A 288,358-nucleotide genomic window follows, 5' to 3' on the forward strand; every position below is an offset into this window, starting at 1 on the left:
ATTGTTACACACCTCTGGAGCAATTTAAATTCCATGAATAACACCGGGAATTGAAAGCCAGTTGTTTAATTTGATTGTCATAAAGGTCACCTTTGTTGGGGCTGCAGTGGTAGTGACCTTAACTCTGAGGCAGGAAGCCAAAGGTCAGGCCCCACCTTCATCCAGAGGTGTGTCGTAAAGTTTTTAACAGCATCAGAAGTGGCCCTTTGGCCCATCGCATTGTCATTGGTCACCATCCATCCATCCATGTAATCCCATTTTCCAGCAAAAGCATTTCTGTTAAGAGTCATAGAATCATAGCATTTTACAGCACAGAAACAGACCCTTCGGCTCAACTCGTCCATGCTGACCAGATTTTCTAAATTAACCTAGCTCCGTTTGCCAGCATTTGGCCCATATCACTCTAAAGCCTTCCGATTCATATACCCATCCAGATGCCTTGTAAATATCACAATTATGCCAGCCTCCACAGCTTCCTCTGACAGCTCATTCCATACACACAAAGTTGCCCCTTAGGTCCATTTTATATCTATTCCCTCTCACCTTAAAGCCCTCTAGCTTTGGACTCCCTCCCCCCTGGGGAAATAACCTTGCTATTCACCATTCCATGACCTTCATGATTTTATATATCTATATAAATTCACCTCTCAGTGTCTAATGTTCCAGGAAAAATAACCCAACCTATTCAAATCTTCCAACCCCAGCAACATCCTTATACATCTTTTCTACACTCTTTCAAGTTTAACAACATATTTTCTGTAGCAGGGAGACCAGAATTGAACATGGTATTCTTAAAGTGGCCTAACCAATGTCCTATACAACTGTCACATGACATCTCAACTCCTACATTCAATGCACTGACCAATTAAGGGAAGTGTACCAAATGCTTTCTTCAGTATTGCGTTTGCCTGAGACTCTACCGTCAAAGCCCACCTGGTTCACTAATGCTGTTTGGTGGAGGAAATCTGCCATTGCCACCTCATATGGCCTACATATGACCCAGAGTCAATACCCAATAGTACGTGGAAATGATTGTACTGAACCACACTCCACCCTAATTTTTAATATTTGTATTAATACAGTATTACAGTATTATAAATTTGTATTTGAATTAATATTTGTAAGGTTAACCTTTCTTTTCTTTCCCGGATGGGGTTGACAGTTGACTGTCCTTCTCAGCCACTTCAAGGAGCAATTATTGATGGGCAACTGGCCTTGCCAATGATGCCACACAACCCATGAAAGAATGAAGAATTCACACAACCAGATGCCAACACCAACAGCTCTCCATGATCTTGTGCTGCACAAGTGTTATATAGTGTCGGGAGGTTTCAGGATCGTTGGATGCTGGTTTCTTTTTTAAGGAGCATGTCAAAGTTACCAAAGCATGTTATGTCAAAGACAGCAAAGTGGCTCAGTCATGAGCACTGCTGCCTCACAGTGCCAGTAAACGGGGTTTGACTTCAACCTTGGGTGACACTCTGTGTGGAGTTTGCACATTCTCCCTGTGTCTGCATGGGCTTCCTCTGGCTGTTCCGGTTTTTCAACTCACAGTCCAAAGATATGCAGCTTGGTTGGGGACGCCATCTTAAATTGCCGTTAGCGTCTGGGACTGTGCAGGCTAGGTGGGTAGGCCATGGGAAATGTGGGGATAGGCTGGTGTGGAGGTGGGGGAGTTGAGTCTGGGTGGGCGGCCCTTTCAGACTCAATGTTTTGACTGGCCTCTTTGCGCACTGTAGAGATTCTACATGAAGAGAAAAATGAAGAGAGGAATTACGAAGATAATTTCAACTTGTTTGATGATACGCAGCTAGGAAAGCAAACTATGAGGAGCATTCAAAGTCTCTAAAAGGAAAATAAATATTTGTGTGAGGGGCCAAATGTCAGCAGATGAAGTGAATACATTGGTGGAAAATGTGACGTCCACTTTGGCAGGAAGAATAAAAGAGAAGCAGAATATTATTTTAATGGAGGGAGACCACAGAATGCTGCAGTACAGAGGGATTTTACTGCAAAGAGGATATAAGTGTAAAAGTAGAGAAATCTTGCTGCAGGGTGTTCCTGAGACCACGTCTGGAGAACAATCTACAATTTTGATTGTAGATACGAAGGGGTATGTTGCACTGAAGGCAGTTCAGAGAATCTTGATTAGGCTGATTCCGAGGGTGAGGAATAGAACTGCAGATGCTAGAAATCTGAGACAAACACGGAAATTGCTGGAGAAGCTCAGCGTGTTTGGCAACATCGAGGAGAAAGAAACAGAGTTAACTCTTTGGAACTGGCCACCTGGAGCCAAAACATTGACTCTGCATTCTCTCCACAGATGCTGCCAGGCCTGATGAGTTTCTCCAGCAATTTTTGTGTTTGTCTCAGATTTCTAATATCTACAGTTCTATTCCCCACCTTCAGAATCAGCCTAATCAGTTTCTCTAGCAATTTCTGTTGTCAGCCCAGGATGAGGAGTTTGGCTAATAAAGAAAATGTTGAGCAGCTTAATTTTACATTCATTCAATTTTAGAAGATTGAGAGATAGTCTCATGAAAACGTGAAATCCAGAGACAGTTTGACTGGGCAGATGCTGTTTCCTTTCATGAAATTCTTGAACTAGAGGACATAGTTCTAAAATAGGGGGTCTCCCATTTAAACAAAGATTAAGAGGAGTTTTCAGAGATAATGGGAACTGCAGATGCTGGAGAATCCAAGATAATAAAATGTGAGGCTGGATGAACACAGCAGGCCAAGCAGCATCTCAGGAGCACAAAAGCTGACGTTTCGGGCCTAGACCCTTCATCAGAGAGGGGGATGGGGTGAGGGTTCTGGAATAAATAGGGAGAGAGGGGGAGGCGGACCGAAGATGGAGAGAAAAGAAGATAGGTGGAGAGAGTATAGGTGGGGAGGTAGGGAGTAGGCTTAAGAGGAGTTTTTTCTCATAGAGGACGAGTATATTTGGAGTTTTCTTCCCAGAAGGAGAATGATGTGATGTAATTTCACTGTTTTGGGAACAAGTGCAGATAATTTAATCCAATATATTAAAAAAAGACTGGAATAAGAAGCTGGCTAAATGGAAACCACATGACTAGTGTTGATTGTCAGGAAAAGCCCATCTGGATTATTAATGTCCTTTAGGGAGGGAACTCTGTCCTTACCTGGTCTGGCCTACATGTGACACCGGACCACAGCAATGTGGTTGGCGATTAATTGCCCTCTGGGTAATTAGGAATGGGGTATAAATTGAGGTCTAGCCAGGAACTCCCACATGCCATGAATGAATAAATTTTAAAAAATTCCTTGGAGACTTTTGCCAATGGAAGCAAATATATTTTATTTTATTCATTCACAAAATGTGGGCATCATTAACTAGACCAGCATTTATTCCCGATTTTTTAAAACTCAAATTCAACCATCTGCTGTGGTAGGATTCAAACCTGGGTCCCGAGAATGTTACTTAGGTCTCTGGATTAATAATCCAGTGATAACACCAGTAGGCCATCATGTCCTCCATTGAACATGCACGTAAGGTTGAGCTTGACAGAGTTTTGACAGACATGGGAATAGAGCATTTTGGAGGAGCACAGTGGGAGTGCTGCTAAGGCCACAGTCAGATCAGCCCTGATCTTATTGGACAACAGAATGGGCCCAAGGGGCCACATGGCCTGCTTCTACTCTTATTTCTTGTGATTTTGAGTTCTCACACACATCCTGGCCAATATTTAGACCTCAGTTAACATCACAGAAATGCATTTACAGAGTTAGTGGTCCATTACTGTTTGTAGGAGCTTGCTGTTTGCAAATTGGCTGCCATATCTTCCACCTCACAGCAGTGACCACACTTCAAAAGTGCTTCATTGGTGGTAAGTCACTTTGACTTACAAAACATATTTTTTCTTCATCCTTTAAATTCTTTTGACCAATTCCCACCTTGGATGGATTCCTCTGTTGACATTGCTGGACGAGTAATTCAGAAGCTGGAATTAATAACCTCAGAGATCCTGCATTCAGAAATCATTGTTGTAGTTTGGAATTCATGAGCTCGTAAGAGAGTTTGGAACTGTTTCAGTGCATGGAGGATCAAGGAATGAAAGTTAACAGTGCTTGTATTACATAAAATTACATGAGATGAGGTTTATGGAAAGCACAAATCAGATCTGTTTCTTCTCTGTAAATTCATTATCATCCCACAGGCATATAGAAGAAAGGAATGCTAGTGATCCCAAGATCAAGGACTGACTGCACCTTCAGTAAACATCTGCCATATGTGTGGTTGGAGACGTGGCTCTGCGATTGGACTCATCAGCTCCCCAGGTACCCACAGAAACCATGACCAGTGATATTGAATTTCCTGTGTGGGCAATCATGAGTTACTAATTGCTGACGATGATAGAAATTTGGATATAAATAGGAAAAAGAATGGACTGTTCAGCCCCTCCATCCGTTCAATCATTCAGTCAGACCATAACTGATTGCTGATTTATTTTCTTTATTGCTTCATGGAATGTTAGTGTAATTAAGGCTGGCAGTCATTGCTTTACCTTTGAGCTGTGTACCACTTAAGCTTCAACCATATGATAGTGGGTCAGAGCCAATTTCCCTCTCCAAGGAATATTATCAAAGCAGAACTGTTTTGACAACAATTGGTAAACTTCCACAGTTATAGCACCAAGAGTAGCTTTCAATTTGTTAAGTGCAGTTAAATTTCACCAGCAGCCATTGTGGGATTTTAACCCATGGGCATTACCCTGGGTGCCTGAAGCAGAAGTGCACTAACATTTTTGCTATGCTGTAAGGGACCATTAAGAGCAAGAGAGCATCTTGAGAGAGGGAAGGGCCCCTTATAGTTCAGAGAGGTCATGTTTGTGTTGAACTTCAGGAGATGCGAGTGATATTAAATGAATATTTTGCAATAGTTTTTACTGTGGTGAAAGACATGGAGGCTAGAAAACTTGGGAAATAAATATTTATGTTTTGAAAAGAGCTCACATGAGATAAGATGTAGTAGATAGAAAATAAAAAAAGTGGATAAATCTCCTGGACCTGATCTAGTGTATCTCTGGATTTTGTGGGAAGTTAGTGAAGAAGTTGCTGGCCCCCTTTGCAGAAATATTTGTACTAGCTATAAATACGGATGAGGTGCCAAATGGAGAGTGGCTAATGTTGTACCTTTGTTTAAGAAGGGATGTAAGGAGAAGCCTGGGAACTATAGGCCTGTGAGTCTGCCTACAGTAGTGGATAAGTTATTGGAAGCGATTCTGAAGGATAGGATTTATACGCATTTGGAACGGCAAGGAATGATTAGGATAGCATGGTTTTGTGTGAGGGAAATCATGTCTCATAAACTTGATTGAGTTTTTTGAGGAAATAACCAAGAAGATTGATGAGGCCAGAACAGCAGACATTATTTACTTGGACTTCAGCAAAGCCTTTGACAAGGCCCCACATAGTAGGCTAATTAGTAAAGCTATAGTACATGAGATTCAGAGTGAGCTTGCCAACTGGATACAAAATTGGCTTTACAGCAGGAGACAGAGAGTAATGGTGGACCCCGAAGGGTCTGTTTCCATGCTGCATAACTCTGACTCTATACTTTCCCTCCTTTGGATTATAAAACTGAAATGGAAGCTGAATTAGGGTTATACACTTGGAAAAATAGAGGAGAGTATAGGTGAGGAGGTAGGGAGGGGATAGGTCAGTCCAGGGAGGACGGACAGGTCAAGGAAGCGGGATGAGGTGGTCGGTAGGAAATGGAGGTGCAGCTTGAGGTGGGAGGAAGGGATGGGTGAGAGGAAGAACAGGTTAGGGAAGCAGACACAGGCTGGGCTGGTTTTGGGATGCTGTGGGGGGAGGGGACGAGCTGGGCTGGTTTTGTGATGCAGTCGGGGAAGGGGAGATTTTGAAGCTTGTGAGGTCCACACTGATACCATTGGGCTGCAGGGTTCCCAAGCGGAATATGAGTTGCTGTTCCTGCAACCTTCGGGTGGCATCATTGTGGCACTGCAGGAGGCCCATGATGGAATTGTCGTCTGAGGAATGGGAGGGGGAGTTAAAATGGTTCGCGACTGGGAGGTGCAGTTGTTTGTTGTGAACCAAGCGGAGGTGTTCTGCAAAGCGGTCCCCAAGCCTCCTCTTGGTTTCCCCAATGTAGAGGAAGCCACACCGGGTACAATGGATACAATATACCACATTGGCGATGTGCAGGTGAACATCTGCTTGATACAGAAGGTCATCTTGGGGCCTGGGATAGGGGTGAGGGAGGAGGTGTGGGGGCAAGTGTAGCACTTCCTGCGGTTGCAGGGGAAGGTGGTGGGGTTGGAGGGGAGTGTGGAGCGGACAATGGAGTTGTGGAGAGAGTGGTCTCTCCGGAAGGCAGACAAGGGTGGGAATGGAAAAATGGCTTGGGTGGTGGGGTCGGATTGTAGATGGCAGAAGTGTCGGAGGATGATACGTTGTATCATCTGGGGGTGGTTGTGGCAGGGGCGGGGTGTGAGGGATGTGTTGCGGGAAATGCGGGAGACGCAGTCAAGGGCGTTCTCGACCACTGCGAGGGGAAAGTTGCGGTCCTTGAAGAACGTGGACATCTGGGATGTACGGGAGTGGAATGCCTCATCCTGGGAGCAGATGCGGCGGAGGCGGAGGAATTGGGAATAGGGGATGGAATTTTTGCAGGAGGGTGGGTGGGAGGAGGTGTATTCTAGGTAGCTGTGGGAGTCAGTGGGCTTGAAATGGACATCAGTTTCTAGCTGGTTACCTGAGATGGAGACTGAGAGGTCCAGGAAGGTGAGGGATGTGTTGGAGATGGCCCAGGTGAACCTGAGCTTCGGGTGGAAGGTATTGGTGAAGTGGATGAACTGTTCGAGCTCCTCTGGGAAACAAGAGGCGGCGCTGATACAGTCATCAATGTAACAGAGGATGAGGTGGGGTTTGGGGCTTGTGTAGGCGCGGAAGAGGGACTGTTCCACGTAACCTTCAAAGAGGCAGGCATAGCTTGGGCCCATGCGGGTACCCATGGCCACCCCCTTTGTCTGTAGGAAGTGGGAAGAATCGAAAGAGAAGTTGTTGAGGGTGAGGACGAGTTCGGCTTGGCAGATGAGGGTGTCGATGGAGGGGGATTGATCGGGCCTGCAGGACAGGAAGAAGCGGTGGGCCTTGAGGCCATCTGCATGAGGAATACAGGCGTATAGGGTCTGGACGTCCATGGTGAAAATGAGGTGTTGGGGGTCAGGGATTTGGAAGTCTTGGAGGAGGTGGAGGGCATGGGTGGTGTCACGGACGTAAGTAGGGAATTCCTGGACCAAAGGGGAGAAAATGGAGTCCAGATAGATGGAGATGAGTTCGGTGGGGCAGGAACAGGCTGCTTTGCAGAACACCTCCGCTCAGTTTGCAACAAACAACTGCACCTCCCAGTCGCGAACCATTTTAACTCCCTCTCCCATTCCTCAGACGACAATTCCATCATGGGCCTCCTGCAGTGCCACAATGATGCCACCCGAAGGTTGCAAGAACAGCAACTCATATTCCGCTTGGGAACCCTGCAGCCCAATGGTATCAATGTGGACTTCACAAGCTTCAAAATCTCCCCTTCCCCCACTGCGAACCCAAAACCAGCCCAGTTCTTTCCCTCCCCCCACTGCATCACAAAACCAGCCCAGCTCGTCCCCTCTCCCCACAGCATCCCAAAACCAGCCCAGCCTGTGTCCGCTTCCCTAACCTGTTCTTCCTCTCACCCATCCCCTCCTCCCACCTCAAGCTGCACCTCCATTTCCTACCGACCACCTCATCCCGCCTCCTTGACCTGTCAGTCTTCCCTGGACTGACCTATCCCCTCCCTACCTCCCCACCTATACTCTTCTCTCCACCTATCTTCTTTTCTCTCCATCTTTGGTCCGCCTCCCCCTCTCTCCCTATTTATTCCAGTTCCCTCTCCCCATCCCCGTCTCTGATGAAGGGTCTCGGCCCGAAACGTCAGCTTTTGTGCTCCTGAGATGCTGCTTGGCCTGCTGTGTTCATCCAGCTCCACACTTTGTTATCTTGGATTCTCCAGCATCTGTAATTTCCATTATCACTTTTACATCATTCATTTGCTTTTGGAATAATGAACTTGAACTAGCAGTAAGTCAGTTTTCTGTGTATTGTAGACCATAAGACATAGGAATGGAAGTAAGGCCATTCAGCCCATCAAGTCCACTCCACCATTTAAATCATGATTAATTTGTAAGTATTTTGTAACCATTGTGAGATTCACAAAACATATGTGACAGCTATAATTTTGGAGTTTAATGGGAAATGATTTACATTGGGAGGGTTTAGGAGTAATCAAAATAAACAATGTTGTGCATTAAGATTTTACATTGAAGATACTGGACTTTTGTTTGGGTTGAGGGGACACACCCAGAGCTTAGAAAAAAGTTTTTCAGTTTCAGTTTAGGACAGTTCTGCAGGTTTTTTGGCCAGAGTTGGATTTATTAATAAGTTGTTCCTAAGAAAGGGAGAAGGTAGTTTAGAATTATTAAGTTACCTTATTTTAAACAGCTCAGTAGAAGTTCCAGAATTGAACTGTTTGGTCAAAACTCTGAAGGAGCTACTTGAAACTGAGAACATTTAAGCTCAGCTATATGATGAATCAAGGAAAAAGCTATCAGATTCTAGACCAGAAGTTGAAGCCGCAAATGCGATGTGAAATGGAGATGGAATTTTGAGTATTGCAAAGAATGCTGTTATGTTTAATGATATTGTCATTGAACTGCACATCCTTCAGTCCAACTCGTTCATGATAACCAGGTATCCTAAATTAATCTAGTCCCATTTGCCTGCATTTGGCCGACATACCTATCCAGATGCCTTTTACATTATTGTGCCAGTCTCCACCTCTTCCTCTGGCAGCTTATTCCTTACACGCACCACGAATTGCATGAAAAGTTGCCCCTTAAGTCCTTTTTAAATGTTATCTCTCTCACATTAAAACTATGCCCTCCAGTTTTGGACTCCTATCCTGGGGAAAAGACCTTGGCTATTCACCCTATTAATGCCCCTCATGATTTTATAAACTTTTATAAGGTTACCCCTCAGCCTCCGATTCTCCAGAAAAATTAGCCCCAGCCTATTCAGCCTCTCCCTATAACACAAAATCTCCAGCCCGGCATCTTCTCTGCACTCTTTCAAGTTCCGCAACATCTATCCTACAGCAGGGAGATCAGAATTGATTGCAGTATTCCAAAAGTGGCCTAACCATGACCAGTACAGCTGCAAAATGACATCCCAACTCCAATTCTCAATGCACTGATCTACAGAGGCAAGCATACCAGATGCCTTCTTCATTATCCTATCCACCTGCATCTCCACCTTCAAGAAACTATGAGCCTACGTCCCAAGGCCTCTTTGCTCCGCAACACGCCCCCTGACCTTAGCATTAAGTATATAAGTCCTGCCTTGATTTGCCTTACCAAAGTGCAGCCCCTCTCATTCATTTAAACTCAATCTGCCATGTCTCGGCCCATTGGCCTATCTGAACTAGGTCTCATTGTAATCTGAGATAACATTCTTCGCTGTCCACTATACTGCCAATTTTGGTGTCATCTACAAACTACGGAACCAAACCTCCTATATTCACATCCACATCATTTATTATAATGACAAAAAGCAGTGCACCCTGCACAGATCCTTGTGACACATCGCTTGTCACAGACCTCCAGTCTCAAAACAATTATCCACCACCACCCTCTGTTTCCTATCTTCGAACCAATTTTGTTGCCAGATGGCTGCTTCTCCTTGGATTCTATGTGATCAAATTTTGAATTTTACCACATGTTTGAAAATCTTCAAATGTATGTTATATGTAATTAGTTTGGTTTACTCTAGTTTTACTTCTCTTGTCTAATAAACTTCTGTGCAGCTGTGAAAACAAAATTTGCAGTATTGCGAGCTTGTGTTTCAGTGAAAGACCTCGTTAAAACCAAAACTATGATTTATCAAGCTGGATTTCAGTCTAAGGCCTGACATGTCCAGTGATAATGTCTACTGGAATCATAATACTGCCCAAATACCTGTGTCTTAGTTGAGAATGAATGTATGTTTATTTGGATTTTTAAAGGGGTATAAGTTTAAGTCACTTACCAGGAGGTTAATAATCCTTTCTTTTCGCTGCTATTTGTTAGAAAAGAAGAATTTATTGTCAGATGTACTTTTACATGAAAAATACATTTAGATTTCATAAGTCACCCCCACCACAACACCTACATCAATGACAGAAATCATACTTAAAAGAATATTAAGACAAAATACATCACAGTTCAGTTAATGGCTCCGGGGTCAGGAAAGCCAATTTAGGAATGATGGAATTTGCTGAAGACACAGCCAGGATGAGGCTGCCACTGCTGGAATTCTGGGCCAGAAACTTCCACTGAAAAAGACTGCCATGCCAGGCCGACACTGTCACTCCTGGACGAGACTACCTGCTGGTCAGCTGGAATGCCTGGACAAGACCTCCACACGCTGGGACCAGACTGCCGCACTATGGAGGCTGACACACAGGGAGACCACAAGGCCAGGCTAGGACCGCCTTTCTCCTCCATCAGGCACCTGGGCCTTGCTGCTGACCTGCAGCGTTGGCCTAGCCTGTGAGTACATGCCTAGAGAGTCAGCCTGGGACCTATTCCTCGCTCACGTGAAGACCCTGGCCTAGCTTGCAGCCATTTACAGCTCGTCCTGGTGTTGCTGCTGTTAACGCCAGAGGCTTAAGCTAATGAGTGAATCTGACTCTGACTGTCATGTGAATCTCTTGCGGCCTGAGCAGGGTTCTACCATCTGGGAGCGAGTGCCAAAATTGGGAGAGTTGACTCATAGACTAGTCAAACAATAGCCAAACAGCTACACTTATTGAATGATAATTTACAGACAAATTCTGTTAATAATTAATTCTGGTACATTAATTAGAGTTATTTCCTGTTAATGACAAAACCTGGTTTGAATTGTTTTTGGCCTGAACAGCAGTCAGTTAGGCAAATTGGTATTTTTGGTGGTCTATTAAGATTTTATGATGGTTTGTGGAACCTTGCCGTAATAAAAGTGCAAATTTTAACAATGTAAAATCTAGAGGATTTCATTTGATTATTATGGAAATCCCTGTTCTGATTTAACTGAATGAGTAGCATAGAAGGGAAGTAAGACTCTCCTAAATTGATTCCATAATTCTTATTACCGTTGTGAAAAGGTATTTGTTGCACAACGTTTTCAAACTTTGAATTGATGTCCATCAACCCATATCCTACTTACTAAATTCTCTACCCAGCTGTACTAAGTTGTTGGGTCTATGCTCATTTTCTTTAATCTCTCGCTGTGTATCCCCCTCTCTTTCTAGAAGTATTAGGATGAGCAAAGGAGAAAGAGAATTCATGGAAAAAACACAAAACATTTGATGTTAAAAATGGGAGAACTGCATCAGCATTTATTTTGATGTAATAGCAAACTGTAACCACATGGTGGCAGAAACAAACCATAACTGAGCTCAGTTAATCATTCAATTGTAGTCCTGGTGTGGAGGTGCTGGCGTTGGACTGGGGCGGAAAAAGTCAGGAGTGACACAGCACCAGGTTGCAGTCCAATAAGTTTATTTAAAAACAGAAGCTTTCAGAGCCCCTTCATTGCAATTATGCTTAACATATTAATAAACTACCTTAGTTATGCAAGTCAAGTGCCTCATCTGTCTTGACACACCAGTGGTGCTGCGCTTCAGCAGTGTAGTGTGAAGAGAAATGGAGCTTTACCTAACTCAGTCTTGGTTGGAAACTAATTTTACACTAATGGGAAACTGGAAACGGTAAAATTGTAAAATACTTACTGGGGAAGCTTCTATAGTGTAGTGGTAATCATATTTGTCCAATATGCAAAAGAGCCTGTGTGTGGAACTGGGCAGAAACATTAGTCTCACCTGTGGTCTCTCCTCTCCCATAGATAATTAGACAGGCCCCAGACTCGGCACAGAATAAAGAGAGGATTGGTGGCAGTGAGACATCCAAAGCAGGATGCCACATGGTGGCAGCGCGGGTATCTGAAACTAGAACAGATATGGATGGGACTTTGAGCAAAATTGGAATATTAAAGTCAGGGGCTAACGAAGGGATGGGTGAGGGTTTCAGATTGGCTCATACAGAAATGAAAATGGGTGATAGTAGGGGCAGGCACTATGGACTATAACATTAGAAACTGAGCTGATGGTCAGATAGGATTGTGAACAGACTGTGACTAAAGACAAGGGTTGAATCAAAGTTGAGGGAATGTAGTTTGAGTACTGCTGAAAAGGGAGGCATGTCCTGGTGAGTACAAGATGAGAAGTGATCAGCAACAAGTTTCCCTTTTCAGCAATACTCGAATTGTATACTACCAGGCAAATGTTTGGAATCGAGTTTATGATGGGATAAGCCATCAACAAAAGGTTTGGCCAGCCAAAGTTTAATTAGATTTGGCTGTCAGACAATAGCTGGCCAGTCTCCTTTCTGAACTCATGGGTACCTGAAGTCTAGAATCTTTGATTGGTCTAGATGGGACTTTGAATGCGAACCAACACTTCCCTGGTCTGTGTGGTTCAGATTGTCAGGAGAACTGCTTTTATAACAGTCAGCAGTGGATACACAGTCACAGCAGTCACTGTACACCACCACCACCTCCTTTATATTGGCTCCTTGTTTGTAAAATTTCCAGATTTCAGAATATCCAAGAAATTTAGCTGTAATAATCTTTTCACTTCTGCGGACCCAACATTCAGTTTATATGGTTCTTTCACTATTTTCAGGTCAGGATGGTGTGTCGGTTGGCGGTGGTAGTGGTGGAGGGGGTGGAACTTCCAAGTGGTGGTGTGCTCATGCGTCTGCTGCCCTTGTCCTTCTAGATGTCAGAGGTCATAGTGGCCGGGGGTGTATGGGTTATAGGGGGATGGGTCTGGGTGGAATGTTTTGAGGTTTGGTGTGGACTTGTTGGGCTGAAGGGCCTGTTTCCACACTGTAGGGATTCTACGATTCTAAGAAGAAGAGGAGGTCACAAGTTTGGAAGATGATATCGACTGAACCTTAGTGAATAGCTGCAATGCATCTTGGGATGGTAAACACTGCTCTTTCAGAGGTAGTGGAAGTGAATGCTTAAGTGGGGAAATGGGTGTTGATTAAGTAGGTTGATTTGTCCCAGATGGTGTTGAACATTTTTTTAATTCTCTTGGCAATTTGAAGTAATTGCCTGTACTTAAAAGTTACGTATTGTTCAATAAACAATGAATTATCCAACAATTTGGCTTAAGCAACATCAGTAAAATAGCAAAGATAATTCATTTTTGGAAGCACTGCTCCCAGATTATTTTAGTTATTCTGCTTTAAATTAAGAATATCATTTCCTTCTTTGGGTTTAGTTCCTTGATAGGATCATATTACCGTAAACTTATCTTTCATTTCAAAAGACAATTGATGTATGAAGCACATAATTTTCCATTTCCTTCTGCCACTTTCCTTTCCAGAAAACAACTGCTGCCTTTTTAGTATTTGTTTCGAGATTATAAAATTAAAACTGAAAGTTACTTCCTTCAGTGGTTACCTGCTTTTAAAGTTTCAAGTTAATGGTCCATTTGAGAGAGCATGCAGTTTTGATACAAAACGGAGAACATATTCCTCAGGATGAAACTAAACTGAAATGACCACTTCATTCCAGTTCGTTTGGACTTAGGGTATTTTACTAAAAAACTGAGCAAAGCTTACAGAAATCACAAGGATACAGACTCAATGGACATGTTGTGTCACATTGGGCAGAGTTATAGAGTGGGATATGGACTCTGGAGCATGAGAGGGAACAGCACTAAGCTGTCCAAATTAATTCATGCTAAAAAAGAAATCAGAGACAAACAAGTTGCATTTAAATCCAGACCTTGTGTAGCAATTTGTGGTGATTCATGCTTTAAAAAAGACATTTTGATGGGATATGGGCATCACCAGCAAGGCCAGTGCCTTTCCCCAGTTGCTCTCAAACTAAGTAGTTTGGAAGGCCCTTTCAGAGATCAGTTAAGAGTCAAGCCTATTGCTGTGGGTCTGGAGTCATGTGAAGACCAGACTAGATAGGGATGGCAGATTTCCTTTCCTGAAGGACATTAGAGAACCAGATGGATTTTCACGACAATCAAAACCATTAGAAATTGGAACAATAATTTGGCCTCTCGAGCCTGCTCCTACATTCAGTAGGATCACGGCTGATCTGACATTACTCATATCCACTTTCCTACCTTTTTCCCATAAACCTTAATTCACCTATTGACCAAAATCTATCTCAGCCTTAAATAGGCACAAGGACTCTGTCCCCACTGCTGTGTGTTCCAAAGATTCTCAACCATTTAAGAGAAGAAATCCCTCCTTATGTCAATCTTAAATTGGCACCCCTTTACTCTGAGACTATGCCTTCTGGTCGTAGACTCCTACATGAGGGGAAATATCCTCTCACCATTTACCCTGTCGAGCCCTTTAAAAATCCTATATGTTTCAAAGAGATCACCACTCATTCATCTAACTCCAGTGAGTAGCGTGCCAACCAGTTTGCAGAAGTTTTATGGTCTTGAGACTTTCAATTCCGGACATTTATTTATTTGAATGTAAATCCACTGTCAGTCATGGGTGATTCGAACTCGTGTCCTCAGAGCACTAATGTGGACCAGTATCACAGAGACATTATCATCATCAGCCTCAAAGTCATAAGGAATCTCTTCCTTTACACAAGCACTGGCTGATTAATATTAATAATTAATAAAAACATTAATAACCACACATTTGATTCAGATGGCACACCTTCAGCAAAATCTAGATCATTAGAGACATTTTTTTGCTATAAATCCTTACAAATGAAAAATTAGCTTGCCAGAGAATCAAAACAGATTTACAGATCACGCAACGAGGTTAGGCACAAAGATAAATAACAAGTACACTTTTATGTGCATATAACGGGAGATAAAGAGTCAAACATTTTCATGATTCAAAAAATATTCCTTCACTGCAAGTAAATTGCACAAAATCGAACATTTTGAATTGTGTGTGGTGGCGGGGGGGTGGGGTGGGGGTGCTGTTATTCCCCTATTAATGGGTGAGGTTAGAAGTTCTCATAGTGATGGTTAAATTGGATCTTACTCCTCTTGTTCATGTCCTTGCAGGCCTTTTCCACATTTGTAGTCATACCCGGAGGTCCACAACTGAAGACCCCAATCTTCATAACCTGACCAAACAAACAAGACATAATTTCACTCCAGATCAGATTTCATACCTCTCTCATTAACCCCAAGCAGTGTTCAAAAAGATTGACATTCTTTCTTTCAATGCATTCTTTTATTGTGACATTTTGTTCCTGTTTTATCCACAGTATTTGTCTGAACTTGCCTGTTTTGATTTCACAAGCTCCAAAAACAGACTGTACAAGAGCATTGCTGACAAACCAGAATGTGTCAAAAACTGTCATTCTGCACTCATCAGGACACATGCAAGAATGCCAAATTTCACATGGAACAACAATTCATTCTACATGAGAAACAGATGCTGATTGATCGGCAAGTGAGCTCTGATTTGTCCAGGTGTTGCTATGGTGAATGTAACACGGGATTATTATCTTCATTGTAAAATAACTGTGTGACATAAATTGTTACTTCCTTAGAAAGTTGCAATTCTTGTATCTGTCCTGTTGTGTGCCAGACCAACAGTTTCAATAGCTTTGCTTCTTCATGGCCAGGCAGCTATTTATATAACCTAGATAATAAAATGTGAGGCTGGATGAACACAGCAGGCCAAGCAGCATCTCAGGAGCACAAAAGCTGACGTTTCGGGCCTAGACCCTTCATCAGACCCTTCTCTCTGATGAAGGGTCTAGGCCCGAAACGTCAGCTTTTGTGCTCCTGAGATGCTGCTTGGCCTGCTGTGTTCATCCAGCCTCACATTTTATTATCTTGGAATTCTCCAGCATCTGCAGTTCCCATTATCTCTGATACTATTTATATAACCTACATGCTTTTGATCCCTGCTGCATTTTCATTCTATAAGCAGGCAAATATAGGAATGCTAAGGTACACAAATTCATGTTGCTAGCGTATTGGATTCCAAGCATTGCCCTGTTCCTGGATTATTTTCCTGAGGCTGAGAAGGAGAAAGCATACACAGATAATCTTGTTTTTTTTTCTGACGTTGACTGAGAGATAATTATTGGCCAAGAAATATGTTTTGGAAAAAATGCTACAGGATTTTTTAACATCCACCTAAGCTGACAGATGGGGCCTCAGTAAACATCTCATCACAAAGGCACCAACAATATTGCAGTCCTTCCTCAGTAAAACATAGGAATGTCAGCCCTGACTTTTGTGCTCAAGCCTTGGAGTGGGACTCCTGACTCCAATGCAAGAACTCCACCTCTGAGCCATGACTGACATTCTCAATAAATACAAGGCTGCAGAAAATAGGGGGCATTATGAGGCACTAGTCACACCTTCTCAATTTGGGAGCATACCTAACACTGGAACAAACTTATAAGCTCAGGTAAGAATTCCCCTGTCAAGACTGTCACAACCCATCAATTTACAAAGGCCTCACAATGAAAATCAAATGGCTCCCTTATGCCAGCACTCACCTCTGGGTGCACCTCCATCAGAGAACGGAAGAAAGGGACAAATTGGGGACGTCCAAAGTGAGTTACGGAGCGAAGTCCAGTGAACAAGCTACGGTTTGACACTTTCTGGAAGTGACGTTCGCAAATGTACTAAAGCAAGAAACAGAAAATGAAATGTTCTGTGAGGTCAGAAGGAGTGTCCAGTGGCCTAGAACTTCCAGTCAGTGGCGATGCTGGGTACCTCTGCTCATGAAATTCCTAACCAATAGTAACAATATTGCACATCTCTCCAGGCATCCTTTGATCCCAGCTGATGGAGAAACAGATGGTGCAACACCTCCTGGGCAAGTCCAGTAAGCAGGTTCGAGTCAGGGGAGGGAGATGAGACTTCTCCTGCTGCCCTTACAGCAGTAGCTGCCTTATTCATGCATGTTTTAAAGGTCTGAGTCTGTGAATGAATGAGTGTGAATGAGTAGGTTATCTAAGAGTGCAAAGGCATCTTGATCAATTGAGCCAACGGGCCAAGGAGTGGCAGATGAAGCTAAATTTAGATTAATGAGAGGTGTTGCGTTTTGGTAAGATAAATAAGGGGAAGACTTAAACAGTTAATGGTACGGCCCTGGGGAGTGTTGTCAAATAGAGAGACCTAAGGGTCCACAGGTGCATAGTTCCTTGAAAGTTGCATCACAAGTAAACAGGGTGGTAAAGAAGGCATTTGGCATGCTTTCCTTCATTACTCAGATGTTTGAGTATAGCAGTTGGGACTTCATGTTGAAGTCATACAGGATGTTGGTGAGGCCAGTTTTGGAGTACTGTGTCCAGCTCCAGGAAGGATATTATTAAATTGGAGAGGGTGCAGAAAGGATTTGTCAGATACTGTTTGGACCAGAGGGTTTGAGTTATAAGAAGATGCTGGATATGCGGGGACTTTTTTCACTGGCATGTAGGAGTTTGAGGGGTGACCTTATACGGGTTTAGAAAATCATGATAGGCATAGATAAGGTGAATAGCAAAGGTCTTTTCCCCAGGGTTGGGGAGTTCAAAACTAGATGACACATTTTTAAGGTGCGAGGAGAAAGACTTAAAAGGGACCTGAGGGACAACCTTTTCATGCAGAGAGTAGTTCATGTGTGGAAGGAACTGCCAGAAGAAATGGTAGATGCAGCTACAGTTACAAAATTTAAAAGACATTTGTACAGGTACATGATAGGAAAGGTTTACAGGGATATGAGTCAAAAACAGACAAATGAGACTAGTTTAGTTTGGGAAATCTGGTCGGCACGGATTGGTTAGACCAAAGGGTCTGTTTCTGTGCTGTGTGACTCTATGAATCTATGAGTGAACAAGCGAGTGGATGAGTGGGTAAATGAGTGAATAGGTAAGTGGGTGGTTTGGCTGGTTGGCAGGTGTGGTTCAGAAGGTGACAGGATGGAGTGTCAATGGCTTTAGTTTGGGGCTAGTTGAGGAGTCAGGCTAGTGGGTAGGCAGTTAGCGGTGTAGTTGGTTGGGGCTGGGGCAGAGGGTAAGATGAATAGTTGGGGTGTAATCGAGTAGAAGTTGAATGGAGTTGAAAGAGTACTTGGGTCTAGTTGGGGGGTAATCGAGGGAGGGGCGTAGTTAGGTGAACGGGTGAGGAAGAGTATCAGTTGTAATATTACTCAGCCGTTAGAATAGACTGTAAACCTCCAAACATTCCCAGGATAAATCCTGTGTATCTGGTCTGTATTTTTGCCCTGGGTTCAGGGTTGGTGTCACTTTTGCAGGGTCACAATCCAGCCTCTTGGCAGTTTAAATATCCCAGGAAATTCCCTGTCAAAGCAATGGGACAACCATAGGGTCCTGATCAGGGCCAGGCATGGAAATGACAGATCCCTGTGCTGCTTCCAGCACAGTCCTCCAGCTCCGTTCGCCAACCCAAAGCCCAGCAGCCCCTACCCTGGACCAAAATGCAGGTGACCAACTCCTTGGGCCCTGAGGTACTACACAGTCCCACACTCTGGTCTCATCGCTGATGCTTAGGAGATGGGAAAATGAGGGCCAATAAATCACTGGTTAACTTAGTGCTGACTAGGCCTTATATAAATCGAGGCTCAAATGTTTGCTTACGAGCATGGTGGTCCTCAGGTCAAACTTCTCTGCCAGCTGTGTGATGTAGATATGGACGGTCACCAGGGAATTTTTATCAGCTTCTTCAACTTCACGGATGATGTCCGCCAGCCACTCAAACTGCCTCTGTGTCCGAGTCACCCAGATGAAGTAGATCTGTCATCAGGGAGTTTTAAAGAGGAATTAGAGCAAAACAAAGCATAGGAACATGGGAACTGTGAGCCAGAGTAGGCTGCTTCACCCTTCAAGCCTCCACTATTTAATGCCATCATGGCTGACCAGCCAACTCAGTCCCCTGTTCCCACTTTTTCCCCACATCCTTTGACCCCTTTATCCCTAAGGACCAAACTTAATTCCTCTATCTAATTGTCCCCATAAGCAGCTATTCATTCTCCCAGGCTGATCATTATCCACTAGTTTGTCCAACTGTTCTTCTCTCTGTTTGGGCTCTATCTCCACCTGTCGTTTCCTCCTTCTCCCCTCCCCTTACCCGATCTTCTGCATAATATCAACATTTTCCTAGCTACTACCAGTTCTAAAGAAGGGTCACTGGACCCGAAACGTTAACTCTGATTTCTATCTACAAGTACTGCTTGACCCACTGACTTTTTTCAACAGTTTCCATTTCCGGTTCTGATTTCCAACATCAAACAGTTCTATCAGTTTTTATACCTATCTCCTTCCAGAAAACATTCAAAGTTTTGGCCACAAATGCTTTCTGTGGCCGAGAATTCCACAGGTTCACCGCTCTCCTGGGTGAAGATATTGTTCTTAATTTCTCCTTAAAAGGAGTCATGCAATGTGTAAATGTGGGAAACATGGTATTAGCAGAGTACCTCCAAGTGAAGGGAAGCTGAATCCTTATCCTAAAATCCTGGATTTTTAACACTTGCAATAAAATGCCCTCTGAGTATTGCTAAGGACTAAGTTCCCAGCTTCTGGTCGCCACCATGCTGTTTCACCTGTTAACTGGAAATTACATGGAGTTGTCATTATGTTGCTGTCCTTAAAATGAAAAGACTAACATTCTTGGGCAGCAATCGAGCTTTCACTGGGTAGCCAGATATATATTTGAAAAGGAAGAATTGTACAACTGTGGGAAAGAGTGGCTGATATTCAGACAAAAAGAAGTTTCAGCCCTTTTGTTTTGCAAAATTGGAATCTTTGGCCACTCCTAAGGACACAAAATGAAGAAAGAGGAATGTCCAAAGAATTAAAGGTTAGGTTGTATTTGACAGGCTAAATTGCCCCTTAGTGTCCAGGGATATGAAGATTAGGTGGATTTGACTGGCTAAATTGCCCCATAGTGTTCAGAGATGTGCAGGTTCGGTGGACTAGATAGGCTAAGTTGCCCTGTAGTGTCCAGAGATGTACAGGTTAGGTAGATTAAGTAGGCTAAATTTGCCGAACTGTCCAGTGATGTGTAGGTTAAGTGGATTGGAGAGGCTAAATTGCCTTGTAGTGTCCAGTGATGTGTAGGTTAGGCCAGGGAGAATGCGAATTACGGGGACAGCGTAGGAGGCTAGGTCTGGCTGGGATTCTCTTTGGATGATCAGTCCAGACTTAATTGGCTGAATGGCCTTTTCTGCACTGTGGGGTTTCTATGATTCTACGGTTAGATTTCAAAACCAATATCAGATCTTGTATAAAGCCTCCTCAAGTTATTAAATGAGAAAGCAGCGTAAAGATTGCAGCTTTGCACCATGCTCCAGGAAAAGGTGTTCCCTTTAATGATCATTACATGATTACAGCTTGGCAGATTGGAATGCACTGTAACTTTTTAGAATAAGGAAAATGACATTGAATTGTCAGTAGATGGGCAAGATTAATGTTCCATAGATATTATACCACAAAGTGCCTGAGGAATTATCTGCATGAAACTTCTAATTAGTGTAAAATTAGTCACTGAACTTGAAAATACTTTCCAGATAAATAATGTGAAAGAACATTATGTGAACTATCACGGAAGTAGCTAAATATTGCAACGAATTCAAATAAATCATAAAATACACCCCTTCCTTGTTTTCTGAAAGCATGCATAATATGATACATCCTTGATGAACATGAGAACAACCTCAGATGAACTCTGGTCTACAAAATTAAACACAAAGACAACACTGAGATTTGGCACCCCTCATTATTATATCAACACCAAACTCATCCTTTGTTCCTTGACTGAGTGTCCTGCCAGTGTGAGACTGAGACAAAGGCTAGAAGGCTAATGTTAACTTATTTCAGCTACTACAGCATTTGTCTTTCTCCAGCCAACGACTAATTATCCTGGAGAAGATGGTAGTGAGACACACTGTTAAACACAACTGAGTGAGCTAATGAGGACATCTCTGGGAGTAGTCAACCGTATTGGTGTGAGTCTGGAATCACACACAGGCTAAATCAGGTATGGATGGCATATTTCCTACCCTAAAGGACTTTGGTGAATCCTGTGTTATTTGACAATAGTGTGGGAGTTTATGGATCGCCATTCCTCCTTTTGTATAATTAACACGTATTTAAAATTTCCCAAATGGCATGGTAGTATTTGAATTAATATTTCTGGCCTCTGGAGTGTTATCCTAGCTACAACATAACTACAACATCATCGTGTCACAACAAATGGCCTCAATGCTTCTGGATTGAAGGAAGGCAAAGGAATAAGCTGCCCATTTAACACGCTCCTAAGAGCTTTCTAAGTTTGAGGATCTTGCAAAATGTGCAACAGAATGTGTTTGTTATGGCCTGTCTGGCCAAATAGTGGTTGACACACTGTCTCTCCTCAGGCATACACATGATCGCCAATCGCCAGGACCAATGGAACAGTGGACTGATAAATGTCATGTGAGAAAGAAGGAAATCTGCAATAGGGACGCCTGCTGTTCTTATTCAAAGGCTGCGTCACATTTAAAAATGAATCAGGACACATTCAGGCCAGTTTACCTTCTTACATAATATTTTGCTGTTGGTGGTTGACTTGAAGACAAGGTCTTTGAGGATAGATGCAAACGGTGTCACACCAATCCCTCCTCCTACCAGAACAGACACCTCAAACTTGTTCCATTCTTGGTGGCCCTCACCAAATGGCCCATCCAGGTAGATCTAAGGGGAAAGAAAAAAAAATCTGTTTCAAGTTTGGTCTTTGATACTGTGTTATAGTTAAACTCGTGATATGTATGCTCTTAGGAACTTTGCTATTTAAGTAGGATACTGCTTTTAGTATGACCTAGAATTTAGACATCGTATTAATGGCCGTTTATGTGGCTCAATTCAAATGCTGTTCAGTAATACGTCTGTGAAACATTTTGATCCATTATAGGTGCTATATAAATATTCTGTGGAAAATAATTTGACTGTATGTAATAGCTGTACAAATGCCGGTATCCTGCCACCGAGCCCCCCTTTATTTACATGTGCACAGTACACTGGTTGTATCCAGCCAGCTCGGAGTGAATCCCTGAAGTGAGGAGATTCTGAATCCCCTGTTATTGTCTGTCATCCAAGGCTCCCTGATTGACATGGGACAACAACCCCAATCAAGGATCTTATAGTCAATAAGATCCACCTGGTTCCACTCAATATACTACAATGAATTGAAATAAGTGTTTCCCTTCTGAAATCACTTGCCATCTTCCAGTCTCAATACATTCATAATAGCTGCAGTGAGACGTCAGTTGCATTACGATGCAACTCTCTTCACTTACATTCCCCAGTTGCCCTTGCAATAGGAATGCTGGGTTTTCAGGAATGCATTTGCAATGCTATAATATACAACGAGCATAAGAACTCTTTCCCCAACCTCCTGCAAAGTGGTAAAGACTAGCACTCCTGAAGCTGTCCAGAGCTACGGTCACTTAAATCCCATCGTTAATACAAATGATTAAATTGTCTACTCTGAGGAACGGTCACTGGACCCATAATGTTAACTCTGATTTCTCTCCACAAATGTTGCCACACCTACTGAGCTTTTCCAGCAATTTCTGCTTTTGTTTTTGATTTCTGGCATCTGCAGTTCTGTTGGTTCTGACTAAATTGTCTGCCGCATGTTCAGGTTTACACACCATTTCCATTTCACATGGCTATTTTAATTCAAAGGGTGTTAGCAGAGAACTTTCTGTTCGGTATCTGTAAGGTAAACCATTCAGAGATGTTATTACACACCTCCAGAGCAGGTGGGGTTTGAAGCTGGCCCTCTCGGTCCAGAGGTAGGAACACCACCACGGTACTACAAGAAGGCCCAGAACTTTCATTTAGAGGTTTTATAATCGACCTATTCAGAAATGTTACTACACACCTCTAGAGCAGGTGGGACTCGAACAGAGATCTCCTGGCCTACAGGTAGGAACACTACCACATCACATCACAAAAGGCCCCAGAACTTTCTTTTGTTCCTTCAAGGAAATGGACATCACCTACAAGGTCAGCATCCATTGCCCACCCATAACTGAGTGAAGAAGTTAAAGGTGAGCCATCTGTTTGATCATTTGCAGCCCATCCGGGAGAGGTATTCTCAGAGTACTATTAGAGAGGGAATTCCGGGATTTTGACCCAGTGAAAGTGAAGGAATGATGATATTGTTCCAAGGCAGCATCGTGTGTGGTTTGAAAGGAGACTTGGAGGGAGATGATGTTTCCTTGTATCTGCCACCTTTTAGGTGAAGAGATCTCTGGAAGGTGCTACAGAAGCAGACTTACCAAGTTTCTTGTAGACAGAACACACTGCTGTGCTGTCATTGAGAGAATGGATGTTTAAGGAGATGGATGGAGTGTTGATCAAATATGCTATTTTGTTCTGGATGATGTCAAAATCCTTGAGTGATATTGGAGTGTTAGACAGGCATATGAATAATATTCCACCACATTCTTTTGTGATATTGACTGAGATATAAATATTGGTGATGACACTGAAGAGCTCATCCTTGCTGTTCTTTAATACAGTACCATAGGATTCTTCACATTCAACTAAAACACTTAAGAGGGTAAATGGGGCCTCTGCTTTTAACAGTCCTCCTGAGAAACAGAACCTCTGACAGTACAGCAACCTCTCAGAGTAACAGCCTTGATTTATACATCAAATCCTGAGCTTGAATGGGACACAGAATCTTGTTATTCAGAAGTTACTAACCGAGCTGCAGCTGATAGCAAAGAGCTCAATGACAGATCACAGTTGTGTTATCAGCTGGAAAATTATGAATAGTTCCCCGGCTGCCTTTATGTACAACCCGGTTAAAGAGAGGAACAAAATAATTCTTATTTAGTCTTGACAGGTCTCTATCCCATTGAAAATATCTCATGCGTGACAACAGGGGTTACAGCCGATGACCCATCAGCTTATTCACATTTACAGGTTGTCTGTAAACACATGCTGAAACTTCCATCACTTGTTAATAGTGGGCGATTAATGCGCTGTAGGAAAAAGGACTAAAGGTTGTGCTGGAGCTGCAAACAAACTTATTTACGCATGAAATGACTGATTCCACAAAACTCTACTGTCAGAGAAATGTCGAATGAGATTTTTAAAAAAAATTTGCTTGTGGGTGGGGGTTACTGGTTGGACCAGTATTTATTGCCCTTCACTAGTTAACCTTGAGAAGATAGTGATGAACTGCCTGCTTGAACTGATGCAGTAGGTATGCCCACAATGCCTCAAGGGAAGGAATTCCAAGATTTTGGCCCAGTGACAGTGATATATTTTGCAGTCAGGGTGATGAGTGACTTGCAGGTGGTGGCGTTCCATGTATCAACTGCCCTTATCCTTCTAGATGGAAGTGGCCATGGGTTTGGAAGGTGCTGTGTAAGGATCTTTGGTGAATTTCTGCAGTGCATCTTGTAGAGAATACACACTGCTGCTACTGAGCATCAGTGGTGGAGGGACTGAATGCTTCATAGATCATAATCATGGATCATAGAATCCCTATAGTGTGGAAACATGCCCTTTGACCCAACCAATCCACACTGACCCAACCCCTACCCCACGGAAGGCATACAGTGTTTTAGCTTTTATTAATAGAGGGATCGAGTTCCGGAACCAAGAGGTTATGGTGAAGCTGTACAAAACTCTGGTGCGGCAGCACTTGGAGTATTGTGTACAGTTCTGGTCACCGCATTATAAGAAGGATGTGGAAGCTTTGGAAAGGGTGCAGAGGAGATTTACTAGGATGTTGCCTGGTATGGAGGGAAGGTCTTACGAGGAAAGGCTGAGGGACTTGAGGCTGTTTACATTAGAGAGAAGAAGGTTGAGATGTGACTTAATTGAAACATACAAAATAATCAGAGGGTTAGATAGGGTGGATAGGGAGAGCCTTTTTCCTAGGATGGTGATGGCGAGCACGAGGGGGCATAGCTTTAAAGTGAGAGGTGAAAGATATAGGACAGATGTCAGAGGTAGTTTCTTTACTCAGTGAGTAGTAAGGGAATGGAACGCTTTGCCTGCAACGGTTGTAGATTCGCCAACTTTAGGTACATTTAAGTCGTCATTGGATAAGCATATGGACGTACATGGAATAGTGTAGGTTAGATGAACTTGAGATCGGTATGACAGGTCGGCACAACATCGAGGGCCGAAGGGCCTGTACTGTGCTGTAATGTTCTATGTTCTATTGTAAGTGGAAACAGTTTACATATGGCTGCTGCTTAAAGTTATGTCACTCAACCTGGTAACCCACTAACGAATAATTGTGTTATTCCTTGATAACACTGTGTAAATACAAGATAAAACAATACCTGTTGGAATATATAGAAAAAGTAAGATAGTGACGCTTAAAAAAACAGCACATATATCTTGGGTCAAATAACATGCTCCTGTGCTCATTTTACATACTGGTGGGAAGGAGCCTCAAGGAAATAGAGATGGCTTGGTGATAAAGTGGTTAGCACTGCTGCCTGGGTTAGCACCAGGGACCTGGGTTCAATTCTAGCTTCACGCAACTGTCTGAGTGCAGTTTGCACATTTTCCCTGTCTGTGGGTTTCCTCTGGGTGCTCTGGTTTCTTCCCACAGTCCAAAGATGTGCAGGTTAGGTGGATTGGCCATGCTAAATTACCCATAATGTTCAAGGATGTGTGGCTTAGGTGGAATAATCACTACAATTATTCAAATTGAGTTATTGGTTAACAGGCAGCCTGCGTACAGAACATACTTCCAATGTGGTAGCATCTCTTTTTGAAGGTAGATAATCTGACTCTCAGAGTGGCATCTCCTAGCAGTATAGGTGGCAATTGCAAGATTTGCAGTGGAGGTACTCAGGGACTGGTCCTGCTATAAATGTCCCAAGACAGGCAAAGAAAGGATCTGCTTTAGACATTGTTCATCATGTCTTCAGGACACCACAAAGCATGTTGCAGCTATTGAATTCGCTTTTAAGTGTAGTTACTGCTCTATAATTAAATATGCAAGGTAATTTGCACACAAGTCTCCAAAAATTGCAAATGAATGTGCGACCAGATAACCTATTGTGTTGGTGTTAGTTTCTGCAGATGCATCATTAAGTAAAATGGAAGCTATTACGACACCTGGTTATAGTCCAACAGGTTTATTTGAAGACACAAGCTTTCGGAGTCATGTGATGTCATGTGGTGTTGTGTGATTTTTGACCTTGTCCATCCCAGTCTGACATTGGTACCTCCACATCATCACTCCCCCGAAAGGTGCTGAGATAACTTTTACATCTCCCTGAAAAAGCACATGGGGTCCTCAGGACAATATCTCATCCAAAAAAATGTCACCTCCCAAGAATTCAGCGCTCGGTCATTCATTGAGGTGATAGCCTTGTTTCACTGATCAAGTCTTTAAATGGGGCTTGAATATCTAAGGTTTCCAGGGAGAGGAAAAAGCGCTGCCAACTGCTCTAATCAGACACTGTAGACAATGGGCGATGTACAGGAAACATATTGTCACAATTGGAATTTGCTGATAACATACAGCCTACAAATAGTTCCTTTAACAAATACAAATGTATTAACATGTTACATGTTGTCAGGAATGAATTATAGTTATACAGCACAGAAGAGACACTGCTGTCCATCAAGTCTACACTGGGCTATCTATACTAATGTCACTTTCCAACACTTAGCTCATAGCCTCGAATATTATGACATGTCAAGTGCTCACCTAAATGCCTTTTTAGAAAGTTTTGAGGTTTCCAACCTCAACAACCCACCCAGTGCATTCCAAATTCCCATCAGGCTCTGGGTGAAACAATTATTCCTCAAATCCCCTCAAAACTTCCTACCTTTCACCTCAAAATGATGCCGCCCTCATTACTAACCCTTCAGCAAAGAGGAACAGCCACTTCCTACCCACTCTGTCCAAGCCTATCATAATCTTGTAAACCTTAATTAGGTTCCCTCTCAGCCTTCTCCACTCTAAAAACCAAGCTTATTCAACCTCTCTCCATAGCTAAACTGCTCCATCCTAGGCAATATCCTGGTGATGCTTGGAACACTGAGAAAGGGGAAGCAAAGAAAATTGTCAGCATTGGAATGTGGTCCATAAGAAAGGTGGATATAGAAAAGAAAAACAAAGAAAGGCTGAACAAAGACCATGATGACTCTTAAAAACGTTGTAAGATGACAAATGTTAAATATGCAGGAGGATTGAGCCTAATCACCATCAAACAGATTTAAAGTGCCACAGAGAAGCAGCTTAGGAACAGGAGTAGGCCGTTCAACCCCTCAAGCCTGTTCCACCATTCACTGAGATCATGGTTTATCTGTGATCTAGCTCCATATACCTGCCATATCCCTTAATAACTTTGCTTAACAAAAATCTATCCATTTATCACAGATTTAATTTTAACAACTAAACTAGCATCCACTGCCATTTGTGGAAGAGAGTTCCAAACATCTGCCTCCCTTTGCATGTAGAATTGCTGTCCTAAGGAAGTGACATCAAACACAACAAGAAGTCATTGATTGTTGCAATGATGCCACTTAACATTGCACACAGAGACGATGACAAGCTGGTAAAATTACATTTACTACTGACAGAAATCTCTACAGTCTCCTTACCTTTGGGTATCTACCGAGAAGCGATATATTTTCCAGAGAGTAGATTTCCCGTAATCGAATTGTCCATGGTCCTACTGCCCGGATGTGAAGGCTGAGGGTGTCTTCATGCGGTGCTGAAGTCAGGGTGAAAGGATGGTACTCATTTGTTCCCAGAACAAGGCTTGCAATGCGTACCCACTGACCAGACTTATATTCAAAATCTTTCGGACGTTTAAATTCAAGATTAGTGACCCCTAGAATGAAAGGTATATTGGGTTATTCGCCAGAGTCATTCGGTAAGACAAGTCAGGGCAGGATTTACACAGTTAATGGTAGGGCCCTGGGGAGTGTTGTTGAACAGAGAGACCCAGGGGTGCGGGTACACATTTCCTTGAAGTGGCATCACAGGTAGCCAGGGCGGTGAAAAAGATGTTTGGCACACTTGCCTTCATTGGTCAGGGCATTGAATATAAGAATTGGGACATCATGTTACTGTTGCACGGCACATTGATAAAGTCATATTTTGAGCACTGTGTACAATCCTGGTCACCCTGTTATAGGAAGGATGTTATTAAACTGGGAAAAGTGCAAAAACAATTTACAAGGGTGTTAGCAGGACTGGAAGGTTTGAGGAGGGGCTGGATAGGCTAGAACTTTGTTCCCTGGATTGTAGGAGGCTGAGGAGTGACGTTTTAGAGGTTTATAAAATCTTGAGGGACATAGATAGTGTGAATAGCCAAGGTCTTTTCCCCAGGGTAGGAGAGTCCAAAACTAGAGGGCATAGGTTTGAGGTGAGAGGGGGAAGATTTAAAAGGGAACTGAGGGGTAACTTTCTCACACAGAAAAAGTGTGGTGCATATATGGCTGTCAGAAGAAGGAGTAGACAAGTACATGGATAGGAAAGTTTTAGAGTGGTATGGACCAAACACAGGCAAATGGGAATAGTTCAGCTTAGGAAACCTGGTCTGCATGGATGAGTTGGGCCAAAGTGCCTGTTTCTGTGCTGTATGTCTCCATGAAAGGCCACATCTTTTCAGTGGCAGACTTCTGTGGTTGATGAAAGATTTGGTGTAAATGTAATTCTGATGCCTCAAACCAGTGCCTTGGTTGGAAAACTCTCAAGGAGAGATTTCACAGGCCAGTGGGAATGGCGAGTGTATATTCTCAATGCCTCAAGGAAAGGCATTCCAATATTTTGACCCAGCAACAGTGATATATTTTGCAGTCAGGATGATGATAGACTTGGAAGGGAACTTGCAGATGGTGGCGTTCCATGTATCAACTGCCCTTGTCCTTCTCGATGGAAGCGGCCATGGGTTTGGAAGGTGTTGTGTAAGGATCTTTCGTGAATTTCTGCAGTGCATCTTGTAGACAATACACACTGTTGTTACTGAGCATCAGTGGTGGAGGGATTGAATGCTTCGTTGATCATAAAATCCCTACAGTGTGGAAACATGCCCTTCAGCCCAACAAGTCCACACTGAGCCAACCCCCTACAACCAACCTAATCTCCACATCCCTGAACACTACAGGCAATTTAGCATGGCCAATCCAAAAGCCTGCACATCTTTGGACTGTGGGCGGAAAATGGAGCAGACACAGGGAGAAAGTGCCAACTCCACAGAGACGTTCACCCGAGGGTGGAATTGAACCCGGGTCCCTGATGCTGTGAGGCAGCAGTGCTAACCACTGAGCCACCGTGACGCCCCCTAGCCAGATGCTTGCGGATGTGGTGCCAATAAAGTGGGCTGCTTTGTCCTGGATAATGTCAAGCCTCTGAGCATTGTTGGAGCTTCATCCATCCAGGCAAATGAGGAGTATTCCATCACACTCCTGACCTGAGCCTTGTAGATGGTGGCCAGGCTTTGGAATGTCAGGAAGTGAGTTACTCACTGCAGTATTCCTAACATCTGACCTGCTCTTAGAGTCTCTATGGTGTTTTAAATGGATTAATTCCACTTGTGAATGGCAAGTGTAAATGGGATGTGATGCTGTTTGAGAGGTTCTTTGGAGGCTGCTGCAGGTCACAGGGGGCTTCAGTCCACATCCAACAGTGTCTCCAGGTTGTCTATGATCCATTCGCTGACGTTTGGTTTTCACTGCAGCTTTGGGCTCACAGCCACCCCTATTTGCGGTCCTCAGCTCAAACTCACTAAGAGTGAGATTGCTTGGCAATACTTCCAGAGCTGGTTGTCTAGATCTTGCTCAGTAATAATGGGCCATCCTCAACCCTAACTCGTCCTCTAGCTCTGATCCTCCTGGTGCCTCAAATTCATGTAGACATTGAGTGGCTCAAGAAAGACATGCCTTTGGTTTGCTTCGATCGGGTAAAACTCCAGTGTTTGTTTCCTTGACATGCCACTCTACAGAACTTCTTGTAGCTCTTGGCAGCCCCACCAGATGGCATGGACCCTCAGAGATGGAGAGAACGGGGTTGAAGGGGGTCACTCAAAATGGAGTTGGTCTCACCGAAAACAAACTGCCCTTTCACTTCTTTGCAGAAATAAAACAGTCATCGGTCTGAAGTGTTAACTCTGTTTCTTTCTCCACAGTTGCTGCACTTCCTGAATTTTTTTCTTTAGAATTCATTCACAGAATGTGGGTATTTGCTGGCTAGGCCAGCATTTGTTGCACATCCTTAATGGCCTATGTTTTCATGTATCAACTGCTCTTATCCTTCTAGATGGAAGTGGCCATGGGTTTGGAAGGTGTTGTGTAAGGATCTTTGGTGAATTTCTGCAGTGCATCTTGTAGACAATACACACTGTTGCGACTGAGCATGGTCATCTAAAAAAAACCTCAAAGAACTGAGGATGCTGGAAATCAGAAACAAGAACAGAAGTTGCTGGGAAAAACTCAGCAGGGGTGGCAGCATGTGTGGAGAGAAAGCAGAGCTAATGATTTGGGTCCAGTGATCCTTCTGCAGAACTGATTGTAGATGGGTGTAAGAGTTAAGTACATTGCTGTGGGGTTGTAGTCACATGTAGGCTAGACCAGGTAAGGTGGTCAGTTTCCTTCCTGAATGACCTGACTGCGACATTCACTGCCCTGCAGACATCTCTGAGGTTTGCACAGCTAGAAATAAAATCACAGGGAATGCTACTTCCAAGTGGCAGCTTGAGGATTGCCTGAAACACCCCCTGCAGGATGGCACCAGTATAAAAGAGGAAACACTGGCCCAAAGGCTGAAACCCACAATCTTCTGACTCGAGCTGAGCTGTCCTGACATGTTGAATCAATTTAACTGAAGGCAGCATGATACTGAGTTAAAGAAAGTAAAATGGGATGAGTCGGATTCCTTCATCATATCAACCTGAAACGGAAGCCTTACCTGACGGCAGAAGCTCGGCTTTGACGACTGAAATCTCAATCTTCTTCCTGCTGTAGCTTACAAACTTGTCTCCAACAAAAATGAGGGTGGGGATGATGAAATACACGTGGAATCGTTGTGGCTGAAGAAGAGCAGCACTGCCGTGTAAAAGGATCTGTTTCAAAAAGACACAGATGTGTCTGTTTCTAAGGATAGTTTTATTTCTTTCATCCTATTTACATTTTCACATTCCAGGCCAGTATCCTCTTTCCTCTCTAACTTCTGATGTCACTTTCTCTCTCACTTGTTCTCTCCCCAGCACCATATGCCTTCTTTCTTTAGGTTGGTGCAACAATAGAAATTTAACTTTTGTCCTATCGTTTCCTCAAGCTTTAAGTACATCACCTTCCTCCTTGTAGCACTATAGTTGAGAAATGTTAAACATTCTTTCTCACACTGTCAAACCTTCAACATGCATCACTGTGTTTCTCTTGCAACCAACAGAATATAAAAAGCCCGAGCTCATTCTCTACTTTTCGATTTACCTCTCATTGCTCCCAATCTTTCTAAGCTTGCCTATATAAAGAAGCAGAAATACAATTTGCGAAGACAAAAAGACTTCTGCACCAATATGGCAGCAATTTGGTTGGTGTCAACTATGTATAGTGACATATTTTAGCAGAAGATTACTATCCAATCGAGATAAATTCTCCCAACAATGCCTCTGCTGCATTCTCTGGAAGGGGCATCGAATAAACTCTAATGTCCTCCTTGAAGCCAGCTCCACAAACATTCAGGTAAAACTCCAGTAAAAACAACTAAGATGGACTGGGCACTCTGATGGATGGCTAAAAAGTGCCTACTCTGCTAGGTCCTGCTTTCTCGACTCTCAAATGGTCAGCATTTCAAGGGAGGACAAAGAATTTGTTGCAAAGTCACCCTGAAGGTCTTCTTGAAGTGTGTTAGCATTGATATTAATGACTGGGAGGATGGCTAGCAATTGCCCATAGCAATACTCTTCGAGTCTAGTGGTGCAATGGATAGCACCTCTGCCTCTGAGTCCTGGGCTTGAGTACTATCTTAGGACTTGATGGCTAAGAAAGACAGATTCACAACAAAGCCAAAAGATGCTGGATGTCAATCCTTTCAACGCAGCAGTGGCAGGCAGAAAGATCAAGAGCGATTCTTGTATAGGTGATAAAAACCAAAAGAATTGTGGATGCTGTAAATCAGGAACAAAAACAAAGTTGCTGGAAAAGCTCAACAGGTCTGGCAGCATCTGTGGAGGAGAAAATAGAGTTAACGTTTCGGGTCTGGAGACCCTTCCTCAGGACTTGAGGACCCAAAACATTAATTCTGTTTTCTCCTATATAGGTGGCTGGTGGGAAGGAAGTTGGAGCCTCTACCATCACTATCCATAGGTCTAGACCACGTAGAAGTGTATGCTACCACCACAACTCATACTCTATGGGTGAACTCCAACACTTTACCACACCTCTGCAATGTGCTAATATGATCTGAGCTGTCTCAACCACACTATGGTCAGAAAGATTATCTGTATAAATGCTATGGACTGCCAACTCTTAAACTACCTGCTTGCAATTCTGTGAAAAATGCCTGAAACTCTTTGCCTTGTTCAATATTTTGCTTGTGCTCACATTAATTTTCATCTGACACTGTTAACGTTCTTCACACCTATTGTTTAGATTATACTGCAGTTATGGATTGATTCCTTAGATACTACAAACGAGGTGATGTAATTAAATGTCAGAGGTGGGCTGTTGTTTGTGATCCTGAGCGCCAGGGCCACTACAAATAAACCATTAGACCATGAACTTTTGACTGCAGATTCAGTATGTACTTGGACTGTTGCCTGCAGCTTTGGAAAGTTTTTGGTTGACTGAGTCACCCTTGTTGTTTGTTTCCAGCTCACAAACCATGGCTTGGAAGTGAACAACAGTCACACTGAAATATGTGATAATGAGAACTGCAGATGCTGGAGAATCCAAGATAACAAAGTGTGGAGCTGGATGAACACAGCAGGCCAAGCAGCATCTCAGGAGCACAAAAGCTGACTGCTGTGTTCATCCAGCTCCACACTTTGTCACCTTGGATCAGAAAGGGTCTAGGCCCGAAACGTCAGCTTTTGTGCTCCTGAGATGCTGCTTGGCCTGCTGTGTTCATCCAGCTCCACACTTTGTTACCCTCTTACACTGAAATATGAATTGTTTAATAGCCACCAATTAATACTAATCCAATAAAACTAAAACATCTATTACTGGGAGCTGAAAAGGTGATTGGGAAGTAATTTGCAAGCAGTATGGATTTTTGTCACATGCATGCACATTAACTTTTGTCCAGTAAATTACAATGACTGGGAAGAGCCAGGTTTTGCTGGTTGGTAAAATCATAGAAGGGGAATCAACTTCCTTCCCAATTGTTGCAAGAAAGGTCTCAGGGAAATTTACAGAATGGTAAAACAAGGCTCTTCACCGCATCTGGAGGGTATTTAAAGACATATTTTACTGATCCATTAAATCTCAGAAAGTTGTAGGTTTAATTGGAAGTCTAAATTGATTATTCTCATTTGAAGCATTGCAGTGGGTGTCAATAGCTGTGGATCTGGAGAAAATTGCTCAGAGATTCTCCCCTTGCAAGCAGGGTCACTGCTTGTTGTGCATGAATTCCTTCAAGTTTGAAGTAGTGGCTTAGGACATCTACCTTTCTGGTCTAACAAAAAAAGTTTTGTTGAATAAACAGTATGCGCTTTATTGTACTACTGCATCTGTTTACAGATGACACTAATATGATCCTCATTATTTCGGAGATTGTCAGCAGCACACTTGCCTCAGCTCTGTCTCCAAAAATTTCCTTCTTTACTCTGACTGAGTCCAGTAGGGAGTGATGCTTACTGTACTCAATCAAGTACAGTCGGTTCTGCTATAACGCGTTCTGGCAATGCAAATTGATTATAATGTGACTGACGAATGGGGGAATGCTATTTCTAAAAGGCAAACTTGTGATGGCTACAATACTATTCCATTGGTGCGCGGAGAAGTATGCGTCAACATCACATGATCGTTTTGTGGGATTTGTCCTGAGCACGTGCAATGTTAGCGCCGGCATCATGTGATCATTTCACAGACTTTGTCGTGAAGCTCTTTCTCTGAGATATACAGTACTCTGTAATTTTCGTTTTTGTTGCAAATTCTGCTATGTTACCCACGCCAATGGGTTGGATGATGGGATAACATTTTTTTCTGACTTTATTATTGATATTTTGGAAGATGTTTTTAGAAAGTATTGCAGGAAAAGAATTTGGATTTCAAGATTCTCCTCATCCTGGATAATGCGCCGAGCCTTCCTCTCACCATTGATGAGCTTTCTGAAAACATCAAAGTGCTATTTCTACCCCCAAACACAACCTCTCTTCTTCAACCCATGGACCAGGGTGCAATAGCAGCTTTTGAAGCTTATAATTTAAGGCGCACATCTAAGATGCTGATTGTAGCCACTGAGGAGAATAAGAACAGTGTTCTTCAATTTTGTAACAGCTTGAACATCAAGAGTGCCATTGACATTATCAATGGAAGGCTGGGGTGATGTCAGTAAGGACTGCTTGCATGTAGTTTGATGGAAGCTTCTCCCAGATATTTTTCAAGATTTTAAAGGCTTTGATCTGTTAGAGGAGCTCCCAAGAATCAAAGAACATTGCGTTGCTCTTGCAAAGCAAGTTGGATTTGAAGAATTGGAGAGTGAGTATGTTGAAGAGCTGCTTGAGTCTCAATGTGAAGAACTCTCTCTACAGCTGATATACAACAACTTGTTGTTGAGGGGGGAAGTGGAAGCTGGACATGAAGAAGAAAAAGTCCAGGATGCAGCACGACGAGAGCCTTCCACTTCTGTTTTGTCTTCTACCTGAGGGAAATTGAGAAGCAACTGCAGCTCTTAGAGGACATCGATTACAATGCAGAATGCAGCGGGGTAGCAGTTCGTGGAATAAGATCTTAATTGGCACTCTATGAACAGCTTCTTCATGAAAGAAGATAAAGGGCAAAGCAGCAAAAACTGGATATCTTTTTTAAGCCAACCCCCTTGAAACAGTCAGAAGGCAATGAACCACAGCCATCCACTTCTGGATTAACTACATTTTGCACTAACCCTGCAACTACAACTGCACCTGAAGGTGGTGATGGTGATGAATACCCTCAGACCCTGCATTAACAATAGAGAAACCTCAAAACCTCCTCCTCCATCAAGTCATCTTGACATTTTTTCAAGGTAGGTGTTAAATTTACTTTTATTTCATTATTAGGTTTGAATTAAACATTTATTCATACTGTGCTGTCCTTTGTGTTAGGCTTTTGACTGACTTTTGAGCGATTTGAGTTACGTTTTTCAGTGACCTGCCCCCCACCCGACTTTTCCCATAGGCCCTGTTATTTCTACAGCACGATTTTCTATAACATGATGTGACGCAGGAATGCAACTATCACGTTGTAGCAGAACCAACTTGAACAGTGTCTCCCTGATTTACAAATGCTTGTCCTTATAAACACGATTCTACAGAAGTTTTAAAGTGCTAACATTCAAATATTTCTCGCACTGACAAACAGCTGTTTTACATTATTTTGCATAGTGTTCAAACTTATGTACTAACAATCAGACTCTAAAATGGAACCCAGGGACTGCCTGTATTGATCCTTTTTGACCCAGTGCTGCTTGTGTGGATGTCAGTCGAGAGTGAGAGGGGCTGCTTCCCATCCATCACCACTGCAGTCGAATAATTGATCAATATTTGCCTGCAGGGCCCATGCATGAATACTGGTCCCTGTGCTGAGGCAACAAGGTAACTTTGATAGGTAGACCCATGTGTCAGAGAAGGAAAATGAGAAGAGAAAGTGGGCAGGAAAAATAAAAAAAGTCATGAAATTGCAAAGGAGACGAGCTTAAAATGAACAGACATTTAATCAAATTCAATGATAGTACATCTTAAAGATTAGAAAATGTGGATAGACTTTCCTTTTGATCATAGGAAAATGTATGTGTTCATAATTGAATTGAAAATGTAAGCACTATTCCTATTATTCAGAAATTGTTTTGGTTAACCATTCTCAAAATTTGGATGACATAGGTAAGGTCACATTTATTTTGGTCATCGACAAACTCTGAGGCAATGGGAGTTCAGCAGCATTTCTTGTGATTGTTTTGTCAACTAATTGGCATAATCAGGCCACTTCAGAGGAAATTTAAGGTTAATAGCATTGTGTAGCTGTAGAATTAACTGCAGGCCAGTTCAAGCAGAGATAGCAGATCTGGTTCCCTGAGGATTCAAACGAACCAGTAGGCTTGTCTTCATGACACTTTGGATGGTCTTGTATGATCTATTTTTGACACTGAGTTGCAAATGGAAAAAAAATGAACTTGTTCCAACCTCTAGGTGGCCCACTCCGTCAGTCCATTACTACATTTGTGAATGGGCACAAATTTCACTGTCACCATCACATGTTCAAACTAATCTAACCTTGGATTCCACTAGGATATTCACTAGGACCTGTAGACACCATTGTGTAGCCTCCTTACCAAGATGTATATCGCTATGTAGAGATGGTGGGACACCCAGAATGCTCTGAAGCTAATGCGCCGAAAATAATGCAGGGCAAAGACGTGCAAAATTGAGAAGAAAAAGAGGAGAAGCACTCCGGTCATCCCTGAAAAACAAAATAAATGTCATGACTGCCTATTAAAATTCTCACTGATGGTTTACTCCTCAATAATGCATGACTCAGCACTTCTGACACCTTCTAAATTCTAGAGAAAACAGGCTTAATGTGTCAGAGATAACAAAGTGTGAAGCTGGATGAACACAGCAGGCCAAGCAGCATCTTAGGAGCATAAAAGCTAACGTTTTGGGCCTAGACCCTTCATCAGAAAAGGGGGATGGGAAGAAGATTCTGAAATAAATAGGGACAGAGGGGGAGGTGGACCGAAGATGGATAGAGGAGAAGATAGGTGGAGAGGAGAGTATGGGTGGGGAGGTAGGGAGGGGATAGGTCAGTCCGGGAGGATGGATAGGTCAAGGGGACGGGATAAGGTTGGTAGGTAGGAAATGGAAGCGCGGCTTGAGATGGGAGGAGGGGATAGGTGAGAGGAAGAACAGTTTAGGCAGACGGGGATGAGCTGGGCTGGTTTTGGGATGCAGTGGGGGGAGGGGAGATTTTGAAGCTGATGAAATCGACATTGATACCATTAGGCTGCAGGGTTCCCAAGCGGAATATGAGTTGCTGTTCCTGCAACCTATGAGTGGCAGCATTATGGCACTCCAGGAGGCCCAGGATGGACATGTCGTCTAAGGAATGGGAGGGGCAGTTGAAATGGTTTGCGACTGGGAGGTGCAGTTGTTTATTGCGAACTGAGCGTAGGTGTTCTGCAAAGCAGTCCCCAACCTCAAGCCTCACCTCCATTTCCTACTTACTAACCTCATCACGCCACCTTGACCTGTCCGTCCTCCCCGGACTGACCTATCCCCCCCCCCCACCTCCCCACCCATACACTCTTCTCCACCTATCTTATCCTCTATCCATCTTCAGTCCGCCTCCCCCTCTCTCCCTATTTATTTCAGAATCCTCTCTCCATCCCCCTTTTCTGATGAAGGGTCTAGGCCTGAAACGTCAGCTTTTGTGCTCCTAAGATGCTGCTTGGCCTGCTGTGTTCATCCAGCCCCACACTTTGTTATCTTAGATCTGCCATGATCTTGTCGAATAGTAGAGCAGACTCACAGTGCCGATTGGCCTATTCTTAGTTCCCTTTTTGTACGAATGAGAGGAGTTAAGAATCAACTGTAATGGCGTGGACCTGGAGCCTGAAATAGGTTAGACCAGGAAAGGATGGCAAGTTTCTTTCTCTAAAGGAGTAAACAGATGGGATTTTACAACAATCATTGTTAATTGTTATGGTCGCCATTACTGGGACTATTTCAGATTCATAGCTGAATTTGAAATCCACCAGCAGCCATGGTGGGATTTGAACCTGTATGCCCAGATATTTAACATCAGCATCTAGATTACTAGTTCAGTGCCATATGAGGGAACATGCACATTCAGAGGGTTCCATGTTCAATCCCTGGCTTGCTTTGAATTAGCTGGTCTCGTCCGAAGTAATTAACGTTCTCATAGCACCCCTGAACAAAGGAGAGTAAGAAAATCATGCGAGGCTTGCAAATCAGATTACTTTGAATGTTAAGCCCATGTTTGTGGACAAGGAGACGACACATTTGGTTCTAACGATCCTCATAGTCAACATGTATTATCTAAGGATGGTCACTTGGACCTAAACCAGTTAACACAACATGTCTTTACATGGTATTGCAAGCCAACTATTTGCACACAAATTTTCCTTTGGAAATGTTATTCACCCCTTGAGGATGGGGTACAAGTACCTGTGATATTTTGAAAGAACCACCAGTAAAACTTCAAGGGAATTTCAGACCTGCAGGAAATAAGAGACGTCATCAGTTATGAAATGCAGCAAGGTGTTATAACTCCAGTTGCTGGACAAATCAAACTCGAGAGTGAAACTTGGTTTGATAGACCATATCCAGACATTAATTGACACTGCTCAATAGCGTATGTGTAAAAATAGGAGCCCAATTGTCTGCTATGGTGGTTGATGAGCATACAGTGTTTACCCTGATACATTCATAAATCTTCCACCATCGCAGCACAGTCCACATCCCTGTATTTGCAAATAATACCTGGTTTGAGATCCTGTCCAAAATTTGGCAGCCATTAACACAGTGCTCTGGGCAACCAAACCTCCCTGTGGCCAAAGCAGGGGTTCTTCAAAGGAGACCACCACCAAGAAAAGGAAGGAAATACTGAACTAAATGCAACATCTTGTTCCTTCTTTCAACATTCTCTCATAAGAACATAAGCAGTAAGAGCAGGAGTAGGCCATCTTCAGCCTGCTCCACCATTCAGTAAGATCATGGCTGATCTTTTCATGGCCTCAGCTCCATTTACCTAGTTGCTCACCATAACCCTTCATTCCTTGACCATTCAAAATCTGTCTACCTTTGCCTTAAAAGCTTTCAAAGAAGTCGCTGTGTCACTGGGCAGAGAATTCCACAGATTCACAACCCTTTGTGTTGGTGGGTTTGTGGACTACCCTGACTCTCCCCTACATCAAAGACATTTCCGAAATGACTGCCAGACTACTCGGACCTCTTGGCATCAGGGTAGCCCACAAACCCACCAACACCCTAAAACAGCAGCTAATGAACTTAAAAGACCCTATACAGACAACAAATAAAACGAACGTCATCTACAAAATACCTTGCAAGAACTGTGACAAACACTACATTGGACAAACAGGCAGAAAGCTAGCCACCAGGACACATGAACATCAACTAGCCACAAAACGACATGACCCACTATCACTAGTATCCTTACATACAGATGAGGAAGGACACCACTTTGATTGGGACAACACATCCATCCTAGGACAAGCCAAACAGAGACACGCACAAGAATTCCTAGAAGCATGGCATTCCAACTGGAACTCCATCAACAAACACATTGATTTGGAGCCAATCTACCACCCCCTGAGAAAAAGAACAGGAAATGACATCACCAACGTAGGAAATGACATCACAAACCCAAGGAAACCTAACCAGATAAATAGAAAGCGGGACATAACACCAGCGCTTCATCGGAAACTCACTGATGATGTTACCTAGAATGGTGACGAAATGTCTGAAAACTCAGCTCAGCGAGCAAACTCACATCTGGCATCTAAACTGGTCAGATTGTAACAAAGAAGCAATACGAATAAAGATCAATGCAGAGCTACTGCAGAGAAACCTGGACCTATCAGGATACTTCCAGATTTAGGGATACAGAGAATCTCAAATAATTGATCTTCCTATGTTGATCTGGCTTTATCCACCTCCTGTAAATGTGTATTCCTCCCTCTAAGTACCCTATGATCTGGATGTCCTTGTTTGCTATGATACTGCTTACTATTCACTGTACTTTGTTACATGCAACCATAATAAATCACATCAAATCAGTATGTGTCAGGGAGTTAACGTCGAAGGGCCATGCTCTTGTTGAATGGTGCAACAGGCTTAATTTCCTATGTTCAAAGTTCTTTATTATGCAGTAAGAGCTTAACTTACCCGTCATCATAGAGTGCCTCAGGAAATAGGCAGGCTAGTACGCTCAGTGGGTTGGCTGAGAAACTGTAGATATTGACTGCATGAGCTGCACTGTGGAGTACTACAAATTAAAAAAAATTAACTAAATATGTTGTGCAATTAAATGCAAGTGAAATCTCAGTTCTACAATGAGTAATCAGTACTGTAGAGTGCTGTTGTGGGTTAGACATCTACCTCTTGTCATCGCTATAAATTCAAATCATAGAATCCCTACACTGTGGAAACAGTCCCTTTGGCCCAACAAGTCCACACTGAACCTTGGAGCATCCCACCAGGACCCATTCCTCTCTAATCCACCTAACCTATACATCCTTGGAACTATGGGCAATTTAACATAGCCAATCCACCTAACCTGCACATCTTTGGACTGTGGGAAGAAACCCAGTTGCCCAAGGGTGGAACTGAACCCGAGTCCCTGGTGCTAACCACTGAGCCACCGTGCCACCCAAATATGGCACAAGTGGATGGGACAGAAGCTTCCACTGCATTGTGGCTATAGTTAATCAGAGAACTCATCAATACACTGGGACTGCATTTATTACAGAAACTACTACAACTACAACTCCTGGTTGTAACTCACTCAAAATAGAATTATATGGCCAATGCTTAAATTGGCCCATCACAGCACCAAGTTACAAAACAATTTGACATCCCAGTCAACAATATGCTTTTTGATGTATAACATTGGGAAACTTTGTGCACAGCAAGCTCATCTGTTTCTTTTTAGGCTATTTTCCAGGACATTGGAGATAAATTTGGCCGTACCAAAGGACCATTTACACCCACCCAAGGAGGCACAGGGAGCCTCAGTTTAATGCTTGATTTGAAAGACAGCACCTCTGTCAATCATGTGGTACTGCGGCAGAGGGACATTTTGGGGTCTGGAGGATTTGAACCCAGAACTTTGCAGATCAGAGGCGAGAGTGCTGTTTGCTGAGCCACAATTGACACAATTCCGTTGTAGTTTATGGTCACAGTCAGCTCCCTCCTGCATCCTCACACTCAGTACCTGAGAAAAAGGCAGCAGTCATCGCAACCCAACGATGGAAATCCACGGCTGAATCAAAGGGAATGTAGTGATTGAGGAATGTTTCGCGTAGGACTGTGATGAGGTTCCGGCACATGGTGAGAAGGATGTACGAATACAAGAAGGAGACTGCAGCTGCTGATCCACGGGCAATAATGAGACCAACTCTTGTGGTCTGGGGCACTCCTGAATGTTCTCTCAACATCGCATAGTCTGAAGACAAAAGGGAGCATTCATCAACATGCCACAAACTTTGCACTTAATTAACAATGATTCAATACTTGGAGAGTACTCTATCTCTTTACATAATTGCGAATGTAAAGACTCAATTAAGTGATTTTCTCAGCATCTTTATCTCTAGATAAAATCTTACCAGACCACAAGGCCAGTCTCTCATTTGAGGGTGGCAAATGGTGGTGGTTTAACCTGAGGGTCACCATGTCTCAGGTGAGGGGAGATGTTGAGAAGGTGAAACCTTCATGGTAGCCTTAGCAGGTGAGGGAATTGGGACCATGCTGTTGGTATCACTCTTCATTGCAAACCAGCTGTCCAGCCCTCACTGGAATTGTGAATCACTGTCTCAATTAAATTTTTAAGAATGAGAGGCAACCTTATTGAAACATATAAGATTCTTAGGGAGAACACAGTGTGGAGCTAGAGGAACATAGCAGGCCAAGCAGTAGCAGAGGAGTAGGAAAGCTGATGTTTTTGATTGGGACCCTTCTTCAGAAATGGGGGAGGGGTGGGGAGCTTTGAAATAAATAGAGAGAGAAGGGGTGGGCCTGGGGAAGGTACGTGAGATAGTGATAGGTGAGTGCAGGTACACAGTGGTGGGGATTGGTCAGTGGGGTGGGAGGAGCGGATAGGTGGGAGAGAAGACGGACAGGTCAAGGAGGATGGGATGAGATAGAGTTTTGATCATGGGATGAGGCCGGAGGTAGGGAGATTTTGAAGCTAGTAAAGTCCACATTGACACCACTGGGTAGTAGGCTCCTAAGGTGGAACATGAGGTGCTGCTCCTCCATCAAGGTGGAATATGGTATCAACGTGGACTTTACTCGTTTCAAAACCCGGCCTCAACCTTTGGCAATCCTTCTTGACCGGTCCATTTTCTCTCCCGCCCCACTGACCATCCCCACCACTGCATACCTGCACTTACCTATCGCCATCCCCAGCCCCTCTCATTCCCGCCTCTTTGACCTATCCATTTCTTTCCTACCTATCTCCCGTTCATCCCCGCCCCCTTGACCTGTCCATCTTCTCCCCGACCTATCCATCTCTCCCACCTCACTGACCAATCCCCACCACTGCATACCTGCACTCACCTATTGCCATCTCACCTGCCTTCTCCAGCCCCACCCCTCCTCTCTCTATTTATTTCAGAGCTCCTTTCCCCTTCCCCCATTGCTGGAGAAGAGTCCCGACCCGAAACATCAGCTTTCCTGCTCCTCAGATACTGCCTGGCCTGCTGTGTTATTCTAGCTCCACATTGTGCTCCAGCATCGACAGTTCTTACTATCTCCAAGATTCTTAGTTCATTTGACAGGGTGTCCCCTTGTCAGAGAGTCTAGGACCAGAGGGCATAGTATCAGAATAAGGGATTGCGCATTTAAGAAAGAAATGAGTAGAAATTTCTTCTCTCACAGTGTTGTGAATCTGTGGAGCTCTTTACCACAGATACTTGATTAATATAATACTCATGGCTGAGATAAACAGATTTTTAATCAGTAAGGGAAACAAATAAAGGAGAGGTGATGGCCTAGTGGTATTATCACTGGACAACAGAAAATAGACAAGAGACAATAGGTGCTGGAGTAGGCCCTTCGGCCCTTCGAGCCAGCACTATCATTCATTATGATCATGGCTGATCATCCACAATCAGTAAGTATCCTGTTCCTGTCTTATCCCCATAACCCTTGATTCGACTATCTTTAAGAGCTCTATCTATCTCTTTCATGAAAGTATCCAGAGAGTTGGCCTCCACTGCCTTCTGGGGCAGAGCATATCCACCACTCTCTGGGTGAAGACGTTTATCCTCAACTCTGTCTAAATGGCCTACTGTGTCCTCTGGTTCTGGACTCACCCATCAGCGGAAACATGCTTCCTGCCTCCAGAGTGTCCAATCCCTTAATAATCTTATACGCCACAATCAGATCCCCTTTCATTCTTCTAAATGCAAGTGTATACAAGCCCAGTTGCTCCAAACTTTCAACATATGATAGTCCCGCCATTCCGGGAATTGACCTCGTGAACCTACGCTGCACTCACTCAATAACAAGAATGTCCTTCCTCAAATTTGGAGACCAAAACTGCACACAATACTCCAGGTGCAGTTTCACCAGGGCCCTGTACAGCTGCAGAAGGACCTCTTTGCTCCTATACTCAATTCCTCTTGTAATGAAGGCCAGCATGCTATTAGCTTTCTTCACTGCCTGCTGTACCTGCATGCTGTTAATCCAGAGGAACAGTTAATGTTCTGGGGATGTGGGTTCAAAATCTGCCATGGCAGATGGTGGAATTTGAATCAGTAATTAAAACAAAAAACCTGGAATTCACAGTTTAATTGTCTAAGACTACATTGTTGGTTCACTTAATATCTTTTAGTGAAAGAAATTGCCATCCTTACCTGGTCTGGCCTACATATGACTCCAAACACACAGCAATGTGGTTGTCTTAACTGACCTCTGGGCAATAAATGCTGTCCTAACCAGCAATGCCCAAAAGACAGGAACATGGAGTTGAGGATTATTAGTCATTATCACGATCTTAGAGGGAGGAATACACATTTACAGGAGGTGCACAAAGCAAGATCATCATTAGGAAGATCAATTATTTGATCTTGTTGAATCCCAGAGCAGTCTCAATGGGCTTAGTGACCCGTTTCTGCTCCCGAATCTCATGGTTTTAAAAAGGAGATAGGTATGAAAAGTTGTACCTTAAAGTCACATCCAAACTGACTTCCAACTATGTCTCCATTCCTGCAATGCTGCTGCATTCCAATCCTGGAACTCTCCCTAACAGCATTGCAGGTGTACCTACCCCAGCGCATACGGCTGCAGTGATTTAGGAAGGCAGCTTGTTGTCAACTTCTTGAGGGCAGTTACGGAACAGCAGAAATAGAAATAGCACTCACATCTCACAAAAGAATACAAAAATATAGTTAGAAGTTTCATTGAATGTTAGCTTTCCTCCGAGATCATAGTAAATTTTGATCAGATCACGTGGGGAATACCACAATCAGTTCCAGCTATCATAATTCAGAAAAGAAATAGTTGGCTTGGAGAAAAATAGCACTGATTCATAGAATGATACCAAGGCTTGTACAAGGCTCAGTCTGTCTTCACTTGACTATTGATTATCAGAGAGTGATTTTTGTTTATTCATTCATGGCTTGTTGGTATCACTGGCAATGTCAGAGTTCATTGTCCATTCCTAATTAGGCAGAGGGCTGTTAAAAATTAACCATATTGCTATGAGTCTGGAGTCACATATAGGCTGGACCAGGTAAGGATGGAAGATTACCTCCCCTAAAGGACTTAGTGAACCGAATAGGTTTTTCCCAATGGTTTTACTGTCATCAGTAGACCCTATTTTCCATATTATTATTGAATTCAAATTCCACCATCTGCCATGATGGGATTTGAGACCAGATTGTTACCTAGCTAGGTAATAGTCTAGCAATAGGACCACTAGGCCATCACTAACTCCAATTTACTTGAGGATTTAAAAACTATCAAATCATTTGATGGGTATAGTTATCAAATGATACGTATCTACTTACTCTCACTGAAATATGCAAAACAAAAGGGAAGTAAGCTTAAAATTAGAGTTGGGTCATTCATGGTTAAAACAAGGGGTTATTTGTTCACCTCAGGGGTCTGGAAGTCTGAAATTCTCTCTTGAAAAAGATTGTTGAGGCTGGGGCTGGGGTGAAAAGTCAAATAGAAATTTTAAAATTGGGATTTCTTTTTGAGCTCCAGGAATTGCACATTTAGGCATAATCCGACAGGGCAGTCGAAAAGGCCCAATAAAATTCTCCTCCTGCTCCCATAGTAACATGGTCTTTTATTTGCAGAATGATTGGCTACGCAAATATATCACAGTACTTACAATAGGCACGTTCAACAAAGACACCCGCAGTAATTCCAAAAAAGATGATCACACAAAATATTTGACGTTGATGATTTTGAATATATTGTCTATATTCCTGATATTTCTGATGAAATTTATTTTTGGTATACTTTTCCCGTTTTGGTTCTGCAAAGACTTTACTCATGACTTGAGAAGATCTTGAAACACAAACAGAATAGAATAAAAAGAATTACATTTATGTAGCATATTTCATACCCTCAGTATGCCTCAATGACTTTATAGACAATGATGCACATTTGAAAAGTGTTTGCTTTTCAATGTAGGAAAAGCAGTTGCCAATTTGTGCATTGCAATTTCCCAAAACAGAATGAGATAACGACAAAATAATCAAAGTTTTAGCAATTTTGGTTGAGGAATAAAAATTGGCCAGGGCACAGGGTGAACAATTTTAATCCTCTTCAAAATAGTACTAAACCCCAAGAAGCCATGGGAGAATGTCTTCTGAGAAAGCAACATTTATTGTACCTTACCCCAGTGCAAGATGGCACCTTCAGTCAAGAAAAAAAAACAACTTTGAAAACCAACACCTATGAAGGAAATTTTCTTTTTTAAAGATGTGGAGATAATATACAACAATTCCTTGGATTTTTCACTTGCTAGGCTGCTATACCCTATTGATATCTTGGATATTTGATTTTAATTGCTACCGAGGTAAATCAAAAGATGCTCCAAATTTCACACAGAAATAATCAAGGGGAAAAAAATGAGAATTGTATTACATATTGTTGGAAAAGTGAGAAGATTATCCCATAGTGTTTGGAGCACTGCACTTTTCTTTGGTTTTATTCTCCACCTCCCCCCCACCCCCTACCACTGCATCAGTTGAAATTTAGTGAAAGATTAGCTTCTAAGGCTGCAATATCTAGCTAACATCATATTTCACATCTTACTTTTTGCCAAATCGTTTACGCAGATCCATGACAAAGTGGTCCGGGTTCAAGGTTTCAGCTGGGCTTGTTTCTTGTTGGTTTTCTGTGTTCTTTGATGCTCTGAAAAATGTCAGAGAGTGATGTTTGTGAAGCTTTAAGGAGAATTTAGTTAGGTCCCAAACTCATGTCAAAGCAACTTCCCCAGCTGTTGTCTGATTGAGCTTTACTAGGGTTTATACGGGAAAATATTGAACATGAAGCACAAACACCTTTAAGAAACAGGAACATTGAATGTGGGTTTAGTATAGCACCAATCATCTTTTCAAAATGTCCCAAAACATTTCCTATCTATCGAGTAAAGTACAATTGCTGTGACACAGGAATATAGGGACTTTGAATTATGCTAAGCAAGATCCCAAACAATGTAGTAGTTGTGTCATACAATTAGTTAATCTATTGTGCTGTGTTTGTTAAAATGAGTAGTGGGCCGTACACTTGGAGAATCCCTTCTTTGCTTTGAATATATTATTCATCTTTTATCTGTTCTTGTATTGCCAACTGAGGTTGCGCTAATGAATCATCGCTAAACCAGCACCTCTAACAGCACAGCACTCCCTCGTTATTGCACTGTTGGGTCAGTTTGTTCAAGGTACAGACCAGTGCTTGAACTCACAACAAATTGCCTCCGAATAAGGAGGCTACTAATTCTTGATATGACATGTTCTGATTTACTAAAGTACTGTTGTCAGGTCAACGCCTCACTGATACGGGAATCATGTGACACCTTCCTACCATGTATAACACATTTGGAAAATGGCATAACATTATTATGAATAACATTGTGCATAGAAGAAGTGGTATTTGAATAATTATCTTTTATATCTTGAGGCTCAGACAGACAGGAACGCCTGTGACTTTATTTTAATGATTTTTCTATCTTTCACAAACTCATGCTCAGACTTCATCTGACATTAGTCATGAGAATATTGGGTACCCTATATATTTGAATTGATTTGATTTATTATTGTCACATGTACCCAGGTAAAGTGAAAAGTTTTGTTCTGCGTGCAGTACAGGCAGTTCATGCATACAAAGTGCTTTAGGGAAATAGAACAGAGCAAGGAATACAAAGTACAGCTGCAGAGAAGGTGCACAAAGAGTGAGTTCAACGTTAAATTTAAAATTTGAGATATGGCATGCTCAGAGGGATATATAGAACACATCAAATCTGAGAGCCTCATGGCACGGATGAAACCTGGAATCTCTGAAACTTACAAATGTACACTTTAGAAATGTAATCAATATAGTTAAACTGATAAACTTAGTTGGATGCCATGATGCATTTGAAAAAATGTTTAGTTTGGCAAAGTTTCACAGCATTCTTTTGGATTAAGTGTGGGAGTACAAAAGAAACTTTGTTGAAGATTTCTGTCCTCCTCTGAAAGACTGCTTAATTCTGCATGACTACCTTCAACAAGGAAGATGGATGAAAACCAGTTTTTGATAATATTTACTAGCAGTGAACAGGTGTTGCAATAGATAAGTGGGGTAAATGCCAGATTAGGTGCAGCACGTTGTTCAATCTCTTAGCACACTTAGAAATGGAATATACGGCTAACGGTTGGAGAATTAAGCAACATATCCTGCATATCCCCAAGTTGCACAAAGAGATCACAAACAAAAAAAGTTCTTTTTCTTTAAACTGATCAGTTGTGCTGAATAAAATCCATGCATCGAATCAAATAATCAGTTCTTTGCATCTAAACTTTTCTCTGAACAGAGGCAGAGTGCCAGATAGTACGAACTGGAAAATGGGCACGGGACATGTTTTGTCAGGAGTCCTTTTGTTTACGTAAATGATAGGTTTTCCATCGGGCTAGGGAAAACTTAATTAATCTGTCTTGTCTCTCTGCCAAGAGTAAGTGATGTGCTGGGCACAGCTCAGGTTAACTCAAGAAATGTGAGACTAGACTCATTTCCACACGGCCTTGGTGGAAGGCTGACATAAGGTGTGAGTCATGCTGTCATCATAAGTCCTGTACCACTTAAAGTAAACAATCCTGGTGGATAATAATTACTTTATGAAAGTCCAGGTTGCTCTATTGGAAAGACATGGAAGCAGAAGCTTTATTTTCGCTGGCATCTTCCTGACCCTGTTTTCCGTCATCAGCATGGTGAGACTCCCTCCCGCTCTGATTTAGTATTGGTAGCTCGATCCATCAGCCAATTCTCCCGATAAGAACACATTTAACTTAAAAGGATTTAAAATCATGCGACAGTGTTGGGAAATTAAAACAGCTATTTATAATGGACAATAGTCAGACTTTAGTCAATTCTTGAATGGAACTGTGGAACTGGCCATGAAACAAAAAAACGCATGAAACCCAGACACAGTAAACTGACCTCTTGAATATATTAGTATTAAGCTATGCATCTGTCTTGTTAAATGATGTATCTCAATCAATCAATGATTTTGGCCAAACTGTATGTCTGTAAATAGTATCACACAGCTAATGAGTTATGCTGAGAGGAACTGCCAATGCTGGAGAATCTGAGACAACACGGTGTGAAGCTGGATGAACACAGCAAGCCAATCAGCATCAGAGGAGCAGGAAGGCTGATGGTTCAGGTCTGGACCCTTCTTCAGAAATGGAGGAGGGGAAGGGGGCTCTGAAATAAATAGAGAGAAGGGGAGGCAATGATAGAAAGTGGAGCAGATAGGTGGAGAGAATACGGACAGGTGAAGGAGGCAGGGATGAAGTTAAGCTATCTGGTGTAACAGAAAACAAAGAACTGCAGATGCTGGAAATCCGAAACTAAAACAGCAATAGCTGGAGAAAGTTAGCTGTTTCTACAGAGACAGAGTCGACATTTTAGATCCACAGACATTTCTTTAGAATAGTCTGAAGAAGAGTCACTGGACCCAAAATGTTGACTGTTTGTGTTTCCACAGATGCTGCCAGACCTGCTGAGTTTCTTCAGCTAGTTCTGCTTTTGTTTCATGCTATCTGGTTGTGTCTGGTTCCATGGAATTGCTAATCCCAGAAGTGATTTCATTAGAGTGAAATTCACTCCCTAACCTGATGATGCTATTCAGCCAAAATCTCTTTCCTTGAAACACCTCCATATGTTACTGCGGAATTCACAAATGCAGGATGTAGGATTATTGCAAGAGCGAAGCAGGGACAGTCAAAAATAAGAGGCGACAGTGAAAATTCATTGTCAAGGGGGTGATTTGTGTTTAAGCAGAAGGACAGCACCTCACAAGGTTACAAGAAGCAAGATTACCTATTTGTGCACATGGCCACTCATTCCACTTCAGTAATCAGAGGGTTAGTGCAGTTAAATTATGGAGACAATGTTTTGATCTAAATTGAAAGAAATAGAGTTGAGAATCATCAACTCAGCCATGATCTCATTGAATAGTGAACTGACTTGGTGAGTTGAACGACCTACATTTGCTTCTATATCTTCTGGTCTTTTGGTTATACAGGGTACTGACATTTATACGTTATTGGTGGTATGATAAATTGTTAAAATAGTAGAAGCATATTGAGTTGTGAGCATTGGCCATATCGTCACATGAGTGGGTCAAGGTCAGACCTTAAAGGTGAGTTAAAGTCACTTTTGAGATATGGGTGTCACTGGTAAGCAATTTTTGCCTATCCCTCGTTGCCCTTGAGAAAGTTGCAACAAGCTGCCTTCTCGATCTGCTGCAGTCCACATGCACTACAGAAATTCGCCAAAGATCAGAAGACAGCACTTGCTAAACCCATGACTGCTTACATCTAGAAGGACAAGGCAGCAGATACATAGGAACACCACTAACTGCAAGGTCCCTCCAAGCCACACACCATCTTGGCATGGAAACATATCACCATTCCTTCACTATCACTGAGTCAAAATCCTGGAATTCCTTCCCAAAGGACATAGTGGCTCACGTTACAGCAGTTCAAGAAGGCAGCTAGCAACCACTTTCAAAAGGGCAGATAGGAAAGGGCTGGTCAGCTAGTGAGGCCCACATCCCACAAGTGAGCAAAGAAAGAAAGATAGGCCCATTATGTCCTTAGGAAAGGAATTCCAAGATTTTGATTCAGCGACAGTGGTACATTTCCAAATTAGATGGTACGGAAGGGATGTTGTAACTTTATCTACTTGTGCCACTAATACATCCTAATGAACCACCAGCTGTGTAAATCAGTCAGTTTCCACAATTTAGTTGGGCTCTGTTTCACTGTATTTTTACTAGCGATGAGAGCCCATCATTCTTTCAGCTGTATTCTTTGCTGTAAAGAATATACAACACAGAATTAGGCAATTTTATCCAAAAGGCTTATGTTGATACTTATTTTCTACATGAACTTCCTTCATCTGTACTTACTATAACTCAAATAGCAATATCTTTCTCTCTCATGCACCTGTCTAGCTTCCCCTTAAATGCAGGACCTTAAATGTTATTTACCTCAATCACTCTTCGCAGTAGTAAGCTCAATCTTCTAAATTGGTTATTGAATTTATCAGTCACTCATTTAAATTCATGGTCTATAGTTTGTATGCTATACTATGGCCCCATTACAAGTGGAAACATTTTCCCTATGTATGTCCAGTCAACCCTCCTCATAATTTTGAACTGCTCTATTGGATCACGTTCATTGTGATTTACTTACTCATTCTTTTTCTTTATTATGAAAGAAACGCGGTTTGCTTTGTCAAGTTTCTTTCCTTCAGGACCTGAAATGATAAATTAACAATCAATATGAAATTTAAAAGTGCCAAGCTACAATTTAGTAGAAGTGCCATTGACAGATCTCCTCAGTTCTACCCCTACTTGTGGCTCAATTCAATTGTTTTATGGGATCTGGGTCCCGATGATAAAGCCAGTAATTATTGTCCCTCCCCCTATTGTGCTCTTGAGAAGGTGGTGGTGAGCAATCTTATTTATTGGAAGCCGTTGGTATGGTGAAGTTACACTCAAAATGCTGTCAAAAGGAATTTCCAGGACCAAAGAATGCTGAAGGAATGGCAATATATTTCCAAGTTAGAATGGTGTGTGACTTGAAGGGGACCTTACAGCTGCTGATTTGGTCCTTTCATTTGTTAGAAGTTGTGGGATCTATCAAGGTGCTTTGATGAATTGCCACAGTCCACGTTCTAGGTGGTATACACTGTCACCGTTGCATATCAGTAGTAGAGGGAGTGAATGTTGAAGGGAGTGGATGGGATACCTATTAAGTGGACTTCTTTGACCTGGTCAGTGTTGAGCTTCTTGAGTGATCTTGGATCTTCCAGCCAAAGAAGGAGTATTCTTCACATTCTTAATTTGTGCCTTAGGCGTGGAAGTCAGACTTGGGGAAATCAGTAGCTGCAAAGTACTCAGCTTCCAACCTCGACATGTTGCCACTTTGTTCACTGTCATTCAGACAATATCCTGTAAGTCCCTCCATAACAGCATTGCTGAGTGCACGTATGGAGCTGCAGTGGTTCAAAAAGATGTCTCACCACCAGACTTTCAAAGGAAATTAAGGATTGACAATGAATTCTGGCCTTACATTTCATGATTTTTCTTTTTAAATCTGGCATTATTATTGGAAAGAAAAATATCATTAACATTTCTGATAAACAGGTGTGATGAATAAGCATTGACCTGAAACAGTAACTGCTCCTTGCTTCACAGATACTGCCATAAACTAATATCTATTTCAAATAAAGACAGAAAGCTTTTGTCGGGGGACAAATCATGGAAGATATTAGTCAACATGGTGAATTTAATTGGAAGGAAAGATAACAGTTGATTGATTTGGTGATTGCGGCAAGATGCCCAGTCCTTACCCTAAATGAACCTGCCCCCAAACAAGATCCTGATAATAGTAGCTATAAAATGCCAAAGCACTTATTAGTTATTATCTGGAAATATAAGATTCACTGGTCTTTAATGTCTACAAGGTTTGTCGACCTTTCGGAGCAGGCTGAGAAAGTTCCATCTCTTGGTAGTGGTCACGGAACAGGCAATGGAAATCTTCCCACATAATCTCCTCTTTATCTTCAAATCCTGCATGTTTGAACATTGAATTCATCATATTCTCTATCTGTTCCTTTGGCAAGCAGTCATGCGAGATCTCGATGAAAGACCTAAAACATTAAAAGGAAAACAGCTCTTCCTTAAAGCGAATGGAACAAAAAATTTTGATACTTGCGTGAGTTTTAATTTTCCACTCAATACAAAGACTCTACTAATTTTTCTCAGCAAATCAGGAAAAGATCTTTACAGTAGCCCTAAGTTTAATTTAGTTCTGCGGGCAAGATCATGGTGTATTGCTGCTTACCTGAAGAAAATAGAGAAGGAGCCAGAGTAGACTAGATTACTCCTCAAGTTTCTGCTACCATGCGACATGACTATTACTGATCTCATGCCGCAAATCCATTTTTTTTGCCTGATCCCCATATGCTTGATTCTCAATGAGATCAAAAGTCTACATCACCCTTAAAGGTAATCAATGATGGAATATCCATAAAGTTCTGGAGTCAAAAGGTCCAAAGGACAAAAAGATCCCCCAGTCAGATTTAAATGGAGCACTGTCTCAAGACAAACTACATAAATTACTACAAATGATACATGGATTGCAGACCCCCTCTCTTTGGAAACCGATGTAGCTGACTGGTTCAAGTGGAGGTAAACATCAGAATCTGGTTTGGTCTGTTTCGTGGAATTTCTATACCAAAGTCCTAATGCTTGACATTTCCACATGAAGGTCAGAAAGTGCAATAGCAGAAGTTCCTGGGTGAGGACGAGGGTTAGGATCAACATGAGATACCAGATCCATGCTAATCTCATGTTGTACCCTTCACTTATAAGAGGATCACAAAAGATGATAAAATTGTTTGGATGTATTCAAATAATATTTTTGAGTTTATTACCATGCACCAACCTACATGCTATCAGTAGCAGCACTTTCAAAGCTATTGAGAAAATGTCTCCTTTTCTTTATCTGAAATACCTACTTATTTGGTTACTCTAAATGGGGCACTGAATCCCAGAAGTGCCACAGCAGAAATGCAGCTCATTTTGGCCTACAGTGTTGCGCCAGCAATCTGTACAAGCAATTCATCTTTTGCCACAACCTTTTTGCTATAGCCCTATATGAACTTCGCTGTCAGATGATAATCCAATGCCATATTGAATGTCTCAATTGACCTGCCACCACCATACTCCCAGGCTTCCATATCCTAACCAACAACTGCATGAAAATATTCATCTTCATGTCTCCTAACATTTCTTTTACCATTTACTTTCAATCTGGTGCGTTATCCTTCTTGATTCTTTCACCAGCAGGAACAGTTTCTCCCTCTCTACTTTGCCCAGGTATAAGATTTTCAATACCTCTGTCAAATTTGATCTCATTCTTCTATTCTCCAAGAAAAGCAACAATTGAGATAAGTAAAATTCTTCATTCCTGGAACCATTCTTGTGAATTTTGCATTCTCACTTATTCCTTCAGATCCTTCTGAAAGTGTACCACCCAGAATTTGACACTTTGGAGAAAATCTTCAATAGAACATTTATAATATCATAACAAATACCTCAGTGTTCAATGGTTCTATTGACAAGTGTTTGATGATGCTATTCTGGGAACTGAATCTTATTGATTCTAGTTGATTGCTTAAGTTTATTTGTGAGGTTTGAGAGTTAAGTAATGAAAACCACAGGGACAATGCTTCCGAATTGTGGGTTAAGACCATATGTGTTAAAACCCTCTAAGTTTGAAAATATTTCCAAAGTACTATAATAAAACCTGTTTGGATTTAGAAAAATGATCATCTCTGGCTTATTTGGAGCTAAAACAGACCATATGAATGTACAACAGGTACTGTCCAGAGAAACAATGACATGCGCACCGGATAAAGGACAATGAGAAATGTGAGTAAAAGTTTATTTCATTTACCTCAGCAGGTGCGAGAACTCTTCCTTTGACATGGAACCACTCCCATCTACATCATACATTGCAAACATGAGCTTTGATTTCTCCTCAGGAGAACCTACACAAATCAAATAGTTAAATGTTACATCATAGAAATGAAAATTTGAATGGTTTCTATGACAGGAGACAAAACTTTCACAGTAAAAACAGAAATTACTGGCAAAGCTCAGCAGGCCTGGCAGCATCTATGGAGAGAAATCAGAGTTAACATTTTAACAATGACCAAGCCTTCAACGCAGTTTTAACATCTCGGGTTGAGGAAGTGTGGATTGAAACATTTTGACAAGCATTAATTAAAATTGCTATGAAAAGTAGTGAGGGTGTGCCTAATCCAATTACATATTCCAAACTTGATCTTTGTGTTTGCACATTAATATTTCTAACCTGTTCTATGATTTTGTGATGTGGCAAAATATTTGTAGGTAACAAAACAGATTTTAGCTTCTGCACAACACAGAGTTGGCACTTCTAAGTAAGAGTGTAAAACAGAACATGAGCCGTCAGTCATTTCTTTTCATACAGGTTGACCTGTCTGGCATTTCAAAGTACATTCACTCCTTTTCAAAGAGCCATGAAAATCATATAGAGATCTGCAAAGCAGAAACTTGTCTTTGAAAGTCCAATCAAAGCCACTAAGTTTTCACCTTCATTGACTGTGGCTGTAAACCTTTTGCATAAATGACCTAAATCTTCTGCAATATGCATAGATTTTCTTCTGACTGTTGGACTGAAAAGCAAGTTGCTCCCATGATGAGAACCTCACTAACTTTAGCTGGTTGAGTTGGTGACGAAACTGACCTTCAATGAGTTCTCAAAGGCAGTCGCAGCCTTGGCAATATTAGCATTCTCTTGTCTGAATCATAAGGTTCTGTGCTCAAGTCACACACCAGGGCTTAAGCACAAAAATCTAGGCTGACACTCCGGGGTAGCAATGAGGGAGTGTTACACTGCCCGGGGTGCTTTTGTTTTTTATGAGACGTTAAAGCAAGGCCGCATCTGCCTGCTTGGGTGAACATGAAAGATCCCATGTCACTAATGTAAAGAGCAGGGAATTATTCACAATGTCTCTGCCAACATTTATCCCTCCAACAAAAAACATACTTAAAAAAAATGTGTTCACAATCACTGTGCTGTTTGTGGGAGTTTGCTCTGTGCAATTTGGTTGTCAGGTTTCCTGCACAACAACAGTAACAACATCTCAAAATTACTTCAGTGGCTATGAACTGCTTTGATATACAGTCAGTTCTGATATAACATGATAGTTCTGTTCTCGTATGATCTTGCGTTATGCAAGAATCATGCAATAGCCACGCCATTTAAACTAATGGGGCCAGAATCACATAATAGCCCATACAGGTAAGGAAAGTTCACATTCTACAAATAGTGGTCTAAATACATCAATCGCATTAAAGCCAATTCGCATTGAAGAAACACAAGTTCTCACATAATCGACTGTACCTGGTTGTTTTGAAAGACAGCATATAAATACAAGACTTCCTTCTTTATGCTACTCTTAAAAGGCAGAGTTAAGCAAGAAAAATCACTGCTCTGGTCACTCCTTTGTACATTTCAGGGTACCTGGACATTGAAGTAACTCGCTTGTTTAATCTAAGTATATATATCTATAAAAATGCTTAGCTAACATGTAAGAAGTTAGAATCATAGAGTCATAGAAATCTACAGCACAGAGAAAGACCCCTCAGCCCATCACGTTCGCACCAGTCAAAAACAACCACCTAACTATTCTCATCCCATTTTCCAGCACTTAGCCCGTAGCCTTGTATACCTTGACATCACAAGTACACATTTACGTACTTCTGAATTGTTATGAGGCTTTGTCCCTCTACCACCGTTAGAAGCAGGGAATTCCAGATTCCCACCACCCTCTAGATTAAAAAGAATTTTCCTCCCTTCCCCTCCAAACTTTCCACCATTTACATTAAACCTCCCCATAAGCTTTTAAAAAAAAATCTGTTTTGTGAAAAGTTTCAACAATGCAGGAACAAATGTGTGCAGGGTACACACGAATGTGCGAATGCCATAGTACAGGACTTCTTCATTGTCCTGTCTTTGTGACTGGCATCTCTGTCGGTCGATCGGCAATACCTTCAAGACAAAGCAAACATCCAACTGATGTTTCAATTAGGCATCACGTCGTGAGCTCAGATTACCTTTCATCAAGATGACAAAGATGTCCAGAAACTCCCGGAAAGATAGGTAGCCATTTCCATCCTTGTCAGCTAAAGAAAACATCTGCTGAACAAACATAGAGTTTTCCTTTAGCCCCAGTGCATCTGCAAACTCCGCTGTAGTCAGCTCGCACTTCAGGGACTCTTTAGCTTTCTTTGAACTTTCAATATCAAAGTCACCAGCATCTGAGCCATCAATCTCCAGAACCTACATGTGGCAACAAGATAACATAGAAAAATCCATTTTATACTGTTCATAAGATGAAGGTAGTTGAAGCATAAACCTGATTATTACTGCTGACAATATTATCAAATAAACACTTGCATAGCTTTTCTTTTTGCTTACTGAAGTTATTTAATTTTTTATAATTTAACATGTACATTAAATTAACAAGCAGAACAACATAAAACCTGTTGATCCTTAAAGATCACTTAACAGTAATTTCCATGCCTCAATGTTCTTGATTCAACGGTTTCTGCAAATTGTTTTCGTGATCAGTATTCAAAGGCTGCTCACATATGTGCAGATTGGGTAAATACAGTGTGGGGAGTATACATGAAGTTCTACACAGAAGAAGTTTTACATAGAATCCCTACAGTGTGTAAACAGGCCAATCGGCCCAATAAGTCCACACTGAACACTGAAGAGCATCCCACCCAGACACATTCCCCTATGCTGTAACCCTACATTTCCCATGGTTAACACACTGAACCTATACGTCCCCACACAATATGAGTAATTTAGCATGGCAATCCACCTAAATTGCCCATCTTCGGACTGTGGAAGGAAACCAGAGCACCCGGAGGAAATCCACACTGGCAATGGGGAGAATGTGCAAACTCCACACAGACAGTCACCCGAGGGTAGAATTGAACCGAGGTCTCTGGTGCTGTGAGGCATAATGTGCGATGGATGTGTATGTGGTGTGTATGTAGTTAGTGAACATGCAGTGTGTAGCGCATTTTCATGCTGTGTCTAGTATGTCCATGTCTGGTGTATGTGCTCACACTGCTGAATAGGCACCTTATACAACAATATATAACACTGAGCCACATAAGAAGGAATCAAAATATTGGTGCAACAAACAAGGATAGGGCTTATTCAATTAATAATAGGGCCTTGGGGAGTGTTGTAGAACAGAGTGACCTTGGGATGCTGGTACATTACTCTTTTAAGTTCACATCACATATAGACGGGGTGGTAGAAAAGGTGTTTGACACACTTGCCTTCATTGCTCAGTTCTATGGGTATAGGAGTTAGGAAGTCATGTTGATATTGTACTGGACATTGGTGACGTCTCTTCTGGAATACTGTGTCTAGTTCTGGTCACCCAGTTACAGGAAGGATATTAAGTTGGAGGGGGCATAGAAGAGATTTACCAAGATGTTGCCAGGTATGGAAGGTTTGAGTTATAAAGAAAGGTTGGAATAGGTTGGGACTTCTTTCACTGGAGCGTAGGAGTTTGAGAGACAACCTGTTAGAAGCCTATAAAATAGTGACAGGTGTAGATAGAGATAATGGTAGTTATCTTTTCCCTTGGGTGGGGAATTTCAAGATGAGGGGGCACATTTTTAAGGTGAGAGGTGAGGAATTTAAACAAGATGAGAGGAAAATTTCTTACACACAGTGTGGTTTGAATGTTGAATGAACTTCCTGAGGAAGTGATGGATACGGATACAATTACAACGTTTAAAAGACATTTGGATCAGTACATGAATAGGAAAGTTTTGAAGGGATATGCACCAGGAGCTGGCAAGTAGGACCAGTTTAGAGATCATGTTCAGCATGGACTCGTTGGACCACAGGGTCTGTTTTCATTTGACTCTCGGACTCCAAGTCAGACAACTAAAAGTTTTTTTGGTTTTAAGGAGTATTTCCATGAATGAAAGTGAAGTGGAGAGGCAAAGAAATTAAGGAATAGTATTCCAGAGCTTAGGACCAAAGGTGTGGATGCCAATGGTAGATTGAATATAATTGGGAATTCACAAGTGGCCAGGATTAAAGAAGCACAGATATCTTAGAGAGTTGTGGAACCAAAGGAGAACACAGAGAATACAAGAGATGGACCATGAAGGGATTTGAAAACAAGGATCAAAATTTTAAAATCAAGATGTTGCTTGACTGGGAATCAATGTAGATCTGTGAGTAAAAATGATAGGGAGATGACGAGTTAAGACATAAATTACAATTTTGGATGATCTCGCGTTGAATGTGGGAGACCATCTGGGAATGTGTTGGACCAATGCATGCACCAGTTTTGTAAAACTAACAAATTGGGTTAAACCTGACACCATCCTGTCATAATGAAGTTGTTCTCACTTCAAAAACAAAATTATTTTCTGATTTCATTAATGAAGGCAAACACCTTTAACTAGAATGATCACAGCTTTCGTGATTTAAAATTCCTTATGACTCTTCGAGAAACTGCACATCCATTTCATTGTGATATTAAATGCAAATAAATAGAATGCTGTGCATGACCAAGAGGATTATCAAACTGATAACTGGAACAGTACCTGTGCAAATACACGCCGGAAAAAGGTATCTAAGATCTTAATCCGCTGCTGCTTTGTCACCGCTTCTTTCAAAAGCGTCTGTTCTTTCACTTCATGAATCAGAGGACTTATGCCGTGATTTTGGAGGTGTGCTTTCAAATCTTCCATAAAACTAGCACGATCTTCTTCCCCAGAAAACATCAACACCTGTGTGCAAGACGCAGAATTCAGATTAGATTCATGAGATGTCACACTTAAAGACCGCATATATTCCTGCGAAGGTGATGGCAACCAACATAAAACCTACACCTGTCAATTAAGGTAAAAATCAGTAAATGAGAGATGGGGAGGGTCATAAGATGCAACAGTAAAAGTGTCAATGGAACTTCATTGGAAAATGTGCATGCAATGTTGAGACACAAACAGACTGTTATTTTTCTTCATGACTGAACAGGCTTAATACATCATAAATGTTTGAAATGATTGCAATGCTGTTTAACTTCAGAGTAGAAATCAAAATGATGCACTGTGATATTGAAAATATCATTACAAGAATGTTAAATAAAAACCGAAAGAACTGCAGATGCTGTAAATCATGAACAAAAATAGAAATTGCTGGAAAAGCTCAGCAGGTCTGGCAGCAGCTCTGGAGAGAAATCAGAGTTAATATTTCGGATCGACCGGCCCTTCCTCAGAACTTCCCCATTTCAGAGGAAGGGTCACTCAACTCAAAACATTAACTCTGATTTCTACCCACAGATGCTGCCAGACCTGCTGAGCTTTTCCAGCAATTTCTATTTTTATTACAAGAATGTTGTTCAAGATTGTAGTCTTCTGAAAAAAATTAAAACATGCAACAATACAAACCGTATACAGTCACTGGAAGGTTACAGACAACAATATTAGTACAATGCATTATGATAAATAGTCTTGTACCAGTTGCTGTTTGTGATGACAATTGCTGCCATCATCCTCTTTGAGTGCAGAAAACTGCAGGGTCTAATGTCGGGGAGGAAAACCCTTTCCTGGTCTAACTAGAAGAATCTCTCATAATTAAAAAGATACAGTCTATGCATGTTAGCATTTAGTTACAGGCTGCATCAACGCAATAGATGTTGTCATAGAATCTTTCAGGAGGGCCAGATAGTTGATGTTGATGAAACTTCATTGGAAAATGTGCATGCAATGTTGAGACACAAACAGACTGTGACTTTTCTTCTCATGACTGAACAGACTTAATAAGTCATAAACATTTGGAATGACTGCACTTCTGTTTAGATCCAGAGTAGAAATTAGAATTGTGCACTCTGATAACAAAACTTTATCGTTATAAGATACATAAGAAATTTAGAAGAATGTTAAATAAAAACCTAAAGAACTGCGGATGCAGTAAATCACAAACAAAAATAGAAATTGCTGGAAAAGTTCAGCAGGTCTGGCACTATCTGTGGATAGAAATCAGATTTAATGTTTGAGATTGAGTGACCCTTTCTCGAAACTTCCTCAGAACCTATTGTTGAAACTCTGTGTGTAGAGCTGTTCAGGTGCTACCACAGGAGGCACAGCGGTCAAACACAACAAATGAAATAGACATTGAAAAGGAAGCAAAGTAGATAAAACACGGTCATATCCTTTGTTATTAGTTGCCAAGGTCCTTTCAACAGATGTTAAACTGGGGCCGCAGTCCTGTAGCCAGTAGTGAGGGACCCAATAAGAATGAAAAGAATACTTAACATCGTTCTCAACAGCTGCACTGTCAACTGCACAGTCCTTGTGGAGATGAAGTCCCACTTCCACATTGAGGATACTCTTCATCATTTTTTGTGGCATTACTACTGTGCCAAATGGGATAGATTTCAAATGGATCTAGTAACTCAAATTTGGACAACTATGAGGTGCTGTGGACCGTTAGCAGGGCAGTACTGCATTCAACCACAATCAACCACTTCATGGCCCATTATTGCCACTTTGCTATCAATCTGAGGACCAATCTTAGTTCAGTGAAGAATATAGAAGAGGGCATGCCACAAGCAGTACGAGGCACAATGAGGTGTCAACCTATGAAGCTACAGCACAAGACTACTTGCATGTCAAACAGCAAAGCAGTACGCGGTAGGCAGTGCTAAGAGGTCTCAGCGCCAACTGATCATATCTAAGCTCTGCAGTCTGACCACATCTGGCCATTGATGGTGATCGACAATTAAATAACTGACATGACAATGAGGCTTCACAACTATTTTAATCTTCAATGATGGGGAACCCAGCAGAACACTGCAAAAGACAAGGCTGAAGCATTTACACCATCTTCAACCATAGGTGCCAAGGGGATAATCTATCACTGCCTCCACCCAGGGCTCCAGCATCAAAAATGCCAGTCTTCAACCAATACAATCCACATCATATATAATGAGAATTTTTTTTACCATTCACTCACAGGATGTAGGCATCGCTGGTTGGGTAAGTATTTATTTCCCATCCCTTGTTACGCGTGACAAGGTGGTGGTGAGCCCTTTTTTGAACCCCTGCAGTCCATATGCTGTAGGTAGACCCAAAATGGTGTTCAGTAGGGAGTTCCAAGATTTTGACCTAGTGACACTGAAAGAACAGTGATTATATTTCCAGTTCAGGATGGTGAAAGACTTGGAGGGGCGCTTGCAGGTGGTGGTGTTCCCATACATCTGTTGCCATTGTTGCTCAAGATGGTAGTGGATCATTGAGTCGAAAAGATCTCCAGCACAGTAAAAAGGGTGATTGGTTCACTGCATCTGCATTCATCAAAAATATCCTACCTAACTATTCCAATCCCATTTTCTAGCACTTCGCTCATAGCTTTGTATGCCTTGGCATTGCAAGTTCACATCTAAATATTTCTTAAATGTTATGAGGGTTTCTGCCTTAACCACCTTTAAAGGCAGTGAGTTTCAGATTCCCAACCATCCTTTAGGTTGAAAACTGTTTTTCCTCACAGCCTCTGAAAACCTCTTGCCCCTTATCTTAAAACTATGCCCCATTGTTATGAATCACTTCATCAAGAAGGAAAGGTTTTGCCTATCTACCCTATCAATGCCCACTATAATTTATATTATGTTGTGGATTGGAAGTGGCTGTCTTAAGAGCTTTGGTGGATTTTTTCCAAGTATCGTATAAATGGTATACATTGCTGCTACAGTTTATCAGCGGGGGAGGATCTGAAGATGCGTTGTGAATCCAGTGGTGTACTTTGTCCTGCGTTGTGTCAAGCTTCTTGAGTTTCATCGGAGCTGCAGTCATCCAAGGAAAAGTCTGAAGGCATTAGATACTGCAAGCACAATGGGCTCTGCCAAAATTCCAACAAGTGTACTGAAGACATGTTTTAGAACTACTCGCCCTCCTAAACAAGTTGATTCAGTATGGCTAGCACCTACTGACACCTAATGTAGAAAGTTGCTTAAGAATGGGCTTCATGGGAGAAAGCCAACCTGACTAATTAATGTACTGTCCACTCTTATTCATCAGTAAATTGATTGAAGTATTTTCAAGTAGCATTTACTCAGAAACAACATGCTCATTGACACTCAGTTCAGGTTTCATCAGAGCCATTCAGCTCCTGGTATCATTACAGCCTGGCTCCAAAACAGCTGAACTCCAGAGGGTCTATCTGACAGACAGCAAATTTGCACTGAACCGAAAGAGGCATCAAGCAGCTCCAGTAAAACTGGAGTCAATGGGAATCAGGGTAAAAAATTTCTGCTGGTTGGAGTTATACTTTATACAAAGGAAAATGATTGTGGTTACTATCATTTTAGCTCTAGCACATCTGCAGGCACACCTTAGGGCAGCGTCCCAGGCCCAACCATCTTCAGCTGCTTCTTCAATGACCTTTCCTCCATTCAGTAAAATCAGAAATGTACATGTTTGCTGGTGGTTGCACAATAATTAGTTTCCTTCACAACTCCTCAGATACTGAAGCAGTCTGTATCCATAGCTGGAAGGCCTGGGCAATATCCAGGTATAGGCTGGTAAGTGCTAAGTAACATTCATGCAACCCAACTTCCAGGCAATGACCATCTACAAATAGATGGAATTCCTTGACATTCAAGAGTATCATTATCACTGAATCCCACACCAAATTCCTGGGGTTAACACTGATTATAAACTCAACTGTGCCAGTAATATAAATACGTTAGCTAAACAGCTTATCAAGGCTAGGAATTTTGCAGAGCGTAACTTGCTTCCGATATCCAAACTACTTGACACAAATTGAAAAAGTACTGGAATAACTTTTCAATAACATTCAAGAAGCTCAAAACCATCCAAAGCATCCTAGTCAATTGGCACCTCATCCACCACCCTCAACTAAAAACTTCTTTCACTATCAATTCACCATGATAATATATGTACCATCTGCAAGATGCACTGCAGTAACTCACCCAGGACCCTTTAATAATACCTTCCTAACCCGCACCAGCCGCCATGTAGAAAGGCAATGACAGCAGACACATGGGAACATCTTCACCTGTAAGTGTTCTCGCCCTCAAGGCACACACTATTCTAACTTTAAACTATATTATCATTTCTTTAGTGTTGTCGGGTCAAAATCCTGGAATTTCCTTCGCAACAGCACAGTATCCGTGCAAATCAAGCATTGCAGTCATTTAATAATAAAGCACACCATCACCTTCTCAAGAGGAAGTAAGGATAGGCTATAAATGTTAGTCTAGCCATAGCTTGTAAATAAATAGATTGGCCAACGTCTAACAAACTGTCAGGTTGCTTCCTTGGTTAAGTGTCTCTCAACTTTCTTTAAAAAACGTCCTGCTTTACGACATCCAAATATCTCCGACTGCTTTCCTGGTTTAGTTTACTTTGCACTAAATCCAGAATGAGATGTAAAACTCACAACTGTACTAACATAGCCTTCCAAATCTATGACATCTACTACTTGAAAAAAGAACAAAGCCAACACAGGCACATCAGCAGCTGTACATCCCTCTCCTTATCAGACAGCATCCTGATATGGAAATATTTTGCCAATCCTCCATCAAGATCGTGGAACTTGTGATTTAATACACAACACTGTGATGTAGCTCAGTTGAAAGAAGTATCTCAACAACGACTCCTCGAGAGCAAACAGGAATGGCCCATAAATGCTTGCTTTGCCAGAAACACCGAAATCACATTAATGCATATGTACATTCTGAAAAAAAGGACTTGAAAGAAACCGTCCTTTCAATTTGTTAATCTAATGTCATTGTATCATCTTTTAAATTGGCCAATTAATCAAAATTAGAAAAGTAATTGTCACCTTTGGCATTATCTACATGACTAATAACCACAGAAACAGGCCAGAACCAGTTAGGCAACTCCTTTGTGAATTGATGAATCCATGCTTCATATTGACACATCAATTGATAGGGTGGAGCAGCTTTGACATTTTGTAAGTTAAATAGAATAATATTTCATTTTCTGGAGCACTAATCAGACAGCTCCGTGTAGAAGAAACCACACAATTGTTTCGGACATCAGATTAAAAAATAATATAAATTGTCACCAAATACTTTATGAAGTTCAACAAAACATTCAGGTAGGCCAGTGTCATGCAAGATTTCTTTCACAGGAGGAACAGAACTGTTTCTAATGAAACAATGGGTAGATTCTGCTGTCAGTATTAATAAAGAACTTCATTGTACTCTGTCCTGGGCCACCTGGACCTTTTGTGGCATTTAAACCATACATTCTAGCCACATGTTTTGCTCCCTCTGCTTGCTACCAAATTTCCTGAAGAAATAGTCCAGTTTTGAACTACAGATAAAGTCATCATAGTCTGATGTAACCATAGGGCTGCTCTCCCATTAGCAAGAGACGATTGGTGGTGGTTTAACTTGATGGTCACCATGTTCAGGTGAAGTTGAGAAGGGAAGTCGTTCACAAAAACCTCAGCCAGCGCAGGAACTGAACCCTTGGGGTTGGCATCACACAGCATTGCCAGTCATCCAGCCAACTGAACGAAGCAACACTCTGCTTTATCTAAGGTAGAGAACCGTAAGCACTGGGAATTATTTTATGCTGTAGTGAAGCATGGATAGTCTTGGTGAACTGGTAATTGGCTGCTGAACATGGAAGTTAAGACCAATTTTGACTTCATCTAGCTATGACTTGCCCACTACAAGAATTTCTGGCAGTGAATCTTTGAAACTGTCCACCCCAGAGACTGTGGACACTTCATTACTGAATACATGAAACAGACAGAATTTGGTAATCCCAGAGAATTGGGGGCAAGCAGAACAGTGAAGCCGGAATGAAAGTACAAGTGAAGTTGAAGATGAGCCATGGAGATCAGACTCAAAAGGACAAATGGTCTGCTCTCACTCAGATTTCTCATCCTTTTTCCCTACTTTTCCTTTCTTTTTCATATTTTATATCCAGAAGTGCTTTCACACACAATTCAACATTTTGTTCCCAACATCAAATCACACATGTTACTTTTCACATGGTATCCACCACCAAATTACGTATTTCTGATTTAATATCCAAATTACACAAACAGCCTATTAAGGACAGTGCAATGACACCAAGGTGAACTAAACGTAGTGAGAGAGGGAGAGTATTAAGTCAAAATGGAGTTGGAAGGAGAGGCAAGGCTCTCCAACCCCTGCAGTGCCAACTTCTCTCTAAAGTCATTCAGGGTATTGGTGGATGCTGCGTGGTCCCTCTCCAAGGACTTCCAGGCACAAATGTAACTGTGGAGCAACGGGAAGGAAATTTCTCATCTTCTTATGAGAATGATATAATTGATCTTTCTCTTCCTGACCACAAAACCAACTGTAGTTGCCTTTATTGGAATTCCGATATATGGATTGCCAGCAGGGCTTAATGGATAGCAATCTGATATGGGACCAAGGCTGTTGCCATCTTTAGTACAACTCACTGGAGGCTTGTCAAGGTCAAGCTTAAGCTACAAGTTATACTTACATAGTGCCTTTAAGTATAGGAAGCTTCCAAAAACAGTGCACAGGTGAACAATCAAGTAAAATGAATACTGAATTATACAGTTGGAGTAGATGTAATTTTTTTCAGAATCATCTTAACCAAGGGATGGGTAAGCTTGTAAGGAAGAAATTCCAATACTTTCGGTCTAAGTGACCAATAACAAAAATCAAAGTTGTACACGATGACAGGATTCAAAGAAGGCAGAGTCTTCAGAGGGTTGATGATCTGGAGTCATAGAGGGCAGTGACTCCATGGAGTGATTTGAATGCAAGGATGAGCATTGTTAATTTGAATCATTGTCAGATTGGGAAGCAATATGAGTCAGTGAGCAAATCAAATTTGGAGACTTCCAGGATTTCAAGCGTTGAATGCACATAAAACAAACTGAACCTTGGAGGGATCAGAGATAATGGGAACTGCAGATGATGGAGAATCCAAGATAACCAAGTGTGAAGCTGGATGAACACAGCAGGCCAAGCAGCATCTCAGGAGCACAAAAGCTGACGTTTCGGGCCTAGACCCTTCATCAGAGAGGGGCATGGGGAGAGGGTTCTGGAATAAATAGAGAGAGAGGGAGAGGCGGACCAAAGATGGAGAGAAAAGAAGATATTAAGCAGATGTTCACCTGCACATCTGCCAATGTGGTATACTATATCCACTGTACCCGGTGTGGCTTCCTCTACATTGGGGAAACCAAGCGGAGGCTTGGGGACCGCTTTGCAGAACATCTCCGCTCAGTTCGCAATAAACAACTGCACCTCCCAGTCGCGAACCATTTTAACTCGCCCTCCCATTCCTCAGACGACAATTCCATCATGGGCCTCCTGCAGTGCCACAATGATGCCACCCGAAGGTTGCAGGAACAGCAACTCATATTCTGCTTGGGAACCCTGCAGCCCAATGGTATCATTGTGGACCTCACCAGCTTCAAAATCTCCCCTTCCCCCACTGCATCCTAAAACCAGCCCAGCTTGTCCCCACCTCCCTAACCTGTTCTTCCTCTCACCTATCCTTTCCTCCCACCTCAAGCCACACCTCCATTTCCTACCTACTAACCTCATCCCGCCTCCTTGACCTGTCCGTCTTCCCTGGACTGACCTATCCCCTCCCTACCTCCCCACCTAAACTCTCCTCTCCACTATCTTCTTTTCTCTCCATCTTCGGTCCGCCTCCCCCTCTCTCCCTATTTATTCCAGAACCCTCTCGCCATCCCCCTCTCTGATGAAGGGTCTAGGCCCGAAACGTCAGCTTTTGTGCTCCTGAGATGCTGCTTGGCCTGCTGTGTTCATCCAGCCTCACACTTGGCTAACTTGAACCTTGGGGGGAGTTTAGTTCATACAGTCATAAAGACCCTTCAGTCTAACTTGTCCATGCTGACCAGATTTCCTAAACTAATCTAGTCCCATTTGCTTGCGTTTGGCCCGTATCCCTCCAAGTCTTTCTTAATCATGTACCTGTCCAAATATCTTTTAAATGTCGTAACTGTACCTGCATCTACCACTTCCCCGGCAGTTCATTCCACATACAAACCACCCTCTGTGTGAAAAAGTTTCCCCTCAGGTCCCTTTTAAATCTTTCTCCTCTCACCTTAAAAATATGCCTTCTAGTTTTGATCTCCACTACCTGAGGGAAAGTACCTTTGCTGTTCACCTGTCTGTGCTCTTCATGATTTTAGAAACTTCTGTAAGGTCACCCCTCATCCTCCAATGCACTAGTGAAAGAAGTCCCAGACTATCCAGCCTCTCCCTATAATCCAAACCCTTCAGTCTTGCTAACATCCTTGTAAATCTTGTCTGCAACCCCTCCAATTTAATAGTAAACCCTACTTATCACAGGGCAACCAGAACTGTGCACAGTACTCCAAAAGTGGTCTCACAAATGTCCTGTACAACCTCAGCATGTCATTCCAACTCATTGTCTGAGCAATGAAGGCAAGTGTGCCAAACGCCTTCTTTACCATGCTGTCGACATGTGATGCAATGTTCAAAGAATGATGCACTTGAACCCCTCGGTCTCTCTGTTTGAAAACACTCCCCAGGGCCTTATTATTAACTTTGCAAGTCCTGTCCTTGTTCATCTTACCAAATGCAACACCTCACATTCATCCAAATTAAATTCCATCTGCCTCTCCTTGGCCCATTTGGCCCAATTAATCAAGATCCCTTTGTAATCTTAGACTAATCTTAGTCCATGATGTCACCAAGTTTGACGTCCTCTGCAAACTTGCTAAGCATGCTTCCTAAATTCTCATCCAAATCATTTATATAAATGACAAACCATAGTGAACCCAGCACCAACCCACACGGAACACTGCTGGTCACAGGCCTCCAGTCTGATAAACAGTCATAGTTATGCTGTTGATAAAATGTGAGGCTGGATGAACACAGCAGGCCAAGCAGCATCTCAGGAGCACAAAAGCTGACGTTTCGGGCCTAGACCCTTCATCAGAGAGGGGGATGGGAAGAGGGAACTGGAATAAATAGGGAGAGAGGGGGAGGCGGACCGAAGATGGAGAGCAAAGAAGATAGGTGGAGAGGGTGTAGGTGGGGAGGTAGGGAGGGGATAGGTCAGTCCAGGGAAGACGGACAGGTCAAGGAGGTGGGATGAGGTTAGTAGGTAGCTGGGGGTGCGGCTGGGGGTGGGAGGAAGGGATGGGTGAGAGGAAGAACCGGTTAGGGAGGCAGAGACAGGTTGGACTGGTTTTGGGATGCAGTGGGTGGGGGGGAAGAGCTGGGCTGGTTGTGTGGTGCAGTGGGGGGAGGGGATGAACTGGGCTGGTTTAGGGATGCAGTGGGGGAAGGGGAGATTTTGAAATTGGTGAAGTCCACATTGATACCATATGGCTGCAGGGTTCCCAGGCGGAATATGAGTTGCTGTTCCTGCAACCTTCGGGTGGCATCATTGTGGCAGTGCAGGAGGCCCATGATGGACATGTCATCAAGAGAATGGGAGGGGGAGTGGAAATGGTTTGCGACTGGGAGGTGCAGTTGTTTGTTGCGAACTACCTCCCCACCTACACCCTCTCCACCTATCTTCTTTGCTCTCCATCTTCGGTCCGCCTCCCCCTCTCTCCCTATTTATTCCAGTTCCCTCTTCCCATCCCCCTCTCTGATGAAGGGTCTAGGCCCGAAACGTCAGCTTTTGTGCTCCTGAGATGCTGCTTGGCCTGCTGTGTTCATCCAGCCTCACATTTTATCATCTTGGAATCTCCAGCATCTGCAGTTCCCATTATCTCTGATAGTTATGCTGTTGTTGCTCTCGAATGTGTTGCAATTCCACACAAATGTAAATTGTTAGTGTTAGTCTGACCATCCTAGATGATTAAAGGTTTGTAGTATATAAGGGGCAAGGGCACTGTCATTTCAACTCTGGGATCAAATCAATGTCTCTTATCATTTCTCTGCTGGCTTTAATGTTTTCAAATGAGAGCAGCTTGCATGATTCTCAAACCAATTCACAAGCGTTTTTGAACACATACTGTCAATAATTGGCAAAGCCAGTCAACATGAAAAAAAAATCTATACAATGCCATGGTAAGGAAAACAATAAAATACTATTCTTAAGATTCAGGCAGGCAGAAGAATTGAATTAGAGCCAATATTTACTCAGCTTTTCATTTCATTAATGACTTAACCATTACATGTATACAATTCTTGACCTGAGTCAATTCTTGACTCAACCACAAAACCAATACTTGTCTAAACAAGTATCAGAGATAATGGGAACTGCAGATGCTGGAGAATCCTAGGCCCGAAACGTCAGCTTTTGTGCTCCTGAGATGCTGCTTGGCCTGCTGTGTTCATCCAGCCTCACATTTTATTAACTTGTCTAAACAACGCAGTTTCAAGAGCCCCTCCACAGCATATGCCTGTTAAATGTCTAAGCCAAACAAGTTGAATGAACTTAGTGCTGGACTGAACTACCAAAGACAACTGAGAGACTGTTTGTGTGCTCTGTTTTACACAGTCATGGCTCACTCCTGCTTCACCTGACTGTACCTTACAGTCCGAAGGTTTCTCAATCCACCAGATGGACCACACAGCATCCTCAGGTAAGGCAAAGGGCAGTGGGGTTTGTCTCATGATCAACATGTCTCAGTTCTTGGACATGGCAAGTTGCTGCTCCCTGGGACCTAGAATATCCAATGGTGAACTGCCAACCCTACAACCTGCAGTTTACTTCTGCTATCCTGACAACAGTTTACATCCCATCCCACCCAGAAGTGAAGAGCGCACTAGATGAAATATACACTACCACAAGTAGCCTTAAGACAGAAGACCCTGAGACTTTGTTCATCATAGCTGGTGACCTCAAGAGGGCCAATCTTAAGTAAGTGCTATCAAGATATCACCAACATGTCTCCAGACCCATCCAAGGTCCAAACACCCTTGACCATTGCTACACAAGCAGCAAAGATGCCTACCACTCTATCACTAACCCCCCACCACACTTTGATAAATCAGACGACAAGACTGTGCTCTTTTTCCCGGCTTACAAGCCAAAGCCGAAGCATGAGGATCGACAGAACATTGTTGTTGTTATTGGACAGTGCTCATTTGAGGTAACCGGCGTGCTCCTAGTTGACTGCTTGGAGTCAGTGGATTGGTCCATGTTTAAGAATCAGAGGCCAACCTAAATGAGTATGCCACTCCTGGAACAGTCTTCATCTGTAAGTGTGTAGAGGACTGCATACCAAAGAAGTTAATCCAAGCGTTGCCCAATCAGAAACCATGGATAAAATGGAAGAAACACTGCCTACTGATGTCCAGTTCTGAGGCCATCAAGTTGGGTGACCCTGACCTGTGCAGGAAATCTAGATATGATCTTCGCAAAGCCATCAGGGACACAAAGAGACAAGACCTGACTAAACTAGAGTTCCCAGACTAAGCACATGAACACATCATTTGTGGCAAGGCTGACATAATATAACAGGCTACAAAGCAAAGTCAAATAGAATTGCTGACAATAAATGCATCCCTCCCTGGTGAGTTCAATGCATTCTATGCTTGTTTTGATCAGAAGGTCAGAGAAATGATGTCTCCTGCCCTGCCAGCCTCAGGTGCACTTGTACCTCACAATCAATATGATGTCAGACTGACCCTTCTTGATGGTGAACCCTCAGAAAGTGACTGGCTCGGGCAAAGTCCCCGGCCGTGCTCTCAGATCCTGTGCGGACCAGCTGGTGGGAGTGTTCGCAGGCATCTTTAACCTCTCCTTACTACAATGTGAGGTTCCCACCTGCTTCAATAAGACCACCATCATCGCTGTGCAAAAGAACAATCAGGCAACATGCCTTAATGCCTACCACCCAGTGGCTTTGACATCCATCACTATGGAAGTCTTTTGAGAGGTTAGTCATGGCACATATCAACTCCAGCCTCATGGGCTGCCTTGATTCACTCCAATTCATTGACCATCACAACAGGTCCAGACCAGATACCATCTCCTTGGTCCTACACTCATCCCTGGAACAACTGGATAACAAAAACACCTACTTCATACTCCTATATATTGACATTAGCTCCACCTTAAACACCATAATTCCAATAAAACTCATCTCCAAACTCTGAGACCTAGGACTCTGTTCCCCACTTCTACAACTGGATCCTCAAATTCCTGACCTGTACACTGCAATCAGTGACGATAGGTAACAACACGTCCCCCACAATAAGCTTCAATACCAATGCCCCAGGAGGCTAAGTACTCAGCACTTTACAATATTCCTTATACACTCATGGCTGTGTGGCTAAATTCGGCTCCATTTAAATATTTTCTGATGACACCACCATTGTGAGTCAATCTCAAACAAGAACAAGACAGAGGAGAGGAAGGAGATAAAAAGCTTAGTGGCATGGTGTAAAGACAAAATCTCTTCCTCAATGTCGGCAAAATGAAGGAGCTGGTCATCAATTCAGGAAGCAGAATGGAAGGCACACCCCTGTCTGTATTAATGGAGGTGGTGGAGTGTTTCAAGATCCTAACAGTATGTATCACCAACGATCTATTCTGGTCCATCCACATCAACACTACGGTCAAGAAAGCACAACACTGCCTCTACTTCCTCAGAAGGCTGAGGAAATTCAGCATGGCCACAATGACTTATCAATTTTTATAGATGCACCACAGGTAGTATCCTATCCAGATCTCTTATAGCTTGGTATGGCAACTGCTCTGCCCAGGACCACAAGAAATTACAGAGTTGTGAACACCTCCCAGTCCATCACGAAAAGCAGCCTTTAATCCACCAACTCCATCTACACTTCCTGCCACCTTGGAAAAGCAGCCAACGTAATCAAAGATCCTCCCAACCCCAGTCATATCCTCTTCCACCCTCTTCCAACAGGCAGTAGATACAAACGTTTGAAAAAACGTACCAAAAGTTTTTAGAGTTGAGTTTTCTCTGCACCTTCTCGGTAGTTGTAACACTATGTTCTGCATTCTGTTCTATTACCCTATGGACTTATTGTAAGGTATGATCTGTCTGGTTAGCACACAAAACAATACTTTACACAGTACATCGCTCCATGTGACAACAATAAATCCAATCAAATGAAATCAACTAGTATGTCCACAAGTAAAACTCCAATTAACACCTACCACCTACATACAAATACCAGTCTGCTAAAATTTCTATTTGATGCTAAGTTTCGATCCAAATGATAAATGAGAACTATGACACATGTAGAATGCATTAATGAAGAAGACCTCCTTGAAAATTAAAAACAACATTCAGAAATAAGGTCATCTCAAGGCTGAGCTTTTGCTTACCAAATCATATTCCTTAGGAACCTTCAATAGCAAAGCTTTCTCCCCATTGTTGGTGGATTGAATAATATCTGCGGAGTCACCATTACAGAGATTGATGAATCGGATCAGAGCACCTTTGCCGTCCATGACCTTAATGCATTTGGTGGCTTCAAAGCTAATGCTGATAGGTCGGTTTGGTACTTTCGGACCTTGCCATTCAAAGACTAAGTATAAAGCAAATGCGTACATAATGTCAGGAACATTTTAGATGATAACAAAAGATCCTCTTATCACGTTGGCTCTCATGTCTTTGACTCAACAAAAAAAATTGGAAACATATCCCAAAATAGCGAGGGCAGACTTTCTTGTTGGTGAACTCGGGACTATTGGATAATGCAGGGCTGAATGAAAAGGGGATGAAGCAGAAAAGAGGCAGGGAGAAATAAGCCCCAAGGAAAAAAGCCACAGATGCTCTGTCTGTTTAAATGAATGTGCAATCAGACGAGTTTTGACAAAACAGAGGAACTTAAGAGCAGGCCAGGGGCACACATTCCTCTGCTTGCCATTTTTCTGCACTGACATACAGGTGCAGGACCCTCCACTGCCATGACCAAAACAGTAGAAAAAGATGTCCTGATTTTGACACAGTATGTCTGCAGAATGGTGAGGAACATGGAGGCTATGTATAGTGGCACAGGGGCTCAGTGGTTAGCACTGCTGCCTCACAGACCCAAGGGCCTGGGTTCAATTCCATCCTTGGGTGACTGTCTATGTGGATTTGCACTTTCTCCCCGTGTCTGTGTGGGTTTCCTCTGGGTGCTCCAGTTTCCTCCCACAGTCCAAAATGTGCAGGACAGGTGGATTGGCCATGCTAAATTGCCCGTAGTGTCCAGGGTTCTTTAGGTCAGGTGGATTAGACATGAGGAAATGCAAGGGTAAGGGAATGAGTCAGGGTGGGAGGCTGTTCGGAGGGTTGGTGTGGATTTGTTGGGCCAAATGGCCTGTTTCCACACTGTATAGATTCTATGATGATTCATAGTACTGGAGAAACGAAAGAGAAGTTCTCCAGGATTCAATTACCATACTGTCATCAATAAATTAAAGCAGGAAGGCACAAATCTTTGATAATGAGATAACAAGGTGCAGAGCTGGATGAACACAGCAGACCAAGCAGCATCAGAGAAACAGGAAAGCTGATGTTTCGGGCCTAGACATTTCTGAAGAAGGGTCTAGGCTCGAAACGTCAGCTTTCCTGCTCCTCTGATGCTGCTTGGCCTGCTGTGTTCATCCGGCTCTACACCTTGTTATCTCAGATTCTCCAGCATCTGCAGTTCCTGCTATCTCAGGCATAAATCTTTCTTCAGCATGTGAGCTTTGCACCTTTCACAAAGTGAAGACATTTTTTTTTATTCCTATTGCTAAATTTATATTGAAAAATAATTAATGATGTATTTTGTGGGGAAGAAGCCATAGAAATGGTTTCTCAAAATGATTCTAATACTAGTGAAGATATTTCCATGAAATGCAGTGAAATTGTTCATCAGTAAATGTTAACAAGAAGATGAAGTGAGTGATCAATGTTCCAATTCTCACTTAAAACATTTTACACTGCAATTTTTATAACTAATACCTCTCATATTCACTGCTGAATTAGATGACTTCTTCAAGGAAACCTTTTTTTTCTGTAATTTTCTCTTTTCTTTCTTTCGAATGCCAGCTACCATGAAAGCTAATAGCAGTGCCGCTGTTAATCATAAAATGGAGAAAAAATTTAAATTGAATTATATCAATGCCATTTGAACAGTAAATAAATATTTGAATGGGTTCAGATGGAGGACTTTAATTGGAAAATCCCTTGTTGTTCTATATACAGTAGATTACTGAAAATGTGCTGGTTTTGTTTGCAGGCACATTTGTGTAATATGTATTGCAGAATATAAAAGATGTCAACATGTGTAAACACTGGCTCCAGCTCTATCATTCACTGCCTAGTTTTCTGGAGTAGAATAATGAACTGCAAAGTATTTTCCAAATCAAACAGATCTGGTTTGGACAGTTTTACATCTGCATAGACCGTTTGGTATTAGCTTGCAAACCACGGGATTGTGTAGAGTATAGAACAGGTGAGATATCTGCAATATCCATTTTTATAAAGTGTCATTAAATTTAATTCCTGGGTCAAAATTCTGGAATTTCCTCCTTAATAGCACTGTGGGTGTGACTGTAGTGCATAGACAGAAACATTTCCAGAAAGCAGTTCACGACCACCTTCTTGAGGACATCCAGGAATGAGCAATAAATACTGGCCTGACAGTACTGCGCATTTCCGACTTGTGAATTAGAAGACCATCAGCTGAAAAAAATGTCAAAAAAGGGAAGTTCCAAATAAATATGCACAGAGATAGGTTTCAAAATTCTCGAGGATAATATACAAATTTATTGTGATGTTCTAAGAATCCAAAACTATCCAAGGCACTGCAGAGTCCACAATGAGCCAAGATATACATACAAGATTTACGCATTACATTAGATTCTGGACTTGCATCTCTAAAAGATCATAGTTAAATCTAGGTAGAATAAAGCGTTGATAGTCGCCTATCAGATGTCGCCTGCATCTGCCGGATGTAATTTTGGCATTTTCCTAATCTTACTTTAATTCTCACAAATGACATGTAGTCACCAAACTGGTGCCATTGATAGTGTCATCTGACAGGACTAAAACGAACTTGGTTGGGAAGCGGAACATGCCACTCTCATACAAGGAGGGGTCTTCTGAGATTAGAATGCATTGTTGGAACTCCAATAAAAGTAAAATACTGAGGATGCTGGAGATCTGAGGGAGAAACAGAATCAACATCGAGTCTAATATGGCTCATCATTGTTACTCTAGAAAAAGAAGTCATTGGATTGAAATGTTAACTGTTTCTCTCTCCACAGATGCGGCCAGACGTGCTGGGTTTCTCCAGCACTTTCTCGTGGTATTTTCAAAAGAAATCCAGCTGTGCTGTATCTGATCCGGAACCATTTGATGCTTAACACGGGTGACTGAAATGGAAAGTATTCCATTCTCCTGGACTGACATCTCATGTCTTGATAAGAAAACTAGATTTTGTTAATAATAGCAGCAATATTGTGTCAAGGATGATTTACTCATCTATAGGATCTATGTATAACTTGGTTTCATCAACACAGATAGCATTGCGTGTTCTGGAAAATAAGAGAATCGATGTCAACTGGAATCAACAAATTTCAAGTTATATGCCATGATGTGGAGGTGCTGGAGCTGGACTGGGGTGGACAGTCAGAAGGCACACAACACCAGGTTATAATCCAACAGGTTTATTTAAAATCACAAGCTTTTCACAGTCAGGTGAAGGACCAGCACTTCGAAAGCTTGTGATTTTAAATAAGCCTGTTGGATTATAAACTGATGCCATATGATTTCTGAAGTTATATGCTAGTCAATTGCATGTAAAGAGGAATGTTTGTGGATGTTAATAAAATCATTAAAAGTATTTATTAAATCAAAGAAAGTGAAGGACACTGTTTAAATTGGAGCGCAAGTTTCTGTCCTGATATTGCTTCAAACAAAAATAACTTGTGCTTATATACCACCCTCATCAATAAAACATTCTAAGGACCATTACAGGTGCAAACATTACAGAAAATATGAGACCAAGCCACAAAAAGGATATAGAAGGTAACCAGAAGCTCAGTTAAAATGAATTTTGAGTATTGTCTTACGGGAAGAAAGGGAGGAAAATAGGCTGAAAGGTTTCAGGGAAAAATTCCAGCATTCCGGCTCTCAGGAGCTGAAACCACAATCAGCAACAGGTTAGCAACTAAAATCCATGATTCGCTATGGTACAGAACTATAAGTGCAGAGATGTCTAGGAAATTTTTCCAGCTAAGGGAGATGGCAGGGTAAGGAGGAGCAAGCTGCAGAAGAATTTGAATCCAAATGCTTGACCCAGGAGCTAATGTGAGTCAGCGAGCACAGGGATAAGGAGGAACGGGGCTTGGTACAAGTGGGGACATAACCAGCTGAAGTTTGGACAATCTCAAGTTTATGGAGAGCTAAAGAATGAAAACTTGCTAATGGTATGTTTGAGTAGTCAAGTCTCGGGTGAGAGCTTCAGCAGAAAACAAGCTAATCCAAATCAGACATTGGACCACGGTAGAGATATGGAAGAATGCAATCTTAATGATGGTGTGGAATCTTGGATCAGGGTCAAATGCAATACCAAGATTGTGAATAGTCTGGCTTTGCTTCGGATAGTTGCTAAGGACAAGGTTGGAGTTGGTGGCTCAGGAAGATAGTGTGTGCAAGTTCCAATGACAATAGCTGCAGAAGTCCCAGTACATTTTTGAAGGAAATTTCTGTGGTCTGGTTTTGGGTGCTTACTGCCTACAATGGACGTAAGTGGTATTACAAATTTCTGTCTTTTATACACAATGATATCATATACAAACCCAAAGGGAAACAACAGAGTGCCACAATAAGTATCCCAAAGCCTGCTCCACTGCCATCAAAATAATACGTTGTGCTGACTTTTACACATGGCTCCATGTCACTCTCTGTCAACTGCTTTGGTTGAGCACATGGGTCACCTGCAAGAAAGCAAAGTAAAAATCAGTAAAGAGATTGTGAAGAAACATTTCTTAAACATTCAGAATCACAGAAAGCTTACAATGCAGATGAAGGATATTCAGCCTATTGTTTTTGCTTCAGCTCTCCAACGTAACATAGAGTCATAGAAATGGTCAGCATGGAAACAGACCTTTTGGTCCACCTCGTCCATGCCGATCAGATATTCTAAATTAATCTAGCTCCATTTGCCAGCACTTGGCCTATATCTCTCTAAACCCTTCCTATTCATGCACCTATCCAGATGCCTTTTTAATGTTGTAATTGTACCAGCCTCCACCACTTCCCCTGGCAGCTCATTCTATACACACACCACCCTCTGTGTGAAATAGTTGCCCCTTACAACCCTTTTAAATCTCCCCACCTCACCTTAAATCAATACCCTCTAGTTTTGGACCCCCTACTCTGGGGACAAGACGTTGACTATTCACCCAATCCATGCCCCTTATGATTTTATAAAGTTCTGTCAGGTCACCCCTCAGCTTACGATGCTCCAGGGAAAATAGCCCCAGCCAGTTTAGACTCTCCCTATAGCTCGGACCATCCAGTCCTGGCAACATCTTTATAAATCTTTTCTGAACCTTTCCAAGTTTCACAATATCTTTCCTATAGTAGCTAGACTAGAATTGAATACAGTATTCCAAAAGTGGCCTAAACAATGTCCCATAGAGCCACAACATGGCCTCTCAACTTCGATACTCAATGCATTGACCAATAAAGACAAGCGTACCAAACACCTTCTTCACTACCCTGTCTACCTGTGACTCTGCTTTCAAGGGATTTTGATAGTGCACCCAAAGGTCTATTTGTTCAGCAACACTCCCCAGGACTTTACCGTTAAGCATATAAGTCCTGCCCTGATTTGCTCTCACATTTATCTAAACTAAATTCCATCTGCCACTTCTCGGCCCACACTGTTCACTACATTACCAATTTTGGTGTTATGTGCAAACTGACTAATTTATTCCCTATATTCAGATCCAAATCATTTATATAAATGACAAAAAGCAGCGGACCCAACACTGATCCCTGTGGTAACACATCTTGCCCAATGATATTTTCCTGCCTTCTTCCCATAATCCTACACATTCCCCCTCTTCAAATAACTATCTAATTCCCTTTGGATGCCTCAATTAAACAGCCCCTGCAACACTCCCAGGCAAAATAGTTTATAATGCTTTTAGAACACTCATGCCACCAAGTACAAGATTCCCTTCTTTAAGAACATCAAAAGAACATTTAGATGATGATACAATAAGTTGGTCATCAAACATCTCAGCATGTTAATCCTGCATCCCTCCAAATTTAGTGTCCTGCACATTCCTGATTTTCATCGCACCACTATTTTGATGTATCTTTGAAGTTATGGCATGGATGATTTGAAAGAATATCTGCAGTTCTCATTCCTTTAAAAACTTTAATGTAATGATGTGGTTGATCATTAAATAAAAAGCGTAAAGATATGCTCAGTCCTGTTTATCCACTGAATCATCTCCCTAGATCTGTGCGCGTGCGAGGTCAGACAAAGACACCATCTTTTTCTCATTGATTCATCTGGTCTGATCACACGTCACATAGGAGAATTTATGTTTTGTGTTATCAGTGGGAAGTCCATGTTCCAATCTCATGTGTACAACAAGGATTTGGTGTGACCATTTCTAGGAGCAACCTAAATCTTGCAATAGATCTCAGATTTGCCTTTCTTTCTACTTCCAAGACTGCAGGTCCATTTTGCCATACAAGATTAATAGCAGACATACAAATGAATATCGTGCTCCCTGTTAGATTATTGTTGAAGACCCAGGCTGCCACGGCATTACATTACTTACCATCTTTCCAGAAGAAAACATCACTCTGAATATCCTGAGGCTCTGCAATTGTTGTCACTAGCAACACATTGGCATATTTGATGTTATTAATTTCCTTAATTTCACTAGCCGTAAACATTCTAGAAGACAGAATTTGTGATAATGTTATGGGACTTATCAAACAGCATTCCTTTTAAATTGACCCTGACACCTCTTATGCCTCTCCAGTCCCCAGTTTGAGGCCCTCTTCTCCATATGTTCTAGAGATTTGTATAGAAGTGCAAGAAAGTAAGACCTTTTCATAATTATACCTCACATGAGCCTCTGAAAATGTTCAAGCTGTGTATGTAGATAAAAATTACAGTTACCTCAAAAGCTTCCTAACTCAAGGACGGGTTCCCATACTAGCTCTCCATTCTAAAAGAAACATTCTTCGCTAGGGTATGTACATCAATGACTAGACCAGCTCACCCCAATTGCCTTTGAGAAGGTGGTGGTGAGACATCATCTCAAACTGCTGCAATCTATCCTTTGTAGGCACACCCACTGTGCTGCCAGGGAGTAACCTCCAGGATTTTGACCGTGCTAACAGTGCAGCTAAAACAATATATTTCCAAATTAGAATGGTGTGCACTTTGGAGGGGAACTTGCAAGTGGTGGTGTTCCCATATATCTGATGCCCTTGTCCTTCAAGGTGATAGAGGTCAAAGGTTTAAGAGGTATAAGAGGAAATAAATATAATTAAATGCTGCAAAGAAGATGTGCAATAGCCTTTGTGGAATGAATTAAGACAACACCTATCACAGGCACTTGTCAAAATGACACTTCTACATTTTGCGATGAAAAACTTTTGTACTCCTTAAGGGACTGAATACTTGATAATGTTTGCAGCTTAAAAAAAAGACTGACAGCTCTCTTCCCTTTTCTATAATCCAAGGTGGCACGATGGGATTATTGGGCTGGTGACCTCCAGGTTAAATGGCAGAATTATCATCCTTCTCAGATTTTCCATTAACTTGAAAAGGAATTGAAACAAAAAGAATACCCTAATGATTGCGCCATTTTTATTATAAAGCTGCCCATCTCATCTGAAGGACCACCAACAGTTAGCCCCAGACTGCATCCGTGAGTTCCAGAGACACTCAGTACGGGTTTAGAATCATAGAATGATTGTCGGAAGGTTTTTCACCATTTCCTAACACCCATTAGATTGATCTTCAAGTGAAAAGAAACAAGTGACTTTTGCTCACCCATTCTTGGTGTTTTCAAACCAGAATCTATCACCATCTCGTATGCGTTCAAACTGTTCTTTTATAAGCATGGGAAAGAGTCTGTTAGAGTCCCCAACACTCTCCAGAAAGACTCCGACCAGCAACTCCAGTTTGGAAATGTCATTATTGTACATTGCTGCTAACTTGTCAAAGAGCTGGATTATGGAAGAGACAATGTACCAATTAGAATAGAGTCCCTACTGTGTGGGAAAGAGGCCATTCGAATTTGCACAAACCCTCTGGAGAACATTCCACCCAAACCCTGCTTTGCCATAGTTAATCTAACTAGACTGCACATTCCTAGGCACTTAGGGGCAATTTGGCACAGTCAATCCACCTAACCTGCACATTGTTGGACTGTGGGAAGAAAACGGAGCACCCGGAGGAAACCCACGCAGGTATGAGGAGAAAGTGCAAACTCCACGCAGACAGTCACCCGAGGGCGGAAGTGAACCCAGGTCCTTGGGGCTGTGAGACAACAGTGTAAAATAAGTATTTCAGAAGATCTGAAAAATCCATTCAGATTCATAGAGATGTACAGCACAGAAACACACCCTTCAGCCTAATTTGTCCATGCTGACCAGCTATCCTAAATTAATCCAGTACCATTTACCAGCATTTGGCCCATATCCCTCTAAACCCTTCCTATAACTTTCATATACCCATCCAAATGTCTTTTAAATGTTGTAACTGTACCAGCTCCACCACTTCCTCTGGTAGCTCATTCCATACACGGAGGACACTCTGAGAAAAATTTGCCTCTTAGATCCCTTTCAAATCTTTCCCTCTCTTGAAATATGCAGAATAAGTTATTGCTATCTATGTAGAATCCCAATGTCTCATGAGATTTTTTAATGTCCATCAGAGAAAGTATGTGAAGCCGTGGTTTAATTCTGATCAGAACAACCCAGCCTTCCTGACACTGCAGTACTCCCTCAGTACTGCACTGACTTCAGTGTCAATTTGGATATTGTGCTTGTGTCCCTGGAGTTTCTGACTCAGAATTAAGACGGCTTTCATTCAGCTACAGCTGACACTAATGGAAATAGTTTTCATGAATCTCATTTAATCATTTAAAAGGCAAATTTATCCCCTCCTTGGAAATGATGAAGCATGGGATCAGAAGGAGAAATAGCTCAGTGCTGGATCCACTGTTGATTGTCATTTATATAAACAATTTGCATGAGAATTTAGAAAATATGCTCAGTAAATTTGCGGATGACACTAAAATTCATGATGTAGTGGACAGTAAAGAAGGTTGTCTAAGATTACAACAGAATCCTGGTCAATTGGGCCGCTGGGACAAGGAGTGGCAGATTTTAATTTGGATAAATGAGAGATGGTAAAACAAACAAGAGCAGGACTTATACAGTTAATGGTAGAGCCCTGGGCAGTGTTATAGAACAGAGACATAGGGGTTCAGGTACATACAGGCAGACAGTGTGGTTAAGAAGGCATTTAGCATGCTTGCCTTCATTGCTCAGACCGTTGAGCATAGGAGTTGGGACATCATGTTGACTTTGTACAGGATGTTGGGGAGGCTGCTTTTGGAGTACTGGGTACAGTTCTGGTCAGCCTGCTGTAGGAAGGATATTATTAAATTGGAGAGAATTCAGAAAAGATTTGCAAGGATGCTGCTGGGACTGGAAGGTCTGAGTTTTAGGACAGGTTGAGTAGGCTGGGTCTTTATCATTGGAGTGTGGGACGTTGAAGGGGGGCTTTATATAATCATTAGGGATATAGACAAAGTGAATAGCAAAGGTCTATTCCCTTGGTTAGGGGAGTTCAAACTTAGAGGGCGTAATTTTAAAGTGAGAGGAGAAAGATGTAAAATGGACCTGATAGGTAGCTTTTTCACAGAGAGGTGATTCATATGCAGAATGAATTGCAAGAAGAAGTGGTAGATGCAGGCAAGTTACAACATTTACAACATTTTGATAGATATATGAATAGGAAGGGTTTAAAGGGATATGTGCCAAATACAAGGATGTGGGACTTCTTTAATTTAGGAACCTTGATCAGCATGGACAAGTTGGTTCAAAGGGTCTGTTCTATGCTGTATGAGTTGGTCTTGGAGATATGCTCTTTCCTTCTTGCCACCTGACCAATTAAGGGCAAGATGTTCCATTTAAGGCTTTCTTGACTCACTAGCAATTAAGGCTTTTGCATGGTATATTAATGGCCAAAAAGGGTCTCAATGCATCATCTTTGTGTTTACTTGACTTCCCAGTAGGCTTGGGAAACCTGGGTGACCTGTTGACAGGCTGCGGGATAGGACATCCAGCTGCTTTAATATTGGTGCAACAAAAATGCTGATAGAGAGGTTGAACTTCAACCAACTATCTTTGGAACCCAAAGGCAGAGCAGACCAAGGTCAATTGGTGCCAGGGTCTGGCGAAATGGAATCCACTATCAAAGTCTGCAATTCACCGGGACATTCACTGGGGTCAGACTTAACAAGCCAATTGGCTTGTGATCCACAGAGTCTTCTTGATGTTGAGGGCATTGAGGCAGCCAGCACTGAACTAACCTGCTCCCACATTTGGGCTGCAAGTTGGACAACTGCTGCCATTGCTTGACGCTTCAACTTAAATGATTCCACCTTTGGGGACCTGGGTGCTGGTGGTCAGACACTTCCACTTCAAGAACCCAGATGAAGAGATCTATTATCTTTCTCCTCCACAGATGCTGCCAGACATGCTGAGCTTTTCCAGCAACTTTGTTTTTGTTGTTGTTGTTGAAGAGATCTATTGTTCATTGTGCAGAGTGAGTGAGTGAATCACCACAGTCTTACCAAGCCATCGGGCTGATTTCTCATTAGAAAGAGATGACTGGTGGCAATCTAACCTGATGGCTTCCTTACCTCTGTGGAGGATAGACAGGTAGAAAAGGAGAATCCTTCAATGGTAACCTCAGTTGGTGATTGGAAATGAACCCACGCTATCGGCGTCACTCTGCTTCGCAGACCATCCACCCAGCCAACTTAACTAAACTGGCCCCAACATCGCTGTAGGTGCACAAAATGGGAGCCAACCAAAAGCAGGGTAAACCAAGAAGCCAAGTATCAGTTAGCTCAGTTGGCTGGATGGCTAGTTTGTTATGCAGACTAACACCAACAATGCAGGCTCAATTCCCACACTGGGTGCGGTCACCTGAGATGTGGCAATCTTCAGGTTAAACTCACCACCTATCATCTCTCTCTAAGAACACAGCCCTCTGGGATTGTGGTGATTTGATCTAAATCAGGAAATCTTTGTTAGATGTCCCAAATTTCAGTTTTACATGTTTGTGAAGTATAGGAACAGGGAAGCTGTACAAAACCTTCGTAAATTGCTGTTTTGGTTTTAGAATGGAGTCCTTTTAGAGGAGGGTAGCAAGACTTTAGTGAATGTGTTACAGATTTGCCAGAAGATACCAGTGATATAAAAATTCAGCGAGGTACAGAATAAGGAAACAGAGAGTCTTCTCATTAAAAGAAAAGCCAAGTTTAACAGTCGCTCTAATAGAAGTGTTCAAAATGATGAGCAGTTTTGATAGGGTAAATTGGGAAAAGTTATTTCCACAATTTGATGTGTTGGAAATAAGAAGACACAAAATTGGCTAAAGAACCAGACAGGAGGTAGAAGTATTTCATGCCATGGAGTGGTGATGATTAGAAATATGCTGCCTGAAAGGGTAGGGGAGACAGTTTAAATATCATAAGACAAGTGGATACATACTTGAAAAGAAACAAAATAAATGCAGATCTAGGATGAAAGAGAAAGGGGTTGCAACTAATTTGTTAGCTCTTTCAAAGTGCTGGCACAAGCAGAATTGTTTGATTGGCCATCTATGATTAAACATTCTAAGATGCGGGGGATAGCAATGAGAAATAAAACATTCATACTTTTGAGGTCATGGGATGATTGATTTGGCCCATGCTTTTCAAATTGATCTTTTAGTGGCAAAATATTGTTGACAATTAATAGGTTGAGAGACAGACACAACACTCTTGTTTTCTCACTGCTTAACTTTTGGCAATTTCTTTCTATTAATGTTTTCAAAGGAGCCTCTAGCAGTTGTCTAACCTCTGGATTTTCATTGTGGAGTTGAGGGTTGATGCTTGACCAGTTAGTAACTGGTTGGAGATCTAACATTTTTCGTGCTTGATTGTAACTTGGAAGGCCACTGTCTCTCCCCCGTTGGATGTCAAGAGCCACCAAGTCTGATCTTGTGAACCTCAGTGGCCCATACATGAAGTCTGCAAAATGTAAAGACTATAGTCAAGGAAATGGTATACTACTTAAGCCAGCCAACTGACAGGTGTAGAACAGCAGGAATTAATATTGTTCCTTTCCCAGTATCCTACAGTATCAAAAAATGGGAAGGATAAATATTAGACTCCATCAGATGTATGCTGGGATCAAGAAAGTGGCTAAGGGAAGCGCAGATCCACTCAAGAACAAAGCAGGGAATTTATTCATGGAGCCAGAGGAATTGGGTGAGGTCCTTAATGAGTACTTCACATCATTATTCACCAAGGAGAAGCGCATGGATGACAGTAAGGTTAGGGTGGAGTAGTTGATATTGTTGAGCATTTCAGTATTAAAAAGGCGGTGGTTTTGGTTGGGTTTGAAGAACATTAAATCCTCAAGGCCTGCAGGGATCTATCCAAACAGACTGAGTGAGGCAAGGAATGAGATGCCTGGGGCCTTGGCAAACATTTTTACAGCCTCTTTAGCCCCAGGTGAGGTCACAGAAGACATGAAAACAGCTAATGTTATTCCTTTATTAATGGAGGGCAATAGGGATAATCCAGCAAATTATAGGCCAATTAGCCTTGTATCAGTGGCAAATAAATTATTGGAGAAAATTTTTAGGGACAGGATTTATTCATATTTCAAAGATAATGGATTTACTAGGGATAGTTAGCATGGTTTTATGGCAGGTCTTGCATCACAAATTTAATAGAGTTATTTTAGGAAATGACAAAGATGGTTGATGGGGATATGGCAGTGGATATTATGTATATGGTCTTTACTAAGGCATTTGAAAAGTTCCCTCCTGGTAGGCTGATCTGGAAGGTTAAGCAACATGGGATCCACAGTGAGTTGGTAAGTTGGATGCAAAACTAGCTTCATCACAGAAGACAGAGGGTAATTGCAGAGGAATGCTTTTCTGACCAGATGCCTCTGATGTGTGGTGTTCCACAAGGATCAATGCTGGGATGCCTGTTATTTGTAATATGTAAACATGATTTGGATGAAAATGTAGTTTGTGTGATTATTAAGTTAGCAGACAATAGGAAATTGGCAGAGTTGTGGGCAGTGAAGAAGGCTGTCAAAGGATACAGTAGGCTATAGATCAGTGGGAAAGTTGGGTAGAAAATGGCGGGTGGAGTTTAATCCAGACAAGTGTGAAGTGATGCATTTTGGGACATCAAATGCAAGAGCAAAATATATAGTAAATATAATAAATATATAGGCAGGACCTCAGGAACATAGATATACAGATTGATCTCAGGGTGCAAGTCCATAGATCCCTGAAAGTGGCAACACAATTTGATAAGGCTGTAAAGGCAATCCGTGCCTTTATTGGTTGGGTCCTTGAGTATAAAAGTTGCCAAGTCATGCTGCAGCTGTATAAGACTTTAGTTAAACCACATTTGGAGTATTGTATGCAGTTCCTGTTGCCACACTATAGGAAGGATCTGAAGTCTTTGGAGAGTGTCCAAAAGAGATTTACCAAGATGTTGCCTGGATTGGAGTATATTGGTTATAACGAAAGGTTGGACAAATGTGGATTGTTTTTGCTCGCGCATCAGAGGCCAAGTGGCACCCTAACAGAGGTATGTAATAGTACATGAGAGACATGGGCAGGGTGAATAGTCAGGGTGGCTATGATGGAAATGTCAAAAGCTGGGGACCATAGGTTTAAGGTGAGAGGGGGAAAGCTTAAAGATTTAAAGTGAAAGGTGAAAAGCTCAAGGGAATCTGCAAGGCAATTTTTTTGTTACACAGAGGCTGGTAGGTGTCTGGGATACAATAATTCATGGAGTCATAGAGATGTACAGCATGGAAACAGACCCTTCAGTCCAACTTGCCCATGTAAACCAGATATCCTAAATGATTCTAGTTCCATTTCCCAGCATTTGTCCAATATTCCTCTAAACCCTTCCTATTAATGAATGTATCCAGATGCCTTTTATATGTTGTAATTGTACCAGCCTCCACCACTTCCTCTGACTGCTCATTTCATCACTTTCTGCATGTAAAAAGATGCCTCTTAGGTCCTTTTAAATCTTTCCTCTCTCACCTTAAACCAATAATGCTCTCTAATTTTGGAGTCCTTCACCCTGGGCAAAAAATCTGAGCTATTCATCTTCTCCATGGCCCTCATGATCTTATAATCCTCTATAAAGCCCACCCTCAGCCTCCAAGATCCGGGGAAAATAGCCCCAGCCTCTTCAACCCCTCCCTATAGCTCATACCCTTCAATCCTGGCAACATCCTTGTAAATCTTTTCTCAACCCTTTCAAGTTTCACAACATCCTTCCTGTAGCAGGGAGACCACAATTGAATGCAGAATTCCAAAAGTGATCTAACCAATGTCCTCTACAGCCACAACATGACCTTCTAACTCCTGTACTCAATGCACTGATCAATAAAGGCAAGCATACCAAATATCTTCACTATCCTGTCTACCTTTAACTCCACTTTCAAGAAACTATGGACCTGCACTCCAAGGTTTCTTCATACAACAACACCATCCAGTGACTTACCATTAAGTGTGTAAGTCCTGCCCTGATTTGCCTTTCCAAAATTCAGCACCTCACATTTATATAAATTAAACTTCATCTGCAATTTCTCAGCCCATTGGCCCATCTGTTCAAGGTCCTATTGAACTGTGAAGTAACCCACTACCCCACCAATCTTTGTGTCATCTGCAAACCTAATAACCATTTCTCCTATGTTCACATCCAAATCATTAATATAAATGATGAAAAGCAGTGGACCCAACATTGATCTGTCTGACACACCGCTGGCCACAGACCTCCAGTCTGAAAAACAACCCACCACCTCCACCCTCTTTTCCTACCTTCAAGCCAGTTCTGTATCCAAATGCCTAACTCTCCGTATTCCATGCTAACTAATCTGCCATGTGGAATCATGTCACGCACCTTACTGAAGTCCATATAGATCACCTCGACTGCTCTGCTTTCATTGATCCTCTTTGTCACTTCTTCAGAAAGCACAATCAAGTTAATGAGACATGATTTCCCATGCACAAAGCCATGCTGGCCATCCGTAATCAGTCCTTCGATTTCCAAATACATCTAAATCCTGTCCCTCATGATCCCCTCCAAATACATACCCACCACTGATGTCAGGCTCACCACTGTATAGTTTCTTGGCTTTGTCTTACCACCCGTCTTAAATAGTGGCACCACATTAACCACCTTCCAAGGCCAGGGAAGTTCACAGAAGCAGATACAATAGCAATGGTTAAGAGGCACTTAGATAGGCACATGAAGCAGCATTGAATAGATGCATATGGAGCATATGAAGACAAACAGGATTAGTTTTGAATGGAATCATGGTTGGTACAGACATGGTGGGTCAAAGGGCCCGTACCTGTGTTGCACTGTACTATGTTCAGTGCATGTTGGTTAATATGCAAATTAAGTTAACATGGAATGTTCAACACAAAGTTAAAGCATAAAAGGGAAGGAAAGTGTTGGAATGAACTTATATTATGTTCCATTGATATTGCATGTGAGTAAATAATCAGATAGATAAAAACTGCTTATTGCATTAATATTATGCCCATTGCTTTAAGAATTTATTGTGACTGATTTGAGCAAACAACAGTTTCAATCATTATGCTCACTGACTACTACTTGATGAATATAGGCTAGTGGTATAAGGGAATGGTGAAATCATAATATTTTCATTTGTTTGAGGTGCATTTTAAACTAATACTGAACTTTTTCAATTCAATGTAAAATGATTTATGATGTTTCATTTGAAAGCGTTATAGGGCTTCCTGGTGAGTCTCTTTAATGTACTTTGTCCCAGGAAGGCAAGCACAGCTCCTGAATGTAACATCTATTAGCCCAGTATCCAGGTGCTGTTGCAATCAATACACATTCCATTTAGTAATGCAAAAAAATGCAGGACCAGGTTGCAAGACTGAAGAGATTCTAGGGTACATCTTCTACTTGTTTTGAACTCTTAATGGATCCAGATTAATTCAGCCAATTGTATTTATGGCAGTTTCTAAAATTTAACTACAGTCAGTTTTTTTAAAACACTTTCTCAAAGACGGTATTTTTACCTCGTAGGTCTGACACCACAATGTTGTCTTCTCGTTCTGCTATTTGCGAAGCCATCCCCAGAATTAACTCATCGAACTTCTGTGGTTCTTTGAAATGTCGGTTCTAGCAACAGGCAAACAATGACACTTACAAATGAACAAATAAGAAATACATCAACCAACAAAGATCAAACACCACAAATAAATATCCTTAAAGTAGATTAACAATTGTTAAAGTATGTATGCATTATATTTTGCTTTGCATGCTAGTAGAAATGGACAATGGAAATTTTTTGTCTGCTTTAATTCGACCCTCCCTAACATTACACAGAATGAAAGGTTAGCATTTGTTCATTAATTATTTTGTTCATTAATTATTTGCAAGATGTGGGCATTACTGGTAAATATTCGATAAAGCCAATGCCCGATTACCATTGGGGCTGCTGGTGACAACAGAGATTATTCAACCAGTTGACAGCATTGTTGACAGTCAATGTCATTACTTTACGTCTGAAGTCACATGTCCACCAAACTGGGTAATAAAGGAAGCAAGTTTCCCTTCCCAAAAAGCATCAGAGATTCAGATGATTGTCATACTGGTATTGGTTTTTATGTCAGACATAATGGAATGAATTCAAATTTTATATCTGCCATGTTGGGATGTGAGGTCATGGCCCAATATCATTCGTGCAGTTCTCTGGTTCACAGGTTCAGTGACATAACTACTGTGCTATTGTACACACCCAATATTTGCTTGTTTGAGACTATTAAGATCTCATCAAGGCTAAAGGCAAAATGTTAGAATTGTGCAGTGGGTAAGAATGAAAAATGAGCTCCGAACTCATGCTCAGAAATGACATTATCCTCACAAGAGAATGACTGGATTTCAAAGTGCCAAAGCCCATCCTTCCAAATGTAGCACTGTCTGTAACAAGAAGTAACACCATCAGGCATCCCCCCCAAAATTTAAGATAATGTAATTACATTACAAGATTATATTTTATGGGTAGTGATAATGTCACCGGACTATTTATCCAGTGGCCCATTCATATAATTTGGAGACATCATGTTCGGGCTACCCATTGCCAAAACAACATAAAACGGCTGAAAGTGCTCCTCAGTTGATACAAAATGGTTGGGGAAGTATTTTAGGTGAAACAGCAGTTTGTATAGAAACCAAAAGAACTGCGGAAGTTGTAAATCAGGAACAAAAACAAAGTTGGTGGAAAAGCTCAGCAGGTTAGGCAGCATCTGTGGAGGAGAAAACAGAGTTAATGTTTTGGGTCCGGTGACCCTTCCTCAGAGGTAGTTTGTATAATCTGCAGTTTCAAGACAAATTATAAACTAGAGTAATTAGATGACTTCAGAGAAGGACCAAATGCAAAGTCACTAGATAATACAAAGGGTCTTGTGAAAATATACAATGGGCTTTGTTACACAGAAGAGATGTAGCAAGTTTTGTATAGAACCACAGCGCAGCTACCCATAGTAATATACAGTATGACATAGCAAAGCATAATGTATAGCCATTACTGTATTAAGTAATAAATCAAAGTATAGCCACCTATCGAACTTCAAAATGGAGTTTTAAATACATTTCCATTGTAGGATATAACTGTATTCTTGTGAGAGTTCCATCAGAGGCAGATTGACAGAGAGCAAGTACCGTCTGGATTGTGGTTGAATAAGGTGTTTTGTGAAAGCCCAAGCATAATTGGTACGGGAGTCCTTTAAACAACATGAGATCCCGGGCTCACCTAAAGCTGTCCATAGATTGATCATGCAATCACATGATTAACCTGATTGGATGTGTATGTCATGAATTGGTAATACATTAATTTTTGTAACAGCCAAAGGTAGGCTAAACGCAAATGTATAGAAAGTGTATGTTTCCCTATACTTGATGGACAAGTCTCTAGACTGCCAGAAGCTTTCTCCCCACTGGCCTAAAACAATAAACCTCTCAGACAACAAGTGGACCCGGGTGTCAAATAATTCAGTCAGTCATTTAGTCCCCAAACATGTGTTCAAATTCCACTTTGACAACTGCTATAATGTAGATCCAATTTAAAAATTTAATTAATAAAAATCCAGAGCTGAAAGCAGGTCTCAGCCAGTGAGAGTAGCTGTGATAACAAGGTGTAGAACCGGATGAACACAGCAGGTCAAGCAGCATTAGAGGAGCAGGAAAGCTGAAATTTCCAGCCTAGACGTCAAAACCAGTTGAATTAGTTCATGTAGGGAAGCCAATTTGTTGATCTTACCTAGTCTGACTACATTTATATGACCACCCGCAAAGTGCTTTACATACAATGAAGTACTTTTTAAAGTGTAGTCACTGTTGTAATGCAGGAAATGAGTAGATTTTCTGAGCACAGCAAGTTCCCATTATCATTAAAGAAGTGATGGTCAGAAAAATCTGTTTTTGTTAAATATTGGCTTGGAGACCTAAAAACTTCCTGTTCTGCTCTTCCCCTGTTTCTCTGCAAAATATTGGCCAACATGCCTTTTACATTTGCCAGAGGAGGAGCCTGCATCTGAGTTTAATGTCTCACTCAATATTTCCAACAGAATGGTATTCGTCCTGTCCTGCACTGCAGTGTCAACTTTTGTGGATAACTTCACCTGTCAACACATTGTATTCCATCTGTTTCACAGTAATTTTACAGCATCCCTCCTCAGATATGCAAACTTACAAACTTACTTTGAGTTCACAACATGTCAGTGTTAAGTTTAATGTCACAACCTATTTTGTGACTGCTCTGTTATCATACCTCTCTATTCCAGAAGTTGTTACACACTCGAAGTGCTGGGTTTTCCCCAATAATACTTGAAAATTTACGAAACTGGCAGTCTTTGCTCCTGGAAGAGTCAAATAGTAGCTGGTATTAGCATCATCATCGATTACAGAGCATTTTTATACATTTCACTTACATATGGCATGAAAGCAAATGGAATTTAGTAAATCCTATATGATGAAATTAGACCAAAGTTAATTTTGTTTTCTGCTACTCTAGGAGTAAATGGTACAGTGAAAATTCATTCACTGACTAAACATGGTAAAAGAGAAGCTGCTGTAGTCCTACTCTCTCGTTAAACAGAGATGACTTGTAGTGGTTTAATCTGAGCCTTACCGTGCCTCAGTTAAGAGAGAGAGTGAGAAGGACAGTCCTTGATAATAGCCTCAGCTGATGCCCAGACTGTTAGCATCACACTGCACTGCAAGCCAGCCATTGCAAACAACTGAACTAATCAAACCCCAAACTAAACATAGTAATTAATCCCTGTCAACGGGTCGACATCAGAGATAAGCATGAGGAATGTCCAAAACTGTTTCACAGGTAATCAATTACTTTTGAAATTTCACTTCTGTTGTTAATTAAAGAAGCATAGACACAATGTTGCTACCACACCGAAGCTATTGAAATATGTTTTGGTCGGGTTGGTTGAGGAACCAGCATTGATTAAGACTCTAAGAAAGCTCCAAAACACATCAAGGTATCTTTTACGGCCACAAAATAAGAGAAAACAGATCACTCATTAACATTTCATTGGCATTCTGTTCTCTTCTGTACTGCATTGAAATGGCATCCTAAGTTTAGGTGATTACATTTTACAGCAGAGAATGAGACCACTAAAGAACCATAATCAACGCAACTGCACGATTGTGAGAGATCACACTCGTTAATACTATCAAACTGATACTTGACCTTAAATAATTTTTACATTATTTAAGCAAACTAAAGATTCTGATAAAGCACCAGACCACCTGCAAAATTACAGAGGAACATTAAATTGATCCTAATTTTCTTCTTTATTACCTCATGTAGACACCTGGTGGAACCAAGGAGTTGATTATTCGGATAGCAGCTGACTGAAATTCAGGCGAGATACCAGGATCGACTTGCTTCTTATAGCCTGGAGCACAAATGAAAAAGTAGAGTTGTTTATCATTACATCCTAAAAATGTGTGATTTTTTAAAAATGAATTGCCTCAATCTATTGGAGTCTCCAATCAACCATAAACAATACAGACCTTCATAACGGCTTCCATTCTGTCCAATGAAGGCTGGCAGCCACTCATAAAACACAATATTCTGCAAAAGATAAGGAAACAGTGTTGCCCAGGTGGTCTTCAATGTAACAGCACAACCTCAGCACAGTCTGTTTGCTCTGAGACAAGCAGCTACTGTAAAAGTGGATTGTCATCTTATTCAGCGACTTTGCATTAGAGTTTGAAGAAGCTGAAGACCTTATAGCTCCATCTGCTCCAAAAAAATGAAACTGCCACCTTACCTTTGCGGCTAAAATTAGGTTTGCTGACATGATTTTTAATTGCACAGTGATAAATCACGCTCAACATAAAACTGCCCCGAAAATAATCTAATCATCACAGTCGAAAAGTCTGAGAACTGGATCAATGGAGAACATGATGTAGACCTGCCACAGGAAATTCAAATCAAAGATCAAAGAATCCCTACAGTGTGGAAACAGGCCATTCGGCCCAAGATATCCACGCCGACACTCAGAGCATCCCACTCAGACCTATCCCCCGCTATGACCCACCTAATCTACACATTTCTGAACACTACAGGCAATTTAGCATGGCCAATCCACCTAAACTGCACATCCTTGGACTGTGGGAAGAAACCAGAGCACCCAGAGGAAACCCACACAGACACTGGGAGAACGGGCAAACTCCACACAGTCACCTAAAGGTGGAACTGAACCCTGTGAGGGTCTGTGAGGCAGCAGTGCTAACCATTGAGCCACCGTGTCGTCCTAAAGTACAGTGAAGTTTTTACAATGGTAGCCCTTTAAAAGTGCCATCTTAGGTACAAATGCCTTGGTATAAATCCTACAAAGTAAAAGTTATTCTACAAAAGAGAATTAAAAGGAAAGTAGTAGCATTACTTAGTATCTAAGAATAAGGTAGAAATGATGTAGTTATAACATTGTGCAAAGGGTTTACAGTTCAGTAAAGAATTTCAAACAGCAGCAGTTCAGCCTGAGCTTTCTTTACTGGTAATTAATTAAATAAATCTTCTATTGGGCAGCACGGTGCCTCACTGGTTAGCACTGCAGCCTCACAGCTCCAGGGACCCGGGTTCAATTCCAGCCTTGGGCGACTGTCTGTGTGGAGTTTGCACATTCTCCCCATGTCTGCGTGGGTTTTCTTCGAGTGCTCCGGTTTCCTCCCACAGTCCAAAGCTGTGCAGGCTAGGTGGATCGGCCATGCTAAATTGCCCGTAGTGTTCCGGGGTGTGGTTTATAGGGGGATGGGTCTTGGTGGGATGCATCAAGGGGCGGTGTGGACTTGTTGGGCCAAAGGGCCTGTTTCCATACTCTAGGGAATCTAAACTAATCTGAAAAAAGAATGCTTTTCTCGTAGAGGTAGCATACAAGGGCAGCAGATAACATGGGTGCGCCACCACCTGCAAACTTCCCTCCAAGCCGTTCACCATCCTGACTTGGAAATGCATTGTCATTTCTTCACTGCTTGGTCAGAATCCTGGAATTCCCTTCCTAAGGGCATTGTGGGCTAACCTACAGCAGGTGGACTGCAGCAGTTCAAGTAGGCAGCTCATCATCGCCTTCTCAAGGACCACTAGGGATGGGCAAGAAATGCTGGCCCAGCCAGCACCATGCACATCCCATGAATGAATAAAAAAAAAATCACTGCCCTCTGTGAAACTGAAAGCAGCTGGTTTACGCCATCTGTCAAAAAACAATTTTTACTTTGCAGCCCACATCAAAAAGTTAACGTGAATAGATTTATCGCTGAGATGGTGCTGGATGATTTAAAGGAGTTATTTTGCTTGTCTTATGGACCTCATAAATCATTAACACTGCTGTTCAAGTGAGTGACGAGCTTTGGGCAGTATTGACAAATCAATTTTTTAGAAGCTGCTAGCACTTTGGTCCTCTAATAATTTCAAATTGAAACTGTAACTGTCGCTCTGGGTTTGGAGGAAGTGGTGGGGGGCCTGGGGACTGGGTGTGAGAGATTATGCTCAGCAACATGTATTGCAATCTAACTGATTAAAATCTATTTATCAGATTATCCTGAGTATCCTCCTCACCCCACCCTCCCCTAAAACTAGACAAATGTTATTTACTCATAGATATTGCACATCTTTTGGAGCTTCTTGATTAAGTGGCTCTGATGTGCTGCTTTACGTAGCTTCTGATCAGATGCTGATCTCGCAATCTCCCATTGTCAAATTGGAATCATTGGCTACAGATGACAGTACTTCCCTTTAAACCTTTTCTTTGTAGCCTTTTTAAGCCCAAGGATGTGTATTAATATTGCACTTGAATAAGCAAGTGAGATGTCATCTGTTGAAAACGTCATGTAATAATGTCTAGACCAGGTCTGTTCTGCTGTTTCAGCCATTACTTCTGAGGGAACTGAGCTGCCGTTCGATTTTAAAATGTGCACTATTAAATTAGCTTGGTTAAGTAAGGAGCGCATTCTGTTTTTTTCAGTTCAGATGACTGACCCAAGATGGTTGCAGGGTAAGCTGCTCCAATCGGATCTCCTCTGCTCGCCAGTTTCTTTTCCTTTACTTTTTATTCTCCTCTTTGACTGCCTTGCAGTATTTCTGTCTTCACCAACCTCCGCCCCCAAAAGGGAATTGAATCATGACCAGAAACCGGGCAGGAGCTGAGCATACAGGCCACGTCCCACAGCAGCAGCAGCAGCAACAAATCGGACTGGGTCATGGACCCAATCCCGGAACGACAACAGCAGAGTGAACGTGGGCCAGGCCGAGTGCCAGAGCAACAGGCGGGCCGATAGCAGTAGGGGAATCCAAACCCAGAGTGGCATGAGGTGAAGCGAATCCCAGCACAGTGCGACTTACTTTGTTGTTGCTGGGTGCCAGTGGGGAGTGGACTGGAGGCTGGAGTATCGGGTCAATAAATTGCGGCTGATTTTTATCATTTGAATGATTTGTATTATCCTATAGCATATTTCTTCCATCTCAAGTAGATTAGTCTCAATGACATCTCTTACTCTGTATTATTCATCTGAAACCTACAAATATTCCTAGAGTCTCAAGGACTGAAGGCATGAATGAATGCAATGCCCTTCCCCAAGGCACGTTTGGAGGTGGCATTTAGTCGGGAAGCTAGATGGTGGGTACGGACGCCAGACTTAATTAGGGTAGGAAGGCATATGGGCATTTTGGCTGCCCCGCAATACCAAATGAAGCCCTTAAATTGGAGATGAATGCAGGTCTTGTCCACATATGGGTTCCAGATTGGCAGGCATCCTTCAAAAACACTCAGTGTCTGATTAAGGGTCTGCCGAGATCCAACATCCTACACTCTGCCACTGTTTTCCTCTCCAACGTCCCCATCCCACCGGTGACCACTTACCTGTGACCTAGTCTCTCACAGATCCTGTACCCCTGGTGGTCTGGCCCCTGCTATTAGTAATGCTTTGTGCAATGGATGATTCGTTATTGGCCAGCAACTATGGGTGGGTGAGATTTCCACTCTGGGGGTGTCCTTGATTCCTGGCGAGGCCTGCTGTTGGCTACTTAAATTGCTTCTCTCTAAAAGTCACGAATCTGTGGAATTCACTACCCCAGAGTGTAGTGGATCCCGGGACACTGAGTAAATTTAAGGAGAGAGACTAATTTTTATTATAATGGGTTGAAGGGCTGTAGAAAGTAGGCAGGAAAGTTGATCAGGCTTGAGGGGCTGAACATCCCACTCCTGCTCCCAGTTCTTATCTTCTTAAGTACTTGGCTGGGACTTCATACAGCAGGTCTTCCTCAAAGGAGGTAATGCAGTTTCTTAACAGTTCTCCACCCAGCAAACAACAACCCAGCTGCCTGGACTTATTGAATTAATTTATAATCCCATGAGTAATTGACTGGCCTAGAGAAAACTCCACTGAAAAATATCCCTGCAGCAATATTTTACATATCCCTTTAACTGAGGCAAATTAATTACTTTCAGAATGTCAACCAAACTATCTTGGTTGATATTCGATTGTGCACTAGAGGATTGAAAATTTCACATGCACAAGATGTAATACAGAGATTGTTGTCATACTATCCTGATTGCCATTACTGACATGTCATGGTTTCTATTACGTCTGCAAGTATGTGCTTCACAGCAAAGATTTATGATCCTGCCACCAGTTCTCCTTTGTCCATTCTTTATGAAGGGCCAATCTGTGGTAGGGGATACAGCATTCGGAGATAGCACCCGAAATGGCGACTTTGTACGCTTTTCACTGTATTCATGTATCCCTATACTTGAGTAAATGTGGCAATAAAATCTCAGTCTAATCTTAATGCTAATTCTAAATGAGCCACAAGAATGCAAATGAGCAGCACTTCTGCAGCTGTTTGTTACCTGGAAAATGGCAATGACACGCTTCCGAGCTCTCTGGAACAACTCTTCATCAGAAGAGCTGGGCTTCTCAGCTTTAAACTTGCGTGCCCAGTAATTGTGATATCGCAACCAGATGATGCTTTCCGCTTGGAGAAAGGGACTTTCATTTGCTCGCGCATTTCCAAAATCTTTTAGAAAATAACGCAAAAAGAGAACATTGTGAAGACTTAGCAAAATTTATTGCTAATTTATTTCCCATCATCGATGAGTATTTCATTTTCCAGTTTGTAAAAGCTTATTGACATTTTATAGAGTTATAGAGATGTACAGCTCCTGAATGTACCCAGGTGCTGAAACAGACCCTTCGGTCCAACTCGTCCATGCTGACTCAATTAATCTAGTCCCCAGTTGCCAGTATTTGGCCCATATCCCTGTAAACCCTTCGTAATAATGTAAAAACATCCAGATGCCTTTTAAATGTTGTGATTGTACCAGCCTCTACCACTTCCTCTGGCAGTTCATTCCACACACGCACCATCCTCTGCGTGAAAAAGTTGTCCCTGAGGTCCTTATATCATTCCCCTCTCACCATAAACCCATGTCTTCTAGTTTTGGACACTCCTACCTTGGGGAAAAAAGAACTTGTCTATTCACTCAATCCATGCTCCTCACGAGTGTATAAACCTCCAAAAGGTCGCCACTTAACCCCTATCACTCAAGCAAAATAGCCCCATAGCTCTCCCTATAGCTCATACCCTCCAACCTTTGCAACATCCTTGTAAATCTTTTCTGCACCCTGTCAAGTTTAGTATTTATGAAGAAGTATCTGACAAAGATGACTTGATTGAACAACAAAAGGTCCTGGATGGGGTCTTTCTTGTCAAAGTGGATAAAAAATCCTCTTAAAGGAGAATCCAGTGCTTGTTGAAAAATCACAGGTCATCCATTTAAAATGCATATGAGGCCAAAAACAATTCAGAATTCTCTTCCTGAGAAGGTAATGGAAAGACAGCCCCTGAATATTTTTAAAGCAGACATAGGTAGATTTGCCTTAATCAAGAGGGTAAAAGGTTATCGGGAAGTAAGTGGGAATGTGGATTTGAATATACAACCAGACCACACATGATCTTCTTGAATGTTAAACCAGGCTCATGCAGCTGAATGGCTGACTCTTTTTTTCATAGAGTTATACAATACAGAAACAGGCCCTTCAGCCTAACTTGTCCGTGCCGACTAGGTTTCCTAATCTGAACTAGTCCGAGGTGTGCATTTGGCCCATAACCCTCTAATCCTTTCCAAACCATCCACCTTCCAAATGTCTTTTAATGTTGTAATTTTACCCACCTCTATCACTTCCTCTGACAGCTCGTTCCATATTCGCATTGGCCTTTGTACAAACACATTGTCCCTCGGGTCCCTTTGACATCTTTTCCTGCTCATCTTGAACCGATGCCCCTCCAGTTATGGACTCCCCTACTCTGGGGAAAAGACCTTGGCTATTCACTTTATCTATGCTCCTCATGATTTTATAAATCCATATAAGGTCACTCCTCTGCCGCCTACATTTCAGGGAAAACCTTCTACTTTTGATAACATCCTTGTAAATCTTTACCTATCGCAGGTTGACCAGATTTCACATGTTTATATATTCTGCAACTTGATTCCCAATGGTGAAGAAGATCTTAAAGTAGCTGTTTATTTTTAAAATTTATTTGCAGGAGGTGCATGTCACTGGCTGGACTAGTATTGTCTATCCCAAATTGCCCAGAGGGCAGTTAAGAGTCAACTACATTGCTGTGGGAGTCACACATAGCTAGTTAAGGATAGCAGGTTCCTTCCTTAAAAGGCATTAGTGAACTAGATGAGTTTTTCCTGACATTAGCAAATGATTCAGTTTCATCATTAGATGCTTACCTTCAGATTTTCGTTGAATTCAAATTCCACTATCTGCAGTGACAGGATTTGAACCCAGGTATCACAATCCTTACCCAGATCTTTGGATTAATGGTCTAGCAATGCCATCATAAGGCCATCACCTCACCCTTAACAGTCCTGGAATTTCAGTCGGACCATGTCTGACAATCCCACCTCTCCCCCTCCCACATCACAGAATTAGGGAATTGCTGTGCTATAACCATTCGGTCTATTGTGTCTGCACTGCCTCGTTACATGAGCATTGTTCCTTAATGCCAATTTCCTCCTTTTCCGCATACCCTTGCACATTATTTCTATCCAAACAACGATCCTTTGAATGCCTCAATGCAACTTGTCTCCACCATACTTGCAGGAAATGTATTCCATTCTCTAACTACTCACTCAGTGAAAAGGTTTCTTCATTTCACTCCTGCTTGTTTTGCAAATCAATTTAAGCCTACACCCTCTTGTGCTTGCTCCTTTTACAAATGGGAACAGTTTCTCACTGTTTACTATAGCCAGCCCACTCATGATTTTGCTCCACAGTCTTCCCCTATGTGTAATAATCTGAAAATTAAGCTGATGTAACACTTGGTACCACATTCTGTAAAATTAATAGGAAATGCAAATAGATATCGGTCACAAACCTACGTTATTTTATCAGCCACACCTAGGAGTCAAACTAGTTACCATAAAGTCCCTGAAGTCCAGTTTGTTTGGTTACCGGGTCTGCCAGCTTCCACAAACGAATCAAGCCAGTACTTGGCCTTGGTAACAGACCGTCTAGAGAAGAATCCAAAAGCCCATCAGAAAAAGTACGCAGGGTATCACTCCAAGAATGGGATGACCCATAGATGGAGCTCCCATCAATCCACGTAGTAACATGGTTTACCTGAAATAAGGAATGAGGCAGATTTCAGTTATTGACAATAGCAACTACTCACATTTATATAGTGCCTTTAACATTAATGCCGCAAGCTGCTTCACAGGAGCATTATGAATTGAAGTGTCACATAGAGCTACATAACAAAATGTTGGGACAAAAGACCAAAGACTTGGTCAAAAAATTTTGCTTTCAAAGTATGTTTTAAAGCGCAAAACAAGATAGAGAGGTGGAGCGAGTACATTCCTGAGCTTGCAGCATAGGCAACTGAAGGCACACCATCAATGGCGGGATGATGTAGAATTGTAGACACTCAAGAGGACCAAATTAGAGGAGGACAGAGATGATAGGTTGTAGGTCTGGAAGGGTTTGTAGATATGGAGAGTACTGAAGTCTGAGAGGGATTTGAAAACAAGGAAGAACATTTTAGAATCAAGATGGTTTTGTGCTCTAATCTCTAGATGAACCCAATACCTCTGACCTAGAGGAAAGAATGCTACCAATTATGACACAGCTGAACTGTGTGCAACTAGTCGTAAGGAATTATATCCAATACCACTGCATAGTCCGGTAAGGCTGAATTTTGGTGACTAATTCAACACAAAAGATATTAATATACTGAGAAGTAAAACAAATGATAGTAACAACATAGAGTCATACAACACAGAAACCTACCTTCAGCCCAGCTCGTTCATGCCAACCAGGTTTCCCAAATTAAGCTAGTCCCATTTCTCTGTGTTTGACCCATTTCCATCTCAATCTTTCCTGTCCACGTACCTGTTCAAATGTCTTTTACGTGTTGTAATTGTACCCACATCTACCACTTCCTCTGACAGCTCATTCCATATACGCACTACCCTCTGTGTGAAACAGTTGCTGCTCAGGTCCCTTTTAAATCTTTCCCTCTCACCTTAAACCTACGCCCTCTAGTTTTGGTCTTGCCTACTCTAGAGAAAAGACCTTGACTATTCACCTTATCTATGCCTGTCATGAATTTATAAATCTCTATAATTTTAGTGTAAGACTTCAGAGTTATAACTGAAGATTAATGAAACCTGGTCCCTTTAGCATTGAAAGGGGATGACGATGTCAAGATCTTACAGACTGGTAAATAAGTCAGAACATTGCAGAGAAAGGTTGATTCATAACACGACTTCAAAGTAAACTACAATAGAAGGAGACGTGGATCAAGATCCTGGCACCTGCTCCCTAACAGCCTGTGGGTGTATCAAAAGCACGTGGAATGCAGATATTCAAAAAGGTGGCTCAGCACAACCTTCTCAAGGGCAATTAAAGATGGGCAGTAAATGCTGGCCTAGTGAGCAACACCCACATCCTATGAAAAAAAAATCATAGATAACAAAAAGGTCAAGTGAGACTGAAGAATTCATTCTTCTAAAAAGGGTATTGACAAGTGAAGATAACTGTAAGATGTGTTTTGGAGGCAAAGGTCTTATTAATTAATTAAGGTACAGTGGGATGTTGTATGCGAATGTTTTTCTTCAATAGATGGGTATGGAATGGTTAGCCAAATGCCCTTTCTCATCCCCAATTAATGTACTTTGAGTAAATGTTGCACTTTATTCATTTTTATCTTCCCTGTTTTACATTTCTAGTATATTTTTATAACTCAAACCCTCCATTCCTGGAAATGTGCTATAAATCTTTTCTGAACCCACTCAAGTTTAATAATATTCTTCCTATAACAGAGTGACCAGAACTGGACACAGTGCTCCAGAAGAAGCCTCACTAACATGCTGTACACCTTCAACATAAGATTGGGACTCAACAAGTTGGAGAAATGCAACTCCCACGTTTAATCTGTTTCCTATATATTTAAAAACTAGAAATATGTCTTATTTGTTGGTTCAATGAATATGTAGCTCTGTTGTATAATATACCTGCAATCGGGGGTTGTTGGGACTTTGTCCTGAGCTCGTTGTCCAGCGACCACGCTGGAATGGGAGCTGCACATTCCCAGTGCAGTTAGGATCAAAAGTCGGGTCTCCACAAGGAATCTGAATGTTCAGGAATTCAGCAGGACAACCGGACCCAGTTGTTTCCAAAATTTCATCAATGACATGAAACCCTGGTAGGTTGAAACAAAGTTGAAGAAAAATCATTGCAAAGGCTTTAAGGAAATGAAAAACTTGATTCCTTCAGTGAAATACATACAAATGACTCAGGAGTAGGAATCTGTTTGGTTGCAGCAGGGCAGTGGTGTTGTAAGTGTGAGTATGAAGATTTAATATGTTCAGTATTTCTGATGAAGTCATGAATATAAATGTGGGGGAGGTGATGGCCTAGTGGTATTATCACTGGATGGTTAATCCAGGGACCAGATAATACTCTGGTGACCCGGGTTCAAATCCCGCCATGGCAGATGGTGGAATGAGATTTCAATAAATATCTGGAATTAAGAGTCTAATGATGACCAACAATCCATTGTCGATTGTCAGGAAAAACCCAACTGGTTCATTAATGGTCTTTATGGAAGAAAACTGCCATCCTTACCTGGTCTGGCCTACATGTGACTCCTGATCCACAGTAATGTGGTTGTCTCTTAACTGCCCTCTGGGCAATTAGGGACAGACAATAAATACTGCCGAGCCAGTGACACCCTCATTCCATGAATGAGAAAAGGGAAAAGAAAAATTCTGTTATTTAAATATAGGAGCATACGAACTGCTAGAGAACAGAAATCCAAGATCCATAACTCACTTCCTGACAGTCTCACAAAACAGTGATAATAGAATTATTGATTAATCTTGGCAATATATCTCCATCAATAAGTCTACAACATGATCAGACATGAGCTGAGAAAAATCCTCAATCGTCAGAAGCATAGGTCCAAACTAATGTTTCTCTAATGCCTGCTACAATCACCACACATTGAATCTCAAATTATTAACATAGTAGATCCTAAATCCTCATCCTCTGATATCAGTTGAAGTGAGTTTGCATTTGAGTGAATCATTGTTAGTTTCTCCCATCATTTCCCTTGGCTTTCCCTTCCACAGATTCACCACACATTGGCTTAAATCTACTGCTGATCTTTAACAACGCAAAGTGCAAATTTAATTGTTAATGTACCTGGATGTACTGCAATACAGGCTGAAGGGGTAATTGGAGTAACAAGGAAGATTACACAAATGGACAAGAGCCTGTCTGAGTTTCCCATTCATTCACTGCCCAGGCAATCCAAAATGCCTAGCATTAGTGAATGGAAAATTGGCAAGCCAGAATGCTGTAGAGCTTGGAAATCTGAAAAAAAAAACACAGAGAATGCGGGAGAAACTTATCAGGTCTGGCATCATCTGTGAAGAGAGAATCAGAGTCAATGTTAAAAATAGTTCATGACTTCGCTGCCTTGTCGAAAAGCAGATGATAAAGAATGCTTCAACAACAAAAGCAAAGTTGCTGGAAAAGCTCAACAGGTCTGGCAGCATCTGTGAAGGAGAAAGCAGAGTTAACGTTTCGGGTCAGGTGACCCTTCCTCAGAACCTGAAGAAGGGTCACCGGACCCGAAACATTAACTCTGTTTTCTCCTTCACAGATGCTGCCAGACGTGCTGAGCTTTTGCAGCAACTGTTTTTGTTCCTGATTTACAGCATCCGCAGTTCTTTTGTTTTTTAGTTGATAAAGAATGCTTGTACAAAAAAAAGCTGGACAATAATATTTAAGCTGTAGATGTTAATATAGGGCCATACAGTCATACAGCACAGAAATAGACCCTTGAGTCAAACTCATCCATGCCAACCAAGTTTCACAAACTACACTAGTCCCGTTTGTCTGCATTTGGCCCATATCCCCATAATCTTTCTTATTCATATATCTATCCAATTGTCTTTTAAATGTTGTAAATGTGCCTGCATCTACACTTCCTTTGGCAGTTCATTTCACGCATGAACACCCTTTGTGTGAAAAAGTTGCCCCTCAAGTCCTTTTTAAGTCTTTCTCCTTTCACCTTAAAAATATACCCCTAGCTTTGAACTTCAGCATCTCAGGGAAAAGACCTTTACACCAGTGACACCCTCATCCCATGAATGAGAAAAGGGAAAAGAAAAATTCTGTTATTTAAATATAGGAGCATACGAACTGCTAGAGAACAGAAATCCAAGATCCATAACTCACTTCCATATAACTCAACACCATATCTATGCCCCTCATTATTTTATAAACCTGTCTCAAATCATTCCTCAACCTCTTACACAGAATTTAATAGGTGACATGTATTTAAAATCCTGGTTTACATAGGTTTCTGTGCCATTATCACTGAAGAGTTTATCACTGTGCACTACTGTGTAATGCAGAGCAATAGAATTCAAATCCCTATCTCTGATCAGATTTTATAGACTTGACAGAGCATGATAGATCACTGGGCCACACTATCATGAAGTTACTGTTCTATGACTGAAATGGGGTTAGCAGCTTGTGCACTAACTTTCACGCAGCAGAACTCAATGAATAAACAGCACTCCGGCAGAAACTGTCAGGAAAAGATTTTTGGACTGAAAAACGTGTGCAGAGATGAGGTAGTGTTGTCAAGCAAAGGCTAAAATGTGATTCTGTTAACAGACTGGTAACAGTGAGGGTGTGAGCATAAACGCGGCTGTGGAACATTGCTGCAGCAATTCAACAAATCCAGTAGTTTATTTAGAAAAGGAATGGGAATCAAAGCTACTGATGTGACTTTAAAAACCCCAATGATTGACCAGTGTTCTTCAGAAACTTAAACCCGCAGGTCCTGTGCAGTCAACTTTCTGTGTGGCTCTATATTACTGTGAAGGTAATGTTTAAGGGATGAAATTCATCTGGAGCATAGTGCATCACTGATTTTAATCACTCTAATATTAGTACACAAACATACAAAATAAGAGCAGGAGGAGACCATTCAGCCCTGGACCCTGCTCTGCCATTCAGTAAAGTCAGATATGATGGTGCTTCAACTTCATATTTCTGCCTATGCCTATTGATTCCCTTGCTAATCAAGAATCTGCCAACCTCTGCCTGGGTTGGGGCTTTGTGAGAATCAGTTCTCCTGGTTTTCGTGATTGGTATTTTCTCCCAGCCAACGTTACCATTCATTGGAAAATTTACCAGGTACATAACTTGCAGCTGAGTTCTGACTCGAGTGCCCAATCCTGTAAGGAATTCATAGCATGCTTAGAGACTGTTCAACCTCTATCCATGTCTGTGCATACCCTCCACATGTACCTCCTCTCAACTCTGTACGCCTAACCCCATCAAATGTGTTTGCACTTTACATCTCTTCAAGTGTTTTGTAATGTGAAGTGTTTTTGCAATTATTTAGCACATTTCAAGTAGTAAAATGTCCCAGTATGCTTTATAGTTGTGATTATTAAAAAAAAACACCTTGCACTCAATAACGCACTCGTTCACTGCCTTTTAGGAAGAGACTCCCAACAGTTCACGCCCTCCGTGTGAGAAAAATAAATTCTCTGCATCTCCATCCTAAACTGGGTGTCCTTTCATCTTAAACTTTGGCCCCTAGTTCTAGTCTCTCCCATTCGCTGAACGAAAAATTATTGTTGTGTGCTTTGGGCTGCCTAAGCTCTACGCTCTGGAATTTTCTCCCTAGAATATAGGTGCAAGGAAGTCTTGTTGCTACTTTATAAGAGTGATTTAGCCGCAGATGGAATACTGTGAGCAGTCCTGGTCACCACACTGTGGGAAGGACATAATTGCACTGGAGAAGGTGCAGAGGAAGTTCGTCATGATGTTACCTGGGATGAAAAGTCTCAGTCATGAGGAGAGGCTGGATAGACTGGGTTTGTTGTTCCTGAAGCACAGGGGGCTGAAGGGCTTAGGGTGGGGGATCTCATTGAGGCAAACAAAGTAATGAGAGGCATAGACAGAGTAGATAGTGAGAATCTTTTCCCCATGGCAGATGTGTCTAAAGACCACAGGGCATACTTTTAAGGTGAGGAGTAAGTGGTTTAGAGATCTAACAAAAAAAAATCACCCACAGTGTGGTAGAAGTATTGCCTGAGAGGGTAGTGGAGGCAGATGCTCTTGCAACATTTAAGAAGCATCTGGATGAGCATTTCAAATGCCACGGCATCATAGGCTATGGACCAAATGCATTGTCATTGGAATTCATGTAATTTGCCGTTTATTGATTGGTAGAGACCTGGTGGGCCAAAGGGCCTGTATCTACACTGCATGATCTATGAACCTTTCCACCTCTATACCTCCCTTTCCTCCTTTAAGATGTTCCTTCAAGCCTCCTTCTTTGATTAAGCTTTTGGCCACCAGTTTAGAATCACCAGAATTGTCACAATCTGCAGTTGACTGTTTGGGCCAGCATGTCAATGCTTGTTGTTTGAGCTGTCAGGTTTTGTTTTGGATAAATGTAGCAATAAAGAATACCGGGACCACTGGAAAGGTGCTAAATAAATGCAAGGGCACTTCACACCCAATGAGGTGCATCTGAACTGTTGTAAGACGGAATCACATTCGGTGGAGTTAGGTGTACAGATCTGAGAGTAAGTATATGTGGAAGGTATGCACAGACATGAATGGAGGCTGAATGGTCTCTACGCATGCTATGAGTTCCTTCCAAGATTGGGCACATGAGTCAGGAACTCCTATTATAATGTGTCCAATTCCCTTTCCAGTTGAAGTCATGAAATGTTTTGAAATTATCTTACTAAAGAACATGTTCAAGCATTTCACATGAAATAAAAGTCCTTTCAAGGGTACAGCCACTAGTTAATGGGCAAATATAGCCGTAAAATTTAAACACAGTAAATTTTTCAATGCCTTGGAAGGTAATTGGGGAAAACATACCAGCCAAGAAACCAGAACAACTGGTTGTCATACGCCAAAAGCCATGCAGAGTCAGGACCAGGGTTCAAGTACCCTTACTCCAAAGGTGTTCAATAGTGTATCTCAATGAGTTAATTTGAAAAAAAAATTAGCATGAAAATGTTGAAAATACTCTGCAGGTCAGACAGCATTCTCCAAAGTGACTGAGGTCTTTCTAGTTCAAAGAGCTCTCAGGTGTACAAACCTTATTCCATTTTGTTATTCGCCAGAGTACGCAACACTCTAGCACTGGGCCCAGATCCATGTTGGAGCCAGACACTTTCCCCAAGAAAAGACTCAATCATTGCAAACTCAGTGAAAATTGAGGTTGTCCTCAAATAACATGGTAGCTACAGTTCTGAAGGTCATCACTCTGAGCAAAGCCATGTTATAGGGGTCCCTTATTTGCGAATGTCGGCCCTACAAACACTCGTGTTTATGAACACAATCTCATACAGGAGTGTAATTTTAAAGATCTGACATACAAATATTTCCGGTAGTGACAAATAGTTCCTTTATATTGTCCCACATTGTGTTCTGACTTCCATAACAGAATCCTTTCACATTGCGCAAACTGTTTGGAAACGCATATTCCCAAACAAACCTTACGGTCCTGGAAGTCATCCATGATAATCTGACATCTTTTTAATGGAGTACATCTTTCCGCACTGCTTAGCTTTTCCTATACGCACTGTCCCTGGTTTGTAAACACCTATCCGCAAATTGAATCATATGCAAGTCAGAACATAATGCAGGACAATCTAAAGTCGTTGTTCATAAGTATAGGAAATGTTCATTGGTCAGATATTAAAATTTAGACCCCTGGATGGGACTGCATTTGTAGTATAAGCATTCGTTAATTGGGGACACCCTCTATAGTGAATAATACCAACTCCATGCTCATTACAAGTGGAGGTAATTGATCTTTGTCATTTGTGGACAATTCTTGTTACGATCCTTTATCGAACACGAAACAAGGCTCATTGACATGCAAGATTGGCCACCAGTTATGAAACTACATGTGATGAGACAAAAGGTAGTAAAACTGGAAGCAGCAAGTACAGAGACTTAGAATAGAAACAGTGTCCTCTGTAAGGTAGGATGTCAAACATCCATTAAAAACCACTCCTAACATTGTCAACAGGTCAGTGATCAATAATAGTCACACTATTAGTCACATGCATATAAGCATGCATGATTGGAATAATGGGGAGCAAAATAAAATCTGTATTATTTGAAACGGCATTAATCAAGGAATATCCGTACATGTATTATTGGAATAATGAAAAGTAAAATAATAATTATTTTGTGGACAAACCGTGTTATTTAAAATGGTACTTAAAGAGCAACTTTCACATCCTCAGGAATTCCCATACATTTTTACAGCTTGTGAAGTCATTTTCAAATGTAGATATTCAGGAATACCACAGCCTCTTCCAAATGACTGGTTCCCATAAACACCAATGAGAAAAACGACTGGATTTGTTTTAATAGTATGAGTTGAGGGATACATATTGGATGCAGTTGCTGCAGTAGTGTTTGGAGCTGGTGCTGAAAGCAATCAATTTAATTGTTTCAATCTTTAATTAAAGAAATTAAACAACACTTGCTGACATGATTTTCCTTGTGATATTAGTCTGCATTAGATAGAAATTTGTGATTTTTGTATATCGTTCTTTTACACTTCATCAGAAGAGATGGAAGTGTTTATAGTCTGAACACAGCATTGCGAATTGGCTGGAAACAACCTCGGCTTCATCCAGAGGTGAGGTCATATCCGGAGGCAATACACTAACAATGCATTGCATTTATATTGCACCTTAGAACACATCGTGAGAAGTGTAATGCGACAAAACTTGACGTAAAGCCAAAGGAGAGGAGGTTAGTACACATCACCCAATAGAGCCAAAGTGTTGTGAGCGTATGGCACCTAAAAAGTATCAGACATTCCCCCCACCCATCCCCTTCGAGTTTTTTCGAGTGTGCAAAACTTACGTGTGACTCATGTCCCACAGCAATGAGGTTCACTCTTAACTGGCTTCTGAAATAGCCTGGCAAGCAATTCACTTTAAGGGCTATTAAGTTTCGGCAATAGTGTTGGTCTGCCAATGATGTCCACATTCCAGGAATGAATGAGAAAAAAGTTCATGTGGAGATCTGTAGACCTAAGTATGGTTGTAGTACATTTTCTTTGCTGTACATCTCTAGTCACCAAGATTGGTTTCAATGTGCAATAGATTCACTCTATGCCTGTGACTGCCTGTCATTAACATAAGTTTACAAGAATGACACTTGGGCTCCTTTTACTTATTCATGGGATGAGCATGTTTCTGGCTAGGCAGCGTATGTTGCCCATCCCTAATTGCCTCAAGGCAGTGTAAGAGTCCACCACATTGCTGGGGGTCTGGAGTCACACATAGGCCGGGCCAGGTAAGGATGGCAGTTTCCTTCCCTAAAGGACATCAGTAAACCAGACGAGGTTTACCCTCAACAATCAGCAATGGATTCAGGATCATCATTAGATTTATTTTTAATTCTACCATCTGCTGTAGCGGGATTCAAACCAGGTTCCCAGAATGCTATCGGGGTCTCTGGGTCCAGTGATAATACCACTAGGCCATCGCCTCCCCTAATGCTAAACTATGAGTAGAGGTTACATAAATTAGGCCTGATTTCTCTCAAATTTAGACAATTAAGGGGTGATCTGAGCAAAGTCTTCAAGACATTAACAGGAAAAGACAAGGTAGATAAAGATAAACTATTTCTACTGGTTTGAATCGTACAGTTTGGGGGCATCGTCTGAGAATTAGGCCCACACGGTTTAGGAGAGAACCAAGGAAGCACTTCTACACATGAACAGTGGCAGATGTTTGGTGCCTTTCCAGAAATGGCAGTGGATGCTGGATCAGTTGTTCATTTTAAATCTGAGACAGGTAATTATCTGTTAAGCAAAGGTATTAAAGGATATGTGCCACAGGCAGGTATATGGAATTAGGCCACAGAGCAGCCATGGTGTCACTGACTGAAAGACGGGCTTGAAGGGTAGAATGGCTTACTTCTGTTCTTATGTTCCTATAAACTCTATTTTTACTTGACTAATCCCAACTTTGAGTTTATTTTACAATGCTCTAAAAATCTTTGAAAATGTAGGAATTTGATAGACATCCCGAGATTTTTAGCCAGCTTACCAAAGTAGACAAATAGCACAGTTCTGTTTTTGTCACATGGTATTCCCGACATTCCCTGCATTGCTACATTGCTGATGTTCCGGGGATTTGGTAACTCTGGTTCTTGTATAGCTTCCAGAACTCCGTCAGCATAATTGGCCGGTAGCAAACGTACAAAGGGTACATCTGGATAGAAAGCAGCAACACAATATGTGTTATATGACTTCAAAACACACCTCACAAACCTTTGACAAACATGATGCTAAAACATAGAGGTTGAATAGGTGGATTCGTTAGCCCATAAAAGAAAAAAGACATTGGGTGGTCTGACAGGCCAACATTAAAATTAAGAAAGCCTTCAATAGGGCACTGAAAATGTTTCCACTTTCAGCAAGACCAAAATTTGGAGACGTAAATGTAGATTGAGACACATGAAGTTCTGAATAAGGCTCAATGGGATGGAGGCTAAGATGTTTTTTCATTGATTAGAGAATCTGAAAAAAATTAGGGCACAGACTCCCGGTGAGGGTCTGATAATTGAAAACTGAATTGTTGAGAAATTTCTTCACTCAAAGTCTGTGAATCTTTGAAATTCTCAACCGTGGAAGGTGAATGTTGTACTGTTGAATACATTAATGGCTGGGATAGACAGAATTTTGGTCAGTCTGGAAATCAAGGGTCATGCAGAGTGGGTAGGAAAGTGGAGTCGTTTGACCCCAGAGTCAGTCATGGCCATAAATGAATGGTGGTGGAGCAGGCTTGATAGACCAAATGGTCTATTCCAACTCCTAATTCTGATCTTTCGTCTCTGAAATTCTTTCACTCACTTCTACCATACACCTACATTTCTCCTGTTATTGCTTCCGAAGGGTAATTGATTGATTGATTGGTCTATTGTCACATGTACTGAAGTTCTGTGAAAAGCTTTGTTTAAGAGCAGTGCAGGCAGTTCATAATAAGTAAGGGTATATACACTCAAAAAGACTTGGACAGAGTCATACAGGTTACATTGCACACGGCAGCTAAATCAAAAATATTAGCAAGATCGGCAATATTTGAGGCTAGACAGTCCATTCATCAGTCTAATAATGGCCGGGAAGAAGCTGTTCCTGAAATTGCATGGACTTCCATTGGCATAGTCAACATTTATGGGCTATGTACAGCAATGGTTTGGCCACTGTTTTCTCAAGATGGCTGACAATCAAACTGTTTGATCACATGACAAGTGTATCTTAAATGGCCAACAAGTCAGGTATGATGATCGAAACTGAAACTTCTGGTGGGCACACTACCCACTGCAACACAAGGCCTCCACCTGCTCCAACATCTTCAACAGTATTAATAAATCTAACAGGGGTCTTAGCGAAAAAGTCTTGACGCATGGAACCATTAGAGTTGGGAACGCTGTCATATGGTGAACTTGGGGAAATTGGCAAAGTTGGCTGGATGGTTGGTTTGTCATGCAGAATGATGCCAATGGAGTAGGTTCAATTCTTGTGCCATCTAAAGTTACCTTGAAGGATTTTCCTTCTCAATCTCCCCCTCACCTGAGGTGTGGTGACCCTAAGGTTAAACCACCACCTGTCATTTCTCTGTAATCAGAAAGCAGCTCCTGTGGTCTGGTAAGACATCAGGCAACTTTATCTTTAGTTGTCAAAGGGGGAAGCTACAGAGGAACATAAGGTAGAACATAAAGCATATGCTAATAGGGTGAAATGAAGTAGGGTTAGAGAAGGCTCATGTGGAACACAGGTCAGATGGGCTGAATAACCTGTTTCTGTGCTGTAAAACTCTAAGTAATTCTATCGCTAATAAGTGGTTCAATTGACATTCAGTATGTCAAAACCCTACTTCCTGCCACCTTTCTTTCCCAGCTGATTTATTCAAATGATGTCCTATTTTAAGGGAACAAACATTCTGTTTTACTTCTAAAGCAGGCGAGTCCAAAACAAAAGTCCAAAAATGTGTGTCCCTTTTATTTCCTTCTCCTCTGAAGGTATTGACTGTTTCACTTATGCAATGTCGCAAGCACCCCAGTAAGCTTCTAGTTTCTTAGCAAAGTTTGTGCCAAACATTCAGGCATGAGTCATAAAAATTCAGTGAGATCAGGCAACCTGCTTGACTGCGGCTGACTTTGTAGCCAAGCTCAAAGTTATCCTCAATGTAGCAACCACGTGAATGATTTTGGTGGGCATTGGTTCATAGATGTTAGGATTTGATATTGACCATTGCTTGCTGCTGAATTACACTCTCTTTCTTCACCTGCGTTCTACCTCAAGTCTACCTCTACCTCTACCTCTTTGGTTCATTCTCTGCTGACATTTCAACCTGAACTATTTCCTTGGCAGCTTTTTATCAGCAGTACCTTGCTTTTACATTCTCAAGGGCAGGGTGTGGAGGGAGGTTCCACGTGGAATATGGGAACTAAACTCACACTGTTGGTGTCAATCTGAACCACAAACTAACCAGCTTGAGCTAACCGATGCCTCTCGGAGGACTACCAGGGCCAATACTGTGATGAAACAGGTTCCCGGTGAATTGGCCGTCAGTCTTACATCACACCCAATCTTCCTTCCAGAGAAATTCACAGTACAATGAGCGCACATTCTTTTTGAAGATTTACTTCCCACTCTCACTATCACTTTTATTTGCACTTCAAGCGGAAGTACCAACCTTGGCAATATTTTCCAGAGGAAAGTCAAAACTGGCCTGGTGAAATTAGGCTGCTGATCACTATGAGTTTGCTTTGAGCTGTTGGCTATTCTCACTCCCTCTAACCCAATGAAAGCACTCTCCGTTGATGTCAGCAGATTCAGCAAAAATAACAAGTTGGGACTCTTCCTCATCTATGTGGTTTAGTGGTTTGGAAACATAGGAGGTTACAGAATGCCATTCAGCCTTTTGAGCCTTCTCCACAACTTGCTAATTTCATGACCGAACTGAGCATGCTATCAGCTCCACTTTGCTGTCTTCCCCTTCATAACTCTGGGCTCACTTGTCTATTAAAAAAGCTACCTACTGCTTATCCCCAAAGCATTGAAATGGCTGCATTATTGAGTGATGCTGCACAGAAGACCATTCAGCCCATTGCGCTGTGTCAGCAATTCTATTTACCAGTCAGTACCAAACCATTCAATGATTGCATAAATACTGGCAGTGGCAGACAAAAAACATTGACTCTCAGGGTGGGTCACAATGGATCATAGAATCCCTACAGTGTGGAAACAGGCCATTCAGCCCACCAAATTCACACTAACAATCTGAAGAGCATCCCATCCAGACCTATCCATCTACCCTATCTCTATAACCCTGCACTTCCCATGGCCAATCCACCTAGCCTGCACACCTTTGGACTGTGGGAGGAAACCCAGGCAATCATAGAGAGAATGTGTAAACTCCACACAGACAATCACCCAAAGCTGGTATTGAACCTGGGACCCTGGTGCTGTGAGTCAGCAATGCAAACCAGTGAACCACATTACTTCATATTTTTACTTTGATGTAAGAAATCCTTAATTTCACAGTCGTTTTTGAAGATAACAGCTATTTGAAGAGGCTGAATGCACTCAGCATTTCCCTCTGGTAAATTTGAGTAAAAGAAAAATCCCTTACCTACAGTACCCCTGCTGTGATGTGCTAGATTATTATACCATCCATCATATCGTTGAACTTCCCAGTTCAATGCTGCACCTAAAATGGAACAGAAATTGTATGAACAAGGTTGAAAAGATCTTATTTAATAATACATTGCTTAGGTTAATCATAGAATCTATCCATGTCCTCTTTAAAACTTTCCAGTAATCTAGCCTTCTCAAGGTAGAGAATTCCAGACATTCAATGTCCTTTGGGAGGAAAAATAAAAATCATCTTATCTTGTAACTATGTCTCCTAGACTGAGACTCCTCCAGTAGTCGAAACATCTTCTCCACATCTACTCAGTCAAACTCCCTTAAAATATTGTATAGTTCAGCTCCCAACACCCCACCTCCCATTCTTCAAAACTCTAATGAATAAAGATCTAACCTGGTTAGCCATTCTTGATAACTCAACATCTTCAATACAGGATTGAGCCTAATCAATCTCCTTTGAACTGCTCCAATATCTGTTAAAGCCATTTTAAGTACAGGGACCAAAACTATACATTGTACTCCAGGCATGACCTCACCCACAGCCTGTACACTTTCCTATTTTTAAACTACTGTACCTGAGCAAAAAAGGCAAAATTCAAATTATAATTATATTTATAATTACTTGTTGCACCTGTATGCTAACTTTTTGTGTTTCATGGACAAGAATTTCCAGATCTCTCAGTTCTGGACTTTTTTGGAGGCTGTCTCTATTTAAATAATAAACTACCTTTTGATTCTTCTGACCAAAGTACATGGCCTCATACTTACTTACATTAAACTCCATCTGCTACATTTTTGCCCACTCACTCAATCTAACTGTATCCCTTGCAGATTCCTTATGTCCTCATCACAACATGCTCTCATGCCTATTTTTGTATCACAGCAAATTTAGATAGTTTATTCCTTGACCCCTCTTCCAAATCATTGCTATAGATAGTAACTAATTGAGGCCCAGGACTGATCCTTGTGGGATGCCACTAATTATGTCTTTCCACACTGACATCCTAATCCTGACTCTCTGTTTTCTGTGAGCTAACTAATCCTCAATCTTTGTTAATATATTACTTCCAATATTGTGAGATCCCATCTTGTGCATTAACCTTTTATGTAGCATTTTATTGAATGTCTTCTCGACATCCAAAGACACTGTGTTCATCAGTTTCCTTTTTTTAATTCTTCTTGTTATATCCTCAAAACGTTCTAGCAAATTTATCAAACATGAATTCTCTCTTAGAAAACCATGCTGACTTTGTTCCATTAACTTAAGCTTTTCTAAATGTTCTGCTAATACTTAGTCCTTAATAATGGGCCTCTAGCATTTTCTGAATCACATATGCTTGGCTAATGGTCCAACAGTTTCCTGCTTTCTGTCTCCCTCATTCTTCAACAAGGACATTAAATTAATGGATTTCCAATCCACTGGAAGCCTTCCTAAATCCAGTGAGCTCTGGAGTATTTTGATTAATGCGTCCACTATGTCTCCTTCCTGCAGAGATTTTGTCTTCAACACATAAGCTGCAGCTCACTGGCAATCAATGCAATGAAGGTAGATCCTAGGAACATCAACTGATCTGAACCAACTAGTTTTAACCAAATAATAGCAATGAAAATCAGGGCCAATGTATCTGAAAATTGATTTCATTCTCCGTTTGAAGGTAGCCAGATGTCAAATTTATAATCTAGGGAGCAAGCAGAGCACTATACTTGATTCACTCACCTATACATCTTAAAATGTTTCAAATGAGTTAGGATTTGGAGTTCAAAGACTGGTGAGAATGTAGCTAATAGCAGCAGGTACTTTGCACCAAGTCACATCAGGTCAATCTGGAGGACCTATTGGGTTTGTTCCTCCTTCTCTTAATTTTTAATTTCATTTGGTTTTAATTCATGTTACACAATCATCAAGATGTCCCTCTCTTATGATCCTAAGCTCCATCCTACATTGTGCCATCTGATCCACAATGCATATCTAAAGCCAAGGTCCTCCATTTTGAGAAGCAGATTCATCATACATCTCTACGGTACTTGCTTGAATTCTCTCCATAAACCTGATCTCTTGCTACTTCTACCAAAACCTATCCTTTGTGCTACATGTTGGCATCCTTACTCAATTCTTCTACTGCACCTCAGTGTCCATGTCCATGTCTAGGCAAAGTGTTTGTCCCCAGAAACATTGTCTTGACTTTTTGGCTTCCAGCTTACTGATGGACATGTTTTAAATTATTGAGCATTCTGCGTTCCATTTTTGAATATTTATAGAAGTAATTCTAGCAAACATTGGGTGACACAATTGGGCTCCCTATCTGGCCTTGAAATAGTCTTCTGCTGTTGGTGGAAGTTTAAATAACTCCACTGAGGCCAGTATCACATCCCCAAGTCACCCTTTATTTACACATGCACAGTATTTGACACTGGTCTAGCTTCCTCAAAGTCAGCTGTCAGAACCTTCCTGCTCCTCTGATGCTGCTGTGTTCATCTGGCCTGTTGTGTTCATCCAGCTCTACACCTTGTAATCTCAGATTCTCCAGAATCCAGAATTCTCACTATCTCAGAACCTCTGACATTCCCATTTATATCTTGCAGCTATTGCTCCCTAATTGGAACAGATTAAGTCCCAATCAGGGATCTCATATTGAAAGAGGTCCACCTGGCCAACCTTATTAAAATCACTAAAGACTATGTGCCAATTTACAGAAAAAACTGGCTAGGGAAGTGAGTAATTCTTATTCTAATCACTCATCGTGAGCTAATTACTTCTAAGTAATTCTTAACTATTTACTTTGCAGCATCGAAAGGCTGATTTTCATTTCTAGAAACACCTCCCAGAAATGTGGTTTCCCAATATTGTGATGCAAGGGGAATTCTTGATGGCAAAACTACTCTAAACAGCCTGGTGAACTGACGAGTGACTCATAGCCAGCAGGATGTACAGGACACTTTTTTTTGCAACAGTGTCCACGGTTACAGCATTGCTTGTGTAACTCTGTGACTTCCTGAGCTATTCCCACTGAAGGAACACCAATAATGCATTCCCAAAGTATCCCATCCCATAATCAAAGTATGCCTGGAAATAGGCACACCTCAAACAGAATCCAAAAACCCAAGTAATAAATGTAAATTAAAAGGACATAATTTCATACATTTTCTTTTCTCTTTCTTATCTTGTATAATATTTAACTGTCCTTTTATTGTGTTGCTCATGTGAGCATTTGATGCATAAACAGAGGAAGAGTTCTTTTTCCAGCACTAGATAAAAGGTGAAGTCACCATAGTCCCAGAGGGCTGCCTTATCAGACAGAGATGGCTGGTGGTAGTTTAACCTGAAGGTCGACACACCTGAGGAAAGGGGAGAGATTCAGCTAAAACAGGAACTGAACCCGTCACTCTGCACTGCAAGCCAGCCAGCTGAACTATCTGAGAGAAATAAGGCCCGCAGCAACCTCTTTTGATCAAGCAGATTGATCATTCATGGACCAGACCTGATTATTCAACATGCTTTATGGCTGGCAAACCGAAATTAATGTAAGAAGGCATTGTAATTTCAAACAGTGTAGGAAGATCACACTCATATAAATCTGTAGAACAAGACTGGCAGCTTTATAGCCTATCATAGCCTCAGAACTTCCTAAACTCTAGTCAGCACCATTTCAAAGAGTAGTCACTTTGTAAAGACAGCAGTCAATTTGCACACAGCAAGTCCCCACAAACAACAAGCCAATAGATGTTATCTGTCTGAACTTCAAGAAGGCCTTTGACAAGGTGCCACACAGGATGCTGCTGGGTAAGATAAGGGCCCACAGTGTTCGAGGCAAGGTGCCAGCATGGAAGGAAGATTGGGTGTCGGCAGAAATCAGAGAGTGGGGATAAAAGGGACTTTCTCAGAATGGCAGCCTGTGACAAGTGGTGTTCCACAAAGGTCAGTGTTGGGACCACAACTTTATACATCACTTTATACATTAATGACCTAGAGGAAGGAACTGTGGGCATTCTGGGTAAGTTTGCAGATGATACAAAGATAGATGGAGAGGCAGGTAGTATTGAGGATGTGGCGAGGCTGCAGAAGGACAGGTTAGCAGAGTGGGCAAAGAAGTGGCAGATGGAGACAACATGGGAAAGTGTGAGATCATGCACTTTGGTATGAAGAATAAAAGCATGGATTATTTTCTAAATGGGGAGAAAATTCAGAAGTCTGAAGTGTACAGAGACTTAGGAGTTCTAGACCAAGATTCTCTCAAGGTAAACTTGCAGGGTGAGTCAGTAGTCAGGAAGGCAACTGCAATGTTGGCATTTATTTTGAGAGGGCTTGAATATAAAAGCAGGGACGTACTACTGAGGCCTTATAAGGCGTTGGTCAGGCTACGTTTGGAGTACTGTGTACAGTTTTGGGCCTCATATCTCAGGAAGGATGGACTGGCCCTGGGGTGGGTTCAGAGGAGGCTCACGAGAATGGTCCCAGGAATGGAAAGCTTGACGTATGAGGAACTTTTGAGGACTCTGGGACTATACTCATTAGAGTTTAGAAGGATGAGGGGGGAATTTAATTGAAACTTAAAGAATACTGAATGGCCTGGACAGAGTGGATGCTAGGAAGATGCTTCCATTGGTAGGAGAGACTAGAGCCCGGGCGCACAGCCTTAGAGTAAAGGGAGGGCCTTTTAGAACAGAGATAAGGAGAAACTACTTCAGCCAGAAGGCCATGGAGGCCAGGTCACTGAGTATAATTATGACTGAGATAGGTAGGTTCAAGATGATCGAGAGGATCAAGGGTTACAGGGAGAAAGTGGAAGAATGGGGTTGAGGATCTTATCAGCCATGATTGAATGGCAGAGCAGACTCAATAGGCTGAATGGCCAAATTTCAGCTCCTATGTCTTATGGTCTTATGGTCTAACAATGTTATGATGACGAGATAATCCATTTTGTTAACATTGATTGAATTATAGAATCATAGAATCCGTACAGTGCAGAAAGAGGACACTTGGCCCATTAAGTCTACACCAACCTTCTAAAAATCATCTCACCCAGACCCAGTCCTCACTTTACACCCATATCCCTGCATTTAACTGACCTAGCCTGCATATCGCTGGACACTGTGAGGTCTTGTGAGGTCTTTTGACACAGCCAGTTCACCTAACCTGCACATCATAGGACTATGGGAGAAAATCGGAGCACCCAGAGGAAACCCAGGCAGACACAGGGAGAACAAGCAAACTCCGCACAAACAGTCACTCAAATTTGGAATCGCACCCAGGTCCCTGGTGCTGTGAGGCAGCAGTGCTAATCACAGAGCAACTGTGCTTCTGAATATTGACTGAATTACTGAGAAGATTGTTGCCAGTTTCTTCAAGCCCAAAATGGTCGAGATGGGCTAGAATATTCACCATTCCGGTCTAACTAGACCAGTTGTGTTGAGGTAAACAGTGTGAAGTTTATTGTATTACAGCAACAACTTACATGAATATGACCTGCATTGATACAGAGATTACTGAAATAACTGCAGAGAGGCCAGTATCTGTCACCAAGTCACCCTTCTGTGCACTGGCTTTGACCAGCCAGCTCAGAATCAGTCCTTTAATTCAGAAGATTCTCTGAATCCCCTGTTTTTATCTGTCAGCCAGGGCTCCCTGTTTCATATAGGGGACGTCGGTGATATGCATTGATTATTTATGTCTATCTGCATGGGTTCTGCTTTGACAGACGATAGTTTTTCGTTGCAGCATATTTGTGTGTCTCCTCATACTGGTGGCTTCTATGGAGTTGTATGCAGCATATCTTCACTTTGTGTCAGTGGAATGTGGTTATCATTCTGCCTGTAGGTGTATGATGAAGTAAACAGACTGATTACCTCAACTTCTCGAATATTTTGGGCCCTCAGTGATTAACTTATTGGAAAAAAACAATTTGTTCATATCCTCAATGTAGTGATTGGAATGATGGCCGGGTGGATCCACTAACTATGAGATCCTTGATTGGAGTTATCAACCTGGGGTAATGAGGGAGCCCTGGCTGACAGGTATAAACAGGAGATTCAGAAGTTTTCCTCATTCCAAGGGCTGGTTCTGAGCTGGCTGGCTCACCTGTAATTAAAGGGTGACTTGGTGAATGGGTAGCAGCTTCTGTTCAGTTATTTCCCTCAATTTAGGTTACCTGAAGATATATTCTCGTGAAATGTGATATTTTTGTTTTGTTGGGAAGGTGGGGAGATCAGTTATTTTTCTTGATCTTGTCCCTTCTTATTAGATCATCCGAAAGGAAGGCTTGAATTTGGAGTGGATGGTTCTTCACTGCGCCATATCACAATCTGTTTAAATGTTGTTGTAGATGCTTCTATTGCTGGCTCGGCTTCCTCTTGAGAGGTGCAAACTGTTCAGTTGTTGCCTCCTCACTTGCACTTCTTCTCAAACTTTGGAATCTTAACGCTCTTCTGTTTTAATAATAACACTTCAGCCAAATTACCATAATCACAACTTTCAATCTCATTTATGGTATTAAGCATCTATTATGCCAATGTAACTAACTTTAGCAGATTCTGCTTTTTGTTTAAAGTTCTGTAGCTTGCAAATGTGATTTCCTATTTTGTCTTTAAAGGTTTAATTCTGCTTGATGGTGCATCTCCTGTGTTTTGCTGATGTAATGAAGGGTTATCCCATGTTTTGAACCTGTAATTAATGTTTTCCAGCTTTCCTGAGTCTTGGTAAGACTCCTGCTGTGTTCTGGTCTTTGAAAACAATTTGCTTGTTAAAACAAAATCACGAACATCTTTAAATTGGTCAGCGCTTTTCTGCTTCGTTAGTTGGTTGGTTGGTTCGCGATTGCCCCAGCCTTCCAATCCTGCATTATACACGTTTGCTCTTGTAGCTTTCTTAGCTTCATTTTTCTGACCCTGTCTCATGGTATCCACATCCCTTAGAAGTGATATTTTGTGATTCAAAACTGCAATGTTTAAAAAAATTATTGCCCCTACTGCCTGAAATACCATGTGATTTAAGGCTTCCTCTTTCAAACAAGGGATTTTTGGCTTGCCTCATGTGATCCTTGATGTCCAGTCTGTTTACAAGTTCTGTGAGGATGTGGGATCATTTCCACAGATACAATATCACCTGTACCTTGATCTTGGAGCCTTTCAGACCAAAATACGACAGTGACCATCGCAGGTCTTCTTCAGAATAGTATAAAATGACTTTTTACATCAACCTGAGAGAGGGCAGGGACTTCCTTTGTTGGCCTCACCTGCTCCCATACTGCAACATTCCTTCAGTATTGCACCAGAGTGTCAGCCTAGATTTCAAGTCATAGATCTTTGGAGTGGGTCTTCTATTCACTGCTTTGTGGCTCAGAGCATCCAAAAATCATGATTACTGAAGAAGGCTTCCATCCCGAAATTTCAACTTTCCTGCTCCTCTGATGATGCCTGGCCTGCTGTGTTGCTCCAGCTCCATGCTGTGTTATATCCAACTCCAGCATTGGCAGTTCTTACGATCTCTCATGATGACTGATGCATTTCTTTTCATTTTGATACTGAGGGACAAGATACATGCACACTTGGAAGAAAATGGACCAGTTAATGACAGGCGGAATGGTTTTATTTGCGAAGGTCATATCTCACCAACCTGACTGAATTTTTTGAAGAGCTGACAAAAATAATTGATGAGGGAAGGGCTGTGGATGTAATTTATGTAGACTTTAGTAAAGAATTTGATAAAGTTCCACATAATAGATTCATAAAATCACATGGGAATTGGGGTGGGCTGGCTAGATGGATACAAAACTGGCTTGGCCATAGAAGACAGAGGGTAATGGTGGAAATGTGTTTTTCAGAATGGAGACCAGTAACTAGTTCCACAGGGGTCAGCCTTAGGTCCTCTGTTGTTTGTAGTAAATATAAATGATCTGGAGAATTAAGTGGCTGGTCTGATTAGTGAGTTTGCAGATGACATGAAGATTGATGGAGTTGCTGACAGTGCTGATGAAAGGATACTAACAGGATATAGATAGATTGGTGACTTGGGCACAAAAATGGTAGATAGAGTTCAACCCAGACAAATACGAGGTGATGCATTTTGGAAGATCAAATTTAGATGTGAATTATACTATAAATGGTTCAGCCCTTAGGAACATTAACATACAAGACAGACCTGGGCCACAGTTCCCTACAAGTGGTAACACAGGCGTCCAAGATAATTAAGAAGGCATATGGCATGCTTGCCTTCATTGGCAGGGGCATGGAATACAGGAGTTGGAAAACCATGCAGCAGTTATGAAACAAACCCTTGTTAGGCCACAGTTGGAGTACTGTGTGAACTTTTGGTCACGAGTTGGAGGTGGAAGACCCACAGCAATATGGCTGACTCTGAACTACTCTCTGAAATGGCTGAGTAGACTGCTCAGTTCAAGGGCAATTAGGTAAGGACAAGATGCCAGCCTTGCAGTAAAGCTCAAATGCCATAGAAACATTAAGAAAGATAGCTACATGGTAATCACAAGAACATCAGGGATGTAGGATCACAAGGGATTAAAAACCGGGGAAAGGCACCTCTGCCTGCTGCTGTGCCATGTTTCTCTTTGAATGTGAACACTTAATAAAAGTTTAAACAAAAACAGAAATTGCTGGACATTCTGAGGAAGAGTCACAGGACCTGAAACATTAACTCTGCTTTCTCTCCACAACCTGCTGAGATGCTCTAACAATTTCTGTTCTTCTTTCAGATTTCCAGCAACCACAATTCTTTATTTAATTTTCGTTATTCAAAGTCATTGGTTTCTACTGGTGCGGTGTCCAGTCTTTGTCATTAACAGCTCCTGGGACCTTATTCTGACGGTCCTACTGGATTTTCAATGGAAATTTCCCAACATAATTTCTTAAAGAAAGACCAGTGGAGGAATGCCAGTCAGAACAGATTATACAATGTGTGTCCCAAACATATATCACACCATCCTCTGCGAAAAAAGATGCGCATCCTTTAAAAAATAGGTAAAGGGAATATTACTGTGAAAATAGATGTCAATGTAATTAATGTAAGTTGCTATTCATCTTATTACAATTTCACACATTTATATTTTTCTATTTTGATTCTCTCAATCATTTTACTGAAATGTTTCTAATTTGGAAGTTCAAAATTCACATTGGAATTCTAAATTTCCATGACTGCAGTTCTTGAAGCCAAACATTTGCAAAACGTTGTATGAAAACTTGCATATTTTTTTGTTTCACTACACTATGTTTAATTGGTTTCCTTTAAATTTAACGTCTGCACAGCTTTCTGCTCCATGCAAATACGCAAAAGTGCAGCTGGGGCTACATGACTTTGCAAAATAGCTTTCTGCTTGAGTTAGATTTGGTTCTAGTTATTTGGGACAGAATTAGCCGAAAATCAGCCTTTCAAGATATAATTGCTCATGCATTTTTCAGTCAGGTATCTGTCACAAATAACTTATTCTTTGTCACTCCCTTATTTAAAAGTATGCTAGCAATACCAACCTTTGCTAGAACATATTCCATTGCTAGATTAGAATGTGCAATATTAACTTACTGGTAAATGAAAAGTGGCACAGTGACAGAGCCCAGGGAATAGCCATAAGTATTACATTATTCATTGCGGTCTTCATCCTTTCAACTGTTTAAACATGCGCGATCTGGAGTGTCCACCTTTGTCCGTCAACTGTAAAGAAACATAAGTGGGAAAAGAGGTGTTAATAATGTGTAAGACATGTGGAAGTTTTAATGCGTCTTTATGTACATGAAAGATGACAGCGGTGCTATTCGATTTGTGCACTTCCAAGCACAGGCAGCACAGATGGTCTTGAGAATATCCGTCAGTTTTTGTCACTTACTAGTAAAACAAGATATTGGCAAAGTTCTCATCAAGATTAAACAATACACACCCACTTTCAAAAAAACTTGAAGAACATAAGTTCCAATCTTTTAAGACGTAAGTTGGGAATCAGATAACATTGAAGATCAGCCAGTAGATTTACAGAGGTTTCACACAAGCATTCAGCTCATCATCAACACAGGAGCAAATTACTGCAGATGCTGGAAAATGAACTGAAAACAGAAAATGCAGGAAATTACAGTAGGTGAGGCAGCATCCATGGACAGACAGCAAGCTAATGTTTTGAGTCTAGATTAACACAGTGTGGTGCTGGAGAAACACAACAGGTCAAGCAGCACAGAGGAACAGGAAAATTGACATTTCAGGTTTACACCTTTCATCAGATGTAAATTCAAAACGTTGACTTTCCTGTCCTCCGATGCTGCCTGGCCTGCTATATTCCTCCAGTTCCACACTGTGTTGACTGTGACTCCAACACCTGCAGTTCTTGCTATTTTTGGATCTAGATGACTCATCATCAGAGCTGAGCTCTGATGAATAGTCATCTATGTTTGAAACATTAGGTTGCTCTCTCTCCATGGATGCTGCCTGATGTACTGAGATTTCCAGAATTTTCTGTTTTCAGTTATCATTATCAATGATGCATTAACCTGGCCCCACCTACTTGATCTAACCCATCTGTATATTCTTCCATTTCCTTCTCCATTAAATGTTGATCTAGTTTCCACTTTAAGGCATTTGTGACATTTCCTTCACTAACTCCATGTTGTATAAACTTCTACATTTTAATTGCTTTAGAGAATAAGATCTCTCCTCATTTCTCCTATGAGTATATTGGTGACTTACTTATATTTGTAATTCCTTGATCAGCGCTCCCCGATCAGTAAAAGATCCTCTCTAGTTCCTGTCTATCAACTTTAGAATTTTAAAAGCTTCAATTTGATCACTACACTGCCTTCTCTTTTCTAACGAGAAAGTTTGATGGCTATCCAGTGTTTTCTGCTATTTAAAATCGCTCACTTCCAGTGTCATCCTGAAGAGGTCTCTGGGATTTACTATGGTAGTAAAAGACACTATATAAATGCAAGCTCTTTCTGTCTTGAGATTATCATTCTCAGAAGGAAAACTGTTTTACTGCAATGCAACAGAGTGACAATTATAATATGAACACCATTTAAGCTTAAAGGCTCATACAAAAGGGAAATTTGCACTGCTCTTTATAAATTGAGCTTCAGATTCTATCTTTGTCTCCTTACTGTTAATATCCAGACCTGTCTTCCCTGTGTGAACTCGAGTACAGAGTGAACCATAAGGTCCATTTATATGGATTCAGACCCATTCAACATCAATATTTCCATTCCTCAGAATACCCGTAATAGACATTCTAGAGTCATTACCATCTTTGGCAGATGATGAGGTTCTCCTGGCTGTTGAATAATATTACAGCTAGCTAATGTCATTGTTTCCAAAAGTGGTTCCTGTTGAAACTAGCTTTGAGATGTATACAATTTGTAGTATGTCTCACTGTTCCAGACAGCTGCATTTTGCCCAACTGGCTCACCTCGAACAATGCCATACTTAAAAGCCCACCAGCAGTATTGCTGTTTATTTAATGCTGTGTTCGCTTCAGAGGCTATTTGATCTATCATCACTGATCCATGCTTCCATTCTGTGTAGCTGCCTCTGGACGCCCCTGTTTACGCTGAGGGCCAAAATTAGAGCCAACCCCTCTGAGCTCTACTTCACTAAACTGCCCTCCAGCTGAGGTAGAAATCTGAAACATCAACTTCCCAAAACGTCTTGACATTGGAAGTGATTGTTAAAGACTAGAGATACTCCTAAACACTCCTAAACAGTAACGAAAACTTGTGCACTTATGTAGCATCATCCACTACCACAGGACATCCAAAAGATGTTTTTAAGTACCAAGTACAGGCAAGTGGCACTAGTTTAGTTTGGGAACCTGGTCAGTGTAAACTAGTTTGACTGAGGGGTCTGTTTCCATGCTATATGACTCTATGGAAGAATCAAATGCAGTAGACAACACAACAAAGCAAAATCTTACAAACCAACAATTAAGCAATTCACCTTTCTAAGTGGCATTGGTAGAAGGTTAAGTTCAAGAACTTGTCTGTTTTTCTTCAAATGTTCACATTAGGGAGCTTTGACTTGACATCTGAAACATGATACATCTGGCAATGCAACACTCCCTCAGACCTGCATGGAAATCAGCTCAAATTGTTTTGGGGCTTAGAGGCAAGATTCCTGCCACTGCACCAAGACTGACATTAACATCTGAATACAAAACCAAAGTTTTGGCTGCCCATTATAGGAAGTGCCTGATTTTCATGACAATCAAATTCAACACTAAAAAACAAAAATGGCTATTGTGTTGGATTACTAGGCTACAATGGCAGCTTTACGCCCTGGGAGTGAGATGATGTTTGCCAGACCCGAAAATAAATCCCACCACTCATCAGCACCACGGAAATGACAGAACAAGAGCCAGAGCAATAGCAAAGAACTAATGCAAAAAGAAAGAGGACAAAGAAAATGAAGAGCAGCAAAAGAATAGCCAAAGAGAAATTTCAGAAGCATAATAGCAGGGAGAGATCATGAGAAACAGAAGTGAACAATAGGACTTGAAGTGGAGGGAATATAGAGAGTTACAGCGATAGTAATCGAAGAAGGTGAAAAGAAAGAAACTTGAATAAGGGAGAAACAACACTTAAAGATTTCACTGGCTCATTCAAAGCAATGCTACGTCATATAAGCATAAATAATATCTGTTTGTGAATGAAAGTATAGTTTTTCATTCATAACAAACTATATGTACATAAATTACTTTTATGTTATGCAAAAATTGCTTTTCAATAGTTCTACACCGTAGATAAAATTAATATACACATGAAGTGTAACTTCTGCATTGCATAATAATTTCAAACTTCAGCTGAATTGATATTTTGTTTACGTTGTTTTAAAGACCAGTGATTAAAAATTGAGTCAAAATTATTGCAAAACAGTCTTAAAAGGACACAACATACCTTGTGAAAACTTGCTTGCTGTTACTCATGTAGAGCTTCACAAGCAGAGGGCTAGATCACTTGTGCTGATTTGTTAAATAAAGCTGGTTCAAGGTCAGTGAAGAGAGATTTGTTCTGGTCTAATTTATATTCCTTGTACAGAAGCACAGGAAGAACTACTGGATTATATAAGATCTGTGATGACTGCATCATGACGGTTAAAAGAACACTCCTTATAGGTGGCATTAAACCACAATGCTAAAATGATTGCTGCATGACACACCCCTAACTGACTTAACAAAAGTATGCATCAGTTATTTTAAGTCATGTTTTTCATTAATCGTCCTCCATATCCACCCTTCACCAGATACTGTCTCAAGACGTAACAGTTTTCTGCCCACGAAACAAGTTGGAGAATGGATGTGAACAATTCCTATTTGTGCAAAAGTAAATTTTCTTCTTGTCTGAAATGGCACAGTAACCCACCTCACACCAACAATCTGGGCTGGAATTCAAATAAGGGTCATAGTTCTCCTGATGTTCTGATCATAGCTAGTCCTCCAAAGCATAACACCTAGATTAACTGGTTCACTGTCTCATTTTTATTTATGGGATCCTGCAAGCATACAATGACTGTTGTTTCTGCCCATCAATGATTGACTGAATTTCACATGTAATCCATTGTTTGAAGTGCTTTGGAAACAAATGAGTTCTCATTGTGGCTCAGTCCGTCGCATTTTTGCCACTGAGTCAGAACACGATAATATTCAGAACACAAAATCTTGGATCACTTCATTGCTGGCAGTTGTTGAGGTGCCAGTCATTGAATCCCTACAATGTGGAAGCAGGCTGTTCGGCCCATTGATTGATCCTCCGATGAGCATCCCCACCAGACCCACACCCCAACCTGATCCCCATTGCCTCCATTTCCCATGGCTAATCCGTCTAGCCCACAGATCCTTGGCACACTATAGGAATTCAGCATGACCAACCTACCTAATCCGTACATCTTTGGACTGTGGGAGAAAATCACACCTGGATTTCTGGTGCTGTGAGGTAGCAGTGTTAACCACTGAGCTACCATGCTACTCCAACACTCAAACTGAGTGGTAAAGACCAGATATACTGTCACTACTGTGGAATGAATTGTCCTTGGTGTCCTGGTCAAAACTAAGCTCCTAAAATGATATTATTGGACAAAATCAAACTTGATTGCTGTTTGATGAACACAAATTGATTTCTTTCTTATATTCCAGCAGGGACTTCACTTCAAAACTGGCTGCAAAGATCTCTGAGAACATCGAAAGGTGTTATACATGTCTGCCTCTTGTAAGGATGGTTCCTTTTACCATCATGATGCAGTTGTCACAAATTTTATATAATCCAGTAGTTCTTCCTGTGCTTTTGTACAAAGAATATCAATCAGTGCAGAACAAATCTCTCTTTACTGACTTAAAGCCAGCTTTATTTAACAAGTCAGTGCAAGTGATGAGACCTACAATCCATCCACGTACTTATCAAGAAGACAAAAGGGCTGCATAGAGCAAGGGTTGGGAACCACGGCAACATTCCAGAACTAGCCACACTCCTAGCCATGTTGTTCTCATACAACCCTAGAATCTACCAAATAGTGAGGAAAATTGTCCTGCCCATAAAACACGGTTCAAATCCACTCTGGACAATTTTCACTGAATCAGCCCATTGTACAAGACAACGCTTCTGCATGGGTTCATTTTACATCAGCTCCACGAATTCTACTGCTGTCTCTCAGTGTGTGGGTGGAGACAAGGAGTTACCTTCCTTCCAGAAGAAGCAGATGGTATGACTGCTAACTCCCCAAGGTCCCAGTAATTATGTCTGACAATATGTAGCTGCTGCTATCATGCAATAAATCATCTTGTTATTTAAGAACTGTGCCTCTTCTGCAGACACTATATTGTGCTGTACTGTCTTCCAATGGTCACTGGTTTGGCTTTAGATAAAGTAAAGATAAAGGAGGATTGGTGGCTGCAAAGGACATATTGGTAAAGATAGCAAATGCCATAAAGCGCCAGCAGTGATCATTTAGGAAAATATTACACAGTCTAGCTTAATCATGAGCAAAATGACGAAAAGAAGAATTGGAAGGGATTTCAAGCAGGAATTATCGGCCAATAACCTGAGCACTGATGCTCACAATGGACCTCAATGACCCACAAAGAGCTGAAATTCAGGGGTGAGGAACATATCTGCCATTGAAATCAGGCCAGAATGTGGCTATATGCGCTATCAAAATTAACTACAATAGCATTTAGGGAGAAAATTTTTAATTGCTGAACTCATACTTTACACAAAAATGGCCATTGAGGGCAATTATCTCAGCTCCTAAACATTATTGCAATAGTTACTTGACTCCAATTATCTTCACCAACTTAACCAATGACTTTCGTCCAACTTAAGAAATGAGAATAATACATTGCATTCAGGATCATTTGTAACCCCTCAGACCATGCAGCAGTCCATGACTGCATGCAGTAAATTGGGACAAATTCAGGCTTAAGAAATCTTGGACAATTGGTCCTCTAAATTTAGTGGCTTTTCCTTATAATTTGAAGGATTGCTGCAATCCTTGAATTATTTCTGCTTATATTTTTGATTTATGTCTATATTGTGGCTTCACCATTTTGCTCCTGCCCTGAGTGAGACAGTTATAGAGTCATTGAGTTGTACAGCATGGAAACAGACCCTTCATTCCAATTCATCTACGTCGACCAGATATCCTAAATTAATCTAGCCCCATTTGCAAGCATTTGGCCCATAACCCTCCAAACCCTCCCAATTCATGTACCCATCCAGACGCCTTTTAAATGTTGTAATTGTACCAGCCTCCACCATTTCCTCTAGCAGCTCATTCCAAAAATGCAGCACCTCCTGCCTCATAGGTCCCCTTCAACTCTTTTCACTCTCACTTTAAACCTGTCTCACCTGGGAAAGAGGCCTTGACTATTCAGCCTATCCATGTCCTTCATAATTTCTTAATCTCTATAAGGACCCCCTCAGCTTCCAACGATCGATCCAGAGATAATGGACCCAGCATATTCAGCCTCTCCCAATAGCTCAAACCCTCCAACCCTGGCTACATCTTTGTAAACCTTTTCTGAATCCTTTCAAGTTTAACAACATCTTTCCCTTAGCATTATTGCATAATTTAACACAGTATTCTAAAAGTTGTCTAACTTGTATAATTGCACTGTCAATCAAACTTTCCACGACTGAATTTTACACAGGTATGTGGACTACATAACTATTCTCCAGTCATGGTGCTTTGATGAAAAAAATACTCAATTTCAATTAAGCAACCATCCTCAACTAAGCATATTGCTCCAAACATTTCTTATTCATGCTGTAACTATACCTGCATCTACCACTTCCTTTGGAAGTTCATTCCATGCATGAACCACTTACTGTGAAAAAAACGTTCATGATTTGCGTAAATGTCTCTCCTTTCACCTTAAAAACATGTCCCCTAGTCGTGGAATCCCCCTCCACAGGGAAAAGACACCTGCAATAAACCCTACCTATATCTGTTATGATTTTATAAACCTCTACAAGGTCACCTCTCAACTTCCCACACTCTGATGAAAAAAGTCCCAGCCTCTACTTATAACTCAAACCTTTCATTCCTGGCAATATCCTGGTAAGTCTCTTCTTCAGAAGTGTTGGAACATATTTATTTACATACTTGTGACAGAAGAGGAGCAAGAAGGCCAAATGGTTTAGAGATTTGATAATGATGGTGAAAGAGAAAAAGAGGTGCAATATTAAGGTTTGAAAGATCTGTTCGAAGTACACTGTGAGTGTTCATGTTGGGGGGTGTGAGTAAATTTAGGAAAAATGAGGATCAAAATGGTAAATGCATAAAAACACCATTCCTCAAATAAGATGTAGAAGAAACAGACTAGAGGGCTGTTTCCCCCCCTTGTTTATAAAACTCAAATAGTTTGTAAATGCCTCAGAATTTAATGACAATTTTAATGCAAAATGTAGGGTGCCCAAAATCTTCTGCTTTTTATTTTGTAAAGGAGACTGACATTCTGCAACACGTTGCAATTAATTATACACTGACGTACTCATAGTTGTGCATTCCTTCTTGTTCAGTATTTTTTATTTTCTGTTTTTTGTGAATGATGATGATGATGACTTTTATTTATTTGTAGTTACCACTACTTGGCAGCTGCCATTATAACATTTTAATGAACCAATTATCTGTCTACTTATAACACTTAAGGACACAAGGTAGTGAAAGTTGTAACAAATGCAAGTTACTTCTTTAAACAGTGACCTTTGCTGATTATTGAGTGGAGACACAAACTGTATATTGTGTCCATTCAATCCTCTTTGAATGATCAATTGAGTGATTTTGGAGGACTTTGTGGCAGGATGTCCCTAGGTCTAGGCCAGAAGCTTGCTTTCAAATCCCACCTGCCCCAGACACATGTCTGTAATAATAAACAAAGAACTGGGGATGCTGGAAATCCCAAACAGAAACAGAAATTTCTGGAGAAATTCAGCAGATCTGGTAACATGTGGACAGCAAACAGGTTTTTAATTTTTCAAGGCCAAGAATCCTTCTTCAGAACTGTTAACAATTTGCAAACAAAAAAATCGCATAAATGCTGAAACGATGTGGGTGGGGGTGAGTGGACAGGTGGAGATGGAGACCAGAGAGGCAGAACAAGAGATAGGTAGATGATGGCAAGCAAGGGGGAAAAGAAAGAAAGAACAGCATAAGTCAGTGAAGATGAGTTAGCTGCGCCTGTATTTTGTCCAAATATATTGATTAAAAGTATGCACAAGATAGTCTACACTTGCGTGCATGCCCCACGACCTTCGGCCGGGTGAGCAAGAGAACAAAATGAAAACGCAGAACTTCTTCCTCGGTGATCCAGAAGGCAATTGGCCAACAAATGAAAGTTTTGGGCGACTCTCAACATTGATGTCACGCAGTGAGATTTCCGAATGGGAGGTTGGTCAGGGACATTTTCCTGAGAACGTGTTTGATACATGGGCTACGCTGTGACAGGAAACCAGATTATGTTAAGGCTGAAATTCTAAACAATAATCTTATTTCCCAAAACTTCTCTCTTTGGCAACTTGCGCTTTCTAGTCACGCTCACCAAAACACAGTGTGGGAAAAGTCAAGTATTTATAGTACTACATTTTCCATTTGTGCCAGACACCGCACCTTACCCAACAAGGCATTTAAAGGCATTCAAACTAGGCGTGTTTCAAATTGTAAGAATGGAATATTTATTTATTGCAGGAGTTTAAAATCATATTCAACAGAATGGCAGAATTGAGGAAGAAAATGTGCATTTTCATCAGGAATTTGCAAGGGTACATGACTTTCTTATGCATAGCGTAGTATGTCATAAAACTTTAATAAGGGGAAACAAATCTATATAACTAAGCAACAGGGATAACAAAGGTTTGAAGTATTCAATTGAAACGTTGTAGTTTGCTTTTATAGCCGTGCTGGTTTTCTCCTGCCAAACTGTCTCAAATGTAGATTTGCTCAAAGCTAGCAAAATAAACTTTCAAATATACATTTGACATTGTTATCATTCTGTACAATAACTGAGGTACAACTCCAGCAAGCAAACAACTGCAGCATCGAAGGATCAAATATAAAAGCAAGTCATGTGTTTACAAATAGAAAAGCAGCCACGCATTTAGCTAGGAATAAAACAATGTGGGAGAAGGTGGGTTCTGTGTAATAGGAATGTCCTCCTTCCTTGCGTACGTGCACCACGCCACATCCAACTGTTAAACACACGACCTCATAACAGAGTCACAAAAGCAGATCCTTCAGTGCAACTCGTCCATGCCGACCAGATATCCGAAATTAATCTCGTCCCACTTGCCAGCATTCAGTCTCCATCCCTCTAAACCCTTCCTACTCATACGACCATCCTTTTAAATGTTGTAATTGTACCACCTCCACCACTTCCTCCAGCAGCTCATTCCATACATGCACCACCCTTTGCACGAATATGTTGCCTCTTGTGTCCCGTTTAAATCTTTGCCTTCTTAACTTAAACCAATGCCCTCTAGATTTGGACACCTTGGGAAAAGACCTTAGCTATTTAACCTATCCATGCCGCTCATGATGTTAAAAACCTCTATAAAGGTTACCCCTCAGCCTCCAATATACAACCTTCGGGCGGGCGGGCGAGCGAGGGAACAAAATGAAAACGCAGAACTTCTTCCTCAGTGATCCAGAAGACAATTGGCCAACAAATGAAAGTTATGGGCGACTTTCAACATTGGCCCAGCCTATTCAGCCTTTCCCTATTGCTCAAACCCCGCAAACCTGGCAACATTTTTGCAAATCTTTCCTGCACTCTTTCAAGTTTCACAACGTCTTTCCTATAGCAGGGAGATCTGTCATCATTAAAGAGGGACAATGTGAGTTCTACATATTGCTCTGAGGAGACAGCAGGGTGAAATATTATTAGCTGCCGGCTCCATGAGGAGCAGGCCATTCGGCCCCTCAAACACCCATTCAAAATCACAGCTGGTCATTAACCTCAACACTAGACTTCAGTGCTATTCCACCTGGAATGTTGATAAGTAGCAATCTATCCGTCTCTATCCTGAACATGCTAATAATTGTGTTTCCACTTTCTGGAAAACAGGATTCCAAAGATTCACCTCCCTATGTACAGAAGTCCCCCTACATCCTCATTGGCCTGGTGTTTATTCTGAGACTTTTTCACCTTGGTTGTGGTACCCCAACCTTTCTGCATCTACCCTGCTTATGTTTTCAAGAATTTTGTAATTTTCCTGAGACTATCCCTCATCCTTCAAAACTTCTGAGATTATGAGCCCAAACTTCCGCCTAAACAGCCCTATTATCCCAGGAATCTTCACTATGCTCCTCTAGCTTTATACAGGTATATTCTTCATTAGATAAAGGGAATACGACAATACACATTACTGCAGGTGCATTCTCACCAGATATCTAGTTCTAGGGGTCCCTAACTCACTCCACTGCTCATCTGCTATTCTTTTGAAACAGTTGATAGTATCTGCTTCCACTGCCCTCATGTCCCTGCTTTGGTAAAAAGAGGTGGGCGTATCTTGTGGAGACTGGAGAAGCCGAGATCTGGGTAGGATGCTGGTGGAAGAAGCAGGGAACCTGAAGGTGATACAGTATTCTACATCCTACATCCTCACAGTGCCATAGTGAGGGAAAGAGAAATGATATGATGTTTGCTACTCCTAGCCAACATGTGGCCTCCTGCTGGCTATAACCCCCTTTCCTGATCACTTTTTATAACCCTGTGATTGCACCACCACCTCCTCTTCTCCACATCTGCACCCCCAAAAGACACATCAAGGCCTCCCCCAGCCTCTCTGCTGCTCTCAAATTGCTGTAGACCCTGATAAAGAGAGAGAGTACAATATTTCAAATACGTTCTCCACATAGATTGTTATGCAAGACAATTAATGAAGATGGTCTAAGAAAAAGGGGTAAGCCACCTAGGACTGAGACGAGGAAGATTTTCTTCCTTCATTGTGAGCCTGTGAAATTCTCTACCATGAAAAGCTGTTGTTAGATATATTCAGGAAGGAACTGGGCGTGGCCCTTATGGCTAAATGGATCAAGAGGTATGGAGAGAAAGCAGGAGTAAGATAGTGAAATTGCATGATCAGACACAATCATATTGAATGGTGGTGCAGGCTGAACGTGTCGGATGGTCTACTCCTGAACTTTTAAACAAAATCGTTCCTATACCAGCGCAATTGATGTGCAACACAGCACATGGCAAATTTCCCCAAACAACATTAAGAACTTGTGGTACATTAGCATCCGTCCTCTTATGTGTAGTGTCACATTGTGTCACATGTTCTCACTCTGCAGCGTTCAATCACAAAACAGAAGACAGTTCACAAATCTCTCTCCTATCTGCTTAGTGTCAGATTGAGCCCAGGCTGGAAGGCATTGCGTGCATGTATTTGACACATTGCTGGACCAACCTAGTTTCAAAACACTACAGAGGCAACCAGTCAACACCCATCCTTTACTCTCATCAGGAGAGAAACACGTGCAAGAGAATCTTAAAATTTGTTTAAAAATTTTTCTTTTCACAAAAAAAAAATCAGTAACCTTTCAAATTTAAGGTCATTGTAAAAGTCACGATCACTGACTTCTATCTATGCCTCCTTTTAGTTGAGATATGCAACCAGTTCTCAGTGTTTTATACTACCTTAAGAACACAGACCAGGCATAGACAATTCAGCTCCAAATCTGTTTCGCTATTTGATGCACAGTCATGGCTGATCTCATCTCTGCCTCAACTCATCCCTCCTGCTCGCTCCCCACAATCCTTCAACCCATTGCTAACTTAAAAAAAAGACTTCTTAAATTTATTGGACCCACCACTCCCTAAGTGAATTCCACAGATACATAACCCAATGGAGACAATTAATTTTTCCTTAAAACTGTTTATGTCTGCCACCCCTTATCATAAAACTGACCTCTTATTCCAGATTGCTTCACGAGGAAACCATCCTTTCTACGTCAATAAAACAAAGAACTGTGGATGCTGGAAGTCAGACCAAAACTGAACTTTCTAGAGGAACTCAGCAGGTCAGGCAGCATATGACAAGAAAGCAGAATTAACAGAGGTCAGAGACACTGCTTCTGCTTTCTCTCCACAGATGTTGCCAGATCTCAAACTCTGAGTTTCTCCAGAAATTTTGTATTTGTTTTATCTTTATCAGATCTAATACGTCAATCCTCTTTAGCACTTGGACAGTGAGATGGACCGCTAGGTGCAACATGCATCGGGTCGCAATTGTACAATCTTGAACATTAGTGTGATTTGCAACTGAAAATATAATTGACATGCATCAGGAAGTAGAAAGCCCAACTAATGTCAATGACGACAGAGTGCATTTTTCTAATAATTTCTGATGGTGTTATATCACTTTGGTTTTACTGTTTCAGCATTTCGCACTCCACTGATTTTGCACAATACTTGCAGAAATGGAAGTTTCAATTAACATTATCCACCACTATTGCAATGGCTTCAAACCCAGTACCTGCCAGCCAAGAATGAAGCAAGACCTGTTTAACAACTTGTCTTTGTTTGGCCAACTGGTACACATTTGTTTTCCATTTGCAGCAAAAGAATAGAGGGGCTAAATTCCATAGTAACTACATTTCCTCATTCTTTTATATATTTTGCAGCAACTAATTTTCTTCCTCATTCACAATAACACAGAACTGTTCAAGGAAACAGGTTTTACTTCATTGTATTTTGGTTAGTTACAGATGCTGTTCTCCTTTGACAAAATATCTTTTCCCCAAAAAGAAAATAAAATGGACTTTAACTCTGGTGCTCCCATTCCCATCTAAGCTACTTTCACTCCTGCTCTCTCAAGAAGATTGGCTAAGATTAGCAAATGAAAAGTGACCCCTGTGTACAGTTCAGCAGATTATTTAACCACAGCAAGATGTTTTCAAGTTCAGAACTTGCAAAGCCTGTCAGCACTAACACAGCAAGCTCTCAGCATTTGCATTCACTCATGACCACTGACCCACTTGAATTGTTGCCCAGTAGAGTGTCCATGTCAGCCCACCTGGGGTTTGCAGGATACAAAATTCAGCAATTAACAGCATTGTGGGTCAACCCCCAGCAGGAGGACTGCAGTGGTTCAAGAAGGCAGCTCAGCTGCACCTTCTCAAGGGCAACTAGGGATAGGCAATAAATAATGGCCAGCCAGTGACACCCACATCCCACAAATAAATAGAAACAAAAAATGTGGGCCACATATGAAGGGATTTGATAATTCACATGAAAATGGATCCACAAAAAAAAAGACAAAATACACCTCTCAAAGCCAGTGTATGGTCCCACCAGCTGTATACCTCACCGATTATTTTATAGCAACTGCTGCAAATTGTTCCAACTCTTGTGGAAGGAATTGATGGAGGATTCTCAGGCAAGACATGGAGAACCTCAGATGAGTAAAAGCTAGGAATGAAAGTCAATGGTGACAAAGTCTGCCAACAGGCAGGAATACAGGTTGGTGAAGAAATAATGATTTAATTCAACATCAAGAGTGTGTGCAGACTTGCTGAGGCTGTGAGCAGCCAATAAAAAGGATAATTGACTAGAGCGGCTAAGCACACCAGCCTTTTGCGGCTCCAACAAGATAACTAGTTGTTTCATTAGGAAATTTTCACAGCCGATAAAAATATAATTTTCAGATATCCCATTGGCTCCTATTGTAAAACCTGACGTTTGTGATATTCCTCAGATATGCATTCCCCATGAAAACCTGGACTTTATTTTTCTGCCACAGTGAGGCTGGTGACAATGCCCAAAGTGAACAACATGAGGTCAAGATATTGTGCGCTTAACTAAGCGCATTCCGGTGAAATGAATGTGCAATCTTGTAGCCTCTCAGATTCACGTTGAATGAGGTGCTGTCTCTTTCTGCTGGATAGCTGAAGCACTAAATGGAAATGAAAACTGCAGCCTTGCTTAAGGTTAGGAACCCGTTAAGAACTTATTCTGTTTTGAGAACCTGCACAAAATCATTGAATTTGACTTAATGAAAATAAATAAATTCTTTAATCAACTTGAGCTTTTATTTTTGATTAATGATGTGACAAACTAATGATTCAGAATTGAATACACTTAAGATACATGGACATTGTACTGCAATGGACATATTTGTCAGAAGAAATTCAACATGGGATGAGTTAATGAAAATTAATGCAAATTGTAGCAGTTTCCTTCAAACTGCATTCTGCTCATTGTCAACTGGGGAAAGATGGAACACGTTGAGTTACTCATTAATCAGCTTTTTGAGTTCCTGCTCCACCTGTTCCACAAACGCAGGGAAGCTCTGATCCAGAAGACAGAGTCGCAGGAAAGGACCCAGCTCTTCAGTTGGCAAGTTTGACTGCTGGTAGGCCAATGACAGCTTGGGTGAAGTTGATCCCAGCATGGACTAGGGAAGAAAAACTCATTACAGATTCAAAATGACTTTCAAAAGATCTGTCACCAAATTATGCTCTCTCTCTCAAGCTTCAACATAAGGTTTTGACCAGCATGCACACTACATCAAATTATTTAAACCCCCAAGTTTAAAAATCAGAGTTAATTTCAAGCTAAAGGAAGGTTGATTTCTGAGCAGGTCAGGCAGTATCTGTGAAGAGAGAAACAGAGTTAACATTTCTATCCATCTTCAATTCACAGTGTTTTAGGTTTTGCACAAGTGAAAGTTGAGGAAAAAAAAGCAGAGGTCTGCCACTGGTAGCAGGCAAATTAAACAAGGTTTAATGGTGCAAAAGGGAAAGAAAGTAATAATGGTTTTGGTAAAGAAACAAGAAGAATTATCCAACAAACACAGAATGCTGGAGAAACTCAGGAGGTCTGGTAGCATTTACAGAGAGAGAAACATACTTAACATTTCAAGTCCGGTTACAAGTCTTCTTCAGAAGAAATTTGTCCAAAATTGGTCTAAAAGGCAAAACTATGAAGAACTCCATCAAAAATAAAAGTCATGAGGAACAAGATTAAAACCATTTCATTCAAAAAAAACAATAACGGTGGGTTGTGGGGAATGGAATTTGTTAACTGAAATTGTTGAATTCAATATTACAGGCTGAAAATTACCTCATTGGAAGACGAGGTGTTGTTCTTTGTGTGTGTTAAACTACACTGGAACACTGTAGCAGGCTCAGGATATAGCTGGTCATCAAGCATCTATCTATGCTAACCCATTTTCCAGCACTTGTCCTATAGCCTTGTATGCTACAGCATTTCAACTGTTCATCTCAATACTTAAATCATAGAATCCCTACAGTGTGCAAAAGGACCTTCGGCCCAACAAGTCCACACTGACCCTCAGAGCATTCCATCCACACTCATACCCCTGTTACCCACCTAATTTATACATCTCTGGACACTACGGGCAACTTCGCATGGCCAATCTGCCGAGCCTGCACATCTTTGGACTGTGGGAGGAAACTGGAGCACCCAGAGGAAACCCATGCAAACATGGGGCAAATGTACAAACTCCACACAGTTGCCAGAGAGTGGATTCGAACCCAGGTTGCTGGCGCTGGGAGGAAGCAGTGCTAGCCACCGAGCCAGTGTGCTGCCCGCCTTGAGGGCTCCCTTCACCTACCATACTTTTAGGCAGTGGAGTTCCAGATATCAACAACCATCTGGGTGAAAAAGAAATCCCTCAAATTCCCCCTGAACTGCTTGCTCTCAATCCTCCTTATCTCCGAATTCATGAATCTAGACACACTCATCACTAGATGAAGATGCTAATCTTAATATAAGGTTACAAGTGTGTAGAAATTCCCTCCCTAATGGCATTGCAGCTCAACCCACGGTAAATGGTTGATGAGGGCAACCTTCTCAAGGGTAACTAGGGATGGGCAATAAATGCTGGCCCAGCCAGCAATCAAATGACATCCCAAATGAATTTTAAAAAGGCTCAATTTCACCAATTACTAAATATTGTACGCTTTGCTGTAATGCCTGATCTTCAAATCTCTTTTTAACAGTTTGTAAGGTGAATGCATAGTGCTGAAACCCTATGGGGAGTTAAGGGAAACTGTTAACTATCATCCAAATTGAGAAGAATAATCCTATTGAGTAAATTGTCACATCGTCTTTCAAAATATCAAAAAAGGTACAAAGAAGCAGCAACAGATTGTAATACAATAAAATAACATTTGCTGCCTGTCCACATGAAATAAAATATAAACAAGATGCTTTTCCCGCTTTCATTATCATTCCCTACTTGCTGCCTCTATCAATTATCCTTTACTTTTTCCATACTTAGTTAGTATAACAGGAAGTTTAGAACTGATCTGGACCTGAAAGGAAAGAAGATTAAAAATTTGTTTTAACAAAAAAAAATCTTGCAAGTGCAATATGTGGCAAAGTGAAAGCAAACAATTAATGTAAACAAAGTTTGCCCTTGATAGAGACCTTTCATATCCACAGGATTTCCTAAATTACTTCAAATCCAATACCTTTTGAATTGTAATCACTGTCATTGTTCAGTAAAGAGTGACATACAGCGAGACCCGCTAGCATCAATGCGATTTTTTTTTCTCACTTCTGACTGAGTTTCAAATTCGGGACTTTAAGCTTTCATGAACCAAATTAGGGCCAGTCTTTACTGTCCTCAGACTGAGCCATAATCTATCTGTAATTTACCAATAAAGAAGTGCAAATATCATCCAGAAACCATAAGGAAAACCTTCAAAAACGATTTTAATCACCTTACTGCATTGAGAGATGCCACACTGCTATAAATGCATTGGAACAATATAAAAAGCCGTTCACTCCTTGTGAAATCTATTTATACTCCCAGGAAAGATACCCTAATGGCAAAAATTAAAAAAGGATTTGATTCAAGAATACAGATTTGAAACAATGTAAAAAAGTCCATTGTGTCTCCCTACCTTTGCCAGTTGTTTGATAGATAGCCTACCCTCAGGAAGGGTACTTTCTGCTGATGTTTGACCCTCCTCCATGCCATGTCCCTGTCGTTACAAAGCAGGACCTTGAAATACTACAATTAATGACTGAAAGCAACTTCGACATGAATGTCATATGATACACATTGGGAGTCAAACCTTTGCACCTTCTGCATGTGGCATCTGCGAAGAAAGCTAATCTCAGCAGTACCAGGGTGATATCATTTCAACAATTGTTAGTTGCATTAAACCAGAACTCATCTTAAAATTGATCGGTCACCTACTTGTGTCTGTGCAAATCATAAACAAGTCACATGGGAGGCTGAGAGATTATTTTCTCTCCATCCTTGGTTGGATACTAGCATGTTGCTATCTCCTCACAGATGAGGCAGCTGATACTGACACTCCTGAGGAACAGCCAATGGGAACTCACTGCTAACTATGGTAAATATTGTTTTGACCGATAACTTACAAACAGATATTCAAACTGACAAAAATTACATACCTCAAGTACCGAAGTTCGCTGTATTATTTTGTCCAAATATCATAGTTTTTTGATTTACCTCAATGTAAATATACCTGCTGTTCAAACAAATGGCCACACAAAATATCAACAACTCATTCAATTTTGAGTCAGTTTCTCCTCAAAACTGTGATCTATGATATCTGAGTAATCAGTTTAGGTTGCAAGGGGTCTCTGCTGTTAAATAATAATGCAACATTGTCTTAAATAAAAGTTAAAGTGATTTGTGCTGTAAACAAAGTATAACAGTGATGTGTATACCCCTGTTTATGTTTCTATTACTTAGTGAATTGTTTCACATTGATCATGTAGGCCTCTCGATTATTCAGATTATTTGATCACCATTCCTAAATCACATTGGTGCCAGATATTAAGTGTGAATTCACTACTGTATACATCAAAATGCAAACACGTTAGCCAACATAAATGCCTGAATTTGCATATCTTTGAACAATTCATATCTCTAGGGACATTCCTTGACTGTAACGGATGGCAGAATTGCTAGCAGTTATTATTCAATCAAGGGAGAAGTCTGCACGCCTGCTTTCTACCCAGAAACGTCTCTGTTGATGCACATCCACTTCAATGGGGAATGATCTTCTTCTGTTTCGAGGAGGTTTTCAGCACTAAACTTTGACATGTGATAATTCATGGTCATATTCTGGATTAAGGATTATTCACTCCTACCATTAAATATTCCTCTGGAACAGATATAAAAAGACCAGCTCTAAGTAGTAATGTGTTACAAGACAGAGAAATGAGACCAGGCTGGTTCATCGTCTTGCTTGTATTTGTCCTGCCCTTTCACCTATGCGTCCACGTTGGTATTTTTATTTGTATCATTATAGAGAGGTAATAAATAAAGATCTCTATGGAGATAGGCCATGATTGAAGCCAATATTGAAAACTGTCTATCAAAAGCCCTTCTAAAAAGGGACCATTAACAACAATCAATCCTGTTTTGATTTGAGTTGAACTTTTCCTGAAATGACGAGGAAGAAACAAATGGAACACCAACCGCTGAGGAGAAAGAATAGGGCAAAACAGGAAAAATAAGGGCGAATGTTGGATAAGTGGTGCTAGAGGCAGTTACTGCAAAGAAAGAAAAATTCACAACTCTGAACTGTATTCTTCAGGACCTATCAAAGATGTCAGATTCCTCGTATAAATGCATTTGGACTGGAAATTTCACATGTAGGGCCTTGGGTAGTGTTGTAAAACAAGGGGGCCCAGGGTGTAGGTACATTGTAGTTCTTTGAAGTTTGCATCACATATAGACAGGATGGTTAAAAAAGGCATTTAGCACACTTGCCTTCATTGCTCAGACCTTTGAGTATATGAGTTGGGAAGTCATTTTGAGCTTGTACAGGATATTGGAGAGGCCTCTTCTGGAATACTGTGTCCAGTTCTGGTCTCCCAGTTATTGGAAGGATATCATCAAGCTGGAGAGGGTTCAGAAGAGCTTTACCAGAATGTTGCCAGGAATGGAAGGTTTGAGTCATATAGAAAGGCTGGGGCTCTTTTCACTGGAGTGTAGGAGGTTACGAAGCGATCTGATAGAAGTTCATAAAACAATTAGAGGTCTAAATAGATTTAATGGTAGTTGTGTTTCCCTGGGACGAGGGAATTCAAGACTAGAGGACATATTTTTAAGGTGAGAGGACAGAGATTTAAAAAAAGAAGACAGGAGGGGCAACTGTGTTTTTTTGAAAACAGAGGGTGGTTCACACGTGAGACAAACTTTCCGAGGAAATGGTGGATGTGGGCACAACCAAAGTTTAAAAGACACTTTGATAAGTACATGAAAAAGAAAATGTTTGGTGTGTTATGGAGTAGGAACAGGCAGTTGGGGCTAGTTTAGTTTGGGATTATGTTCGGCATGAACTGATTGACTGAAGGGCCTGTTTCTGTGCTGTACAAATTTATGACTATGTAGGATTTATTCAACATTGATAGCTTCTTAGAAGAATCAAACTCAAGCTTACTGTAATTTTAAACAAAATTGCATGGAAATCTGAAGCAAACACATTGCTGGAAAAGCTCAGAGGGTCTGGCAAGATTTGTGGACAGAAACAGAGGATTAACTGACTGAGTCTGATGTGACTTCTACAGAACTAGTGCAAACAATGTCAACTTGCAGTATTGACCCAAATACCTGGCATCTAGTGTGTATTTCAAATACCTCTTCAGCTTAATAATATCCCTCCTATAACAGGGAGACCAGAACTCAACACTGTGCTGCAGAAGAGACCTCACCAATGTCTTGTACAACCTCAATATTACACACCAACTCCTATACTCAAAGCTCTGAGTAATGAAGGCAAATGTACTCATTGCCTTCTTAAACACCCTATTTATATAAGATTCATAGTTCAAAGAATTATGTACCTGAACTTCTAGGTCTCTGTTCTACAACACTGCTATTAATTTATACACGTTCTACCCTTGTTTGTTTTATCAAACTGCAATAACTTGCATTTATTCAAATTAAACTCCATGTCTTCAGCCCATTGACCCAGTTGATCAAGATCTCTTTGTAATCTTAGATAACCTTCTTCACTGTCCACTATAATCAAGAATCTTGGCAGCATCTGCAAATTTACTATACATGCCTTCTATATTCTCAGCTAAATATTTATTCAAATGACAAACAAAAATACATACAGTCAGCACTGATCCCTATGGAACACCACTAGTCACAGGCCTCCAGTCTGAAAAACACAATCCTCCACCACCCTCCGTCTCTTACTATTAAGAGAATTTTGCATCCAATTGACAAGTTCACCCTGAATTCTGCGTGGTCTAACTTTACTAATTAGTTTACCATGCAGAACTTTGCCAAAGTCCAAGTAAACAATGTCTACTGCTCTGCTCTCAATCTTCTTGCTTACTTTCTTCCTTATTGCACTCTCAGAGCACTGGTAAAAGTAGAAGATGAATACTACGATAGGACAGCACCAGCTAAGTTAACCACCCCAACCTGAATGGAGTTTGACCTACTTGAGTATTCAATACTGTTGCAACTGCACGAGCGTGCACGTTCCACTTTGTTCTAAACCCTCGAGCACTGAAAATAGTAAAGAGGGGTCAGGAGCAATTTTTTGCTTCGAGATCACCTGTACGTCACACCAATGTTACCTGTCACTTGTTAATTTAAAGTCTCAAAGTCTTGGTAGTACCAAGTCCTGTCTATGGGGGGTGGCAGGGACTTCTGCATTATCAGAATGACTGAGTAACTACAGAACTATTGTTAAACAGCTGTATTCCTGGTTTTATGATTGGGAGGTCAACAACAAAGCAGCTGAAGGCCCCCAAGGCACTCCTGTGGTAATATGCCAGTGCTGCAACAATTGGCCTCCAACAACCACAACATCTTTCTTTCATTCAGGCACTACTGTGGCAATGGAAGAGCTTGTCATCTGACTCCTACTGACTTCATCATTGCTGTATGTGGTAATTACTTCAGGTATGACATTATTAGTTTATTCAAAGCTAATGAAGGGAAAAGCAGATCAAATAACTTCAGCAGATTTCACAACATCACTAGCATGCCCTTTAAGATGAGTAAATGAATGGGGGAAATTGATAAATATCAATGCAGAGAACAGCTATCAATCCAGCACTCTGACCTTCTGCTGAGGTGGAAGCTAAAAGAGTAAGCATGAAAATATAACAGCTGAGATTGCTCACCAACACTAACGTGAACAGCAATACTTCTGACACAGTGCAGCTTTTAGTGGTAACTCTGTAACACCACTCACAGATAAGTAGCTTGTCGGTGCTTTAAGAGATTTCACAGGTACAGGGCATTCATGTTATTGACAGCTACCATGTGAATATTACAATGCTACACATGCTGTAACAGAAGCTTCAGTTCAATCAGTGTTTAACATGATATCACATCAGAATAAACTGGCTACACAGGAAGGTCTATTTTACCCCTTGATGGTCTCCCACTGGCTCCAAACTTCCAGAGTAGCCAATGTTTGTTGGCTGGCTCAGCTGTAGAGTCTGGTTTAGATTTTGTCCATCAGGGTTCTGTACATCGATATACTGAAGGAGCTTCTGTACGCAGTTAGTACAACGTTCTAGAGCTTGCTCACGTGAATCACCACTGAACTGCACTCGAAACATACGGCTTTCATTCTATAAAAGGAAATGGAAGATCATAAAACTGGTTGAATAATTCTGACACGAGGAACTTTAACCATTTGCATGGACTAAGATCAAACTTATTTATTTGCTTTACAATTTGGAGGTTTTGTTGGGCAGAGAGTAGTATCCCAGCCTCAGGGTCAAAAACCCCGGCTTCAAAGCCCACTCCAGGATTTGATGGCCGAGGAAGGTGCTTTCATTTACGTAGCCAAACAAGTTGAGAATCAGAGATAATGGGAACTGCAGATGCTGGAGATTCCAAGATAATAAAATGTGAGGCTGGATGAACACAACACGCCAAGCAGCATCTCAGGAGCACAAAAGCTGACGTTTCGGGCCTAGACCCTTCATCAGAAGTTGAGAATCAACCTAGCGGCACACACAAATAGCAGGGTTTAAGAGCTAGTCAGCCACATGATAGAAAGAAACTTGGAGCTTTTACTGTTGCTATCTATAGCTACAGGCTGCAACATGGTGCTTGTGTGCTGCGACAACAACTCACCGACTCCAAGTGATCCGAGATTTTAAGAGCGTAAATAGAAAGGCATGGAGTTTTAAAAAACATTAGGAATTATAAACATCACGCTTGACTCTCAAAACCTTAATTCCACATCAAGTTGGTATTTTTTTTTTCCCTAGGCAGGTTAAAAGCACAGCCAAACATTCATTTTCTGCAGTGCAAAAGTACTCGGGCAAATTTCTTTTCCACCAGTGACAAGGGCTCACACATCATTACTGATTCGGAGAAACAAGGTTAGAAGCTTACGGGCGCAACGGTTTGCTGGATCACAGAATCCTTTGCCAGAGGCTATGACTGAAGTAGAGATCACTGCATCATTTAAACAAAACACATGCAGGATCATAAGAAAACAGGACGCTGGGATTGGTGTTGGATTCCTCAGATTTTCAACAGCTAAAATAGTAAACAAGTCATGTCAATGGGGCCACAGCATATATATCCTGTGAGGTACACTGCCTGATTTTCAATTGAATGGAAAATTGGCTACCTGTTATATCTCCTTGCCTATCTATTATTGGATTTTGCAAAATACTGTGACATTAAGATATACAAGGACAGTGCAGGAAAGCAGCACAGAGTTAAATGATCAGCCACGATCCAACTGAATGGCAAAGCAGGTTTAATAAGCTGAATGGCCTACTCCTGTTCCTATTTACCCATGTTCCAGAGTTGAATTTTTATCCCAAAGGAAGAGGTTGTCACTTGCCTTAATCTCCCGTGGCTATTCCTAAACATACATATTATTTATGTGATACACTATTTTAATCAAAGATTTATTAACTGCTGCACCTTAAAGATTTTCACAAAAGGGAATTCAAGACACACTACAGTCTCGGAAAACTGAATCACTATTTATGTGTGAGTGATAATGGGAACTGCAGATGCTGGAGAATCCAAGATAACAAAGTGTGGAGCTGGATGAACACAGCAGGCCAAGCAGCATCTCAGGAGCACAAAAGCTGACATTTCGGGCCCAGACCCTGAAGGGTCTAGGCCCGAAACGTCAGCTTTTGTGCTCCTGAGATGCTGCTTGGCCTGCTGTGTTCATCCAGCTCCACACTTTGTTATCACTATTTATGCGTGTTGCTTTTTGCTCCAGTGAACCGTTGTAGAGTCCTTAAAAAGATATTAAAACAATAAAACAAATTTCCACCATCATGTGCTGCTTAAAAAGCAAACTGAAAAAACACATTAACTGGAGATCTGAAACAGAAAAATATCTGGAAACATAAAACTAAGAAAATAGAAGACAGTAATAGAATCAGAGTAAACAGATGGGGACGGAAAAAAAAAAAGCAGAAAACCCTATGAGAAAGACTTGTAACAGACAATGGAGAGTCAAACAGGATGAAAAAGCAAAGTGAAAACAATCTATATTTGAAAGAGGAAACTCAGGAAGTAATGAGAGTGTCCATCAAGTTTAAAATTAAAACAAAATAAGCGAATGGGGCCACTGTCCCAGGCCAGAATGTCCAGGGCTCAATCACTCTGTCCGCTTTTCATTTTTATTCTCTTCTTTTCCTTTTATTTCCCCCTTCTTACTTTTTGCATCTACTTACCTTCTGGGGACACCACAGTTTTGGTGACGTCAGCATTGACGAGGAAGTTGAAAGGTGGTAGGAAGGCAACTTAGTCGGTGTCCAGAGTTTGGCAGCGGCCGGTGAGCCCGGAGTGGGACTCTGGCATGAGGCAGCCAGTGGGACCGAGCACGGGATTATTGGATTTGGGCCCTGCTATGTTGGCGAAGACGATGTCAGTGAGTTAGTCCCAGCAGCAAAAGTTGATGCCTGCGGAACAACGACTTCAATGTTGCTTGGGTTCAGCACAAGTAGCAACGAAGCAGTGGCACAGGGGTTGTGGACTCTCTTTCAGCTATACCTTTTTAAATTTTAAAAATTATTCTTGAACTATTCAAACTGCTGCCAGATTCATGGCGACAATGGAAACTTTCCACTATATTTTTGTACTGTAAAATATACTTGACAATGAAATCATTCATTCATGTTCCTCCTAAAAATTGATCTCAACTTCCTACCTTAACTTTAGACCCAAACAACACACAATCTGCTCTACGGACTGCTTTCCACCATTTGTGAGCTTCAATCAAGGAAAATCCTTCCTGAAAAATTAAAAGCATTAGTTCAACCACCAGTGAACTTTTCTGAAACAGAATAAAATACAACAATTTTCCTTCGATGCTGGTTCCCAGAAAGCATGTGATTACAGTGGAATGCCTGGGAGAACCCTCTAATATTAATGGTTAAAATGCTTACAACATTGGTTAATGACAGAATAAACATATTTAAGGCAACTGTTTAGTTTTGACACTGCAAAGTTCAAAGATTTACTTCAAACTATCCTGGAGTTCAGTTAAGAACATACAGTAGTTTCTCCCAGCAGAGGAATCAAGTCAGTTCAAAGCAACCAGTTATTGCAGAAATGGTTTATAGTCTATGGAGCTACTAAGCCAGGAAAGTTTGGGTAGGAATCTTCATGTTGTCACAACTGAGAAAGTTCAGTTCTAATAAACTAGAATTGAGCAAGGTTCCACGTTAGCTCAGGCTAGGAAAGTAATTGTAAAATTGGCTCAGGCTAGGAAAGTAATTGTAAAATTGGCTCCACAGCTCATGAAAAAAAACTGGGCAAAGTCAATTAAAAGGATAGGAGTGATAATTCTCTGGGATAATGTCTCTGTAAGGGATGATGTTGGGAAACAGGTTAAAAACGGTTATGTTAATACTTACTTTATATCCACATTGTTTGATTACATCTTGTGTAATAAACTTATACTCTGCCATTAAAAAACATTTGTAGGCTCATTTAATACGTTTCAGTGACTAACCATCAGGCTAGCTAACTGCAAAATGAGATAAAAACAGAAAGAAGTGCGGGTGCTGGAAAATCAGAAACAAAACCAAATTGCTGGTAAAGCTCAGCAGGTCTGGCAGCATACATCCATAGATTTGTACAGCATGGAAACAGCCCTTCGGTCCAACTCATCCATGCCAACCAGACATCCTAAATTAATCTAAGATAATAAAGTGTGAAGCTGGATGAACACAGCAGGCCAAGCAGCATCTCAGGAGCACAAAAGCTGACGTTTCGGGACTAAACCCTTCATCAGAAAGATGAAGGGTCTAGGCCCGAAACGTCAGCTTTTGTGCTCCTGAGATGCTGCTTGGCCTGCTGTGTTCATCCAGCTTCACACTTTATTATCAAGTGTGAAGCTGGATGAACACAGCAGGCCAAGCAGCATCTCAGGAGCACAAAAGCTGACGTTTCGGGACTAAACCCTTCATCAGAAAGATGAAGGGTCTAGGCCCGAAACGTCAGCTTTTGTGCTCCTGAGATGCTGCTTGGCCTGCTGTGTTCATCCAGCCTCACATTTTATTATCTTGGATTCTCCAGCATCTGCAGTTCCCATTATCACATCACATCCTAATATCCCTATAAATCCTTTCTATTCAATAACCCAACCAAATGCCTTTTAAATGTTGTGATTCTACCATTTGTAGGGAGACAGAGTCAATGTTTTGTGTCCATGGCAGTGAGTTCTGAGGATCACTGGACCAGAAATGTTAACTGATTTTTTTTTTCTCCACAGATGCTGCCAGACTGGTTGAACCTTTCCAGCAATTTCTGCCTTTGTTGCAAAAGTTAAAAGTATGCTCTTTGAAATCAGGTTTAATTCTGGGATCCTTGTCCAGATTTATCATCAGCTGTGACTGTAACACAAACCTTTGTATACGTTACTGGCTAGCCTCAGTTGGACAACTGTATTCAATTCGCGACATCAATCTGGGAACCATGTTAAGGTTTTAGAAAAGACCTAGAAAATTCTGTAGAAATTGTGCAGCGCTGAAAATACTAAAATATCCTTATAGGTTCGATTGTAGAGTGATGCAATTGGAAGTTCAAGATTATGTTGTAAGTTGGTTTGACCCTATATATGCATGTTGTATTTATGGATATTATACAGATACATTACATATTGATTTCACTACATGCATGCACTATTGGTAAAGTTAAAAATTACTTCATCTATCCTTTGAGTAGGAATATACATCTAAAGTATAATTTAGAAATGAACAGCATTAACAATTTGAAACTATTTGATGGGGTCCCCATCAAATTTATTTCTACTTGCATGAATTTATTTTAATGCAGTAAACAAGAAACATGACAAAGAATGCAATTATGGTTAAGTGTTTTTGCACAATTTATTTGTTCTTTCAACAAGTCACTTCAGAACTGCAGCAATATCTAGGATTTGTTTTCAAATGACTTGCAAGTCATGTGAAAGGCTACAGATATGATGGAGAAGGAAAGTCCAAGTTTCTCAATAAGTTGCACAATCCTGTCACAGAAGGAAAGTCCAAGTTTCTCAATAAGTTGCACAATTCTGTCACAGAGCTGCATTTACGGTGTTGCCTAGCTACATGGTGACATTGGTATTTTAAAATGAGTTGATAAAGTAAGTAAATTACCTTCTCTACTGTGTCCCTGGTAAATGTAATGGGTTGAAGGGCCAGCATCAGTTTGTGGAACTGTCTGCCATTGTCCTTTGCTGGAGGTTGCCCAGTGTGTACAGGGTGGTGGTTGGGGGCGGGGGTGGGCAGCAGGGAAGCAGGTGATAAGCTTCTGAAGATCCTACCACAGATAGGGTTTTGTAGCATAGTACAAGATTTTACTCACAGGACTTGTCTTTAGGACATCAAACATGCTCCAAACTCAGTGTCCTCATTGCTGCCTTTCTAAATGCCTGTTAATGTTACTGCTCAGCTATTAATTGAAAGTCTCAGGTAATGTTCTGGTGACCCAGGTTTGAATCCTCCCATGGCAGATGGTGAAATTTGAATTTAATAAAAGTCTGAAACTAATGATGACCATGAAACAGTTGTTGATTAACCAGAGAAACCACCTAGTTCACTAATGTCCTTTAGAGAAGAAAATCTGCCATCCTTACCTGGTCTGGCCTACATGTGTCTCCAGATCCACAGCAATGTGGTTGTCTCTTAATGGTCCTCTGGGTAATTAGGGATGGGAAATAAATGCTGGCCTGGCCAGTGGCATGCACATTTCATGAACAATAATATTAAAAAAAGTGTGTCTGGGAAACTGGATTGTGGAACAGTTTTCTGCGCAGTGCTGAAAGAATACTTTTTTCATTAACTGATATGTTATGCATGAACTGACTTCTTCTCTCCAGCAAGGCTGATCAGAGAAAGAATAATTAATTTATTTACTTTGAGCATTGCACACAGATATGAATACAGATTATCCATGTGATAAGCTCAATTTCACTTATTATTATGCAAGATTTCATGAATATTCAAAAAGCTGCTGTTATTTCCTACTGATGAATAACTTCAAATGCATTGCACATACTACTTAGCAGAACTTGGATTAACAAGATCAAGTTGGCTGCCTTGCTTAGAAGACTTGATTGGGCATCAGTCCTTTCACCTGACTCACCTCTGTCTCACCGTGTCCACTACAGATTTGGTACAACCACTTCAGAGGTTATATTTAGCCATATACCAACTATGGCTGTGGTTCCCAGTGTCATAGCTTTATGGAATTATTATATTCTGATATTTCTGTCACGTGTGGTTTTGAGGTTCAAAACGCACTCCGATTTGAAGATCTCATTCAATAAAAAACATTAGGTTTTAACAAAATAAAGGTGTGGCTTCCAGAAACTTCTTTCATTGTGTATTTCAACATTTTCTAATATCCCAGATTTCACAACAGTCAGAATAAAGAGTCAAAGATTTATTTACATTGGTAATGGATTGCACTTTCTTTCCTTTAGAACAACACACTTAAACAACTTCAACCAATAATTAACTGAATATTTGAATTACCCACCACGGTAATTTATTGAAGATGACGACAAGATGGCTACAAATGGAGGAAAATTATTTGACCTATTCCAGTTACATCAACTGGAAATAGCTGGTTAAAAAGAAAAATCTGAATGTATGTAGCGTCTTTTGGTCCAAAAATGCTTCACAGTCAATGGCAAACTTCCGAAGTAGAAGCACTGTTGTGATGTGGAAAACAACAGCCAACCTGTGCATAGCAAACTCCTATCAGCAGCAACATGATAATAACTTACACTTACATCAAACATTGCTGGAAATACTCAGGTCTCGCACCAACTGTGGAGACACAAAGTGGGTTAACATTACAGGTGAATGACCTTTCTTCAGAGCTTCCGAACAAACACCAACTCTGCTTCTCTCTTCACAGAGGAACTTCGGCTTATCCAGCGCCCATAGTATATGGAAATATTCCCAGGTGCTTCACAGAAGGGTTCTAAAATAGGCTGCCTGCGCCATGTTCAGGAGACATTAAGCAAGATCACAAAACACTTGGTCAAAGAAGTAGATTGTAAGGAGTGTCTTAAAGAGGAGGAAAGGGGAGTCTGGAGAGGGAATTCGAGCTAGGAAACAGAAGGCACAGCCTTAAACAATGGAGCTATAATTGGGAGAGGCTAGAACAGGAGTACAGGTATCATGGAGGGTTGTGGGGAGAGAGCAGATTACTAAGACAGGGAGGGGCTAGGGACCTGAAAAGAAGGATTTGAATCGGAAAATCAAGACATTGTCCTAGGTTGGCCCTTGGTTAAAACAGCGAGCACAGGGGCCATGGGGGAACAGGACTTAGCTTCAGGGTAAGACGCAGTTAGAGCATTTTGGAGGAGTTCAAGTTTATGGATAATGTGGAAGTCCAAAGACTTCCATTAGAATAGTCAGGTCTGGAGGAAATGTAAACATGGACAAGGGTTTCAATAGTAGTTGAGCCGAGATGGGATGCAGTGAAAAATGTTACAGATGCGGAAAAGCTGGGTTTGGGGATGACAAATGCAAAGCAAACTAATCTCAGAACAAACATGATAGCAAGTTTGCACACAGACTGACTTCATCAGACCGCTGGCAAGGAGAGGAACAGAGTTGGCAATTAAGATATGGAATTTAGAGCAAGGACTCAAAGCAATGGCTTCAGTCTTCCCAATAATTAAACTGAAAGAATTTTTTACTCATCCACAACTGTATATCAGATGCTCAGTCTGATAATTTAACAGGACAGGAGATGAGAGGAACAATAGCAAGATGGAGCTAGATCAGCTTCCATGTAAAAGCAACCTCTCTGCCTTCAGATTATGTTGTCAAGGGGTAGCATGTAGTGAGAAATAGGAGGGGACAAAGAACTGGGGACAGGAGGTGGTGCACAGAAGCGAGAAGAGAAGCCAATGCAAGTGATTGTTCTGGTGAGGAAGTGGATAACAAAGGATCCATGAGACAGTAGCCCCACCCAGTTGGAGAACAACAGAGAGGCTGTGGAGGGAGATTGGCATGTGGTCAATAACGCTGAAGGCTGCAAACAAACAGTCGAGAAAGGGACAGTTTACTTTTGTCACAGACTGGAAACCTGAAGGTCTTGGTATAAAACCAACTTTTACTGGGCAAGGCAGAGGAGAAAGTCTGGTGCTGCAGATTGCATTTCTGCACAGAAGAGGGCATGCGAGGAACACAAATACACAGTCATTTCTGCAATGCCCTCGTTGTATTAAAAGTTTGGTTTTGTAATTAATGTGTTATAACAATAAATCATTACGGTTCCTATTTGTAAAGGTCAACATAATTCCTTTGACAGGTGACAGCCTGTCTCAGGGGAGGACGGTTCTACTTCTAAAACACATTGAGACATTTCCCCACTCCCATGACAGTCATTAAGATCATACCTCAGCAACATAAAAAGTTTAACATTAACACCTGCAGATACCTCCAAGCACAGAACTGCACATTTCTCAGAATTAGGTCAATTCGATTAATATGTCTCATGTGGCAAATGCAGTCTCAACACTGTCCATGAGCTTCGAAAGAATATTTTTAAGACATCGTGTTCTTCTTTACCCCCACCCAGCTTCCACAAGTTTTCGCACCTTCCTTCATTAAAATATTGACTACCTGTTGGAAGACAGTTGCAAGACAGCCTCAGTGAAATAATCCTGCTTCACATCCACAGCAACTAGGATGATATTTCACAATGGCAGTATATTATCAATAAACCAAATCCTAACATTATCTGATCCAACCAATACACAGTCTTCCCACAAACACTACTAACAGTGGTCATCAACATACAAAATCTTGGTATTTTCTTCTCTCCAACTTGGGAAAGTTAGAAAATCCTTCAGCCAACCTAACTACCAGAGTCAAAAATGGAACGTGCCCGGGTTTGATAATTCCATTGTTCACTGCCTTAACATGCTCAGTCAGGAAGCCTAAAGACTCACTTTTAAAATTAGAACAAGAACACATTAACTGTATCAGACCTCACTGAAAATATACAGAAACAAGCTCATAACTCCAACTCGGACAACTACCATTCTGCCACACTCTTCTCGATAATTAATAAAGGGAATGGAAGGGGTCATCAAGCACTGGTTTCGCCAAGCCACTCAGCTCCTGACCTCATTACAGCGTTGGTTCAACTATGAACTGAAAAGAAAAAGAGCTGAATTCCGGAAGTGAGACAAGAAAGAGACAGCCCTTGAAATCAAAGTCATTTTCGACCTGCGATTATGGTATCAAGAAACCAAGCAAAGCCGGAATCAATCAGTATGGGGGCGGGGTTGCGGCTAGCGCTCCCCTAGCTATAGTTATACCTAGCACATCAGAAGATTGTTGGGCTTGTTGGAGGTCAGTCACTTCAGCTTCAGGACATCTCTGCAGGAGTACCTCAGGGTAGTCTCCTGGGCCCAACAGTCTTCAGCTTCCTCATCAATGGCCTTCCCTTCAGAAGTGGGAATGTTCGCCAATGACTGCCTGATGTTCAGTACCGTGCACAACTCCTCAGATACAAAGTAGTCTCTGTTCAAAAGCAACAAGACTTCAAACCAGGCTTGGGCTGACAAGTGGCAAGTAACATTTGCACCACACAAATGCCAGGTTATGACGATCTCCAATAATACACACAAGCTAATCACTGACCTTGACATTCAAATGGTGTTACCATCACTGATTCCCTGCTATCAACATGCATCTATTGAACAGAAACACAGCTCATATCAAAACAGTGGCTACAATAGTAGGTCAAAGAAATACTGCAGCAAATAACTCACTTGACTCCTCAAAAGGTTGCACACCATCTACAAGGCACTAGTCTAACCCTAATCTGTTCAACTGTCTTGAGACAATCTGTCATCCAAACAATCAACTGGACATTCTCTGAACTGCTTCCAATGGAAGTATGACCCACTTGAAGTGAAGTAATCAAAACCGTACGCACTATTTTAGGTGGGACTTCAGCACAGTCCTGTACCTTTGTGGCAAGACTTTACTATTATAGGGTTACAACCTTCTTGCAAGTAAGGCCAACATTCAATTAGCCTTGCTAATTACTTGCTAAAGTTTTGTAATTCAAGTACAAGGACAACTTGATTCCTCTGTACTGCAGTTTTCTGCAGTCTGTCGCATAAAGGCAGATTACATAATCCTCAGTAAACTGAGCTGCAGAGTGCTACTATTAATGAGCACAAAATGATTCCACATTAACAGATGTGTAAATGTTATACAAGCTGGATTCAGTCCAGGCAGTTCAGAAATGTTCCTGTTGACCACATTTCCCACCTTGGCAATAATTTTTTTGCTTCATCTTCAACTATGAACCCCTCAAAGTCACTGCCTCAGACAGAAACATTCAGCTGTCTAGGTTTCAAGCTCTGGAATTCCATCAATTGTATTTTCTGCTCAGCCTCTCTCTTCACCTTGAAAGTTGGTGCTTAAGAAAACACCTCAACCAAAGCTTCTGGCTGATCCAGCGTCAATCATTTCTTGTCCGATTCCAGATTAAGTATTCTTGAAACTGCTAAGTACCAGGCAATTTTACAAAAAAGAACCACTTGCCCTTGACACATGATGGCATTACTGTTAACAAAGTACCCACAATCAACATACTAAGGATTACCAATGGCAAGAAATCAAACTAGCGCAGACAAAGATTACAAGAGCAAATCAGAGCCTGGCTATTTTGTTGAGAGTAATTTACAACTTGAACCCCAAAAGGTGAATGAACATCTATTCAGCAGAGGATCAGGAGTGTGAAGTACTTTCCAGTTGCCTATTTTAGTGCATCTCCAATGAAAAGCCTAACATTCTTCATCGCCACCCCTACCCCCAACCATGAAACAAAGCCATCTGCTAAACTGGCACCCAGCTCACACCTCATACATTAGGGATAGACAATAAAATTCTGGCCTTGCTAGCAAAAATTTACATCCTTCAATTCAAAAAATAAAATTGGATTGCATTTCTATGCCAAAGATAATAAGTAATTGCAAGTTGTTGTTCAGTCAGTTCTACATTCTAACCCAGATTTTTTTAAAAATAAAATGGACATTTGAACACAATTAATTTAGGAATTGGCAATAAATGCTCAGCCAGCAAAGCCTGCATCCCTTGAATAATTTTAAAATCATGATTTTTTTTTGACGGGGGAAATCCCCATTTCTGAATTAAAATAAATTTATCCTCTTCTGATCTGCATAGTCCTTTCCAACAAGTAAATATAGTAGGACAAGGACATTTCATTTCAGAGACTAAATGTAGGATATTTATCTGCCTATTTATCTTCTTCCGTTAGCAGCATACGAATGCTTCATCTCTGGTAGCACATCAGTCTGTCACATTCTGTCACTGTATTGATCTTTCGGTGTGTATTTGGCTTCATGCCCATTAGGTTTCCTCTTGTGCCATTGAGTACGTTGTCATAAAATTGTGTCAGCTTTGGCTCAATGGTTTAATGCTCACCTCCAAGTCAGAAGCCACAGTTCAAGGTGCGGACCAGCGATTTGGCCACTTCACTCAAGGGAGTGCTGTGTTTTCAGAACATTTGCACTTCAAATGAGTAGGTAAACAACTACTTTGTCTGCATTTAGCTGGTGTGAAAGACCTCACTGCACAATTCAATGCAGTAAATGGAAGGCAGGTGGGGGTGAAGGAGTGTGCTCTGCAGGTATCCAAGCCAATATTTATGCTTCAGCTGACAAAAAAAACAGATGCTGTGGTCACTATCTTAATAGTGTGTGTGAGCTTTCTACTGCTATTTACAACATTAAACAATATTTTCTTAAAATTTAATGTTGGACGCCAGCATTGTTGACTGGCTAGCATTTATTTCCTGCTCCTATTTGCCTTTGAGAAGGTGGTAGTGAGCTGCCTTCTTGAACCACTACAGTCCACATGCCGTAGGTTGATCCACAATGTCCTTGGGAACACAACTGCAGGATTTTGATCCAATGACAGTGAAGGAACTGTGATACATTTTCTCATCAGGATGGTGAGTGGCTTGCAGGTTCTGTTTTTGTGTATCTGCTGTCCTTGACCTTCTAGACAGAAATAGTCACAGTTTTAATAAAAATGCTAAGGATTATTGGTGAACTTCTGCAGTGCAAATTGTGTACAGAACACACTGCTGCTATTGAGCGTTGGTGGTGGAGGGACTGGATGTTGGGGAATGTGGTGCTAATCAAAGAGACTGCCGTATCCTGGACGGTGTCAAGCTTCTTGAATGCCGTTGGAGCTGCACCCATTCAGGCAAGTGGTGAGTATTCAATCACATTCCTAACTTGTGCCTTGCTGATGGTAGGCAGGTTCTGGAGAGTCCAGAGGTGAGTTACTTGCTGCAAAATTCCTAGCCTCTGACCTGCTCTTGTAGCCACTGTTTATGTGGTGAGGTCATTTGATTTCCTGGTCAATGGTATCCCCAAGAATGCTGATAGTGGGGGATTCAGTGATGGCAACACCACTAATATTGAGGGTCTCTTATTGGAGATGGTCACTGCCTGGCATTTGTGTAGAATAAACATTACTTATCACTTGACAGCCCAAGCCTGGATCTTGTCCAGATCATGCTGCATTTTGAACATGGACTGCTTTAGTATCTCAGGAATCATAAATGACGCTAAACAGTTTGCAATCATCAGTAAATATCCCCACTTCTAACTTTATGATGGCACAAAGATTACTCATGAAACAGCTGAAGACAAGTCGGCCCAGGACACTACCCCAAGGAACTCCTGCAGAGATGTCCTGAAGCCGAGATTAGTGTCCTCCAACAACCACAACCATCTTCTGATGTGCCAGGTATGATTCCAACCAGTGTAGAGTTTGCCGCGATACCAATTCACCACAGTTTTGCTAGGGCTCGTTGATGTCACAGTTAGTCAAATAAGGCACTGGTGTTAAGTGCTGTCACGCTCATCTCGCCTTTGGAAATCAGCTCTTTTGTCCATGTTTGAAACAAGGCTGTAACAAGGTCAAGAGTTGAGTGGTCCTGGTAGAACCCAGACTGGGCATCACTGAGCAGGTTATTGCAGAGCAGATGTTGCTTGATAGCACTATTGATGACATCTTCCATCACTTTAGTGTTGATCGAGAGTACACTGACAGGGTAATAATTTGCCTTGCTGCATTTGTCCTGCTATGTGTGTGTACAGGACATACCTGGTTATGTTTCCACATTAATTAATATTCTGCTAGTTTAAATGGTTGGTGTGCTCTGCAATTGTGCACAGTAATATACAAATGTAAGTTATTTTGAAAATCCAAGTCTACCTTTGTTTCCTCTATTAACCTCACTTCTGTTCCCGCACTATATAATTAACATTCTCAAGTGATGCAGTATCTATAAAAGGCTAGTATTCATGCTCATTAATACCAGTCTTGTTATAAACAGTCATCATGCAGGGGTCAAAACTATTTTTCCCCACCCAAGCACCCCTTTCTGATTCTCACAACCTGTTTATAACTCTGGTGCTGAATCTTTATAAAAAGGAAACCTTAGAAAGACAAGGCAGCGCAATTACCAAACACTGCAGATTTAACACATCTGAACAAGTTGATGAAAAATGACAAACCTCCGAACCAGGTGGGACTTGAACCAGGGTCTCCAGGCCCAGGAGTCAAGACACTACCACTGCAACACAAGCAACCTGACCAAAAACTACATACAGAGGTATGTGTGAACTTCCTTTTAAGGTGGCATTCGCAAATGCCACTTTTGAAAGATTATTTTTAAGTAAATATCCCTAGACAGTTCTCCTCCCAACCTGCTCCCACGTGCACTCAGCAGCCATGGGATTTGCTGTTGCCACCTCCCAGTCCCAAACCAAAACTATAACATTGCATTGCACCAGAATTAATTACCAAGTCAAAAATAATCAGGTTTCTTTTATACTTGACAGACACTTATTAATTTGTGCATGATCAATTAATATTAAAATTATGAGAAAGCAAAGCAAAGTTAAGAAAGTAAGTCCAGGATTAAGATCATCAGATTTTAAGTTACAGTCTCAAGGAAACAGTTGATGTAAATTTGTTTTTCCGCTGGCATAACAGGTTGTATATGGAAAAGGTGTATGTAGTGTCAATATAGCTAAGTCTTGACTATTCAATGCACTATTTTCAGGCTCCCACATGTTTACATGCCAAAAAAGAAGTAATACATTCATTTGTGTCTCAAGAACACAATTCAGATTGGTACTAGGTGCAATGACAACCGGGTAGCTAGCAACTCCATAAGCAATGCCACCTCACCCCAACACAGATTGTCTGAGATGCAAACGCAGCATCACCCCTCCCCAATCTACAATACAAGCAGCATGAGGGAATCACACAGTGATTGAAGGTGCAGTTCCTTGCTGATTATCTCACTCTACACAGGGGCAACATTTCTCCGACTGGTCACTCTCACCATGCGTGTGAATTCACCCATCTACCACCTTGTCACCGAGCATAGAAACATTGGCATTCCTTGTTAGTGAATGATGGGGACAAGGATACAGTTGAAGTCAGTCTGTGCTACTGCACGTTGGCCTCAAAGTGGCAGCAGGGGCTGGGGGAGTGGCATATTCTGGAATGTGCCTTTGCAAAGTAAGTCTGGAAAAAGACAGCAAAGTGTGGAGCTGGATGAACACAGCAGGCCAAGCAGCATTTCAGGAGCACCAAAGCTGATGTTTTGGGCCTAGACCCTTCATCAGAGAGGGGGATGGGGAGAGGGAACTGGAATAAAAAGGGAGAGGGGGGAGGTGGACCGAAGATGGAGAGAAAACAAGACAGGTAGAGAGGAGAGCATAGGTGAGGAGGTAGGGAGGGGATAGGTCAGTCCAGGGAAGAGAGACGGGTCAAGAAGGTGGGATGAGGTGGTAGGCAGGAAATTGAGGTGCAACTTGAGGTGGGAGGAGGGGACGGGTGAGAGGAAGAACAGGTTAGGGAAGCAGAGACTGGCTGGGCTGGTTTTGCGATGCAGTGGGGGGAGTGGAGATTTTGAAGTTTGTGAAGTCCACATTGATACCATTGGGCTGCAGGGTTCCCAGGCGGAATATGAGTTGCTGTTCTTGCAACCTTCAGGTGGCATCATTGTGGCACTGCAGGAGGCCCATGATGAACATGTTGTCTGAGGAATGGGAGGGAGAGTTGAAATGGTTCGCGACTGGGAGATGCAGTTGTTTGTTGCAAACCGAGCGGAGGTGTTCTGCAAAGCGGTCCCCAAGCCTCCGCTTGGTTTCCCCAATGTAGAGGAAGTCACACCGGGTACAATGGATACAATATACCACATTGGCAGATGTGCAGGTGAACATCTGCTTGATATGGAAGGTCATCTTGGAGCCTGGGATAGGGGTGAGGGGGCAAGTGTAGCACTTCCTGCGGTTGCAGGGGAAGGTGCCGGGTGTGGTGGGGTTGGAGGGGAGTGTGGAGCAGAAAAGGAAGTCGCGGAGAGAGTGGTCTCTCCGGAAGGCAGACAAGGGTGGGAATGGAAAAATAGCTTGGATGGTGGGGTCGGATTGTAGATGGCAGAAGTGTCGGAGGATGATACGTTGTATCTGGAGGTTGGTGGGGTGGTATGTGAGAACGAGGGGGATCGTCTGGGGGCAGTTGTGGCGGGGGCAGGGTGTGAGGGATGTGTTCCCCCCGCAGTGGTTGAGAACGCCGCTGACCGCGTCTAAACCGCAACACATCCAACTGGTTGGAAGACGCTCTTTGGTCTACCAGAACAAGGAGTTTTCCCCGGCCAAACGTTGCAGACTGGCACATTCCAAGGTCCAGGGTTACATGATGAGAGACACACTGAAGCCAGGGGCAGCTGTCACCCAGGTGCAGTGGGGAAAGACCACTGTCTGAGGTCTTCCTGCTGAAGATAAATGGGGGTCTGTTCAGTTCAGTTAATGGACCCTCCTGGTGCCTCAAATGCACATAAATATAATCTGGTTCAAGTAAGGGATGTGAGGCTGGATGAACACAGCAGGCCAAGCAGCATCTCAGGAGCACAAAAGCTGACGTTTCGGAGAAGGGTCTAGGCCCGAAACGTCAGCTTTTGTGCTCCTGAGATGCTGCTTGGCCTGCTGTGTTCATCCAGCCTCACATTTTATTATCTTGGAATCTCCAGCATCTGCAGTTCCCATTATCTCTCAAGTAAGGGATGTCTTTGGTTTGTTTGAATGGAATCAATATCCAATGTTCTTTTGTTTCCTTGGAATGCTACCATACAGAATCAAACCGTTTGTTTATGACTATAATCAGAGGTTGTTTTATGAATAAAGCATATTTTTTGATATTTTATAAAAAAGGGACAAAGGGATCAGGGCTCACACTTAAAATACTGACTTGCCTGCCGCCTCCACTAAAACGTTCAGAGTATTTCAGCAATTTCTGTTTTGGTTTCAGATTTTCAATGACTGGGGTTATTGTTTTAGTTTGTATTTCTCAGTTTGACACTGTGCTTCAGTGTCAAAAATCAAAATTTTTTCACAATCACACACCTGTGAATGACTTAGAGAAATGCTAAAATCCCTATGAAGCAAGTTAACAGCAGTGACTGAAACACAAGAAAAGCCTTGGTTCCATACGTTTATTAACATAGTTCAGGGGAAGCAAGTTATAAAGATCAGATCATCCTGACTTGCAGCTATACTGCCGTTTCTTTATTGTCACTGGGTCAAAAACCTGGAACTCCCTTCTTATTAGGAGTTAGGTGTGTCCACAGTATTTTGGGATGAAAAAAGAAACAAAGGGAATGGAGGATGCTGGAAATTAGAAACAAAAACAAGAACAGAAGTTGCTGGAAAAATTCAGCAGTTCTGGCAGCATCACTGGAGAGACATCAGAATCAACATTTCGGATCCAGTGACCCTTCTTTAGAAAGCAATATAGTATTTCAGGAAAACAGCTCACCAGCACCTTCTCGGGGGTGTTTAGGGCCAGACTAAAATGCTGGCCTTGCCAATCATGCCCACATTCTACAAAAATATAAATTAATTTAAGAAATGACGCATAAAGAAACAGAAGGATTTGATGACAGAGTGGCCATATGACCAATGATAAAGTTTACTTTAATTGCTAAGTTATAGAACATAGAACAATACAGCACACAACAGGCCCTTCGGCGCTCGATGTTGCGCCAACCTGTGAACTAATCTAAGGCCATCCCCCATACTATCCCATCATCACCCATATGCTTATCCAAGGACTGTTTGAATGCCTCTAATGTGGCTGATGTAAAGATAACAAAGGAAGTAAACTGAAGTAGGTCATTGAGAACTGTTGGCTTTTAAGTGTTATTTTAATTAGATGAACTTTCAGAGGTTGAATGGCCTACATCTGCTTTCAAGACAACTTTGGTCATTCAATGAGATCATGGTTGAATTGATAATCCTCAACTCGTGCCTTTTCCCCCCAACCCAACTGCCTCAATTAAAAATCTGTATGTGGCATCTTTGAATGTACTTAATGGCCCAACATCTCCTACAATCAAATGGTAAAGAATTCACGATCTTCTGAGAGAAGAAATTCCTCCTCTTGTCTTATTTGGGCAATTCCTAATTCTATGATTATATCCTCTGGTCCTGGACTCTCCCACAAGATGAAAACAATCTCTTTGCATGTCACCTTTCAAGACCCATAACAATGTTTCAATAAGGTTACCTTTCAATCTTCTAAACTCCAAAGACTACAGTCCAATCTACTTAAGCTCTCCTCATAAGACATTCCCTCTATAACAGAAATCCACAAATGAATTTTCTCTCTGCTGTCTCCGATGCCAGTATATCTTTCTTTAGTCATGTCGCAAAGTTGCATATAAAGTACGTGTGGATTGGGAGGCAGGTCCCTAGAATTTAGCGTTTGTAACATGCTAGGCAGGAAAGCATTGCATGGTCCCTTTAATTATTGTACTTAACCTATGCTTGAAGATGTCTTCGAGCAGCTTGAAAGTTTGCAAGCACAGAGAGCACTCGAACTAAAAGGGTAGGGTGATCAAGCAACATTTTTAACAAGACAACAGGTTTCCTAATTTAGCCAATCAATTTGAATGAGTCAGACACCAAAAACCTAACAAATTTGAATCTGATAGTTTGACAACCGAGGACCAATCTGTTTGTAAGAAACTGATACATCATCAGGTGTTTAAAAGGGGCAGTTGGAAAAATCAGCAGAGCTAACTGTAAACTGCTGGATAGCTCCTTTCAGCTCTTAGAGGAAACACGATCTATTCACAACTGTAACCACAGCACTCCTAACATTCCCAACAGAGAAGACAGAATGTTCTGGAAGATTCAACCTGGCTGTAATTTCAAGAGACCAAATTCTATTGTTTTGTCATACAGATAGGACTTGTATTTATTGGAATAGCATGCCATTGGAATCTTGAATTATTCAGGAATAATTAATAGTTATAAGGGATTTATTCAGTTTGTTAATAATTTAGTTAATTTGTTCACTGTTAGAGTTAGATAAATAAATTGTTACTTGTTGATTACAAAGTCAAAGTCAATGCCAGGGAACTATTTGATTTAGCCAATAGAAGTTGCTGAAATAAGATAACAAAGTGTGGAGCTGGATGAACACAGCAGGCCAAGCAGCATCTCAGGAGCACAGAAACTGACGTTTTGGTCCTAGACCCTTCATCAGAGCCTGCCAAAACGTCAGCTTTTGTGCTCCTGAGATGCTGCTTGGCCTGCTGTGTTCATCCAGCTCCACACTTTGTTATCTTGGATTCTCTAGCATCTGCAGTTCCCATTATCACTGATACAAAAGTTGCTGAAAGGCAGGTTACACCCCTTTCCGTACTCCTGTTAAGAGACTATAGATCAAGGTGCTCTTCTTTAGGTTTTGGTTCTGGGGTTGGGGGGGTTTACCCTCTACTTTACAACAGATAACAGAAACAAAAAACTGTTCTCAGGTAATTGAGCTGTAGTCTGAATAGTGCCTTGTATAGTTTTGGAAAGTGACGATGAAGAGGAAGGAGAAGTGGGAGGAAGCTTGTGGGGAGCATATGGGCAGAACCAGCTGGGCTGAATATGTTGTTTGAGGCACATGTTCGGCTTAATATGTTTAACACTAAAAATTGGATAAATTTGTACAGATAAGAAGAAATTTCAGTAAATAAATGTATTAGTAAAAGATAATGTTAATTGGATTACTTGAATTCACTTCCTTGATATCTTTAAGACATGGAATCATCTTCCAAAGAAAATCAATGAATAGAAGATCAATTTGTCAGTAAGAGATATTTTCCCATCATCGTGATTCCCTAATGATGTAAGAAAGAACATGGATGTAAATTAATTGCTTTGGGTCTTTGCTCTGCTGGATTTTCTCCAGCCCCACCTAACACTGCCATCTTAACATAGGCCAAGAGTAGTTTGATGTTTACTGGAAGGTAACTTTTTCTTAATCCTACCTCTCTAGTCAACCTGCTCAGAGACGTTATTACACTGGAGCAGGTGGGGCTTGAACCTGGGCCTCTCAGTTTGGGGTAGAACACTGCCCCACACCACAAGAGGGCTCCATTTGCTGGAATGTAAATTAACTTCCTTGATTGAAACAGTTATCGTAACTAAAGTTTATCTTCACACCACAGTGAGAAATTATTCCTTTTGACGCCCCCCCCCCCAACAAAAGAAAAGGGTGGCCTTTAACCTTCTACTGCCCCAACTTGGGCTCGATCAGTGAAAATATAAAAAACAACTGCCCAATCTTCTATTACCCTACCATGTATATTTTTCCAGGACTGTGTCCTGATAAGGGACAGGAACTGGAGCAGATCACTTGTTCTTTCAAGCTTGTTCCGCCATTCAAAAAAAGAGAGAGGTTGGTCTTCCAACCTCACTTTCCCACACTCTCCTCCAGTCCCTTAATTTCCTTAGTGTGCAAAACAAAGCTTCTCAAAATTCTCACGGTTGTATCTTGACAAGAAATTTAAGGTTGTTATTTTGAACTTTTTATTTCTTTATTTTTTCCATGTTTTCCCCAAAGAATTCACACTTATTAATCTGTACCTAGGCACCTTTTACCTAACATGGTGCCGTAATTCACTCTATTCATTTGAGTACGTGATAAAGTTTATTCTGATAAAGACGGACGAAAATAGTTCAAGTATTTTCTCACCTAAAACAGCAAGAATGGGGATAGTTTTACATTTTCAGATTTGTCCTTGTGCCAGGAACCCGTAGCCGGTAGAAAACTAACAGAGCTGGGTTTCAGATGACCAAGGCGGTCATGACTCAAGCTGCTGCATGTTCAGAGGGAGGGAGTTTGTGGGAAAGCCTGGCTGCGACTACACCACAGGGGATCCAAAGGCCTGGCACCTGTGGGGGACAGAGAGAGGTCTTCCTCCCAGCAGAGTGTTGAGAGAAGGGCACAGCATCACACAGCAGGAGCAACTTTTTGTTCAGTCTCACCCTGCCTCCAACCCTCCCTTTTCTCTTACCTCCTTGCTGAGCAGTCTCCTCCATAGTTTCACCACTCGAGGTCCACACTTATCTGGAGGCTCATGTTATTGGATTGCAGCAGGGCACCACAGCAACAGTCGCATGTGGAAAAAAAAATTGCACGGCACCAACTAATTGGTCTAGGAATTGGACCAGGCTCATTCCAGGCTGGTGATGTCCCTCTCAGTTGTGAATTTGATGTTTTGCCCAGTCATCGCAGAGGGTCACCATGACATGGACAGAGGTGTTTGCAAACATCTGCCTAGACAGTGACAGCTTCCTTTGGCGTTATTTTTCAGTCATCTACAGGTTATTTTCATCTGTGCTTATAGATCTTGTGTTCATGGTAGGATATTCATGCCCTTGTCCCATTCTACCTGCTCATCTTCAAGCCATGTCCGATTGCGTCAGACTTTGGTGCTCGGGTGAAATCCAGTATATTTGCCCACAGCTCCAATGTTCGCGCAATGCCAGAAGGGCAACAAGTTGTCCTTGCTGGTGAACCTATCAGACACTCCTGCAACTCTGACTTTGAAGGAGTAAGCCTTAAGAAAATCACAACCTCTGATTTTACTTAAAGTTCTCTTGCTTCCAATGATGCTTCCCCCATCAAACACAGTCCTTGCCTGTCCTCAGCTGGTCAGATTCGGAGAGCTACAGAATGCCAGCCATCCTTACAGATTCAAAACGTGTAGAGCTGAGCTTCAAAGAAGCCCTTTGAAACTTTAAATGACCTCCTTAGGACGTGTCTTTGGAACCCTGCGGTCCCCAGGAAGAACGAAGATTGATCAAAGCACTACGCTGGTGGGAGAGTGTAGGGCCTGAATAAGGCCATAAAATGCCAGCCAACAACACTCTGGTGTAAAGGCACTGCCGAGAAGTTTGCGATGTAATATGTACACAGTCAAATTTTAAGTGCCCAACATTTCAGTGCACAGTATCTTACAATTATTAATCAGCTGAAAGTTATTCAAGGTACAGCTCTGTCATGAAGGAAAGAGGCTCTTGACTTATGCAAATGCATACGGCTCACAGCTCTCTGGCAGTAAAGGGCACAAAACAGCAATGAAAGTCAAGATGTTTTGTTCTATTTTGGTTGTTTAAGAAAGCAATGCAACAATTTTAAACATTTTTTTTTCAAATTAGGGGAGTGCCAAAACAGCATTGTGCAGAAGCAACAAACTGACTGAAAACCCTAGATGCTTATTGCTTGAAAATTGAACTTGCTCAAGCTGCAACATGTACAAAAGCCTCCATGAGCCATGAATAACTTAAAACACAGTTAAACTCGAACAGCAGAGACTTTAAAATAGCATTTTCCAATGGATTAATGGATATGTAGTGTTCAGGGAAAAGAAATAGACATCTAAACATTTCAAGCTTGAGTAGGAGGTTAGTCAGTAAGCTTCTTTGTCTTGTTACAAGTATTTTCTTTATTAAAGATCTAGTGAGGAATATCATGGCAATCAGCATTGACTGACTTGGGGGAGGCAATGGCCTCATGATATTATTGCTGGATTGTTAATCCAGAGACCTAGATAACGTTCTGGAGACTGGGTTTGAATCCAATCACAGCAGACGGTGGAATGTGAATTCAGTAAGTATCTGGAATTAAGAATTCAGTGATGACCACGAATCCATTGCAGACTGTTGAGGGGAAAAACCCGTCTGGTTCATTAATGCCCTCTAGGGAAGGAAACTGCCTTTCTTACCCAGTCTGGCCTACATGTCGCTCCAGACCCACAGCAACGGGGCTGGCCCTGAACTGCCCTCTGGGCAATAAATACTAGCCTAGCCAGCGAGACCCTCATCCTGTGAATGAGGAAACAAAAGCTCTACAGTAGGAGTGCATGCCAAAGTCGGAGTTAGTTGTTTGTTTCATTAATTGAAACAATCATGGGACAAAGAGTACGTAATTATATTCACTTCAATTAACAGGATTTTCCTCAATAATTAAACTAGTTTATTCAATGGTGAGGAAACAGTCAATTAACAGAAAATTACTCAAATATCACAGAATGGGTACTGCACAGAAAGAGACCACTTGGCCCTTATATCTGTGCTGGCCCTCTGAAGGAACGATTCACCTAATGCTGCTCCTCTGATTTTTCCTTATACTTGCAGTTTTTTTTCTGATAATGATCCAATTCTTATTTCAGAGCTGCAACTGTATCACATTAAAAGGACAATGCTTTCTGGGTCCTAAATGCTTGCTGTGTTAAAGTTTTGGATCATGTCATTATTGTTTCTTTTACCTTAAGTATGTACACTGCTTCCAACAATGTGAACAGTTCCTCCTTTTCTACTCAGTCCAGACCAATCATAATTATGAACACCTTGATCAAATCTCCACTCAACTTTCTCTTCAAGGAGAACAGACCCAAATTTTCCAATTCATCTGCATAACTAAAGATTTTCATTCTTGGACTTTTTTTCTGCACACTTTCTCTTATGCCTTCGTAACTGCCTTAAAGTGTGGTGCGCAGAACTGGGCACAAGTTGAGACTGAAATATTACTTTACACAAATGAAATGTAACTATCTTTCTGCTGTGCTCTATGCCTCTTGGTGAGGCCTAGCGTGCACTGAGCTTTATTAAACAGTCTCAACTTCTAATATATGCATAAATTATCTTACATATACCTTGATGCTAAACCCACTTCAAAATCTACTTCAATATCTTTCTTCTAAAATTAAATCTCTTGACATATCTGCAATAGATTTCAACTGCCACTTCTCCAAACTTTGTGTTCCATTTTGTAGTTCTACACTATCCTCCTCACAATATTTCCAAAAATTCACATCATCCATAAATTTGGGAATTGTGCTGTGTGCATGAAAGACTACACACCAGAAAGAGCAGGGGTCCTGACACTGGTCCCTGGGGAACTCCAATGTAAACCATTCTCCAGCCTATAAAGAACAACCACTCACCACTACTGCTTCCTGACAATTTATCATCCATGCTGCTTTGGTTCTTTTTATACGAGGAGCTCTCAAATGTACTTAGAAGTCTGTTGTAGCAGACTTTGTATAGATGTTGTTTCCATAGAAAATATTTATCCTGAGGAGCTTGGCAATGATGTCTAGCTTCCGATAACCTCTACCATCTTCCCTTTGAATGTACGACTCCAACTAGTGAAAGCTTTCCCCGACTGCCATAAATTTCAGTTACGCTCGTCACATTTCTGCCACACTCAAATACTATTTTGATGTCAAGGGCAATCGCTCTCACCACATCCCCCAAATTCAGCACTTTTGGACCAAGGCTGTAATGAGGTCTAGAATCAAGTGGTCCTGACAGAACCTAAACCAGGCATCAGTGGGCAGTTTATTACCATCTAAGTGCCACTTGACCGCACTATTGACAACATCAATCCATTACTTTGCTGATGATCAGTGTGGTAATTGTAAGAGGGAAGTGGGAACTTTAACAAAACAAAATACATAAGGACTCATTGGCTTTCCAGGATAGAGGCACAGATCATAAAAGCCACAAAGTTAAGCACATGCCTAACCCTGATTGGAATATGGTGTCATAAGAAAGCATACGAGGATTTTGGACAGGATATTTGCAAGACTTACCAGAATGGATGAGAGATCAGTTACTTGGAAAGACTGTTGTCCTTAGAGCAGAAAGGGCTAACAGGAGATTTGATAAAAAGTTTAATTAAAAAAAAGCTAAAGTTTGAGATGGAGTAAATAAAGACAGACAGTTTGCAATAACTAAAGAGTTGACAAACCAAATGCCATAGATTCAAGATGATTTACAAGCAAGGCTATAAGCAAAAATGATTTGGGAATGAACTGCAATGAGAAAGATGACCTTTGAAAGAAAACCAGATGAGCATTTGAAGAAGAAAGAAAAATGGCACATTTGAAAAATGAGGGGAAAGAACAGAGGAATAGATCTAACTAATTACACTTTGAAAAAGCATGCACTGACCTTATGGGGTGAACGAGTTCCACTTCAGTTGTATAACTCTTGGTTCTAATATCTCTAGAGTTTGTTGCACAAGCTTAGAGGATTAAAATCCAACAGTGTACAAGTGTTGGATGACTCAAACTATGCTTTGAAGTACACTTGAAAGGACAAATGTCTTTTTTTGTCAATGCACACAACGGCTTGGGGTACACTGCTAACAACCCAAGTTGTCCCATACTATGGCAAGATATTATATAATTAGTAGCTTCTCAGCTGGTGTAGCTGGAGGTCTGTGAACTTTATAAATTCACTGCCCAAGTCAGACCACAACAATGGTCATCTTTCAGTTAGGAATAAGTTTAGCATCTGCTAAAGTATTAAGTGATTCTCATAATAGAACACGTATAATTGTAACTCTAGAATTGTTGAGTGACTGAATTTCTGATCGAGACAACCTGGAGAATGTACTCATCACTTTAGTGTGCCACTGCACTACGTATGAATCCAGTAGAGTTAAAACTAGTTTGTGAAACATATTTTATGCATGTTCTGCAAACAGATCTGACTCCAACTTGGTTATGATACAACTCATCTACCCTCTTCACACTTAAACCTCTAGCACTCTGCACTGACACAAGCACGCACAGAGATTTCTCTTAAGCAGCATAGATGCAGGTCTAATCAGGCAGCAATCTTGCAATATGAGCAAAGCTTTGCAAGACTGTCATTCAAATTACCAGTCTTGTTCCGGGAGATCCCACATGCACTCTTGCACGTGATACCAAAACCGAAGGTTTGTAAACAGAAGTTCATGTTTTTCATTTGTTATACTTAACTCCATCAATCCAGCGGTGTTGGTTTTTGTTTTGTAATACACAAATGTTTATTTTCAAAATGTGGTATAGTTATTGTGCCACAATTATTTTTATTTCTTCTCAATACAAAGGTTTAGTTTCTCTTCCGTGCTAATTTCTGGCAGTAGTCTCTGTAATGCAGTCACAGGGAGCCATTTATACAATCTCACCCAGACAATTACTGGCTTGCTGAAATATTCCTTTTGTTTCAAGGTCCCATGTACTAAAACACTTCAAAGCAGATCCTTTTCTATTCACCTCTCGCACTCTTCCTAGCTCAGAAATAAACTACATAACAAAAAGATGAGAAATAGAAGCATGGTAGGCCATTTGGCCCTTCAAGCCTGCCCTGCCATTCAATAAGATCAACGCTAATACGTCCCTGGCCTCAACCCTTCCCTTCATGCCTGCTCAACGTAGCTGTAAACTCCCGGAGTTTCAGGGGAATACCTAGCATATTTCAGCTGGGTTGTGCTTTCATGGGTGGTGCAGTAGCTCAGTAGTTATGGCTGCTGGCTCACAGCATTAGGAATCCTGGTTCAATTCCAGCCTTAGGCAATTATAGGTGTGAACTCTATTCATGAAATCATAGAGAACCCATGGCATGGAGACAGGCCATTCAGCCCAGTGAGGCCACGCTGACCTTCTGAAGAGCATTCTGTCCAGACCATTTTCCCTGCATCAATGCGGGTTTCCTCCAGGCGCTCTGGTTTCAAAATGGCTGTATTCATGAGGTGCAGCATCAGACTGCACAGGGAAGGAGGAAGTGTCATGTTAAGGCAATAAAAATGACTTTTTCCTTGTGAATTCTCTCCAGCATTAGAGAGACAGCTGTATGCACTTCTATGGTCTTAAGGAGCTATTTCATTTCCACAAAAATAAAAATGATCTCTTAGATCAGCAACAACAATCTCTGCAGCTCACTTTATCATCACTTCTCAAGTCAAAGGCATTAGGCAGGATTTTGACAACAAGGCTCCTGTGCTTTGTAACATACAATCTAAGAGTAGAAAAACAACAGAAAACCATTCGGCCACTTACTAGTAGGGTTGTCCCACCTCGAGAGATTAGGAAATGACCTGACGGCACAATCATCAGAGACAGAAGGCCCTTTTCCGAATCAGACTCAAAAACCTTTAAAAGGAAAAACAGAACTGGTTTTGCGGCATCAACAGTTAACGTAATCAAAGTTATTTTTGCAGCATTTAATAATACATATCCTTTCAGGAGATTCACAAATGCGCCTGTTTTATGTTGCACTTCTGAAACTATGAGCCAGATTGGAAATCTGTAAACCAACAAGCACTTAGAGTCCACAAATACTATAAGCAATGATCTGCTTCCTGCGATCTCACACCCCTTCACAATCCATCCATCACATCCCACTCCAAAATATTCCATCTCATACCAACCACATAACGCAGACATAATCTCGCACCCCACCACCTGCTACTTCACAGTTCCTTCAAATGCCAGTCATAATCTCACACCCTGTGCATACCATCTGGACTGATTAACATTGTAAGAATTTTTCTTGCGGTTGCTTACATAAGTTGGGTAGTTACAGTTGTCCAACCTTCTGGGCACTTTAAGCTGGTTACTTTGCCCTGGAAGGCAGTTAAGGTAAAATGAACATACTACCCAGTGCAGAAATCCAACATTAGTGACTTAGCGTATTTAAAGGTTTGCTTGTTCCAAGTGCCAATTTCAATTACATTTGAGGAAACAGTCCAAGATCGAGAGCTGGCAGGAGTGAGGGCATTGCTGGAGATAGAAGATATTAAACTCAACAGTTTAACAAAAGAGAGCTCACACCCTGGTAACATCAAGAGAGCAATATATATATATAGATATCATTCTACAGATTTCTAGCACCAGAGAAACCTCAAGGCAAATAACACTGTTTCAAACGTCGACGTTGACCATCAGACTGAATGAAAAATGACTTTGGAAAAACTTTTGAGGGGATTACCTTTGAAGCCTAAAATGAACACAAAAAGAGAATGCTGGAAATGTTTGTCGAGAGAGAAAAGAGCAAAACCAGAGTTAAAAGTTTCAATTCGGAGCAAGGAAAAGTTAGATGCACAACCATCTTCAAGTACAGAAGCACAGAAGTATTAGGAGGGCTGCAAAGCAATAGGGAAAGGCTGTAATTGAGTGGAAGCTGGATAGAGCAAGCAACACACAAGATGACGATTGGAGGGCAAAGCAGATGGCAAGAGGACAAGTAACGAAACAAAACATTAGTTCATAAGAAATAGGAACAGGAATAGGCCATTAGCCCATTGACCCTGCTCTGCCATTTGATACGATTTTTGCCGATCCAACACCTCTCGTGATCATTTTCCTGCCCTTTCTCCATCACCCTTGATTCCCCAACTTATCAAGAATCTATTTCAGTCTTAAATATGCTGATATTTACTCTAAGGCTCCACCCCCACATGCCTCTATGGCAAGGAGTTCCAACGAGACTCAACCCTCACGAAAAGGTTCCTCTTTATCTGTTTTAAATTGGCACCCCTTAATTCTGAGGCTGTCCTCTGTTCCTAGAGTCTCCCGTAAGGTGAAATACCTTCTCAGTACTTACCCTGACAAGCCCAGGATTTAAGATAAAATCTGGAAAAGAATCATCATCATCAACAACAGATTCCTTCCAAAAAGAAGTTGACAGACAAAAAAGATAGCTTACGTTCTGAAATTATTGAACTCAATATTCAGTTCCCAAGGATATAAAGTGCTGAATGTCCCAAGGTGGGATACAGAGGTCAGAGTGCAATTGGAGCAGAGAATAAAAAATAACCAATGTAAATAAAAGCTGGAGTAGACCATTCAGCCCATCAAGTCTACCCTTCCATTCATCAAGGTCATGGCTACCTGCCCTCGGCCTCATCTTCCACGTCAGCTGACAACCACTTGAAATTCAAAAATCTATCCACTTCGTCTTTAAATACTTTTCGTGATCTAGCACCCACACTGTCTACAGTAGAGAATTCCAGATATTCTGGAGAAGATTTTTTTCACATCACTGTTTTAAACGAATGCTCTTTATCTTGTAATTATATTCCTGAGTCCAGCATTCCTTTATTCATAAAATCCCTACAGCACAGACATAAGCCACTCAGCCCATCAAGTCCGCTCTGATCCTCGGAAGGGAATTCCACCTCCCTACCCTGTCCCATAGCTAATTCATCTACCCTACACAACCTTGGAAACAATGGAAATCTGCAGGAGAACAATGCCATTTTAAAAACAAAAGATTATTCTGTATTTTAAAGAACAGGCCCAGTCATGAGCTACTACAAAATTACCGACTGGACTTTTGGTATCGCACTTGCAAATTAACGAAAGGTGTTCTGCCAAACCTTTTCACTGTTTTCACTCAGTCTTTACAGCATAGGAAAAGGTCCTTCAGCCCGTGTCCATATCAGTCATCAAACATCTATCTATTTTAATCCCATTTTCCAGCACTTAGCCCATAGCCTTGAATTTAGATGAGCATGTTAAGAGCCACACCATACATCTTCAAATCTCTTGATAGTTCCTGCCTCTTTTGCCATGTTAGAACCCAGATACAACCACCACTCTCTGAGTAAATAAAAAAACTTCAATTATCTTAAAATCATCTGTGGGACGTGGGCGTCGCTGACTAGGCCAGCAATTATTGCCCGTCCCTAGTTGCCCTTGAGAAGGCGGTGGTGCCTTCTTGAACCGCTGCAGTACACCTGCTGTGGGCTGACCCGCAATGCCATCAGGGAGGGAATTCCAGATAATCCCCAATAAACCTCCTGGGTTCCTTATACCCCTAATTACCAATCTCTTCACTAAAGGAGAAACGTTTCTCCCTATCTTCGCCCCTTATATGTTTGTACACCTCAAATCAGGTTCCAGCCTCTGCTTTCTCTTCTCTAAAGGAAGCAACCCCACGCCATCTAGTCTAACTTCATAACCAGTGATAATGGGAACTGCAGACACTGGAGAATCCAAGATAATAAAATGTGAGGCTGGATGAACACAGCAGGCCAAGCAGCATCTCAGGAGCACAAAAGCTGACGTTTCGGGCCTAGACCCTTCTTCAGAGAGGGGGATGGGGTGAGGGTTCTGGAATAAATAGGGAGAGAGGGGGAGGCGGACCAAAGATGGAGAGAAGATAGGTGGAGAGTATAGGTGGGGAGGTAGGGAGGGGATAGGTCAGTCCAGGGAAGGCGGACAGGTCAAGGAGGTGGGATGAGGTTAGTAGGTAGGAAATGGAGGTGCGGCTTGGGGTGGGAGGAAGGGATGGGTGAGAGGAAGAACAGGTTAGGGAGGCAGTGACAGGTTGGACTGGTTTTAGGATGCAGTGGGTGGAGGGCAAGAGCTGGGCTGGTTGTGTGGTGCAGTGGGGGGAGGGGACAAACTGGGCTGGGTTTGGGATGCAGTGGGGGAAGGGAAGATTTTGAAGCTGGTGAAGTCCACATTGATACCGTTGGGCTGCAGGGTTCCCAAGCGGAATATGAGTTGCTGTTCCTGCAACCTTCGGGTGGCATCATTGTGGCACTGCAGGAGGCCCATGATGGACATGTCATCTGAAGAATGGGAGGGGGAGTGGAAATGGTTCGCGACTGGGAGGTGCAGTTGTTTGTTGCGAACTGAGCGGAGGTGTTCTGCAAAGCGGTCCCCAAGCCTCCGCTTGGTTTCCCCAATGTAGAGGAAGCCACACCGGGTACAATGGATACAGTATATCACATTGGCAGATGTGCAGGTGAGCCTCTGCTTAATACGGAAAGTCATCTTGGGGCCTGGGATAGGAGTGAGGGAGGAGGTGTAGGGGCAAGTGTAGCATTTCCTGCGGTTGCAGGGGAAGGTGCCGGAGGTCGTGGGGTTGGAGGGCAGTGTGAAGCGAACAAGGGAGTCACGGAGAGAGTGGTCTCTCCGGAAAGCAGACAAGGGTGGGGATGGAGAAATGTCTTGGGTGGTGGGGTCGGATTGTAGATGGCGGAAGTGTCGGAGGATGATGCGTTGTATCCGGAGGTTCGTGGGGTGTTGTGTGAGAACGAGGGGGATCCTCTTTGGGCGGTTGAGGCGGGGGCGGGGTGTGAGGGATGTGTCGCGGGAAATGTGGGAGACACGGTCAAGGGCGTTCTCGACCACTGTGGGGGGAAAGTTGCGGTCCTTGAAGAACTTGGACATCTGGGATGTGCGGGAGTGGAATGCCTCATCCTGGGAGCAGATGCGGCGGAGGTGGAGGAATTGGGAATAGGGGGATGGAATTTTTGCAGGAGGGCGAGTGGGAGGAGGTGTATTCTAGGTAGCTGTGGGAGTCGGTGGTCTTGAAATGGACATCAGTTACAAACTAGTTGCCTGAGATGGAGACTGAGAGGTCCAGGAAGGTGAGGGATGTGCTGGAGATGGCCCAGGTGAACTGAAGGTTGGGGTGGAAGGTGTTGGTGAAGTTGATGAACTGTTCGAGCTCCTGTGGGGAGCAAGAGGCGGCGCCGATACAGTCATCAATGTAATGGAGGAAGAGGTGGGGTTAGGGGCCTGTGTAGGTGCGGAAGAGGGATTGTTCCACGTAACCTACGAAGAGGCAGGCATAGCTGGGGACCATGCGGGTGCTCATGGTCACCCCCTTTGTCTGTAGGAAGTGGGAGGAATCGAAAGAGAAGTTGTTGAGGGTGAGGTCAAGTTCGACTAGGCGGATGAGGGTGTCGGTGGAGGGGGGCTGGTCAGGCCTGTGGGACAGGAAGAAGCAGAGGGCCTCGAGGCCACCTGCATGCGGAATACAGGTGTATAGGGACTGGACGTCCATGGTGAAAATGAGGTGTTGGGGGCCAGGGACTTGGAAGTCCTGGGGGAGGTGGAGGGCGTGGGTGGTGTCACGGACGTAGGTAGGGAGTTCCTGGACCAAAGGGGAGAAAACGGAGTCCAGATAGGTGGAGATGAATTCAGTGGGGCAGGAACAGGCTGAGGCAATGGGTCGACCAGGGCAGGCAGGTTTGTGGATTTTGGGAAGGAGATAGAAACGGGCCATGCGGGGTTGGGGAACAATGAGGTTGGAGGCTGTAGGTGGGAGGTCCCCTGAGGTGATGAGGTCATGAATGGTGTTGGGGATGATGGTTTGGTGCTCAGGGGTGGGGTCATGATCGAGGGGGCGGTAGGAGGTGGTGTCGGAGAGTTGGCATTTGGCCTTGGCGATGTAGAGGTCAGTGCGCCATACTACCACTTCGCCACCCTTGTCTGCGGGTTTGATGGTGAGGTTGGGGTTGGAGCGGAGGGCTGCCCGTTCTGCGGGGGAAGAGGTTGGAGTGGGTGAGAGGGGTGGAGAGGTTGAGGCGGTTAATGTCTCGACGGCAGTTGGAGATGAAGAGGTCGAGGGAAGGTAGGAGGCCTGGGGGTGGTGTCCAGGAGGAGGACTTGTGTTGGAAGCGGGCGAAGGGGTCAGTGGAGGGAGGGTTAGGTTCCCGGTTGAAGAAGTAAATGTGGAGGCAAAGACAGCGGAAAAACTGTTCTATGTCCAACTGTGACTGGTATTCATTGATGTGTGGTTGTAGGGGGACAAAGGTGAGCCCCTTACTGAGGACTGACCGTTCGTCCTCAGTCAGTGAGAGGTCTGGGGGGGATGGTGAAGATGCGACAGGGTTCAGTGTGGCTGTCGTCTCTGGGGATGCTGGCTGTGGAGGTTGTGGGCGGAGCAATGAGGTCGTCGGCCGTGGACGGGGTTCCGTCGACAATGGCCATGGGTGGGGTTCCGTCGGCAGTTGGAGGAGCAGCGTGGGCGGCAGCAGCTGTGGTGAGGGTGGTGTGTGAGGTGTTGTAACTGGAAGTGGAGGCGGTGACTGCAGCAGCGGTCCCGGAAGTGGTGTGGCCGGCGGCGGCAGGTGTGACGTCATCGGTGGGGTCTCCGGCCGTGTCCTCATGGCCAATGGCGGCGGGTGCATGGTGGGGCAGGGGCAGGGACAGGCTCGGGATTTGGGAGGTGCAGGAATCCTCCTCTGGGTGGCAGGGGCCAGTAAGTTTGTTGTACTTACGATTTTTGGTGTCTAGTAAAGCTGAGTAGAACTGGGTGTTCAGTCTGTGGATCCTGCAGAGGATAAAAAATAGCAGAGGTCCTTTGCAAGTCTGGGAGAGGGAGGTTCTGAGCTGGGGCAGGCTGGATTGCAGTGCTGGAGGTGCCGGCGCATGGCTGCGAGTGTCTGTTTCAGGACTCGCTGGGAGAAACACTTCTGAACGGTTTGGATATTTTGGGTGTAGAGGTGGTCACGGTTGGGGCCAAATTGGGAAGGCCTGAACGTAGACTGTAGTCCAATGGGGATGATCCGGTTCCGTAGGCAGGTGCTGAGGAAGGTGATGTGGCTGTGGTACCTGGTTTGCTTCAGGACATGGTCGAGCAGTTTCAAGGCTGAAGAGATTACAAGAGAGTTGCAGTGGGAGAGAGTGATTCCCTGAGGTTGGTCCGGAGGGAGGAGGGTAACTTCTTCAGGTTAGGCATCCCTGGAAGAGGCTTCGCAGTGAGGTTAAAATTGTAAACTTCATAACCAACCTGTTCCAGCCCAGGCAATATCCTGGTGAAACTCCTCTTCACCCTCTCTAGTGCTATCACCTCCTGCTTTCAGGTCATAATAAAAATTGTACACTGTACTCCAGCTGTAGCCTACCTAAATGTAATATACAGCTCCACCATAACCTTCTTGCTGTTATGTTCAATGCCTCGATTAATAAAGATAAGTATTCCAGATGCATTCTTTACCAAATTATTGACCTGTAATATCGCCTTCAAAGATCTACAGACATGCATAACAAGGTCCCTCTGAGCCTTTGTGCTTCCAAGGGTCCTACTAGCCTACTGTACTCCCTTGCCTTGCTAACCCTCAAACTTTACAGGATTAAATTCTGTTTGCCAGCTCGTCCATATCAGCTTGTATCCTCGATATTTACTATAACCACTGATTTTCATGTTATCTGTGATCTTACTAATCAAACCTCTTGCATTCACGTCTAGATCATTCACACAGACAACAAACAGCAAGAAATCCAGTACTGAACCGTGCGGTGTGCTACGTGACATGGGCTTCCACTTAACAAACACACTTTGAACATCAGTCTCTGCTTCCTGCCACTAATCAAATTTTAGATTCAATTTCGCAAAATTGTCCTGGTTCCCATGGTCTCTTAGTTTCTTAACCAGCATCCTTGATCCAAGAGGATACTGTATCTTAACAGTAGATTAAACAGGAATCACTAGAAATCATCACTTCACTGGAAGGAGAGCTCTGAAATCTACTTTGATTGACACATCTGTGCCTGTAAATTGACTAAGTATGATTTTGTTCATTCATTACTGTCATTCCCTCTTTAATGCAATGTTTTTGTTCGAACTCACATTGAAATTCAAGTCAGACAATCAATTCAAATAGAGCTCCTTGTTACCATGAACAGGATAACGAGGAATATCACTGATGGTTGAAAAATAAAGTGAGAAATTAAGCATGAATAGACGAGCGCACTTTTTCTTAGAGACACGGCCACCAAAAATTGTCACCAGTCAAATGCCTTCAAATACAACTCATCCCCTCATATCACATCCTCACTTGTCTCTTCTTTCCTACAAACAATGCACCCTGTTCACAGCGGTGCCCTTTTCTAAAATAAAAAAAAATGAAAGAATTGCAGATGCTGCACGTCAAAAACAAAAAAACAGAAGTTGCTGGAAAAGCTCAGCAGGTCTGGCAGCATCTGTGAAGAGAAGTCAAAATTTCAGGTCCAGTGACGCTACTTCAGAAGCGATCGTAGTTGGGACAGAATCCTAAAAGTTAACTCTGATTTCTGTCCACAAATGGTGCCAGGACTGCTGAGCTTTCCCAGCCATTTCTGTTTTTGGTCACTTTTCTATAATACCTGACATTCATTTCCAATTCACCCAACATTTTCCAAACAATCCATTCAGACTCCACACTTCCCAAACCAGCAACCCTCTCCCCACAACCCAGGTTTCACAACCCCGTACCCGCTACCTCACAACCCAAGGGTATGCCCACCGCCATTCCCCTCACAGGGTGCGCTCGCATCACCCCCATCTCCCTCACAGGACGCATAAGCATCCCCACAATCGTCCCATCCCCATCACAGGGTGCCCACGCATTCTCCCATCCCCCCCTCTCCTCCATCCCCCCCGCCTCATGGGGTGCCCACGCATTCTGCCCCCCACTCCTCGAACCCCCGCCCCCTCACGGGGTGCCCACGCATTCTCCGCTCCCCCCCCTCCATCCCCCGCCCCCTCACGGGGTGCCCACGCATTCTCCCATCCCCCCCTCTCCTCCATCCCACCCGCTTCATGGGGTGCCCACGCATTCTCCCATCCCCCCCTCTCCTCCATCCGCCCCCCGCCTCACGGGGTGCCCACGCATTCTCCGCTCCCTCCCTCTCCTCCATCCCCCCCACCTCATGGGGTGCCCACGCATTCTGCCCCCCACTCCTCGAACCCCCGCCCCCTCACGGGGTGCCCACGCATTCTCCCATCCCCCCTCTCCTCCATCCCCCCCGCTTCATGGGGTGCCCACGCATTCTCCCATCCCCCCTCTCCTCCATCCCCCCCGCCTCATGGGGTGCCCACGCATTCTCCCATCCCCCCCTCTCCTCCATCCCCCCCCCGCCTCATGGGGTGCCCACGCATTCTCCCATCCCCCCCTCTCCTCCATCCCCCCCCCGCCTCATGGGGTGCCCACGCATTCTCCCATCCCCCCCTCTCCTCCATCCCCCCCCCCGCCTCATGGGGTGCCCACGCATTCTCCCATCCCCCCCTCTCCTCCATCCCCCCCCCCGCCTCATGGGGTGCCCACGCATTCTCCCATCCCCCCCTCTCCTCCATCCCCCCCCGCCTCATGGGGTGCCCACGCATTCTCCCATCCCCCCCTCTCCTCCATCACCCCACCTCACGGGGTGCCCACGCATTCTCCTCTGCCCCCCACTCCTCGAACCCCCGCCCCCTCACGGGGTGCCCACGCATTCTCTGCCCCCCACTCCTCGAACCCCCGCCCCCTCACGGGGTGCCCACGCATTCTCCCATCCCCCCTCTCCTCCATCCCCCGCCCCCTCACGGGGTGCCCACGCATTCTCCCATCCCCCCTCTCCTCCATCCCCCCCGCTTCATGGGGTGCCCACGCATTCTCCCATCCCCCCTCTCCTCCATCCCCCCCGCTTCATGGGGTGCCCACGCATTCTCCCATCCCCCCCTCTCCTCCATCCCCCCCCCGCCTCATGGGGTGCCCACGCATTCTCCCATCCCCCCCTCTCCTCCATCCCCCCCCGCCTCATGGGGTGCCCACGCATTCTCCCATCCCCCCCTCGCCTCATGGGGTGCCCACGCATTCTCCCATCCCCCCCTCGCCTCATGGGGTGCCCACGCATTCTCCCATCCCCCCCTCTCCTCCATCCCCCCCCCCGCCTCATGGGGTGCCCACGCATTCTCCCATCCCCCCCTCTCCTCCATCCCCCCCCCGCCTCATGGGGTGCCCACGCATTCTCCCATCCCCCCCTCTCCTCCATCCCCCCCCCGCCTCATGGGGTGCCCACGCATTCTCCCATCCCCCCCTCTCCTCCATCCCCCCCCGCCTCATGGGGTGCCCACGCCTTCTCCCATCCCCCCCTCTCCTCCATCACCCCACCTCATGGGGTGCCCACGCATTCTCCCATCCCCCCCTCTCCTCCATCCCCCCCCGCCTCATGGGGTGCCCACGCCTTCTCCCATCCCCCCCTCTCCTCCATCACCCCACCTCACGGGGTGCCCACGCATTCTCCTCTGCCCCCCACTCCTCGAACCCCCGCCCACGCATTCTCTGCCCCCCACTCCTCGAACCCCCGCCCCCTCACGGGGTGCCCACGCATTCTCTGCCCCCCACTCCTCGAACCCCCACCCCCTCACAGGGTGCCCACACATTCTCCGCTCCCCCACTCCTCGAACCCCCGCCCCCTCACGGGGTGCCCACGCATTCTCCGCTCCCTCCCCCCCCTCCATCCCCCCCCACCTCATGGGGTGCCCACGCATTCTCCGCTCCCTCCCTCTCCTCCATCCCCCCCGCCTCATGGGGTGCCCACGCATTCTCCCATCCCCCCCTCTCCTCCATCCCCCCCGTCTCATGGGGTGCCCACGCATTCTGCCCCCCACTCCTCGAACCCCCGCCCCCTCACGGGGTGCCCACGCATTCTCCTCTGCCCCCCACTCCTCGAACCCCCGCCCCCTCACGGGGTGCCCACGCATTCTCCGCTCCCCCCCCCCTCCATCCCCCGCCCCCTCACGGGGTGCCCACGCATTCTCCGCTCCCCCCCCCCCTCCATCCCCCACCCCCTCAGGGGGTGCCCACACATTCCCCTCAAAGGGCGCACACACACCCACCCCAATCCCCATCAGAGGGGGCCCACGCATTCCCCCAACAAACAGCCCCATAAAGTGCACACGCACCCTCCCACCCCCCACCCTACGGTGCCCACCCCACCACACAACCCCCAATGTGATCCCATCCCCCTCCAAGCTAATCCTAATTTACACCCCGAGGTACCCCTGTTCCTCTCCCTCTCCCTCTCACCTCCCAGGTTGTCGGACCTGCCCCGGGCGGCAAGAACCGCCCGTACCGCTTCAGCGGCCACTGAGTGTCGGCCAGAGTCGTCGGGGACTGACTGTGAGCCGGCAGCGGGCCCCGCTGAAGAGCAGAGCCACCTCTGAAATCAGACTCGGATTCCAGCAACTCCCCGACGGGCCGAACAGCCGCCATCACTGAGCAGCGGGAATGCAGGGCGACTCGAGGTAAAGCCACCAATCAACAGTCACAGAAGGCGCGCCAACCACAGCGAAGAATTAAAGGAGTTAACCAATTAGACAGGAGCTCGATTTCTATTGGTTGATTCTAGGGCGGGCGTGACAGCATCCAATTAGAAAGGTGCGCTTTAGACCAATCAGTTTAAAGGCGGGAAAATGGACCATCCAATGAACGTGCCTCTTTTTGCTGCCGAAGCGTTCCATTGTGTGATCTTCCTGGACTGTTTGGATTTGTCAATCTTCACCAGAAATCTGAATGTTGCCTGGGATATGTTATAAAAGCACATATCCCACAGTAAATCCATGTCCCTCCTAACCCAACTCTTCTGTTTTTGTTTTGGGCGTCTCTATCGCAGACAAGTACCCATATACTGCCAAGAGATAACATGAAGTGCAGATGCTGGACAATCTGAGATAACAAGGTGTAGAGCTGGATGAACACAGCAGGCCAAGAAACATCAGCAGGACAGCTGACATTTCGGGCCTAGACCCTTCTTCAGAAATGGGGGAGGGGAAAGGGATTCAGAAATAAATGGGGAGAGAGGGGGAGGCAGATAGAAGTTGGACAGAGGAGAAGATAGGTGGGGGGGATGCATGGGCACCCTGTGAGGGTGTTGGGACGATTGGGGGGATGTGTGGGCATCGTGTAAGGGGGATGGGGGTGATGTGAGCACACCCAGTGAGGGGAATCGGGGGGACTATGCCCTTAGGTTGTGGGGTGGAGGGTGCAGAGGTATAAACCCTGGGAAATCAAGCGGAGGCTTGGGGACTGCTTTGCAGAACACCTACACTCGGTTTGCACTAAACAACCGCACCCCCTAGTCACGAACCATTTCAACTCCCCCTCCCATTCCTTAGATGACATGTCCATCCTGGGCCTCCTGCAGTGCCACAATGATGCCACCCGAAGTTTGCAGGAACAGCACCTCATATGTCGCTTGGGAACTCTGCAGGCCAGTGGTATCAATGTGAACTTCACAAGCTTCAAAATCAGCCCAGCTTGTCCCTGCCCTCCCTAACCTGTTCTTCCTCTCACCTATTCCCTCTTCCCACCTCAAGCCCCACCCACATCTCCTACCTACTAGCCTCATCCCACCCCTTTGATGTGTCCATCCTCCCTGGATTGACCTATCACCTCCCTAACTCCCCACCTACACTCACCTTTACTGGTTCCATCCCCACCTCTTTGACCTGTCCATGTCCTCTCCACCTATCTTCTCCTTTACCCATCTTCTTTCTGCCTCCCCCTCTCTCCCTGCTTATTTCAGAACACCCCTCTTCCTCCCCCATTTCTGAAGAAGGGTCTACGCCCGAAACGTCAGCCTTCTTGCTCCTCTGAAGCTGCTTGGCCTGCTGTGTCCATTCAGCTCTACACCTTGTTATGGAGATATTCTCCCAACATTTTTCACTTCAATCAATAAGGTGGTTAACAATAATAACCTGTTTATCAATTTTTTAATTGGATGAGGGTGTCACTAGCTTAGCAGTATTTGTTGTTCATCCCTAACTGCCCAGAGGGTCTGGAATGTTGTGGGTCTGGAGTCATTCATAGGCCAAACCAGGTAAGGATGGCAGTTTCTTTCCCTAAAGGACATCAGTGAACCAGATGGGTTTTTCCAGCAATAAACAATGGATTCATGGCCATCATTAGATTCTTAATTCCAGAGTTTTATTGAATTCAAATTTCACCATTTGCAGGAATGGGATTCAAATCCAAGTCCCCATAACATAATTCTGGCCTCTGGATTAACAGTCTAGTGATGATACCATTCGTCCATTGCCTCCCCCTGCATGAGTATTGCATGACCTCAACAAACGCAGAATGCCTGCAGTGGAAAAAAAGGCTGATAATTGCTTAGAAGCTTTGAATTGTGAGATGGCAAGTACAGACTAGTCAGGTGAGACATAAACATGCACTATCTTGAAATATAAGGCAAAGCAATAAAGTGAAAAGCAGGAATTCACAGGTTTCAAAGTCTTACACCAGATAGGATTTCCAACAATGTTTTACAATAGGAGGCAAAACAGAGCAGAGCTCATTAAAGGAAGATGAAATATAAATTCAGACCTGAAAGAATACTACAAATGCATTGCTTTCCTGGTAGAAAATCAAAATGCATTAACCTTTCAAATGATTAGTGTTTAAAAGCATGAACTGTTACAATCTTGAGCATCCATTGTTTATTTTGGGAGTGCAATTAAAGTATTACAATGTAGTTACTTCCCTTCTGTTTATCCTTTGTCAAAGTGCTATTTTAAAAGGAATAGGTTTCAATCCACGGTCTTCCTATATGCCAGGCTAATGGCAATACAGCCTTCAACATCTGAAGGTGATGATTTGTGCGGTGGTGGTCAATTCTATTAACTTACAACCACTGTCTCCTAAATTGTGTTAATGCTCTGTAGTGAAACTGGAGTCCCCTCCTGGGAACACTTATGAAAGCCATGAGCTAAGCAAACATCAGATTTGCCAATCACTAATTGCATTCAAAGGTGTAAAAAACACTGCATTTGGCTTTGTTGCAGGAGCTTTTATTTTGGTTCATTCATTGGATTTTGGCTACTCTGGCTGGGCCAGCATCTATTGCACATTCCTAATTGCCCTTCAGAAGCTGCCAGAAAGATAACTTATTTGAACATCAGTCTACATTTGGTCACCCATGCATGTTAGTGTCTATTTCCTCAGCTATCGTCATACCCAAAGTATCTTTTGGCTCTTGTATGCTCGATTGCTTCTCAGTTTCAGTCTAAGCTGTTTGTTGGCAACAATGTGAAATGAAAGAGTTGAGTTTGTATGCCCATCCCTATGAATCCAAATTCCCTCTATTAATTCGGGTTCCTTGTAATTTTAGGATAAAGCTTCAAAGGAACTCAGAGTAAGCTTATCTCCTAGGCATATTTCAGAGATAGCAGGAACTGCAGATGCTGGAGAATCTGAGATAACAAGGATGAACACAGCAGGCCAAGCAGCATCAGAGGAGCAGGAAGGCTGATGTTTTGGCCCTGTACCCTTTGGAGGAAGGAGAGTAACTTCTTCAGGGTAGGCATCCTTAGAAGAGGCTTCACAGTAAGGTTAAAATTGTTTCAAAGATAGCAAGAACTGCAGATGCTGGAGTATCTGAGATAACAAGTTGCAGAGCTAGATGAACACAGCAGGCCAAGCAGCATCAGAGGAGGAGGAAGGCTGACATATCAGGCCTAGACCCTTCAATGTCAGCCTTCCTTCTCCTCTGATGCTGCTTGGCTTGATGTGTTCATCCAGCTCCTCACCTTGTTGTCTCCTAGGCATCCTTTGTGGAGTCACCAGCATGTGAACACACTCTGGCTTTCACAAACCAGACTGACGAAAATGCCATCACTAGCTCACAGTGATAGCAGAGTCACTGCAATATACAGTGCAGCCACTTGCCAGGGCATCTTCAACAGCACTTTCCAAGCCAATGATCTCTATAATATAGAAAGACAAAGGCAGAAGGTGAATGGGAACATCAACCCTCCACGTTACCCTCAAACAAACACACCATCCTGAATTCAAATAAATCCCCATTCCTTCACCATTCCTGGATCAAAATCCTGGAACACCTTCCCAAAAAGCACTGGTGGTGCACCAACGGAGATGGGCTACAGGAGATACCATCTTGTCAAGGGTGATTTAAAATGGCCAATAAGTGTTGGCCTTGGCTGTAACATCCACATTCCATGAATGTTTAAAAATGTTACCTAAGTTACTTACCTTTTCACTTATTCAGATTTTCTTCTGTCCTGGCTTGCTATGCACTATCTCATTGTTTACCTACCCCTTTCACATCTCTGACTCTTTGGATTCCATCTCTACCAACCTGCTCACCTCACCACTTTCCTGGACCCCAGCCCCAACTTCAGCTTCAGCAGAAATACTACTTTTTCCTAACTACTAATTGTTACGCTGAAAATCCACTGGACTCAAAATGTTAACATTGCTTTCTTCCAACATGATGCTGCCAGACCTTCTGAGTTTCTCCAGCAATTTTTGTTTTACCTCTAACATCCATGGTTCCTTGTTTTACTTTAATTTATCTTGTGACTGTTCCACAAACATTAAGTTTTATTTATATTTAGTTTAATCAACATGGTGCATGACAGTGGGAAGAACTTAAGGCTCTCCTCTGTGGTGTAAAAGGAGCAGTATATGGCCATTCAGCCTATCGAGGCTGCTCTGCTCCACCGTTTGATCATGTCTGATGTGTTTCCCACCCCCATTCTCCTGCCTTCTCCCTATAACCCTTGACCCCCTTACCAATCAAGAATATATCTATGTCTGTCTTAAATACTCCCAATAAATTGGCCTCCACAGCCCTTTGCAGCAATGAGTTCCACAGATTAACCACCTCTGGCTGAAAAAATCCCTCATCTCAGTTCGAAAGGGTCATCCCTTCACTCTGAGGCTTGTCCTTGAGTCCTAGACTCTCATACTAGTGGAAACTGCTTTTCCATGTTAACACTATCTCGGTCTGTCAGTATTCCATAAGTTTCAGTCAGATCCCGCCGCATCCTTCGAAATTCCATTGAGTATGGATCCAGAGTCCTCCTTATTTGACAAGTCCTTCATCCCTGGGACCATTCTTGTAAATGTCTCCTAGGCCCTCTCTAGTGCCAGTACCTCCTTCCTTAGAAACAGGGCCCAAAACTGGTCACAATATTCCAAATGTGGTCTGACCAGAGTTTTATAACAGAGACTGAGCCAGAGGCCCAACATTACATTTCTGCTCTTCTATTCTCACTCCCTTTTGAAATGAATGCTAACATTGCATTTGCCTTCCTAACTGCCAACTGAACCTGCATGTTAATCTTAATAGCATCCCAAATGAGAATTCCCAAATTCCTTTGGGCTTCAGGTTTCCAAAGCCTTTGATCATTTTGAAAATCATCTACGCCTCTATTCTTTCTGCCAAAGTGCATGACCTCACATTTTTCCACAATGTATTCTATTTGCCATTTCTTTGCTCACTCTCCTAGCCTGTCCAAGGCCTTCTGCAGCCTCCCTCTTCCTTCAAACTACCTGCCCCTTCACCTATCTTTGTGTTTTGGAAGGTTGGGTGCATTTGATCAGTTATTAGATTGGTGAGTGAGGTTCTTGCTTCCTTTCCTCAACCACTTCAATTAACTATATGGCAGGTGGGTTCATGGGAGAGCCTACTCACATTCCCAGAAATTGAAGCCTTTAATTATTGCCCACATAAAGGTTTCACCCTACCATCACTAGCATTCATCCAACTTTGAGCAGAGGAATTGCCATGCATGGAGCAACAAAGGGAACCCTGCCATGTTTGCTTGTATGCTCTTTTTGGGGAGGTCTTCTCTCTTTGTGAGGCACTCAGTGCCAGATCAAGGGATCCGACATAGAAATGGAAACAGCCTTTGCTGCTGATATACCTCCTTTCTCCAGCGAGACAGCTGCCACCATCACTCAACTGTGTCCAAGTCAGCTCAGTTCTGGGTTATTACTGCAGGAGCTCCTCAGGGTAGTGTCCTACCTTAGCTACTTAGCAGATGCGGCTGTAGTTCAGGTAAGGAATAGGAGAAAGAGGCACCATGTCCGTTGTCAGAGGTTTTAAGTCCCATTTGCACACAATCAAGGTAATAGAATTATATAGTGCAGAAGAGGTCCTTCATCCCATCAAATCTATACTGACAAAAACCCACTACCTCCTACACTGGTCTTATCTCCCACATTAAGGCAATAACCTTGAGTGTCATGATATTTCAAGTGCTCAGCCAAGTATATGTTTTAAAGGTTATGAGGTTTCCTGTGAGTGGTCTGGGGTTTGTGAGCTAAGTATGATGTTAGTTAAATAGTCACTTAGGAGTTAGATTTAATAGCCTGACTTCTCCTAAACAACTATTTCCTTAATTTCATCCGAACACTCCAAAATGTCCAATTTGAAAGGTAACTTTCAGAGGCTTTCGGGCTGTTGCAATCTTGAATTTCCTGAACAATTTCTTCAGTCTGTTTTGATGGAGATTCCACATTGAGTCACAGAATTGTACAGCATGGAAACAGAACCTTCAGTCCAACTTGTCCATGCTGACCAGATATTCTACTTTAATGTAGTTCCATTTACCAGCATTTTATCCATTTCACTCTAAGCCCTTCATATGGCCATCCAAATGTCTTTTAAATGTAATTGTACCAGCCTGCACCACCTCCTCTGGCAGGTGTATTTCATACATGCACTGCCCTCTGCATGAAAAGGTTGCCCCTGAGGTTCCTTTTAAATCTTTCTCCTCTCACCTAAACCTGCGCCCCTCATTTTGGACTCCCTTATTCTGGGGAGACTATTTACCCGATCTAAGTCCCTCATGATTTCACAAATATCTATAATGTTATCCCTCTGCCCCAGCCTATTCAGCCTCTCTTTATAGCTTACACCCTCCAACCCTGGAAACAACCTTGTAAATCTATTGTGTAAATCTATTCTGAACCATTTCAAGTTTCACAACATTTTTCCTGCAACAGGGAGACCAGAACTGAGCACAGTGTTCCAAAACAATAACAGCTATTCAGCTATTGCAAAATCTGGGCTAGACATTAAAAGAATGAGCAGGCCTTGTAAGTCCTGCAAAACCTTTCCTAATATACCATGTGCAACATTTTCTACATTTGCATGGCACCCATTCCCAAGTTGCAAGAATTAATACACTATCATACTGTTCAAAGACAAATATTAATTTGTGAAATAATTCGCCTGTAATTCAAAAACTGATATCGCCCAAAATTACAATTTGTTCCTGTTATTTGGTATTCACCCAACATCAAAAGCATAATTTTCCCAGGAGTTTAATTATATAAAGTGATCGGGCCTGATAACTGTCCTGGTCATATTGACTTTTGCAGCATCAACCTACTCATCACAATCAGTACTTTCCTAATACTCTTGGGGATTACAAAAAAGTATTCTCATTGCTCCTGGTAATTATTATGATGGTCTCATTTTTGATGGTCTCAGGATTACCTGCAATGACAGTCGGATTTACTGGAATGCTTTTGTTTTTCAGACAAAGTGGTGCCTTTTAGCCATCTTCTGCTTTTGAAAAGCTGATTCCTCAAAAGTGACTCATCAAGATTTTTGTATTTCCTTCAAATTTCTGACTACTGTGATTTAAAATCATTTGTATCACTGGAGGAAAAACCCACTTTTTTGTAGAAGCTTTCCATCTAGCACTCATCAGGACAATTCTCAAGAAGTACTAATGTGAAGAGAGAACAACATTGAAACAGCATGGGAAGAGAGTGCTGATTGGTCCATTCTCCATGGCAACACCTCTACCAATCAGGATCCACTTGCTAACAGTGCAAGTCCAAAAAGCTTCCACAAAAAGTATATTTTCCTAACAGTACTCAAGTTCTCTACCGCAAATTTACCATTTAATAACACACAACAACTATTTAATGATAGCTATGCATTGACGATCTATATCATTAATAATACTCTGAAAAGATCATTAACTTACTGTATTCGTCATTCCCAAACAGATTCTGCATAACTGAGTCTCAATTTGAATATCACCTCATCGTTCTATGCATTACTGTGACATTTTAACCTAGAAATTACTATCAGTCATGTTTGTGGATCATATGACATTCCTTTGTCTTCTGTTTTAGTGGATGCAGCAATCCATTTCAGATAAACAATTAAAATAATGAACAAAAGAAAGTCAGTTGAACAAAATAGATACTGGAGAAGAGCTGTCAACATATAATCATAGAACAGAGCAGAAGCAGGCCATTGGGCCCAACCAACGGCATCAATTTTTGTTTGTTTGCATGAACGGTTCTTACATTTTCTTTTCTTTAAATCAATAATAAATACAACTTGTGCACCACCAGGGACACAGGGACAGCAGTGTTTTTCTTGCATTAATCTTACAATTAGTTTGCTGTCCTTCAACCCCTTGTCGGGGATGGAGGAAGATTGCAGTCATTTTAATCCTTGCTGTCACTACTTTGTGGATTGGTACCTCATTTTTCTGCTCCTTTGACACTTTGATAAATAGCTGGCACAAGGCTCAGGCAGGTAAGAACCTTTGTGAAATGGCAGGCAGTGTGACTGGTTGGTGTCTTGTGAGGGTTGTTTTGTGAAGGTTTCCCTAATCACATCTGACCATCTTTAATCAAGTTTGAACCTGCAGATTTCAGGCTTCCTATTTTTAAATGTGCAGGTGGTATTTTCAATTAAGCATTTAAACTATCCAAAGAGAAAAACTAACTTGATGTAAAATTCCACAAGGAACATCATATTTAAGTAAGCAATTAATGTGCACCATTATTTTGTTTTTGAATGACTATTTGATCTTTGGTACATTGCAATTTTATTTACACATCTATTGCAAAAAAGAGTGTTCATCAGCTCTATTTTTAGATATAACTCTCCTATTGTCACACTAACACATCTCAGTGTATTGGCAAAACACCTGAGAAAGTGTATAATTTACAAAATTGTTCTTTGATTAGTTTGAATGCATGAAGTGGAAATCCCTTCTTGGTATGGTAAAGTACCAAAGTCACTTTCCATTCAGCTAAGGGAACAAAAAGTCAATGAAAGTTGAAGCACAAAGCTATTTATTTTGGAGAACTATATTTTGGGAATTAGAATGAATGCTGAAAAAGCTGGAAGGTTCGCAGTTATCAAAGCTCTTGACAGTTGTAAGAAACATCTCAGAAAGGTTTACCAAATAATGGAACCATTCAGGGTAGCAGAGGTCCTTTGGCCCAACAGGTCTGAATTGCCAAAGCTCGACCAATTCTACACTAGTGACGCTTAACAGCACATGGTCCATAGCCTTGAAAGTGATATTTCAAGTGCTCATCCAAGTACTTTTCAAAGGTTGTGAGTTAGCCCACTTCAACTGACCTCCCAGGCAGTGATTCCAAGCCCCTGCTTGTGGGGCGGTACGATGGCTCAATGGCCAGCACTGCTGCCTCACAATGCCATAGACCCAGGTTTGATTCCAACCTCAGGTGACTGCCTGTGTAGAGTTTGCACATTTTCCCCGTGTGTGCATGGATTTCCTCTGTGTGCTCCAGTTTCCTCCCATAGTCGAAAAATGTGCAATTTAGGTGGTTTAGCCACAGGTTATGCAGAGTTCCAGAGATAGGGTAGGTCTGGGTGGGATGCCTTTTGGAGGGTTGGTGTGGATTCGATGGGCTGAATAGCCTGCTTCCATACTGTAGGGATTCTATAATCCTGAAACAAATCATGAATGACTGTCAAAAATTAGTGAACCAGATGGGGTTTTTATGACAATCACTAATGGCCATCATTAGTGAGTTTCGCTTTCAATTCCAACAGATTCAAACTCATGTCATTGGATCATTAGCCTGATCCTCTGGATTATTAACCCAGTGACATCACCACTACACCAACAGCTTCCGCAAAATCTTCAAACGCTGAGATACGTTTTAAATCTGTAATATATTAACAAGATAAATGTTTCAGAATATGTCAGCTAAAGGAAGTTACAATATTTATGAAACTCACCAAACTAGGAAGACATAAGACAATGAAAGAAGAAAGATGAGCACAATATGACAACAAGATTTCACAGCATTAGAGAGGAAGGGAGGTCTGCTGACTTTCATGGCTCAAGAAGAAGTTGTGTTATTTTAAGTCAATAATAAGAGTCACTCTTAGCATTTGTATGTGGAATTTCAGCTTTGGGTCCAATCAACTTTCCTGCTCAGATGGGGCCAAAATAGGGTTCTGGTTTGGGAGGTGTTTGCTTATGCTTTTGAACTTCTTTGCTTATTGCTAAACTGTGAAGTAAAATCTGTCCTTGAGCAAGCTGTGTTATGAAACATATATGCAAACACGGGAGCAGGAGTAGACCATTCAGTCCCTTGAACCTGTTCTGTCATTCAATGTGATTATGGCTGATCTGTGGCCTAACTCCAGGTACCTGCCTTTGACTATTTCCACTAATATTTTGCTTAACAAAAAACATCTATCTGTAGTGATTGAAATAAGGTCCAGGTGGATGTCATTAACTGTGAAATCCTTGATTGGGGTTTGTTAATCTGGGCCTATCAGGGAGCCTGGCTGACAAATATAAACAGGAGATCGAGAAGTTCTCCTCAGTCTAGGACTGGCTTTGAGCTGGCCAGTCAGAGCTTGTATACTGTGCACATGTGAATGAAGGGTGACTTGTTGATGGGATATTGGCCACTGTGCAGTTATTTCACTATCTCAGATTTAAAATGAACAACTGATCTTGCATCCATTACCATTATGGAAGAGTGCTCCAATCATCTACCACCCTTTGTGTGCATCTTTTTAATTGTTTTAAATATATATCTTGATATAAATTTAGTTGCAGAAATATGATGCAGTTTGACTAATACAGCTGAAAATAGATTTATCACTAGTTTGTGACAAAAATATGCAATTTTACTCAGTGTCAGTCCATGACATCAGAGTAAGCTGATTTAAATGGCTAGCAATAATATTTTAAAACCTATTATAAACCTGTTGAAGTGCAGCAGCTTTCTTAATTTAAGATAAAAGTTTAAATATGTTTTTAAAACAAGCTACCTATGGTGTGTGCACCCAAAATAAACATAACTTTTAAAGCTCCAATGAAAACCTGCAAATGAGCATAATTAGCAGAATTTCTCAAATTATGAGTATTCCATCCTGGGAATGTGTGCAGATTTGTGGATGTGGCTGGCTTGTAACGCTATGGTTTAGAAAATAGCAGGAAACATTTGTGATTCACAGTCAGCATAATTTGGGCTTAAACTCACATAATCTTTTGTTCCCACGACCATGCTAAGGGGGCCGGTTAGATCATTTGGCTAATTGATTAGTACGAGGTTCAGAAAAATTCCAACAGCACGGATACAATTTCTCTTCTGACTGAGGTAGAATTAGAACCTGCCTCAGCAAAGATTCACCAGGATGTCAGAGATAACGGAAACTGCAGATGCTGGAGAATCCGAGACAACAAAGTGTGGAGCTGGATGAACACAGCATGCCAAGCAGCATCTTAGGAGCACAAAAACTGACGTTTTGGGCCTAGACCCTTCATCAGAAAAGGGGGATGGGGAGAGGATTCTGAAATAAATAGGGAGAGAGGGGGAGGCGGACCGAAGATGGATAGAGGAGAAGATAGGTGGAGAAGAGAGTATGGGTGGGGAGGTAGGGAGGGGATAGGTCAGTCCAGGGAGGACGGGCAGGTCAAGGGGACGGGATGAGGTTAGTAGGTAGGAAATGGAGGCGCAGCTTGAGGTGGGAGGAGGGGATAGGTGAGAGGAAGAACAGGTTAGGCAGGAAGGGATGGGTTTGGCTGGTTTTGGAATGTAGTGGGGGAGGGGAGATTTTGAAGCTGGTGAAATCCACATTGATACCATTATGCTGCAGGGTTCCCAAGAGGAATGGGATGTCGCTAGGAACAGAGGTTTGAATAATCACAAAAATGGATGGAAAGGCTGGGACATTTTTGACTGAAGCATAAAAGGTTGAGAGGTGACCTTATTGCAGTTTATAAAATATTGAGGGATATAGATAGCATTAATGGTAGTCGCCTTTTCCCTAGAATGGGGGATTTCAAGACTGGGGGCATATTTTTTAAGGTGAGAAGAGAGACATTCAACAAAAGACCTGAGGGACAAATCTTTTGCACAAAGGGTGGTTCACATGTGGAATGGACGTCCTGAGGAAGTGGTGGATGTCGGCATAGTTACGACATTTAAAAGACATTTAGATAAGTACGTGAATAAGAAAGGCTTGGAGGGATATGGGCCAGGAGCAGGCAGATGGTACTAGTTTAGTTTGGGGTTGTAAAAACTAAAAGAACTGCGGACGCTGTAAATCAGGAACAAAAACAAAGTTGCTGGAAAAGCTCAGCATGTCTGGCAGCATCTGTGGAGGAGAAAACAGAGTTAACATTTTGGATCCGGTGTAGTTTGGGATTATGTTTGGCATGGACTGGGTGGACCGAAGTGCCTGCTTCCGTGCTGTATGACTCTATGACTATGACTCCATGACTTGCTCTTGCTAGATGTGGAGTAGTGCTGCTCAAGCAATATGACCAACTTTCTCTGTCTAACAGGGAGAGGTGCTTACTGTTGCATGTGGGCTTTGCAAATTAGTCAGAGGGGCTGATGTAGATGTGATGGGCCAAGTGTTTTTCTTCAGCACTCTAAGAATTCTGTGATTCTGAGAATCAAGTACTCTGCTAAAACAACAGTGCAGTTGAGTGAATGTCTACCAGACCAGATGGAAAATAAATGCTGGTTGTAATGAATGCATGTGAAGTTTTAATATCCAAGATTTACTGTTGCTGCAAAAGCCAAAAAAATCGATCATTTACGTTGTTAAGCAGCAGATTATTTCATACCAAGGATAAGCCAATGAAGTAGAATTAGAAATATGTATCTCTATCTGTACCTATCAGTGACAAATATCATTTAAGTTGCTCTTCACTTTGTTAGATTGTGGGGCATTATTTAATGGATGGGTTGGGGACAATATAACACTACTCTACAACACTGCAGCTTAATTCTTGTGTGTCAAGGATATCAGTAATGGGACTGGATGCAGTTGCATAATTCTGAAACTAAACAATGAATTACCTCATGCAAGATTCCCATGCAACCAGTCCTCAGAAAGATCCTTTACATCAAGTTCTTTAACTCAGCATGGATGGGATTTTACAAAGATCAAGGATCCATTCAGAAGAGATCTTTCACTTCTTGATTTTTGATTTTGAAATGCCTTTTTTATTGTCACATATACCGACATACAGTGAAAAGTATTGTTTTGTGTGCCAACCAGTCAAAATCACCTCAAGGTAGTAGAACAGAATGTAGAATATAGTGTTACAGTCTACAGAAAACATGCGGAGAAAGATCAACTCCAATATATGAGAGGTCTGTTTGTATGTCTGTTAAAAACAGAGAAGAAGCTGCAGTAAATCTGCTGAGAAGTGTTTACAAACTTTTGCATTTTCGGCCCAATGGAAGAGGGTTGAAGAGAGTGTAACTGGGGTGGGAGGAGTCTTTGATTATTTTGACTGCTTTCCTGAGGTAGTGGGAAGTGTAGACTGAGTCAGTGGAAGGAACTACCAGTCAATCGGAATTGGTCAGTTTTTTGCTGCTCAATAGCACCATTGAGAAGGCTGTGGTTGCTGCTAATATTACACCCATCTGAGAGTTGATGGTCACCATGGAACTGTTCATTGATACAATACAGGCATCGCTGGCTGTGCCAGTATTTATTATTTATTTCCAGTTGCCCTTGAGAAAATTGTGATGAGCTGTTTTCTTGAACTGCTGCAGCCCAAGGCTCTGAGGGTTAGGGTTAGGGTTAGGGTTAGGATTTTGACACAGCATCAGAACGCTAAAATACCGCAGACTTTGTTTTAAACAGCACATTATGAACCGACAATTTTGCTAAACAGGCAAAATTATATGTCTCAAATGCCATGAAGTTTATTGTATTAATCTGTCCAATTATTAAAGTTGCTTTAATTTATTCACCTCAAAGTAAATACATCTATGGTCAATCGAATGGCCACATGAAATATCAACAGATAATTCATTTTCGAGTCAATTTCTTCTCAAGTACCATGACCTACTGTGATGTCCGAGTAGTCAGCTGAGGGTGCAAACAAGAAGGCTCTCTGCCAGTAAGTTTTATTTAAGGCAGGTGCATGACTATTCAAGTGATTTGTGTAGTAAATAAAGTATAACAAGTGATTTGTATACTCCCAGCATTACATTTCTATGACTTAGCGTATGTTCTTTACACTGATTATGCGGACGTCTTGATTAACCAGATTATTTGATCAATCAGCACGTTCCTGGTTCACATAGGTGACGAATAATTAGAGGTTTATTGTAATTTCAAGTCAGGATGCTGGCGATTTGGAGGAGGATTTGCGGATAGTGGTGCTTCAGCTGTTGTGCTTCTTCTAAGAGGGTAGAAGATGTCTGTTTGGAAGGTGGCGTGTGTGAGTACCTGCCATGCATTTTTTAGATGGCATGCATTGTGGATTGTACATTGGTGGTAAAGAGAGTTATTATCGATGGTATTAGGTGGTAAAGTGATTGCAAACAGTTGGCCTTCATAGTCCTGTCCTGTGTCAGATGCCTTCAGTGTTCTTGGAGCTACATTGTCCAGACATGTGCAGAATAGTCCATCACTTCCTAATTGTATATGGTGAACAGGCGATGAGCTACTCACTGCAGAATTTCTGAATGACATTTATGCCACAGAATTTATATGATTGGTCGTGTTCTGTCTCTAGTCAAAGGTAAGTCCCCAGGATGTTTATCATGGGAGTAAAGTTAATGCCATTGAAAATTAAGGGGTAATAATTACATTCTCTCTTGGAGAATTCTCTCTCTGTTGAAGATAATCACTGCTGGCACTTGTGTGTTATGCATGCTACTCACCATTATCAGCTCAAAGCTGGATGTTGTCCAGATCTTCTTTCATGTGGACATAGACTGCTCAGTATCTGAGGAGCCATGAATGGTGCTGAACAACATGCAACCATCAGTAAACCAAGATAATAAAATGTGAGGCTGGATGAACACAGCAGGCCAAGCAGCATCTCAGGAGCACAAAAGCCGACGTTTCGGGCCTAGACCCTTCATCAGAGAGGGGGATGGGGAGAGGGAGCTGGAACAAATAGGGAGAGAGGGGGAGGCGGACCGAAGATGGAGAGTAAAGAAGATAGGTGGAGAGAGTATAGGTGGGGAGGTAGGGAGGGGATAGGTCAGTCCAGGGAAGACGGACAGGTCAAGGAGGTGGGATGAAGTTAGTAGGTAGCTGGGGGTGCGCTTGGTGTGGGAGGAAGGGTGAGAGGAAGAACCGGTTAGGGAGGCAGAGGCAGGTTGGACTGGTTTTGGGATGCAGTGGGTGGGGGGGAAGAGCTGGGCTGGTTGTGTGGTGCAGTGGGGGGAGGGGACGAACTGGGCTGGTTTAGGGATGCAGTAGGGGAAGGGGAGATTTTGAAGCTGGTGAAGTCCACATTGATACCATTGGGCTGCAGGGTTCCCAAGCGGAATATGAGTTGCTGTTCCTGCAACCTTCGGGTGGCATCATTGTGGCACTGCAGGAGGCCCATGATGGACATGTCATCTAGAGAATGGGAGGGGGAGTGGAAATGGTTTGCGACTGGGAGGTACAGTAGTTTGTTGCGAACTGAGCGGAGGTGTTCTGCAAAGCGGTCTCCAAGCCTCCGCTTGGTTTCCCCAATGTAGAGGAAGCCGCACCGGGTACAATGGATGCAGTATACCACATTGGCAGATGTCTAGGTGAACCTCTGCTTAATGTGGAATGTCATCTTGGGGCCTGGGATGGGGGTGAGGGAGGAGGTGTGGGGGCAAGTGTAGCATTTCCTGCGGTTGCAGGGGAAGGTGCCGGGTGTGGTGGGGTTGGAGGGCAGTGTGGAGCGAACAAGGGAGTCACGGAGAGAGTGGTCTCTCCGGAAAGCAGACAGGGGAGGGGATGGAAAAATGTCTTGGGTGGTGGGGTCGGATTGTAAATGGGTGAAGTGTCGGAGGATGATGCGTTGTATCCGGAGGTTGGTAGGGTGGTGTGTGAGAACGAGGGGGATCCTCTTAGGGCGGTTGTGGTGGGGCGGGGTGTGAGGGATGTGTGGCGGGAAATACGGGAGACGCGGTCAAGGGCGAAATCATCAGTACCATCGTCAGTACAATCATCAAACCATCAGTAAACCTCCCACTTTTCACTATATGATGGAGGTTAGCCACATCAAGTACCTGATGCCACCAGGGACTAGACCCGCTGCCCCCACTGGACCTGACTCCCTCCCCAATGCTCGATCCAACACCAGGCTTGACACCTGTCCTCCCTATATCATGCCAGTCTCGATCTCCAATCAATCCCCTAACATACCCTAAATATTGCAGCACCTATCTTGCCCCACTGTGAACTTAGAATCACAGAAACCCGATAGTGCAGGAAGAGGTCATTTGACCCCTAGAATTCACAATGACCCTCCAAAGAGCATCCCACTCATACCCAGCCCTCTATGCTACTCTCATAACTCTGCTTCCTCATGTCCGATCCACCTAACCTGCATATCTTTGGACTACAGGAGGAAACAAATGCAGACTTGGAGAGAATGTACAAACTCCACACTGACAGTCACCTGAGGTTGGAAATTGACCCAGGTTTCTGGTCTGTGAGGCAGCAGTGCTAACCACTGAGCCACCGTTCCATCCAGCTGTAGCTCAGTCTTTAAAACTTAGAGTAATATATTCCCTGAAATGAGCTATTAACTTGAACATAAAATCTATGCTAGTACTATGGCAATCAGTAGACTACTGAAGGAACATTGCACTGCCAGAGGTGCTGCTTTCAGAGAAGGGGTTAAACTGACCCTCCCATATTTGTACACTGGCACTTCATCTATTGGAATCCTACCCAATTGGCATGCCATCCCCTACTCAGCTGGCACTTTACTGACCTGGCACCTTCCCATCCATAAGCCATCCTATTTTTGCACCCTATCCCCTACTCACCTGGCATCCTTCCCTTCCAGCACCCTAAAACCACACTTACTGAATGAAAAAAACTGTAAAATTGACCAACAAAACTTTGAAATGTAAGAAAATGGCGCCTGATTGTTGTGAAAAGGAGGTGTGACTCGCTTTCCCCAGACAGTTCTGTGCTACAAGAGAACTATCGGAATGGAAATATGGCTCGTCATTTCTGAGGGAGCTCAGTTCTGAATCTCCTTTCAGAAGTGTGGAGTTCCCTTCTTTCATTAAAAAAAGCAGGGTGAAAGTGGCAACCTGAGTGAGATCAGAAAATCTGGTGCATGATCTTAGACTCATGAACTCATAGACGCCCACACTACAGAAGGTACTTTAGCCAGTTCTGTCTACACTGTCACAACTTTCTCAGTGCACAAATCCCATTTTCTAGCTCTTTGTTCATATCATTGGAGGCTATGGTACTACATGTTAATATCTAAAAATTGCTTCAATGTCCTTAGAGTTTCTGACTCAATCAGCATTTTAGGCAGTGAGTTCAAGATTTCTACCATGCTCTCGGTGAAATTATTTCTCCTCAACTCCCCTCTTAGCCTTTTTAAAAATTATTTAATCTACTGTTTGTAATCAGCCTGTTCAGAGAGACATCATTGCACATCTGAGGAGCAAGTGGGACTTGAAACTGGGCCTCCAAATCCAGGAGTAGGGACATAACCATTAACCTAGAAGACCCCTCCCTCCTAACATTTTATCTGTGAACATAAGTTTATGCCACTTGGTTATTGCCCAATATCCTAATGGAAAAACTGCCTTTCTACCCATCTACACCTTTCATAATCTTATATGCCTCTGTCAGATCTTCTAACAATCTTCGCTATTCTAAAGAAGACAACCCAGCTTGTCCAATATTTCCTCATAGCTCAGAGCCTCCAGCAAAGGAAACATTCTTGTAAATCTATTCTGCACCCTTGCTTGTGCAAGCACATACTTCCCAAAATGTGGCAGCAAGAAATGCATGCAGTACTCCAGCGTAACCTCTCTGCTATTGTATTCAATGCCTCAGCTAATAAAGGTGAGGATCCCATGACACTTCTTAACAACTCCATGAGTACAAGAGGGCAGAATGGCTAAAAGTTTGATTGGAAATGGTAGAAGCTCTTAAGTGCTTGTTGCTAAATTAAAAACACATCCATTATGTTGTGATAACACAACTTTTCAAGGTACTGACGCTCTTCGATGGAAATTGTTTTAGGTACAAATGTAGGCTGGTACTGGGGTGGCTGGTAGGAGGGAAACAAATCTTATTGGATTAAAAGATGGAAGTCTTTCCATATTTGTGATCAAATATAATGGGAACTGCAGATGCTGGAGAATCCAAGATAACAAAGTGTGAAGCTGGATGAACACAGCAGGCCAAGCAGCATCCCGGGAGCACAAAAGCCAACGCTTCGGGCCTAGACCCCCATCATTTCTATATTTGCCTGTCTAAAATGAAAAAGTGTCCCACAGAGACAGAACAAATTGGAAAGTTCTATTTATATGTCACCACTACATCCTTTAGAAAACAGGTCTCCCTGTTTCAGATACATCTAAGTTTAAGGGCTTTTCTCATAGGTCTGTGAAATTCTCTTCCCAGAGAGCCATGGAGGGCAGAGTGATTGAATATTTTTAAGCTGAGTTGGGTAGATTCTTGCCCAACAAGGGCCACAAAATGGGGGCATAAACGAGGAAGTGGAGATAAGACTACAGTCAGATTTTATTGAACAGCAGAGCAGGCTTGAGGGAATGAATAGTCTGGTCCTTCTCCAAACTTATATGGTCATACGTTGAATGCTGCACAAATGGCTCAAAGTACATTGCAGAAGAAATATCAAACAATTTTCACCCCAAATCACCTGAAAACATATTAGAGCATGTAACCAAAGCTTGGGCAAAGAATGGTTTTAAGCTGTGGCTTAATAGAGGGGAGAGATGTGGCGAGGTGGAAATGTTTAAGGAGGGATACACAAGCAGCCTGGTGGCTTAGTTGTTAGTACAACTGCCTCACTAAGAGCCTGGGTTCCATTCCACCTTCAGGTGACTGTCTGGAGTTTACACATACTCCCTGTGTCTGTGTGGCTATCCTTCCACAGTCCAACCTGGAATGATCATGCTAAATTGCCCATAGTGTCCAGGAATGTGCAGGCTATGTAGATTAATCATGGGGAATGCAGGGTTACAAGGATTGGCTGGAGGGAATGGGATGCTCTTTGGAGGGTTAACATGAACTTGATAGGTCAAATAGCATGCTTCCACAGTGTAGGGATTCTATGGAGAAAACAACCCAGCTTGTCCAATATTTCCTCATAGCACAGAGCTAAGGAAATTGAGAATGTATGTGGAGGCCAGAATTGAAGGTGTGCAGATATGTTGCGGGTTGCAGGGATGGGGAAGAATACAGAGACAGCAAGGGGAGAGGTTAGGAAGGGATTGGACCACGGAACAAAATTTAGTTGGACTGGAAGCCAAATAGGTCAAGAAACACAGAGATGATGGGTGAGAGCTAGAGTTTGTGTGTATTAGGATATGTAGAGATTTTGGTGAGTTCAGATTTATGGATGGTTGAATTTAGGAGGCGAGCCAGGACAACGTTGAATTCTTGAACCTGGATGTGACAAAGGAATTGATGAAGTCACAGGTGAGTTGACATTGGGACAGCAAAGGATGATGTTGTCGTATTCCCATTTTAAATAGACTTAAGGAGGCAGGAGTAGAGATAATGACTGTGAGAATGTGTTCGGAACAATCGAGAGACTTGGAACCAATTGAACAAGACAAGTGATTTTTAAACTAATGGCAAACTGATGGGCAGTACAGACAGAATGAAAATGTCCTCCCCTTTCTCTATCCACAAACCTTAAAGATTAGATTTTGACATTATTTTACACCTCTGAACTTCTCACATTCAAAAGTTGGGCTAAACATTTTTTCCACTGATTGAGCAGCTAATTCAAATGCAAAGCAGTGTTGGTATGAGCCTGTGGTGGTTGGTTGATATTTCATTGTTTTACTCAGCTAAAATCTGTTGTTTAAAGTTAGCCACTGCAAAATGACATTTGACTGGCACCATGAAAACCTCTGAAAATCCAACAACTTTCCCATTTTTTTTTAAATAAGGAGAAATTTAGTGAGATCCTTGTACTTGATTGGCACAGACTCAGCGGGCTGAAGGGCCTTTTTCTGTGCTGTAAGCATCTGTGACTTATCTGCCAACAACTCTTCAGCTTTTGCTGTTAGTTCCAAAACAGGATTGCAAACAGTGGAAAACACCATGATGGGAGGCAAAGGCCCAAGACCAATAATCCAGAATAGCAGGCTCATGTTCTGTGGACATGGGTTCAAACCCTACCTTGGCTGACAAAATTTGGCATCACAAAATTTGTATTTAATTAAAAAGCTAATGTGGCAACACTGTGGCTTTAAGAGGTGTATTTCTGTGTCCAATTTTGGGCCCCACACCTCAGGAAAGACATACTAGCCCTGGAGCGTGTCCAGCAGAGATTCACACGGATGATCCATGGAATGGTAGGTTGAATGTATGATGAACGGCTAAGGGTCCTGGGATTGTAATCATTAGAGTTTAGAAGGTTGAGGGGAGATCTAATTGAAACTTACAAGATAATGCATGGCTTAGAAAGGGTGGACGCTAGGAAGTTGTTTCCATTAGGCCAGGAGACTAGGACCTGTGGGCACAGCTTAAAATTAGAGGTGGTAAATTTAAAACGGAAATGAGTTGACATTTCTTTAGCCAGAGAGTGGTGGGCTTGTGGAATTCATTGCCACGGAGTGCAGTGGAGGTCGGGACATTAGATGCCTTCAAGGCAGAGATTGACACATTCTTGATCTCACAAGGAATCAAGGGTTACAGGGACAGTGCAGGGAAGTGGAGTTGAAATACCCATCAGCCATGATTTAAATGGCGGAGTGGACTTGATGGGCTGAATGGCCTTACTTCCACTCCTATGTCTTATGGTCTTATTTCGTCCTGGTTCTTTCTGTGAAGAAAGGTTGAGACAGAAGTATCGAGCAGTATGCTCAGAACAAAGAAGCAGCTTGACACGCCAATTTTTTAAAAGATGGAACAATAGAAGCAACTTGAATGGATGGGTTCAAGCTCTCATAGAAACAGGATTTTCAATTTCAGTTTTTCAGTAGCAATCACCGCTGGGCTCTTGAAACTGGATGTGGAAGCTGTTTTTCCTCTCTCTGTTACTGCTAAAAGCTGGGGCTCTCTTCCTGATGCTAGTATTGCATATGAGGCAATCTATTTCACTGAATTTGCCTTTGCCAAGGGTGTGTTTATGGCATGTAACTATGTAGGGACAGTTACTGTCTACTAGTTAGATAATTTATGATTCTGCTGAGTTTTACAATAGGGTTGTTATTCTTTTGTTGTCTTTTAACTATACTACGGTGTTTTGCTTCAAGACTGGTAGTTTGAACAAACGAATTGCATCCAGCACACAACAGATGGCACTTGTCTTTAAAATAAGAAAAAGTTAGGGGCTAGACTGTCTTCTTCATATTTTGAAGGTGTTTGGTCAGGTCCATTATAGCTAGCCTAACTGCAGCAATGGTCAATTGTTAAAATTTAGTTCTTTCATCAAAGACCTGCCTGGTTTTGTTTACATATGACTCCAGACTCACAACAACATGCTTCACTCAAGTCAATTAGGGATAGGCAGTAAATGCTGGATAGAAATAAAATAAAGTTTGTTGGTGATTCATGGTGGAGAAAGCAGGAAACAGGAGCATCATGCTTAGAGTTGATGCATTTGGTTCTTTGAAAACAAGTTTGTTTTTAGCTTGTGGTTAATATTGCGATGACAGCTCATATGCAAATAGTGCCCTTAGTATGCAAAGTGTTCTTCCTCCTTGAGTCAACTTATTACTGTTAGAGCTAAAAGTAAAACCAATCAGCTCAGAAGATGCACAGGAAAGCGATACTATTTTAAAGAGTGTGCAGGAACAGAGGCACCTGTGTATATTTGAACATAAATCATTGAAGGCGGCAGGACAATTATAGAGAGTGGCTAATAAAGTGTACATTATTCTGGGCTTCACAAAATTAGGCATTGTGTATAAAAGCTAGGAAGTTATGATAAACATAAAAAATGGTTAGACATCAGCTGTGGTGGTATGTACAGTGCAGAAGAGGTTGGCAAAAAATAGTTCCTGAGATGAGACACTTCAGTTCAGATGGAAGATTGGAGAAGTTGAAACTGTTTTCTTTTGTAGGAGAAGGTTAAGATGAGATTTGAGAACAAGTTTTCCAAATTGTGAGTGATATGTGGAAGGGAGAAACTGCTCCCATTTGTAAATGAATTGAGAATTAGAAGCCACGATTTTCAATTAGAGTCATAGAGTCATAGAAATGTACAGCACGGAAACAGACCTTTCAGTCCAACTCATCCATGCCAACCAGATATCCTAAATTAAATCTTGTCCCATTTGCCAGCATTTGGCCCACATCCCTCTCAACCCTTCCAATTCATATACCCATCCAGATGCCTTTTAAATAATGTGATTGTACCAGCCTCCACCACTTCCTCTGGCAGCTCATTCCATCCACGCACCAAACATTGCTCCTTAGGCCCCTTTTAAATCTTTCCCCTCTCACCTTAAACCAATACCCTCCTGTTTTGAACTCCCCTACCTTGGGAAGTAGGGGGAAAGACCTTGGCTATTCACCCTATCCATGCCACTCTTGATTTTACAATCCTCTATAAGATCGTCTCTCAGCCTCTGATGCTCCAGGGTACATCTCCCCAGCTCATTCAGCCACTCCCTGTAGTTCAAGCCCTCCAAATCTGGTAAAATCTTGTAAATCTTTTAAAATTTAACAACCCCTTTCCTACAGAAAGGAGACCAGAACTGAATGCACGATTCCAAAAATGGCCAAACCAATGTTCTGCACAGCCACAACATTGAAAAGAAACTCACACGGAGAGAAGTTAGAGCATGGAATGCATTGCCTGTAAATGTATTGGAGATGGGTTCAAGTGAGGCATTCAAGAAGGAATTGGATGATTATTTAAGGAGAAGGGAACTATTTTTTGTCAACCTCTTCTGCACTATGCATATCACCACAGCTGAGGTCTAACCATTTTTCATTGGATGATTATTTAAGTAAAATCAATGTGCCGGAAAAATGAAAAGAGACTGACATTTGGTTAAATTGCTCGGAGGGCCAATGCTTCCACAATGGGCCAAATAGTCTTTCTGCATTGTAACAATTCTATGATTCTGAGAGGAAATTTTATACACCTTCCAGCAACTTTAAGAACAAAAGTGAATGGTATTTTAAAATATCACTTTGTTAATGTAAACAAATGTATAGGCAGTTGTAATTATTCTACCTTGCACAATCAAAGAGCAATAATTACAAAATACTGATGCCCCCCGAGACAATAAAACCCAGAACAAACACAAAGCAGCCAATTAGATGTCGAATTATTTTTTACATGGCTACATCAACATACTATAGTGTTCACACAAAGACCCATACTGTGAGTTGTTGAATTTACCGATTGACGAAATTTCCATGCCAATGACTTGGTTAGTACCACCAAGTTTTGTGTTCTAAACTGTGTGTAACAGCTTGCATGTGTTTAGTGCTGATGTGCTGGGAATAGCCCTACAGCATTCTTATCGGATCCAATTTTAATTCTATACCCTTAAACAACAATGTCCTGGAGCTGAGATGACTTACATTCAACAACCTCAACCAGAATCCACAACCTGTTGGTCATCCAGCATGTTCACAAACCTATCTGGAGCAGTCTTCTGAGGCCCTTAAGTCAGTGCCTTCCCTTTTGTGATGTTTAAGGGTATTGTGCTTTCCGTGGAGGTCTTGCCTCACAAGAACTATTTTTTTCTCTTGATTCTGTCATGAATATGGATATCAATGGCAATGTCTACATTTGCAGCCCATTTCTTGATCATGCTGAATTTAATGGCCCGGGAGGACATTTCAGAGGGCTGTGCAAAATTACTCGCAGTAGTGTGGAGTTAAATACAGATCAGGCTAGCTAAGGATGGCATATCTCCTTCTCTGAAGGAAGTTTGTGATCCAGATGGGTTTTTACAATGATTGATGATAGTGTCATGGTTACTGTTACTGACACAAGCATTCAATTCCACATTTGTTCATTGCTTTTAAATCCATTTAGCTTCCATAGTGAGACTTGAATCTATGTCCCAAAGAGTTAACCTAGGCCTCTGGATTACTAACAAAGCAACATTACACCAGTATCTCCTTCTACCAATTAGAGGCTCGCATTTCTTGTGCAGGACCACCACTGTGGAATCCATGGTTGCTGCAGCAAGGACATATCCCAAGAGTCCCTCGAATACAGAGTGATTCAGCTCAGTAATATTGCAGAGGAGGCCCATGGAGTGGGAGTTGGTGTCAAGCACCCATCCAAGAAACTAGGGGAGTATTCTGTTAAACATCTGACCGTATCTCGTAGATGACAGGTTGGCTTTGGAAATTCTGGAGGTAAGTAGCTTGCTGCAAGATTCTTAGTCTCTGGACTTGCTCTTGTAGCCACAGGATTTATATGACAAGACCAGTTCAGTACACGGTCAATGATAATTCCCAGGATGTTGACAGTCATGGATTTACTTATGGAAAGCCATGCCGAGGAGTGATAATCACTTCTCTCTGGTTGGAGACTGTTATTGTCTGGCTCTAGCATGTCACAAATGTCATATGCCACATGCAAACCAAGCCAGGATATTGTGTAGGTCTTGCAGCATTTGGTCATGGACTACTTCACTGTGTGTGGCATCATAAATGGTGCTGGTCATTGTCCAATTATCGGCAAACATCCCCAACTCTGACCTTACAATGGAGGGAAAGTCAATAGGGAAGGTCAATAATGAAGTACCTGTGCATGGTTGGGCCATGGACACTCCACTGATAAACTACTTTAGAGATATCCTGGAGCTGAGATGATTCACATTCAACAACCTCAACCATAATCCACAGCCTGTTGGTCATCCTGCATGTTCACCAACCTATCTGGAGCAGTCTGCTGAGGCCCTTAAGTCATTGCTTCTGAAGCTGTGGGCTATGAACCCCACTGTATTTGGCAGCTGGAAGTCACATGCTCCAAAGCAGCAATGACCCTTTAAATCTCATTGTTATTATTTGATACTTAGCTTAGCCAAAGTGCCCAGGTTAAAACGTCACTAGTTGTCCATCTCAAGTGAGAGAGGAGACCTATTCTGCTGTATTTTTTTGAAGTTATTTTTCTCTTCAGCTTGTTCAGAGATGTTATTACCACACTCTGGAATTGATGAGACTTGAACCCAGGCCTCCTGACTCAGAGGTAGGTTCATGACCATTACACAGCTGTGCCCTCACATTAAAACATTGAAACTGAGGTACTGTCGGAAGGGTGCAATAAGCTCTGAACAATTCCAATGTCACAAGTACTCTTCGCTCGCAAATATAAAAGAAGACCCAGCACCTCCAAGTATTTAGAGAGAGAGGTCTGCCCCACAGGTGTTGGATTGTAATATTTCAGACCTCTAATCCCATCTCAATTTTACTCCCCTCCTTCTTTCCTGATCTTTGTTACACTGCTCCTAGTGGGCAGTGCTTGCTTAATTATCACTGGTTAATTGTCATCAAAAAAAAGAGAAACTGTCGCATTCCTGCTTTTGGGATCTAGTTATCTATAAAAAAGGACTCAAATGAAAGTACTGCAGATGCTGAAATCTGAAGCAAATGTCAAGAATGCAGGAGAAATTCAGCAGGTCTGACAGCATCTACGATGAGAGAAAAACAGAGTTAAATTTTGAGACCATTACGACTGTTTCTCTCTCTATTGCTGCTAGACTTGCTGAGTTTCTCCAGGATTCTCTGAGTGTGTTGGAAAGAGAAAGCTACAGTTGGACAGCTTGATTTGCATCACATCCACAAGCATCCACTCCCTCCGCCACTGATGTTCAATAGCAGCAGTGTGTACAATCTACAAGATGCACTGCAGAAATACACCAAACATCCTTAGACAGCACCTTACAAACCCATAATCTCTTCAATTTTGAAGGACAAGGGCAGCAAGTATGTGGGAACACCATTCCCTGCAAGTTCCCTTCCAAGCCACTCACCATTCTGACTTTGAAATATATTACCATTTCCTCAGTATCACTGGGTCAAAATCCTGGAATTCTCTCCTGAGGGAGATTGTGGGTCCACATACAATACATGGACTGCAGTGGTTTCAAGAAACTCACCATCACCTTCCCAAGGGCAATAAATGCTGGGCTCAGTCAACAACTCACACATCCCATGAGTGAACAGAAAAGACAAGCAATTCATTTGGTGATAGTAAGAACTGCAGATGCTAGAGTCTGAGAAAACAAGGTGTGGAGCTGGAGGAACACAGCAGGCCAGGCAGCAGCAGAGGAGCAGGAAAGCTGATGAGCAGGAATATGAAATGTCAGCATTCCTGCTCCTCTTATGTTGCCTGGCCTGTTCTGTTCCTCCAGCTCCACACTGTATTACCAATTAACTTGAATTGTTTCCTAAGCATTTCAGCGAAGATGCAAGCTGTATTCTGTCTTTTATCTATTGCCAGGTATTTTCCACCATCCTATGTTTTCATGTTATTTTACTGCTTCAGGAGGTCTCACACGTCTCAGTTTTCGGGCCCCTATCTTTTCCCCAGTTGGACTTTCTAACAGCAGTGATGAGAGACCTGAAGTGGGGTTTTGGCTGCAATGGATTTGCAATGTTCTCCTGTCCCCTTCCCTAGGGGACTCCCCAAACTTGCTCACCCAGTTTGGGGCCGAGTGTGCGGCGTGGAGCTGAACTCTGCAGCCTGCCAGCTTTCGTCCTGGGCGATGGCGAATCCCAGTTTAAAAGACAGGAGGAGGGGACACATAGAACACAAAACAAAGATCGGCGGCAGCTCCTATGGCAACCCAATGGATCATATTCCCCTATTCAGAGCGCATGAGAAAAGCAGAGTGCTCTCGACAGTCAGCAGCTTTTCTCCTCTAATTTACAATGGCATCTCTGCTGAGGGAAAGGGTTCGAGTACCGCTTTGTATCAAAAGGATGAAGCCTTCTTGATTTTTTGTCGTTAAATTTCTGCCTTTTATTCTTTGCTTTCAAGTGCACGGATTCTCCCTCTATATTTTGGGGACTTGCACGCGTTTTTGGATTTGTAGCCTGTGAACTCCTGGTGCCTTCTGAACCTCATGGCCGTGGTGGGTGGGTGGGCGAGGGCTCAGAAGAGGAGGGGGGGTAAGCGTCCGGATTTCCAGCGCGTCCATAAAGGGAAGGGGAGGGGGAGGAGAGGGGGAGGTGGGTGGGGAGGCAGAGGGGTGAGAAAGCTTGTCTCCGCTCAGTGCATCAGGAGCTAGAGATGTGGCAGGGACCTGAGAGCCCGTGGATACTGTGCATATCTGACGGCGGAGCTGCATCCACATAGCAGGGGCACGGGGAGGCTCCTAGCCGAGGGGACATGGACAAACTGGCTCCTTCCATGCGCAAGAGACTCTACAGCCTTCCGCCGCCGACTGGGGCCAAAGCTGGAGCAGAGGTGGAGGAGGATAAAGACGGAGACAGCGAGGCAGCCAGGAGGAGTTTCAAAATGAGACCCCTGCCTTCTCCCTCCGGAGGCTTGACAAGGCTGGCGGGGGAGCCTCTGGCTGGAGCTGGAGGACAGGATAGCAACCTCTTGGAAACCGAGCTAGGGAGGACGGCCAAGAGCAGCAGCAGTACAAATGGGGACTGCCGCAGGTTCCGGGGCAGCTTGGCCTCAGTGACCGGCCGCACGCTCCAGGGAGCCGGGCTGGCGGATGACAAGCGCCTGATCGTAGAAGGGGACTCCAGCCCTAGCGAGGACACCAACGCCGGTAGCGAGGGATCCGAGGCGAGTCCCCAAGCCGAGCCCAGCTCCGAGCCCGAGCCGGGTCTGGCTTTCTTAAAAGTGGACACAGCCGATCAGATCCTGCTGGAGGACGAGCTCCGGGCTAGCCAAGCCGGCTTCATGCAAAAACAATTCGGGGCCATGCTCCAGCCGGGAGTCAACAAATTCTCTCTCAGGATGTTTGGGAGCCAGAAAGCGGTGGAGAGGGAGCAGGAGCGAGTCAAGTCGGCCGGGTTCTGGATCATTCACCCATACAGCGACTTCAGGTAACCCGCCTTCCCTATACCTTCAAATCACTTAAAAAAAAGTTAATTCCCGTCTCTTTCCATAAGCGAAAAGGAAATATCAATTAGATCCCACAAAAAGTGCAAGAACAGGAGGGAACTAAAATTCCAAAGAAGGGAGTTGACGCGAGAAATAGATCTCAAATAGTCCATTTCTGTGCAACGTTGAGAGTTTTATTGTATAAAAGCTGCCCGGTAAAAAAGATAAACCAAGCGTGAGGATTTGGCTAGGGGCCTGGAGAGCTTGGGGGATGTCCGTTTCAATATTGTTAATGCAACATATGTTACTTTTGAAAACGGTAAATAAATGTGCATCTTGTGCGAGTTCCTAACGAGAGGGATACCGTTCTACGCCGTTCTTTATGGGCAAACGTTCTGTTAAACTTTTGGCAAACCATGCCCTTCTAAGGTTTGCCAATTCGTTCTGGTCATTTTTAAAGTTTGCCCAGAATTTGGCAGGGGTCACCACTGCATGTGTCCTTGCTTGTTTATGTCAACACACCTCCACTGGGGATTGCTGTTCCGATCCACGTACGCTTACATTTACGTACATTGATTGGTATGATCTCGTTCTTTGGTTTCACCAGTCACTATCCATCTCGCCCACCCTCTCTGCACAATGTTCCCTCCTTTACCCATTCACGGGCAAAACCACACACATGGCTGTCATTTTTGGCTGATAGAAGAGAGACAACTGAGACGTTATGATGCCCGACAGTTAGACAAAACCTGACACATTCCAAATGCTTCGGGCTGGTTATGTGTTAGAAAGTGCAATAGGGTGTTGTGGGGGGGTGGGGGCGGGTGGTTAAGGAAGGTGTTTGGGGTATATCTAAAAAAAACTGCGCGTTAAGGCCAATAGGATAGGCAGGGCGCGCTCCCAATAAGGAAAAGCGGCATTGGTGTCGTGGTTGCTGTCCGCGGTGCTGAAAGCATGTCGTTCTCTCCATATCTCTGCGGCCTCTGCCCCCGCGGATCCCCCTCGGGTCTCGGGGCTCAATGCAACTTGCACCGCGACAGAGTCAGTAGAACCGAGTTCATTCCCGAAATAACTCGGATTCCCTTCGGAACGGGCGGTTTCAAGAAGTGCGCTCCACAATGAAGAGCGCCACCAGCAACTGAACCAAGTTTCGCGTCCTGGAGGCTGAACGAAACAAGAACTGGGGCTGGGGAGGAATCGGGGGATACTTTAAATCTCGCGAAGTGATTTCGTTGTGGATTTGAAGGTTTTTGGAAACTTAGCACGGTAGAACATTAACATGGGTATCTGATTCCAATACGTGATGCATCTTTTGTCGGTTTCTGGCCAGATGGCCCCTGGGGTTTGGTTAGCTCAGTTGGTTAGACGGCTGATGTGCCATACAGAGCAACACCAACAGCGTGGGTTCACTGTACTCAGCATAAAAGGATCTGTCTTGCCCCTACCCCGGGCGTGGTGACCCATAGTTTGAAACTCACCTCCAGTGGTTTCTCTCTAATGAGACAATGGTGCCTCTAACTACATGGGTATTGTTATTTCTTGGGCGATTAAATTGTCCATGACCTTGAAACTTACGCTCAGCCGTGAGCTCTTTTCATTTTTTACACATTCCAATGCTGAAGAGGACATCTCACGACCTTGCCACAGTCTGTCCTGTGTTCTGTTTGTTTTTCTTTTACAGACCAGCCTATAGCGGCGATGACTAGACTATATCTTATCCCGGTGTTCGGCTGGCAAGGCAAAACGAAGTAGCTATATTTTCCAACTGTTAGCTGAACCCGAAGAGCCAATGCTTGAGATCGCTCCCATAACCACATAAGGTCCGGAAAATGACATATTGTGTCATTTTGGGCTTACAGACCAGTGATTAAATTGACGCGCCTCTTATATTACCGGAAGTATTGACTCGTTCATCCGCGATTCTGTTCGACTTTCTCCTCTGAGTCATCGAGTCATACAGCAGGGAAACAGACCCTTCGGCTAAACTATTCCATGCCCAACATAATCCCAAACTAAACTAGTCCCATCTGCCTGCTCCTGTCCCATATCATCCAAACCCTCTCCTATTCATGTACTTATCCAAATGTCTTTTAAATGCTGTAACTATGCCCGCCTCCACTACTTCCTCAGGAGGTTCATTCCACACGAACCACCCTCTGTGTAAAATAAAATGCACCTCATGTCTTTGTTAAATCTCTCTCCTTATCTCCTTTATAGACTGGCCACGTCAAAACACGTGAACCACCAAGGCGCAACATGCTTCCCATCTAATGTGCATTAGCGACATTACAGGGAGGAACACCGTGGCGTTTTTGGAACTTGATAGTGAAAAATTGAACAGTTTAAAAACAACCTCATCAACTTTACTTGAATTGAAATCTTAAAATGATCTAATTCCCCCAGAAAATAAAACACATTGCTGGGCATTTCTAGTGAGTATAGCTACTGTTCACTTTGTGACCACGTGTTGTCGTCATTTTCGCCTATGGAGATATTCATGGTCTCACAGCCAGCCAGGAGATACCTCTAGCCGTCTTCTTCAAGCAGTTTTTCCTATGTATTATGTAACATGTAGAATATAAATCCAGTTTAAATTAAGCAATAAGGCGGCATGCATGGGATTGTAAGAGCGTCATCAACGTGCTCTTAAACATGCCAAAGTTGAACTCATGGTCAGCTAAATGAGTTTGTATCCACAGCTTTGTTCACATTTGACCTACATAATTTACATAATTACATAATTTGATATTGAAGATGTCATCGTTTAAATCTGATTTAGTTTTAACACTTATTACAAACGCTTCCTAAAGTTGAAACCATGCTGTATGTGCAAACAACTGAGGATGCAAGTTTTAAATCTGTTGTGACAGCTCTCAGCTTAAAAAAAATATTGTTCTTTCAACCACGCGTTGTCCCAGCTGATTAAACATAAAATGTTCCGAGCAACATTGATTGTAAAGCTAGGCTGTAGTTTAATGAGTCACAGACAATTTGAGTGCGATACATTTCATCACCTCCTCTTCATGTTTAATAAACTGCAGGGTGGAGTACGTAGGAAACACCGCCGTTTCATTGATGTAAGTGAGAGGCAACTTTGCTTCACTTGTCGTGAACCTGTGAATGGGAATGCTTCGGTAATGAGCCCAGTTTAATTTGAAGGAAGTGAATTAAATGCGGGGCCTGTGTATACTATCCATCCTGTCACCTCAGTGCTGTATCCGGGAAATGCTGTACTGCTGGAGATACCGGCTTTGCGAAGGCGCGATACAATAACACGCCGTGTGCTCGGTAACGTGGATGCTAAAGAGCTAAAAGTTCGCTCACTGCTCCTCAGTTATAAATCACTGAAAAACAAAAATCTGAATATGGTCTCGTTGCTGTTTATGGAACTTCGTAGTGTGAAAATTGGCTGATCTATTTAACAGCGACAACATTTCAAAAGTACTTTACTGGCAGTAAAAAATCTCGAGACATCCTAAATTTGTGCATTGCATTACGTCGATGCCAAAGGGTTCATTCTTTTCCTTACTAGAGCGTTGCACCTAAAAATTCTTGAAACAGCATTGACTGATGTTCATGATTTTAGCTTGTTAATTTCAAAACATCCACACAGGGACAGGTCATATAAAAATTAATTCACACTGAAGAAATACTGCATTTCAGGGCCTGCTCTGTTTAAATAAGCTGGGACTTTGTTCACTAGGGAAAGGTTGAGGGGTGACGTTATAGAGGCTAATAAACTCATGAGGGGCATAGATAGGGTGAACAGTAAAAGTCTATTCCTTACGGTGGTAGAATTCAAACCTGGGGGGTTTAAGGTAAGAGGAGAAAGGATTAAAAAGGACACAAGGGGCAACCTGTAGCCAGAGGAAGTGGTAAATGCACAACATTGAGACATTCAAAAATACTTTTGGATACATACATGAATGGAAAAGATTTGGAGGGACAGAGGCCAAACACAGCCAGGTGGGATCAGTTTAGTACAGGGAACATGGTCAGCATTGACTAGTTGGACCAAATGGTCTGTTTCCATGGTGTGTGGTTCTATGTGCTGCAATAGAGAAATTGTAAATGAGACAAAGGATTCATTTTGGAGGCCCACCCGTCATGGTGTGAAACTGAGCAGTAGTAGAAGAGGCCTGGTATTGGGACACCTGGTCTTGCAACTGATATGATGTGTAACAATAAATTTGTGGTGCAATTGCAGTTTCCTTACCTCTGTCCAGGAAATCGAGCTTCAAGTCCCACCTCATCCAGAAATGTGCAACAACATTCCTAAACAGGTTGATTAGAAAATATGGCAATAAATTTAATGAACAGCAATAAAGAATGACGAGTATCATAAATTAATTAAAACAACATCTCTGAAATTAAGAATCTGTGGAGATGTGATTTTATGATGTGAAAGAGTCCAGGAGCTCCTCAATCCTGTGTTGGGGTTGCTGACTCTTTACCTGTCTCCAGGTCTGAGGTCAGTGAGCTAAGGCCAGCTAAGCCCATTGAGGTAAAAATGAAACATGGATAAAATGTTAAATGTAAATGTGAAGATATTAGGTTTGGAATAATTGACAGAATATTAGTGCCATAGTTTGTAAATCTGAGGTTGCCAATGTTGAATTAAATACAGTTTAAATAAATAACTTTTAAAAAGTATTTCTGTAGATAATTACACAGTAAACTGAATGCCAAACAGTAAGTGATGTTATAGCATCAATTAACAAAACTGTGACAAAAAAGGTTAAATCCTTAGATTTAACATGGTCTTCCTAACTTTATTACAAGAATAATATTTCTGTTAGCATCTTTATTTACTTTATCACCAATTCTCTTCCCTTCCCTTCCTAAATATGTCAACAGATTTCTTGCTAGGGTAATGTTCCATAGGCACCAGTCACTCTCCATTAGCACATCTCAAATAGCAATTTATATAAAAAGGAAGAAAGACTTCCATTTATACCACACTTTTTATGCACTTTGAATATCTCAACATTAAAACTAATGACGCACATTTTGAAAGTCAGAGACTGTTGTTAACTAGGAAATGCAACAGTGACTTTGCACTCAGTAAATTCTCAAAGATGACATTGTGGCAGTTGCTGAGATAATTTGTTTTTTGTAATGTTGATTGTAAGATAATTATTGATGAGGACAGCACTGCCTTGGGAACTTTTACATTCTCTCAAGCAGGCAGATGGAGTATTGGTTTAGATTTTTTTAAACATAGAGACAACACTGTAAACAGTGTAGTACTCTCTCAACTATCCTCTGGAGTGTCAGCTGTGTTAGCTTTCGCCTGGAGCTCCAAGGCCTTGAGTGAGTCTTGTGGTTCAGAGATAACCAACTGCGCCATTATTGACCTAATAGATGCAATTTAATAATTTGACTTACTTGTGAATTTCAATCACGGGTACACTATCCTTGCACAATATGTACAGACTCCCCTGAATGAGGCTTTGAAGTGGGAGCTCTGATCAGCTTCTTCTATCGACCACAAGGTACCTGGAGCAATTATAGCACTGCTTTTTTTTTATAGCTGGTTGAGGTCAGTGTACACCAAAGTCATTACACAACGAACTTGATTGTTGTAGTCCACTAACTCATTATTTCTGCTGCTGGCTGCAAATTATAAGGATGATCTTATTGCACATGTCCTTATTACAAAAGTGGAAATGCACTGTCTTTTAACAAGGTGCAACTAATTCATTCAGTTTCCAAAGTATTTTTCAGCATATATACATTTTGTTTGAGCATAGTAAAGTATTTAAAAATAGCTATCCCCAGTTTTCAGTTTTAAAGTGCTAAAGAAGAATAAAACACAAAACACACTCAGAAATTGGTGGAGAAATTCAGCAGGTCTGGCAACGACTGTGGAGAACCATTCTGAAGAAGTGTCCCCAGACTGAAAGATTAATTCTGCTTTATTTCCACAGATGCTGACAGACCTGCTGAGTTTTTTCAGCAATTTCTGTTTGTGTTTCTGATTTCCAGCATCCACAATCTTTTTCTTTAGTGTAAAATACAGAACATCACACTTACAAAATGTGAAACAATACAGATTCTACTTATTCTCATCCTCAAAAACAGGAATGATTCAGTTTTTATTACCTTTCATGCCATCAATGCTGGCAGTTTACATTTTCCTAAAGTAATATTCCAAAAGAAAGGAATAGAACTCTACCGGATGACAACTGCACTTTTGTTCAGATTTCCAAATGTAGGTTTTCTTCTGTCAAAGGGCATCCTCTTCATAGTGAATATCTGTCACTGTTCCTTTGAAACTGGTCAGTAAGAGATCTGCAAGAAATTCCTAGGGCATGTCTTCCTTCTAACGACATGTCTGCAATTAGAAAGTCAGTCTTAGAAAATGTGAGAAATGAGCCCATTCCCTGTTAATTCAAATATTAGCATATAACCTTTGACCAGGAGGGATCTGTGCTTCAAAAATGCAGGGAAAAATCTTTATTCAATGTGATATAGAGACACACAAACTCTATCAGTTGGCAATCAGCTGTTTCCTTCCATCAATACATCCTTCACGTTTTATCTGCTCAAAGCTGTCTTCTGTCCTTTAAATTGATAGTTCGGCAAGCTCTGGTGACTTTTTAGAATACAAAGGGCAATGCAGGGCCACAGTGAAATTGTGATGAACAAAACAAATTCGATCATTTCAAAACATTGCCGACTAAGAGAAATATCAGTTATTAGGACCTGAAAGTTATTGGAACAGATGTGTTATGATGGCGTTTCAGTCCATTTGTAGTCTATAACCTGTGGGAGTGAGGAAATTGAGAATGTGGACCTTAGGTTATAACTTGTGACACTGAATGAATTACAGACCATGAATGGTGACTAATCTAATCGCTGTTTTCTGTGGAAATGGAAAGTTAGATTGATGGTGTTTGGTTATAAGTAGCTTTCACTTAGTATTTCTCCCAATGTCAAGCAGAGACATCCCTTTCTCAGCCACAACCTATTATTAAAGCAGTGGAAATTCATGAGGACTATAACCACAACAAAAAATGTATTAAAATGATGCTTGAAATTTATAAAGTTAGTTCAAAGACTGTTTCCCATGCTACTAATGCTGCCAATCCCCGCCAACCCCCAACACATTTTGTGAATTATTTTATTCTCAGTATCTTGATTATCTGATCAATCATTGTGATGTCGAGCAACCAAGCTCTGGTGAGAATTCTGCAAGTGATCTCTCACATTTGCCATTTGGGTTCTGTTGCTGTCATTGCAAAGGCAATGACAGGTCTTTTAAGACACCTATTCCAGTTCAGATCAAGAATTTGTCATGCTTTTGAGTCAAATAATTGCTGATTTCATTTTTCCATGGGTCAACTGGGTTTTAGACAAACTGGTGTACAGGTGCAAGACTTGAGGTGGCATGGTGGCATAGTGGTTAGCACTGCTGTCTCATAATGCCAGGGACCTGGGTTCAATTTCAGCCTCAAGTGATCATCTGTGTGGAGTTTATAATGTCTCCCTTTGTCTGTGTGGGCTTCCTCCCATCGTCAAAAATCGATGTGTAGGCTATGTGGATTAGCCATGCTCGAATTGCCCATAGTGTCTAGGAATGTGTAGACTAGGTGGATTAGTCATGGAAATATAGAGTTGCAGGGATACAATAGTTAGGTGGGTTTAGGTGAAATGATCTTCAGAGAGTGAGTATGGACTCAATGGGCTGAAGGCCTGCTTCCATACTGTGGGGCTACTATGACATAAAGATAGTCAGGAGACCCTTGGAATCTCCTGTTTATAGTTGACAAAACTTCAGCAGCCAATGAGGCCCATCTTGTGGATATGGAAACTGAACCATTTTGTGTGGTGTGGGTATGGATATAGGGTCACATGCTCATCTCAGGACTGTGTAGGACCATAGGCTTGTAAATGAGAGATGTTTAGGCTGAGACAGGCATCCAGAGAAGATGTTGAAACTGGTGGTATAGGTTCTGAGTTTGCAACAACTGATAATAATCTCAGCCTTCTCAGTATTCAGGTGGAGGAAATTATTGCACACACCAGATTAACAGAATGAGAACGCAGGGCCAAGGCCTTGTGAGTTGGTGGAGAACGAAAATTTTGTGACTTCTGCTTTCACATATGATCTGATCCATCTGCAGATGAAAATTTATATATACACACAAGCTCCCTGATCAGCACATTTGCACCCTGAGCATTACAGTGTTCAGATGATTTCCAACATAAGATAATAAAGTGTGGAGCTGGATGAACACAGCAGGCCAAGCAGCATCTCAGGAGCACAAAAGCTGACGTTTCGGGCCTAGACCCTTCATCAGAGAGGGGGATGGGGTGAGGGTTCTTGAATAAATAAGGAGAGAGGGGGAGGCGGACCGAAGATGGAGAGAAAAGAAGATAGGTGGACAGGAGAGTATAGGCGCGGAGGTAGGGAGGGGATAGGTCAGTCCAGGGAAGATGGACAGGTCAAGGAGGTGGGATGAGGTTAGTAGGTAGGAAATGGAGGTGCGGCTTGGGGTGGGAGGAAGGGATGGGTGAGAGGAAGAACAGGTTAGGGAGGCAGAGACAGGCTGGGCTGGTTTTGGGATGCAGTGGGGGGAGGGGATGAGCTGGGCTGGTTGTGTGATGCAGTGGGGGGAGGGGATGAACTGGGCTGGTTTTGGGATGCAGTGGGGGAAGGGGAGATTTTGAAGCTGGTGAAGTCCACATTGATACCATTGGGCTGCAGGGTTCCCAAGCGGAATACGAGTTGCTGTTCCTGCAACCTTTGTGTGGCATCATTGTGGCACTGCAGGAAGCCCATGATGGACATGTCGTCTAAAGAATGGGAGGGGGAGTTGAAATCGTTCGCGACTGGGAGGTGCAGTTGTTTGTTGCGAACTGAGCGGAGGTGTTCTGCAAAGCGGTCCCCAAGCCTCCGCTTGGTTTCCCCAATGTAGAGGAGGCCACACTGGGTACAATGGATACAGTATACCACATTGGCAGATGTGCAGGTGAACCTCTGCTTAATATGGAAATTCATCTTGGAGATGACATGTCCATCATGGGCCTCCTGCAGTGCCACAATGATGCCACCCGAAGGTTGCAGGAACAGCAACTCATATTCCGCCTGGGAACCCTGCAGCCTAATGGTATCAATGTGGACTTCACCAGTTTCAAAATCTCCCCTTCCCCTACTGCATCCCTAAACCAACCCAGTTCATCCCCTCCCCCCACTGCACCACACAACCAGCCCAGCTCTTCCCCCCCCCACCCACTGCATCCCAAAACCAGTCCAACCTGTCTCTGCCTCCCTAACCGGTTCTTCCTCTCACCCATCCCTTCCTCCCACCCCAAGCCGCACCCCCATCTACCTACTAACCTCATCCCACCTCCTTGACCTGTCCATCTTCCCTGGACTGATCTATCCCCTCCCTACCTGCCCACCTACACTCTCTCCACCTATCTTCTTTACTCTCCATCTTCGGTCCGCCTCCCCCTCTCTCCCTATTTATTCCAGTTCCCTCTCCCCATCCCCCTCTCTGATGAAGGGTCTGGGCCCGAAACGTCAGCTTTTGTGCTCCTGAGATGCTGCTTGGCCTGCTGTGTTCATCCAGCCTCACATTTTATTATATTAAAACGTAACTTGAATCCAGTTACTTATTCTATAATTTGCTTTGCTACATCTTATCTGCCTTAAAATGTAGCCTTTATTTTAACTGTCGTCCATCTGAATACTTTGCTGTATTCTACTTATTCTAAATTGTTTTAAAGTGTCACAATTTTTCAATGTTGATCTAATCTATTTTCCCAATTCTTTTTCTTCCTCTTTCTCTCCCATTTATATTTTAGCAATGAAAATCATTCAAATTACAATGAATGATAATATTTTAAATTGTAGCAGCCACTAACATATGGGATAATAAAAAACTGTTCTTAAATTATGAAACTGTCATTTTACCTCAATATTCTGCATGTATTCATCATATTTAGGAACTTTTCACCTTAGCAAGATAATAAAATTTAATTTTCATGTTGGAACCCTGACCTCCATATATTGTCCATGGCTTCTTTTCATATTGGGAGACTTTGATTATTATGCATCGTAAAAAAAACTATTTTATTCATTTGCAGGGTGATGGGCATCACTAGTAAGGCCAGCATTTACTGCCCATTCCTAACTGCCTTTGAGATGATGGTAATGAGCTGCATTCTTGACAGGTCATTCCAGAATGCAACTATGCATCAATGTCATTGCTGTAGATCTGCAGTTGAATATAGGTCAGACTGTGTAAGTATGGCAGATTTCATTTCATGAAGGAGATTAATGAACCAAATTGATTTTTTTTAATGACAAATCAGTAGTTTCATGATCAGTAATACTAGCTTTTTATCATGGATTTATTGCGTTAATTGATTTAAATTCCCCTGCTGCCATGGGAGGTTTAAACCTAGATCATTAGTGCAGGTCTCGAGATTATAAGCCCAGTAACAAAAACACTCCACTACTGTGCCCCAGTAATATACAGTTCATGCAAGAATAGTGCACCAAGACAAATTAAAAAAACATTTAGATGTTTTCAAGAATTCAGTTAGGGACTGCAGTTCCTCCATTTGTCAAGAGTATTCATTCTTTCATGAATTATCACTGTGAACAGAAAGGTGTAGAAATCTCCTTCCCCAGGTAATATTAACACACTATCTCTCGAGATTTCCTGCTCTCTCTTGCAGTATCTTTGTGAATTCCCTTAAATTCCTCACTGCAATTATTCATTCATTAATGCAAATCTAAATAGAACATTGAAAAGATATTTAGCTGAAATATGAATGTCTGCTTGCAGTAGATGAATGCAGAGAACCGACCTGAAATGGATTCGTGTTCTGATAATCAGACCATATATTGTGCTGTGTTCATTTATGATATAAAAATAATCCTGTAGGTCTTGGCTTGAATGAAATACTTTGCAGGCCCGCTGAAATTATTGAATAAGGTCTCTGTATTTTCAAGCATTATATTTTACATCACAACTAAAATTTGATGGCAGAAGTCATATAGATCAATAGGAGAAATGCAAAACACATCTAATGCATATTTTTTAGAGTCTGAATGCAACCAAGGATTAAATGTTAGGACAGTAGTTACCACACTGGTGAAAGGGGGCTGATCAACTGAATAGGGCACATTTACAGTTTTGACTTTCCTTCCAGTCCTCCCCCTGAAATTTTCAGTCTGACTTTAGTTTTCACAGGCAGACCAGCTCTCTTGTGAATCTTTATTGACTGTTCGGATCAGCATCTTTCATTTAACACATAGCTAACTGCTTAATTCAAGATGGCTGATTTAACTCAGTTGGGTGGCTTGTAACGTTGGGTGATGCTAAGAATATGTTTGCAATTCCCACACGGGCTAAAGATGCCTTGAAGAATTCTCTTTCTCAGTCTCTTCCCCTTGCCTAAGGCAGGTTGATCCTCAGGTTAAGATACTACCATCTCTTTCAAATGAATTAGGTCTGGTAAGGTGTGTAACATTTTACTTAACCTCATCACTCACTGTGTATCACTCATTAGAGAGGACATGTTGCGCTCACTTAATGCTCTCATCCCTTTTGAACACAAAATAAGCCCCATGTGAACAATAGACACGGGTCACATCAATCTACTAAGGGCTTTTAGTTAGTGCAATAGGAAGTAAAAACAAAGATCTTATCAATTGCGCATTAAAAGCAAACTGCATTGGCTTTTAAGCAAGCAGAACATAAACATCGAAGGCCTTTGTGTTTCTTTTAGGAAAGTGTCTTCGTAATAATGGTAATCATGACAAGAGATGTTGCCCACATTTTCTATTTGAACTCTGGCAAAGGGCAGTGCATCGAACAAAACCACGAGCTGGAGTGGTGGTATGGTGATGACATCACTGGACAAGGAATGTAGAGGAACAGGCCAATGTTATCGGGACATGATTGCCAATCCAACTAATAAATGTGAAATTGAAAACTAGTCTCAGTAATGTGGATCATTACAACATTAATTAATTATGGTAAAAAAAATCTCCATCTGGTTCACTGATATCCTTTGGGAAAGAAAATTTGTCACCCTTACCTGGTTTGATATATATATGTGACACCAGACCCACAGCAATGTGGTTGACAATTAACTCTCTGAAATGGCCTAGCAAGCTATTCAGGTCAAGTCCAATTCGGCATGGATGACAGATGCTGGCCTTTCCAGTAACAACCACTTCCCCGGATTGTTCCATTGAGACACTGCCCCTCACCCAACAAGACAAGCAGGGCAAGTCACCATGGCTTCCCAGTCAGGAAACCCCCCATCCAATTTTCACACCTGCTAGAACGACAGGTATTTGAGCTGGTAGAGTGCTGAGACCCAAAATAATTGCTAATTAACCATGTAAGGGCCTAAATGATTGGCAAGCTCTGAAGGGTCCTAATAGGCATTCATGTGTAGCACTTAGTGATTGAGGTAGCAAGGAGACATTAGCTGCATATTCTTTAGGGGCAACTTGCCTAATTATTTTCTATTCTCACCTTTTTCCTCATCACCACCAGGAAGGTAAAATGATGTCAATAGCCTTTAGATGATTGTAAATCTGCTGATGATCATTCTTATCAAGAAATATTCTTAAAATTATTAGGGGTTGATGATGGTATTGTGATAAAGTCATTGATCCAGATGCTCAGCCTAATGTTCTGGGGTCATGAGTTCCAATTCCGTCATGGGAGAAGTGGTCTTGTGTGAGTCTCTATCACAAGAAGCAGAATATTTGACAAACAGCTGAGACTGAAGGCAAACAAGTCAACCTGAACCTGGTAGCCTACTTCCAAAGGATGTCGAGGAGGTAGCTGCAGAAATAGTGGAGGCATTGGTTGAAATATTCCAGAATTCACTGAATTTTGGAAGGGTCCTCGTGGATTGGAAAACTGTTAATGATTCAAGAAGGGAAAGAAACAAAAAGTAAGAAACCTAGTATCTGGTGTTGGGGACATTTGCTGAAGACATAAGAAAACTTCAACAGATATAGTTAGGTTGAGTGACTCAGCATAAAAACTGGGTGATGGAGTTTAACATAGAAAAGTGCAAGGTCATGCACGTTGGTAGGCAGAATCAATCAATCAGCTGCTTTTTAAATGAGAAGAGACTCCGAAAGAGGTGCAGTGCCCAGGGATCTGGATGTTGCATATGAAACACAAACAGTTAGCATGGAAATACAGCAAGTAATTACAAAGGTAAATGGAATTTTGACCTTTATTACGAGGGGTTTGTAATGTAAAATTAGGGAAATTTTGTTGCGACTGTGCGAGGCGTTGGTGAGGCCATGCCTGGAGTACTGTGTACAGTTTTGTATTTAAGGAAGTACAATCAGAAATTGGAGAAGTTCAAAAGAGATCAATGAAGTTGATTCCTGCATTAAAGATGTTGACCTATAAAGAATGACTAAACAAGTTGCATTTTATTAATTTGAGTTAAAAAAATGAGGGGTGAACATATTGAAACATGTACATTTTAAGGGGACTTAACTGTTTGACTGTTGAGAAGATGTTGCCAGTAGAGGGAGGTTTTGAACCAGGAGACATAGTTACAGAATAAGGAGACAATCATTTAAAACAGAGATATGTTCACATTTTTTTCTCCCAGAGAGTAGAGAATGTCTGGAATTTTTTTACCCCAGAGAATTGTAGACACTAAATCATTGCAAGTATAAAAACAGGAGGTAGATTTTTAAAATACTGAGGAATTAAGGGTTATGAGGAGTTAATATAAAAATGGAGTTGAGCCTTGTGCTAATCACACATCATCTTAGTAATTGATGGCATTGGGTTGGAGGGACAAAATTCTTCCAGCTGCTCCTATTTCTTATGTTCTTAACAAAGGTGTACAGAATGATCAGAGAAACAACCAGAGACTTTTTCCTAGGGTGGAGGTAGCTATTATGAGGGGGCATAGTTTTAAAGTGAGTGGAGGTATATATATAGGGGAGACATCAGAGGTAGGTTCTTTATTTAGAGAGTGGTAGAGTCGTGGAATGCATTGCTGGAGAGGGTAGTGGAGTCGGCCTCATTAGGGCCATTTAAGAAGTTATTCGATTGGCATATGGATGATAGGGGTGAGGTAGGGGTGGAGGTTAAATAGACCTTAGGTTTAGGGTAAAAGTTTGACAAATCATTGAGGGTCGAACGGCCTGTACCGTTTTAGTTCTATGTTTAAACAAAAGTAAGCCCCACATTAGTAGCCCAGCAAAGCAATATTGTTTGAGCCCTTTTTACAACTTCTAACTTGCAATAGGCCTTAACACCTGCTGGAGGTGAAGACTACATTTTACCTCACTTCGTGGGGGATGAGTTATATTTTCAATTGGACAAAATGAGTTAGCCAGCTGTGAAGTAGACGATATAAGATTGGCATATAGCCACAGGACAAGGAATTCCTAACACATCAAGACTGAAATCCTTTTTATAAAATGTCAGGTCTGCTTTATCCATCTAAAATCACAAAGAAGTAGAGGCAAAAAGAAAGAAAAACGCGTAGAAAATACGATTTTCGATAAAATTACAACTGAACACTTTGCTTGTGCCACTTTTGAAGTACAATTTTAAATAACATAATGTTGCAAATAAAGAAACTTTAAGAAAAATTCATTTGGAATTTTACAGTTCAAATATTCTGGCGACAGGAAATAGCAGAAAAAGATGTATTGCCCTGTTCTGTAGAACAGTCATATTGGACCCAAAATGTTAGCTCTGTTTCTGCCTCCACAGTTGCTGCCAGATCTGCCGAATTTTTCCAGAAATTTCTGTTTTTATTTAATATTTATTATCTGCCAGATTTTGGAACCAATAACTTAAGCTGCAATATTCCAGCTCAAAGCAGAAACGAGTATAACTCCCTACTATCCAATTTACTTTGGGACATGATAACATGAAACAGCACCTCTAAAGGAGCTCGAGCAGAATGTAAGATTTTCAGGCTAGCAAAATCAGCTGACTTGTCAGTTGCACAGAAAGCTGTACTTGTCACTAAGCAGTAATGACAGCTTTCAGCACTTGCTGAGTCACAGAGAAAGGTGTAAATGAGCATGGCAAAGTCTTGAGCAGATTGGGATGTTAATATAAACAGATTACAAATTGTCGCTTGGTAGTAGAAAATTTGAACATTGATGAGAAACGGGCCATGCTTTTGACACTTTTCATCTTGCACTTCACAGGACAGAGAAAAGAATACCAAATTTCAAAGGGAGAGGTAATTTATGTTGCATGAAAGAAGGGGGCAAATTGGTTGGCATTTTGATTCTGATTGATGATATAAACATGTATTCATACTCATGCAGCAGTCCTGTGAAGGAGAAATGGACATCTTTGGGTATTGTGTCTTTCCTGAATTAAACAAAACCATGAGGTGATAATAGTTCCTGCTGTATTTTCCATGACAACACTTTGATCAATTTTGGTCAACTTGCGGGCCAAAAGCACCCTTTTCTCAAACAGTTGCTCCCTTGGAAATTTGGCATTCTTTCTGATGAGTACAATATGAAAAGCTTCAATAAATTAAAGATGGATGCTGCCATTTGATGAATTACCTTCTTGTTATCACATTGCTGATTGTTGGAACTTGCTGTGTATAAATTGACTCCCTCATTTCCCATGGTATGATAATGATTATTCTTCGAAAACATTGCACTAGCTGTAAAGTCTTCTGATATTTCCTGAGATTATGAAAGGCTCTGTACAGATATGTCCCTTTTCAATCATTGTAATTGCCATCTCAAGGATTGTCTGCATTTTGTTTTGTAATTGTCAGCCCATCATACATGCACATGCTGTGCTCAACAATTAGCCTTGCTTGGTGTTAGGTTCAGAATGGATTTTGCTATTTTTGTTGTTATTGGCATAAACTTGTGAATTGTGTCCATTCTATTCATACTTTCATTCATTTAGTTTTATTTCTGGGAAGCTGTAATAATACCAACCCAAATATAGACTCATTAGTGAAGACAAGAAGGAAGGGAAGCTGTAAGTTCTGGGATTCAGAAACATAGAAATTTTGGAAATACACAATAGGATAGCTAACATCTCAGAGGAGATGGAAAGTTGACAATGTTACGAATATGGCTATTGTTCAGAACTCCATTCTAATGAATATGTTAGGGGACAAAAATGCCACTTAAATGTTTCAGTCATCTGAAAAAACATAATGCCTTTTGCTTCTACTCTTTAGCTGAAGTGCAGCTAACATGTCTACGGCTTTATGAATAACGATCAGTCGATATGAACCATAAACCCAGGGGAATCCCTTAGTCATGAGCATCTTTGACTGATTCTGCATACTCACCAATCTCTCATTATTGCAGGTTTAGCTTGCATTGGTTTGACAATTTCTATGCACACGAACGCCAATATTTCCAGATGAAATCATAGTGCCTGCTTAATGTTTTCAGTGCTCAAACAAACTCAATTATTTTTCCCTGTCCTCTGTTATTTTGCAATTTCATTATGTGAACTGAGATTCACTTGATGGTTCACTTAACTGATGGTTCAGTAATGCATTCTATTTTATACAGCATATGTTGATTTTACAGGGGCTGTGTTCTACTTAAGGTGGGGCTGTTATATATGCAAATAGAGATGCTGAATTTACAGGGGGTGTGCTGATACAGGTGGGATGCCGGATTTTTAGTGGGTGCGCTGTATTTACAAAGGGTGTGCTGTATATAGAGGTGGGATGCTACATTTTTAGTGCGGTTTGCTGTACTTACAGGGAGTATGCAATATCTAAAGTATGTATCTTGTATTTACAGCAGATGTGCTGTATTTCCAGGTCGAGATGACGTACTTTCAGTGAGGTGTGCTGTATTTACCAGTGGCTATGCTGTATTATCTGTGGGATGCACTACTTTAATAATGGATATAAGTAGACATACTGTATTGTCAGGGGTTGTACTGTACCTACAGGGGTGTGCTGAATTTACTTCAGATAAGTCTGCGTGTACTGTCTCCATGGTGGAGTGTTCTATATTAACAGAGATGCTGTAGTTTCAGAGGGTGTGCTATCTTTACAGAGGGTGCGCCATTTTTGCAGGAGTTATGTTATGATTACAGTGAGCTGTGCTGTTTTTACAGGTGAGGTGCTGCATTATGAGTGTGGTGTGCTTTACGTACAGGGACTATGCTGTATTTGCAGGGGTTGTACTACGTTTATAGTGGGATGTGCTGTATTTACAAGGTAATGCTACTTTCACAGTGGGGTATACTGTATTTACAGGGACTACACTATATTCTCAGTGGGATATGCTGTATTTGCAGGGGCTATGTTACATTCACAGTAGGGTATGCTGTATTTACAGGAACTATGCTATATTCCTGGTGGGAAATGCTGTATTTACAGAGGTGCTATGTTTACAAGTAGAGGTGCTGTATTTCCATATGCTGTGGTGTCCTTACAGGGGGTCATGCTGAATTGGAGGATAGGCTGTATTTTGGCAACAGTGCTTTTGGGAGGGGTGTGTTGTGTTGCATTTTGGAAGGAGTTATGCCCCTTTTTTGTTGTGAGTGTGTGTGCTGTATCTTTGGATTAGTGCTAGGATCTAAGCAGGCTCCAAAGTTTACAAACAGGGAAATGAAGCTGAAACATCGTATGAAATAATGTCAGATAAGAGTAAGTGGCTGGGAGGACTCAATGCCAACAGAGCCACCCTCTAGTATCTGGGATAAATGCTGGAAGATGTACAATATCCACACAAAAGCAACGAGGAAGACTTTATGTCTCAGCAATATATGCTTCCACACCAGTCTCATCAACTTTGTCGCCTCCATCCTTCATCAAATGAGCCATAGCATACACATACTCCCCTTCCAAGTACTTGCCTGCTCCTTTCCTCTCTGCTTGCCCCACAGTTAATACCAGCCTCTTCTCACATGCCACTAGTTCAGAGTCACTTTGATCCTTCCTGCTTTTTTCAGCTGTCATGTGGCACCCACTTTTCCACCCATCACCATCCCATCCCCATTCCATCTTTCTTTCCCTCACTATAAACTGTAATGTCTGCCCCCTTCCCCCTCAGCTTAGATGCTCACCGAGTACTCACATTAGACAGTGGTCAGAATTTTAACTTCAGCTTTGTGTGAAAGCACTAAATGGGCAAAATTGTCTGCACGTTGCAAAGATAGACTTGCATTTATATAGCATCTGTCATGGCCGCAGGATATCCCAAAATGCCCCCTGGCCAATCAAGCCCTTTTCACGTGTGGTCCCTGTAGCAGTTGTAGGTAACACAGCAGCCAACCTGTGGATAGCAAGATCTCAGAAACAGCAATGGGATTCTTGGCCGGTAATCTGTATTTCATGCTCTGGGATAACCATTGACCAGGACATTGCGAATAACTCCCCTGCTTTTCTTCAGCTGAAATTTTGAGTCCTTGACCTGAGAGGGTGTTTAGGCCATTATCTACAATCTGGTACTTATAAAATTTCCAAAGGTTCCAAAAGCACTTTGTATGCAAATGAAGTATAGAGTGATAGCAACCTTTTTGTTTCAAACAGCATGGTACCACTGAATGATTTATAGGATGATCTCTTGTTGTTTCAGGTGTCTTGCTCACTAGGACATTGATTTAACTTGCTGCTTTTCTGCAAACAGTGTCATACAACCTTCAATGTCCACCTGAGACACTATATCACTGTGCTGATATGTCAGCATGTTCTAAGCTCTTGGGTTGGTGCTTTACCATCAGTACTACATTGCACTTGAGTGTCAGCCTGTACACGGAGGTTATCAAGACACACCTACTGCATTGGAAGGTAATGCACCAGCCCAACAGCTTGGACCATGCTGACATATCAGCGCAGTGGTATAGTGTTGAAGGAAAACTCTCTCAGGTGAACATTGAAGGTTGTCTGACAATGTTTTCAGAAAAGCAGCAAGTTCAAACAAAGTCCTAGTGAGCAAGACACCCGAAGCAACAAGAGATCAGCCTGTAGATTGTTCAGTGGTACCATGTTGTGTAAAACAAAAAGGTCGCCTGCGTTTTACTTAACAGCTGTCACTCTATACATTGTTGTAAATGAAGAGCTTTCAGAACCTTTAGAGAATTTCAGTGATTAAATGCAAATTGTTCTTCTCATTTATCCCATTTAAAGGAAACAAGCAACAACATGTTTGGCTCTTACTTGCCAGCCTCAGTGTCACATTTTATGTGAGGAACTTGATCTCACAAACCTGCTCAGTTTTGGGTGTTCCCCAGAATCGTGTGTCTTATACCCTGACTTTTGCCTTTTGGCCACTTTTATCTTCCTCTGACATGGAATCATAAATAACGTGAACATGACTACCATTTGATTAGGCAATGGCTTCATGCTTATCTCTACAAAACAGTTTACTGCTCCCCACCCCTACTTCATACCACCAACAGGGCAAACCCCACAGCGAGGAAGCTAGACAAATCATGAATTGAGTTGTGGGTGTAAAACTGGCAGAGGTGAATTGGCTGATCATTTCTCTTCCCAAGCTCCTATCTCTATCTCTCTGATGGAGCAGCACACATTCACCACCTACTGCTGTGTCAAGCCAGCTATCAGGGCTGTATTTCTTCACCTTTTCCATGTTAAATATCTTCTGATATCTGAAACAGTAGAGTCTTCATGGGCCTACTCTCTCTTTGGAGAGAAAAGTGGTGGTTGTTTGAACCCCAGGGGTAATCACACCTCAGGCAGAGGGAGAGGTTGAGAAGGAGGGACCTTTAAGGCAACCTCAGGTAGAGCAGGAATTGAACCCATGTGTTAGCCTCACTCTGTATTGTAAACCAACAGAGCTAAGTGAACCCCTGAGATAGGCAGGTATCTTGGATACCTATTGCCAGTGTCAAACAGGGTAGTAAGGCCTTTAATACCCTCTTCCAGGTGCAGAAAGTAAAAAAAGCCTCAATTCCTCTGTACATGGGTGCATTGCAAATAGTTTTTTTTAAGCCTGCATGGCTGTAGGGTGTAGCTGGCCAGGCAGCATTTATTGCCCATCCCTAATTGCCCAGAGGGCAGTTAAGAGTCAACCACATTGCTGTGGGTCAGGAGTCACATGTAGGTAAGACCGAGTGAGGATATCAGTCTCCTTCCCTAAAGGGCATTAATGAACCAAATGGGCTTTTCCGCTGAAAAAAGTCATCATTAGAGTCTTAATTCCAGACATACATTGAATTCAAATTCCACCGTCTGCTGTGGTAGGATTTGAACCTGGGTCCTCAAGACATTACCTGGGTCTCTGGGTTAATAGTCTAGTGATAATGCCACCAGGCCATTGCCTCCCCCAAATGGCATCCTTTTAGAATTGGTCAGTCAGTGGTATCATCATAGCTATAAATGAATGGTTTGGTGGAATAGATAGAAAGAAAGTTTCCTTGTGTGCAAGAGTCTAGAATGAGGGGACATAAATAAAAGACTAAACCATTCAGGGAGATGAAAATAAACTCTTTTTCAAACAGAGAATTCTGAAAATTTGGAACTTTCTTCTCATAAAAGCTATTAAGGCTGAAGAACAATTGAAAGTGTCAAAATTGAGATTGAAGGATTTTTGTCGGGCAAGGATCCCAAAAGCGAACACGAGAAGTTGGAGTCAGAGTAAACTGCTTGTCCTCCCAAGCCTACCCCACCATTTGATAAGGTTATGGCTGATCTGACTGTAGTCTCAAATCCACTTTCCTATCTGCTTCCTATAGCTCCTGAATCCCTTGATGATCAGAAATCCATCGAGCTAAGCCTTGAATATATTCAATGGCCGACTGCTGTCTGGAGAAGAGAATTCCTCGCACTCACAATCCCACAGTAAAAGAAGTTTCTTCTCATCTCAATTTTAAATGGGATACCTTTCACTTCAAAACTGTTCCCCATCAGGGGAAACTTCCTGCCAGCATCCTCCCTGTCTAGTCCACAACGACAGTGAGCCATTGAGTTAAGCCATAGTCTAAATGAACGCCAGAACAGGCTTGAGTGGCTGAAGGGCCATCACCTAAGTTCCTGAGTTTCCAAGTTTAAAGGCAGGTGTCTTGAAGAACCTGTCTAGAAATAAAGAAATCTTTAAGAGGAGCTCTACCAACAAGAACCTATCAGTGATAAGAGTTAAAGAATTACCTTTGAAGCTGAGCTGTTACAAATAGAACTTAATTCTGCCTTTAACCTCGCAACACTGCCATGGTTTTGGACATTCTTTCTACATGAAAGGCATTAAATAATTGCAACTCTCTACAGCAGCAACTGATCCATGACAATAGCCTGCATGCCAAAAGAAAAGAAATGACAACGTTGTGAAAACATTTTAATGGAATTTGCTTCGTATAGCTTTTCATGTCTTGTAACTGTTAATAAAAAAAACCCTTCAATTGGCAACAATTTCTCTGAATCACAAAACCTTAAGGGCCAATGATGACTTTTGGTGCTAATCGGGAAAGTAGGCTGATTGCTTGCCTAGCCCACCAATGAACTGTTCTGAATTACTGAATTCCCTCCCACCAAATATGCCCCATGATCTATCATGTACATTTCCGATTTATAATCCGTAATCTTCCAAAACACTCTAAATTCGGATTTGATCTATTTAGGTTGAAAAATTGCAGCTGCGGCTCCATTATTGAAGAGAGAAGGAGGAGAGAACAAGAAATTATCGACCTATCAGTAGACTTTCTAACTATTGGCAGAGTTGAATGAGCACTTTAAAAAATAATGAGCTTAATAGAAAGAGCCAACATGGATTTGTAAATCTTAGGTTATGTCTAATGAACCTGACTGTGGAAATAACTAAAGTGATAGATGGTGGAATGTCTGTGGATGTGGTTTACATGGATTTCCTGAAGGTATTTCACATGATTTCGAATAAGAGGCAGTTAGCTAAAATTAAAGCTAATGAAATTGAACTCAATTTAGTGACCTGTTCATAAGATTTATTGGGTAAACGGGCAGCTTGATTTTCCCTGGGGGAGGGAAATAAGTTCAGGGCTGCTTCTGGCTCTTTGAACACACACCCCGAGAGAAACAATCAGTCATGTGAGCTTTTACTGTGATACCCCTTTAACTTGAATGGCAGAAGGTTCCTGTCCAATTAAGGACCGCAGGTTAGCTTTCAAAGCAGGTGGACCGATCACAGGCCTTGCAGCTTAGGCGAGCAGCAAAAGAAGGCAAAATGTGGAGGTGTTGGAGTTGGACTGGGGTAGCCAAAGTCAACAGTGACACGACACCAGGTTATATCTGACAGGTTTATTTGAAATCACAAGTTTTCAGATCATTGCTCCTTCTTCAGCTGAAGTGGTAATGGAAGACAAGGAAAGAAGTGTTTACTTACAACATTGAGGTGCCCTAATTGAACAAGCAATTAATTATATAATCATGAACTAAACAGCTGGAGTATAAAAAGGAAAACTTTTATTAAAACTACTCAAAGCATTGTTTAGGCAATGCATTGTACAATTTGGAGCTCCACACTTTATAATGGATGTATTCGCCTGAAAGGGAAAATCCAACAAATGTTACCAGGGTTCAGGGGTTAGAATAAAAAGATTAGCTCAAGGAAACAATGCTTTGATTCCTCAGAACATAGCATATTATGCAGCTTTGTGACTGAAGATTTCCTCAGTTTGAAAAGAGTTGGGTACATACAGAAAACATTTTTTTTTGCTAATGGGAAGCCAAACAGGACAAAAACCTAAACTCAAATCCAGGCCATTCAGGGGAGAAGTTAGGAATATTACTTCATCAAATACTGCAAGAGAAATAAAAATCATCGATATTCACTCAATTAGATTTAAATCAGAGACTGTTGGACTTTTGTCAGCCAAAAGTGTAGAGAGATATAGAATGAGTGGGTGGACCTAAGAAACAGATTAGTTATGATCTAACAGATTGACACAATAGATTTGAGGGGCTGAATGGTCTACTTCCGTGCTGGTGTTCCTAATGTTCTATGAGTCTATTTTCATTTGTTTGTAAGTGCTCGTTTGTCAGCCTGACCTGTCCGTGCCACTTTTCTACATTTGTGAGGGTATGACTATGGAATTCCTTCAATTGATTAATGCTTATGGGCCAAGTATTGCAGCAGTTTCTGTAGGATTGCTGACCGTGAAACTCTCTCCCTCTTGCTGTCTGCCGTCGGGAGTATTATAAGCATTAGCAGGCTGATAATGAATCTGGTTGGCCAGGCTTTGAATGCAACTTCCACAGTCAACAAGTTCTAGCGTGGGACTTGAACCTAGAATTTCAGCTGAGGCATTAGAGATGCTCTCACTACATACAGAACCTTCTTACTAAAATGATACATAGTCAACTAATGCCATCCTAAGGGCTATTCTTGGCTAGGGTACGATTACTTCAGCTCATGGTGGAATGAGAAAACTTAGTGTCCCTGACCCAACTGGTTAACCAGTGCGGGCAGATCTTCTGTTACGGGTAAGGGAAGTCTAAACTTTCTGCTATGCTAATTTATGCATGATTGAGGGACCAGTCAAAGTGTAGGGTTTGTGGCTGCTGATATAAAAACTAGACATAGGCAATGTGGTATTAAAATATTCAACACACATTTGTTACACCTCCTGGCATATACATATATTACAGTTACAGGCACTTCAAGGCTAATGCTAAGCAATTCAGTTATCAACAGTCACATACTTTCAATGGGTGTGTCATGCTTCAAATTACCCCAGTTAAGATGGAGTCAGAGGCCTTTGTACCTTCAGGTCACATGACATATAGTGATTATGTCACATTCATGTCTCTTAAAGGTATACTGCATGTTAACTATGAGAGATAACACAATATACGGCACCTACAAAATAGCAAATGCCCCAAGGACATTATCGGCTACTGAGTAAAATGGCACAGAACCAAAAAGGATGGGATAACGATGGATGGCAAAAGGCCTGAGTGTAGAGCTGGGTTTAACTGAACAAAGCACTTGAGTACAGAGGCGGGTTGAACTGAGCATGTTAAAGGAGGAGAGAAAGAGGCACATGTTTAGAGAAGGAATTTTGTAGCTTAGAGCCCATGGCTTTTCTTGCAAGTGAGTACAAGAAGAAAAAAGTTTTGCCCCAATTATTCAGAACTTTACTGAAATATTATCTTTTTTGATCACTGTATTAGGAACTGTGCTGGAAGTGATCCAGTGAAGTTTCATGAAATTAGTCCCTGGGAGGAGGGAGTGGCTGTTGTGATGGCAGGTTGAATAAATTGAGCTAATATTGTATGGACATCAGAACAATGTGAGGTGATTTAATTGAAACACAATTGTTTCTAAAAGGATTTGATCAGCACAGATGATCTTTCTGCTGGTTGGGTGATTCTGAAACAGGGGCATAAGGTCAAATTAAGGAGCCAGTCATTTAGGATGAAGTTGAGAAGAAATGTCTTCATTCAACGGGTTGTGAATCTATGGAATTCTCTGCCCCAGAAGGTTATGGATGCCATTGTTGAAAACATCATCATCAACAAAAAAAGGAGGCCATTCAGCCCATGGTGCCTGACTGGTTCTATTACCTACTGCAAATCTCCTGCCTTTGCTTAATATTCCTGCACACCATTTCCATCCAAATAATCATCCACTATCCCCTTGAATGCCTCGTTTGCACCTAACTGCCCCATCATATTTCCAGGCAGTACATTCCATAGATTTAACATTGCAATAGAGATAATGGGAACTGCAGATGCTGGAGATTCCAAGATAATAAAATGTGAGGCTGGATGAACACAGCAGGCCAAGCAGCATCTCAGGAGCACAAAAGCTGACGTTTCGGGCCTAGACCCTTCATCAGAGAGGGGGATGGGGGAGGGAACTGGAATAAATAGGGAGAGAGGGGGAGGCGGACCGAAGATGGAGAGTAAAGAAGATAGGTGGAGAGAGTGTAGGTGGGGAGGTAGGGAGGGGATAGGTCAGTCCAGGGAAGACGGACAGGTCAAGGAGGTGGGATGAGGTTAGTAGGTAGCTGGGGGTGCGGCTTGGGGTGGGAGGAAGGGATGGGTGAGAGGAAGAACCGGTTAGGGAGGCAGAGACAGGTTGGACTGGTTTTGGGATGCTGTGGGTGGGGGGGAAGAGCTGGGCTGGTTGTTTGGTGCAGTGGGGGGAGGGGATGAACTGGGCTGGTTTAGGGATGCAGTGGGGGAAGGGGAGATTTTGAAACTGGTGAAGTCCACATTGATACCATACGGCTGCAGGGTTCCCAGGCGGAATATGAGTTGCTGTTCCTGCAACCTTCGGGTGGCATCATTGTGGCAGTGCAGGAGGCCCATGATGGACATGTCATCAAGAGAATGGGAGGGGGAGTGGAAATGGTTTGCGACTGGGAGGTGCAGTTGTTTGTTGCGAACTGAGCGGAGGTGTTCTGCAAAGCGGTCCCCAAGCCTCCGCTTGGTTTCCCCAATGTAGAGGAAGCCGCACCGGGTACAGTGGATGCAGTATACCACATTGGCAGATGTGCAGGTGAACCTCTGCTTAATGTGGAATGTCATCTTGGGGCCTGGGATGGGGGTGAGGGAGGAGGTGTGGGGACAAGTGTAGCATTTCCTGCGGTTGCAGGGGAAGGTGCCGGGTGTGGTGGGGTTGGAGGGCAGTGTGGAGCGAACAAGGGAGTCACGGAGAGAGTGGTCTCTCTGGAAAGCAGACAGGGGAGGGGATGGAAAAATGTCTTGGGTGGTGGGGTCGGATTGTAAATGGGTGAAGTGTCGGAGGATAATGCGTTGTATCCGGAGGTTGGTAGGGTGGTGTGTGAGAACGAGGGGGATCCTCTTGGGGCGGTTGTGGCGGGGGTGGGGTGTGAGGGATGTGTCGCGGGAAATGCGGGAGACGCGGTCAAGGGCGTTCTCGATCACCGTGGGGGGAAAGTTGCGGTCCTTAAAGAACTTGGACATCTGGGATGTGCGGGAGTGGAATGTCTTGTTGTGGGAGCAGAGACCTCTCAGTCTCCATCTCAGGCAACTAGCTTGTAACTGATGTCCATTTCAAGCCCACCGACTCCCACAGCTACCTAGAATACACCTCCTCCCACCCACCCTCCTGCAAAAATTCCATCCCCTATTCCCAATTCCTCCGCCTCCGCTGCATCTGCTCCCACTTCCTACAGACTAAGGGGGTGGCCATGGGCACCCGCATGGGCCCCAGCTATGCCTGCCTCTTTGTAGGTTACGTGGAACAGTCCCTCTTCCGCACCTACACAGGCCCCAAACCCCACCTCTTCCTCCGGTACATTGATGACTGTATCGGCGCCGTCTCTTGCTCCCCAGAGGAGCTCGAACAGTTCATCCACTTCACCAACACCTTCCACCCCAACCTTCAGTTCACCTGGGCCATCTCCAGCACATCCCTCACCTTCCTGGACCTCTCAGTCTCCATCTCAGGCAACCAGCTTGTAACTGATGTCCATTTCAAGCCCACCGGCTCCCACAGCTACCTAGAATACATCTCCTCCCACCCACCCTCCTGCAAAAATTCCATCCCCTATTCCCAATTCCTCCGCCTCCGCCGCATCTGCTCCCACGACAAGACATTCCACTCCCGCACATCCCAGATGTCCAAGTTCTTTAAGGACCGCAACTTTCCCCCCACGGTGATCGAGAACGCCCTTGACCGCGTCTCCCGCATTTCCCGCGACACATCCCTCACACCCCGCCCCCGCCACAACCGCCCCAAGAGGATCCCCCTCGTTCTCACACACCACCCTACCAACCTCCGGATACAACGCATTATCCTCCGACACTTCCGCCATTTACAATCCGACCCCACCACCCAAGACATTTTTCCATCCCCTCCCCTGTCTGCTTTCCGGAGAGACCACTCTCTCCGTGACTCCCTTGTTCGCTCCACACTGCCCTCCAACCCCACCACACCCGGCACCTTCCCCTGCAACCGCAGGAAATGCTACACTTGTCCCCACACCTCCTCCCTCACCCCCATCCCAGGCCCCAAGATGACATTCCACATTAAGCAGAGGTTCACCTGCACATCTGCCAATGTGGTATACTGCATCCACTGTACCCGGTGCGGCTTCCTCTACATTGGGGAAACCAAGCGGAGGCTTGGAGACCGCTTTGCAGAACACCTCCGCTCAGTTCGCAACAAACAACTGCACCTCCCAGTCGCAAACCATTTCCACTCCCCCTCCCATTCTCTTGATGACATGTCCATCATGGGCCTCCTGCACTGCCACAATGATGCCACCCGAAGGTTGCAGGAACAGCAACTCATATTCCGCCTGGGAACCCTGCAGCCATATGGTATCAATGTGGACTTCACCAGTTTCAAAATCTCCCCTTCCCCCACTGCATCCCTAAACCAGCCCAGTTCATCCCCTCCCCCCACTGCACCAAACAACCAGCCCAGCTCTTCCCCCCCACCCACAGCATCCCAAAACCAGTCCAACCTGTCTCTGCCTCCCTAACCGGTTCTTCCTCTCACCCATCCCTTCCTCCCACCCCAAGCCGCACCCCCAGCTACCTACTAACCTCATCCCACCTCCTTGACCTGTCCGTCTTCCCTGGACTGACCTATCCCCTCCCTACCTCCCCACCTACACTCTCTCCGCCTATCTTCTTTACTCTCCATCTTCGGTCCGCCTCCCCCTCTCTCCCTATTTATTCCAGTTCCCTCCCCCCATCCCCCTCTCTGATGAAGGGTCTAGGCCCGAAACGTCAGCTTTTGTGTTCCTGAGATGCTGCTTGGCCTGCTGTGTTCATCCAGCCTCACATTTTATTATCTTAACATTGCAATAGCCAGGTTTTGATCTCTGAGGGAATCAAGGCAATTGGGAAGCTGTGCTGAAGCCCCTGATCAGCTGGTGAATAGAGACACCATCTAAAGTTCCCCACCACCCACCCCCACCCCATCTTTACTTGGTCTGTCCGATATGTGACTCCAGACCCATAGCAATCTGGTTAACTCTTAACTACCTTCAGGGCAATTAGTGATGGGTAATAAATGCTGCTTAGCCAGAGATGCCCATATCCCATGAGATAATTTTTAAAAAATTGCTTCTGAACCCCATTCTCCCCGTAACCCTGGATCCCCTTAGTAATCAAGAATTACCTATCTCTGTCTTAAACTCACTCAATGACTTGACCTCCACAGCCTTCTGTGGCAATGAATTCTGCAAATTTACCACCTTTAACTGAAGAAATTTTTTCTCATCTCAGTTCTAAAGGGGTGATCCTTCACTCTGAGGCTGTGCCCTCAGGCCCTAGTCTCTCCTAGTGGAAATATCTTCTCTACATCTATCTAGGCCTCTCAATATTCTGTCAGTTTCAATGAGATTCCCCACTTATCCTCCTAGACTCTATTGAGTAGAGACCCAGTGTTCTCAAATGCTGCTTGTCTTACCTCGTCCCTAGAAACCCAGTGTATGCTTCCATGGCTGGCATCTGCTTCCATCTGCACAGAGTATTGTGTTTGAGATAACTCCACCGAGGCCAGTATCCCTTCACCAAGTTACCCTTTATTTACAAGTGCATAGTAATTGACGTCAAAGCCAGCTCTCATAGCTAACAGAAAGACTGACACTCCTCTTTATATCTGTCAGCCAGGGCTCCCTCATTGAACCAGGCTCTCAGCCCTCAAACAGGGAACTCATATTCTATGGGGTCCTCCTGGCTGACCCTGTTACAATCACTACAGTGATGATTGTGTTATTGTAGTGGGCTGAGAAAGAATTACAGCCTATTTGTGGAAAGGAGTGAGGTGACACAGGAAGAGAAGGTACTCAACGTTATGCATAATTTTGCAGAGACAGGATGTGCTATGTTTTAGCAGAACAATCAAGACACTGTTTCCAAACTGACAAAAGCCAGAATCACTGTCAGGATAAAAGAAAGTCGTTATCTGTGTATGAGGACGTAATATTTGTTGTCTCCACAATATTTAGCATCCTGCAGCTAACTTCATCATGAATTAATACATAATGTAAAATGAAAGTGCACACTGAGACAAAGGTCATCTCTATTCCTTCCAAATGATGGACTGTCAGTGGCCTCTTTAATCTCCTGAAGCAGGTGACTAGCTCATTAAATGTTACTACACAGATGAAACACATGGGACATCATCTCCTTGCATACTCATTGCAAGGAATGTGACCTCATGCACAGTGGGATATTTGAAAGGGGGGAAAAGAAGCCTGAACAATTCTTGCTAAGGAAAGCTCAATTCATTATCTGTCAAGCTTATAAATAGCCTGGACTTAGCAATTCAGGGAAAGCATATTAAAACTTGCTGCTCGCATTAATTTGGGAAAATTACTGAAAATTGTGAACAAATGCAGGTCATAGTAAGAATGGGGCAAAGGGGGACATCATGGGTGCAAAGAGTAGAAAAGCGAACAAAATTTAGTTTGGACATGCGCAGGTCAGTGAAGGTAGCAGTATAGTAAATAAGATATTAAAATGGAGAACGAGATCCAAAGGAATAGAAGGCATAGTGGCTCAGTGGCTAGTACTGCTGCCTCACAGCCCTGGGGAACTCATGTTAAACCCTACCTTAGGGTGATTGCCTGTGAGCTCTTGCCCATTGGCCCCATGTCTGCATGGGATTCCTCTGGGTGTTCTGGTTTCCTGCCACAGTCTAAAGATTGTGTAGGTTAGGTAGATTGACTATGGGAATTGCAGGATTATGGGGATAGGTTCGGGCGTGGGATTCTGTAGTGTGGGCCTGATGGGGTGAATGGCCTGCTTCCACATTATGGTGTGCATGGAATTAATGCTGAAAAAATTTATGACTGCAGTATTGTCTACGGTTTTTGAGCACTATTACAAGAAGAATATAATGTCAATGGAAAAGATGGAGTGTGGATTAGTTGGAATACTATCAAGGTTGAACAGTTTCAGTTGTGAAGGGAAATTGAAGATATTATAGATTTTCTCACTTCAATGGAGAAAGCTTAGAATTTATGGAAAAATAATGATTGATAGACGATTGGTCCTCATTGGCAACTTGATTAAAAAAGAGGTACTTATTTTGGATAACAACAATCAAGGTGACGTTAAGAATGATAAAAAGTTTGTTTTACAATAAAGCAGAAACTTTTGGAGAAACTCAGCAGGTCTTCCAATATCTGTGGGGGAAAAAGCAGCGTTAATATTTCAAGTCCAGTGACCCTTCTTCAGAACTATTAGTGAATAACATAGTTATACAACTTTGGACAGAATGTTGAATTCTCTCCAACAAACTGTTCTTAAAGTAATGTCCTGTCTGTTGATTTTTATTTGTGAAAGGGAGTTGGACAGTAAATTGTGAAACATAAAATTGTTACTCTGATATGAAGACCAGGTGGGAGATTGGCATTAAATAACATGAACTGAACTTTATCCTCTTAACCCTCAACATTGTGAAATTTGCTCCCACATTTCAGCATATTGTCTGTTCTGAGGAAGAGTCACTAGACCTGAAACATTAACTCTGATGTCTCCCCTCAGATGCTGCTACATCTGCTGAGTTTCTCTAGCAATTTCTGTTTTCTGTCTTTGTTCCCTTCCCTCAGATCCACTGATACAACTGTTGGCCCACACCATTACTGCCCACCATTGTAAAAGCCATATTCTCCAATTCTATGCCTAGACAGGATGCCGGACCTGATGAGTTTCTCCAGTTTCTGTTTTGGTTTACTTCAGATTTCCAACATTTGCCTTTAAATCTATTTTGGGCATGGGTTGCGGGATAGATGCTAATCAGGGAGAACTCTCTTGATTTTAAACTTGACAGCTACTATGTCTGCCCAATGAAACAAACGGGGTCTCAGTTTCAACCCTCTTTGAAAAACAGCACCTCTGGCTGTGCAGTATTCCGTTAGTACTCCACCAAATGCCATAGCACTAGCGTAGATTACATGTTCAAGTAAATGGCTCGTTTCAGGAGACATAATACAGTAAATTTCAAAGATTGAGCTAAAGTGGGATGACACAGTAGTTCAGTGGTCAGCACCGCTATTTCGAAGAGCTAGGGACCCGTGTTCAATTCCACCCTCAGGTGACTGCCTGTGTAGAGTTTACACGTTCTTCCTGTGTTTATGTTAGTTTCTTCTGGGTGCTCTAGTTTCCTCCCACAGACTAAAGATGTGCTGGTTAGGTGGATTGGCCATGCTAATTGCTCCATGATGTGCAGGCTAAGTAGAGTAGCCATGGGATACTTGGAGTTGCAGGGCTAGAGTATGGGGTTAGGTCTGGGTGGGATGCTCTTCAGAGGATCAGTGTGGACTTGATGAGCTGAATGGCCTGCTTCCATAATGTACGGATTCTAAATAGCAATTCTGAACATAGTCAAGTTAACATCATATTATTATGTGCAATATTCCACAAGTGGCATTATAAAGTGAACGAGAGAATATATCTAAATCATTTACCAGAAGCTAACCCATTGGCACTTAAAAGGTTTCACACCCAAATATTGTTTTTGATTAAAATTGCATTAACTATTTCTACTGGGAATCCACAATATCTGCTGCCCAGTGGAGGGAAAATATTTCTTTCCGGCGCTTGTCTTAAGCTTTGGCAATTCGTTATTCATTGTTGCATTTCAATAACTTTAATACTTAAGTGACAAACATACAGGATATTGGATACTTATTGGGGATTAAAAAGCAATATCTTTGGTCTGTGTAAGGTACCATTGACAATGACAGCAACGCAATATTTGTCACCATCAACTAAGCTTACTGGCAGGCTGCCCAAGCAATTCCAGAATTTCCTGGTGTTTACCTAGCAACCTTTATTTAATAGCCTGATGTTGAATCCCAGCCCTCAATAACAGAGTGAGTATCTGATCTTGCCTTCTGGGTAAGCCTTATCCCCACTGCTCCAAGTTATGCATTCTTGTAGCCGGTGACTCACTATGTGAATGTTCCCCTCCTCCAGCCTTCCGTTGAGGTAGATACAGTGAGAGACTGTTACTTTTGAGGGTCAGTTCAAGAGAAGCTACACCTTCAGAAAGTCTCACATCCTCTTCCTGAATTGGCACGTTGGTCTCAGCACTCCTGGAAAGCAAGGGAGAGACAAAAATTAGCTTTTATTTCATTCCCGAGATGAGGGTGTCACTGACTGGGCAGCATTTATTGCCCATCCCTAATCACCCTGAGGGCAGTTAACAGTCAGCCACATTGCTGTGGGTCTGGAGTCACATGTAGGCCAGACCAGGTAAAGATGGCAGTTTCCTTCCCCAAAGGGCATTAGCGGACCAAATGGGTGTTTCCTGACAATCAACAATAGCTTCATGATCATTCGACACTTAATGCATATTTTTCAAAAACTGAATTCAAATTGTACCATCTGCAATGATGAGATTGGAACACAGGATCTCAAAGCATTACCAGGGTCTTGAAGTTGACAGTCCAGCAATAATACCGATAGGCTATAGCCTCCCCTCTAAACCTGAAAGAGAAATGTGTGTTTGCAGAAAGGAGCTGCAGTTTGTCATGTTGTGGGTTTTGTATGAGATAGAAGCTAGAGGAGGTGGAAGAGATGACATGAAATGCCTTCTTGTCAGTTGCTGCATCTACTCAAGGCAGGGGTTGATAGATTTTTGGGTACTAAGGCAATTATAATTATAATAATGTTACATCGTGAATATCTAGTTCATTAATTGCATGTTTTAGAATATAAGTTTTGGCTTTCAGAACTAAATTTTTAATTGTTTGAAAATGTTGGGAAATGAAATATAAACAATTCTGCTGTAGATACGACTGAAACAAGCCCGAGTTTATCACACCTAACAAGTGGCCTGCGTGTCTTTCAAGGTCAGAGCTGATAATGAAGAAAGCTTAAATGATGATTTGATGATCTCTATTCATTGTAATGGGGCTGGGGGTCTAGAGAGAGAGGGAGATCACATCCACAAGCAATAAAAAAACTCATTTGCATTGCAAGATCAAAGAGTTATATTGAAGGTAAAATCATTGATTTGAATCATCCTGAAAAATGCCACATTGTTGTAGAAATAGTAATTCAGGGTGAAGCCTTGGTTGGAGGATCTTTAATTTAATTTAGTTTTGTGAATTTTCCGACAGTAGCAAATAGTTTTGACTTTTTGAGGGAAGAGCAGCTGAAGGATTTTCCCTTGCTTCTACCTGGTAGAACAAATCCACAATGGTGTTCAAAGTTTTGGCCAGAAAGCAGTCAGCTTGAATAACTATTTGGAAAGAACTGTGCGGGCAGACTGAGAAGGGGTTAAAAAGACAGTCCATGTATATTCAAAGCCAGGATAAGGAGCTGAAGAGTCCACTGTCTGAAGCCTTTAAAAAGATTTGACAAATCATTTATCTACACTATAATGGAAAAACCTCATGTGCTTTAAGGACTAGCTTGAGTACTGAGCAGAATTAAAAAAAGCTCTGGGGAGCAATGTTTCCATTCAAGAAAAGTGAATGAACCTTAGAAGTTTCAAAAGAGGGAATTCTTGGGATTGGGGTGTGAGATGAGTGTAATCTTGGAAAGGAGTTTACAGCATAAGTACTTGTTATTAACACTATAGTATTAATGTTAGTGGCTCTTACTTTGATTAATTTTGTTTTAATGGTCCAATAAAGTTTGTGTTTATTAAAACGCCATGAGTCCTTGTCACACAGTTAATTGCTGAATGCTGGCATCTCTTTAAACAGTAATGGTATTAAATGTTCAGGGCATAATATCAGAATAATGAATTTGATATAAAAGGTCGGCTGTGATCTTATCTTGTTCTTTATTCATTCATGGGATGTGAGCTTTAATGCTGGCACAGCATTTATTGCCTGTCCCTAGATGCCCTTGAGAAGGTGGTGGTGAGCTATGTTCTTGAACTGCTGCAGTTCATTTGATGTAGATATTGGAGAAGAAGTGGCAATGAAGGAACAATTATATATTTCCAAATCAGGATGATGAGTGGCTTGACTGGGATCTTGCAAATGGTGGTATTCCCATGTATCTACCACCCTTGTCCTTCTAGATGATAGTGGTTGTGGAGTTGGAAAGTCCTGTTTAATGAAACATAGTGAATCCCTGTAGTGTATTTGTAGATGGTGCCTATTGCTATTAGTGAACATTAGTGATAGAGGAAGGAGTGAATATTTGTGAATGCTGTGCCAATGAACCAGACTGATTTATCTTCGATGGTATCAAGCTTTCTGAGTGTTGTTGGGTCTGCACTCATCAAGTGAGTAAGGAATATTCCACCACATTCCTGAATTGTACCTTGTAGATACTGGTGAGATTCTGGGGAGTCAGGCAGTGAGTTATTTGCGGTAGGAATCTTAGTCTCCAATTTGCTCCTGTAGTCACTGTATTTATATGGCTAATCCAATTCTCTTTGTGGTTGACTATAACTTCTAGGTTGTTAACAGTGGGAGATACAGTGAAGGTAGTATCATTGAGGCAATGGCCCAGTGGTATTATCAGTGGACTGTTAATCTAGACCAGATAATGTTCCGGGGACTCAGATTTGAACCTTGTCATGGTAGATGGTAGAATTTGAATTCAATAAATATCTGGAATTAAGAACTGAATGATGACCATGAATCCATTGCTGATTGTTGGAAAAACCCGTCTGGTTCACTAATGTCCTTTAGGGAAGGAAACTGTCATCCTTACCTGGTCTGGCCTACATGTGACTCCAGACCCATAGCAATATGGTTGACTCTTAAATGCCTTCTGGGCAATTAGAGATGAGCAATAAAGTCTGCCTAGCCAGCTACGCCGTCCTCCCATGAATGAAGGGGAAAAAAAATTGAACCTCAAATGATAAAATTCTCTCTTGTTGGAGATAGCACTTGTTTATTCTGAATATCACTCTCCACGTGTTAGCCCAAATCTGAATATTGCCCAGGTTTTTCTGCATTAGAACATGGACTGCTTCAGCATCTGAGGAGTCATGAACAGTGTTGGGCATTGTGTAGCCACCAGTGAACATCCTCACTTCTGATGTTTTGATGGAGGGAAGATCATTGATGATGCAGCTGAAGCTGTTTGGGCTGAAGACATATTGTCATGTCTCAGCTAAGACTGTAATGAGGTCAAGAGCTCAGTGACCATAGTCGAACCCAAACTGAGTGCCAATAAGAAGGTTACTGCTTGCAATTGCTACTTGACAACACTATTGATGACTCCTTCGATCCCTTTACTGAGTGGTGGAATAGGATCATAACACTGAATACTCTACAACAACTCATACTTCTTGGATTGTCATACCTTTAGCTTTATGATTTTGCCACCTTGGATCAAGAGATGTTGGGGGAATTTAAGTTTAATATATTTCTGCAAGCAAACATATAGGCACAGGATTGTTGTTAAAGTGTATAGTTAAAGATATTTCAATTATTTTCAATTATATGTAGATGGAGAGTAGTTTTGAGCAGATATAAAGTTATGACAGGGTTAAGATCTGAGGTGTGAGCATGTATTCACTCTGTAAATAAATATGCAACAGATTTAATATTGGCTCCAGTTCTTTCACCCCTGGTTTTCCAGACCATAGCAGAGCCTATCTTGCTCTTTTGGCTTTGCCCGGCATTTGTACAGCATTTCTCACAAACTTAAAATGTCTAAAGAACACTATACAGCCACTTAATAGTTTTGTTTGAAGTTCAATGTAATGATTGGAACCAGGGCTAGTTGGATCCGTCGACTATGAGATCCTTGATTGTGATTGTTAACCTGGGCCAATCAAGGAGCCCTTGCTGACAGATACAAACAGGAGATTCAGAAGGTCTCCTCAGTCTAGGGACTGGTTTGGAGCTGGCTGGTTAGACCGCCATGCGCCATGCGCCAGACTTGGTGACAGGACACTGGCCTCATCTGAAGTTATTTCATGCAATCGTTGTTGTAAGGTGGGAAATGAATATCCAGTCTACGCATAAGAAGTCCCAACAAATCTCATCACATTTTTCCTGACGTTGGATAACTAATGGCCAAGTCGGCAGAAGAGAGAGCACTCAAGGCTTTGGCCTCTAATCTTTCATCTGAAAGACAACGTTACTAACAGTCAGACTTGCCATTCATGCTGCACAGAACTATCACCCTTTGGTTATGTGCGTAAAATCTCTGGAATGGTATTTGAAACCACACATTAAACTGAGAGTTGTGAGTATTCGCAGCTGAGCCACAGATGGCTCCGTAGGTGGTTGTATAAGGCACTCTGTTGTATCAAACTGTCTCAGGGCGTCTGGGAATTAACGTCAACCTTGTCAGCAAGGTCCACGAAGAAATTTTTAAAAATGTGTTAACACTTCTACTAATGTGATGAACAGAAGGAGATTGTAGAACTACATGAAGCATCCGTCTATTAATATTTTTAACCTTTATTTCTGGGCTACTGTATGGAATTAACCTGAAAACTTAAGATGATAAGAGACATATCTTTATTTTCCTTCTTGAAGCCATTAGGTTGAATTTCCTGAGTCATTTTAATGTGAGTCTTTGCACTAATTCAAGGTTAAAGATTTGAGGGCATTCAATTACTAGTATGACAAATACATTCTTATCTTCAAATAAACTGGTTTCCACCAGGATTCTGCATGTAAAAGATACTTGGTTGCCTTTAGGGAATTATGAGTCACAAAATTTAGACATACCATTTAATGTATACCTTTTAGTTTTGTATATGACCAACAGATTTCTCTTTACAGGAAACAACAATATTATTGGGATGGTACAAAATATGACTTGTGGATTTTTGTGGCACCTTTAGCTTTCGTAGAATAGAATCCCTACATTGTAGAAGCAGGCTATTTGGTCCATCAAGTCCACACTGACCCTCCAAACAGCATTCCATCCAGACCACCTCATCCCTGTAATCCTGCTTTTCCCATGGCTAATCCACCTAGCCTGCACATCCCTGTACACAATGGGCATTTTAGCACAGCCAATCCATCTAACCCACACATGTTTGTACTGTGGGAGGAAACTGGACCTCTGATAGGAAACCTATGCAGGTATGGGGAGTATGTATAAATTCCACACAGGCAGTCACCCAAGGCTGGTGAACATGGGCTTCTGATGCTGTGAGGCAGCAGTGCTAACCACTTAACTACTGAGCCACCAGGCCACCACTGTTATAAAGTAACATTGTAAAGGAGTGTTCAGATGAAGGATAATGATTCATTTTGTGTTGTGGCAATGTTTGCTAATATGTAAGTAGTTAGCTGAACTCCGTATGTGGTCTCACGCTGTTGTAGGAATGTAAGTTAAATTTTATGTTTAGATTTTATGTAAGCATTGTTGATGAGCTTCATATTTTAAATCAAAGAAATAAATATTTGCATCGACATGGCGTGACATCAGAAAGTGCTTCAGAAACAATGAATTACTTTGATAATCACTAACCAGTAGTTTGGATGTTATAATAGCAAATATTCTCACAACAAAATACCACACAGCAATGTAATTAATGGTTAGTCAATCTGTTTATGGTATTTTCACTTGAGGGCAGGCTGTGATGTTAATATACCAGGTTGACTCCTTGCTGTCCCTTTAATTGACGGACAGAACCTTTTACCATTTACCTGAATGAAAGTGAGGCATAGCCATTGTTTCATGCTTTATCCTCAGGACAGTACCTCCAAGAATGCAACAATCCTTCAGTATTGCAAAGGCAGCCCCCTTGCTGTTAATTAGCTTGGCTCATTTTATTGTACTCACATTTCTTCATGTAAGAGGTTATGAGCACCATTCCCATCTGCTGCGTACTTTAAATGTCTAATTTAGCATAGAGAAATGCAAAGATGATGCTACTTCCTGTGCTTGTTAGGGACTTTATTCACGGAATTTTATGGAATGTCTACGCCATCCTTCCTGCTCTGCTTATAGTAGCTTCTGCGGTGTTTGTTGCTCATGCTGTAGTGCGTTGCTTAACCAATACATCACGGATACTATCTATTAGTTGCCAGTGTCACACACCAAACACAGCACAATCATACCATTGAATACTCCATCAGCCCAAGACCTAATGTAAAATGTAGCCTGGCATTTCAGTGCAATCTTAAGTTCTGAGAGTGCTGTTTTGCTGAAAGACAGTTTTGTCAACAAAATGTTAAACTAAAATTTCAATCCCCCCACCCCACATCTGTTCAAACTGATAGAAGAAGATCCTGATTCACTGTTTTTCATTTTCACTGGCTTGAAATCCTGAAACTTCCAAACTAACAGCACAGTGGGAGCAACATCACCAAATGTACGACAATTGGTTTAAGACGAAGGCACACCATCATCTTCTCAAGGGCAACTGGGATGTTCAATACAACCCTTGCCCATCCCCTCAAAATGAAGCATTTAAAAAAAATGAGTTATCTAATGAATGAACCAACTTCCCTCTCTCAACCATCTGGTTAATTGACCACTTAGTCCAAACTCTTCTGGTTTTGAAGTCTCACCTGCTGCATTTGGCTCTGTATCATTAGCAGCTCCACTTCAAAAGTAATTAAGTCACTGAGGCATTTTGGAGTCCTGTGAGCTTATAGTAAAGGCGCTGTATGAATGTGCGTTCTTCCTTTCAAGAAAGACAGCACAGTTGGTTTTCATATTGTCATTTTGACACCTTTGGAGTTGTATGCTTATACTCAGAGATCTTCTTCATCTACATTAAAAGCAACATAGAACTGGCAATGCAGCTCAGTTAAATTGGCATAATGGCAATATTATAGATCTCAATAGATGATTATAAATTGTTCTGGATTGGTGTTAAATAAACAGCGGAGGGTGGTTGTACTTGCAATAGTAACCCACCAAGTGGAATTATCATCTATTTGTTTCGATCACAAGTTGGATTATTTGTGTAGACAACAAGTGGAAAGCCATCTGTTGTTCTTCTGCCACACGCTGCTGAAGTGTTGGAAAAAGAAAGCAAACATATTAATCATCTAAGATGTTAGCGGGTATGCAGCATCCCAGTCAATGCATTAAAATGTGGTGCCATAAAATATTATCACATTTGCCAGAAGGTGACTTCTGATCTCAAGCTATCTTCCAGGCTGTCTTAGATAGGTATCCAGAAAGGGAAATATCTTGTATATCAATAGTGACATGGAAGGGAATTTGGAAGCTCTAGTATCTTGTACAGATTCTGGCAAAATGGAAGTCTGGTAGTAACAATATGGTTAGTTCACAGAGATCTTGATGGATCACTGGTTGTAACAATATGGTTAGCTCACAGAGATCTTGATGGATCACTGACTCCCCGATATCCTCCACCATTTTGGTGATTTTCCACCATTGTTGACAGGCGTCCAGCATACCTGGTCCTATTTTGTTGCATGACCCTCTGCTACATTAGTGCCAGGAATTAGACATTGTTATTAAACATTGTTCCAATAATTAAGGCTTAAGTAATACAGAGCATTCAGAATGTTATCACATTTGGCACAAATTATTGTGTTAAAACAAAACAAAGAACTGCCGATGCTGGAAATCTGAAATCAAGCACAAACTTAGTAGGTCGAAAAGCATCTTTGGAGAAAGAAACAGTGTTAAAGTTTAGAATGTGAAATGACATATCTTTGGATTCTGTGGTACTGACAAAGAAAGCATTTGTTGCCCATTGTGAATTGCCCATGAGCTGAGTGACTTCCTAAGCTATTTCAGAGGACATTTCAGAGTCAACCACATTGCGGTGGGTCTGAAGTGACCTGTAGGCCAGACCAAGCAAGAACAACAATGCGGCAATTCTTCAGTGCCACTTTTTGAGGACTCGCTCCTTCACCAAGCATTCCATTTCCCTGAGAAATGACACTAATAGGGAATGTGATGAGATGAAGATAGACCCATGCCAATCTGGTCAGCAACTAATTCAGCTTTCTCCCTTTTGTTTCCCCACCAAATTTTAGAAGGAAGCAGATATGAGCCCAGATATGTTCTCAGACTGTTACTCCCAAACCATAAGCCAGGCCTTTCTTAACTAACAGGCAACTGTCAACCTGACCGTACTGCTGATGGTGGTACAGATCACAAAGGGAGCCCAAGTTGCTGTGACAACATAAAACCTTTACACGTATGTTGTAGCCCAGATCTATGGATAATGTTGGTAGAGGCTCCAATTTCTTCCTAAATAGGACTCTCTCCCACCCACGCCATCTGCCAATGGAATGTGTTGGAAGGATTTGCAAGCTGTTACTCTACCTGTTTGGTTGCATTAGTCATCAAGTGGAAGCCAAACACAGGACGTCTGACTAATGGGCAGGAAACCATGTGTTGCAAGACTTTCTCAGCCTATTTACACGTCTCTAGAAATTTCCAGCACATAAAGTTGTCATTCAGAGCATTTTATATGTGCTTAATTTTTACGAGAGAACCTTGAAATGAATCCAACTGTGCCATTATTCCTAAGTCTTCTTTTGCATTAATTATTTATCTAATTAGATAAATTGTCTCTACCACAACTAATCTTTCTGGCAGATACCCACACTCTGGAAAACCTCCTGTATGGGGAATTAGCTCCACACTTTATTATTTAAGACAGGGATCGCACCTCTGTGCCCCTGAGCCACTGGAGTGAGTCAGCCTATTTAGTTGCTTTAGCCATCAATGGGACCCAAACACAGAACATCTGACTAAGGGGCAGGAAACCACTCACTGTGTTTGGGGTTAAGTTTCCTACTCCCTTTTTCTCTTATTTTGAAAAAACTCACCACTAATTCAGTCAGTGAGCTGATTAAACGAATGACAAAGTTCAAGCATTGCCCACCAAGGGCAGCAACACAATAACGAAGAAAAATCAAAAAGGGCAGATAAACAAGGGAGGGGGCCAAATTACAATTACAGAGGGGGAGATGGTACACTCCAGACCCTGCGGTGAGTTCTGTGCCTCACATCCTCTCAAAGGCTTTGAGGCTACTGGTGGACACTGCTAGCTCCTTCTGCAAGGACAACTGGATGTGAATGTAATCACAGAAGGAAGGTAGATTGTCAGAGAATTCTGATCCTACCCAAGTTCCTCACATTTTAAGGAAAAGTGCCACCACTAAATCATCCAGCTAGCTATACATCAAATAAACCTCTGCAAATTTTTTTTATTGTGAAATGCCCACCACCAGATAAACATACACTGTCTACCATCAGTAGTGTAATCTCCCCATGTTTTTTTAAAAGAAGGATAGGTTTAATCAATCTGCTGAGGCATGCTGTAACATACATCTGGAACAGGCAGGACTTGAATCCTGGCCTCCTAGCCCAGGAGTCGAGGGACTCTATCACTGCACAGGAATAGGTCTCTTCATTTTCCTTTCCAAAAAGTCCCACTAAATCATCCTTCTGAGTCTTCAATCAAGGAACATAGTATAAGCTCAGCATGTCTGGCAGCATCTGTGAAGAAAAAACTCATCAGAGTTAACGTTTCGAGTCCAAAACACAGAGTTCTGAGGAAGGGTCACCAGACCTGAAATGTTTTCTTCACAGCTGCTGCCAGACCTGCTGAGCTTTTCCAGCAACTTCTGCTTTTGTTACTGACTCACAGCATCTGTCGTTCTTTCAGTTTTTAAGATAATACAAGCACAGTCTGCACAGGCAGTGGAACAAAGCAAAAATAAAGAAAACAGTAGGAAAAAAGGGGAAGGACAAAATCGAAATAGAAGTCAGCATCTATTGCTCAAGAAATGCTCATAACAATACTTAAACTGAATAAATGTGTATTAAAAAAAAACAGCCAGCTTTCACCAAGACGACAACATTTTTTTTTAGTTGGAATACCCATCATGAAGTCAAATCTCTTTTTTTTTAACAACCCTATACAAGTCACTTATTTCAACTGTTGAAAGAACAAGTTAATTTTCTCACTCTTTTTAATTTTCCATTTTATAATTCTCCTCTCTTTTTATTGTTACCATTTTTAAAAAAAACCCCTTTCTCTTATATTTTCCATTTTTAAAGTGTCCTAATTTTTTTTAATATCTCCTTATTTTTTATATCTCCTTATTCTTACTGGCAATCTTAAGTTCATCTACCCTTATCCACAATCAATTCAAATAGACTTTGTCCATTCACCATCGTAAAACCCTTAATCTTTTATAAACCTGAATTTATAAATCTAAATCGAAGCTTTAGTAGTTACTGCTTAATTATTTCAAAGACCATAACTAGTGTCCAATTCTAATAATGTCAAATGTGCTTGACTACAGCAAAATGAAAGAAAAAAAAGAACATCCAAGTAAGAGCTAAGTACAATTCGCTTTGCCTCTCTTTTCCCGCACAGCAGTTTTAAACTGATTTTACCATATTCCAAGTGCTCAGAATAGTTCTGAGTAAGGGTCTCTGAACCCAAAATGTTAACTTTGATTTTTCCTCATAGATGCTGCCAGATCTGCTGAGCTTTTGCAGCAACTTCTGATTTTATTAATTATGGCTAGTGATGTTGTCCATTTTTGGTGACGTACTCCAATCTAACGATTGTGAGTGATACTGGTTTAAAGGTGTTTTAAGGCCAAACTTGTATTTCCACCAGATTTCAGATCTTCCCTGATGGATGCCTGTAACCTTGTTAGGAAGTTCACTTATTTTTAGTCACTTTTTCTGTTGAAACAGACTGCAAGTTTACTTTAAGGCAGTCTGATGAATTACTTGCAAATCTTTCATTGGTGATGAAAGTTGAGAGAATGTGTTATGTTACTGGTTTAACCACACTGTTAAAGGAAGAGGGTTTTGATGTGTGAAACTGCTGGAATTTATTAAAATATAAATAGATGTAGCAACCTGTTTACGTATAACTGTTCTCAAAATGTGCTATTGCAGACTATCACCACTGTTGTCATGGGTTCTTTTCCAAGCCTTTGTGATTAGGCCTCACTGTTCCTTTTTGTCTTGGGAAGTTTTAGTGCCTTTTGATCTGTCAAAATCAATTTACTTGGTCTCACATCCTAATGTCTTCCTTCTTATTATCACATTTTGAGATGCCTATAGGTAAGGATGTTACGAAGAAGTCAGTAAGGGGGAGGCAATGGCCTAGTGGTATTATTGTTGGACTATTAATCCAGAGACCCAGATAACACCCAGGTTCGAATCCTGTCGCAACAGATGGTGGCATTTGAATTCAATAAAATATCTGGAATTAGCAATCTAATGATGACTGTGAATCCATTGCTGATTGTTTGGGGGGAGAAAACCCATCTGGTTCGTTAATGTCCTTCAGGCAAGGAAACTGCCATCTTTACCTGGTTTGGCCCACATATGACTCCAGACGCACAGCAAAGTGGTTGACTCTCAGCTGCCCTCTGAGCAATTAAGGATGGGCAATAAATACTGCCTGGCCAGTGACACCCTTATCCCATGAATGAATAAGGGAAAAAAAATTCAATGGAAGCTGTAAGGAAAGGTGAGGCATTGAAAGCTAAACTGAGATATTAGCTTCATCTAAACAATGGCACACCTGCTTTCAAATTTTGCATCTGTATTGCAGGAAATATGTAGACTGAGAGGTGTGTGCACAAAGGATGGCTGATCCTTGAATTTGTAAGGATACTTAATGGGCAAATTTTTTATGTTGTGATTTTCATTGGAGAAGAGAGAAATTGGACTGTGGAGGGCGTGCTGTGGATCTTACAGATGTGGAGATTTGGATTTTGGAATCTTCTAAAAACTATTTGTGGCCCTACTTATGTTACATTAATTGATCGAAAGCAATCAATCCGCTAACAATCCAGAAATAGTTTTGTGGACGGACAGAGAGAATACTGGAGAAATTCAGCAGGTGTGGCAGCATCTGTGGAAAGAGCAGAACAGTTTAAAGTTTTGAGTCTGGTATGATTCTTCTCCAGAACTGGAATTTTTGTGGAAGTTCATTATGCTGACAGCTGGGAGGACTTCCCTTTTACAAGTGCTCCAGTATTCTGGCCGCTGGTAAAGATGATTTGACTTGGGTTGTATAATTTGAGTTTAATAGTAGTGTCCTTGCCTCAGTATCAGGAGGCCCAGATTTCAAGTCCGATCTGTTCCACAGTTGTGTAATAACATCACTCAACAGGTTGATTAGAAAACATAAAACTGATTTGAGATGTTATTAGGAATCCTAAGATGTTTCAGGCTACTACCTTTTGTTGCTAACCTCAGATAGCACTGCATTCTAAGTATAAACAATCTGAACCTGTCTGCAGGATGCAAGGATTGTAGAAACTTTTATCAATAAATTCTTGGAAGCCTACAGTGTGGAGGCAGACTAGCCAACCCATCAGCTCCACAACAGCCCTCTGAAAATCATCACAACAAGACCTCCCCCCTCTCTCGCACCCTACATTTCCAATGGCTAATTCACCTAGCCTGTACATCCCTGCTCACTGTGGGAAATTTAGCACTGCCAATCCACCCAACCTGCACATCTTTGGATTGTGGGAGGAAACCAAAGCTCCCAAAGGGACCCCATGCAGAAACAGGGAGAATGTACAAATTCCACATGGACAGCCACCCGAGGGCAGAACTAAACCCAGGTCCCTGGGCACCGTGAGGCAGCAGTGCTAACCCCTGAGCCACCTTGCTACTCCTGCGTTCACCAATATAATAACATGCCTCTGAAGCAAATGAGATTTAAAATGGGCCTTCTGGCTCAGGGTAGGGATATTACCAATGTAGCACACAAGCCAGTGAAGAAACATTTACTTGCAAAAATTATAAATGATATAAATTGGGAAGGCCCTAAAAATGTGGCAAATTGCCTGGCTTAAGGCAGATTGATAAGGTTCACAGGCATCTATAAAGGAATATCTGAAATCTGGCAGAAATATAAGTTTAGCTTTAAATTATGTTTAACCCAGTATTACTCACAATGGCTACATTAGAGAAAGTCACCAAACTTATTGGTTTCTGGACAACAACATTAGCCATAAATATTGGCCCAGATAGTGATACAAATATTTCACAAGCGAATAAAAAATCATTTGCAAATGAATGACTGAAATATGATAAAATCAGTTTCAAACTGCTGTGCAAGCAAAGCCAGTTCTCATCTCTTATGTAGATGGTCTTTTTTTTCCCTTCATGTTGCTATATTCAAGCACATTTGACATTACTAGAATTGGACACCAGGACTTAGAAATAATCAAGCCGTTGCTACTAAAGCTTCATTTCAGGTTTATAAATGATTAAGGGTTTTATTATGGTGAATGGACAAAGGTTATTTAAGTTGATTGTGAATGAGGGTTGATGAACTGGATGTTGTCACGAAGGGTGGGGAGATATAAAAAAGCGAGGAGATTTTAAAAAATGGAAAAATTAAAAGGAGTAAGGACATTGTTGAAAAAATTGAAGCATGAGAAAGAATGAAATTTTAAAACTGGAAAAATTATAGAGAGAGGAGATGAGCTACTCATCAGCAAAAATTTTTGAGAAATTCAAATTAATGTTGGGTGGCATGTAGTGATTATATGAAAAACATTTTAGAATGAAGATTTTGCTGCCATGTGGATTAATTGAGGTGACCAGCATTAGCACTTTAAGGTTTGTAAGGTGTATAGATAATTAGCTTATTGAAAAATTATCATGGCCACAAAGTGACAAATTGTAGTGTTGATACAAATACAAGTAGTTATAATTTATAACAATTATAGACTATAATTTTTTAAAAAATTATAAAATACTAGAAGGATGGAAAAATTTTGAACATTTCCATGAACAAATTATTATAGCTCATTGTAAGATTAAGGTCTGCTTAACCTGGTGAAATGTCTACTGTATATCCATTTGTACTAAACTCCATAAATCACACATTGTCAGGTTGGATTCAACAGATTCTCAATCATTAGACACACATTTGATGAAATGGCATAGAAGTGCCTTGTTAGTTAGACGTAACTGATGTGATGGGCAATAACAGGGGATTCACTTGTGCTCCTTTATCTAAAAGCAAATAGAACTTGTGATTGCTGAGGTTTGGAGGTCTTTGATTTGATTGCGTATCTCATGTCATGTTGATGATCTAATAATCAATTCTACATCAGGGATTGATTAATTCTATGGTTTGGTTTATTTAAAACTGTAAAACACTTTATGAGTCATGAAACAGATATTACAGCAAACCAGTCGATACAGTGTGAAACTGGAAGAACACAGCAGGTCAGACAGCACCAGAGGAGAGAAGATTCGATGTTTTATCAATACTTGGGAGGGGGAGGGACCTGGGGAAAAAAAGAGGAAAGTTGGGTGGGTCTAGGGGAAGGTAGGTGGGATGGCAATAGGTGGATGCAGGTAGGAGTAGTGGGGATTGGTTAGTGGGAAGGGTAGGGTGGGTAGGTGGGGAAGAAGATGGACAGGTTGTGTCAGTTCAGGGAGGTGGGGATGAGAAGAAAGGTTAGACATGGGATGAGGCTGGGGTCGTGGGGAGAATGATGTTTCTGATGCTGCCTGACCTGCTGTGTTCCTCCAGCTCCACACTGCACCGAAACTGACTCCAGCATCTTCCATTCTTGCTATCTCCAATTACAACAAACCACCCGATGTCTGTAAGTGGAGCTTGCAAACTAACCAGCAGGGAGAGTTGCATCAATGTTTACACTCATCACAAGATTTCCTTAAAGGCAAGGTGTAGATAAAACATCTTCGGATACTTTACAGGAGTTCATTACACAAAGTATCAATGGATGTGAATCTTAGGCTCCAGTTCTGTCCTGGGGGGCCGTTGTCGAAGAGGATTATGAGAACTTTGTTGATATCATTTTATGAGGTGTGAGTGAAAATAAGAACTTGCATGACTAGCTTGGATGAAAAATCTGTCTCAGTGCTGTGCAATGTTTAGTTTTCATAGAGTAAGGATGATGAATAAAACAGCAATATTTCTCCTTACAGGTTCTACTGGGACCTGACAATGCTGCTTCTCATGGTGGGAAACCTGATCATCATTCCTGTGGGAATTACATTCTTCAAGGATGAGAACACCACTCCTTGGATAGTCTTCAACGTTGTGTCAGACACTTTCTTTCTTGTCGATCTAGTGCTGAATTTCAGAACTGGGATTGTTGTGGAGGACAACACAGAGATTATTTTGGATCCGCAGAGGATCAAAATGAAGTACTTAAAAAGCTGGTTCGTTGTCGATTTCATATCCTCCATTCCAGTGGACTATATTTTTCTAATAGTTGAAACAAGGATTGACTCAGAGGTTTACAAGACGGCCAGGGCGCTGCGGATTGTAAGATTTACCAAAATCCTCAGTCTCCTTCGGTTGCTGCGGTTATCCCGATTAATTCGTTACATCCATCAATGGGAAGAGGTAAGTCCCCACTTTATTTAGCTCCAATGTTTTCTTTTGACTCTCTGGAGTCTGGCCTTTTACCTTAACAACAGAAAGTGACTGCAAATGGTACTGAATCAGAAAATTAGTCTGTTCTATGAAATACACACTGGGATTCGCTTTCATGGTCAAAGCAAAGAAATGAGTGGAAATTAAGGTCACACAGATTTCCCCATGGATTTCCTGATCTCTGTCCTATCTTTACATACTAATTATTGGTGAAGTTGAGATTCCCACTCGATGGTTCCTATACCAATTCTGTTATTGTCTCTTTTCAATTGTAGTGAAGAAAGTGATACTGGGCCCTGGAAAGTTTAGGAACAGCCTTGATTAATACGTCAGTGTGGAGCTGGAGGAACACAGCAGGCCAGGCAGCATCAGAAAATGATTTTCTGAAGAAGGGTCCTGACCCAAAAAGTCAACTTTCCTGCTCCTCTGAAGCTGCCTGGCCTGCTGTGTTCCTCCAGCTCTACACCGTGTGATCTCTGACTCCAGCATCAGCAGTTCTTACCATCTCTTGATGAGTATGTCCTTATGATCTGAGACCACACAGGGTAATGGCCAACTGTACTCCACCTATAAAGACCCCAACCATTTGCACATGGGCTTGATTTTTTGTTGAGGTACCCAGGATTGTAAAGCCATCAATACAGACTTTGAACCATTGCTATAGCATCTCCTTTGGGTCAATATTCAGAGGTAGCTGAAGCAAGACAGATTTGCCTTCACATGGCACGTTTCAGAATCTCTGAATGACTCAAAGCACATTACAGCTGGTGATGTATTTTTTTCTTGGAAGCGCTGTTGAATTTGTTACTGCACAGGAGGATCCTACAAACAATATCTGTACAATGATCAGATAATCTGTTTTCCAGCTGTTGTTTGAGTGATGAATATGACACAAGAATGCTGGGAATAATTCCTTTGTGCATCTTCCAACAGTGTCCTTCGCATTCATGTAGATGTTATGCAATGCAGGAGGATTCTTTGTTATCCAGAAAGGCAGAAAGTCTGACCATGCAGCAGTTCCCCTGTGTTGCATTGAAATGTCAGTCTAGAATTTGTGTTCTTGTTCTTGGGCCTTCCTAACCATAGCTGAGAGTGCTTCCTTTCTGATACATCTCTTGAGGATGGAGCATAGTACAAAAATCCAGACATACAATTATAATTTTCAAATATAGAACTGGGGCAGAGTGAGCAAGTGATGTGAAGGTCTGCTGACTGTAATTTTGTCTCAAAGCCAACTAGTGACAGGCATGGAACGTGTTCCTGGTTTAAGGTACTCTTGTTTATTAGGTTAAATAAAATTAATGTCTTCAGAGGAAATTCTGAGTACGATATTATTTTTAGCATGCTGGTTAATGTGCTTGCGAACTGTTTTAACAAAGCCATTAATCCAGTAAGACAGTTTTATTTGGTTTTAATTGTGCGTACAAGATTAATTAGTGCACTGATCTTTAAGGGTAAAGGTAGAATGATGAGTCACACTGTATGAAAAGAAAGAAATGAAGACTTGCATTTACATTGCACCTTTCATGACTACTCAGCTTCCCAAAGCACTTTATGGCAAATAGAATACTTTTGGTGTATAGTCACTGTTATGACGTAGGAAACATACAGGGATTTAACCAGCTCATCCCTATTTCAAAATCTGATGGTATGAAATGCTGGGCAAGGCTAAACAGGATAATTCCAAAGTCATTGTTCAGAATCACTTTACATGAGGCATTCTTCTTCTTCTTCTTATCCCCTCAGGGTCAAGAGTGAGATGTTCCCTCATCTCACTAGGTTCTGGGATGGTTCTGAGATGGACCAAATGCAAACAGGTGGGACTAGTTTAATTTGTGAAAACTGGGCAGCATGGACAAGTTGGGCCAAAGGGCTTGTTTCCATGCTGTAGACCTCTATGGCTCTATGATTGAAACACCCACTGTGTCATCAGCAGACTCTGCCACCTCCAGGACAGCTGATGCTTAACAGATTGGCTGATCAAGGCATCAGAGGTCCCTGATGCCCTGACTTGGACTCTGAATATTCCCTGGATAGAGTCATAGAGTCATCGAGATACGCAGCATGGAAACAGCCCCTTTGGTCTAAATTGTCCATGCTGACCAGATATCCTAAATTAATCTAGCTCCATTTGCCACCATTTGGCCCATATCCCTCTAAACCCTTTCTATTTATGTATCCATCCAGATGTTTTTTTAAATGTTGTAATTGTACCAGGTTTCACCACTTCCTCTGGAAGCTCATTCCATACATGTTCCACTCTCTGTTTGAAAACATTGCCCCTTAAGTCCCTTTTAAATCTTTCCCCTTTCACCTTAAAGGCATGCCCTCTGGTTTTGGGCTCCTCCACCCTGGTGAAAAGACATTGTCTATTTACCCTATCCATCCCTCTTATGATGTTATAAACCTCTCTAAGGTCATCCCTCAGCCTTTCACACTCCAGCCAATTCAGCCGCTCCCTATAGCTCAAACTCTCCAACCCTGGTAACATTCTTGTACATCTTTTCTGAACCCTTTCAAGTTTCAGAACGTCCTTCCTATAGCAGGGAGACCAGAACTGCATATGTTATTTCAAAAATGGCCTAACTAATGTTCTATACAGCCGCAATATGATCTCTCAACTCCTATACTCAATGGACTGACCAAATTTTGTCAGCCACAACACTGGGTATCCACTGAGTTTGACTACTTCTGGAATGCTTTGAGGACCATCTCTAAAGTGTTTGCACTGTATCCTTGGATTTTCCAACAATGACTGATCTCCAACTAGACTTGCTTCCAGTAGTTTTGGCATTGGGCATATAAGTGACATGCTCCTTCCAAAGTTTGCATCAACAACTTTCAATTATATTGAACCCTTTAACATAACAAAACAAAATAACTCAAGATGCTTCACGGGTGTGTGACCAAGCAAAATGTGAATATTAACAGAGGAGAAGAATGGCTTGGTCGAAAGTTAGGTTTTAAGGACCATGTTAAAAGAGTAGAGAGAAATAAATAATGCAAAGTTTTGGGACAAAATCCTGGAATTCCGTCCTTATTGGCATTGTGGGTCTACCCACAACAGATGGACTGCAGCTGTTCAAGAAGGCCCCTTACTACCACCTTCTCAATGGCAATTAGTGATGGGTAAAAAATGCTGGCCAGACAGCGATGCCTACATGTCACAAACGAATGAAAGAAATCCCCAGCAGTTTGTTGTACCTGATGAGGCAATGTCTACGTTCATTCCCCAAGCATAAAACATCTGAGCTTGAATGTTTATCATAAAATCCCTTCAGTGTGAAGCAGGCCATTCAGCCCATACCAACCTACTAAAGAGAATCCCAACCTGACCCACCCCTGTATCCCTGCATTTCCCATGGCTAACTCACCTAGCCTGCCCATCCCAGAACATGGGCAATTTAGCATGGCCAATCCACCTCATCTGCACATCTTTGGACTGTGGGAGTAAACCAGAGCAAACAAAGTAAACTCACTCAATGTGCAAACTCCACACAGATGGTAGCCCATGGGTGAAATCAAACCCAGGCCCCTGATTCTGTGAAGCAGCAGTGCTAACCACTGAGACAACATGCTGCCATATTGAAGCCAGTTGGAAGGGTTCAAGGGGAAATTCCAATTCTTTGAGGCTGAAGCCAATACTGTGTGCAGGGATATAACAGCAAAAATCAGGAACACACAAGAGGCCATGATTGGAGTAGTGCAGTGATCTCAAAGACTGAAGAAGATTGCATAGCAAGTGTTATCAATGAGTCAATATTTTCCCATTGCCTCTAACTTCCCAGTGTGCTGGAGGTTTTTTTTTGTTTACTGATTTTGTGGGATGTGGGCATCGCTGGCTAGGTCAGCAATTATTGCCAGCCCTTAGTTGCCCTTGAGAAGGTCGTGGTGAGCTGCCTTCTTGAACCTCTGCAGTCGACCTGCTGTGGGTTGAACCACAATGCCATCAGGGAGAGAATTCCAGGATTTTGACACAGTGACAGTGAAGGAACGGCAATATATTTGCAAGTCAGAATGGTAAGTGGCTTGGGGGGGAGCTTGAAGGTGGTGGTGTTCCTATGTACGTGCTGCTCTTATCCTTCGAGATGGAAGTGGTTGTGGGTTTGGAAGGTGCTGTCTCAGAATCTTTAATGAATTACTCCAGTGCATCTTGTAAGTAGTGCATATTGCTGTTACAGAGTGTTGGTGGTGGAAGCAATAGATGCTAACGGATGTGGTGCCAATCAAGTGTGCTGCTTTTTCCTGGATGGTGCCAAGCTTCATGAGTGTTGCTGGGGCTGAACTCATCCAGGCAAGTGGAGAGTATTCCATCACTCTCCTGACTTGTGCTTTGTAGATGGTGGACAGGCTTTGAGGAGTGAGGAACTGAGTTAATCGCCGAAGCATTCTTAGCCTCTGACCTGCTCTTGCAGCTGCTGCTTTGATGTGGTGAGTTCAGTTGAGTTTCTGACCAGTAATAACTCCCAGGATGTTGCTAGTGTGTGATTCACTGATGGTAATATCATTGAATGCTAAGGGGCGGCGGTTAGATTGTCTCTTTTTGGTGATGGTCATAGCCTGGCATTTGTGTGGCACAAATGTCACTTGCTACTTGTTAGCCCAAGCCTGGATATTCTCCAGATCTTCTTGCATTTGGACAAGGACTGCTTCAGTGTCTGAGGAGTCAAAGTGGTGCTGACCATTGTGCAATCATTGACAAGCATCTCCATTTCTGATCTTATTATGGAAGGAAGATCATTGATGAAACAGCTGAAGATGGTTGGGCACAGGGCACTACCCCGAGGAACTCCTGCAGAGATGTCCCAGAGCTGAGATTATTGACCTCCCACAACCACGACCATCTTCCTATGTATCAGGTAATAGCTCCTACCACTGGAGAGTTTGCTCCCTGATACCCATTGATTACAGTTTTGGTAGGAGTGCCTAATCATGAAAAAAAGAACTGCTGATTCTGGAAATCAGAACAAAAACAGAACTTGCTGGAAAAACTCAGCAGGTCTGGCAGCATCTATGGAGAGTAAAAACAGAGTTAATGTTTCGGGTCCAGTGGCCCTTCTTCAGAACTCAGAATCTTGCTCAACTGTACGGGACATTGCAGTTGTCGTCACCCTATGCTATTCTCATGCATCCATAGGACTTGAACATCACAGGCTGGGCCAGCATTTATTACCCATTCCTGGTTGCCCCTGAGAAGGTGATGGTGAGTTACCTCTTTAACTGTTGCAGCCCATTTAGTATGGATAGACCCACAATACCATTAGGGAGGGAATTCCAGGATTTTGACTCAATGACACCAAATGAATGACAATATAATTCCAAGATGGGATAATGTGTGTTTTGGAAGCAAACTTGCAGGTTGAACTGTGAACTGTAGATGCAGGAAGTCAGAAACAGAAGTTGCTGGAAAAGTTCAGCAGATCTATGGAGAAAGATCAGAGGTAATGTTTCGGGTACAGTGACCCTTCTTCAAAACTGATGGTAGCTAAGAAATTATTGATTTGTATGCAAAAGATACGGATTAAGGAATAAACAGTAGGTGGAGTTATTGCCCAAAGAGAGAAGAACAGTTGAACATACAGTTGGATAACAACCAGCCTATAAGAGTCCAATAAGGACTCTTGGTGGCTAACAATGGTTATCGTGTAAAAGCAGGCCATGTGATAACAAAGCCTGGTGTGTTGAGTTGAGGTAAGGACATGGTAGAAGATGCCTCAAGCCCTGAAATTGTTGAACTTGATTTTGAGTCCAGAAGGCGGTGGAGTTCCCAAGTGGAAAATGAGGTGCTGTCTTGCAGCTTATGTTGAGCTTCCCTGGAGCACGGCAGCAAGACTGAAACAGAGATATTGGCCAGAGAACACTGGTGTGTTGAAGATGCAGGCAACAGGAATCTCATGCCGAATCATGGGTGAGCAATAAGCCATTTTCTTCCTGCCATTGACATATGTTGGAAGGTTTTGTAGGTTGCCTGCCCTCGTGAGCACATTTTCTTTGCCTGTCAATTTCTGAGGTGGGGCTCTAAACTAGAGTTTCTGATTCAAAGGCAGGGAGGCCACTGGGTCACATGACCTTCTTTGCAGGAACTTACCAGCCTCTATTTACTTGCCCACCTTGAGCACAGCTCTCCTTTTGTAATCATTTAGAATCCAGCACAATGTTACAAAACATTTTCCATCTGCTTTGGCTTCATTCCAGAAGAAAATTAGGTCAGTCCGAGATGTGGAACAAGTAATGAAATTTCAGCGCAACAGCTGTTGGTGTGTGTGTGTGTGTTTCTTTTAAAAATATACTTTCAATGGCCTTCCCCATTAGCATCATGAAACACATGCAAATGCTTAAAAGAAAAAAAATCACAGCCCTTTGAAATATATGTCACATCAAAGTGTTTGAAGCGCTGAATTCAAAAGTATGATGTGAAAATAATATTGCACACAGTTGATACATTCAGAGCCAAAAATGCAGCAGAGAATGTGTAATATAATAAAAGTCGTGACATGTAGTCTGCATTTGATCTTTGAATTAGGATAATTTGAGAATTCCACAATTGTGTTTCTTCCCCAGAATGTCATTCGCCACTTTAAGAAATTTGAAAACAATTGTCTAAATGATTACATGGCATCACTTTGGTGGGAATGTAAGGTAAATTAAGACCTTTCACGATGTTGCCTTGTGACGGGGAATATGTCTTCACTTGTCTCTGTGATATAAAATGCTGTCTGGCAAACAAGGGGACCTGCGTTACACTTTTCAATGACTCCATTAGTAAATTCAATCTTCCCTCTGCTGGAGCGCTCCATTGAGCAGTAATCCTCCATCTGTAAACAACTACAGTAAAACAAAGAACTGCTGATTCTGGAAATCAGAAACAAAAACAGAAATTGCTGGAAAAACTCAGCAGGTCTGGCAGCAGCTGTGGGGTAAAAAAAGCAGAGTTAACGTTTCGGGTCCAGTGACCCTTCTTCAGAACTCAAAATCTTGCTGCAACTGTATGGGACATTGCAATTGTAGTCACCCTACTCTATTCTCATGCATCCATAGGGCATGGACATCACAGGCTGGGCCAGCATTCCTGATTGCCCTTGAGAAGGTGATGGTGAGCTGCCGTCTTGAACTGCTGCAGTCCATTTAGTATGGGTAGACCCACAATGCCATTAGGGAGGGATTTCCGTATTTTGACTCAATTACACCAGATGAGAGACAATATATTTCCAAGATGGAATGATGTGCGTTTTGGAAGGGAACTTGCGGGTTGAAGTGTTCTCTGTAAGACAGGGAAATAATTGCAGTGGAGGCAGTTCAGAGGAACTGCACTACATTGCTTTCTGGGATGGAGGATTTGTCTTTGAGACGTTTAAGCAGGATAACTCTATACTCGTTGGAGTTTAAAGGAATGAGAGGTGATCTTATTGGAACATTTAGGATGTTTGACAGGTAAGTGCTGAGGGGGTGTTGCCTGTCATTGGAGAAATCTAGAGCTAGTTTCCAGAACAGTTTCATAACAAGAGATCTCATGCTTAAGACCAAGATGGCGAGGAATTATTTTCTCACTTGGTCGTGAGAACTTTGAATTCTGTCTCCCAGCAAGTTGAGGGTTATAGGGGACAGGCAGAAAAGCGGATTGAAGCTGTCAGATAAAACATAAAAAAAACCCCAGAGAGCTGCGGATGCTGGGAAAACTCAGCAGGTCAGACAGCATCTGTGGAGAGAAAAAACAGAGTTAATGTTTCGGGCCCAGTCTTCAGAACTCAGCCATGATTCTATAAATTGGTGGAGCCAGCTTGAGGAGGCAAATGGCACACTGCTGCATCCAATTCCTTATGGTCTAACGCGGGTACAGTTCTTCCTACAGAATAAAACATTGCAGGGCATGCGTGAAAGAATGGGTTAATGGTGAAAAAGGCAGCATTTGTATCATCTTTACTACTCCCTCAGTTCAATAGACTTCCAACATTGACAAGATACGTTCGAATAAAGGAGGCATTTAAGCACATTTAGCTTTCTCCATCTGACCTAGCAAAGGGCACATCCTATCACTGCCGCATGAATGTTTTGAATGCCATGTCCTCACCTATACATCACGATAACAGATCTTGTTTGCTGACGGCTTCAGTGGTAGAGAACATATCCTGTTGTTAGAGTAAGCTTGAGGGGCTATCTGACCTAATTGTGCTCCTTTTTCCTATGTTCTTGTCTCTTCAAACATGCATCTTTCCCAACCTTGAACCTTGAACCTGGTGGAAAAATTTAACGACATAGAATACAGATGTGCTTGGGTTCAGTGGGAGAGGTTAATGTGCTAAAACTGAACCTAGCCCCCAACTATCCTTTAACTTGTCAGGTTTATTGAGAGATAGGATGAAGGTTACCTAATTCAGTCTGCAATGCTGGTTCACCTCTTGAAATATTGTATATTGAGACTACATTTTTTTTAACGAATCACTTTAAATTTGACTCTGGGTATTTGGATTTCTGAATTTGGAAATCATGACAATAATTAAAAGCCTAAAGACGTATGGATGCTGGAAATCAGAAACCAAAGCAGAAATTGCTAGAAAAGCAGAGCAGGTCTAGCAGCATCTGTTGATAGAGAAAGGGAGTTAATGTTTTGGGTCCAGTGGCCCTTCCTCAGAGCAATGGCAATGATAATGATTATTGAGGTCAGGAGACAAGTGCCTTTCCGCTTATCTGCTGGATGTAACCCATGCCTAAACCCTTCAGGAGGTCCTTCACATCATTCCTTCCACCTGCCCCAAGTCCTCAAACTTCCTCCCTCCTAAGTATATATTGCTTTTTAACAGGGTTCACCTTTAACAACTCCCATGTGTTGTGCGTATACAATGTTGGGACTCTGCCTGGCTGTTGGCCATAGAACCAGACAGTAAAGGAGATGACCTTAAAGTTACCCATTGCATTAGATAGGGGGTGACATCAGCCTGAGGGGGAATGGGGTGGGGTACAGAAAGGGCTGGAGTTCGTGGGAGGTGCAAACATCATGGGACAGGCGGTTGGGGGGGGGTGAAGGTGATGCGAGAGGGTGGGCTGGGTGGAGGGTGTGAGACATTAGCGGGGAGTGGGGGGAGGTGGGGGGAATCTGTACATGGATGACAAATGCATGAAGGCCATTGGATTCCTGTGTTGGGACGAAGATGCTTTTCGGCAGCAGTACAGGGACTGAGCAGTGCTTTCTCATGTGGGGTGGTAAAGCTGACTTAAATGTAAAATCTCCCTCTTCCTTCTGGCTGGGGGACCATATCCCATGAGATCCCATCCCTGTGACCAAAGAACAGAAACTTTAAATTTTATAACTGGTCACATGATAATCTCGAGAGTGAGCGTACAAAACAAGTGGAGCACAGAAAGGTTATCAGGCCATTATTCAACATCATCAAATGAAGAGAGGCTTTAAAACAAAATGACAGAGATAGAAAGAGACATGCAAATGTTTTTTTCCTGAGAGAGTTTGTGTTATCTTCTGGAGCAGCGTGCCATAAATGTTAGATTCAAACAACACTTTGACAAAGCACCAGATGCTATATTTAATGACACATCCAGATGCTGATACTATTGTGCTAACCTTGTGTTTGTAAAAATAAGCCAGTGAGTGAATTGCTTTCTGAATGCTTACCGTTGTTAAGATCTAAGCCAGATTAAAGTCAGTTTTGTTTATGCATTTGTTTTGTGGAAATAAATGTTTATCAAAAGATTATTTTTTATTAATTTTTTTTAAAGAATTTAAGTTGCTCTTGTATGTAAAAAAAAGATTGGGAGCAGATTTTAGGATGTGGTGGCTCAGTGGTTAGCACTGCTGCCTCACAGTGCCAGGGACCTGGGTTTGATTCCACCCTCAGGCAACTGTCTGTGTGGAGTTTGCACATTGTCCCCGTGTCTGTGTGGGTTTCCTCCAGGTGCTCTGGTTTGCTCCCACAGTCCAAAGATGTGCAGGTTAGGTGGATTGGCCATGCTAAATTACCCGTAGTGTCCAGGGATATGTAGAGGTGGGTTATAGGGGGATGGGTCTGGGTGGGATGTTCTGTGGGTCAGTGTAGACTTGTTGGATCAAAGGGCCTGTTTCCATACTGTAGGGACTCTATGATGTATGATCTATTTAACTGAGGTGCTCTGAATGGTAAAAGGTTTAGAACAGCTCTTCCTAGAACTTTCTCCCACTGTTACCCCAAATCAAGCCTTGAAAGTTGACACTGCAAAGAAAAAAAGTTGGATATCATAGCGTGTTCAGGCAGCATCCCTGGAGAGACAGAGTGAACTAATGTTTCGAGTCTAGAATACTCTTCACCAGAGCTTGAAAATTGCCAACCTGCGAGTGAGAACTGAGTAGAGTAGGAGAGTACTGTGAGAGCTGGAGCCCGTTAGAGTAAATCTTGTCTTTAAAAAAAAAGTCCTTTATCCTTTTCAGTCCAGCACAGAAAATACAGCATAATGGAAAGATTCTGTCGTTGGATGTGGCATAGGCAGTGGAAAAGTTAAATAATTCAACAGGGCCTTTATGCCGAAGATGATGCCTTCGAGGAATACTCTGTTGTAATTGAGCTCTCGACAACGGAAAGGTAGACCTGTATTTATGCAGCTTCTATCATGACGAAAGGAGGTTTCAAAATATCTTTACAGCCAATGAAGTAATTTTTGAACTGTAGTCATAGTTGTCACATAGGGGACACAGCAGACAATTTGTATGCAGCAAGGTTTGACTAACAGCAATGTTATAATGACCAGACCATCTGTTTTCACGATGTTAATTGAGGATAAATATTGGCTGGGACATCAGGGATAACTCTGCTTCTCTTCTTCAAAATAATGCTCCAGGATCCATTCCGTCCATCTGAAAAGATTGAATAAGATGTCATTTAAATATCACGTATGAAAGGTAGTGATCTCAACAAAGCAGCACTCCCTCAATAATGTTGTAGTATTCTCCTTTGATTTTGTTCCAAAGTGGGGCTTGAACCCACAACCTTCTGAGTTGGGGGTGACAGTACTGATACTTCATATCCAGAATTTTTGATTTCTGGCTGGAGATGGAAGGTCTAAAAAATTGACATCTGGTGGCTGATGCTGGCATTGTCCTGTTTTCATTGCAGGAAGTGAGGGACAGGGGAATGGTATCTGCCCACAAGCATTGAATAACTTATCAGGTGAAAAAGATTGCTGACAACAGAAGCAGATTGCAAATAAAAGGTGTAAACCATAGCCAGATGCAATTTACAGGTGACAGACTGGAGTGAGGCCTGCCTGTGCTCTATCCTCCTGTGCACTGTCACAGCCCCTTTATATTCCTCAACCACCATCCCCCTCCAATCTGGCACTGATAGATTGCAGGATGAAGAGCTGGAAATCCATTTCACAATGTGTTTGCTATCCCAGGTCAACCCAATGTGTTGCAGATAACATTAGCCCTTTGCTTTGAATGATGCCGAATGGAAAAGAAAGGGGATTTATCTTTCAGCGAAAGGGTAACATGGAGACTTCAATGGAACCAGTTTACCAGAAATTAAACCACATTAAATGAATGCGAAATACTGTAGATTCTGGAAATCTGAAATAAAAACAGAAAATCCTCACGAAACTCAGCAGGTCTGCTAGCATCTGTGTAGAAAGAGTGCATTTCTTATGTCTTCAGCCTCACAGAAGATTTACATCTTTGCTTTTGGATAATTGAAAGTATTGTACAATGCCAGTCTAACTGTGTGTGCATTACAGACCCCACACTGCTCTACAATTGAAATGTATCAATTCTTAAAAGATTTGACGACTTTAAGTGCTGAGGGGCTTTTCCCGTGGCATGAGCCAGGGTCATAGTATCAGGATAAAAACTTGCCATTTCAGAGAAAATTCTCCACTCAAGAGCATGGCAAGTCTTTGGGCTTCTCTATCCTAGATACGTTGTGTGGAGTACATTCAAGGCAGAGATGTTTGACCACAGAAGGGGATGTAGGGATAGCAAAGGAAGGCAGATTGGAGATCAAAGATTGACCATGACATTATTGAATTAAGGAGCTGTGCTTATGTCCATTATATGCTTGTAACAACTTGGAGACAGATCACTGGTCAATTTTTGCTTCCTGTCTCTACGCCAAGAGTTTTGGGAGAAATCATAGCTGTAATAATCTTGTTGTTTTGAAGCCATGTGTTATGAGATTGGACTCATATATATCCTAGTGAGATGAGTTGGGTGCATCGCTTTTCTTCCATGCTAATGTGGACTGACAGGCTTTTTTTGATAGTGATTGCCTTGTCATTGTCTTTTCTTCTCTTTGGAGTTGGATCTCTCATAACCAGATTTAGGACTGAAATCTCTTACCTGAATTAACAATGCCCATGTTGTTCAGTTCTATAATGACTAGACTCCAGTAGCCATCCAAAATAGGAACACAGCCTTTTTAAAGCAATAATACAAAAGATTTGACAGTAGACCATCATAATTTATAAGGTGAAGGAAAATAAACAGTTAGCAAATGCTACATCTGAAAAAAATGATTGCTTTGCAAATATTTAATTGATGTGTGACAATTTTGGACACAGATTGCTAGCATTATTCAGATACAATTACAGGTAGTACACATCATGCAGTTTGAGCTTTGTGGCCTCTCAAAGATAAGTAGGTGGATTTGAAAGCTTGTAGAGGAATAACAGGCCAAACATAATCATTAAACTCCCTAGGAACAAACATTTATGGTCCAAACACTGTCATTTAATCGAGAAACCTTTCATTAACTCTGCACAGGCATTCAAAAGTGGGCAGCTAAAAAAAATTGGAGGAAGCCTATTGCTGTACTTCAAACACCATTAAACAATTGTGTGCTGATGGGTTTTCTTCTTTCAGCTCCTCTGGCTGTAGATGTGATATCACCGGATGTGGGGGCGGCGTGGTGGATCAGTGGTTAGCACTGTTGCCTCACTGCGCTGGTGACCCAAGTTTGATTCAAGCCTCGGGTGACCGTCTGTGTGGAGTTTGCACATTCTCCCTTTCTGAGCAGGTTTCCTCCGGGTGCTCCAGTTTCTGCCCACCGTCCAAAGATGTGTAAGTTTGGTGGATTGGCCAAGCTAAATTACCCATGGTGTCCAGGGATGTGCAGGCTGGGGGGATTAGCCAAAGTGAATGAAGAGTTACAGGGATAATGTAAGGGAGTGGGTCTGGGTGAAATGCTGCTTGGAGGGTCAGAGTGGACTCAACTGGCTGATTGGACTATATCCACACTGTAGGGATTCTATGATTTCTCCTAAAATTCTTGGCGTAGACAGTGAAAGCAAAAATCAACCAACATTCTGTCTCCATGGTGTTACAAGCATATCATGTAAGAAATGTAGACACAAGCTGGTCATACAACTCCTGAATTTAATAAGATCATGGCTGATTTTTGATATCCTTTCCTTTTCTATCCCTATATCACTTACTGTGGTCAAATACTTCTGCCTTGAATGTACTCTACACAATGCAACTAGGGCAACAAAGCCCAAGGACTTGCAATGTGCTTGAGTAGGGGATTTTCTCAGATATGGTGAAATTTTATCCTGAGGCTGTAACTCCTGGTACATGACTTTATAGTCATAGGGAAAGCCTCTCAGCATCTAAAGTCGTGAAGCCCTCAAAAAGCTTATACATTTCAACTGTGGGGCGCTGTTCGTGTTCTTACCCCTGGACCAGTGGGCCTGGGTTCAAGTCCCACCTGCTCCAGAGACATGTAATAACATCACTGAATCAGGTTGATTATGAAAAACTGGTTAAAAATTAAGCAACCTCTTGCAGGGAAAATGTAATCTTGGAAATGTGTGAGGATTTGCTGCTTATGGCATCCTAGCTTATAAAATGGACTTATAACACTCAATGGTGATTTCAGGGGCCTGCGCCCTCAGTGGTGAGCCTTGTGTATACAACCCACCTTTGCCGTGGGTTTATCCTTTCAGAAATTTGAATATATAATTTGATTTTACTGAGTGAATGTATTCAGAAGATTGTGGACAGTGATCCCTGATTTTGTGCTCAGCTCCCAAGTGAGTGCAATCTCCTAAAATTACCTTTTTAATATATTCATAAGTGATCCAAGACTTCTAGGGATTCAAAGAACAATAGAATAGGAGGCCAAGAGATAACAAGATGAAGAGCTGGATGAACACAGCAGGACAGGCATCATCAGAGGAGCAGGAAAACTGACGTTTCGTGTCTGGGCCCTTCTATTTTATGAAGAAGGGAATATGGGCCAGGAGCAGGTAAGTGAGAGTAGTTTAGTTTGGGATTATGTTTGGCATGGACTGGTTGGACTGAAGGTTCTGGTTACATGCTATATGACTCTATGGCTCTATCTCTCTGCTGGCTCCTTGTAACAGCAATTCCCTGCCCCACTTCCTGACTTTATGCGTCTTGGTCCTGCAATTTATTTTCACTTCCAATTCCGTCTTGAAAGCAATGAATGAATCTGCCTCCATCATACCCGTTGGAAGCACATTCCCAACTTCTAAACTCTTGCTGCGGAGAAATGGTTTTCCTCATGTTGACTTTGCTCCTTTTGCCAGTCACCTCAAATAGATGTTCTCTGGTTCTCAATCTTGCCAATAATGTGAACATTATTTGGAATGCCTCTATTTTCTTCTTTGGAGAGAACAGTCCTACCTTTGTCAATCTATCCTTGTAACTGAAGTTTCCCATCCTGGAGTCATTCTCATAAATCATCTTCTCTGCGCTCTGGCTGAAACCATCATGTCTTTCCTGAACTAGGTGAAGTTACAAAAGGGGAAGCATTCCCCATAAATACAAAGTGCAAACTGGCACTTTTGGGAAAGTGGAGTGTGAAGTTTTCTTTTTGCAAATTGCTTTTAGACTATTCAATACAAAAACTTGATTGGGAAGAGTTGCATAAGGTTTGCGTTAATATTACAGCATAAAGCGATACACAAATGATCCAGTGCAGTAAATATATAACATAATACCATTTTCTGAGCTCAAAGATTATAACAAAGACTTTCTTCCTGAGAAAATACAAAATCAAGAGTCCTAGTTTAAACTGGAGTAATATTAAACATGTGTTATGTCTTTTTAATAATCCCTAGTTATAAACTACACAGGTTTCTAAATGCAACATTCATGTTTTTTTTTCATGTACAACCCTAAAAAACGCTTAATATTGTTAATTTTTCAGTGTGTGTGCAGTGAGCTGATCCTCCTGTCGATTAGTGCTGCATTAAGGAAATGATACTAAATGTGTTCACATTTTTGGAAATGATGCTGAATGTGTTTACATTTTTAGTGCTGGTCAAACATTAAATTCTTCAACCATGTTAAATATTCCACAAGAAGACATGAGCATGATTATCAATTTTCAAAAGATTCTATTCCTGGACAGGAATCCAAGCACTGCGGCACTGAAGGCAGCTGAGTGACTGGCTAAAGTTTATTATTAAGAGTCAAACACATTCCTGCGGATCACTTAGACTAGACTCGGTGAAGATGACAGACTTCCTTCCCTAAAGGGGAAGGAAGCAAATCCGATGAGATTTCATGATAACCAGATTGACATGACAACTATGAAACTAATGCCAGCTACATTTATTCAATTAGGTGCATTTATATCCCCCTGTTGCGATGGTCACATCGAATTCCTGGAGTTGGAAATTCATCTTTCAATAGAGGTGTGAATCTAAATGCAAGGAGCTGAACATAGATTTTTTTTTGCTGGACCTTTCACACTGTAACTGCCCACAACAGGAACAGCAACTAAAATTGTATTTGTTCCAGCACACATTTTTAATGTTCTGGAATGGATTTTGGAATGACCACACTGCCCCTCCAAAAGAAAAGTGCTGCCTTGTAGAGTTTATGATCTCTGAGAGAAGCTTGAGGACTTAGGGAATAAATGTAAAATGTTTGATACATTTACGTTATCATTTTTGGGTACGGTGTTGTGGATTGGGTGTGTTTTTCAAGCAATTATATATTGTGGGGATCTGCCTCACAAAAGTAGACTGACCTTTGTCATAGAGCCATACATCATAGAAACAGGCCCTGTTGCCCACTATGTCTATGCTGACCATAAAAACCAAACTACACTAATCCCATTTGCCTGCACTTGGACCGTAACTGACAATACCGTGACATTATAAGTTCTCATCTAGATGCTTCTTCAATGTTGTGAGAGTACCCGTGTCCAAGACCCTCTCAGACAGCTTGTTCCAAATTTCTACCACCATCTGGGCGAAGAAAAGATTCGCAGATCTTTTCGAAACAACCTACTCCTCACCTTAAACATGGGACGTCTGGCTTTAGGTACATAGAATCACACAGCATGGAAAGAGACCCTCTGCCATGGGGAAAATATTCTCACAATTACCCTGTCTAAGACTCTCTTAATTTTGCATATTTCAATCAGATCCTCGCTCAGTATCCTATGCTCCAAAGAAAACAAACCCAGTCTATCCAGTCTTACCTCATAACTGAGACTATTTGTGGCATTGAACACCATTTTATAAGTGTTGTCATGTGTTATAATACTTTTTCCCCTGAAGAAAGTGCCACAATGCAATAAAATTCTTTTAAAAATCTAACAGTCTCTGCCGCAATATGTTGTGCTGTTATTTAAGTCAACTGTCAATTCTGGGTGTTTAAACAAATTAAACTACTTTTGAAAGATCTAAAAAGAAACTCTGTACCTGCTCATCTCTATTGATGATAGGAACTTTGCTTTAAAATGGTGTCCTATCAGTTTCAGACAACGTGGCTTAGATTTTTCTTGTGGCAGTTATAGTCATTGGTAGGATTAATGTATGAACAGAAACTGGATTGGTCAAGCTATATTCACTGGAGCTCGGAGGAATAAGGAGGGATCATAGAACATAGAACATAGAATAATACAGCGCAGAACAGGCCCTTCGGCCCTCGATGTTGTGCTGACCTGTGAACTAATCTAAGCCCCTCCCCCTACACTATCCCATCATTATCCATATGCTTATCCAAGGACTGTTTAAATGCCCCTCATGTGGCTGAGTTAACTACATTGGCAGGCAGGGCGTTCCACGCCCTTACCACTCTCTGAGTAAAGAACCTGCCTCTGACATCTGTCTTAAATCTATCACCCCTCAATTTGTAGCTATGTCCCCTTGTACAAGCTGAAGTCATCATCCTCGGAAAAAGACTCTCACTGTCCACCCTATCTAATCCTCTGGTCATCTTGTATGTCTCTATTAAATCCCCTCTTAGCCTCCTTCTCTCCAATGAGAACAGACCCAAGTCCCTCAGCCGTTCTTCATAGGGCCTGCACTCCAGACCAGGCAACATCCTGGTAAATCTCCTCTGCATCTTTTCCAATGCTTCCACATCCTTCCTGTAATGCGAACAGAACTGCACACAATACTCCAAATGAGGCCGCACTAGCGTTTTGTACAGTTGCATCATGACATCACGGCTCCGAAACTCAATCCCTCTACCAATAAAACCTAACACACCGTAAGCTTTCTTAACAGCACTATCAACCTGGGTGGCAACTTTCGGGATCTATGTCCATGGACACCATGATCCCACTGCATATCCACCAAGAATCTTTCCATTGACCCAGTATTCTGCCTTCTTATTATTCCTCCCAAAGTGAATCACCACACATTTATCCGTATTAAACTCCATTTGCCACCTTTCGGCCCAATTCTGCAGTTTATCCAAGTCTCCCTTTAACCTGCAACATTCTTCCACACTGTCCACCACTTCACTGACTTTAGTGTCATCTGCAAACTCATCACATTGATACCTATAAAATTCTAACAGGATTCTACAGAATAAATGTGGGAAGATGTCCCTGATGATCAGGAAGTCCAGAGCTAGGGGTCATAGTCTAGGGATAGAGGGTCAGTTATTTAGGACTTAGAGGAGGGAAAATTTTCTCACCCAGAAACTGATGAGCCCATGATTGATTGATCATTGATTTAATGTTATTTGTACAGACATACGGTGAAAAGCTTTGTTTACGAGGCAGATCATAGTAAACATGGATGTACAGATCCAAAAGACTGAGACAGAAGTATACAGGTTATGTTGTACTGGTCATGCATTAGGTGAGATCAGTGTTCACAAGATCAGCATTATTTGAGGCTAAAGAGTCCATTCATTAGTCTAATAATGGCTGGGAAGAAGCTGTTCCTAAACCTGCCGGTGCGGATGCTCAGGCTTTAATATCTTCTGCCCGACAGAAGAATTTGTAGGAGAGCATTGCCAGGATGCAACACATCTTTGATGATGTTGGCAGCGTCTCCACGGCAGCAAGCTGTGTAAATGAAGTCCATGGATAGAAGGTTAGCTTCTGTGATGGTCTGGGCTGTACACACTATCTTCTATAATTTCTTATGGCCCTGGGCATTCTATGACATTCTCTACTACAGAAAGAGGTTAAAACTAAAGCATTGGATGGTTTCAAGAACGACATAGATTTAGTTCTCAGTGCTAAAGGGAGAAAGCTGGAACATGGTACTGAGTAAGGTGATCAGCCATTGAAAGTGTTATGGACCGGACCAAACCCCTTAAAATATCTGAGCAAGAAAGCCTAGACCCTAACTTTTTCTCATTTTAAAGGCAAGTGCCAGAAATTACATTCCATTTGCAATTTGATTCGTCAAACTACCTGTCTTGCAGTAAAACACCCATTACTCATAGACTGTAGTTAAAATGTGACAAAATAAAGAATTGAAATAACTTAACTCTATTGGAAAGCTTAAAAGAATAATAGATTATTTAACTGATGAAGAATAACATCTCATAAACACATCCTTGGCAAAGGCATATTCAGTAAATTGCCTCTCTAGTTCTCTAGTCCAGAAGGGGAAACAACATCAAGAGAAAACTCTGAGACAATAGCAGAGAAAGATGCACTGCAGCTTCCAAGCCCAGCTTCAGGACCCCAAAGCTAAAACTAAAACAAAAAAAATGACTCTGGGGAAGTTTGACCACACCCATTCAGGCTGCTTCTACTGTTCCAACTTTTAAAAAACCTGAGCCCTCACAAGCTGTTTATTTTATTGGATTCAAATAAACACCTTGATGCCTCTGTCTGAACCTTTCTTTGTAAAAACAGGACCAAATAATCCCTCTTAAAGCCACAGTATCATCACAAAAGACTCAAAGGACCGAATAGCCTACTCTTCTGTCAGTTTTTTATAGTCGGTGGATTTTCGAAAACCACTTTAGTTTCAGCTCTGCAGCTGATTTTTTAATCCAAGAATGATTGTGCCTTTTTAAACGGTTGCAACTATAGATTTTGCCTGCAGGCATGGTTTGTCTATAGACTTAATAGGCACCTAAAGACCCAATATTTGTTTTTGTACTCCATAAGTTGTTGCAGCTTTATTTCTGCAAAATTCAATAGAATTTAAAATGAGCCAGCGTTTACATACCAGTTACAATCTGTGACGCCATTTTAAGCTAGGACAGTAGGTTGATGATATACCCTGGGGTTCCTAAAAAAATCTGAGCTCCAATTCTAACAATAGCATCACTCACCTTGAATTCAATAATACAGAAGAAAACTAAACTTGAAAGCACTTAATGCATTCAAATTTATTGCATCTTTTATCCTATTAGTTTCAACTTTGATGGTGCCCATCATTAGTGCCCTTGGTCAATGCTATTTGTTTATTTTAAATAACGTGCCGTACAAAAAGTTTTAACAATCTTTGGGTGGAAATCATAGCAGTCCAAATTATTACAGATCACACACGCTTTTATCTCACTGCCTCTCTTGTTCTCACTTTTGCCTTTGAAATAAAGAATAATAATTTGATAGAAAGCACGGGCTTGAAAGTTCATAGAATCCCGATGGTGCAGGAAAAGGCTAAAGTCTGCATTGGCTCTCTGGATAGTATCCCACCAGGCTCATTTTTTTGAACCCACTTCACTGGATACTACAGAGAAATTTTTCGCATGGCTAATATGCCTAACCTGCGCACCTTTGGACAGTGGAAAGAAACCCACATAAGCAACCACAGAGATAAATACCTGGGGCTGGAATTGAACTCAGCTCCCTAGTGCCAGGAGGAAACAGAACCACCCATTGTGCCATCCAAGCTTATCTGATGAAAACTTTTAAAATTTGTACCCTTCATTGTCAGTCACATGCTCCAACTCACCAGTCTTGCCATCAACTCAGAAGATTTAAATTAGCTGTGACCATATTGAATGGTGGAGCAGGCTTGAAGGGCCAAGTGGCCTACTCCTGCTCCTATTTTATGCGTCTCTGTGAAATTCAGAGACCAAGATCCATGATCATTTCAAAGTTCCGGTAGAGGCTGTACAAGCGAGAGATTCATTTTTTTATTCATGAATGGAATGAGGACATCACTGGCTGAGCAGCATTTATTGCCCATTCCTAATTGCCCACAGTCAACCACACTGCTGTGGGTCTGGAGTCACGTGTAGGCCAGACCAGCTAAGGATGGCAGTTTCCTTCTCTAAAGGACATAGGTGAACCAGATGGGTTTTGCTGACAATCGACAATGGATTCATGGTCATCATAGTTCTAGATATTTATTGAATTCAAATTCCACCATCTGCCATGGTGGGATTCAAACCCTGGCCCCCAGAACACTATCTGTGTCTCTGGGATAACAGTGATAATACCACTGCCTCCCCAGTAACATTCATGTTACGGTGTGCTGGAAATGCCTGTACAGTGTGCACACTCTGACTGCAGTTTTAAGGCGATAGCAAGTCCAAAGCAAGAGGGACAGGAGAAACATTGATTGTACACTCTGACTCTTGACACAAGATATGGTATTTACGAAAAAACTCTGAAGATGAAACTTTGGTTGCAGGAAATTTGTGCAATTGCTTGCGAGGAAAGTGTGGTGTCAAGGTATGAGTGGAAAATAAGACAATTTCTGTATCATACTTCTGCAGTTTCATGTAGCTGCATAAGTTTCAATAATATTGAAAGAATAAAATAGTTGATAATAGATATTGGTTCTGACTACTACAGAAAATAAATTCCAACACCAGCAAACCTTTAAGCAAAAGAACCAAGCAACTAAAATAATCAATAAAGTCACCTTCATACTGGAATTAGTTTTTTGCTAGTCAATTTTCTTTCTAGTTCATTCAAGGAAAGAATGCTTTCCCAGCTGGCACCATCCTATTTGCCCTTGAGAATTTGGTTCTGTGCTGCCTTCTTGAACCACTGCAGTCTATTTTGTGTAGGGACACCCACAGTGCTGCTAGTGAGGATAAGAGTGCCAGGAGTTTGACCCCATGACATTGAAGGAATGACAATATATTTCAAAGTCAGAATGGTGAGTGCCTTAGCAGGGATGTTGCATCCAGTGGTGTTCCCTTATGTCTCCTTCCTTTGTTCCTCCAGATGGTATTGCTTGTGGATTTAGAAGATGCCATCAAAGGAGCCTTTTTGCAATGCATGTTGTAGATGATACTGACTGCAGTTGCTGAGAATCACTAGTGGAGTGAGTTAATAGGAGCACATCCACAAATATTTAAGTGGGCTGCTTTTTCTTCCATCCTGGATGGTGTTAAGTTCCTTGAGTGCTGTTGAAGCTGCAATAATCTAGGCAAGTGAGAAGTATTCCATCACATTGTAGGTGGTGGGCAGGCTTTGGGGAGTCAGGAAGTGAGTAACTTTCTGCAGGATTCCTAGCCTCTGACCTGCTGTTGCAGCCTTAACATTTACCTAGCTGGGTCGGTTAAGTTGCTGGTCAACCGCAAACGCATTTCTCCTCATTGCAAATGGTAGTCAACTAATACTCAGTATAAGAAGGATTTGCTTCCATTCTGAGGGTTCTGAACTGACTAAGCCCAATGCACAATTTGCAGATTCTGTCCCCTGTAGGCCAGTTGATTATTTGCAACCCTTTCCACCAACTTGGCTTCAAATTCCTAACGCAATTTCAATCTGCTCTGCACCTTCTGGATTAAACCGACCAAATCTCTTGATGTGTTCTGTGCCTTCTAGAATAAACCTGCCCCGTGCCTAGTGATTACAAGCCAGAGTCTCCCAGCAGGACATATGACCTGTTCAGTGGTGTATTGAGAATATCCCTGTAGCATTTCCGCTGCCCTCCTGGGAGCCTTCTGCCACGACCAAATTCCAAGCCGAGGAGTTGTTTCAATTGTTGTTGCCAGACGCTTCTAGGCCGGAAACATCAGCTTTCCTAAGATGCCACTTGGCCTGCTGTGTTCATCCAGCTCCACATTTTGTTATCCAGAATAGATGAGACTTGAACGCAGGTCTCCTGACCCAGAGTTATGCACACTACCACTGCACCATAAGTGCTCCCTACACTGATTGAAGTCAAAGGATTGATGGATTGTCTGTATACAAAAAAAGTGATAACTCTTTTCAGTAATTCCCAAATCCCACAAGTTAGAACCGTAGCCAGATTGAGATTTCTTTAAAATTATTCATTCATGATACATGGACATCACTGGTTAGACCGGCATTTATTGCCCATCCCTAAATGCCCAGAGGGCAATTAAGAGAGAGCCTCATTGCTGTGAGTCTGGAGTCACATATAGGGCCAGTAAGGATGGCAGTTTTCTTCCCGAAGGACATTAGTAAATTAGATGTATTGAAGTATTGGCAGTTCTACGGGCTTGCCTCTTTGATTGTTTAACACTCATGGGATTTTGGTCCCACATTTTCCAAATCATGGCTTAAGCCTTCTTTCAGCATCCAGTGCAGTTTGCTGAGAGTTCAGTCAATCTATATGATTATTAATCCGATTTGCTGACTCCTAGATCTGGAAGCTGCCATATGTCGGTGTTTGAAAAGAGCAGGGCAATTGTTAATTTGCCATTCAACTTACCACTTTGCAATTCCTCCAGCTAATAGCAAGCAAATTTTATAAACTAATGCATTTTGAGTTGTCATGTAATATTTACATATTAATCAATGGCAGAAAATGAAGGCTGATTGCTGGCAGCTCTGATTGCTTTGACAGGAGTTATGAATCATGTAGGGTGCTATCAGGAGTGAAAAATCAGACCCAGCCAAGTGAAATTGATAATCCCATCTACTGAGAAGTAATAAGGGAAGGAAAACTATTGTCCTGCCATAAAACACTTTCCAACACCATGATTCACAAACTGGGTTTTGCTCTTGCTGTTCCACAGGTGACCAAGAGTGTATAGTTAATTATAGAATCTCTACAGTATGGAAGCAAGCCATTCAGTCCATACCATCCTACTGAAGCGTATCCCACCCAAGCCCATCCATCACTGTAACCCTGAATTTCCCATGGCAAACCCACCTAATATACGCATTGTTGGACATGGTGCACAAAGTTATTTTTTCTATTTGTTTGTGGGATGTGGGTGTTGCTGGCTGGCCAGCATTTATTGCCCATCTCTAATTGCCCCTGAGAAGGTGGTGGTGAGCTGCCTTCTTGAACCGCTGCAGTCCACCTACTGTAGGTTGACCCACAATGGCATCAGGGAGGGAATTCCAGGATTTTGATTCAGTGACAATGAAGGAACAGTGATATATATATACTCACCAAGTCAGGTTGGTGAGTGGCTTGGAGGGGAACATGGTGATGGTGATATTCCCATATATCTGTTGCTTTTGTCCTTCTAGATGGAAGTAGTCATGGGTTTGGAAGGCGTTGTCTAAAGTTCTTTGGTGAATTTCTGCAGTGCATCTTGTTGACAGTACACACTGCTGCTACCGAGTATCAGTGGTGGAGGGAGTGGATGCTTGTGGATGTATTACAAATCAAGCAGGCTGCTTTGTCCTGCATGGTGTCAAGCTTCTTGAGTGTTGTTGGGGCTGCACTCATCCAGGCAAGTGGGCATGATTCTATCACACTCCTGACTTGTGCCTTGTAGATGGTGGACAGGCTTTGAGGAGTCAGGATGTGAGTTACGCACTGCAGTATTCCTACCTTCTGACTTGCTCTTGTAGCAACTGTGTTTATATGGTGAGTCCAGTTGAATTTCAGGTCAATGATAGCTGCCATGTTGATATGTAGTATGGCCAATCCACTTAACCTGTACATCTTTGGACTGTGGGGGGAAACCGGAAGTGACCCACACAGACAGTTGCCCAAGGGTGGAATCGAACCACTGGGGCTGTGAGGCGGCAGTGCTAATCACTGTGCCACTATGGCACCATGCCAACCTAAAAAAGTGGAACGTGGAAGCCCAATCTCTCAGGGACACCAAAAAGAATCACTGGGCAGAATTTTTTAGAGCCCTGAGTTTTGTGGGTCATGATCTGTGGCAGAATCCAGTAAGAAAGCGAATTGCTATCTTTTAACGATTTGTCAAGCACGAGCACAAAGTCAGTTTCTCGTTCGGCAGTGGTAAGTTGTCACTGAAGGAGGAGTCTAGCTTTTTAAGTGCCATATCAATGCCGCAACTCACCCCACTAATTTTCCACTTGCTAGGATGTTGACAGGGAGGAAACTCAAAAGGGGTAGATAGACTTTTAAACAGCAAAACAATCAAAGGTTATGTGGACAAACAAGGAAAGTACAGTTGAGAATGATCAGATCAGCCATGATCTCATTTAATGGTAGAGCAGATGCCGCAGCTGAATCACCTCCTACATCTTACAGTCTTATAGGAGGTTTTACAGAACAGCATTGGAGGGCTTGGTGGGCTAAGTGGGAGCATTTATTAACAGTGATTACCACTGTGGCTTCCACGGGGTGAGCATCACTAAGGTATAATCTTGGAATTTGATGGGTTTGGGAGGACACGTTGAAGTGAACTGCAATGAGGTTACCTCCAAACAGGAAGAGAATGAGTGCAAGTGTGGTAAATGTCATACTTGGAAGCTCTGGGGAAGGTTATCCAGCATCCATGTGGACCCCAATGCTGTGCTGTGCCAACTGTGAGCTACATTCCCTTCCATCAGTTACCTTTCTCCAGATGAGAAATGGTTTGTGGAGTCAATATTGCTTTTGACCAAAAGTAAGGCATCCATGTCTGCTGGTTGTTATTACACTACAGGGCCAAATACATGAAGCATGTGGGGATATTTCATTTGCAATCATGCCTTTGTCCATATGCAATGCATTAGCTTTGCTGTGCTATTACATCACAGGAGCTGGACCAACTATTCTTGACCGGCTGCATCACTGGTTTCAAGATGGCATTTGTGGTGCCAGCACATCCCAGGGAGAGCAAGTACATTCAGCTGCAGCAAATGGGAGCATCAGGCTCCTCGAAGAATACACACCAACTCGATGGTTCCACAACAACTGAATGATCAGCACATAACATCATACAAGGACTCCGTCTGCATCCATGGGTCAAGTCAACTTTGAAGCTTATCATTGTATAGTCCATTGTCTACCGCTGGGCTTATAATGCAATGGTGTTGCTCTTGTCTCACAAGTTCCACAAGTGATGGGAAGAGATTAAGCCTGCATTTGCCTCTTTTTAAGTCATTACCACTAACTTCTGACAATGTTAGATTTGCAAGCACCAGAGATGTGATACAAATATACCTTTGATGCCTTAGCTCGTTCACTCTGTGCAACCATGTCTTTGTCCATATGCAACGTATTAGCTTGCTGCGCCATCACATCGCAGGAGTTGGACCAACAATTCTTGACCGGCTACATCTCTGTGGTTTCAAGATGTCATTTGTGTCCTTGAATGATGTTATGTGCTGATCATTCAGTTGTTGTGGAACCATCAAGGTGGTGTGCATTCTTCGAGGAGCCTGATGCTCCCATTTGCTGCAGCTGAATGTACTTGCTGTCCCTGGGATGTGCTGGCACCACGAATGCCATCTTGAAACTACAGAGATGCAGCCGGTCAAGAATAGTTGGTCCAGCTCCTGTGATGTAATGGTGCAGAAAAGCTAATTCTTCTCAGAGCACAGAGGTGGAACATACAACTGCACATTTCTACATCTATTAAACACCAGTTACTCAGCTTTCCTATTCTTATCCACATCCCATCTGACAATCCTTTCTGCTACTTATGGAATCTATGATTCTAGAATTGCTATGCTAATGATGGAGGCCATTCAGCCCATTGAATCTGCAACAAACTTCTGAGGAGCATCCTCACCTTGATCCACACCCCCACCCTATATTTACCGTAGTTGATCCACCTCCCCTGGACACTACGGGGCAATTTAGCATGAACCCAGGTCCCTGCACTGTGAGGCAGCAGTGCTAACCCCTGAGCCACTGTGCCGCCCACTCTATAGGGAGTGGGCTGGTTTCTTCCTCTTTCTCCAATGCCCATTGTAGCCCATTATCTTATCATTATTCAATTTGAGACCTTCACCTCCAGGCAAGTCTTCTGTCATCTCAAAAAACTCACCTTTGTTTTCAAACACCCGAAATGAACTGAGAACATTGACTTCCCCCCACCTCCCTTTGTGCAACGGTGACCCGCCAAATACCTATCTCTGACATTCGTTCAGCCAATCCCAGGAGTGACTGAGCTTCAGCCTACTGACTAACTTAAATGGAAATCCCCAGCCAGCTACCTGTCTGATTTTGAGTCTCCTATCTTTTGATTGGTTGCACTAGACCTACACGACTAACTTGGCCCATTCACTGGGCAGTAGCGAAATGGACCCCCTGAACCAGACTACCCTAAGCAGATGTCTGAGCATGCCCGACACGTGGACTGTGAATGGATGGTGACCTTGACTGTCTGCACCAGGACCCCCTGACTGACACCCGTACCCTTTGACTTGATCGAGGACTGCTCCTCTTCAACTTTGAGACATGGTCAATTGTCTAAGAAACTTCCCTCCTCAACTCTTCTGAGAACTTTATTGTTATTATGCTTTCTCCAACTGATCCACTCCCTCCTCCTCCAGAACCGTATCTCACAACTTTCTTGTTTCTGGATGTCATTTTTCGTAAGGTCTGCATTTCAAATCACAATCCTGATTATTCTTTTTTTAAGATCTCTACTCATTCTTATGTGGAACAATGCTTAATGTTTGGACAATGAAGTTCCTCAATATTCTTCATCAAATCAGCCTTGATTTTTACGTGTTTCCCAGGAAATCACAAGGATTCAGGAGAATTGGGGATGTATATGTGGAACAGGTTGAATGGACCTTCTACCTGTCTGTCACTGTCTATGTTGTGGTAACTGGATCCTTCTGTTGCAAGAAGATCCATACAGCAATGGCACCATTTGTAGCAAGCAATTTTTTAATTGAAGTGAATGAGTCTTGCCTACGCAGAAAGATAAAACTTGAGTTTTTATAGTACCTTCCATCACCACATTGAAGAATGTTTGAAGTGTAGCTGCTGTTGTAATGTTAAAAGACAAACATGGCAATAAGTCTTCACATGTAAACCAAAAAAACAAGTGTTACAGGTGTGGTATTTTCCCAGATGACCATTCCTGATAACTTTTGTGGTATTTTCCACATCCATCAGCATGTTGCACTGAGTAAGGGTTGTTTGTGTTAATTCACTGCCGCTTATCCTGCTTTGCCTGTTGGTCAATAATGGTTTGTTCCTGGATAACTCCTTGTTTTGGATTAGTTGATGTCTGAGGGATCACGATCTCCTCCTCCAACTCTTCTGATAAAGAAGTCTGGAACATGTGTGCCAAAAGTAAGTTGGTTGGTTAAAACAATATAACAATTCAGATCATTCATGTTGTTCTTGTTCTTTATTCTTTCATGGCATGTAGGCGTCACTGGCAGGCCAGCTTTTGTTTCCCATCTCTAATTGGCCTTGGAATAAATGGCTTTCTAAGCATTTTCAGAGGGCAATTAAGAGCCAGCGACATCACACTGGGTCTGGAGTCATGTCAAACAGATAGGGTAAGAATAGCAGATTCCTGTCCCTAAGAGCTATAAAATTCCTCTGCCACTTGATCCACCTTCTGTGCCTGCAGTCTCACCCCTGTAGGTTGTAACTTTTGTTTCTTCAGCTCTGTAACTGGGCTGACAGGGCAGTTATGTACTTGACAGTTAGCAAGTTAAAAAATATCCATTGATGTAGACAAGCTCTGTGTCTTCTCGCTCAGCTGGTTAAAACACACATGCATGCACATGTGCACAGAATCCCTCTCTCTCTACACACACACAAACACGTAGAATCACCGTTACTGGTATCGTTCTGAAACTGATTCTTACTCATTCTTATGTGGAACAATGTTTACTTGTACCGTTCTGAAACTGTTTTCAAATTTCAAATTTGAAAATTTTCAAATGTTGGAACCGACCAATTTGGAAATAGAGCATTCCTTTGTAGTGACTGAACATTGTCTATGCCAGTTAGCCCTGGTTGTCCTGTACTACTGAGAATGGCTGTGTTTTGTCAGATGTTTGACTTGCTCTCTGTGCAGAATTGTTATTTGTTTTCCTACAGAATGCATACCTTTAAAAGTGCACAGGCTTTGTTGCCCTCTTGAAGTTGATATTCTCCTCTTGGAATCCCTCTTTGGGTCATCCTGGTTTCTCCTTCCAGCATATTTTGAGTAGCTTTCATCAAACTAGAACCTTCCTTGGACTGTAAGAAATCTGACAAAGTTTCATTAAGAATTCCAACGACATTGCGGGCTCTAATTTCTGATTTCAAAGCTCCACAAGTATGGTTTTCAATTAATCTTTGGAGGCTGCGAATGAAATATTTTGTTCTCCCAGAAATTAAACTCTTCTGAACAGTTCTGAGGAAGGGTCACTGGAACCAAAATGTTAACTCTATTTTATCCTTCACAGATGCAGCCAGACCTGCTGAGCTTTTCCAGCAACTTTGGTTTTTTTGTCTTCTGAAGTTAGTCACTTCAATTTAAGAATAAATACATTTTATCAAAAGTTTCAAGGACATCTTCAAAAATGCCCATAATCTCTTTAATAGTTTGTCCTTTACTACATATTCTTGCATTCAGACCCACTGATTGTAACATTATATTGATATGCTCAGTTTGTAATTTGATGCTTCATTTTGACTATATCTTAAGAGCCATATCTTCCATGAAGCCCAATCTTGTGTTCTGGATGGCCTTCTTTAAATTTGAACGTGCCAGGAGATATCATTTTCCATTACATCTCAATGTTCTGATTAGTTTTATGAATGTCCAGTAAATGTATTTTATATTTCAATGTTGTTTTATATCTGTTTTCTTTCAGCCGGTATTGTTGTATTCACCATTTGGAGCTTGCCATTCTTGGTGCCATAGCAATATTTCTGTAAAACTGCACTGAATTCTAAAATAAAGCTTTAAATTGTGTTGCTGATATTTTTTGTAGTAATTTACTATGTTCATAGAATCCCTACAGTATAGAAGCCGGCCATTCAACCCTTCAAGATCCCTCCAAAGAGCAGACCACCCAGACCCATTCCTCTATCCTGTCCCTGTAACACAGCATTTCCTATCGCTAACCCACCTAGCCTATACATCCCTAGACATTATGAACAACTTAACATGACCAATTCACCCAAGCTGCACATCTTTGGACTGTAGGAGGAAACTGAAGCACTCAAAGGAAACCCACGCAGACATCGGGAGAATGTGCAAACTCCACATAGGCAGTTGACTGAGTGCAGGAACAAACTTGGGTCCCCGACACTGTGAGACAACAGTGCGAAACACTGACCCACTGTCCCACTACTATGTTCACGCACTGTGTTCTGTTCCTTTATGCTACTCTATCACTGAGCTGCTTTTCTGCTTTTTGACAGTAGAAGATTGGAAAACCCTAACCATCTCCTGTGTTTTCCTTTGTAAGATAGGTATTTACCATCTTAACATCACCTTTCATGGCCTAAAGCACTAAACGGTTTCTTCTGTACATTTTCTCCTTAAAATAATGTCTCTGGCTGCAGTCTCTCTAAACCGTTCCACCAAAAATCATGCTTAATTACTGAGTCTGGACATTTTGAACTTTCAGTTTTCTGACATTTTTTGCTCTGCTAGATTACTTTACCAGATCTTTCCAAATTTGCTCATTTTCACCTTAAAATATTGTGACAACTTCCGGATTCTGCTGCTTGGTCTCAATTTATTTTCTGGTCCTTTTCACTGTCCCTCACATCTGTAACTTCTAGATCTCCTCGTTAATGACATTAATGCTCATCGTGAGAGGTCAGAACTCTCTTTTACACTAACTTGTCTTCTCTTTCTGGTCTTTGTGCCAATTTTTAAGTAAGTTTTGTTTTCCCTTTTCCCTTGGGGACTTCTGACAATTTCCTGGAGCTTCAATTGTTTCAGGTAACTCCTTTTCTTAGACATCTGTATTTACTAAAAAAGTGGCTGGCTCTTTTCTCTGTTTCTGCCGACACTCCTGCCTCATTGCTTTTTACCAGCTTCTGAATGAGGGTTTGCCTTTGGAAGCCGAGCTGTCTTTATTGTCTGCTTCTATGTTGTTGTTGCTTGGTGGTTGGGAGTCGCTTTTCAGTTGCTAACTGACTGGCTGGCTATGTCTTCAAGTGTTAAAGGCCCTAAAGTCAAAAACTACTTTGCATGAACTGTTTTCTTCTGGGTTGTATGGAGTTCTCCTGTTCATGGTGGGCATCAGATTCAAAATGTTGCAATAACATGATATTTTCCAAGATGACAACTCCTTGAAGACTCCTTGTGGTATTTGCCAGCTTTTAGAAAAGTGCTGTGCTGCTTAAGAGTTGATTGAGGTGATTCTCCACCACCAATCCTCATTTTGCCCTTAGGCGAAAAGGCAATCTTGTGATTAGTGGTGGAGGGATAATCCCTACTACTGTTCTTAGATGAAGAGAATATTTATTGTACTGTAGTAATAAGTACACTAATATTTTGTCAGGCATAATTACGAGGATCTTAGGGAGTCGACAACTGCTCCTTCCAAAGGCGAGAGTAGAACACTTTGTCTCTGCCCCTGGACTGTGCATGACTTCAGTAGATGGGTGCAGCTAATGTAACATGAAAATTAACCCCTTCAAAACCATTACCTTAAACAACATATTGACCATAGAGTTGGATTTGGGGAAAGTAGAGGTTGCAATGCAGAGGGATCACAGTGTTCGAGATCTTTTCTTTGAATGAGTTTTCTCTCAGGTTCAGACATCTTGGACAGGGTGGTGAGTATGGGAGAGGAGAAGAATGTCTGTCTGTGGAAATAAAGCCACTTTTAGCCTGATCGTGTTGCACCGTTTCTTCCATTTCTCTCCAGGTTTTGAGTGAGTTGCTGTTAGCTGATGAGTGGCCCACCGCAATAAAGTTGGGTTGAGATTTCCCTTCAATCTAAATCAAATGAGAAATTGGCTGCCACTTGTTAGCCTGGCGGGGGACATCTGTTTCCTGGTATTCTCATTTACATACAACATTTTTGGCAACCATTATTCTCAAGAACTTTTCCATTGCCTCACTCAAACACAATTTGACTTTTAACAAATGTGTTTGTTTCTGAACTTATTTGGTTTTATCCATTCATGGGCTGTGGACATCATTGGCTAGACCAACATTTATTGACCATCTTTAATTGTACTGTGGGGTGTTAAAACAGAACCACTTTGCTGTGCGTTTGGAGTCACATGTAGGGCAATTTCCTTCCCTAAAGGGCATTAGTGAACCAGATGGATTTTCTCCCAACAGTTGGCATTCTTTAGGCTCCCAATTCCAGATTTGTCCTGAACTCAAATTCTATTGTCTACAATGGCAGGATTTGAGCCTAAATCCCTGGAGAATTTACTCTGTCTCTGGATTGATATTCTAGTGACAATGCCACTGGGCTATCACCTCCCTTATGCATTTTCTAGTTCCGAGAGAAGCTGATTTTCAAGTTATTCCTCTTGTCTATTTACTTTTTTTATCCCATATTGTTCCTGTTTCCTCCTTTGCGTCTGCCTTCCCTGCTTTGTATCTGTCTTCAGTAGAGGAAAAGATGCTGCCAATTTAGGAGTAAAGTAGTCTTCAAATATCTTACCTCCACAAGAAGAGCCACCTTATAATAATCAATCATAATAATAACCAATACCTTAAGAACTGCAGATGCTGTAAATCAGGAACAAAACAGAAGTTGCTGAAAAAGCTCAGCAGGTTTGGCAGCATCTGTGAAGAAAAGATCAGAATTAACGTCTCGGGTCTGGTGACCCTTCCTCAGAACAGTTCAGAAGAAGGGTCATCTGACCTGAAATGTTAACTCTGATTAATTTTTCAACAGATCCTGCCAGACTTGCTGAGCTTTTCCAACAAATTCTGTTTTAGTCCCTGCAAATTCTGTTTTAGTCCCTGTCCCACTATCTCTCTGGCTAACCTCTGTTCCTCCATTTACAAAAGAAAGTCTTT

At 42.1% G+C, this 288,358-nt stretch overlaps 3 protein-coding genes across 5 annotated transcripts in view; 1 reads left to right on the forward strand and 2 right to left on the reverse strand.

Annotated features, from left to right (window-relative positions):
* Positions 1 to 10,137: 10,137 nt before the first annotated feature.
* On the reverse strand, positions 10,138 to 126,462 carry LOC125446800 (dual oxidase 1-like). The gene is made up of 34 exons (XM_048520630.2): positions 126,305 to 126,462; positions 122,958 to 123,086; positions 113,412 to 113,489; positions 109,821 to 109,985; positions 101,703 to 101,890; positions 99,609 to 99,810; positions 97,026 to 97,192; positions 92,689 to 92,749; positions 92,474 to 92,570; positions 91,427 to 91,514; positions 88,674 to 88,776; positions 84,425 to 84,597; positions 80,337 to 80,512; positions 79,108 to 79,226; positions 77,104 to 77,241; positions 74,261 to 74,374; positions 72,652 to 72,854; positions 58,936 to 59,121; positions 56,401 to 56,626; positions 54,194 to 54,287; positions 52,207 to 52,382; positions 50,921 to 50,984; positions 46,275 to 46,373; positions 45,343 to 45,521; positions 41,215 to 41,445; positions 40,167 to 40,266; positions 38,427 to 38,476; positions 36,572 to 36,699; positions 31,010 to 31,163; positions 27,700 to 27,932; positions 21,637 to 21,795; positions 18,703 to 18,858; positions 16,618 to 16,746; positions 10,138 to 15,222 (listed from the first exon to the last, which is right to left on the reverse strand). Exons 2-34 carry the CDS (start codon positions 123,031 to 123,033, stop codon positions 15,100 to 15,102), a joined length of 4,635 nt encoding a protein of 1,544 aa, XP_048376587.1. The 5' UTR covers positions 123,034 to 123,086; positions 126,305 to 126,462; the 3' UTR covers positions 10,138 to 15,099.
* Positions 126,463 to 136,951: 10,489 nt separating this feature from the next.
* Positions 136,952 to 181,312, reverse strand: rec114 (REC114 meiotic recombination protein). Of its 3 annotated transcripts, XM_048520765.2 has the most exons (6): positions 181,096 to 181,312; positions 170,582 to 170,674; positions 147,021 to 147,104; positions 144,250 to 144,456; positions 139,773 to 139,853; positions 136,952 to 137,293 (listed from the first exon to the last, which is right to left on the reverse strand). In XM_048520765.2, the coding sequence occupies exons 1-6, from the start codon at positions 181,279 to 181,281 to the stop codon at positions 137,129 to 137,131; spliced, it is 816 nt and encodes a 271-aa protein (XP_048376722.2). In that variant the 5' UTR covers positions 181,282 to 181,312; the 3' UTR covers positions 136,952 to 137,128. The 3 variants fall into 3 exon arrangements, with proteins under 3 accessions (XP_048376722.2, XP_048376724.2, XP_048376723.2); XM_048520767.2 differs by lacking the exon at positions 147,021 to 147,104; XM_048520766.2 differs by lacking the exon at positions 139,773 to 139,853.
* A 26,935-nt stretch (positions 181,313 to 208,247) lies between these two features.
* Positions 208,248 to 288,358, forward strand: part of hcn4 (hyperpolarization activated cyclic nucleotide-gated potassium channel 4) — a 354,702-nt gene continuing 274,591 nt past the window's right edge. The window contains exons 1-2 of the mRNA XM_048520718.1: positions 208,248 to 209,026; positions 255,714 to 256,137. Of these exons, the coding sequence (XP_048376675.1) occupies positions 208,353 to 209,026; positions 255,714 to 256,137 (1,098 nt within the window). The 5' untranslated portion in view covers positions 208,248 to 208,352. The remainder of the gene's footprint in view (positions 209,027 to 255,713; positions 256,138 to 288,358) is intronic.

The sequence above is a fragment of the Stegostoma tigrinum genome, chromosome 36 (assembly GCF_030684315.1).
Source record: "Stegostoma tigrinum isolate sSteTig4 chromosome 36, sSteTig4.hap1, whole genome shotgun sequence".
In the NCBI taxonomy this organism is placed as follows: Eukaryota; Metazoa; Chordata; class Chondrichthyes; order Orectolobiformes; family Stegostomatidae; genus Stegostoma; species Stegostoma tigrinum.

Bases quoted from the DNA above. Each gene is read 5' to 3' on its own strand.
- LOC125446800 (XM_048520630.2), bottom strand. From the start codon at position 123,033: ATGAAGACCGCAATGAATAATGTAATACTTATGGCTATTCCCTGGGCT. The intron at 99,811-101,702 runs GTATATTATACA...TCCTTATTTCAG, and splicing joins CCAACAACCCCCGATTGCAG to GTAAACCATGTTACTACGTG. The intron at 27,933-31,009 runs GTAAGGCTTCCG...CTTTCATTCTAG, and splicing joins AGCCGAGCTTCTGCCGTCAG to GGGTCACTAATCTTGAATTT.
- rec114 (XM_048520765.2), bottom strand. From the start codon at position 181,281: ATGGCGGCTGTTCGGCCCGTCGGGGAGTTGCTGGAATCCGAGTCTGAT. The intron at 170,675-181,095 runs GTGAGAGGGAGA...TTCCTTTTAAAG, and splicing joins CAGGTCCGACAACCTGGGAG to GTTTTTGAGTCTGATTCGGA. The intron at 147,105-170,581 runs GTAAGTGGCCGA...TTAATTTTTCAG, and splicing joins GAGGTGGGACAACCCTACTA to GAAGGATTTTCCTTGATTGA.